Here is a 239,237-nt window from a genome sequence, read left to right on the forward strand (position 1 = left end):
CTCGAGGTCTTGGACTGGAGCTGACAAGCGTACTGGCATCAGGCGTTTCCGAACCACCCCAGTGTGATGGGTCCTGGCTGTGAGCTCCTGACCAATGTAACAGCCCTTGCTAAAGCTGATACCCTGCATGTAGACAAGATTTGACTCTAGTGGTAGCGCCACCCCGGGGGGAAGGTCCTTCACCCCCTCGGGAAGTCCTAGACAACAGTGACAGCAGAGGATACAAAACTTGTCAAACAATGTCAAGAGCACATGTGCGTACAAATCTTCACTTCTTGTCCCATTTCTCTTTTAATACAAACTGCATGTATTCCAACACACTAGCTGGTCTTACCTATTGCATAGCGATGTCTGTGATACTCCTCTGTGTCACCTGTCTGGCATGATGCAATGATATCCACAGGGTCAACTTGACGGTCCAACACCAATCTCCAGCCCATTTCCTGAGTTCGAGGATCAGTCTCCCATACCAGAGCTTTGTCTGGGGAGGAAAGCTCTGGTTTACTGGCCTCTTGACCGGTGTTCTTTACCTTGGGCAGCACTGCCCATACAGAGAGCTCCGGACAGGGGTTTATGTTGATCTTTCTGCGGATCTTGTACATCTTCAAATGTCTCAAGATTGAGTCCTTAACCTTGCAGTCAAACTCAAGGAAAACGCCAGGTCTTTCATCGGCTTCTTTCAGACTGAAAGGAAAGACGGCAAGTTTAGAAGTGCCTCATAAAAAAAAAGAAAATCCACCAACGAAACTATCCAATCAGTTAATTGCAGGAGTTATTTTTGGATGACGCAACAACATAGTTTTATGATGAACACTCTGAACACTTATTATACACACTTTTTTAATATGCCTGGCCGTTTTCAGTTAATGATTTTTTGATTTTCTGCACCCACGCGTGTTGGCTGATTAAATGGGACCTTGGGTGGAGCTATGATGGGAGATACATTATGTCAGCAAAGTCTTCAAATGATAAAGTTGGCCTGTGAACAAAAATTAAAAAACATCCTTGTCTGACATCTCCTTACTCTCCTGAGGGTTCTTTATTTATGACAAAAATGTAACTGTGGATTCATGTTTGCTGAAAATATTGTATTTTATGTCCCATGTCGTAGAGAGGCTGCACATCTGAGGCCAAAATATTGTTATTTGTCAGGGGGTGCCCTAACTTTGCATTAGGTAAGTTTATTCACAAATAGCTGCTCCAGCAATGTAATGCAAAAACAAAAAACTGTTTCAAAGCCTCAATGAAATGGCATTTTGACAGGATCTCACTTCCTTTATTTGGCTATTGAAACATAACAGGGGAAGGGTAAAGTTCACAGGTTCAAATCAGGACATAAGTTAGGGATATGTAGCTGCCCGGCACACGGACGTCATTACTTAAACATTTTAAGGTATGTATCTACTGTTCTAGAAAACAATTAAGACAAAACTAGAAAAATGTTTATCCATTTTTATATATCTTATGTAAAACAGGTCCATATGTTGAGAGTTCAACAAATTAGCTGGCAATGTCAGTTATTTTTTTCCATTTGAATGACCTCACTGTTGGACTGTGTTATTAATGTATCTCAGTTTAAAGCGACGTGGATAAGAAAGCTTAAACTTTAGAGACTGGTTGTACTTTACTGTTTTAGCCAGACTGTGCTGCCAGCAGCTGCTTACAAGATAAGTAGCCACACCCTCGCGTTTTCTGAAAAGCTGTACATGCGAGCGTTGAGACGGCATAATGAAGTGTACTGTACCTGTACAACATGATATCATACAGTGTCCTTCCTTGTACATTTAACATGTGTGAGTACATGGCTGTGTGTCCAGGCTCGTCCAGCTGCTCCATGTCATTGGTTATAATCCCCTGGAGAAACGGGCTTGTGTCTTCTCCCTGGATTTTCAGTAAGGTCCTGTGAGGAAGGGGATAGCACACAAACTGTCCGGGGACATCTCTCCCGTTACCGGTGGACTGGCTGTAACTCTTCACACGGACTCCGGCTGGAGCTGAAACACCGGAGAGAAACGTTACGCACACATACCGACCGGTGTTTTTTCTGGCGTAAACTCCGAGACAACCGGCGGATGTGAACGCCCCCCGAGCTAAACACAAAACCGCCATATTGTACATTGTCATAGGAGTGGAAATGAAGTGGCTGCTTCGCCTGTTAACGACAGTGGACGGCTACATAACACAGGACATCGCAGACGACTGCCGGAGAAAGAACTCCATTTTGAAGTCCCAGAATGCATTGCTCGATAATATTGGAGCACGTGTGTGGCTGTGGTTGCACTGACCTCTAGATAACGCCTAACTCTGCTTTTATTGAGGATGAATTGCTTAAACAGAATCAACAATTAAATACAACTAATAATACTAACAATAATGATTATAAAGAAGGAAGAAATGTAATGCCAAACAACGAATGCATGTGATATCTCTGTATGTTTTCTTATTGAATGAAGACAACAACAACAACAACAACAACAACAAAGTCAGTTCTATCAGCATGAGAAAATGTTCCTGTGTTTTTGTTATGACAACACACCAGCTTATAGACCTTATATTTCTTCTTACATCTGAATATCTTCTCAGCTTTGTTGTCCTGCTACAGCAAGACATGTACAAGGTATGTTTGGCATTATAACAAAAAAGCTTTCATATGGGCCCCATAAGCATTGCAATGTAAAAGTTAACATGCACAGAGATGACCAGATAGGACTTTTATTAAACACAACATATTGCGTTAATTAGCCTATTGAAAAGTAGAACCAGTTGTACCTCTTAAAAAGAAACATACTTTCTTATTGAACTTGATTCCTTTTTCTTGATTAATGTACATTATGAGGAGTATTTTTTCTGAAAGTTATTATCAGGAGGTTTAAGTAAGCAGTGACAAACCTAATAGAATAACAACTGCTGCAGTGTTTCCTTTATGTTGATTTTAGAGCGGCGGCCCGCCGCTGTTAAATTTCTGCCACCACAGTATCAGAAATGGGGCAGACGCACAATGTAGTCACGGTTGCCTTTTAAATGATCCTGCCGACATAATGCACCCCCGTTGGCTGCCGCTCACATTGCAATTTAACAACAAGTAGAACTATTCAGAGGTTATTGGGGCTGTCCAGTTTAACTCCACATGATGTTCGGACGGGCCTGCCGCCGCTGCTAAAAAAATCCTAGAGGAAACACTGTGCTGTATAACAAACCATGACATCTTGATAAGCTATGTAAGGCCATGTCTAAACTGAAATACTCAGTCAGCTCTGTAATGGCGATACTTCACTCCACTGATTATGAATATGAAAAGAGCAACTGCTAATTGTCAGCTAATTATAATGACAAAATGCTGAACAGGCTTCATAAGCAATGTAACGTGCCTCCCACCAAAACTCTATAAACATTAACTGCTCAGTAAAACTCCTTAGCAGATGGGGGAAATACAAAAAAAAAACTAGCACACACACATGTCTTAGTGTTACAGAGCAAAATGTGCAACTAATTACCAGGTAAAAGATTTAAAAGATGCCCGTTTGTAACAAAACTGGTGGAAAATAGATAATAAAAGGCTTTTTAGTGATGTGAAAGAGCACCAAATGGCTTCAGACACATTCAACATTTCAAAACTTTTATTTTTAAAGAACAAGCTGGTTGTAATGTCAGGATATGATTGGACACCAATGTTCTCTCTGTTACTGATTTGTTGATGCATCAGATGTGGAGTGCCACTTCAGGGAGGGGAATTGATCAAATTTTATTGATACCAATTCCATCAGTGACGCTTATTGGTCCAATTATTTATCGATTCCCCTTGATTCCTGATCAATTTTCTGTGTGAAAAAAAAGTAGGCCTACACAGGTTTTTTCTGTGAGTCTGAACACAGTGTAGAGACATTAGAAAAAAAGCATGAACATGACTCAAGTGTGCAAACACTCCACCGTTTAACTGCTGTTCAGTGTATAAACAGTTGTCAACTAGTTTTTATTTAGATTTTCTTAGTCAAAGAAATAATCTGCTAAACCTGTCTGTGTGGTACTAATGTTATTATAATACTGGTAATGTGCGTTGAGTGTAACTCCTTACAAGGAAAGCTTATTACTGCTGTTTCCACCCTGACTTTAAATTAGCATTGCACAGACGTTGCTTCTAGCACTCTTGTCCTCTTTCTTTGTGAAATGAAACCAACTTTGGACCATCTCTTCCTTTCCTCCCCATAACTCCTTCATGTTGCAAGTTTCCAGCAGCGTAGACGCACAAGTTTTAAGTCTTTGTTCTGCAATGCGCAACTGTCATGACTGCATTGATAAAAGAAATTGATAAGCATGGATGCATATGATTCTCCATTTCTATATATAAAGAAACCTAACCCACACACATTTTGTGGAAATTGTGTCGACTTTAGACATATATACAGTATATTCATAGGTTACCTTTAACTATTGGAATACACTGATCATTTGAGATACATTTCTTATCATTTTTTAGATGGAGTTTTGTGGATTGATGGGTTAGTTTTGGGGGTTTGAAGTCGACACCTGGTGCTACTTATCCAATTATAAGTGGATGGAAAAATGGGTGTTTGTCTCCATGAGTCAATCCTTTGACACATGCACCCCTGAGTCTTGTTTTAATAATAAAAGTACGATTTTAATACGTTTTTTTTATTGCGGCCTGTAATATATTCTGGATAAGTGCTGCTTTTCCCTTTTTATAGTATTTCCCCATATTTAAGACAATAAAATGCTGTGTGATTTCTTAGGTTGTAAAAGGTATATGTCCCTCCAGCACCAACACTTTTTTGCTGTAAGTTTGATTATTTTCATTATAGGTTTACTGCCCCATACATTTCAAAATTCTTCTTAGAGAACACACACAAAGGGACAGTTTGAATCAGTTTGTATCTGAAAGGTTTTTGCTATAACAACATACCTGTCTATAAACTTTATCGCAAGCTTCTAACTTTAAATTAGACTTAAATAAAAACTTTTCACTTTGCAGTTTCAAAAACACACCACTGCCCGGCAGACGTCTATTGTAAAGCAAGAAATCAGAGGTTTCAAATAAGTTTATTTCTTCATGAACAGTCTTTATAAGTTTGAGGCACTTTGAAGTATGACAACAGTGAAGGCAGGATTAAATATTACTCTAAAACCAAATCTAGAAACATACTGCTTCAATGACAGAATAAACCTTACTTGCCTAAACATAAGATAAATGTAGAGCTAAATAAATAGCTAAGGTTGGGGTTTCTACTGTAGCCTATTTGTATACTGTATGTTCTCAGTTGTAAAGCATGCATCATCTGCTTCAGATTGCAGAAAATCAGTATTTAGTTTAGAAAATAATCAGATTTTCTATTCACTTACCTCTTCCCCTTTAGATGTGACACTGCAAGGCTTTAGAAAATATAGAATAGATAAAGGCTTTGCACGCAATGACTGAAGATCATCACAATGAGCAGATGTTAACCAGAAGAGCCTACAGGGACACAGCCCTGTTTCATTATCTTTATCAAAATATTTCACATGTAATCTGCTTCCAGCAACACTCATCCATACTACATCCAAAAATACCTCCCCAAATAATAAACATGCATCGTTCCAACAACAATCATCGTTCTTCAGAAATGAGTCATTGTGCATTTGTACAGTGTTTTTCACTGCATTTTCAAATTTGGATTGAGGGTAAAATCACACACTTAGAAAGTTAGATTTCCTCAAATTAATCCAGTTCAGCGGCAGTCAAGGGTAGATCAAATAAATAGCTTGAAGCAGTCTGTTTATACTTTGACATTTGAGCTGGAATTAGAGATGTTTAACTAAGTAAGCACATGTTAATCTTCCAAAACCTATGCCAAGCGCAAAAAGACACACTACAGTAACAAAGAAGATTCATGGATGTGATAATTTCGTTGTGTGTGTTTTCTTTTTTTTTATTCCCAAAAACTGTGTATTGTACTCCTTCAGCTGGTGTGATTGAAATTGTTGTTATTGTCCAAAGTCGCATCTCTCACGCACAAACATATCCTCCAGCTGTGTCTCAGTGCAGTCCAAGAGTCCTAAAAGGTTTTAATTTTTAATTTACTAAATTAGATTTATCTAGATCCAGACAGAGGTCTTTCCATTTTTTACAATGGTTGCAGCCTTCTCTGTGGCTGATTTTGGCCTCGCTCCTTGTTTCTCCTGGACTGCATTGACTCGATTTTGCTCTGCCATGGTGCCCCCAGATACAGGACTACTGGTTCTGGAGATTTGCTGGTTGGTTTTGGTTTGATATGTTTGGAAGGCCATATCAAGCTGTTCCTGGGCAACACGTAGGTGCCGGTGTAGACTCGCCAAATCAGAAGGGATGTTCTCATCTGGGCTGGTGCACTGCTGCTCCTGGACCACGTTGGCCACGTTCTGCTCATGGGTGATGAGGCTGTTGTGGATCCTGCTAGGTTTGTCTGTCTTCATCACGAGGTTGTACCCCGGAGGGGAGGCTTGGATGTTGCGAGAAAACGGGTAGCCATAGGACATCCGCCGGCCCCGGTTCCTCTTCATGCGAAGGGTGTCCCGAAAAGTGCCAATTCCTAAGTGAAGCATCTCACAAACATTTAGCACGAGACAAAGACAGCTTACCACATACATGATGAGGAGGAAGATTGTTTTCTCTGTGGGCCTGGAGATGAAACAGTCCACTCTGTGTGGACAGGGGACCCTATTGCATACATATGAAGGATTAACTCGAAAACCATAGAGGAGGTACTGTCCAGCAAGAAAAGCTATTTCAAAAATAGCTCGTGACATCAGCTGAAGAACGTAGATTCTCATCAGACCTTCTTGCATAATCTTCCGGCGGCCATCATGTTTTGGTGGGTCTTTAGTGCTGCTCACTGGTTCAGGTTTGGCCTCCTGTACCTCCAGTGTATCCTCGTAGATCATTGGCTCAGCATCGTCATCTTCATCCTCCTCTAAGACGTCCTCCAGATGGCGGCTCTCTCTCCATCTGGAGTGAGGAGGAGGCTTTTTGCGGAGCCTGTTGTGTTTCCTGCGCTCCTCATCTGAACTTCGGGCTATCTTGTGGATGGCGTAACCCATGTACATGATGGAAGGAGTGGAGATCATGATGATCTGGAAGACCCAGAAGCGCACGTGCGAGAGAGGGGCAAAGGCATCGTAGCATACGTTGTCACAACCTGGCTGCTTGGTGTTGCAGGTGAACTTGGTTTGCTCGTCCGAGTAGATGGACTCACCGCCAACCGCTGTGAGCACAATGCGGAAGATGATGAGCACAGTCAGCCACACTTTCCCCACAAAGGTGGAGTGGTTGTGGATCTCTTCCAGGAGACGAGTGAGAAAGCTCCAGCTCATGTTGCTCTAACAAGCTTTTCAACTAGAATCTGTAAAGAGAAAATAAGGAATTGATTAAGATGCAAGTAGGGAACTGTTGAAAGCTGATTTGCGAATTATTCAATCTTACTAACCAAATCCAGACTAGGGCCGCAACTAGTTATTTACATTATCGATTAATCTGCAGATTATCAACTAAATGTATTACTTCACATTACTTATTTTATTCAACCACCACTTAAAAAACCCAAATATATTCAGTTTACCATTATAGAAGGCTAATAAAACCAGCAAATAATCACATTTGAGAAAATGGAACGAGATCATTATTGGCATTTTGCTCAAAAAATGACATAAATGATTGATTTGGCTTTTCCAACAAATCAATTACAAACTTATCACTGTTATTCTGTAATTATGTTGCAAGTTTAAAATCAATTAATTGAGTCATATATGTGTCACATAGATGTGAACAGGGATGCCCAAACTTTGCAGGGCCAAAACTGAAGACCGAAAAGCAGCACCTATTGTATTGTATTCTTAAGATGCAAAATGATGTTAGGATCCCAAATTCCCTTAATTGAAAGTGTCACTCTTCTCGCCATGTTCACATTATGAAAAATAATTCATATTTAGGGATCCTGCATATTTAAAGAACATTTTAGCTCATAAAAATAAACCACCTTAAAGATAAATGTATATTATAATTTTGATTTTAAATAGTTTTTTTTGCTAGAAACATCTTTCAGGCCAAATCGAACCTTATGGTCGGCCAACTCTGGCCTGCGAGCCTCACTTAGGACAGCACTGCTTGTGACAATGTAGCTGTGTCAGTTTGCAAATGTCTCAAACATCAACTGTAGTCATCTCCACAGTATTACTTTGCGATGTAGAGGAGACGTTCATGTTGAGTTGATTGCACAGTCAAACAACAGACAATGGCTTGTGTCGAGGCATGTTGGTAAGCAGGGTGATGTCATTCAGCCACCCTATCTAAACGCACAGTATGCAATATTTCTAGTATTCCAGTCTAACAGAAAATGGCAAGCCTAACCCTAACCCAAATGTAGCAAAGCAACAATTAAAACAAACCCACCAGCAACAAAAATCACTTTGATTAGAGCTTTGACCCAAGAACATGCTGAACACTAAAAGAGGGTGACTGAAAACACAAAATGAAACTGACAGCTCTGAATGTATGAAAAGCCCATTCTGCTACAAGAGTGCACTCCACTCAGAGTCCCACTTCAGAAACATACTGTACTCTGCGTTTCTTCATGCCAAGGGACACAGACACAGACACAGACACACACACACACACACACACACACACACACACACAGAAAAACAGATGACATGAAGCCTCACAGTCACTACTGACTCTGTGAGGTGAATGAAGCTGCGATGAGGAGACAGCGTAGCGCGTCTGTCCCTTCATTCATGGGGCAGAACTGCAGAGTTAATGTTGATCTCATGACTGCGTTCCCCGGTGTGGGATGTGCCATCTCCCCTGCCATCTGAGTAAACAGGAGAGGCTTGTTGCTCTGCCACGAGGCCTCCCCTCCAGATCCAGCACTGCTGACGCTGGGGAGGGGTACAGCCACATGGAGACAGATGGCACCTATGGTGGGCGGCTCATGTCTGCCCCAGGATGGCATGACAGGAGGGACGCTACATTGAGGATTTACACCAAAGTTTGAAAAAATCTGCTGTGTATCATAGCATCAACATTATACCTTAACAACATAACAACAACATTATACTTGAGCTTGAGATATCTGCCTGCTGTTGATGTGTTCTACAGCTTGTTATGTTGATTATTTTCTGCTTTGTCTGGCTTTAGTTTTTTGTTACCGTTTTAACTAGGTCTCCCTTGAAAAGAGGTTTCTAATTGAAGTGGGACTTGCCTGTTGGATATATAAAGATTTGATTTAACTGAAGTTAAAGAGTGACACGTTCACATTAACAGCAGCAATGTAAATGCAACATAATGTACGTTTCTCCTTTTGACAATGTATAGCTTAAGATCATGTTTGGGTTCATGAAGTCTTTCTTCTGTTGAGATATCATACAAAGCTACGTACGCCAAGTAATAGACATTTTTCATTTATAATATTTTTTAAATGGCGAACAACAAGGGCCATATCTTTCAGGATTTAAAGGTTTCAGAAACCTATTTTACAGTATTAGCTACAAAGGTATTGTAGTTACAAGAGAACCTTCATTTATCAAATACATTCACTCATGATTTTTAGATTCTAAAACATAGAGACACTTTTTAATAAAGACATATTACAAATGGATATTCTGACTGTAAATTGAAGTAACAATATTTTGGTTGATATAGGTATAGTTAAGAACATACTGTATGCATAAGATATATTGTTCAATTGTAGGACCAGGAATTTCATCATAAATGCAGGGGCAGTCTTATTTTACATTAGTTAGTGTGCATCATATTCTTGGATGAAAATATAACAAAGTTATAGTTAAATTCCTTTGTCACTATAGCAGAATATTCACATTTGAATGGCAATGGCATGAAATGATCTTTTAGCAGCGTTAATTCAGACACAGAAGCAGTCCAGAAATTCCCTGTAACAAAATGTGATGTGTGTTGATATGACAGGATAGTTCTATCATATAGTTTATTTAGGGGAAAGTCAACAACGGAAACAACCCACCTGGAAAAGTTGCACATGCATTTCCCATCCTGAACGTCTCTTCTGCCTTTTCTAGACATCCCCTGCACAGTCTGATCCATGGAATACCACTTCCATCCTAATATCCTGGCCTTTTCCGTCTTATTTCAACTTCGAGAATAGCAAAAAACGGGAAAACAATGACAGAACTTATTAGACTAGACTTTCTATATATCCTGTTTTCCCACTCTGAAGAAGTGAGGTCTCGCCGCTGTGAATGCCTCACATTCTGGCTTGTGTCTGGTTTCTATTACACCAGCCTTCTGCCCAAGAAGGAAGTATAAAAAACAGAGAGGCAGAAAAAAATCCTCCTCTGGCAAGTGACCCTCATCCAAGGGTTCAGACTTGAGGATATCGTACTGCAGATTGAAATGAACACCCAGCTGAGGGAGCGTGTTAATCGCAATACAGTCAGCCTTTCCCCAATGCTCATGTGCAACATTTTCAACACAGATGATGAGGGTCTCTCTCTCTCTCTCTCTCTCTCTCTCTCTCTCTCTCTCTCTCTCTCTCTCTCTCTCTCACACTGTTTCCCTTACTTTCTCTCTTTCTCTCTACATCTCCATCAATCTATATATCTCAGCCTCTTCCAGGTTAACATCTTCATGTCCTCCAAACATTTATGCAGCATCAGCAGTAGCTCACTGACACACAAATTTTGTATATAAAGTTGTCGCACACTTTACATTTGCAAATATTCAAAAAGGCCATTAAAAAACATCCACAGCTCATCCTCTCTCTCTCTCAACCTCTTTGTATCACACACATACACATCAACCACAGTAAATGCAGATTAGCAACCTCTACATTATCTGTCAATTACATAACAGTTTACAATGGGTGACAGTTATGAAAAAACAACTTTGGGGAGACAAAGACAGGGAGTTTGAGGACAGAAGTGTCATTGAGACATAAGCCACCTTGCCTCTGTGCAGATCCGCTAGAATGTAACCAGCAGGTATGCTCAGTCATATCAAGTGTCATAATATTTAGATCCTCCATCCAGGCAGATGGCCAGATAACAGAGCAGAGGATGGGTCGCATTCTGCACTCCCACTACACATCTTTTCCGACTTCTTGTTTATTCTTCAAGCTTTCACCTCGGCCCACGGAGCGCAGTAGCACACGTTGTTACTTAAGGCATGTGATGGATTTTTTTTTTTACGAGAGGAGAAAGAGCGACTATATGTGGACAGAAGTCTCTCTCTCCCTCGCACACACACACATAATGAATATTTTTTAAGTACAGATCAGGAGGTGATTCATGCAAGATTAAAATCAGAAAGGAATTTCTCCATTTCTTTATTTTATGTGCCAGACCTTGCTGTCAAGTTTGGGAAGGGATCTCAGCTCAACTACTTTTAATAGAGGACAGACAAACGGGTGGGTGTCTGGCTTGCATTAATGAAATGTGTCTGGTCATTGTCACAGGGAAAATATTATTATAATGTTACTTTCACAAGGCCCTCAATAACCCTTAGTTATGACCTGTATACAGCTATAAAGCGAAGAATAACGTTCAGCAACATCAGTAGGGCCACCATTAATCACATCGCGGTTTTAACTCAGTTCCGCAAATGATGATGAAAAATTCTTGATTTCCTGTGTCTTGATATAAGAATATTAGACTGTTAGTCAAAGAGCCAAGACAACTGCAGCAAGACATGAGAAAATACCATCACATGAGAAGTCTTTGCATTTAAATCTTGTTCTGTTTGAGTAGTTTGTGGTCTAGAGAACGCTCTAAGAGCCCAGCCATCTGGGCCTGCAGGATGCATCCTCCAGAGGCCTCGCCTTCAAGGCTCCCCTCTCCGTCTGACTGAGGAGATGTGGCGTAGTGAGCACCCCTGGTGCAGCACTGAGGAAGAGGAGACGGGGGATGCTGCTGGAGTGACTAGAGCATTTGGGGTTTGGACATGTGCTATCCCTAAGGGACGGATGAGCACGTGTTTTGAAGTTGCAGCGCATTCCTCTCCATCCAAAATCTTCACGTCATCCAAAAGACACAGCTGGTCCAGTGGAGATGGTTGATAAGTGAACATTCAACCAAAGTTAGTTAGAGTGTATGTTCCTAGACAGTTAGAGAATAACTTGCTGCCAGTGGTTAACTCTCATTGAGGTTTCATTATGCTTTAATTGAATGATCTATCTTTGATCTTAATGTACAGGTCTCTTTATCAGGTTACAATTATATTTAAAATAGGTTTTATTGCTTTTTATCAATCGTGGTTATACATATCTTTAACTATACTACTAAAATAGTACTAAAAACTTTAACTTTCGATTACCATTAATAAATGACTCCTCACTGGGGCAGTTAATTCCATTGTTCTGTCATGACAGAGCAGCATGTATGTGATAAATGCAAAACTGTATTTTTGACAAAAATTGAATTATGAGACAATAGTTCCTTTCCTCATGAATTAATTAGTATTTGCATTAAAATATTAGAATTGCTCAAAACAAAAATGCACAAATGCATGGAGTCAAACCAATGACTGTCTAGTTTTGAATGTGTTGTCCCCGTGTCCTCTGACAATTCAGGCTATTCTAGCTTTGGGAAACTGTTCATGTTGATAAATATTGATTGAACTGCCCAGAGCCAGGAAAGTGTTACAGTATTCCCCTGTAAGACACCGTTTGACATTGTTGTTGTCACAAGGACTGGCATCATGTGACCCAAATGAGGGTGTTTAATATTCATTAGGTTCAAGTTATATTTAGTGTTAAATGTAAAATAGATTTTTTTCAACTGTGGTAGCATCTGTGAGATATAACTTTCAAAAAATCAAAGACAACTGACACATAAACAGAACGATTAACTTACCATTTTTAAATATTAATAATTAATTTTGCACTTCCTGTATGAGCCATTTCAGACATTTATTGCAATTTATTAAATGTATACTGTCAATGACAGAAATATTTTGACCGAATGATTTTTTATTCCCAGACAGTTTCACTTTTAAGAGGTCACTGGGAGCTGTGAGGGTTTGCAGGGTAGCCGAGTGTTGAAGTGATGCAACATGGAGGAGTGAACATCTCGACAACTCTCCTTGGCCACCACCAATGTCATCACAAGAGTTTTATCTACATGTATTTACTGAACAAAGTTGATGCGAGCAGACTGGGGGCTGTGGAGGTCTGTGTTTATGTAACAGATCAAGCTCCACCATGTGACTTGGATGTGCCCCCCCTCCCCCACGCACCCACCCTCAGAGAAAAGAGTGACACAAGACACCAGAGCAAAAACATGCAACTTGGTGCTTGGACTCCTCCTCTCTCTCATTTCTCCTACCACTATCATTAAACTGCTCTTACCAGGCTGTGGGGGGCTATCCCATAGGCAGCCTGAGAGTGGTGGCAGTCCCATCTCATTTGTTCATTTTTCTCTCAGTTTCTCAGCTGAGCCTATCCTACCCCCGGGGTGAGTGCGTCCCGTGCCAGTTTTACTAAGGCTGGTCTCCACTGAAGCGACTGAGATGAAAAGCCTTGAGGTGGATGCCAACAACTTCCCTCAGCCAGGGCTCTGCGTCTCTGCATTACACTGTTTTAACACTGCACTCACAAAACAATGGAAACTTGTTTTTATTACTAGTGTACTTTGGTTCGGTTGCTATAAAATAAGCCAAGCCACTGCTGTACAAATAAACTAACACAACTTTTGTGGTTAATATGTGTGAAGAAAAAAGTGTCAGGTGTTTCATTATATCTCAAAACTATTTAACATAACAGGTAAAGCCCTACATCTTAAAAACTAATGTCTTAAATTAATTCTTAAATTATTTAAAGCACTGGAACGAATGAATATGTAAAGCAATATTTGAATAAGGTTCCATTTTATTGCCCTAATATACTCCAATCATTCTGGTATTATTATATTATATATTTGCCACTTAAAACTCTTAATATACATCAGTGTGGATGCTTTATGTAAGGTATTTGGCAGACCTATAGACATTAAGAGCTAAAAAAATAATGTCCCATTTATTTTTATGTGTTTGTAAATAGGAAGTTAAAAAAAAGCACAGAGTGAGTGTTGCTTGACCCATTAGACATTTCTGTCACAATTAACACTCTGCTATGCACAGATTTTTCCTGCCAGTTCTATTTCTCACAGAAAAGTTGTAAACTCCAGTGGTTTGTCTGTACATAACTGACAGTAGACTGCACAGTACAGTGGGACCATATAATGTTTGGCCTTTGTCAACATTAACTTCAATTAAAAAAAAAAAAAAAAGTGAGTAGATTCTGAAAGTATCTTGTAAATAAGTATTTTGTATTTCCTCAATGAATGAATACATTTTATCTCTGCCACTGCGGTGAAACATTTTGGCCAAAATAAAATGAATACACAATTTATCATAATTGAACCCTCAAGTGAATCAATAAAATAGCATTCTGACAAAATGTACATCATCTTCAATTGTTTTATTGCCCATTATTTTTACATTCAGTGGCTGATGAAGTTTTCCATCAGGGCAGTAAAATCCAACACACAGCCACCCATCCAAATAAACAAAATAATAGCGCTTTCCTTGCAGAGCTTGAGGGCCTTAATCTTTGACATTATCTTGTCTTAACTGGCTATGTCATGGGCTGATCTGAGGCAAGCCCAAAGGAGCGGCAGACCTAGTCAGGGTCATTTGGACTACCAGAGATATGTTTACTGCAGCTCCTTCCTTCCAGATGCCTTTGCACCATTGCCCTTCTCCAACTCAGTGAACTCCAGACACTGGTAGCAATGCTGCAGGACCACTGATAACAGCAATACACCCTCTTTGGCGCACACTTACGAAACAAAAGCTCAGATCAGAACTGTACATGTGCACATACTGTATGGTGTACTATAGTTAAGACATGTTAGAGACACATTTCAAACTCGAATGTTTAGGCAGTGAAATTGCTAAGAAATGGCAATACATTTATCTTCAAGGTCATTAGGTTTTTTTTATAAAAATGTGTGTAATGAATATTTTCTGTATGTACTAAATAGAAATAGAAGAGGACCTGCTAAAAAAATACATATTAATCAATGATAATATATATGTTTGCTTTAAAAACCTGTAGCTTATCTACTTTTGTCAGTGTATGTTTTTATCCACTAGATGGCAATCATGTATTCAACTGACTTTCCTCATGGGCTTTCACCAATATTTTGGACACTATCTGAGGTTAGTGACCCATCTACCCAACATGTGAGAGGACAGCTGTCCTGAGATTGGGGTCAATGACCCAGTTTAACATGAAAAGAAACCAGTGTCAAACTGCACAAAGTTCACAGCTGAATGACTTTACAGACTTTACAGACATTCAATGCATCCAATTATGATAGCAGAGGAGTGCAGTGTCTAGAAAAATACTTGGAAAAGTTGATACTGTACAATTCATCAGCGGTATTGTCATTTGCCACAGTGCAACTACAATATGGCGCACAAGCTTTCACTAGAAATCCCAACAACTACAACTCATATGTAAGCATATGTAACAGGGAGGGTTGTTATATATGCTGTAGTCTCATTGTTTCAGGCTTTCCTGTTACATTGCTCACAGCACTATTTTTCTGATTTGAGAAAAAAATAGTTTTCCTACCTAATATGTTTTATTTTTATTTTAATTAAATTAAATTATATCAAGCACCAAATAAAAATATTAATTGTTTTTAGTTTATACTTTATAGAAACAGTTCCATTCAAAAGTACAGGACATAAACCAATAACTTTTTTTAGTGTTCAGCTGTCTACTAGAATATGAATTTGAGCCTCTGTGGCAACAAAATAATGGTGTTTGTGGTAGAAAATCTGACATTATTAGACATTATTTAATCATTGTTAAAATGTGTTATCTCTTGACTAACTCAAAGGGACATCGAGGTCTTTGGCATCAAACTTAGTTCAGACTGTCCAATCGAATAAATTACTTATTTTAGTCAACTAACAGAATAGCTGAGTGTAGAGTTTTGCTTCCTGTACTTTCATAGATAAGTTCACTGTAGGACAACGGACAACAACCAGAGACTATTTCTTTTTATCAGTCAGTGCTCATAGAATTTCTCAGGATTTAATTTAAACAATTTATTTTTAATGAAACGACACATAATAAAGTCAGCTCAATTTTCAGGGATGAAATAGAAATCACTGACACCATGAAACAACAATACAATATGAGACAATGGTCAGCTGCATGAAAAAAAACTAAACCTCTTGAGTGAATATGAACATGAATAAACTATGTATGCAAAAATGTAATGAGCAGACCTACTTATTTTCCGCCGGTTGACTTCAAGCTGAGTCTACATATCCTGTTGAATTCAAATGCTGGCAAATGTATAAAAAGCCAACAACTGCATACACTGAGAGCCTTCAGCATAATCCACAGCACCACTGTGAAAAAAACGACAATGAAAGGCTGTACCTACCTGTCCATGTGGATAAAGCAGGAGCTTATTCTATGCTTTATAGTAGGTCATCCTGGGCGGGCATCCAGAGGCATCGTTTCACTGCTCAGGCTCACAAGCAGGATGAGAGAGACAATGGGTCGTTTTTCTTCAAAACCCCTCACCACCAAGTACAGGCACGACACTCAGGAGACCAGCATCCTGCCAAAGGCCCCATTGTTTCCCCAGCTCGTCCGCCTGCTTTGCCATGACCACTGACTGTTTGACTCCTACTACCACCCCATTCATTCACCCAGAAATTAACAGTGACGTAGCTCTGGACCTCCAAAACCTTGCTTTTCCTGATTTAGCTCTTTGGGTGTGCATAAGTGTGAGTGCAGATGTGCATGACATATGAGATTACTACCAAAGTTATCACCAGTTATCCACATTATTTACAACATAATTTTTGTAGGCGTTTAGTCAACTGCATATCTGGGTGTTCTACGCATTTTTAAATCTGTTTAAACCTTTCCTCTGATGCACATTTGGAAGAATATTTGTGCAAGAATGAACTGGTTTGAACTGCCACTTTCAAGGGTTATTTTCAAGGCCAAGAAAGCTTGTGCGAGTTTGTTTCCTTAGCTGGATGTACAGGGCTGTTTGTTGTTGTTCTTTAAGTGATGGAAATGTGGCATGACACTGCCTTTTCCTGACGTGCCATGGCATGCCAACTATTTGGTGATCACAAAAGATCAGATTCTTTTTTTGGCACTGTGTTTGTCCTCTTCTTGTATCACAAAAGGGAAAGTAGCACCTTGTACTGTATTATAACAATCAACTTAAAATATATTAATACAAGGAATATAACCCAAAGTGTTCTAAATACAAAAGACAACTGAGACTATGTAAAACAATAACAAGTGAATAGTGTCATACAACTATGTTTTCGATTTAAGCTGTAATGATATATAAAATAATAATTAAAAAAACTAAACATTTATTAATTTATTGTAAGCATTAAATAGCACATAAGTTCTGAGTAAGAAGGAATAAATCAAAAGTCTAGCCAATTAATTACATTTTGGAATAATCTCACCCCTATTAAGAAACAAAACTGCTGATATGCTAGGATATCCACATTCACATTTAAAGCAATTGTCTCCTTCCTCTGCTTGGAATTTCAGCTCCCAGCAGGATGCTGTTGATGAACGTGTTTGAGCTCCAAAGGTCATGGACAGGTGTGTCTTAATGTCAGACTAGAAACAGCCAGTGCTGGAATGGAACTAACAAATCTGAGGTATTTGTACCTTACTTGAGTATTTTCTGCACATGCCACTTTACACTTACATACTTCACTACAAATAAAATAATGTGTTTTTGATGTACTGGTATATGCTGAACAGGATGTGTGGTTCCCTGTACAACATTTAGCTGGGGAGGCGTTGCCCATCCTCACATCCTGCTTCCTGATGAGCCAGCTCCTGACTGAAGCGGCACCTGGGGCCCACTTTCCAAAAGAGTAAAGAGAACAAGACAGAGACAGAGACAGATACAACTGAGCCATCCCTAACTATAAGATTAAAGTCTTAAGTCCTACTCTTAAGGGTACTATGAGCTCCTTAAGCTATGAAGGTGCCTGACCATGAAGAGCTTTGTAGGTGAGGAGGAGGATTTTGAAAATATATACTGAATTTTACAAGGAGCCAGTGCAGAGAACCTAATACAAGAGAAATATAATCTTGTTTCTTAGTTCCTGTCACACATTCTGAATCATTTGTAGCGTAATGGTCTTATTGGGCCAGCCTGATAATAAGGAAGTGCAGTAATCCAGCCTAGAAGTAACAAATACATGGACCCGTTTTTCTGCATGTTTTGGTGACAGGATCATTTTTGCAATGTTACGTAATTTAAAAAGGCAGTCCTAGAAGTTTGCTTTATGTGGGAGCTGAAGGACATATCCTGATCAAACATACATGACAATGTATAGCAATGATCTAATTACGTAATATATATTGGTATATAATAACAGCCAGAGGGGACATTTTTACTCACACATCTACATACTTTTACTTTAGTAATATTTTCAATGCAGGACTTGTAACAGAGTATTTTTTTTTTTGTGTGTGTGTGTGTGTGTGTGTGTGTGTGTGTGTGTGTGTGCAATATGAATATTTCCTCATCCATTGGAAATAGCAATAGAACAACTCCCAGTCATTGTCTGATTTGAACAATGATCTTCAAGGTCCGAACATAGCTTTCTGGCACCAGAGTGTAAAAGTATAATAAGTATAAACTGTAAACTTATGTAGTTTCTGTGCTAAACAATTTTGGTGGATTATCATGAACTTTGGTACTGACCTAATTGTTAATGTAAACCTGCAAGCAGGTGTCTGTACTTGGTCAACGATAATTTGTTAGTAAAAGAAACATAATGCTAGTCCATTTACCTAATAAATACTTCCGGTACATTTTCAAACAGCTGTATATCTCTTCAGATCTACTGAGATAATGAATTAATAAGTAACTGGACTGGGCTGGACTGTAATTATTGGTGCCAGCTTTATCTAAAGAAAAGGATAAGGTGTTACAGAGCAATGTCTGAATTATCTATGCCTTGCTGAAATGGTGAGATTATATTGTCATACTCCCAATAAATGTGTGTGTTGGGAATTGTGTTTGAAAAGCTTAAAAAATATATATCTCTGACAAAGCACAATATGCAGTGAATCAGAAAACAGCTGACTGACTGAATAATTTGGTTACTGAAAAAACAAAAAAAACAACAACACACATATGGCTAGTTTAGCAGTTAACCCACATGAGGAAGGTATTAGACAAGTTAGATGTAATGGCTTTTCTAGATAATAATTAAGTGAAATTAAAGTTAGATTTCACGTAAAATATTTACAAACTTTCTTTTCAGAAAGTAATTTTTACTAAAATGTATTATTAGCTTGCCTGACAGAGGGGAAGTAGTTCCAGTGCTTGATTCGTCCTGTTTTACCAAAGAACCTTCACTAATCTGTTGGTACACAAAACTGATGTGATAAACAGTGATGTTATTACCAACAAATTCAAGTCCCTGAGATTGGATATTAAATCTGGATATTAAAACCTTCTGTCTTACAAAGTCTTTTTGTTGGATTGGTCTTTTTTTTCCTACCTGAGGAGTGAGTGAAACAAAAGATGGACAGTGATGTGAAACAGCAATCTAGCAATATTTAGGTAATTATGAATGTAAGTAAATAAGTTTCAAAGTTTAAGGAGCACATGCATGAACAAATGGTTACCAGTTTAGGACAATAATAAGTTCTCCATAAAACACCAATGTAGGTGGTCTGTACAAAGTCTACTGAAAATCAACTAAGCAAGTAAACAAACTGTTGCTCAACAGTTTTTTCTTTCCATATCAGTTCCAGGGGAAAAAAATAAAGTAAGGATTAAAAATCACTTCAGCCAGAACTGTTCTATCATTATTTGGACTTATTAGGTTTGATTTATATTCCAATTGTCATGTTCTATTTTAGATGATATCACTTTAATTTATCATGGGCAAACGAATTATATAGTCCAAACTGAAAGGGCACACCAATAAGTTATCTCTGAGCAACAATCAATTAATGTTTTTATTGAACATCTGCTGAATCACACATAAACAGTACACAAAAAGACAAAAGACACGTGTGTATGTATGTTTTAAAGTGTTTTTAATGTTTTGTCCCACCATTATTGCGAATGGAGGTGGAAAAATGTAAGAAATACATTTTTTAATAATGCAATCCAATACAGCTCCACAAACATAGTCCAAAAAATAAATAAATAAATAAATAAAAATTGACAGTAGGTTTGAAAAAAAACACCTCTCTGGCACGCCTTCACAAAAATTCAACATAACGAGTTTGGCAAAGGTTATAACTCTTGCAGGATTATTTACTGCAGGTTTATCACAAGATTGTATAACTTTGTTACTATATGTTTTAAGATTTAAACAAAAAGAGAAACTTAGAACCTTGACTAGTCTGATATTGGACAGCTGCAATCAGATAGATCAAAACCAAAGCTGACTAAAAGAGTTGCAACACTTCCACAAACTGGAATGGAAAAGGCGCAAGCAATGCGTGTTGCAGGGTAACCCATAATCCCAAAGACTGACTAGTTCCAGAATGCGTGTAATTGTCATGGGTGACAGGGGACCCCCCCAAAAATTGTCGTCCATCGGTACAAGTTAAAGCTCATACCTTTCTGTGTTTGATTGCACAGTTGGGTGGCAGTCATTGTAGGCTACTAAGCATATTGGTATAACATGAAAGAAACAAAAATGTGTGATCCGTATGTGTGTGTGTGTGTGTGTGTGTGTGTGTGTGTGTGTGTGTGTGTGTGTGTGTGTGTGTTTATGAGCGCAGAAAACAGACTAATAAGATGTGGGTTCATTTGCGGTGAGCACCAAGACATTCTATTTTATTACTCAAACAACACTTGCATAACATTCCAGAGTTTGTCAGGGGTCAGAAAAAAAGGTCTGATGACCTTGGCAAGCGGCCAACCCCCAGAATACTAGCTGTTGTCACACACATGGGCAAAAGACTACAATGCTCAGCTGCTTTTTAGTACCGGCTCAACACGCTCTTAAACTCGACTAAGGTGATACCAAAAAGCATACAATGTACCAGGTACTATTATAGTATGGTGCATGTACTAACATAACTTTGAGAAATGTTAAGCGGGGACAGGGTTGTTCTGTTGTGCCCTTCATCTTATTTGCAAAGAAAGTCATTCAAATCCACAAGTCCTTGTTTTCCACTCATCATTGAGGCATCATTAAAAGACACAACATGATTGGCGCTGTGAGCAGGGTTGGAAGAAATGAGACAATTGCTGACTTTGGCTTGGGATCTGGGTGAAACTGACACTGCACAAACAAAAGTAGTGGCTTTTTGCCACAATTCATGTGCAGCCTCACCTGGGCCTAAGTGCAGTGAGTAACTTCCAATATTCTCCAAAAAAGAATTTTGGAGCTAAAATCCAAGTTGAATAGATATATAAGAAGACTTGTGGATTTGAATTTAATGCATGTATGCACTGATCACACTACAATTGCAGATTGGATTTGGAATAAAGCTAATACAATTAAATGTGAAAAGAGTAAGAGTTAAAGAGTAATGGTCAAAAGAGTTAGAGACCAAAAGAGTTTAAGAGTAATGGTCTAAAGATTTAGAGACCAAAAGAGTTAGATTAAAGGCGTAAATAGAGTTTAAAGAAGTACTGCAGAATCCCTTAACTCTAGGGAAAAGAGAGCAATAAGACCATAGGCCAAGAAGGCCATAACTTGGGAATTGTAAAATTTGTTAACATTTCAATCAGACAACTCACGTTTGAAATGTTTATTACAGCAGTATAGCATATTTACATTTTGGCGTCTAGGCTCCGACCTCATCATTCCCCGCAGATATGTTTACATAGAGATATTGGGGAGTGATGAGCAAATACCTAAAACCCCCTGCCGGAGCCTACAGGTGGATGTTGGGGTGGTGGTGGGGCTTACAGAGCAATGGCAGCAATACGGATGCAGGGCAACAGTGGCATTGACAGAGCAGAGGGAGAGCTGGGAAATTGTGCAGTTTGAATAGGCCGCCAGATTGGAAGGGTACACTTGGTTAGTGATTATGGAGTGAGGCATGTCATATGTGTATATCAGCGCAGCTCGAGTTGACTGCCTGAACTAGCTCGCAGGCTTCGCTCCATTAGTGGCATAACCAACGGTAAAACGGAAGAAAAAATGGTTCCAAGTGAGTCAAGTTGATCCAAGTCATAGCATGCAGTAGACATAAAATCTTTGTAGGAGGCTGAATGAGTTCCTTTGAAGACTGTAAATTCAAGGAAAAAAAACATACCCTCCCCTGAACATGTTATACAACTTCTTTATTGGCTTACAGAGCCAGTATGTAACATTTAGGAGGCTCTACTGGGATAAATGGAATATGATATACATAGATATATTTTCATAATCACCTGAATATAGGAATTGTTATTCTTTCATTAGAATGAGCTGTTTTTATCTACAGAAGCCGCGGGTTGCCTTCAATACAGAACTGCCTTATTTATACAGCAGCCCAGAACAGAAAAACCAAATGCAGGCTGTAGATGGGGCCTTTCACATTTTATGTAGGTTTCCCAGCCACCTTAGTTTCTCCTACACACTTCAAAGCCTGTTCTCATTCCCAGGCTGTCAAATACAGATGCCAGCGGTATTCAGCTAGCTGCAATCCGCAGTTTAACCACTAAATGCCACTAAATCCGGCACTGGCATTCATTTATACTCACTTGTTGTGAATGTCTGAATGAGTTGTATTTTTATGTGAATGTCCTAACATAAGATACCATTAGGATGTGAGTTACTATGAAGCATGGTTAAATATTAATATTTAATAATCTAACTGTACTGTACTATATTCTATTTTATGGAAATAGTCCAAAATTAAACACAGAAACTAACAGATGAATGCTGTTTCTCCTTCCCAACAAAGTGTGTCACAACTCTTTTGTGAGTGAACGAAACAACCCACATTGTTTTTCTACTTGTTGTTTCTGCACCATGTTTTTACCAGATTCTGGAGATGACAAAGAAGTACAGTATGTGGTATTCATTAGTGACTCACGTGTGTCTGGTTTGTTTCCGTGTGTATCTGTGTGTGTGTGTGTGTGTGTGTGTGTGTGTGTGTGTGTGTGTGTGTGTGTGTGTGTGTGTGCTAACTACAGTAATAAATGGCGGTGAATGTTTCAACCCACGTCACAGTACATAGTGCAAATGTGGAGTGACAATTTTCTTTATCCAAAGTGTCAGCTTTCTAGGATGGAGTTTTAATGGGTTGTGAATGTGAAAATGAGAGTTTGACCTTTGAGCACGTGCATCTTTATCTGTAATATCTGCACAGAAAGGTAAACAGGGTACAGGAGGTAATCTAATATTGTACTTATTATTTATAATTGTGGGAATGTCAGCATTTTACAGACTTTCATGTACAGGCATAACCCCTGAAACATATTACAGTATTGAAAAAAAATATTGTATTTATTGAGTTCATTTTCTTTTTAAAATAGAATTGGAATTATTGTTGTCTGTCAAATAAAAGTTACTTTGTAGTACTGAGACAGTCAAATTCAGACACTCAGAAAAATTAAACAATGTGACATCTGGATGTCGTTTTTGGGAAGCAGTGATCTGGAGCCCCATTGCTTTAAGGTGTCTTAAGGAGGGAACAGTTTCAGCTCACTGGTGCACATACCTGCCCCGGGACACATGGAAACATCTAACATGGTGATAACATTACAACTGGCTCTAATCGTCCAGATTTAATCTTCTGCTGTGGAGATTTACATTCATGATCCAGTAACTCACTCTCCTCTCACTCCTTGAGACAGAGCAGAATTTAACTAATAATAATAATTTATCTATTGGTTAAATCTAAACTAAATCTGTTTAAACAATGTCACATGGTATCATAAGTGCCAGTCTGAATCATATTGTGTATTACAAAACAACATTTCTCCTTAAAAAGGACATAGGAGAACACTCTTTTAATAGAAAAATACATATTCTCAGACTTAGGCCTACTCGTTACTCTGTAGCATAACTGCAACATTATGTTTTTTATTTTTTATCTACCATATGTGTGATGTAGCAATCTGAACATAACCCACTTTCTCCACCAACTTGTAGAAATAGTGTAATGATTTAAGAATATTGGGTACACCCACAATACAGTATTTCTTGGATGATAACCACAGATAATTTGCCATATATAATGTTACAAGTTAACATTTTAGGCATATATCAAGGCATATAACTACATTTATAGGTAAAAAAAAAAGTATAATTAGAATGTAATCCTCTCAAAATCAAGATTCTGTAAATAGATTACAACATCTAGTCTTGTGTAAAACTGCAGTAAAGTCAGTGGAATGATTGTGAGTACAAGCAACAACTGATTAGGATGTTTAAATGTAGCAATAGATTATTTATTGGTGGGTAAACTTTAAGTTGCTAAAACAGTCATGGGTTATTGAGCAATTACACTGTAAAACAATAAAGTTCAGAGACGATTGTGTGTCATCCTCTGGTCAAGGAAAATGAACTTTGTTTCTACTCCAGTCTCATTAAATCAATGAGTCCTGTATCATCAAATTTTATCTTTTATTATTTCTATCAAATAAAGTCTTTATTACAGGTTGAAACAATTGAAAAACAGACATTGCAGACATGCATTATTCCATAATGAATAAGTTATAATTATAGGTTAATAGAGTTACAGTTAGAAAGCAGGAGCTGGTAGAAATGACCCAGATAAAACCTAACCTTGACCCAGAAAACAGTCCAGTGACATTCCATTTATGCACACACCCTAAAAACAGAGATTGCTGCTTGATTAAGTATGTATCATACCTGTGTAAGTCAGAAGCTATTAAAGATACCCCATGCCTTCTCTGATGGTTACACTAACAAAGATGTAATTTTATTTAACAAACTGTTAAATAAGGATCTCTTAGTATCATCATGGTGACAGTCTTCCAAAATGCATGTCAAGTATTTTCCTACGTTTTAAAAAAACTTTTATTAGTTAAATAAAATTCAGTTAACACAAAATTTTGCACACAGTGTTTGAATCAAAAATAATTATGTTGGACTTGGCTTTCTTTCACATCACTGTTGAAATTTCTCTCTGGTCATGTTGCTGCCCCCTATTCCCCAACAGACATCCAATGAGATGTAACAAGTAATGTAATGTAATGTCAACTACTCTACAAGTGTAAAATTATATATTATATATTCATTTGGAAAGAAACCTTGCAGAGATGATCAAAAGGAAAATCAAATATTTTATCAATCAAAATGACGAAAATTATTGATATGGTTTAATATCTGAGTCTGTATCGAAACTGAACATCTCTGTCAGGTTGCATCGAACCAAAGCCCCATCGCCTGAAGTCAATTTCAGGTATCTTCTCATCGGGATTCTTCAGCTCAAACTCAAAATAGACCAACATGAGGAAAGCAAACTGTTTCAACTCATTGGTGGCAAAGAAACGCCCAGGGCACATGGAGACCCCAGCACCCCAGGGCATGTTGTAATACTTCACCTTCTTCCCTGCTTTGTAAAAATCTGTTTTCTTGCTCCCGTCTGGATTCAGAAACCGGTCATATTTAAATGAATGTGGGTTAGGGTGGATCTCTGGGTCAAGCTGAACGGCATTGTATGGAAAGACTGCCATTCTGTCGCCTTTGCGAATTAAGTATTCACGCCCGTCAGCCATCTTGAGGGTCATGTCCTGGAGCACTGCTCTGGTGAGGAGGGGTGCAGCAGTGAGTCGGAGAGTCTCTTCTACAGCACTGTCCAGGACTGGCGTGTTCATCAGCATTTCACGGGTCAGGTTAAGCAAAGGGCCATCACGTTTAACTTCCTGCCCGGATTCCTTCACAACCTTATCTACCTCTTCCTTCACTGCTGCCATGGCTTCAGGGTGTTTCATGAGGAAGAGGAGCAGCCAGAATGCAGAAGGCCCTGTGTTGCCCTGAGAGGCCCAAAGAAGCACAAACATGTACCTGTTTATCATTGACTCTTTCATACCCATCTCATCTTTGGCCTGCTGCATGTCCCACACCCAGCGACTGATGTTGTCCTTGGTCTTCATCTTTTGCACTGACAGAGCTTTCCAGAAGAATTCCATGAGCCTGTCTGCTTCCATCCTTTGCCTTGGTGGCAGGACCCCGTAAGCCAAGTTCGGAAAGAGTTGGTCATATTTACGAAACTCGTAAAATAAGGCTTCAGATTCAGCTCTGTCTTTCTCTTTTGCTTTCTCCTCACTTCCTTCTGACTTGTGTGGCTCATTGCCATACAGGGATAAGTAGCCAGCCCGAAAAACAATATTGTAGCTGTAAGTAAAAAGTCCATCTTCCATCCAGGTCTCTTGGTCTGCAGCCGATCCGATGTTGTGCAACATTAGGTTCTGCAGATTACTCATCATAGCTTGTGTCATTACCTCCAGGCCATCCCCTTTCAAGTGCTTGTTGCTGGATAGCTGGAGAATGTGATGGTCCCCCACCTCAGCTACGTAGCCAAACACTCTGCGCACCAGCTCCATGGCAAACTTGTTAAAGTCCAGTTTTTCTCGACTCTCCTTTACAAGTGCCCCAAAGGATAGGGGGTCCTGAAGGAATGTAACGTAAAATCCTGCCAGCTGAATTGTGAACACATCTCCATGCTTTTGCTTCATCCTCTCTACGAACTTCAATGTGTTCCTGCGAAACTCTAAGACATGACCAAGCCAAGGAATGAGCCCCCTATCCAAAGGGGGTTCTCCTGGTCTCCGCTGTCGAAACACCCCGAGTAGGTACAGCCCTCCAATCAGAGCGGCAAGACAGCCAAGAAGAATCGGCAACAGCAGCCCCATGACTGTTTCCTCTGAAAGCCAGACAGCTATTTGGAATTAAGGTCCACATGCTGCATGATAAACACTGTTGCTCCTCCCTTTGCTTGTGGGACAGGCTTCTGAATTCCGGGAACTGCATAACTAGTTGTTTTCCATATAAGGGGCAGAAAATCATGGCATATTAAGCTGAAATGCAGGGCTGTTGGGCCCAAACAGGTCACATTATGCTATAGCTTGTTTCACCTAGATCCACAAATCTCCAAACTGTTCCACTCAGTCAAAACATGGCTGAGTAATGGTATTTGTGTCTACAGGAAAGCATCAGGTGACAGCAATTTGCTTAAATTATTCATAGTAATATTCATTGTACATTGTTCCTGTTCAAATAGAGTAATTCAAATGCAATGTGGATGTTTCTCTCGAAAAGCACACCCAATGTGACTAACAAAAGATCATTATCTGCACTTTCTGGTTTGTTCTCAGAGCTTAAAAGTATTTTTTTGAATTGTGTTAATCTATTTATACTTTTGAAAACCCAGTATTCATTCATTCAACATTGACAGTGAGAAGTAATATTAAATGTTCTCACCTAAGTGAACAATTTTCAGTCTTTTTTGTTCTTTAAATCATCATCATGAACACCTATTGCATGTTACAGATGTCAGATTAATGTTGGAGGTACTGCCTCAGAAAGGTACGGCAGCAAAAAGAAATTTCAAATACTATGTGGAAATATGAGGCTTTTGTTTCTTGCGTATTTTCCCCCCACATAATTTCTCTAAATGGTGAAATACTGTCACAAATTATTATGCTATTAGGTTAAATGTACAGTTTAACTTCTCTAATTTGGATTTAGTGATAACAAATGAATCACAACACATACCCTTAAGTAAAACTGCACAGTGAGTTAAACCCTGACCCTTACTGTTGAACACATGTGGCAACATCCTATTTATTGTACTTACTAGATTGGCTTCATTAACTTTATCCAGCAGCCTGACATATATACCTGACCTTGACTTTCTGGTGAAACCAGTCCAGTGAACTTACTTTTATGCACGTCCTAAAAGCTCAATTGTGAAAAGCTACTAAAGCTAACACTTGCTTTAAGCAACATCTGATATAGGTATAAAAAAGGAGATGCATTTTCCAGCATCATGATGACTATGTTACAGAAATAAATCTAACATCTTAATGAGACAACTGTATATTTGACTATGACGACCCAATTTCCCTCCGGGGATTAATAAAGTCTGTCTATCTATTTGGTTTTTTTTCTGCTTTTGTCCACATTGTTACCCTTTTATGTGTGAGTTACAATGAAAGACAGCTGTATGAGAATTTTACAGGAAAAATCGTCATCACAAAATTTCTCTGACTAAATGTGAAAGTTAATCTTATTTCTTGCCTGCACAGTGGAGAGACACCTGTTTTCTGTGTTGCTCCTAGACTAAGTGGACATCTAGCACCACCTGCTGGAACTATCACTGTGAAATCATAGTCCACAGTCAACCTTCTATCCAATTTGCAAGCTTTATTTATACATGTTATATTTAGTTTGTATTGACAGCTGTCTAAAGTTAAGCTTAAGGTGGGTGTAGCTATCTCCACCTTGCTTGGTGACTGAATCTAACTGTGGGTGCAAATAAAGTAACCTACCAGTATTCTGAAATGTAATCATTTTTATAGGGAATAGGGAATTTTGTATCAATCTAGTGATGTGCATTTTTATGTATTTGGTAGTTCTTATGTATTGTATTATAGCCATTTATACATTTACTTAAATGAATTACAAGTAATTCTGTTTTGAAGATATATCCATTATTGTCATTGCATTGGTTTTGTAAAGGTGGTGAAATTATTGCACGGTTAAGATGTGAAGTGGGACATCAAAAGAAAAATCTCCCCTTGGGCCCCAAAAAAGACCGGAGACAGCCCTGACAGCAAAGGTCAAACGAGGTAACCAAACAGGAAATTTACTTGAAACCATCTGGTCCAACCACTGATGGATGCATCACATTTTCTCCACTGGAAGGGCACCCTAGAGGCCCATTTACTATGTATCTTTGACTTTAATTTTACAGTTAAATGTGCAGACATGTTGCTGTAGAAGTGGTATTTACACTGTAAAAGCAATGCAAATAAAAAATTAATTTACACTTTTTTCCCTTTTTTTTTTTTAACCACTTTTTTTATTTGTTAACCCATCACAAACCTAAAACACTCAAAAACAGCTAAAATATTTTATACATTTCTTTTGCAGTTTAATTATTTTGGAATGTAACTAAGTACATTTATTAAGTACTGCACATAAGCACAAATTCAAGGTACTTGTTCTCTGATTATTTCTATTTTATGCAACTTTATACTTTACTTTCACCTACATCTCAGAGGAAAATATGAGACTTTTCACTGCACTTGTCTGACTGCTTTAGTTACTTTTCAAATTGCAATTTGTCATACCTTCCCGATTCAGTGAAAACCATGTATCTCCAAATGTGGTGCAGACCTATCAGGCCTTTGAAGCAGTAAAACAGACAAATATCGCCCTGGGCTATTTGACTGAGGTAGTTTAATTGATACCAGTTCTCTGAATTACAGTGCCATTTCCTTGTCTGTGCACAAGTGAAAAGCTAAGAAATCCAATATACAACTGAGAATTTAGTTGACCTTTTTCAATCATACTTCTCCATGTCAGCAAAGACATATGAAACATTTTGGGTTGGGTCAGCAGTAGGTACAGTATAAGGCCTGACACTATATAACACTATACAACAAAATGAAAATAGGTATAAAAGGTATATATTCAATTATGTTCTTGAAGGTTGTCTGGAGGATAACTGATGGCTGTTTGCTGCTTCCTTTTGGCCTATCTTTCTACTTTAATCTACGGCGTACATCAGGGCCTGGTGCATGATCTGTGGGAACTGATAGCCCATAATTGCGTAAAGGGAAAAGCCACAGGCTCATTAGGGCTTCAAAGCTGTTTTTGATTTTCATTCTCAAAAAGGTTTAACACAACACAGAACCTCTCACAAACACGTAAGTTGCTATTAGTAAGATCCCAAAGATTTATTCAGCTGCTTTAGCTTGTTTGAGGTGTAATTTTATACTTCATGGACAATATAAACAACTACAAAATGAGTATGAAGTGGCCACATTGGTTTCAGTTGCCCCCACCACATCAGGCTACAATTAGAAAGAAGTACAATGAATAATGATGCATAATTTCCACATGAATTAGCTAGCAAATATTTCTGTGAACAAAACTTGGCATAATAATGATAATAATAACAATATGTATAATAATATACACACAGACAGACTGATGCTAAAATAATTATCTGTACTATTGATGATGGTCCTTGAGTGTATAATAATAATAATAATAATAACAACAGTGATTATCATCACTATTGTTGATGTTGTTCTTATTATTACAATAACCTACGTGTTTATTATTGCAGCAATGATAAAAACCAGAAGTTACAAATAGAACTTGATGGCTAATGTATTATGAAAGGTCATTTAAAAGTGGGTCATAAACCTAAAAATGTGAACCATCAACTCGGATTATTATTACCAGTATGCGTTTACGTTTTTTTTTTGTTAAATTGTTCTCAACCGGACGCTGCACGTTGCACAAACGTGCAGCCAGGACCTTCCATGACATGTTTCCACTGTTACATCATCCCAAAGATCAACACGTGAAGCAAGAGGATTCATTTCTACCTACTTCCACTACCGTGTAATACCGGAAAGTTAAACTGTGGTACCCCCCCCCCCCTTTTTTAATAATAGAGGGCAGGGGTTATATAAAAGCTTACCGACGTGGCATTTATGTGAAATGTCCGGCCCTTATGAGAGGGATTATTAGAGGGGTTTGTTTTCCCTCCTCCCCCCAAAAAAAAAATAAAAAAAAAAAAAAAAACTAAAAAAATGAAATTTTTGGTTTCATTGCGACACAGACGACACAGTATTGGGTCAGGATTAATATCTCAAACTCACTCAGTCTTTGACCTTGCGAGGGGATTGTACAACTGATGCTGCGTTCATGACTAATCGGATTTACCATAACCATCTATTGCACTGTAACGTCAGTATAATCCGACTCTAATGATAATGGAATACGTTTATTGACTTCGGTTTTAAATTAGTCTTAGTGTTACACACAGTTCAGATAAAGACAAGGACAACAAAGTTACACAAAAATAGGTGTCCAACAACATACAGTGTATATACAAGTCAGATGTTCCTGTAAAGTGTAAACAAATACAAATACACAGAAATAAACAGCCTATTGAATGAATATGGTCTACATTAGGTGGATGGTTATGTAGCCTACAGTGTATGCATGCATACATGTCTATATACAGTACAGAACAACATGCATACCCTGATGGATAATATGGTCATATGTACAAGCACAGTGTGTATTTTAAACTAAATATATCATTTATCATTTGTAGGTAAGTGATGTTTTATAGGCTCTCTGGGGTAACATTATGTTATGTTGTGTTTAGCCAACTTGGATAATGCATAACCCGTTACCACCATCTAGCTAGTTAATGACTCATAGTTATTCAACAAACAAATCCACATAAGGGCACTCAAAAGTTATTGCTTTTATGTTCAATGACCTGTTCAAAGGTGGATTTTTTTTACATTCAGTAATCTAAATACCTTATTTATATTGTCTGTTAACTTAGTTTCCGTACTGACAAGCTCATTTGATCTTTCTTTTAAATTCATTGCTCATTTAAAGGTCCAGTATTTAATATTTAGGAGGCTCTTTTGGCAGAAATTGAATATAATATTCATAAGTTTGTTTTGATTAGAATATAATGACATGAATATAGGAATCATTACCTTTTTGTTACCTTAAAATAAGCCGTTTTTATCTACTGATGCCGCTGGTCACCTTCCACAAAGTCCGCCATGTTGATCCGCCATGTTTCTACAGTAGCCAAGAACAGACAAACCGAACACTGCTTCTAGTTAGGGGCATTTGTATTTTTTGCGAGTTTCCATGGCCATCGTAGTTTCTCCTACACACTCCAACACCCGTTCTCATTCACAGGTCATCAGATACAGACACACACATTGTTCAGTCAGTTGCAATCTCCATCTTCACCTCTAGATGCCACTATTTGTTGTCTGTACTTCCTGAGAAGGCTGGGGTCCTTCAACATCTGTAAAAAAAAAAAAAAACTGCTGCAGATGTTTTACCAGTCTGCAATGCTGTGACTTTCATTCATCAGTCGGCAGCCTAATTTTAATTGCACATAGTTTACATTAACCTCTAAACACTTAATTTACCTGCACATGTTTCATTTCTATTTTTCTAGTTTATTTTCTCTCTCGGCACATATTTAATTCCTCTGCAAAAGTTTAATTTATCCAATTCAATGTATGGCTACTGTGCTATAGGTTCATTTTAATGTATGTTTAATGTCTAATTTATGTTTGTATGCTGCTACTGGATGCTTGAATTTCCCTCGGGATAAATAAAGTATCTATCTATCTATCTATCTATCTATCTATCTATCTATCTATCTATCTATCTATCTATCTATCTATCTATCACTAAATCCTACACACATTAAAACACAACAGCCATTTTAATCTGAATTTGAACTGAGACGCACCCTTTCAAACCTTTTCTAACGCGCGGCCTGTCTTTCCCATTTTCTCCCACGCACTGAACGCAACACACGCTGATATCACGCTGACGTCAGATCTGCGTGCTCTGGCACTCTGGATGTTATATCACGCAGCCGGCTCCTTACTTCCTTAACAGAGTAACGTTACGTGCTAACTGAGGCTTTTAAGACTCATAAAACATATCCGGATAATTCCTTTATCGTCTACTCAAACAGCCCCACACACCTTAAACAGGTAAGGAAAGTATCTGCTGTTAATCCTCGCTCTCCATGGCTTTATTTCTTTATTCCTGTTATTTGGCCTTCGATCAACATGTAAGCCACTTACAGGCACAATATTATAATTTAGCATTTAGTACAATGGTTGATGTGTGTCACAATATGCTGCGTAGGTTATTTATGAGAGTTATTTAGGCCTATAAAAAGGATGTGTCTCCCTGCTGCCCTTCATTGTCACCTCTGAGCTGTTCATGTGGTACTGTCATTAGTTAGCTCTCAACAGCTAGTTACAAACCAGCTTGGGGTAGGAATTTAACCAGTATTTGGTATTTAGAAGCTTAAAACCTCCACATCCACAGCTGTAATGTAGGTTTTCAGTGAGGATTTAATATGATTTAAATGGATCTTACCTGCAATGAATGAGCCAATATGCCATGATTTGTGAATATCATCAAACTTGTACTAATACCTAACTTTTCTTTCTTTTTTTTTAGTCAAGATGTCTTATGATGAAAATGAGTCCAAGTTCATGCGAAAAGCAAAGGAGAATCCATTCGTGCCAATTGGTGAGTACATCTTGTGCCCTAATAGTTACATAATGAAATGGTAAAATAAGAGTTGAAGTAACTTGAATTAAGTTACAACAGAATTGTCTAAAAGTATGACATAAAGTGTACGCCACAGTTTTTGTTGCCAAAGTTATGACACTGACTTTATTTTGTGTTTAGTCATCAATCGTGTAAATTGATCTGTCGTTTTGGCTGCTTGGCAGGGATGGCTGGATTCTTTGCCATTGTTGGTTACAGACTGCTCAAAATGAAAAGTCGTGGAGATACAAAAATGTCGGTTCACCTGATCCACATGCGTGTAGCTGCCCAAGGCTTTGTGGTTGGAGCTATGACTATTGGTACGTAGATATAATCTTTTCTGATCTAATCTAAGTTGTATTGTTTCAGCTTTTTGTGGATTTGTTTGTTGACTTGTATATTTAATTCTGTTACCACAACTTCTCATTTGATAATATATGTCTGGATCTTGACTTGTTATATTATGACAATTTTTCATGTCACTCATCCCTCTGTTCCTTTGTTTTCAGGAGTCGTATATTCAATGTACAGAGACTACTTTGCAAAACCCAAAGAAGAACAGAAAGCAGTGGGACACAAGTGAACATGGACTCTTAAATTAATATTTTATGTACCTTAATATTACCTCAAATTAAGGTGTGTATAGTGTTTATTTTTTAGAGATGTGTCATCATTTTTGTATGCACACGTCCCTTCAGCAGCTCACCTCCACTGTAAATAGTTATAACTTATTGATTACACTTCCTGTCTTCTAAATGGTATACCAGAGGGTAAAACTACTGTAATGCTTCGGTACACAGCAGGAGGTGGACTCAGCTGTTTTAACACTGGTTGCACATAGGGTTATATCTGTGTGGACCGGTGGCATTACAGATAGAGGTTTTTTTTTTACCTCTTATTTGAATGTGTGGGGGTGAAATATCAGAAACTATAAAATCTAGCAAAACAGTTGCAACACTAGTGGTATGACTAGGTTAAAATCACAACCAATGACAGGTAGCTTGGCCTTTTTGTTGTCATGGTTTTACTATATCTGCTGTATTCTGTTTTGTTCTAATGTACATTTGCCAAACTGAAAAAGCTTGCACCTTAGCCCGCTTTTTAAAAATGGGCATCCCAGTGCACTAGGGGCTGGTTATAGAAGGCCTTAACACCATGTGATCTACAGACAAGGCCTGTGCATTCACATTATTTTAACAACAAGGACACAGATGTTTTTTTGACTTATTACAAGTTTCAGATTATCCCACAAAACAAATGGAAATGGAACAAAAATCATTAAACAAAACCAAAAAGATCTCTTTTTTTTTGTTTGTCTTTCTCACATTTTTATCATTATGTTATGATACACGAGGGTCCAATGTTTCATTACAGCAGCTTTATGAGACACATGAGCTAAGATAACTGAAGTACACCTACCGACTGTGCAGTAACCTATAAAATACCATAATGTATCCGATCTTGTGATATGCTTAAATAGATGCCTTTTGAAGTAATTCAAAGTTGAGTTTTTTCTTCCTGAAAATAAAACATAACATTCTTATAATGATGACATTTTGTTGTGTTTTGAAAACTTTCCTAACCTGCACCGAAAATGTGTTTTACTGCAACTAATGCCAACATATACTCAGTTGCCAGTTTATTATGCACACCTACATAAAGCTAATGCAGTCTGATGTATGTTCAACAGTTGAGTCTGTTATACACTGTTACGTTCTCTAACAATCTCTAAAACAGACTGTTAGGGAAGTTAACAAAAGCTGAACACTAAAACGTTCATCATGATAAGACCCATTGAAGATTGCATTGTGAAGTGTATGGTTTATTGCAAATTATATTCTTGTGTGTCAATATCGTAGGTCAAACTTGTAACTGGTGGTTGCAAAATGTTTAGTGCTCACTTCAATGTGCGTCAGTTGGTGTCCAAAAAAATTCCCAACCAATAAAACCATTACACATTTTTAAACATTATCCTACCACTCCCATCAAATTAAACTGCTCTCCCTCGCCGTGTATTGCTCCACCCTAAGAGTCAACAGGAAATGTAGTACATCCATTTAAGATCGCAAGATGCTCTAAAATGCTGTGTCATTGTGACTTTGTAGCTCCTGTGACATTCACAATAAAGAACACAATGAGTACCTGAGATCCAGTAAACGTGCTGCAGCTGTATCAGATGCCATGCCAAAATGCAAATGGAGAGCAGGGATGTCACATAGCCAACTTATTCAGTTTGTCGAAAAAAAGGGTGTATGTAAGCATGACTAATCATGTACTTTTCATCACTCCTCATACAATATACACACAATTATACCAACTCAACATCTTTAAGGTTCTCCTATCAGATGAAAACAGTATTCAACTTTTCTGTTTCTAGAGTTTATTATAACTAAACACATATACGGATGACTGTTTTAAACGTGGATTGGATGTGTCTACAGCCAGTATCTTCCAACCTGACAAAAAAATTAATTTGCTATCATGTATTTACCTATTTGGCTTGTGTGTGTGTGTGTGTGTGTGTGTGTGTGTGTGTGTGTGTGTGTGTGTGTGTGTTATAATACTGTTATTGACAGTACAGCCTGTTGCCTTTGGCAGTTTGACAGTAGCTGATTTGTTGAGTATCTCGCCCCCTTGTGGTCATGTAGGATATTGCTCAATGATAAAGGCTTAACTTTAGTTTTTGTATTTCCAGAAGAAATACTATAACTTTGGGTCTTAGCCAGGGGGGCTAGAGGGGTTAAAGCAAGTAAACTCAGCTTATCCACCTTTTTGAAATGAGGCTAAGAATTTATTCACCTCTCTTCGGATCAACTGCATCAAAGGGGGGAAACAGGTATTTACCACTCATACATATATATATAAGTTATATATATGCTGTATAATGTTACCACTTCATCCCTGGACCTAGCACGTTTGTTTTGGGGTGTAAATATTTCCTCCGCTGAGATTTCTGTGGCAATAAAAGAGGAAAACTTAACGTTACAGCTGCGAAGCAAGTGGGCAAAACTTATTAATTTGGTAAAGCTAACCTAATTAGCTAAGAATAAATATTTAATCAGTCAAGAGGGTTTGCACCTGTTGCTGTTAGCACGTTAGCCTCTAAAAGTATTAGTCTTAGACAATTAGACAGCACACTTGCAGCCAGGTCCTACTCTTCGACTTGAAGGAAGTAACTTCTAATAAATTAAACACCATTTAACTTAACTTAAACATGTGAACCGTTGGTCCAGCAGGTAGCGCACTCACGTTCCCATGACTACATTCTTGTTCCCGCGAGATCTTGTCCTGACTCTGGAGAGTGCCGTCGCTATGGATACGGTAGCGTCGCAATCAGCGAGGAAGCTGCTACAGTTTCTTTACCCGCCGTACAAAATGATGCAGTGCAAAACAGCCTATAATTCGTTTACAAGAGCGGTACTTCGATAAATGAGAGGTGAGCTATTTTCTCTTTATACAGCCTCAACACTTATCACGAGTTGGAAGACTACGATTAAAGTTGTGAGCTGCAAAGCCTTTGTACGCACTAAAAAGTCAACGTTACCTCGCTAGTTGCTCGTCACGTTATCTAACGTTAGCAAATATTGCTTATTTTACAAATACGAGTGGAGTTGTCAGTTTCAGTCTATTTAGGCTCACAACTTGCCAAATTTAGGCTAACAGTGGAGTACTCAGTAACTGACTGACAGCCATCCACAACAAACGGGCGTTCAAATCCTAAATGGAGCAAATATGAAGGACATTATTTTTTATTACGTTAATGATGGATTGCCAAGCTAATGTTAAACAAAACAAACAAGAGCTGTGGCACTTAAAGGCACTGCAGCCTTCCAATCCAGGGAAATCTCTATCCAAGTATCCATGATATTACTATACCCAAATCCCTTCATAATTGTCAGTCTGTCGTTCCCCCCCTTTGTAAGTTGATTATATTCTCCTTATGCTATAAACCATAGATCATGGAGCATGATGATGAACTGAATGACTTGCGGCTTCAGTTCCAAGCGCTACAAAAACAACAAGAGAAAAGAAAACTGGAAAGGAAAAAGGAGAAAGAACCAGAGAAGCTCAATGGCAGCGTTACCCAGGATGAATTGGATCTATCTAAGCAAGGTATTCATACAGACAATCTCGAAGATAGGTGAGTCTTACAAAGGCTGAAGTAAATGTTTATTAAAGTTGTTTTCCTCAGTGCCAACTTCAATTGTAATCTTAATTTGCAATATATTTCTCTCTATATATATATTTTCATTACCTCAGACTGCCACAGAATGAGAATTTGCTGGACCAGCTGAGGGAGCTTAAGGATGAAAATGGTCGGCTGTTCAAACTTGTCAGTGAAAAGGATTTTGAGATTAAACACCTGAAGAAGAAAAGAGAAGAAGAACGGCTGGCTTTAGCAGGTATAATACCAGAACTTCCACTTATATTCCACGACAGTGATGTTATAGGTAACAGCTTCCTCATGGCACATCCACTCATCTGTTTAGGCACATCGGGCTTGGCAGGGGACATAGCAGCCACCAAGATTGTTGAGCTGTCCAAGAAGAATAGAGAGCTGACTGCTGAAATTGAGCGAGAAAAGATTAAATCCAGGCAAAACAGCAACAGAATCAAAGAGCTTGAGAAGGAGGTAACAGTGTTTTGCAGTGGTTGTATCTGGATACAACCTTTTACAATTAGGTTTTTCGCTATGTATTTGTTTAAACAAATGTACTTTATTTATAATGGTCTTTGTTCAGAGATATGATTTAAATTCCAGAGTGAATAAATTAATGAATAATTATAATTTTACACTCCACAGCTGCAGGCCACTTTGGTGCACTCTCCAGCCGGGCAAAAGAGTGATAAAAAGTCACAGAATAAGAAGTCCTCTGATGACTGCGAGGTAATTTTGATGTGAAAATTATCCAAAAGGATATTTTTTACTAACTTTAACAATTGCAACTTAATCTGAAGGATGTATCATTTTTTCACAAAAGCAGGAAAATCCAGTGGTGAAATCTCTGCAGGAAAAATTAGCCGCTGCCCAGCTGAAAGTGACCGAGTATCGCAACCAGGTTCAGTCTGTCAAACAGGAGCTGAAAGTAGCTCAGAAGGTATCTTTCTTTCCCGCCTTCGGTCTTAACTGTTCAAGATCAAGATGAATATTGCATCATAATATGATGATTAATCATCAGTGACTTCTGTATTCCAAAATATGATCTGCTACTTCTGTTGTAGGTTTTAATCAGTGAAGTTGGAGAGGAGGTCAACCTGCAGCACTTATTAAGCTGCCCAGGGAGCTTTAGAGGTCGCTCTCAGCAGATACTGGCTCTTCAGACACGGGTAGAAATTACATTCTACGTTACCTCACAATGTGCTTCTCAAATTAAAGTTACAAAGTTCTTTACAGAGTTAATTAAGGGATTTGCAAAGACAGTAAAATAAGGTAGAAGACATATTACACAAATACCTGAATTCAACATTAACAAAACTGGACATTGTGCAACAGTTGCGGGACCTTGAGCAACAGCTGAACTCAACTCAGCGAAGACAGCCAAGTGTCCTGAGTGCAGAGGAAGAGTTTTTGGGCGTGGAGGTCCCTCACAGAACTCCTCCTCAAGACAGGAACCTGAGCTACATCCGCAGCATTGAGAAAGAGAAGAGGGAGGCATTTGAGGTGCTATACAATAATTATACAATAATTGTAAATTAATTGAGATATGAATTTCTTAATGTGCCACGGCCCTGTTCTCCTTCCACACCTGTACAGAGGATCTCAGTGGACTACGAGGCCCTCCTGAAAGACCACGAGGATGTGAAGAAAAAGCTGGACGCCTCTAAGGCCAGGAACAAATCTCTGTCTACTGAAATGAAAACCCTGAAGATCCAGATCTCAACCCTCCTGGAGAAGGGTAAACATGATGATGAGCTTGTGGATGCTCTGCTGGTAAGAATTTAGATATATATGAGAAAAATGATCTAGTTATATTTATACACGTGTCTTATTTTACTATTAATACAGTCGGTATTGTGAGACATAGAGCATGTTTCACTGTATTTTCAATTATGTGAAAGCCTTGTATTTCTACAAGTAATCTTTTCAGCAAAAAAACATAATTTTTTTTATGTTTTAATTTGTGTACTTGAGTCCAAAAGTTTAAGCATTCAAAATGCTGAAACTGGAGTTAGAAGATTTTTATGTAACAGGAATATATTTAATGTTGTGGCACTGTTCATGAGTTTAATATGGTTGATGTGTAATGTGATTAAAGCCCATCTGACAAATTGTGGTTTAGGAGTAAATGCTCCACGAAAGGCACGAAATGTTTTATACATGTAATGGTTTATTAACTAGACAATTCATTCATTCAATCCTTGTTGTGCAGACCACATACCAATGAATAATCAGGGATTTCACATTACATTTAGGAGTTAAAATCACCACAGACTGCTGAAAGATGGATTTTCTGTGATAAGCCCATGCTTTACTACATTGTTCTGAAAAATAATTGCCCCGTCTAACTCTGGCAGAAGCAGCAGACCCAGATGCAGGAGGTGCTTAGACGGCTCAGCCAGCAGCAGAATGTACAGAACACGGGGACCCAGCAGAGCCCGAGACAACAGCTGAGGAGTGAGTGTTCAGAGCACAACACTGTCATCCAGAAGCTTAAGGCCAAGATCAAAGAACTAGAGGAGCGAATCCAGCAGCTCTCTGTCAAGGTAAACAAACAAAAAAGCAGAATCATGGGAATGATATCTAATTTCACTTCAGCAAAAATAATGTTGCATTTGGGTTCTTGGCAACAGTCCAAAATCTGAGCTGAAAAGTTATGTGTCCATTCAACCTGTTGTTATAATGCTTGGTCATTCACATTCAATGCATTCATTTTATGTATACATCTGCTGCAGGAAGAGGGTGCAGAAAGACAGTCCAGCCTCAAGACAACAAGTTGCAGTTCAGGATCTCTCCCTGAAGAGGGAGACATTAACAAAAGAATAATATCTTCAGGGTATGTATGCTAATGGTAATCATGATAAATGATCATTGCAATATGGATAGAGTTAGGATACTTTAATGGAGTTAGTCACTGACAGTCACTAAGACTGTTGATGTTGTATTTACATCTCCTCTGCTAACTGTTACTGTAAGACTGGACAGACATTTTGTCTGGCAAAACAAGGGTTAATAATTCACTCTGGCTAATGGGGGACTTGCTGTAATCAGATTATTGATTTTGTTTCATGGGGTTAGGACTTCATCAGTGTATTCTGCTGGGATCCCCTATTAATATGACTGTCACCTTTTTTTCCAGTTCAGTTTCTAAATTTGGCCATAAACTGTTTCTGCCTGCTTTGGGAAGTAGTGTAGAATTATCTACTCTTATACATTGTAAAACATCAAAATTATGAATTCATTTTTAATGTTTTATCCTCTTATTCTCAGGGGCCCAAGTTCTTCAAAATGTCCACAATGTTCAGCTGATGTGAGCGCACTGATGACCCAGTGTACTGAATATAAAATCCTGTCTGTGGAGAAGGACAGACTCCTTGAGCTCGTTAACGCCCTGCAGAAAAAGTAATATATGCTTTAGACATTATGTTTTTTCTCCACTTTATTGCTCTCAAGTGATATGTGGTGTTTGTTGAAATGCAGAAACATAGATCTAAAAATATCAATACCAGTGCTAGCCTGTCTTACTAAGACAAATATAATATTAAAGACTAATGTAATAAAATGTTATTATTGTCAGCTGCTTTTTATTATCCATGTGCTGAGAGTTTGTTTGCAGGTATGCATCCATTAATGATTTACTTAAGGAACACTGGACCTTTGAAATGTTGTTTTTTATATTTTATTTTCATTTGACAATTTTGATATTGCATCAAAGGCATCAAAACCACACCACTATGATTTGTAGTCCATTCTCATTTCAAGGCCATTGCACTCAGTCTGCAGCTCTTTATTCATTCAGTCCAAATCATGACTGAGGGGTCCACTGAAACAAAGAGTTGTGCAGTTTCTTTGACAACGACTAAAGTCAGCATTAGTATTATTTGCTAAAATTCTAAGTCATGTAAGTGTCACGTGTATCAGAAATCAAAGCAAAGAAGATTAATTTTCCACTACAAATTTCATTTTTCCATATCCATCTGAAGATGTATTAGTCCATCTGTACAGTCACCATGAAGATGAATGGCATCATTTTTTACCTAATTGGAGAACTTGCTTGAATCTTCCAGAGAGAGAGAGATGAACCAGAGGTTTTTGCAGGCAGAACAGAAGTACCAGGAGGAGCGCCGCAGGATGGTGATCCTGGAGCAGCAGCTGGAGAGGACACAATTAGATTCAAAGTAAGGACTGTAAAAGAGATTCGAACTGGTTTGCCGAGGCTGAGTGACAGCATGATGCAACAATGTCAAGCAGATTTTTGTTTATTTTCATGCTCATGATTCATCAATTTCTCCCTTGTCTGCCTCACTTGTGGCTGTCACGACTCTGTCCCTCAGGAGCAGCATCCCTTGGAACCAGGGTGGTAGGAGTCTGTGAGCAACAGGAACTGTCCACAGACAAGCTCCAGCAAGACCGTTGCCATTTGTGAACATTTCAACTGTGACAACATATTGTAGGTGTCTAGAATTGGTTCTGAAAACAAGCAAGAGTTTTGTTTTTCTAACTATAAAATGTATACCAGACCACAGGAATAATGATGCATCGCAATGGACACACAGTCTATGGGTAGTGATCATTTTAACCCTCATGTTTGGGCTGCACAGAGATGTTCATGTTGCTTTTGTATGTTTGTCTCCTGGCTGGTCATTCAGCTGGAGGACATGGAGGCGCTGAGGGCATCGCTAAAGAGCACTCTCCACCATGACCTACAGCTCTGCAGTGACGTGATGAGACAAGTCAAGCATGTTTTCCTGCAGGCTCTGTGACAGCCCAGACAAGACACTAACCAGGGGAACTGGCTGGTCCCTGCTCAACCTCACGTCCAGCTGAGCCCTACCTTCTTCTGTCACACGTGACAAACAGCAGCCTGCAGGAAACAAGTTCCCCACTTCTTCCACACAAACATCATACAGATTTCCGTCTTCTTCCTCATTTTTACCCTCAAAAATGTAATGGTTCATTTGTGCGTTTGGCTCAGTTTAACCACTTGAGGAGCAGAGCTTTCAACTTAACCCTGATGGCACCAGACAAGTGTTTTTACTGATTGTAGAAATTTTTGACGCTGATAGGATGTCTCCCCATGGTTTCATATATCGTGTGCTTGCTGTTTCATAAATGTCACTGTCACATTTTATTAAATCTATGTATGTCTTTTCCTCCCTGGCAACCATGAGCGCATTGCAGGTACAGACAGCAACAGTGTCGTTTTTTTTTTTTTTTAAACTAATGGAACATCCAATTTAATAAATAAAAAAGGGAACCAGAGCCTCACAAAATGTTTCAAATATATTGTTTATTTTCATGGCTATGACCTTTCTGGAGTTTTTTTTGGCTCCAGATGGTTGTACATAAATGTGTGACAGGCCAATCCAAATAATAAAAAGCCCAGTTAAGTTCCCAAAAACTTCAATATTTCTTTTAAATATTACTGCTAATCACTTCTGACTTGAAACCAGCTGTGTGGGAATAGTGGTTGAAAATGAATGCGTACTCAAGCTGCACAAACTCCCACTGTAGTCCTCCATACGCTCCCCAGAGCATGTCGCACACATGTACAGTATGTGATCTTAGCTTCTTAATCCAAAGGTTGTCTGGATATGTGTAGCCTGGTGGGAGTGGCCTCTCCGTACATTCATACTAACATTCATACTAACATCCGAGTTATTTTCTTCCGATGTAGCCAAAAGGATTTCAGCAGAAACCTCCTCCTCCTTCTCCTCTCCCTCCACATCACGCTTAATTTAAAACCATGGCTGAGTTAGTGTGCTGCTTCAAATACCGCACTATTTCTTCCAGGACCCTGTGGGAGATTGGCAGGTCCCCATTGGACTGAGCGAGAAAGTGCCACAAGACAAAAATATCAGAGTTTGGATGTGATGAAGAAAGCCTTTATGCTCAGAGTAACAAAAAACAGCTTGTGTTAAATACCTCCTGGATAGAAGGTGAGGCACCCTTTAATGTAGAAGAGTGGGATGTGTCATTGGAAGAACAGATGAGATACCATAAGCTTTATGACTACATGCCCTGCAGGATTGCCAAATATGTTTCAAATGTAGCAATGTGCGTCAGAAAGGGTGTTGATGGAGTAAATACTGGTCATGGTCCCTAACTGCATCTGATTCCAGGGAAAATGTTTAACTTAATACATTTTTATTTGGTTGTTTTCTGTTTTGTTTTGTTTTTTATCAACCATAACACAACTTTATATAAAAATTAAATCTGTGTTTGTGAGAATGTAGAATATTTCCCCAAACGTTTAATCTAAAGCTTCTATTTTGAACATGTGGTAGTTGATAGGAACAAGGCCAATGTTACCAGCTTTTGGATTTAAAAAAAAAAGGTTATTGCTGTTCAGTGCCCATTTCATAGTTTTATTTTAGTGAAAAAACAATGTTGTCATAGATTAAAATGTCTACTCTTGTTGACTTCAGTCATTAAAGAGTGTCATCACTTTCAAATAAATTACACTTCACCAAACAATTTTAATATTGTTTTATGCAGCTGTATTACGCAGAAAGGTGTAGATTTATTCCAAAATGCCCAATAACCCACCAAACCAAACACAAACTTATGTAAACACAGCATACGTAAACAGCCTCACCTATTTGTCATTCCAGGTTTGAATGACTCCTTTCTCCATCCTTCTCCTCAGAGGTATTCCCTCGTTCTGGACCAATGCTTCCTGCAGACCATTGACTGCATCCAGAAACTAAAGTAAATAGTGGAGCTGTGAACGCAGAGGTTAAAGTTAGCCATCAGTATATGAGGGATCTGTGAACTTAAGTCAGGCCAGAAAACGGTTTGTGCCTCTATGAGTCCATTCATCTCCTAGTGCCTCTCATTTACATGTAATGGAAAGAAAATAAACAGCAGAGTCCTAATGTGCTCATTTACAGTAAGTAGAAATAAAGTAATGAGCTGTTATCTTTTGTAAGGCAGTGGTGAATCAGTCAGTGATAAGCACTTTTTTTCAAGTCAAATGCTGATCAAAGCCTATAGGATGAGTGAAATTGAGTTGACAATATCCTTAATCTAGTATAGTCTAGTAAGCATGGAGGCGTTCTCTGCACCCACAATTCATGATGATGTGTTGACGAGACAAGTTCTGTCTGCAGTTTATCTGATCTTGATTTTGATATTTGCCTCTTGCTTTCTTATTCCAAACTTTTCAAGTTATGTTTGCTTATTGTCAACATTTGGCTTTTCTTGCAGTTTACCAATAGACACAGTCTGGTGCAGTGAGGTGTTATGTCAATACTGTATGCTCCTTATTTAGAAGTTTAGTTTATTTCAGTGAGTTTAATAAATACTGATGGCATCACAAGATGGCAGTGTGGTTAATAGTCATGTACTGTATATCAGCCACTTTTGATGTGCTGTTCTGACAGTGACTTGCTATTGTCCTCCAATAATGCTGTCTGAAGCCAATTAAACATATACAGTATGCTTAATCTGTTGCACACAGCAATGCTGTGCTGTATCTGTTCAATACAGTTCATTTTAATTGCCATTATGATGACCTAGTTGTGATTAAACTAATAGACTGTAAAGAAAAGTGTTTTTTAAATATGATAAATAAAATAATGACATGTTCTTGTAGAGACTGTTTTGTCTATTTAAATTAGACAGGCAGGAATAAAAATGCATTGCTATATATAACAAAAATACAAGAATATACTGTATCACGGTGGTGACATTACTGTAGACTATACCATCTGTACTTTTGCTACTGACATACTTTGTAGGACAGCAGGGCAAAGGCATAGAGAGCAAACTGACATTAAAACACACTGACTTTGAAATGGTGACAGCATTGCTTGGAAAACTGCTTTTGACACACTGTAGCCCCTCACAGTCTGTGCCCTACATGCTCTGCTACTAAAAGCTGCTTTCCTCTCCCAGTCGCTGTAGTAAACTAGCTGTCACCCCCCCCCCCAACCACACGCACACACACACACACACACACACACACACACACACACACACACACACACACACACACACACAATCCAAATTGAATTGCCCTCTGTGTTCTGGCAAACGCAGAAATAATCAATTTCTTTAGGAAACACTCCACCTCACATCTGATGACATCCTGGCAAAAAAAGAAAGAAGGAAAAATTCTGCTTTGTTTTAATTCAATATCTACCACACGTCTATGGACATTGCTGCATTCTAATGTATTATTATAACTTAAAAACTACCACTGGCAAAAAACACAGACATACAGAGTGTACATTTAGACCGTATTTATTTATAGCCTGAATGAGAAGCAAATGTACCAGAGCTGGATGTTTGAATCACTGGCTGTGTTATGTGAGTCCATCATCATCGGTGCAGATATCCTTAGTGTTTCAGCAAGTCCCTTTGTGAAAAAGGTTCTTTATCAAGTCCCTTAACACATGCTCACACAATGGCATTGGTAAAAGAAAAAAAAAACAAAAAACACCACTACAACAAAAAAAACAATGGCATTGATATTTTGCTCACAAATACGATCACTGCCCTGTGGGATCTGCAGCCTTCCGGAGATGTGTGCATGAGAGCACCACTGATCACAGGCTGCTGATTTTTGTAGTTATACCTTTATCTGATAGTTCACAGCAGAGAGACAGAAATAATTGGGAGAGACAAAAGGGGATGACATACCAGCTGAGCCACCTCAACGCCCCAGGAGGCAGCTTATTGCTCAGAGAAATACTGTGTGCATGCAATATGAATATGAATGTATGATGCTTTGTTTTGACTCAACACATCCACTGATTTTACTTATACTTAGTGGGTCCTAATTGTGTCTGCACAGGTTCATATACTGCAGCTCTTAATGTGGTGCACCATGTCCGATAATATTTGATTACATACCACATGCAATCCAGTATTATCGGAGCCAATAAAGAAAAAACAAGATGCTGATGTTTAAAGATGTTTTGAACCTAAATGAGTTGCATTATTAAAACAGAATACCACTCAATTTAAAGATGCACATATCTTTGATTATTTCTGTAAGCTGCTGCATCCTGAACAAGCGATTCTGCCTCTATGTAACTAGTTCCAGACATTAAAGGTAGTTTGTAATTTGGTATAAAAAAAGACATATTTGTATATTTGTAATAGACCACGCATGTTCAGGCCCTAACGGAAGACTCTGCCACCTTACTTGTCCTCTACCCCCTCGTACCAGGCGTTAATGGCTCTAGGCATATTTCTTCTATCACACAGAATCTAGCTCAGCAGACAGCCATAGGACGAAAATGTCACACACTCAGTTTGTCCCACTGGAGGAGACCTTTTGACTCCCTGTATTACAATCAGACAAGTGATCTGACCTTCAGTCTTTGAGGCTTGGAAATGCAACATGTCCATCTTAACCCATTCTTGATGAACGCATCAAAATAGTAGTAAAAATGCCAAGAGAAATCATTCTGTTTAGTTAGTTTAGAATTAAAGTTATGCATGCACCTCTCTATATATGAAGCATGAGCGCATCTAGTGTCATCATTAAAATAAATAGGGTTTCAGAGATACTTCTTGAATGCTATTTTAGGTGCAATCTTTCTTATATCCACAAAAAGAGAAGCTTTTGTGGAACACGAATACACATCGCTGTAGATGCAATACACTACACACGCGAACCACCAATGGTTGAGACTTGCAAGGAAAGGAACATGGGACTTTTAAGAGATAACTGTTTCATGTTTGTAAATGGAAGGGGATAGGCCTAGTGTGTGCCAAATTGTATCCAAGCAGAATCCTGGTCTACATATAGGCTATAGTCTGGGATCCATTATGGCAGTTGTAGTTATATTTTATACACAGTGTATAACATGTTGTCCTATGTTTTCCATTCCTGTGGTGAAGATCTGCAGCTTGTTCTTTTTGCTGCATATTTGTTGTCAAATCGGTCCAAATGATGCAAAATCATTTGCTGTGTTTTATTGATTTACATGTGTTTCCTCTCTTAGCCATTCTAAGAAGTACTCACCCAAACCTTTTGAATGAGCGAGTGGATTCACGAGGTGCTTTGCATCTGAGTTATTCCAGTTATCTAAGCTAGTACATCATTTTTAATAATTTGACCTTGTTTAAAACAGACATGTAATAATAATTATCAGTGTGGGGTGAAGCTGCTCACTGTCTTTAAACTGACATCATCATCTCATCTCTGATTACAAATAAAATGTCAGGACAAAACATATCAGCAAATGACATCCCTCTTCATTTCATTGTTAACTATTACAAAAATACCGAGCCAGATAGGAACAGAATCTCACAACTTGTCTCAAGCTGGCTTTGAAATTCCACAAGGTTGACAGAGAGCGATTTAATGACAAAAACTGAAAACCTCAAGATTTATGAAAGCATACCAGACAACTCAGCAGGCTCTTTTATATGCCACCAGTTGGGCTTGATCTTGGTGATGTAGCCCTAGTATGGTGATTGCACCCAACACCTCTGACAAAGCCAATCACTTGGAGCTATTTCTGACTAAGGCTGAGGACAAGGGTTCTCATTATCACTAAAAACCCTTAGGATGGGGCTGTAGGCTGCCAGGATACATCTCTTATTAATCGTCATCAGGGAAGTCAGAATCAAGTATGTTACACACTGCAAGTGTATGCTCCTCAATCGATATACATAATGCATAGTGCCCCAGTTTCTATGGTAATTATTAGGCAAATAATATTTAGTTTATTTGTCACTCTTAATTAAAGACCAGCACTAAGAAAGGGTTGGGCAAATAAAACTATAATGGCAAAGAATCCACTCAGAGTAATGGCATTTCTTATTTAAAGACCTATTAGACCTGCTGTGAGACATGAAAATGATGTTTGAATCCATGTGAAAAGCATCTCTCTGCAGGATGTTTCAGTCAGTCTCCTTACACTCATTTAACTGAAACCTTTATATGATCTGTAAAGTGAGTATAATAGCAGTTGGTGTAAAAATGGGACATTAAATTCACAATAGCAACAGATGAGATGAAATTGGAGAACGAAGAGACATGCTGGCAATATGTTCTGTATACTAGAAAAGAAACGAATAGGCCTACAGTAAGGAACCGATAGGCCTATATGATGTATAATATATTACTATATTACATATTTTTTAAGCTCTTGGCTGCCGCCTCAGACCCGATGGAAACTCCTGCTGAGAGTTAGATGAGAGGATTGATACCATGCTCATATCTGTCCATTAAATATAAGGCTACGGTCAAGAGATTGTTAGCTTAGCTTTGCATTGAAACTAGAACAGGGGGAAAACAGCTAGCCAGGCTTCCTAAAGGTAACAAAATCTATATAATCTATCATACCTCATTTGATTAATCTGTACAAAAAGTATGTGTAACAACAACAATTCAGTTTTACACAGGCCTACCGGACAAGAAACAGGCCTGCACATAGCCCCTGTAACACCGCCCTATAACACTTTGTTTTTGCACTGATAAACAAGATACAGTGTTTTAATAAGTGAGGTTTAAAGGTGCTAGCAGACAGATTTTTTGATGTAGCTATGCTAGCTGTTTGTCTCTGTTTCCAGTCTTTGTGCTGAGCTAAGCTAACCAGCTACTGGTTGTAGCTGTATGTTCAATGGAAAGAGTTGTATCAGTCTTCTCATTGAAACTCTCCACCAGAGAAAAAATAAGTGTATTTCCCAAAGGATCAAATGACTGTTTAATGTAAAAGGGATCTAACCCATGTGTTCATCACTTTGATTTATAACCCAATTCTGTGTGTGCAGTGTATAGTATTTAGTGGCATCTAGCAGTGAAGTTGCACATTGCAACTAACTGAACACTGCTGGCATCTGTATATGACGACCTGGGAATGAGAACGGGCTGTGAAGGGTGTAGGTGAAACTATGGTGGCCATAAAATTTGGGAAAACCCGAAAGGAACTTTACAGCCAGTGTTAGGTTTGTCCATTCTGGGCTACTATAGAAACATGACGGTTCAACATGGCGGCCTCCACAGAAGGCGACCCGTGGCATCTGTAGATAAAGATAAACAACTTATTTTAAGGTGAATGAATATTATAGTAAATTTCTGCCAATGGATCCTCCTAAATGTTACACGCTGGACCTTTAAGGGTATTTGAATGCTGCATTGTTAATTTTACATATGAAAACTTTAACATTCAATTGAGTTTCTTGGTATGTCTTTTTGAACTTAAAGAATACATTTTCCATCACTAGAAGCATCATAGAAAGAGATCTTAGATCAAGTGCAGCCATATACCATACAAACCAAAAAACCTTGAAATTACTTCACTTCTGAGCTGAACACAAATGACCGCAACTACAGCAACGTGACTCTAACTATTTTGCTCCTTCCTTAGGTGGGTGCATGTTGAAAACACTGGATTCCACAGCACTGTAAGGGACAAGGCGGTGAGGATTTTTGCAACAAAACAAACGCTCACAGCCATTTGCATCACTCTCCTGCACAGGCCATCTTCATGGTTAACTGTACTACCCATCCCCCCACACACTCTCTGTTAACTGCCTATCCCCAGCAGGATGAGCTGGCTGTAAACTACACCAGGTCTATTAATTAATTAATGTACCCTAACAGCAGGGTTGGCTCCCTCCATTGTAGTGGAGCAGTTCTTGTGCCTGCAGTGGTGACCGCCGCTGTGTCTTTGGGTTCCCAGAGAGGAAAGAGATAGAGGAGTAGAGCAGCAGACAAATGTGGATGGGAGGAAGCCGTCAGCACCATAGTAACCATTAATCACCCAGGACCATTGTGGTCCTGTCCTGTATACAGCGCCAGTGCAGGCAGGCAGACAGAGAAAAAGAAGGAGAGAGGAAGAGGGAGAGAGGGGGCAGGGTGGCTGCAGGGAGAAAGAGAGGGAGAGAATGGTTGGGGATCAGCCCGTATGTCCACCTCAGCTCCTACTGCGGGGCTGGGGAGCAGTGCTGCTGTCTCAGTGCTTGTCCTCGGTGTTCTCCCAGATCCCGGATCCTGAGGTAAGAGCCTGATACATCACTATGTCCTCCACAGGTCTCTCTCAGGAATATCCGGAGGGTGTAAAAGGTAGCTTTATGTAGGCCTAATGCATACTTATTGTTATGGTCACCAGTTGTTGCTTGCTTTACTTGAGGAGCATGAGAACATATGTTGAAACCTGATACATTATGTGGTCATATGTGATCATCCAAGCCCGTATTTAAACAGATGTAGACAGAAGGACGAATATGATGAGTCCTGTTCCGACAGGCTGTTATTGTGCTTGGGCTGAAGAGAAGAGGGATACCTTGTAGAGATGACTACTACAATACTCTAACTACAAAAAAGCTGCGGAAATCCATTATGTTAAAAAACAAAGTAATAAAATAATTCTGCTTCTGAAAAATAGGACATTTATTTTGTTTTTATACAGTATGCTGCATAGAAACACATACCATATTATCACTGACAAGCATTCCTTACATTAAAATGAATCATCAGTAATGGTTGTATATTAAAGACATGTTTGCAACAAACTACAGAACCAAACTACCCATGACACTACAATAAATTGCATGTTGAATACTGTATGATTTTAAACAGGGCAAAAATGGATTATGAGTAGTAATCCAATAGATTACATTGCTGTAAGCCAACAGATAATATATTGTGTTTATATTTAGTCACATTTATTTAAATATAACCCAGTTTTTACATGTGACATCCACTGAACTTTGCTCTGCAGCAAACAAACACTTGAGCTTAGCATGCAAGTCAGGGAAAGCACAAGAAACTTCTAGAAACAACCTCCCTCTGGCTGCTCATACAAGGCATTCAGAGCTTTCAGTGGAAAAAGTGAAGCTTGAGTTGGTGGCAGAAGATGCTTAATGTTTAAATATAATGTTTGTACTGTTTATATGGCGGTCTGGATCAATTGTCCCGACCTCTGCAGGTGTCAGACAATGAAGGTTAATTTACTTGTTCTTCAGGTAAAACACAATACAGTAACAATAAAAAATACAAATTTAAAAACTTCAGGAAATATAATCTAAACGCTGTAGGCCTGGCACACACTTGTATATATCCTTTTTTCAGGATAACCTTTTGTGAGTAAGAATAACTAAACCTGTATCCACATTTATCTATTTTTAGATGTTAATCCTCCGTTCAGTTATACTAATCTTCTTTGATTAGTCCCTAAAGGATCTTCTTAGAAAAAGTATACCAAACACTTGAGGAAAAATATCTAAATATGCCACTGAATGTGTAATGAACAAACTAACCAACCAACCATCCAAGAAACAAAAACATGTAATAAATTTGGGTATATAATGACGAGGTAACCTGAGGTCAGTTTGATTCTGAATTTATGTTTGTTCCACTAAAAGAAAACTTGAGGCTTATAGCCACTAATCCTGCCACATGAAATGCTCCTCCAGAGGAAAAGGACTTAGCATTACATAATCACTCTTGAGGCAAAATTTGTTATTATTTAAGAGCAGCGCTAAATATCCCATCAAGGCTAATCCTTCTGTTGGGGGTGCACAAATGCGAATGAAAACTCATACAGATAATTTTCTTTGCAGCCCCTCTTGTGTCGTCCTCATCAGACAAACAGTATAGAGACCCTGAAGACAGCTTGTACTGTCACATTTTGGCATGTTGGCTCGCTGAAGCCTATGAGGTCTGACAAACAGCAAAAACAACAGGTTTGTTTGCTCTAGTGCTGAAAGTCTTACATGGCACAAAGGAGAAAACACAAAAAGATGTTGGAATATATGTACAAATTCAAAGCTTATTGTAACATTTCATAATTTATTTAATTTTACGTGACTTCAAAGAAATGTTTTCCTGCAACACTTTAGGGTACAAGCAATGTTTTCTATCCTTAATTGTGATCCTATGTTTCTGAAGTATTTTAGTTCATTTCTACCAAGCGAACCTATTCCATTTCATTGTTTCCTCTTCTGCAGAGCCTCAAATTTACTATATCACTGTCGCAGCTTATTCTTAGAACATGTTTGTATTTTACCACATAATAGTGCTATCAGAAAAGAAAGCAAATGTAATAAGTATCCATTTTCTAATCCCTCACGCGTTGGTGAATTGACTAAAGCGTTGAGTTTCCAAGACAACCTTGTATCATCCAGTCAAGTGATCGATATTCAGGAGACAGGGAGAAATCCGCACAATGATTTTATCAGGAAACTGATGCTCTGCTGACATAATAGTGATCCAAGCCATTGATCTAACATGAAGACATGCACAGTTTTTGTATATATTGTTCCCCAATCCCCAGCTCTGGGGAGAGATGTTTTGAAATGCGAAAAGTATTTGTTTCACTCTATTGACTGTACTTGGTGCAACACAAAATTAAAACAATCTAATACCATTGTGAATGTTCAGAAACTGGAATTGCATGAAAGACAGCCTACTCCAGTCACATTTGTAGTCCTCTGCAAGTCTTGTTGGTGTCAAGTAAGGGGAGATTCAGGTGGAGACAGAGATATAGAAACCCACAGGTTATGTGGGTGTTTGTTTTTTTGACAGGGGCTTAAGAAATGTTAAAGAGCTTTTCACCAGGGCCCTTGGTTTTTCAACATTCTGTCAATGCCATAAAAAAAAAAAAAAATCACTTTTCCTTCCAGTCAGCTCTATGGTTTTCTCAAAGTATCTCAGAACCTGTAGGTCAGTTAAAGTTAAAGGTCCAGTGTGTGGCATCTATTGGCAGAAACAGAATCTAATATTCATAGGTATGTTTTCACGAGTGTATAATCACTTGAATATAGGAATCGTTGTGTTTTAGTTACCTTAGAATGAGCTGTTTTTATCTACAGACTTTTCCATGGAGTGTTGATCCACCATGTTTCTACAGTTGCCCAGAAGGGAGAAACCAATCACTGGCTTTAGATGGGGGAATTTGTGTTTTTCACCTTAGTTTCTCCTTCAGCGTTGGAAGTGGAGGGTGAAGCGAGGGATTTGCGATATTCAACTGCACCACTAGATGCCACCCAATCCTTCAGACACACACTGGACCTTTAAATGTCATTAATCTAAATAAATAATACATTACATGTGTTACATCATGGATTAAACCTTTATGAAAGGTGAGGTGGTCATATGCTTGGGTATAGATTGCAATGAAAGGAGAGTAAAATTACAATTTAGCATTTTGGCCATGTGATAACTAGAAATCTGTGCCCTTAAGAAGACTTCAAACTGTATATTAGATTCAGGCTCATCATTACTTCATTTTCACTTGAAGACAGAAAGATAATAAGGTGACTGAAAAATCTTACACTAATTTACTGAGATAGTACATTGCCTGAAGATCAAAGTACAGAAAACTGAGTATAATTCTTTGATGATCTGAAGCTTGAGTTACTATCTTGTTTAATCCTTAAGGTTTGCTCCCTGTTGTAAAACCTGTTTGTAAAGGTTTATTTGTGGTGTGCAGATACTACAAGAATCAATCCTGCCTCTTTTTTCCACAGCTTTTACCCACAAATCCCCCAAAGAAGCCAGACCCCGTCAACTCAGAGACTGTTGTTTTCTGGGGGCTGCGGTTATGGCAGGTCATCGGCATCTTCTCAGTGTTTGTTTTAGCAATCGGTCAGTATATATCATGAAATCACTTTGTTGACACCTTCACAAACCATTCCCCAAATAGACATCTATCTTGAGAAATAACTGCAGGCCAAAAATGTCTGTGCATGTAATTATGCGTCCACAGGGTGATTATCAAGTGCAGTGTGATTAGTGGTAATGACAATGATATTATGTCAATAAAGACAGGGATCACGTCTATGTTTCCGGACGTGAGTCATCCAAAATAGCTGCAACTGCAGAATGAGGAAAGAGAAACTCTCTTCCCTTCATTCCAATGACTTTAATGTTAAATGGTAAATATTGGGTCAAAATGCAGATTCTAAATTTCAAAATTTTAACCAACAAACTGTGTATAGTGTAATTCTGAATGCATATGGTTTACCTGAGACACTTTTTGATTTGTTATGAAATTGACAAAAAGGTCTTTGGCCTAGTATTTGTTGGACAGGTCACTTGCCTCTCACGATATATAGCAGGCTCATAGTTTTGGTTTCATTTTCCCGGGTTTGACAAATACATCTCTGTGTTTTCTGGTTCAAACCCAATACAAGAAAGGCATTTTAATAAGACTGAGAGTCTACAACAACAATATAATGTGAAACGTTTCATGTTTTATCAAGATAAATAGTATATAGGTTTGTATGTCATAATAATGTAAAAATATATTGTTATGACACGTTACAAAATTTCATATTATAACATAACATTTTTTCTGATGCAGCAGTATTATGTTTCCTTAACACAGCAAACAGACAGAAATCTCAGAAAGTATCTGTGGGGTAGATACCACTAAAAGTTAAATATATATATATTTTGTAACCTGAGTTAGTGACATTTTGAAACACTTAAATCCATCCATGGTGTAAAAAATGTTGCATTTATTAGCATGTGCTATTAAAATAAACTCACTGTGTCCCTGTTTTTTCTCCTTCAGTTATCACTCTGTGTTGTATATTCAAATGTCGAATTCCGAGAACCAAAAAGGAAATTGAGGCGAGGCACGCGCAAAGAGAGGCCGCCAAGAAATATGCCAACACTTTAGAGACAGTGCCACCTCTGAATGAGCTGACCGAGATCCCAGGATGTAAGTACCCAATATATCTTTCCATTATTAATATGACTATATTAAATTGGTAATAACTGGCTGAGATACACAAGCTCTGATGTCAAATGTCAACTGTGGCTCTTTCCTGGAATGATTCTGCTTGTTGATTGTGCCACCGTTTCTTTTAATGCTCTATTTGAAGTTGCACGGGGCAACTTCAAATGCTAGTGCCTCCAAATGAGATAAAGAGAAATAAATGTTAAATTGAAGTCCTGTGGCATACAGTGCATCCGGAAAGTATTCACAGTGCTTCATTTTTCCCACATTTTGTTATGTTACAGCCTTTTTCCAAAATGGATTAAATACATTTCCCCCTCAAAAATGTACACACAATACCCCATAGTGACAATGTGAAATTTTTTTTTTTGGAAATGTTTGCAAATTAATTAGAAATAAAAAGCGAAAAAAAATCACATGTACATAAGTATTCACAGCCTTTGCCATGACACTCAAAATTGAGCTCAGGTGCATCCTGTTTCCGCTGATCATCCTTAAGATGTTTCTACAACATGATTGGTCAACCTTAGGTAAATTCAGTGGATTGGACATGATTTGGAAAGGCACACACCTGTCTATATAAGGTCCCACAGTTGACAGTGCATGTCAGAGCACAAACCAAGCCATGAAGTCCAAGGAATTGTCTGTAGACCTCTGAGACAGGAGTGTATTGAGGCACAGATCTGGGGAAGTGAACAGAAAAAAATTCTGCAGCTTTGAAGGTCCCAATGAGCACAGTGGCCTCCATCATCCATAAATGGAAGAAGTTTGGAACCACCAGGACTCTTCCTAGAGCTGTCTGCCCTTCCAAACTGAGCGATCGGTGGAGAAGGGCCTTAGTCGAGAAACAAAATTCTCTGGTCTGATGAAACAAAGATTGAACTCTTTGGCCTGAATGCCAAGCGTCATGTCTGGAGGAAACCAGGCACCGCTCATCACCTGGCCAATACCATCCCTACAGTGAAGCATGGCGGTGTCAGCATCATGCTGTGGGGAAGTCTTTCAACAGCAGGTACTAGGAGACTAGTCAGGATCGAGGGAAAGATGAATGCAGCAATGTAAAGAAACATCGTTAATGAAAACCTGCTCCAGGAGCTCTGGACCTCAGACTGGGGCGAAGCTTCATCTTCCAAAAGGACAACAACCCTAAGCACACAGCCAAGATAACAAAGGAGTGGCTTTGGGACAACTGTGTGAATGTCCTTGAGTGGCCCAGCCAGAGCCCAGACTTGAACCTGATTGAACATCTCTGGAGATATCTGAAAATGGCTGTGCACCGACGCTCCCCATCCAACCTGATGGAGCTTGAGAGGTCCTGCAAAGAAGAATGGGAGAAACTGCCCAAAAATAGGTGTGCCAAGCTTGTAGCATCATACTCAAGACTTGAGGCTGTAATTGCTGCCAAAGGTACTTCAACAAAGTATTGAGCAAAGGCTGTGAATACTTATGTTCATGTGTTTTTTTGTCCATTTATTTTTAATACATTTGTTAACAAACTTTTTTCACGTGTAGAATTTTGAGGGGGAAAAAATTAATGTAATCAATTTTGGAATAAGGCTGTAACATAACAGAATGTGGAAAATGTGAAGCGCTGTAAATAATTTCCAGATGCACTGTAAATAGATACCCCAGAGATCTGAAAAGCTGGAGAAATAACTTTTGATTCCAAAATCTTGTAGTCCCACTTTATCATTAAGGCTAAGAGGACAGCTGTATTATTACATAACATCTTTTCTAGGACAGCTTTAATTCCTTAACTGTTTACTTTCTTCTTCTTTTATCTCACACAGTGTGCTGCGGTTGTTTCAATTCTTCTGCTCTTTTTTTCTGCACTGTTATACTAAACTTCCTCATGTCTTCTATTCTCTTTTCTTTTCTTCTCTTCCTACCTGATTTTCTTCCAGCTACTCCAGATGCTTCTGCAGTGCAGACAGTCTCTGAGCAGGTCCAAAGTCAAAGTGCTAACAACAGCCAGCTCTCAGTAGTTCGGGTCAGTGAGGAGCACCCCAGCTCCCTCACTTTGTCAGAGACTGGATGACTTTTCTCCTTTCAGAGCTTTCCTATCCTTTCCTGTGACTATAAATTACATAGTGTATACATCTGTAGTCACTCTAAAAGTCCTCTTCATGCATCTAACACGCATATATCCTGCAGCCAGTCTTAGATGCTATTGCTACTAATGGAATTCAAGAGACTTCATTCAAATGCTTACCACCACATCCTTTTTTAAATTTGTATACCCAGAAAATACAATTTTAGTAAAATTTTAATTTTGCAAAGCTTGCTTGGTAGTAGAGTTGTAGGGATGCAGTGAGCTGCAACTGTGTGCACTAGAAACAAAACTTTTACTGTGGCTACAAAATACAGATGGTTCTGCTTTTGTGAATATGATTTCTTTAGGGCAGCTGGACTTTTGTAGTTTATATTTTTGTATTTTTGTGAGGCTCTGTCCTTTCTTAAGGCCTAGATGTTTCTAATATAGATGCACATATTTTGCTTCATGCGTATTTGCATGAAAATGTCAAGAGCATATATGACTTTGATAACTTAAATTATGAGAAATAAAATTGCTGTTACTGTAAGCAGTGAAAATAGTAATGCATGCAGCATGCCTGTTTGTCCTCTGTGTTCGTCTCTTTCCATACCTGTCTGTTTGCTTTCCCAATAAAGCAAATTATTCACACTTTCTCCTGCTAGTGTAAATTAAATATGATCACTGGTGTCAACGTCTCATCTGTAATTAAAAGTTCTTGTTTTTACTCACTCCTTCTTTCTCTTGGGATTTTGACGTGTTGCCTGTATCTAAGCCATTTTAGCTGTTTAGCCGTGGCTTTTTCAGGTTAAGAAATGTGACAAATAGGCACTGACATCTGTCTTGTCCTGTTCCTCTTGATGTTATATTATGCAGTCATGTGCACAGATGCATTCATTGGTTATTGTGTAATTAATTATGGGAGAAAAAGCATTGAGCTGTCAATAAGTTTTTCTTGCATGATAATTGTGTCAAATAACATCACATGGTAAACCTACTGTGGCGAAAGCATCCATAATCTCTAGTGTCATCACAGAGACTTGATCTAATGTGCACTGGAGTAAATGCTCTTCCATGACTATGTAACTAATCAACTGTATGGCTGGGAGAGGGGCTGAAGGGGACTGCAGCCATTATAAAGAGTGAGGTTAGCTGCTCTCAAAACAAACCATACTATAATCCTGAGATAACTTCTGTTATGAATTGGCGCTATACAAATAAAATTGAATTGAATTGAATTATAATGTTTGCTTCTGGATTAACTAAGCAGGATGGCAACATGAATGTACATGCAAATATGCAAATTGATGCTTTTCTCCAGTGATCATGTCATGCTTAGGGTACACTGAGATGAAATATGCAATTATATTCGACAAACCAAATGACCAGATACAGAGAATATAAATTGAAATCTTAATCAAAACGTTTGTAAGATTTTTTTTTAAATGAAGTCTTGATTATGCAAAGCAACAGTACACTTATGAAATGTTCTTGCAGAGCACTCAATGAAAACAACACGGAATATAAGTTAGCAGTTAATTACATTTTAAAAACGGGGATCAAGAGATGGCCACTCTTATCTTTTGGATGTGTGTATGAATATATTTTTCACACAACAGAATTTTAGCAAATCTGTTTATGTGTTTGCAGAAAAATCCAGAGATTAAAAAAAGTATTTGTTATGTAAAAGTAAAAACATAAGGAACAAGTTAGATATTGTGATAATGAAATGGAGCTTATAATGGAAACTTACCTATCTTGAGATACACGTTTTTGCACCATTAGATGTTTGAAGAATTTCTCTGCACCTCCATTTACACATACTTAACAAGTTCTTAAAAGCGTCTGTGAAAAGGAAAGCAGTGAGCCTTTCCAGAATCCAGTTTCACAGCCAATATCGGTCGCAAATACGCTGAGAGAAAGACAAGGAGGGAAAAAAGGCTTAGTCTCCATCTATGATCTCTCCATCTCCCTCACACAAACATTGAATCAAATACAACTGAAAAGACAGAGTTGATCCCTCCTATTTTCCATCCTTGAATGAAGAAGTTCTCAGCGTCATCAAACAGTTGCAGCTGTTGTTGTAACAGCTCAGACACATTTCTCACACATCTGTCCCCTATAGCTCCGAAAAGGCAGTGAGGAAAAAGCCATTGAGGTTCACAGCACACCGACTGATGAGTGACGAACTTGCGAAAAGGAATTTGGTCTGGTTACAAGTTCTGCTCTGTTCCTCAGGAGGCATTATGTGTGATATCAGTAAAACAGCCTGTTGCTAACAGATACATCACTTCAGAGATTTTCTTTACAATTTTGACAATTATATTGCCCGAGTCAGACTAACCTTCTTTTAAAAATGTCACAATGCCAAAATACACTGTGCCTGCAAGTTTTCTAAAAAATTCTACCAACTGCACTTAACTTTTGACATTTAGTGGATGTGTTAGGGTCAAGGCCTTTTGTAGAAGGCAATGTTAACCTTTAATTATTCCACTACCATACACAGCATGTAAACAACAGGAAACATGGGCAAAAAAGGTTTTTCCAAGATTGGAACAATGTCTGAGTCTGAGACACATCTGGGTTTCAAATTCTGACATTTAATTACAGCTCTTCATTTAGCCATCACCAACCCAGGCTTTAAAGCCTTGCACTGGTGCATCGTCACTCCAAGTTTTGTCAAAATCAGTCCATTATATAAAGAAATAGGAAGAAAAAGAGGCAACCGAAAAGAGCTTATGAATGAGGGAGAAATGCACAGGGATAGGAGCGGAAGACGGTCTCAGAATTCAGTCAAAACACAAAGAAATCTATTCACAAACTTCTGATGGTTGGTTGATTATTTTAAGTCTGCTGGATTCACCAAACACAGTAAAACACGGGACTAAAATCATTTCAGGTTTACTCTGACCCCCTCCGGCAGCTTTTGACATTTGGTGTGTGTTTGACATTTGGTATGTGTTTGTCATTTGGTTTCTTGGCCTTCATTTGTGTATCCAGTGTCTCTGCAGCATTTGTAGAGCACCAGGAAAATGTTTGCTTTGCTACTGAGAAAACATACCAAAATAAAACTCTGTTTGGCCCCGATTGGCGTCTTTCCTTTGAGCAATTTTCACAGCCTTTAAACAATAGTTACTGAAGTGTATAATCAGACCAATATTTGTTGCTGATCTATAGGTGTAGTTTGTGAATCCTCCCCTGAGGCTGTTTTTTGGGGGGTCTGTGTGACCCTGTTTGCTTAGTGTCAGCTTTATTTTGGCGGTGCATCTTTCATGTTTAAAAGCTGTCTTTCAAATCCAGTGCATGAAAGGAAATTCTGTTCCAAGAAATGAATTTAAAATACCCTTAGAGGTTTTCTTTTTCTGCAAACTACTGGTAGCATTTGATCTTTTTCTCAAAGAATTCCTTTAGTTTTCATGAAAAAAAAAACAAAGAAATCAAATCGATTCATTTCAGTTTTAATCTATTTAAAACTGAAATGAGGCACACCTAGATGTATAAAATGTAATGGCTGCAGGGTCTACTTTACATCTAAAGTTTAACAGCTTTTCTCGTTCAAAATCTCCACATGCAGGCAACCTGTTCTAAGATAATCTTTTCATGTATAATTTTAGGTATTATCAGACAGGTTTGGGGATATTTGCAACAGAAAAAAATGTAGTCTCAGTCATGCAGTGAAATTCTCTATGAAACTATAGTTTTGATATTTTGGGAAATACTGCTTTCTATCTGAGAGTTAGATGATACGATCAAAAGCACCCTCATATCTGTCTGTTAAACATAGCTACAGCCAGCAGCAAGTTAAGCACGAAGACTGGAAATGGAGTAAACAGCTGAGTTGGCTTGGCTCTGTCCAAGTGTAACAAAATCCACCTTAAAGTAGTGAGTGTAGTCTAGTGTAGTGTAAGGTGTGAAGTCTGAGAAGCTCACTAATTAACATGCTGTGGCTTGAGAACAAAAAAGCGTAAAAACTGGTTTTACAGTGGGTTTGTCATCACTATTGTCCGCCATAATCCCCCTGAAACCGCAAACAAAAGAACATGAACAAAACATAAGTGAGCTTAAGAGGTGCTGATAGCTAGATTTATTTAGCTGATAGCTAACTGGCCACTAGCGGTAGTACCATTTTTACTGTAAGAGTGGAACTCTCAGCAAGAAGACTAGTAAACATATATTTGAAGTCCAGAAGAGATATTGTATTGTAATTATTCATTTCATTGTATTTGCTGCTTACCTTTACCCAACCTCAATCTGACAACTTTAAGGAGAGATTCACCCTCAGTACCCCTGTGAGCTCTGTACATCCTCAGGATGTCACCTCCTGAATAATAATAAGAAAAACATTGTCTCTGTCAGCGCACACAAAGCTGACTGTAAACTTTTGTTATTCATTTCTCACCCAGAAAGCACTTCAAACAATGTCATTATAAGAATAAATAGACCATGCTTATTAGAACAGATAAGAACAGATGTGCCTTCATTATATGCAACCTACTTAGCATTCTGTTGGATTTAAATCTGCCTTCCAATTAGTGTTACAGGCTGGACCCTGATGATACCTGATGCTGCCATGAAGCTGTTAACCTTTTTTCTTGTTTTCCTGCAGCTGCAAAAGCAGAAGAACCTAAGGAGGTGACAACAGTCTCTGGGAAAGTGGATGGCGATAAAGGAGAAAAGAAGACCAAGGAGGGCAAGAAAGAGGGCAAGGGTGCCAAAGAAGGGAAAGGAGATGAAAAGGATGCACCAACAAAGAAGAAGGGTGAAAAGGAAGCATCCAAGAAAGAAGGTGGTGAAGGGAAAGGGAAGAAATCTGGAGAGAAGGGAGACAGAGGGGAAAAAGGAGAAAAGGGAGGCAAAGGAGGGGCTAAAGGGGGAGCTAAGAAAGCTCAAAAGTGAACCCTGACTTCTATTCTATGGACAAACACTGCAAAAGATAATTTCATATTTTTCACTGCAAGCATTTTATGCACTTTTTTCTAAAACTGAATTTGTATCATATTATATTTAAAATAAACAAATCTTATAAGAAAACGCATCATTTGTCTCTTTCAGAATCATGAAAGTTGCAACAATATCAGAGTACAGAAAAATTATACATTTATTGTCTTATTCACAATTCACTGATGAACATTAGAGACCAGAAAACATCATCCTATTTAATTCCAAGTTTACACTGATATCTACAACATGCCTATCAGTAATGAGAAGCTGAGACGTGTTGGCAAACACTGCCCACATACTGTATCTAAAGCATGGAGACCAATGTTGAATCCACTGAGTACACTTCGGCACGAGATAAATAAAAGACAATGAAACACATTTTATACTTCCATGAGAGGTATTTGAAAACAATGAAATACAACATTAGCTCTATTAATATTGGCCTTACTGTACACTTGATTCCAAAACACAATCATTTTACATGATACAATCAGAACAAAATACTGTATTATAGCATATTAAAGTGCTCAAATATAATTTCCCAAGTGTTTTTTTTTTTTCTTTTTGTTTTTTTTTGTAAAAGATTTTCATGCTCTGATACCAGCTCGTCTTTTTAATGAAAAACTGTCTGGATTACACAACAGTAACATAATGTTTACCCGCCCAGTGGCAATTAGTGGAAAGCCAGATTGAATATGAAGAGCAACCACCTCAGTTAACTGCATTTTTAAAAAAAATATTGTACACCTGTACTCTTTATGAGCTAAGAACTCAGAATACAGTTTCCAGAGAATGGTGAAAAATACAACAAATACCAGCTAAAAGAAGCCAGTAAAATATGAAAAGTTATTTAGTGACAACAAGACAGTATTATCAAGCGACAAGGGCTTCTCTCAAACTCAGTCTTTTTTCTTTTTCGATCCCTGTGGCCTGCTGGCAGCCACCTGTAATTAATGTAGCAGTCAAACCACTCAACCTTGAGTCCCAATAATGACTGATCCCCATGGAAAAATACACCTTCTTCATGGCTAAAAAGCACTTCGCAGAATTCCACCATTAAATGCTCAAAATACACAGGCGTCTGATTTGGAATTTTGGCTCAAATGATTGCTGTGGATATTTCTAAAATTATTGCAAGATTGGATTAAGATTATCAAGATCAAGATTATTCTATATTTGTCTTATTGCCAAGAAATTACACGAAAAGACAATAAACATGTTAGTCCATCTCTCAGTAGTTTCCTATTATGTCTTTGTCTCTTGTCCAAAAACCCATAGTTACCCATTTCCAAATATTTAAAAACAAGTCACAGATATTTAGTTTGAGTTTTCTTTTTTTTTTAAGGCTACATCATTTCCAAAAACAGTAGGGTACAGCTTTTAGCAAATGTTACTCAAACATGAGTAAACAGCGCATTTGTTGGGAACTATTTTCAGTTGCGGATTTGTTGTGCTAGTGATTATTTATGCACCGAGGACAGTATTTGCAGCATCGACTCAAAATAAACAGTGAACCCACGTTCACAATGGTGGAAACCTCGCAATGAAGAATAATGTCACCCTGTGTAAGGGTGCATCTTCTTATTGGGTTTTTAATTTAAGCTGTATCAGGCAGTATACTGTAAGTCAATTCACTGTTTATTGGTTTTGGTCAATTTTGAAAAAATATAGAATATTATCACTGTACCAGACTTTTGTATCAGGTGGTTTGTAAAGTTTTATGTAGTTAAAGTTTTATTTCATTCTAAAGTAATTTGAGGCAAAAGCATGAATTAACTTTAGTGTTATGTACTCTTTCAGATGTAGTATAAAACTACTGGATGAACGAGGCAGTACAAACTGGAACAGACCAGGCTTTAACCTTTCAAAACTGAGTCAAAGCACACACCTCAATGGATCTAGCATCAGGTGGAGCAAAACGGAGAATCAGGGAATTAGGATAATAATTACGTCAGTGTGAAGTCACCAAAAGAACACAACAACAAGAGGGACAAGAGGGCTTGCTGTCGAATGCTGGTCACTGCTATATGACTTAAAAAAAAAAAAAAAGGATAACACATGCTTACAAGAGCAAATATTAGCTTTGATCACATATTAGCTGAAATTAATGTGAGGTAAAATTCCATTTCGCTAAATCTGATATTAATCACAACTCCAGCACACATACAGTATTAGTCCAAACCAAATAGGGACTAATTTAGCTCTGGGGACCAAGTGAAGTCAAAAATCCAAGTGGAGGATTAAGAGCAACAAAACTGTGTTTAATATTAATGTTCTCAGTTCATTGTTACTTAGCTACTGAGTGTTGTGAATGGTTTTCTCATTTGCTTCACTGCTGTTTACATGAACTGAGTATTTATAAAGAAACATCAATCTGTGTGGGCGCTCTATTTCAACACTTTTATCTTGATGTTTTTCTACACTAACTACCAGTAGCAAATGCTGCTTTTGGAGGGTGATTTTATTGCAACTTTAAGACTTTTTGGTCACTGTAAACAAGATGGTGGATGAAAATACAAAGAAATGCTGCAAAATATTTTTTTTCTCTGGCAGCATATCATGTCTTTTCTCTTTGGTATAATATGATGTGACCTAACCTGCAAACCATGCAGGTTAAGTGTGGTAAATTACAAGTTACAGAGTTTAAAATATATTGTGGAATGCTTCGTTAAATGCTATTTTGAATGCCCTCTGTCACCTGTAAATATATTCACCAGTTTTGTTTTGGACTATATACATAATCAAATATTGCAAACATTCTGTAAACAAACACATGAAAAATATATACATTAAAACATAGCTTTATAACATATTCATACACATGACCACTATTAGCTCACAATTAGAATGTATTTCTGATTTTTGTAAACATTGTGACTTGTATATATACATCAAAAAGCAGCATAACACTGGACCGTCTGTAAAAATTACTGTGTCATTCATTTCTGGGGTTTCCTTCATATCCACCACAAATGTCGCTCTTGGAATTCCAGCGGAATTTGATATTTTCTTGGATTCCTCATTTAATTAGCATTCCACTGGAATATATGGCCGTTAGTCTCTTGCTCTGAAAAATGTGTGAGAACATATGATACTGTTTTTGTCAGATTTCCATAAAGTTCTTCTTTACCTCAGCTGATGCTGAACCCAAAGGGAGAGACAGTCTTCAAAGAAATATTCTTACTTTGGCATCATGTTTTGTGTGTGTGTGTGTGTGTGTGTGTGTGTGTGTGTCAGGGTATTTTTGGAGAAAATTTGAATATGAAACATTCATTTGAACTCTTCGATGTCTGTTCTAATTAGAGAGATGAATACTGGGGTTTTGTAAACAGCAGAAACTATACAACATTTTGAAAAGAAATGATTTAACACAGCCTTATATAACATACCATACCCTCAAAGAAATGCTGACCATGCTAAAACCCCACTTTAAAAGTATAAAAATGGTGTGCAATAACAGAGGACTTCAATTACCTGAGTACCTTCCCTTTTACACTGAAGTGGATGTAACAAATGAGATATCATGCTGGAAAGCATGAACAGATGCCTCAAAATAGTAGCATTAATACTTTTTTTAAGCTGAGGCCTACGCTTTGTCTACTCACACTGACTCAATCTGAAAACTCAAAATCCACCTGGCTTTACATCGGTGATTAAGGCTGTTCCTGGCAACTACTGTAACTAACCCCAGTTTGATTTATGCAAGAAAGCTGAAAGACATTTGCTAAAAAAAAAGCAATCAGAAAACAAGATAACAACAGTTATGGCAGTGGAAAAGAAATAAGAAACGACAGTCTGTTTTCATCCTTTTACACATTCACTGTGGCAGGTGGTTGGTGAAAGAGTTGAGAGTATTTGCCACAACAATCAGAGTCATCATACCTCAGATAAAGGCGTCCCAGCTCACGTAAGTGATACACCCTTTTTGCCTTGAGCCTCATCAGTCGGCAATGTTCTGGCTCAATTCACAGGAGAAAAAACTGGCAGTGTTGACGCATGCAGCTATCCCCTTCAGACCACCCTGAGACTGTTTCATGATTTGTTTCCCCCCCCCTCCCACCGTTCTTCATCCCTATACACAGCAGTCCTGGAGGTCACATGACTGTCTCCCTCTCCTCCTCCACCACAGGTGAGGGTTTCTCGTCCTCACAGGGCCGTGTGTGGGCAGAATGCTCCTCGTCGGGAATGTGAAGCTCCTGTCCCGATGAAGGTATAGAGTTCTCAGAGACAGAGCCGTTCTTCACATACCCGGGGAGGTTCCGGTGCCCGTTCACAGGTACTGGCCCCAGCCTTGTGGTGAGGTGGAGGGCCAGTGGCCCTCTGGCAGTGACGTTGGTAACACTGGTGTGCGACACCATAGGTCCATAGCTGTAAGTGTTACTGCCACTCCGAGCTTTTCTTTTGAAGTCCAGGGCCAGAGTCCTCCTGCTCCAGGACTTTTTGATCTCAGCTTGCACCTTAGAAGAGAAGAAGGTATTTAGCCATATAAAAGCTTAAATACCAGGAGGAGGAGTTTTTGATGTAAAATGCAAAACAAGTTCTTACCTCTCCATTGCAAAAGCAGTATATAATTGCCACTAAGAATCCCTAAGAAAAGATCAGAGAACGTTTTTTACTCACATCATCCATGAATTTCCAAGCCAGCTATCTTTAATGTGCACTCAACATGACATTTCAGCTGTATAATTTCATATTTAGTATGATATTTTCAATCATTAGCAATGCCTCTCTTTTTCTGTATCATAATTAAGATCAGACCACAACCAAATATCTCATCAATTAGCAACTACTGGACACTGATGCCCTTCAGTGTTTTCCTGAGACGTTGGCAGTGTTTTCGGTGATAAAGACATGTTAACCCTGAGGACTTGTGAAATCCTGATAAGGCCAATCAGATTTGTTCAACTTGAAAGGGTACATTAATATTTATTGGGACCTTGAGAGCTAAATTAGCATTTCTGGCATTTCTACAATAGCAGCTTTACCTGGAAGGAGTTGAACAGCATTTCATAGTGCATCTGGATCAGCCAGGGAACTCCAGACACCTCTGTATATGGCATGGCATTAAATATGATGTAGTGGACACCAAAGAGTGGCATCAGCACCAACGTGGATTTCAACAGTTTTCTGGAGAGGAAGTAACATTTACAACATTTTAACCAACATTGCAAAACATTGTCTGTTTTCAGCTTCTGAAATATAAGGATTTTCCTGCTTGTTTTCTGTTGAAATCATTCTAAATTGAATATCCAAATATGTCTTTTTTTAAGAATCGTTCAGCATCTACCAACATTTTATAGACTAAACAATCCATTCAACTAAAAATATCTGACTAATAATTGGTTATTATAACAATCATCATTAGTTGCAGCCTTACTTTATAAATACATTGTCCTTTTCATTTATAATCCCCATTTCAGAACCGGTCTCATGATGCAAATGCAATCAGAATAAATGCATTCATGGTTTTATCACGCTGGCAGTGATGCAGGTGACAAGTACATGATATACGGAATCGATCAAGACGTAAGTTGTTCTTGTAGGTTCAGTAATAAAACAAATACATTTGCACAATGCTTAGTACCTGTATTGTTGTCTTGTGTCACACCTTCCAGCATTTGTTTCTCGTAGCTTAGTTGCCAAGACTCTGATGATGTTCAGAAATAACATAAAATTAACCTGAAGAGAAAATAGAAACATAATGATATAATTAAGTGTCATTGCAAACATAATAAGATGTCTCATACTAGAGCTGCAGTGCCACAGGTGCAGTGAAACACTGTCCTTTCCTACGCAGCAGGAGAAAAGTCCAAGCAGCGAGCATGTACTCACCACTACAGCTGCAAGGATAGGCACTTGATATATCCATTTCAAATTGCCTGCACTTAAGTCCCAACACCTGCGGAAGATAAACAACAACAAAACGGATCAACAAGAGATAAGTAAGGATTAAGGTGTGATGATCCAGGATCCCTCTGCACTGTGGTGTCTCTGATGATCACTGCCATCATTTCACAGAATGAAAGGATTTAGATAGAAATTGACTTTATCCCCAGCTCTTTCTACCCCAACCTCAGTTCTAGACACAAATATCACATGAAACCCCTCAGAAATAAATTAAATTTGTCAAAATAAATATTTATATGATGTTTCCAGCCTTAATTTCTCATGGATTGATTCATTACTCCTGGGCTTCATATAAAGCCCTCTTCATGTTCAAGGGCTTTTACAGTTCTGACAAGAGTTTTATCTTTTTGCGCCAAGACATTGACATAACAAAATCTGTGCCTTTTTAAAGTTGGTTTCAAATCAGTTCTCTTGGCCTAAATTGTCACATGTCTTCTTAGGAGGGTTATACAAGGACATACAACAAGGACACTGAGGTCATGTATGTATGTTGTTTCTTCTTTTCTTTTTGTGGTATTTGGCAACAAGATTAATTGATCTGTGGAAAAATCATTGATAATGGGTTGATATTAACCAGAGTGGCATCTTTTAGATAGATAGACTTTATTATTAGTCACTAATGCAATACAAGTACATTGCTGAATGTACAAGCCAAGTTTTAGCTATTATGATGCTTGGTTTGTTTTCCTGCCCATAGAAAGGCCTAGAAGGGTTGCAGAAATGTTCTGCTGCTATCCTGCTGAAGGGAAATGTGTGGTTTCTTTCCACTGGACAGCTGCTGGATACCAGCTTAGCCGTAATCTCTCAGCTCCAGAATCTTCAATGTCCAACCATGGTACAGGACCAATGTGGAGACTGCAGATAGTGCCTGTAATAGGAGGTTTAGGGCTCCTCTTGAGGCAGTTTTCTCCCTGACGAGTTCAGTCCATTCAAAAGATGAAGGTGAATCTACTTGAAATCTTTTTAGATTTCAAGCCTGTCTTTACCACAGAAATTCATAGCATTTTTGGTAATCAGTAATTGTGAAGAATATCAATATTTTTACACTTAGTTTAATTTTTATCTTTGAAAAATTTAAGCCTTTGAAACTTAAATCTGTATGTATTGCTGCTGTGTATACATGCATATTTGTTGAAGGAGACTTGCTTCTTCAGATGAGCAAAATAAAACTACTCGTGCAAAATGTACTTCATAATTAACTCTGTTTGCATCTGCCTTTGTTGCCTCACATAATTCCTGACCTTAATATTTCTGTATTAAAGCTTAACAAAAATTTAATAATGTGTATATTTTTTATGCAGATCACTTACTCTGTGTCGGCATACGTGGCTCTCAGACTTGCCCAAACTGTCACAAACATGGCTGGCATACCTGGAAAAAAAAAAAAAAAAGTAAAAAAGTAAAAAAAAAAAAAACTAAAATAGGAGGAAACCCTATAAATAATTACCTAAGGAGTCCATAATTTCCTCATATGGGTAGAACCTGGGTAGCACAGCATCCACATTGTATGCGCTGTGCTTACGTAACTTATACGCACAGTGTGTACAATGCAGGAACTGTAAAGCCCATATTCACGCAGTATTTTGACGCAGACATGAGTCATTTTCCATTGTCCTCACCTATTATTAGTATTAATACAATATCAGCAAGGGATCTGACAGAAGCCCCCTTTCTTTTACAAATGTATGTGTATTCGTATGAAGTTCACGAATCGTATTGTAATCATGTGCATGTAAGTAGAATGTAAATGAAGCAGAACTCACCCCATCCAATCAGAGTAAATCCCCACAGATACTTCCTGTCCGAAAAGAAGGTCATAAAGATGAGGCTGTGGAGGTACAGACCCTCCACAAGGATCCAGTAGTAATTGGTCGCCAAGAAGTACAAGAATAAGGTCACAACCACCTTGCAGCCAATCTATACACAAACAACAAGAAGGAAATTAGATTAAATTAATGCCCACATTCACAAAAAGGTCACACTCTTCGATTACTTGTTAAAATATGTTATTATCTCCATCTCTCATTTGTCCTCTTATAATGCACCAATAGCTCCACAATGAAGGCAGTATGAATCGTGTAGGGACATAGGGGTCCTCACACTTCAGCTACAGGTGATATTTAAACAAACTATCTAGATTTGATCACTTTCCACTTTTGTCAGTGATTGATTTGGATGTAGTTTGCAGGTAGTGTAGTTGTTGGGTACACAGTTCAATGGAGCCAAGCAAAACTCAAAAGTGCCCAACACCAAACACACCCTTGAAAACACCATAACATTTACACTGCAGTCACACATCATTAAATAGAGAGGAAAAAGGTTTGGGAGTGGAATATGTATTCAGTAATCTGTACCTGAATATTACACTGCAGATTACTGAATACATCCTTGATGTAACCTGAAATAAAACACAGTCCATTAAGTCAGACAGCTGTGGCTGATTTAAATTTCTGCTCTTAGAGACATCAAGAAAGTTCAAGAAAGTGGAACACGTCCCTCCAGTTTTCAGATCTTCCTGCATGTCAATGAATTGATTTTAAAATTGGTTTAAAAAGCACTGACTGGTTTTGGGCCAAAATACATTTCTAACCTGCTACTACTTTATGAACCATTACACCTCTTAGTTCACCAGGGACAGGTTTGCTTGCTTACCCCCAAAGTCAAAACTAAACATGCACCACATGCTGTATCTGGAACAAACTCCCAGAAAACCTGAGAAAACTGCAGAAAACTCAAGGTATGCTACAACTCTCAGTTCTTTTAAATCGAGGCTTAAAACGTAAATGAAATTTGGCACCATTCGGCATCGCCTTGTGTTTCTACAGCTTTTCTTAATAATTTTTATGTGCTATGAAGCATTTTCAATTGCCTTGTTGTTGAAAGGTATTGCCTTATATAACTTAAGTCAGTAATGTTATCTAATTACTTTAATTACTTTTAAACAACTGACCTTGATGATGGATAATTCTGCAAAACCCCAAATAAGGTTCAGTGCCAGTGTTGTTAGCCTCACAATCAAGATGGCAATGTCAGTCTGTCTGTGTGTTGGTCCGCCAGTTTTCCAGACTAAAATATCTTAACTATTTAATGGGTTGGCCATAAAACACAGACATTCATGGTCCCCAGAGGACTTTCGTGATCCTTTGACTTTTACTACACCACCGGAAGGTCAAAGTTTTCACTTAATCAGTGAAATAGCTTGACGTCTACTTGATGGCCAACTTGTACAAACATTCATCGTCCCCAGAGGACTTTGGTGATCCACTGACTTTTCCACTACAATACTAGCGGGTCAAAGTTTTCACTTAATCAGTCAAAAACCAAAACCAAACTCAAATTTGTCCATTATTGCTTTGCTTTACGACCAAATACGACGACCAAAATCACTCTCCTCAACCTCAGTTGCCTTTATTGCAAAATGTTAACATGCTAATAGGCTAAACTAGGATGGTAAACAGCTAATATTATATTATATTATTGACTGCTAAATGGTAGCGTAGTAGCATTGCTATAGTGAGAATGTTAGCATGCTCAAAATGCCAGTGAGCTTAGTTTATTATGCTATGGGATGGTGCGAATGCTCATGACCAGATGCTGGTTTCAGACAATAACTGAAGAGGATCTGTAGGAACTACCTGGGAGGCTAAACTGAGATCCACAAATACCCTACACCTGGTTGTGACGTGTCCTTGAAGGGCTGCCCGTTTTGATGTATCAATTCATGTCACCTTAGTAGTTCACCACTGAACACCTCCATCTTTGCTGGCTTCCATCTCCCCCTTAGTTCTGCCAGATATGATATTGTGTGTGCTAGAAACTGCCAGCACAAGTATGGAAGAAGGAGTGAAGGAAGGAATGAGAGAAACATCACCATAATTGTACAGAATTTTGTAAAGATGCATTTTGAACTGAGCCTGCAGACTATTACTGACTTACTTGCATGCCAGGATGTAAGCCATACTATTTCGTAACTGTACTGGTTTGTGTATATAGCATATATTGTGTACACTTACATGTGACATTTTTTTTTATTTTTTAAGTTAAAATACAAAAATAATCATTTATGTATCAGTTCTTTTTCTAAAGTTATGTAACAATTCAATGAAAACTTTTTCAATCCCGTTAACATAATTCTGAAAAAAAAAAAAAGTAGCCTAATTGGTTATTTCAAGCTAATTTATTCAAGTAATCAAGAGCTAGGTGATGGAAGCATTTTGGGGAGTTGGGTGTGAATCACAATATTAGCATAACAAAACAGCTGGAGATGAAATGAGGGGATTGCTTGAATTCCCAGCAGCACACTGACATGGGGCCGACCTGGTAAAGATGGCATACTGCCTACTCAGGTACTCATAAGCAACACACTATACTTCCTTTATTGGCACTGAATAGTTGTGTGGATGTATTGGATGTATTATGTACTGCAGAATCATCTAATATCAACACAAATCCTAGGGATAGTGGGATGCATTTAAAATACTTTGTCTTTAATAAATGTAAAGGCTATGACATTTAAAGGTTATTTAGAACATAAATATAGCAGCAAACAACTGTTTGTTATGTAAATATTGTGGACTAATGGTGGCCAGAGATGAGACATAGCTTTTGAGGAGACAGAGCGACTGTTTTTCTCATCTATTTCACTGAATTAAGGATTAACAAAGTGAGTGACAGAAACCTTTGGTGAGTTTGCCTGTTTTGAATAAAGTTACAATGTTACGATGATCTGTGAGTTAAAAATGACCCTTTTTGTCAAGGGAGTCTGGTGGCGAGCGATAGCGTTATAACAGCTGTTTCTGGTTAAACTAAATTGATCGTACTCTTTAACAAAAAGGTCAATCTCTGTAGGGATCCCTTTCATAGTGTTGTTAGAAAATTAGAATAATGACCTGAGCCTGTCAGCGGCAAAAACAAATACTTTCAGTGGCCACATTTTCCCCCAGGATTAGCTATGTTGCCGCTATTGCAGCCTATTTCTCCAATGTTTCCACATCTAACTCTGTGAATTAAGGGTTTATTTCAACCAAACCAGTGTTAGTGATTGACGAAAAGACTGTGGAACAACTCCAAAGTCGGTTTTATTTTGTTTCTGTCCAGCTCGAAGTGTGTTTTATGATTATCTACAAGGTAAAATTATTGGTTTTGTCAGTGGAGTCTGGTGGGCCATAAAGCCCATTTGTTTTAGTCTGTAGATGCTGGTGCTCTAGTGCAGCATCTAGTGGCAAGTGAAATTTGTATATATATATATATATATATATATATATATAACCTTTGAGAGAACAAAGTTAGCACTTAAGGTTATATTTACATTTTATTTATTTTACATTCAAATGCATTTAGAGCAGATGTACCACACTTGAAGAAAGGATATACAGTGAATAGACATCAAGCCTTCCTTTGAAAAGGGAAGGCATTTTTCTTGGCTCTCCTGACAGTCTAATCTTAAAGCATGTGTTAAAATCAGCCAACAGTATACTCCCCCTAAAATCCACACATTTTAAAATGGCATTTGTGCCTGTGTTATTTTCAGCCTGTTATTTCTCTCTGACGGAGTGTCTTGATTCATTATCTACACTTGTGGCAGCCCAAGCTTTATTCTGAGCTTATTGTTTGAAACTACTATCACTTTAATTGTGAAATTCAAAGTAATTGAACATTCCTAATGTATAATATTGAAACTATGGGAGTAATCACAGAGTAACATATGGGTAACAAGTCTTCACAAGAGTTTTTAGCTGTCAGAGTGTTTGACACCCACAAGAAGGAAAACAAATTGGACTTAGATGATGTGGATGTTTTGTTTCAGCTTACTGGCTGGGCTTATTTTTAAAAGTGATAAGACATGAATGCATCTTCTGATGACAAAACCCCTTTATATGCTAACAATGTCATGATTGCTGAAGGACCAGTGTGAAGGATTTACTAGCATCTGACAGCATCTACAGCTCAGACCCGGTCCTGGTAAAAAACAACTCATTCTTAGGTAATGAAAACACAACGATACACTAATGAAAAAATTATATTCCATTACATTCTGCCAAAATATCCTCCTAAATGTTACACACTGGACCTGACCACCACAATACAAAGTGAACTCAGGAATCAGTGTTATTGGAAAACCAGAGGAGTTACAGCAGCAAGCTGCAGCTTTTGTGTTAAAGTTACATGTTTTAATTGCTTTTTGGACCATGTGAATTTCCCCTGGGGCCTGCTGGCTGTTATTGGTGCAACAGTGAAAACAGGATGGGGGCATCACACAAATTATTGATTGTATTAATGATATATAAATAAATTAAATAATTCATTAATTAATGTCCCAGTTTAAAATTAGTATCCTAGGATTTTAATATAGCCTACAATATTGAAAGTGACATTTATCATAATATAGGTTATTGTTGTTTGGACAGAGGTTAATAAAAATCCAGATAGTATGATGTGCTATGATGTTTGTATTGACAGGATGTGTGGTAGTCTGAGGAGTCCATACTGATTTAGTCAGACATCGATTTAGTCAATCTCCACACTGCTATCCACCTTCAGCTGTTGCCATTGTATTGTCATGCCATGATTATTAGAAGCTAATCCCTCTCAGCACTCCTTTTTCTCCGTACTGATTATCAGGCTTATAATTGTCATCTCTATCTTTTCTCATCAGTTTGTATTCTAACAAGCATTGTTGGGCTACAGCAGGAGTTTTGCCATGGGGCTGCATTTTAATTAGACTTGTACGCCTTTAATGGAGACACAGGTCTGTGATTTAAATGTTTTTTTAAATGAACATTATCTTCTTTTAATTTAAGAACAAAATGTATTTAAAAAGCTGCTGATTGCTGAAGCTTTGTTGCAAACCCAGTGCTGTGTAAATTCCCAGAATGGATCCACTGCAATAAACCAATACATAGAAGATGGATGCGGAGGAATCCGACAGATAGATCAAATTATAATCAATATGCAGTTTCAGTCAGTAAATTAAATTAAATGTAAAAATGAAAGGTGAATAATAAATACCTAATTTTATTACCAAACACTGTCTAATCTCTGAAACAGCTTGGTTATTTAAGGTTTTTCCACTTCAGGTTAAATTAAATTAAGATTAAGATCATTAAGATTAAATGTTTTTGATTAGGATAAAGCATTTAGGATAAAGCCCAACATTTTTTGGAAAAGGACCCATTTCCATTTTCATCAGGGCACCACAGTATTTGCTACACACACTAGTATACATTATGAGCACAAACACCTATGATCCTTCATTGTCTCACATGTCACCTACTTTAACAAAGCAGCTTTAATCCACTTTAACTCAATTTGGAGAGCCCCTAGATAAAAGTGTCTACTAAATATATTGCGTAAATTGTTTGTTTGCATATTAAAGCATGCATGAAAAGTACCCAGTCTTTACCCATTTTTTAAACTTGACTCTGAAAGGGAAAGCCAAGTACTGGCCTAGTAAAAGCTTGGCATGTTGACAAAAAGTACAGTTTATTTGCTCTAGCACTGGAAAAGCAGGTGAGACTTTGCAAAATACCACTTCCTCTTTGGAAGCAAAACGTTTAACACCCAACTACAGTACAGTCAAATTATCTGCGAATGAAATGCAATCAAACAAGGATTATTTCTATTATGATTTTGTTTGGAGAAGAACAGAAAATCAATTTCTGGCCATATTGTCTATTAATCGTATCATAAATACTGTACATTACGAGTACTACATATGTATTGTTAGAGCTTATATATTCAAAAGAAATCTCTTTAAGAAGTTCAGTGAGTGTTTTTCTTTCTCTTTGTATATCTTTAAAGACAGAGAGCTTCATGTTGAGCCCATCTAAAGGTGTGTTTTAGCTGTGTTAGTGTACTTACAAACTGTGTTTTGTTGGCTGGTGGAGCTTCGGTGATGGACTTGAGGTCTTCCACTGTGACTCTTTCCATGTTCTCTAAGGCCGATCCAGAGTAGAGCACAACATCTTTCACAAAAATACTTATTGCTCTAAGCATGTAGGACACAAATAGGTGCATGTGGATGTAGTTCCTGGTGCAGTGTAATCGTCTAGGGAGAAAACAAACAAGAACAAGTCAAAAGATAGATCTCTTGAAAATAGTAAGTAAAGTATGCAAGTGTGGGCTGACACACCTTCATGTAAGTGTGTGTAAGTATTTTAACACACACACGAACAATACTCATCCTAATTAGAGCCAGCTGAGTTCCGCGCTGACTATAACACATTCTTGAGATTTAGGGGCTTGAAACGAACAAATATTGAATTGCTCGGCTCAAAGTGAGCTGTAAAAACAAAATTGCAAGCATGTGTTGAGAAAAGCATGCAAATTTCCTTCCAGACAAGCACAAGTTTATCTGTCAAAATTTCTTCCAAAACATCCTGTCTGAGCGTTCACTGTGGAGTGGGCCTTTGAGGTCAAGCTCCACTATTGGAATCAGGCTGGATCAGTGGCCATAAAGACAACGTCACTAGTCAATTAAAAAAAAGAAAGTCAATCGCAATATTTGCTGAATATTCGTTAGTGTTTTTATGAAATTCCAAAAACCAGCTTGACCTAAAATATAATATATATATACATATATAAAAGTCTATTATTTCTCTAAAACATCATTAGTTAGCTGAATGTCTGACAAGCTACCCTTAGAGAACTATTGATTTAGGAGTGGTGGGCAAAAACTAATCTAGCGTACATTTCCCTGGTGAAAAATACTGAACACGACTGCTAATGTGAAATATCCCTTTTCTCTCCCTGGAAAACATTTATGAGCTCTCCTGTCTACAAGCTGACATGTTGAAGGGGAGACATGGCTGGAGTGCTCCGGAGCACGGAGCCAGAATGTCAGATGGGCCCCTGGGATAACTTATTAAACTCATTTGGCCCATAGATTTCCTGGTGCCAGTTGGGAGCGTTCCTAAAGCCTTCTGACTGCCTGCCTGTATGGTAAGTCACGCTGGTGGGAACATTGGTAAACAGCGCCTTCACATCGATTCCTGATACTCCCTATGTTAAACAAAATAAGCAAATAATTACAAATATGCCTTGCATTAATTAGCCATGAAAAAATAATCAGGCTTTTGCAGCACAAAAAATGAATTCAACTTGGTTTTAGGGTTTTTCTTCACTTAAGCACAGTTGCCAGTAAGAGGGGCAAGATAAGCTTCATGTATACAGCATTTGTGGCAAATAATTTTACATTCCAACATTAGCAGAAATAAAGCTGTTCAAATACAATTACTGAGGGCTTTACTCTTAATTGTTCATATCTTTTAGGAACTTTCTTTACCTTCTTTTCAGTTGGGGAAAAAAAAGGACACACTTAACACTCTAATGCTTAATAACAGTAATCTTTGTAAACTCAGTGGAATTACAAAATCAATATCCAAGCTTTGGCTGTTTGTCATCGAAACCTGAAATCAGCATGAAAATAACAAAGAGCCTAAATGTCAGACAATGGACCATGCATTACTTTAAGCCTGGAGGCAGACTCCTCAAAGGTAGACATATCATAGCCTGTTAAAAGTCAAAGTAAAAGTCAAAGGTAATGTTTGATACAGTTTGCATGCTTCATGTTGTTGCTGTGACAGAAAATAAACTGCATTGTATGCCTGTGCAGCTATGGCAAATTGCAAAATTTCACGATAAAGCCTCTTTTTTTCGATTAGGTCATCATGAAATGAATATGCGCTCTGCTTTTTTTGTTTGTGATGGAAAAAATGGCATGGTAAGAAATTGTGTCACCAAGCCATTAAAAATTTAGAGTCCCTGTTTTGATCCTTTCTGTCATTGCTCTAACCTTAATTTCTGACCCTGTCTCTCAATCCCTCTTTTGGGAATGTCTGTGGTTGAAAGGACTGATTGGAAAGATTCTGTTGACGCCATCAACTCACCGGAAATATCCCAAGATGACGACAGCCACCATGAGTGATCCAAGAGAGATGGAGTACCCTACTGTGTAGATGAGATACAGACGGTGAAAGACCTCCTGCTGGAAGAGGATCATTTGTTAGAATGTTAACAGGGCAGGGAAATTGATGAGAACACAAAGACTCAAAGGATTACTCCGCTGTAGTGCTAGAGGTACTGCATGTATTTTTGTGTAAAAAAAATAAACACACCTCTAATTATCTTCTCTTTTTAGCTACCATGATAGGAAAAATATTTTAAAAATTAACCTCCATTGATTTGTGTTTAGATAAATAATCAATTGTAGTAACAATAGCATTAGTAAGCAGGACAGGTGGACTGTAAAACATGTTGTTGTAACTACGAATAAATCCAAATACCTGTAATTGCTAAAAAACATATATAAAACATATATAATACCACTTTATATTTTATATTATCTATAGGTGCACTTGACTTTTTTATTTAAAAAAATCCTAATGCATATAGCAGTTTGGCAATTCAAGGTTACATTATTGATTTAACAGACTGCAAAAAAATGATTTGAAAGCATTGCACATGAATAAATATATTAAGAAATCATGTTTTCAGATAGCAGTGAGTACCAAACTTTAGAAAAACACATATTTTTTATTTAGTTTTACTGTTCCAGAAAGCCTAAATTTGTATGCTCATGTACAATAGATAAGGTTCAGGAGGTTTCAGCTACCCCAATGAAAAGACAACATTCAGTCAGTGAACACATGGTCAACATCCTTTACAATAAATAAAAAGTATATCCATCTCAAATTTGTAAAATCACATGCAGGCTTTTATTCAGTTAATTTTGGTGTACAATTTTTTGTTAGATGTTACAAGACTTGGTTTAATACACTTATGCTTCGGGGTTGTTCTTTGTGCTTAGTAACATTACAACAAGTTAAAATTTTAGTGACCAGATAACTTCAGGAAATTGATTTATTAGAAAGAGCATGTTTTCACTACAGGCAAAGTAAATGTACAGATAAAGAGGAATGTTCTCAAACATTCACAATGTATTGGCATTTTACCCCCTAAAACGTAGCTTCAAGGTGTGTTAACTTGTGTTTGAACATGTATTGCCACTTGGTGACAGAAATGTCTTAAGCACCCAGAAGTTACTGATGGAAACAGCATTTGACATGGGTGGCAGAGCTGAGAAACGCTGGGTGGGGCAGTTTGATCTTCCAGCAGTGAGCTGGCAGCCAGAGGACACTGTAAGGAGAGCCACTAACCAGACCCACTGTGCGTCAACATGCTGAAAGGGCCAAGAGCCCCGTGTGATGTAACCAGATACTCCACTGCTGTTATCATTTAGCATCAGGATCCTGTGCCAAAAAACGGGTGTCTTAAGTTGTGGTGGTCCGTGGTATGGCAGTTGTGCTGTGTGGCTTTCATTCGTGCATATGTATTTGTCATTAACTGCTGCAACCACTCCCTCGGGAGTCCATCAACACAAACATCTGAAGTCAGAAAGAAACGGAAGGGCACCATGATGAGGTTATATCCACATCCGCTAGACCACATTCAAGCAGGGGAGAGGAAAGTGTATGCGGGACAGCTGATGTTTGTATCATTTCATGGCAAAAATTAGTAAAAATCAATCTATGATTCTATGCCTTCTGCCAAACGTCCTGAGTGATCTTTGAATGATTTTATCAATGAGTGACTGATTACTCCATGAACCTCTATTCATTCCTCATTCATCCAATACTTGTTGTAACCATTAGCAACACTACAAACTGCAGAGCCCCTTAACACTAAACTCGAATATAACAATACAAAGGATTCATTTATATAAATAAATAATATTTTATATGTAAGACTATTCAATTCAATTTTCAATTCAATTTTATTTGTATAGCGCCAATTCATAACAGAAGTTATCTCAGGACAAGACTACTCAAATGCTTCCAGGCCATAAGCCATGTCAGCATCATTATTGTGAATAATGCAATTTTACGTGTTCATATACGCACAACAATGGCTGAGTAAGTGTTATTCTTCCATTTATTGCCAGGTTATGGCTGTTTTCCACCCTTCTTACAATACCCAGTAGTCCTATTAACTGCCAGTGTTATGTTCTGACATCTGAACCTCACACAAGATAGAGCGAGAATCACTACAACTGCAATCAAGGACACATCTACCTTTGTCAGTCATATGGGGTATTGATGTAGTAAAAGGCTGCCGTGTTAGAAAACATGTATTCACTGGTACACATGTGCTTGATTACTATGTAAAAATGTATTCTTGTAGAATATAGCTACACTAAAAGTGGAACTTCTGTTTATCTCCTGTCATTTTTAGATGTGCTCTTTATGAACTGTAAGTAAACTCACTCACTTACAGGATCCTGATTAGCAGGGAGTGCTCCAATACATTGTTTGCAGTCACATGAATGACAGAATAGTCTGGAATCAGCCAGTTATTTCTTGAATTATGACTAACTCCTATTTTGAGGTCACAATGACCTATAACTTTTGAATCAAAAGTATCACCAATTCAGTGGCTGACCAACTGTGAAATAGCCCCTTCTGCTACTGAGTTATGGTGTTGAATAATGGCCAAATAATGGTCAAAGTAAAGCTGACGTTTGACCTTTTGGGTAAAAAATGTCATCACTTCATCACTGAATCCCATTAACCATATGTGTGAAATTTTGTGATAATTATAGCATCAATTCCTAAGTTATAGATTTTGAGCTTTGACTTTTAAGTGTTGCCAATTCCTTGTCTGAGGAGTTGTGAAATATGGTCATCAATTCTTGAGTTATGTCCAGGCAATTGGGTTTTGTGAGTCACACTGATCGTAACCTTTGACCTAATCTAATCAGTTTATCCTTGAATCCCAGTGCACGTTTGTGCCAAGTTTGAAGGTATTCCCTCAAGGCATTCCTAAAATATTGCGTTCACAAGAATGGGATGAACTGAGGACAACTCGAAAACATAATGCCTCTGGCCACCAGCGTAGAGGCATAAAAACAACTATTAATTAGGTTTAAGTTTGAGAAATTAAAACTGTAAGGTGTGTTAAGACTGACCCTCATTATAAAAGTTTTCCACAATGTGCGGCTGTATTCAAGCTGTGTTGAAGTTATGTGTGTAACAAATGTCTGTTTGTGTGAAATGTATACCATAGTATATATAATGTAACCATTGGACCATGTAATGTTGCATAATGTTAAAATACACAAGGGAACTACTGATATTTGTGTATATAACTCTTTTCTTCAATCATGACAACAGCAAATGACAAAAATTAAATACAACATGACTAGCCTCAGGCTATTCAAGAGTAGAAGGAAACATAAAATACATACATTCTACGGCCAAAAGTGTATGCTTGTCTTTTCTTGTAGCTATTTTTCATGGTTTGGTTCCAGTGATATTACAATGACAATAGTGCACTTTCAACTTTGTTTGTTGAAGGCCTTTCCTATTCCAATGTCACAATGCTTCCTGTGGTCAACACGAGGTCCATAAAGAAATGGCTGCCTTTGCAGAGCACTGAACCCCATCAAACACCTTATGGACACCTGGGATGAAATGGACCGCCAACTGTGAGCCAGGTCTTATCACCAATCAACCGTACCCAAACTCAGTGTTGCTCCTGTGGCTGAATGGAAGCAAGTCCCTGCAGGCAGGTTTAAAAATCTTGGAAGATGTCCAACAGGCACACATGGGTGTAATATTCAGGTGTCCATATAGGTGTCCATTTTGTCCATGTAGTACATACAAATTTAATACATTAACAATATTTGAGTTCATATAAGAAAAATACAAAAAACAGGTATGTTACACAACTAAGCATATTCGTAGCCTTTAATGTCAGGGTGACACTACTTGTTGCAGTTTGATTACATCACTACCACGAAAGAAACATCACATCAGTACACTGCAGACTCCTTGGGTCCAAATGTCTTCTTACTGTCTCCTGCGAACTGCTTTGAGTCAAGTGAGTTCTTAGTTTTCTCTAAATAGATTGCTTTCTGGCAAGTTTTGTAATTTGCAATTAAGACTAATGTGACACCAGTTTATATTTGAATGGACATTTAGCTAATTGCAGCCGCATATTATCACAAAGCCACCATCATGTCATTATCTCCTACTGTCATCATCTCAACATTTCATTAAATATGATTAAAGTTTACACTCACTGTACATTACTGAGAAGGCATGTTGAAAATGTATTACAAAAAGGGGGATTGTAATTGCAGGGTAAAATGGTGCAATAGTTGCCTGAAAGGCTGTAATATCTAAAGTACGACAATTTACTCTGCCGATGCATTCACAAAGGCTATTGCTCTTAATTACTGTGGAGGAAGGCACTGTAACTGTGTCAATGAGCATATAAATGGAGATGAGGCGGATCTCACCTTTTCATGGCTATGGTTGTAATGGTAGAGGAATTTTGCACATTCGTTATAATTGGCCCATGTCTTGTTGGTTGTGGCCTGCTCCCACGTTCCGTTGTTGTCACACCGACGGTATGCTAGTCCTAGACACCAACAAAAAAGTCTATTTTTAATTACAGATTTTGCCAGTTGTTTGCCAACACAATTACTCACCCTCAGCTTGATTCTTAATTAGACCTGCATAATTGTATAAAATGCAAACAAGGTTTCAGATGGGAGCTCACATTATGATTGTACAGTGTGCAACAACATCAGAGGCTTGGTGCTCTTTCACCAGCTGAAAATGAGCTTCAGGGTTGTGACTGTTGACTTTATCAAGGGCCAGTCTTACCTTTATGGTTGAAGTCATAGATATACTCTGGACAGGTGGTGGATACAAGCTTTCCCGGAGGCCCTTCTGGCCAACAAACAATGCCGTCCCATTCTGGTGAGCAGAAACCATCTGTGGAGATAAAAAAGCAGCGCTGACTTTTAAAAATAGAGCCACAGAGTGCTGTTCTCCATTGGTTCCAGCATTACATAGCTATAGGCATTTGCAAGAGGATCAGTGCTGTATGTTTTCAAGGATTCAGCTGGCCTTTAAAAAGTAGGCCAGATGCATGAACTCTACCCCACATGCAAATTAGCACTGAGAAACAGCTTTGTAATTTGTGGTTTATGTGACTGTAAATTAGAAAAAAATATTTGTTGTTTAAGGAAAACATGGGTCACGCAGAGAGCCAACTCTCTATCTATTGTAATATAATTAAGCTTTGCAATCATGGAATTCCCAGCATGCTGAAAACAAGTTGTCCATTGAATCTAACGTCTTCATTAAAGCTTGTTTGTCAGCTACAGCAGATTTCCGTAACTGCTACATTGTTGATAGCGTCATACTGTTTTAATATTGTATGGAATTTGTTTAAACATGGATCTTTTCCTTCAACACTGGCTGCATTGTAGTATCCTGAATAGTTGATTATGGCAAAATAAAAGTACAATGTTATATAGATAATCAAATCCAACTGAAATAGGGAAGAAACTAATAATTATCAATGTCATTATTGAATTATCTTGCTTTTCCAATTAATCAGTTAATTGACTTACTTGTCTTGTTTTGTCAAACAGTCCAAAACACTGACATATCCAACTAATAATAATATAAAACAAAAAATATTAACTATTTGCTACTGTAACATTGAATATCAAAATTGTTGACAATTATCGGCAAAATATCTTATTATTTCTTATCTATCCTATCTTGATCTATTCGATCAACTAAAAAATAAAAACAATACAACTTAATTGTCATATGTCTTCTGGAATATCTCATCTTGTGTCATCTTTGCATTTCTTAATGAATAAACATTACCATGCAAACCAATTAAAAAATCTGATATTATAACATCCTGTAATTACATTTCAGTTTTGGCTGATCAAATGAAACATTTTACATTTTTGGGATTGTGGTGAGGAACATTAAGCATATAAAAAGTTGTCCAAGAATCATAACGTGGACTTCTCAGTATTTTCCTCACTTTCTTGAACGTCTTGAGACTTTGTCCTATAGTTTCAGTCAAGAATGCGCTAGATGAGACTTTGTAATAATACATCTATACTTAGTTCAGACAAAGAGCTGCAGGTTCAAAGGGAAAAAATGCCTTTTCAAAGCGTAGAGCCCCTTAATTGTCAGCCAAACCATGGACCTCAGCCCTCTGATAGTGGGAGCAAAGTCCCTTTCCCCACAGATTCCTGGCAAGAGCCTCCCTTATGGCTTGGCATTTATGTTGTATTATTGAAAACATCTGCCCCACTTTGACCACTAATAAGTAGCTAAGGATAAAACTAAAACTATCCTCTCTTTGCAGTAGATCCATTATTTTCTCATTCCTGTAATCAAACTTACAAAGAAACATCTGAAGCAATGACGACATGCTTTTTATTTGCCTGTCACTTGGAGCACAAAATTAAAGAGCAGACTGAGTGGAGCTGACTGATTCCTACAGATCTCTGGTGGGAGAAAAACAGCGTTTAGTTTTGAAAATCACGCTGACCACACATCCTGGGAGTAAAAGTAGAATTGCTGTTCATTTTTGCCAGATTTTATTGCAATAGGACCACCTACTAACAGGCTTAAATTAAACACCGAACACACACACACACACACGTATAATTTCCCGTACATTTCTTGACCACGATTTAAATATAAACGTGACTATGGGGACTTTGGTATTAGTGATGTCACTGGGGTTTTTAATAAGGTTTTCTTTCCCCCCCAACTCATTTGATTCGGACTTGCAGATGTCAAAACACATATTGCATTTTCTCATGATACGTGCAACCTTTTTATAATGATTGCTGATGTTATTCTACACCCAGACCACAAGCTTGAAGGCTGAGCTATTTTCACACTGCAAGGTCTGGGGCATTGAACCCACATCCCTCCACTGTGCTCTCCAGGCAAACCTCAGTGTTTCCCTCAATGAAAACCTTGTCTCTGTCACGTAATGGAGACTTTTGTGTATTTAAAGCACAAATGAGAAATAAAAACAAATTAAATGCTGAAATATAACAAATAGGTTTTAGCCTCACATGGGATCTAATCATTTCTCAATGAAACTAGAGTTGCATGATCAATTCACATCTCACACTAGCGTTTTAAAATAGTCATCACTCCACCTCTCTTATAATAGTTCAGAAAACCACGAGTTTACAGTGTCAGAAAAAGACTCCGGGGGTGGTCAGGCAGGACACAGGCAAGACAAATACAGATGTAAATCCAAAGTTCTAAAAATGCATACTAGCTGCTATTCTTTGAGTTTACCTAAACCCACAGATTCAAGGTCACACCACAATACAAGAAAAAAAATTACAAGAGAGAATTCTGTCCAAATCCTGATGACCACTTCAAGGAAAACACTTACATGGGTCATCAGAACGCACAAGTAAGGCTTTCCTTGAACTTTATCTCAAATCTTGACAGTCTCTTAAATTTGACTGAAACACAAACCACTACCCAGATTTTAAATGATTTCCACATTACATAATTACAAACAAACAACCAGATGAGGCACTTAAGTTCAGCTCAAGTTCAAATGAAATGAAGTCAAAGTAATTCATGTGCCATTAAGTAAAGAAAATCTCTAATCAAGCATGTTAAATGAGCACATGTGTGCTTATTCAGGCATCAAGCACAACCACACCAGGGACACAATTGTTTTTTTCTTTATTAAGCTAACATGTTTATCTTAATTCCTTTAACTGTTATTGAACAAACATGTGCAACCTTCCAAAAGAGGTCAGAGAACAGCCACTTCATGCAGGATGAGTCATATTAAGTGTTCCAACATCATCAGGTATGCATGTCAGTTCTCATGTGCTAATCTACCTTGAAAACAGCACCTCAAGCATTTCACAGAATGATGGGCTTGTTAGAGTCTTTAAATCAGTCCCTGATGTACAGGGCAGGGACAGGGAAACGTGCCCATGAGAGAGTACATAGGTATAGTTCACTGTTATAGAGCTGGAACTAACTATTAATTATACTATAAATAAATAAGATTAATAATGATTAATCTTTATTTATTAATTGATAATTTTACTTTAAATGACCATTAGAAGTTCAAGGTGATGGCTTGTTTTGTCCGACTAACACGTCAATACTCCAGTTTATTTTGTTGTGTAAAACCAAAAAAAGGAGCACATATTCACGTTAAAGAATATTTATGTTTCCTCGAACAAAGACTTGAACAAGAAATGAATAAATAAATGGTTATATTTTATATTTTTAGTCTAGTCAATTAACTGATTAATTGATTAAGTGACGGCAGCCATTACCTCACATCTACAATTAAAGAAATAGTTTGTCATTTTGGGAAATATACTTTCTCAACAGTCAGACAGTTAGATGAGAAGATTGATACCACTCACATGTCTCCACACTAGGCTAAAGAGGAAACGACTGCCAGTAGACAGTTAGCTTAGCACAAAGACTAAAAACAGCTAGCCAGAAATATTCTAGTACACAACCCGTCATAAAACTACAATGTGTTATTTGCACACAACAAAGCACATGTAAGTGTTCTTTTGTGGTCTAGCTAGATGGATTTTGTTACCTTCCAACAGATACAAGCAAACTACTCCCCCCATTTCCAGTCTTTATGCACTGTTTAGCCAATTTTCTGATAGCTGTAGCTTCATTTATACCATCTAATCTATCTAATCTAACTCTCTGCAAGAAAGCAAACCACATTTCCCAAAATGCAAAACTATTCCTTTAAGTAATTAGAATATTTGACATATGTGCCGTTCAGTCAAGACTGTGAGAAATGTGCAATTTGGTTTAATGCCAGTTTGTTTTGTACAATTCCGACCTTCAGATTCAATCTACAAACATTATGTAAATGACCTGCAAATCTGCTTGGAGGTGCATGGTGAAGTGTGACACCAGGCTTGCCAGCCACTACGACATGTCAGGATGGATTAAGCATGATGGTGGTCAGATGAGTAGCACAGACTCTCATCTAAAAGAGGCCAAATGTGTGACTGGCACTGCATTAGCATCTATGGCCATCTTGCTAAAAAGGTTATGAGAAAAAGCTCAGCACTGTCACATAAACCCTGGAAATCTTATGCAAGCTGCTGTTTGGCGCCTGCAGTTCTCAATAGTGGCAATTCTGTAATATTTTTTCAAATCCAGTTGGAGATTTGTGTACATTTATCAAAACCATGAAAAGTTGGGAAATACCTCACAGGGCACTGTAACCATAGTGGTAACGGTCAACAAAAGCTTTTGTGTTTTTAGCTTGGAAGTAAACATTTTTAATTATGTGTTTCATTTACAAGGGGGTATCGTTTGAAGGGTCGAAGAATTCAATGCGACCACAATGCACTGGGGTTAAAGAGAAAATAATACGATTGGTTTGGCTATGGAATCTCAAATTCTCCTCTGAACAATCAACTGGGAAAATGACAGTAACCACAATGGGATACAGTAGATGTTGGGGTCTGCTGGAAAATGGCGCTCTTCAGACACCCATAAATACACAAATACACCCCCAGATCAGCTTCGCCTTCAATCCCAGCCTCTGCAAAGCCACAGGGAGGTCAAAGGAAACAGAGCAGCATTTTATAATGTAACCATCAACCTACAGTACACATCCAACTGCCTGGTAACTGCTCCAAAAAAAGGCATTTGATTTGAGTGTATCAGCAAAAAAAAAGGCAAAAACTGTCTCCCAAATTTTTATCTATCTTGAACTTTTTTAATGAAGCATCAGGGTGGTTGTTATAGAGTGCTGAAGTGTGCAGCTTATACAGCTGATTAGTATAAGCTCTTATAATCAACAATCACATTCAAACAAGTCACCAATCACGTTCAATCAGGACAACAAGGCGGTCTTTACAGCCTGACGCACTCTCACTTTCACTCTTGTGATCATCGCAGTTCTGCTATTGGTTATGCCGTTTACTCCCATAGTTCCTAGTAAACTTTACTGTTTGTGTTGATTGATGTCTTCCTCCATCACTCCAGCTTTTTCCTGGTACTCCTCCTTCCTGATGGCACCCCCTGCCTTATACATTGTGGGGATTTCAAATCTGTGTCCATAAGGCTCTCTTCTGTGGAGTGCCTGGGGGATTTATTGCACTCTCCATTGAACCCCTCACTCCAGCTGGAACTCATTGGGGAGCTCCCTCAATAGCTCAGCCTATTCTGACAAATAAAACCATTTTGCTGCGATAAATGGCTCGGCCTGCTTTGACACAAGTGTCTCTGGCAGAAATCTTTTCAAAGCAACTCGTTGCAGGTAGTAGAAAATCACACTATTGGAAACCTAATCAAGGCTAATAAAATGAGACTTTGAGCCTGTCAAAATCAAACACATTGTTCATAATTCATTTCCTCCAGTGTTGCTAAACAAGGCATTTTGGTCGATATACACGAACCATGATGGACAGGCTTATGGATTTTATCTGGTATTTATCCAACATACTCATTTAATTGGGTGGTTTGCATGAGAAACATCAACAATGTAATCTCTTTGTCATTCTATTCTCATACTATGGCATGACAAAAATCACAATCTGGTTAAAGAAGCAAATGATGAGCCAAAAGCTACCAGCTCCTGAGTGATTACAGATGTCCTTGCAGCAAAAAAAAATTAGATCAGTCATGCTAGCGATGTGGCTGCAGCCAGGCCACTGTGACTGAAATATCAATTTTTGCCTTGTTTGCCATGAAATTTTGGACAGTCATTGATGGCCCCTTGAGAATGAATTATACTACCTTTATTATCCCCTGACCTTTTCTCTAGCACCATCATCAGATCATTTTTTTTAATGTGTTGAATACTTTGGTTTGACCAAATACCTGCAAAAGTAACAACATTCCCATTACTTTGTGTTTAGTACTAATTAGCAAATGTTAAACATGCAAACATGGATGAGGATGGTAAACATTTTACCTGCTAAATCTGCATGTTAGCATTGTTATTATGAAAACATGCTGAGATTAGGGTTTAGCTCAAAGCCCCTCTGTGGCAAGCAGCACTGTTAGCATGATTGTAGACTCTTATTCTTGTTTCTTTACTCACCAGGAATCCTGTGCTTTGACTTGATGTTCCCCTCACACTTTCGTTTGGCTCTGAACAACAGGCCTATCTGTTCCTCTTTTGTGAGCACATCATCTGCATGAACCTGCAGAAATAGAAAATGACATGGAGTTAATAAAGGTAAATATTGAAATGTAAATGGCAGTGATGTGCAAGATGCATGCTCTTAAAGCTCCATATAAAAAGACATCATCAGGCAATAATTTTGTATCTGTCCAAAGAGGCCAAAAGACAAATGTGTTTTTTAACTGAAACTGTTCAAACTTTGCTCTTTGAGTAAAAATCAGCATTAAATGCATCATTGGTGGGAAAGTTGGCAGTAGGCACATGAGACAATATTGATGCTGATTAAATGTTGGTGTTTCAATGCTAAAAACATGACCCAAATACAATGTTGATTCAATGGCATTTTCCAACATTTAAACAGAGACTGCTGTAAAAATGTTGGTTCAAAGTAGATTTTTCAACCTCAACCATATATCAACCTTAACCATAACCATATATAAACCTTTCTGACCATAACTCAATATTGTATTTGCAATTTTTGCTATCTCCAGACATGATTTCATCTTCACAGCTGCTCCATAACCCTCTAACCACTGCTCTCTGCATCCCTGGCCATAGTGCTGCAGACAGCTCGCTCTAAATCCAGTTTCCTTCTGTGAAATAATCCTCAAACTATACTCTACTGGAATATCAGTGAAAGCAACAGGGTGGCTGGGATTTTGGACAGCCTGTTCTGTTTCAGGAAGGTCAGATTAGATTGTACTTTGACCGCAACAGTCCACCTGTCAAACTGTTCATGAGCAAAGCTGTATATTTATTTCTGTCTTAACAGTCATTAAGCAAAAAAAGGTTGTAGAAGACTATTCCTTGACTAAACAGTATTAGTTTCACTCGTTGTTTATAGTCCCACTTTGTATTCCTGTGGTTATATCCTCTACGTGGTCACTAATCAGACATGACAAAGTTTTAACATGGACAAAAAGGACATTTTATTCCCGGCATTTTCTTACACCTTATATATTCATAGTTTTTGAACATTGTTTTTACAGAGTGGCGTGGCACCTCAGGTGTGGTTTTCCAGTCAAGGAAACATTTTCCATTCTAATAGGTCACAGTGACTGGCCCGCTGTTTGCTCGTGGATCACTTTTGGGCAATGACAAATGTGACTGTATTGAAAATGACCACATTCATTTTTAACAGAGCGTGACAAGAAAAGTGAAAATGAAAACATAGACACTGAAGCTCAGTGCTACAACTAAAGCATAGATCAGTGCACAAATCACTAGGATTTTCTTCTCTGTCATAAAGGAGTTTTCATACTGCAGCAAAATGCAATATGTATCCACACAACAAAACAAACAAACGTGTATGGCATACAGTCTGCCTGGAGGTATGGCTAAAAAAACTCCCAGTCTGTTTTTTTGGTTCAGTGATGCAGAGCAAACAGTTCAAATTAAAGACAGACTTTTGCTCAGAGCAGCTGACTCCCTGGCTGTAGTTGTATTTGTCAGTTTCAGATGCAAATTACATGTCTGGATGTAAAGAAATCAAATTCTATCAAAACAAGAAGTGGGCAGGTTTATATAGTAATGGGAAACTCATTTGCCAAGAAGCAGTTTAGTCACAACTTGCAGAGAAGAAAGAAATGAAAAGAGACAGAGAGAATGAAGAGGTTAGATGCATACACAGATACAAATAATTACACTCCAAAAACATGTATTCCATCCATTCTCGATGCAAATTAGATTTTTAAAATTATTAAAAATTATTTTTATTTATTTTTAAAATATAAAACAAATCAGAAAGCAAGATTAAACCATCGCCTCTGCTTCACCTGACAAAAGGCAAAGGCAGTGTGGACATATTCTTATTATGATATAATTATTGTACTAATCCCTGTCTGTAACTATACTTTGATGCCACTCATTTGTCCATGAAGCCCTTGTAAATGAGATTTTAATCTGGCCAACATAATTAATTTGTTAAATAATGCATGTGTCAGCTGCTGCTCACTAGAGAAAGCTTTTTAAAAAGCGTATGATTGCAGAGTTGTGTTTATGTTTAGGCCTTTAACAAGTTAAATCCTACAAAAGTGAAAATATTCCCCTGCCCCTGCTGGAGTGAGATTACATATAATATGATGGGATTATTATTACTCAATTTGTGACTATTGCTGTCAAATAATAGTTATAAATAATAGTAGTAATAGTAGTAGACTTCAAATATAAGAACCTTAAATCTGTACTCACAGTGCAGTACTTGATGTAGAATGCAGTAACTGTAGTAACTGCACATGTACTGCACACTAAACATGGCTTTGCAGCAAAGCAAACCCCCTCTCTGGTGCCTGTTTATATTCTGTAATAAGCTGTTGAGGAACTGCTAAATCTGCATGGTGAGTTATTTGGGAACAAAGACGTGTATGTAATGTCTCTGATGCAAGTGCGTAATTTCATGATCTTAAAATTAAACTGTAAAAATACCAAGCTGTCGTGAATTTGCTGCACACAAAACCATAATACCTCAATCCATCAATATTTTCACTACTTTCAGCCCTGAAATAAGGATGTCCAGTCTGAGAGCTGAATAAGGTTACAGAATGAAGACGTTTATGGCTTTGCACAGCAAACAACCACAGATGGAACAACATTTGACCGCAGGCGAACAAGGATAGATACTACCTGTTTTCTGTACTAACTATGCCAATATAGAATATTCCACTAAATGCTCCTGAGACGTTCATACTATTTTCATCTCAATAACTGGCTGGTGTTACTTTAGGTGAATGCTCAACCAACAGGAAACCAGAAACAGGGAATATGGATAGTATCTGCTCTAAAAATCCAAGCGTTATTATAATCACTGCATAGTGTTGTATAGTATCAGTGTCTCAGCAGCTTTGTAATTGTGTATTTTCACAGTTTGGAACTGAATATATTAAGTTGTTGCAATAAGTTGCATTTTTTGTCATCAGGGTCATTTTTACTGCAGTCAAATGCTTCAAAGTGGAGTGAAATGTCAGCCAGTTTACTACACTTTGAAATCACAGGGTGCACATTAGCTATAGTTCGCTTTTTTTCTACAGACCTGGTAAGTAAAGCTGCTGTTCCAACACACTGAGAACAAATATCTTACAGCGCATTTTGAGCCCCGGTGAAACATTAAACTAAAATGAGGCATTGAGTTTCGGGGTTTATTTTCTTTCTCAAAAGCAAGGGAAATTTCTCCTTCATCTGCAGACTCCAGCTCACAGGGATGTAGAAACATATCGTTTACCATTTTAAGAAGAGAATCCTGGGTAATAAGTGTGCCCCCTGATTATTTCTGAAAACTATTCCTCCTCCACTGGCCAGACTCCAAACCTCCAAAGTAAACACAACTCTCACAGGGAGAAACATGGACATTCTTATTTGCTGCATTTCATTCAAAAACACAGTAATCTTTTTGTCAAATGCTTTTGAGTGTATGCCAAAAATGAAATGAAAATTAGAAAAATACACACTATATGAATATGTGTGTTTTCATCACTGGTCGCTAGAATACAAACTCCACTTGAATAAACCACAAGTTTCTATTTGTCTCCACAAACTGTGGCTTGATGACTTAAACTGCAGCTCTCTGCAAGGATATAAGACCAATATTGAGAGAACTGTATTTAGGCTGGTGTGTCAAGACAGTGTTGAACCACTACGATTAAATACTGAGACTATATAGTATATCGTGAGACTGAAGGCACATTTACAGTTTAGTTTTAGTTTTCTAATTACAGCATTTGGTTACTAAATAATTTTAGTAACATAATGCTACTTTATATTTATTCAAAAAGGCTTAGCTTGTCATAAATGAACATCATTAGTGTTCATTTGTTGATTTTTTTATTTTTTGTAGAAAAAGAATAAATCAGATGAGTCATGTGAATAGACGCCATGCATACATTGAGTGGAGACACTGGGTTTCCGGTACATTACCAACAGTCTTGATTGTGGACAGCCTTGTGCTTTTTTTTTTTTTTTTCAAGAAAGCTGTGGTTGACCAAAGTCATTTCCTGAAATGCCCTACAGTGAATAAGAGAGTCAAATGCTGGAGCTTGTGAGGTAGACTTTCATTAGAAAGCACAAAACAAAAAACTAGAGTGTCCAAAAAGTTTAAATGAACCGCAAAAGCACCACTGAGTTCAATGGAGTGCAATTATCTATAACAAGTCAACAATGGATCGCAATTCAAAGTAGAACCCAATGATCTCATTAGTAGTATCTCAGGCCATGACAAAGTAGTCTAAATACAAAAAAGTACATGACTTAACAAAACTGAAAAAGTTGAGAAGAGAACAGTCCAGAGAATTAAACCCATATTCAACCTGACAACCATGACAGTCATGTATTTCTGAACAAAAGACTGAATCTTCAAAGGGTTGTACCCTTTTTACTGACCTCTGTACAAATTTCTCCACCAGGATTCACACGATTTCCACATTTCTACATCTTGATATGGAACACATGAACTGTGGAGTTGTGTAGATATAAAAAGGCTCATTCTAAGGTAGTAAAACAACCAAAACAAAATGATTCTTATTCTGAGGTGAATATACACTAATGAAAATGTAGTCACGAATATTATATTCCATTTATGCCAATGGATCCTCCTAAATGTTAAACACTGGACCTTTAAAAGAAAATTTCCCCACCAGGATTAACATAGATTTACAGCATATTTTCACAATTCCACACAGGGAAAATGCATCTTGATATCTAGTGTAACAGCAGATTGCTTATAAGTATATTTCAAATATTAATTGAAAAGATAAAGATGATTAAATTAATGTAAAACACTGGAGATTTTTTTTTTACCATAACATGGCATAAATATCAAGACACAATCATTTAATCCAAATAAGTGATTCACAACAATGCGGAAATGGGTTATAATGTAAAATACAACTGAATGATTGACTGTTAGTGAGGTACCTATGAAGAATTAACAAATATGCTGCACAAAAGGCCTAAGCTGTGGTCATTCAAAGGGAATATCCTCAAATCCCTTGAATAAAGACATCTTAAAAGTGTTGCAATTTGCAAAGGAATCCAACTAAAACCTGCTTGACCAGTAAAAGACCAGCAAATGATAAAACAGAAAACAAATGGCCAAGATAGGTTTTGGTGTTTTATTCAGTTAAGTGTGGCATGGCATTAATGGTGGCCCTACGGGGGAGGCTGTAAGATTAGGAGATAACTTTGTTTGAAAACTGAGAGGCAATCTTCATTGTGGCACTGGAAGACCACTGAGAGTCCAAAAGCTCACTCTTCTCTGTCAGTTGCTGGCTGAGAGCCAAAACAACAGTTGGGATTTTGACAGCCTCTTCATCTTCATCTCCAACATGAACAAAACACGTTAAAATGCAGATTGGAACCAGAAGCAGAAGTTCTAGGGTGTGATGTGCCTGAAAAATGTCACCGAACAGTAATAAAGATAAAACGGCATTTTGTTTGTCTCAAAACCAAATGCGGATTTTAATGTTCCAGTACATCAACTGTCTCCTGTACCAATCAGAACCGTAATGCATTTTAAGTTTGTACAATGAAGTACTGTAGCTGTTCTCTTTGCATCCAGTGTTAACACTAGAAGAATAATGACATTTTCCTGTGTTATGATTATACTGTAATACATGGTGAAATTATTAACATTGTGGAAGATTTATTTGCTAAAATGAACCACGGGCGAGCTTGAATATTTTACATAAATCAGATATTTTCTCCCTATTGACAGATGCCTTTTTACAGAGATATGTTAAGTGTGACATACAGTTTCTCAGAATCATTTCAAGGTAAATTAGTGAGATTAGTATTCAACCAACTATCAAATTGCTTATACATGTGAGGGGAACTGTAGATATGCACTCTGTGTTATACAGTCGTGTCTTTGCATGTTTTGTATGTCAACATAAAACCTCTGATCACAACTCTGTTACTATTTTAACTGGAAACACAAACCATATTCATTTTCCCTATCAGTCTTCCAATAATGGCTCTCTCTGTTCGCTGATCCCTCAGTAAGGATGAGATTTTTAGGTAAATGGTCGTATAAAGTGAGACTTTCCTCTCCAGATCACACTTCATCACATGGATGATAAATAATATACAGATAATATTTACTCTGGTCACTGTAAAGCGCCTCTATTATGGGAATACAGTCGAATGTTTGTTTTATGTACTTGTTTTGGTCATTTGCCATTCTTTACACCATAGGCTAACATTCACTTCCTTGATGTTGGCATAAATTCAAAATTTGATCCCAAGGGCTTTTGGACTTTCCTGTATGTTTTTTTCTCCACAAAATAGGGGGGTCCAGAAAATTATAACTCCGCTGAATCTTGTTTTTAATGGCCTGTCCACTATCTGGAAAAAACATGAATATGTTACTTTTGACATATTGCACCGCATGAATGTTTTAGCGGATGAGGTTCCTGGATATTATAAACTCTATGAGTCAGTGCCACTCCTCTTCAACTGTGCAATTTGCATTTGATGATAAAAACCACAAACCACAAGACTGGTTGTCCTTTGGAAATGCTCGCAGACCACATTCTGACTTAAAGCAGCATTTAGTTCCTAATTATACCCTGCTCTGGTCGTAAGCCTGAAGAACAGCACTTTTGTCCTTGATGGAAACATTGTGTGTGCTTTGAGAGACAGCATACATCTCATGGAGCCCAGATAGCTGTGATTGTGTTGTTCGCTCAAATTAAAAAGGACCATTCTTGTGTTATATAAGTGATTTAATACGCAAAGTATGGGACGTTCCTCCAATAAAGCAATGCAAAAGCATCATTTTAATTTTCATCAAAAGCTTAAGAACTAATGGTTATGCAACAATCAAATGCACCAGACATTAAACGAAATCGTCAACTAACAACACTTGTAGCAGACAGCTATGAGGACGATGGGTTACAATAGATGTAAATATAGTCATTTTTTATATATGGATTGTGAGGATTATAGGTTAAAAATATATGTTTTAAAGTGGATTTATAATCCATGAGAGCTTTTTTTCAGATGTAACAGATCGTGTACTTTTACTACACACACTAGCATTAATGGAATATGATACCCTCGCAGTACAGCTTGGCAACATCTGCAGTAATCCTCTAAATCACAGCAGTTGAGGATAAAACATGAGATAATGTCAGTGTTCATATTATCATTCAAAAAGCTTCATCCATTTTTGTCGATTTTCATCATGAGAGTCTGAAACAAACATGTGTCCACCTTAGAAACAATAAATGCACACATTATATGTTAAGAAATAGACTTATTATCGGCTGTAGTATTGAATGTGTCACGTTTGTGGGTTATTCTAATTACATACCTGCAAATTGCCTTGACCTACAGTAATTGTAAGAACAAAATAGGTGAGGTCACAGAAAGTAGGGCACTACAATATTTATTAGCATTGAAAGCAGGTACATTCTAATGGACTCATCCATTTTTAAATGAGACTTTCACCAAAATACATACTGCTGCGAGAAAAAAAACAGGATAAGCCTTAAAATGTCTGAAAGCTTTCCAAAGGTAATTTTTTACACAAAAGGTTTCATAAATGAATGATGCCTGTGAGTTGACTGTCAGGTCAGGTGGCCTGATTCAGTCTTCCAGGTGGAGCATCCAACATGCAAAGCTTTTTGTTTCTGTTCATTCATATCAACGTCTTCACCATTGCCACAAAGGTGTCTACGTTTCAGTCTCTAACTAACAGTAAATCCACTTAATTTGAAGAACCTTGTTGCAGTATTGGAGCACTCAATCTCATTGTCAACATTATAATTAGTCGCCTGCAGGGTGTTTTTTCAATTGATATTGCACTTTGTTTAACATCACAAAGCCAAAGTGTCATTAACGATGAAACACTTTCACACATCTAAATGGATGTCAACCACCACTGAGCCACCACCAGCATTCAGATGAGTCTGTCTGCTCAAGCTTGTTCCTGTATTTCTTACAAACTGACTCAAACACAGACGCAGTGTCAGCAATGTCAAATAATATTTTACCCTAATTTTCATACAGATGGGTAAAATAACAAAAATAATTACAATATAATGTTCATAAAGTGTCAGAAATTATAGGTTTCACAAAGGTTTGTGAAAACACTTTGCATGCTCATTTTAGTATATTAAATTTATGGTTTAAAGGCAGCAGTTCAACTAAGTCAGTTAAACTTGAAATGGAAACAAGGTTTAACCCACCACCATATATACATTTGTGAGTACTCCATTATATGAAGATTAAAGAGCACCTAGTGAGACCTAGTTACTAAACAACAGAACATCACTTTCAGTAAGGATGCACAATAAGTACTGTGAGACAAAAGAGGCTCATTAGGCCATTGTGGGACAATAAATTATCAAGATTAATATCTGGAAATATTGGATTTACAGATTTTTTTTTGTTAAATTGATTATTCATGTCTTTAATTCAACCAAAAATGACCACCTGGTTAATTTTTTGAAAACTCACAACTTCACAATGTATATAAATGTGATGACACTGTATAAATTACATATATATCATACACTATTTTAGCTTTATTTCCCACCCCTAATAGTTAATTGACAAACATCTAATAATATTCATTAGTTTCAGCTTCTCCATTGCAACAATTTGCTGCTTTCTTTTTGCTTATGTGATGCTAAGCTGAATATTGTGTTGCCTTGGGCTTTTGGGAAATTGTCATTTTCACTGATTGATATTTTAGACACAAAACAGTTGATTGTTGATGGTTAATTGAGAAAGTAATCAGAAGCTTAATCAATAATTAAAGGAAAATCTTCATCTATCTGAACCATTTATTCTGGCTGATCTTCTGCTTTTAAGTCAAATGCGTTGGTGCTTCAAAAGCTCTCAAATTTTTACCACATAATGTTAAAACTAAAGTCAGTGAACCAGATGTGGACATAGCTGTCCAATAGGCAAGACACATCTTAGGTGCATACAGTCAAGCAGTGGGATAAGGCGTGCAAAGAATTTGACTAGTTTGACCAGTAAGACCCAACACAATAAAGCACATCTTGAAGACAGACAGATACAATGCTTGTCCTTCTGACCTTACAAACCTGATGAAAATAAATTCTGCAACAAGTATATTGTGTGTCATTACCAGTGAGAGCAGAACACAACACAGCAATCAGTGCTGTGGACGTTAACATTTGAGTGAAGAAGGAGCTGAGCACAAAAAGGTGACACATGTAGAGGGCAACACTCCATGCAATCAGCCCCTTTTCCACTGTTAACCAAATCAGCCTGCTGCCTGGTAAGAACTAGGACAAGGACAGTGTTTGTATAAGACCCCTAATTGTAACTGCCTTCCCAATAAAGCCTCTAAATTGTAGACAAATTAGGCACCGCTTAATCACCCAAGGTGTCTCTCATTGCCTGCTAATATTTCACCCTTTTGATTTGCTTTGAAGGGGCTGCTGAGAGTGAACCTTGTGCAGATGGTCACCTTGATTGAGTTGCTTTTTGCAGGAGCCATACTAGCATAAACAGAATTTAAAATCATGAATCAATGGTAAAGTCATGCTGGAGCTCTCTAATTTAATAGAACATCAAAGAATGATTATTACACTCATTAGATTCCGATTAATGAGCTAACAACCATTATGAAATAGGTATTGGTTTCAAAGTGTAATTAATAATGTTGGCATGTGGCCAAATTAGTTAATGTATTCCAATTTATCTTTAGCACAAGGTTATTCTTATTTTATTTTTTTAATGAACTAAAGATTTTCCTGTGGACATTACTCAACATTACTGTGACCTTCAAAATGATATTTAAAATTGCATATGTTTGTATATGTTGTGTCTTTCCCTAAAGCACTGCTCTAAGGGTGAACATAAATAACATGTAATTTCTAGCATGACTCCTAGAAAAAAGCCTTCACACGAGTGTCCACTTGAAACACAAGCTATTAAGGAAAATTAAATAAAAATTACACTGAAGCCTCAAACAAGCCATAATTCAAAACAGAGATTATTAATTAGATTATTGTGCCTTTTTACAACCCTTAAAAAGGTAGAACACACACCCAGTTAACAGGGTGTCTATTACTTTTCTTTCACTCTGACCAATACAGATTATTTGTCATTTTTTTCCTATTTCTTTTCAGTTGCTGCTCAGAGCCCTGCTGGCTCTATAAAAGTGGTTCTTCCACAAATCTGATTCTATAAAGCCACTAAATGACGTGCTGAGCCATTAATGGATTAACTACAGAGAGAAAAAGGGACTGCATTTAAAGGATTTAATACATATCAGAGACACAAATGTTAATGCAAACAGTTGTAGATGAAGATGCTCAGACTGTCTAGTGAGTGAAGAAAATGTAAGCACACATGGACTACACTGTTCACGGTGTACTCCAACTGAGAGGCCTGCAACTGGCCTGTCAGCAGGAGCTTTCCACTTTCCACTTACTACAAGGTCACTGGCGCTGAGGTCTTTGAACCATGTTTTTATTTGACTGAAAATGCCTTGAACTCATGGGTAAAGGCAGAGTCTGTAGCAATAGGCAAACAGTGCACACGGATGAGAACAGGTCAATATCCTTTATACGTTTAGCTCACTGTCAACACAACAAGGTAACACAGTTGAAATTAATTCACTTTGCACATCAGTCAATAAGGAGCACAAAATCACAAAACCATCTTTATAGACTGAAATTTGAAAAGGGGTTTTTTACCATATAGGAAGCTGGTGGTTTGTACTATTGCCTGATGGCAAGAAATGGATTTCAATTTAGATAATATGCTGTATATTCATGGTTTCAAAGCAGAAGTGAACTGATGTAGAACTGATCCTTGGGACATCAAAGGATCATACAGTATCAGGATTTCTGAGCGTTTCCTCATTTGCATAATTGTTAACAATCCCTTTCAAATTTACATCAACATCAGCCATGGCACATACTATAAACTGAAAGCAAACTACTGTACCTTGCAGATGAAAATAAGCTTCATTACTCTTACTCTACATTATTCTTTAAAGGCGAATTTACAGAATTTGAAATTACTCACAATGAATTGTTAAAAAAGGCAAAAAATCATTGCAGTAGAACCAGAGAGAATGTCTTTTTTATTTTGCGCATTCTTCTTCCTTGTGAAAATCTTGTGCCTACATTACCCACAATGCAAATCAATCGCTGACTGTCGATCAGAGATGCTGAAGTGTTATGCTAGTAGCCTCATGTAGCCTTGAGCTGCTAGCCTCAAGAAGAGATGAGAAGTGGACTAAATAGGTCTGGTAAACTCACTTCTTTTTAACTCCACAACCCCAGATTTTATACATTTTCAAACTCCAACCGACGCTGACTCAAGTGACGTCACTTGAGGCCACATGCACTATATTTTTTGTGGCCATGACCAAAGAGATATGCTGTGGCAGGGCAGCTTATGCAAGCAGAATTTGGATGTGGGGAATAAAGTTTGTGGGAATAAAAGCACTGAAAATGTTCCAAGCTGATGTTGTATCCTCCAATAACACGCTGAATGGAGATTATTGATTGACTGTTCTCTACTGTAGCCTTTATGATGCAAATGGTCCTTGAAAAAGTCCTCATTAATAATAAGAAATCAAATAAACTTATTCCACACAGAGGTCTGGTTCTTCCAAAAACGACCATTACATCACCAATAAAAATAATTGCAGAAGTAAGCCACACACTCAACGGATGTTCCAGTTTGAGAGTCACATGATGCATTTGATAAATTATGAAATTCAATATTAAACTAATGACCTAGTGACCAACAACATGTGCTTTATAATTTTTTAATGCACTCACTAACATGCTTTCATTCTGAACATACAATATAGGGCCACAGGGTCGGCTGGAGCCTGTCCCCACACGACATGCGTGTTGTCTACCAGGGACAGACACAGTGAACTTTGACCGATGAGCAATATCTTCGAATGTTAGGGGAAGAACTCATGCAAAAAATTATGATAACACTTGGAATTAATCATCAATCTGACCTTCAATACGCAATTAACATTACACTTGTAAATGTCAGTCCCAAACATTAATTAAATCTCTCCAGAACTATAAGTATATTCATATGGAGCAGTTTAACTGCCAATCTGAGAACTATAACTTTGCAATCACATTCAGAGTTTGTGCTCTCGTCGGCTCGTGTGATAAATGCCATGGAGCTTGAGCAGGAAAGTCCAGCCAAACTTCACACCGTTATCTGAATTTAAATTGGCTGAGATTTTCCCTATACTGCAGCATGAGGATTTCTTACTCTTTACTGGAACATCTGGAGCTGTGAACTGCTTACTTACAAACCCATAAGCCTCAGAGTTCTGCAATGAAACTAATAAAGGTCCTTTTAAGAAATCCAGCCTCCTCTCAGCCATAAGCCATGTGCCAAGGGAGTTTTCCTGCCCAAGATCTGAGCTGCTTCCAAATCACGTAAACAACTGGATGTAAGATGTGTGAAATTCTACTCTTCCTGCTCTTCATAATTTGGGGAATTGACTCGGAACTGTCCACAAACTCGATTCTGGTTGCATTTAGGAGAGTAGAATATGTCTAGGAGCTTCTGTAAATTTGAAACTCAATCCCTTCACCAACAGTGGGGGTAGGGCTGAGCTGAACCGTTGGTCAATGGCAAAGGCATCTACATAGCTGAGAATTTTCACATGTCAACTCAACTGAGGCACTCTGGGATTCCAAGAATACTGCCCGCAAGGAAGTCTGCACCACAATATTGATACAGCAGGTAACTGATGAAAAAGGACCAGAAACTCATCATAGCGCTGGCAATCAATCAATGGGTCCCTGACATTTTGAACTGTTCAGTTACTGCTATTCTTCCGCCCAACAATTTCTTCGTGCAATGCTTGAGTGAAAAACCGTGTTTATACTGGACATTCTCAACACTGAGCGAGAAGAAGACAGAAGCCACCTTATCAAAGACTGACAGAGGAGAGGCAGCTTATCACTCTGAAATGTGTCAAATGTTTGACACATGGCCAAAGCTTTAACTTCTGAGATAGCCATCACCACATACAGCACGTATCGGGTATTCAGCCGAAACCTGGTAACAGCGTGTCTGCAGAAAAAAAAAATTAATTTATGACATGTCTGCAATGAGAAAAAGAAACAGTGTGAGGCGTAGAGTGTGAGTGAAGCTGTCAGATGTAGTTTACCGAGGCATCTTTGGCATCATTAAATACTACCTCTTTTGCCTCCACTGATCTTTGACAAATTGCTACTCATTAGTTTTTGAAGATGCATCATTCACAGGATCACTGAGTACAAACGAGCCAATTTAAAAGCCTCATTCAGTTGTCAAGGTTAAAAAAATAAGGGCATAAAAAGAGGCTGACTTTGCTACCAACTAAAACCCTTAGAGTACATAGCCAAATGGCAGATCTTCATGAATGCTGAAGTTCATCATTAAAGTATCTGTTAGAGGTGTAACTATTTCAGTGAGGTGTAAAAGAGGCATTGAGTTACACATACTCTAGCATTCTTCAAGTGGAAAAGTTAAGAGAAAAAAAAAAAGTAGAGGTCACGGTAAGTCAAGAAAACAAGCCTTTCCTGAGTCAAACACAGCTATGGTATAACCTTACCGTGCTGGTGAAACTGAAGACTCTCCTATTAACAGACACGTTATGAGTCTGACTCACAGGCACTCCAAAAACTGAGTAATGTGTCAGTCAATACAAAAAAAGACAACAATGGCACAGGATGTATGCATTTCTAAGAGAAAGTTCAAGAAATTAGATTATTTTGCAGTTATCTTAGAAACCTCCAAACTACTATAAAGCTCTGCAGTGAAATACTGAGCTTAATGATATGTGTGTGAAGGGTATTTTCTCACTACAAGTTCCCTCTGTAAGCTGAATCCCATGCTGATCCCAGGCAAACATGTTAACTGACCAGTGACGACAGCAAGTCACTCACAATCTATAGCGAAAAGCCATGTATAGCAGCTGATATAGAGTTTGCACCTCCATGCCGCTTAAATCCATGCTGTAAAACAAAATTACCAAACAGTATGTCTCAAATCTGCCATTTGGATGGAGAAATTACATCTTACCAAGGTGGGTATAAATACCATCTGTGCACTGGAATACGCCCTCTCAAATCCTTCAGCTTTATATACTACTGCTGATTTCCCTTTCCCCACAGTCCATCGAGCACAATTACATGATGCTTTCAAAGCTGAGAGTGTAAACATGTTATTTTTGGTGTGTTTCAGCGACTCCATGATGTGACATTTCACTCAAGAAGTGAGTGCAGTGTCTCCACAGAGCTGCAAGTTTCCTGTGGTTTAAAGCACTGTCCATAACTATACCTCAAACACAACTATAAAAGCTTTCCTGACCTATTGTCACCTCTTCTAACTGTTAATTCATGTCTAGCCATATTTATTTCTCTTTCGAGCCAAGTTTTCCACACCGAGTATGACAACAGACAAAAAACTAAATTATGATCATTTCAAACACATGCAGTGGACTACAAGGCATATTGTAATGACTTTTAGCATTTTAATTCAGGGTTGTGTTTGGTTCCAGTATCCAAGCATCTTTCTAGCAACTTGTTATAAACAAATAATACAATACTACAATCATTAGATTGCCACTACCTGATATAGGAATGTGTTGTTGTTGCAGGAGTGACATCATACAAACGTCTTCTCCGGTTCAAAAGTGCAATAATGTAAACCCACTGTTTGCACTAGCCCAAACTGGAATTAGCCCAACCAACTGGTATGCTGTCTGTAAGCATGAGAGTGGAAATGAGAACTGGCATAAAATGGTGCTGTTGAGACTATCATGAGGCGTTTATGATTAATATCTTAAAGTGATAGTTTCAGACTGTAAATTTTAGCCATTAGTTCATAATGAAGGAAAACAAGAATATATATATATATATATATATATATATATATATATATATATATATATATATATATATATATAGGATATGAAAAGATCATATCCTCACAATGGCATATGATTTGGCTAAAGGTCAATAGCCACCTATATTATATCATACTGCTGTATGGCCATCAATGACAAGTAGTAATTTTCTAATTGTCTATACTGCAAAACAAACATTATTCTGTGAAATGCATGAAACTAAAGTAAAAATAGAGAAGCAAGCTGAGAAAAAGTCAGCATACCAAACTGGTTGATAACAGCATTTTAGACTTTTCAGAAATAAGTGAGACATAGTGACTGATGTTTGTTTATATTTTACGGCCAGGGGCATGCAACACACATGTTTCACAGTTGAAAGGAACTTGCAGAGATACAATAAATGATCATCAGTGACGACCAATCAAACCAGCTCTTTATCTTCCCTTTAAATGCAATTATTTTCTGCACAATAGCAGTCCTGTAATTTTTGTGGTGGAGAGAGAGCAGTCTCAAGTGGATCCAACATAAAAGCTTCTGCTGTCCTTGTGGGGTAGATGGAGAGCCATCACAAATGAACAGGCTATACTGCACCCTAAATTTAATTTGCTTGGAGGAGATAAAACATTTGGTTACTGTGTTGCTCTTATCTTAGAAGAACTGTTGCACAATGTGGAAAATGGTTTGATGATATTAGGCGATGACGCAAAGAGACATTTTCTGTATATAGCTCCCGCTCATAGTTTATTCAACTTATTTAATTAAGCTTTTTTTGCAATGAAACAACCAGATATATCAGTATCAGAGACCTGCGCTGTGCAAAGACAGTGAGAGTTCCCAGTTGGATGAAAATAATTAACTCTAAGCCTGATTAAAGTTATAATGGAAAATGTTTCATCCTTAGTATCAATGTCAGATTAGCTAAGATTAAAAATATGTAACAACTACCTGAGGGCTAATTTCAAGCTCACTGGGTGTTTTGTGTTCGGCAATAGACATGAATTCCAATAGAAATAATGAAGCAAAGCTAATCAAAATATATAAGGATATGTGAAAGTCACTAAAAATCTGGTTTATAATGAAATTTTACTAGCTCAAGTGCTCCCAACAACAGCCAGCAGCCCTCTGCTCCATGTCAACCCCCCCCGTCACTGCCAACTGTCTCTAATAGACTCTCTAATAAATGTATAAAAATAAAATAATACCATCAAATAAAGACTGCATTCATCCAAGTATTGCTCTGACAAACGATGATGGTTGTAAGCCCACATTATAGATTATCAATGAGTCTGTTTGTTTGTTTTTTTTCTCAAGTGGATTTTGATGGATTCAAATGGCCAGATGGCCAGTGCTCCCTTGGCCTGGTCTGTAGCCTCCAACCTTGAGAGAGCTCACGTTCGCTCAATCTAAGCAACAATTAGCAAACCACGCCAAGGATCCTCAGCTGCTCAAGTTGAACTAACTGGATAAAGTAAGTAAATAAACTGTGTTAAGACTGGGGGCTTCCTTACAGTTGTGTCAATGTTTTTGTGGGCAGTGGGGCAGTGCACAGTGATAGGTAAATCAGCAGGCAACTTACTGAGAAGTGATCAATGTCAATCCTGTAAAAGCCTTTGTGAAGCTCATGCATACCAATGGAGACTGGTTAACATAAGCATAAATGTACACCACTAATGTATTGCTAAAATACACCTTTAATATAAGTAAAATCTGCTCATTCTGTGGGAAAATCCTAAGAATATCAGATAACAAAATGTGCATCATACACATGTATCGGCCAACAAATCTTGGTCATTCTTAACCACCGAATTGCACTTGCTACTTAATAATTGCTGACACGCCTCCTACTGCTTCTCCTCTCCCACTTGGAAGCAGTAAAAGGTCATCATATAAAGGCTGGCCATGCACCACACAAAAACAAAACAAAACAAGCTATGTCCTTCATCATAAAATTGTACTGAATACTGAAAACACCACACATAATGATAATACCAGTGTAAGTATATCCGGCAGTGGATTCTTCCTTTAATGAAAGAAATAAGAAAGGACAGCCAGTTGACAGACATGTACACTGAGATGAGCAAATCGGTCCTGACAGGGCTTTGTTGTCCCTACATGTCTTAATGGGGCCTGATAAGAGCGGGAATCACGATCAAGGGGATGTCCAAATCGTTTGAACTCCCTGAGTAAATACTGGTTACATGTGCTGTCTCTGTCACTCAACTATTCTTTTCAAATAGATTTTATAATGATTTACTTATAGCAAATGAGTCAAAACAGCCATATTTGATAAAGAAATCTTTTTCACACAAATGGCTTAGTTTCCTTGGTCAATATGGACAAAATTAATATTCAAATAATCATTGCAGCACTGTCACAACAATTATTTTACAGTTTCAACTGCAATATTCAAAATAAACACACCAAAAAGTCAGTGTCAAGTGTTTTCTGAAAACAATCCTAGTTCGAGGTTATTTTTTTACAAACTTTTTGTTTACAAAATGTATTAAATTCTTATGAGAATTTTGCCAAATAACATTATACAGAGAGACGATAAATTATATTACTGAATATAATAAACTATCACTAAGCCTTACACAGCAGAGTCAACTGCATCATCTCTTATTAAGAAATTAATAACTCTCTGCATGAAGCTGCAGAGTAAGTATAATTAAAAGAGGCAATCAAATACACTTTCCAGTTTTGCCCAAATTAGTCAGCAAAGAGCAAATTTGTGGAATACATATAAGGAGATGCTCCATTTCATACTCCGATTCTGACACACACACACCCACACAGGAAACTGGAAAATAAAGATGATCATAAGTCATACTGCAGATCAGTTAAATGAGCATGCAAAAATAAATTTAAATATTAAAGCCTATTCCACAAATGCACCAGCAGTTCATATGAATTAGTGAGAAGTAATCTGCTGCCCCTAATTACCGGAGACAGATTAAGATGAGATTATCCCACACTCTAATCTGTGCTATGAAGTTCCATTGAGGGTAATTTGCTAGAGTTGGATATAGCTACTCTGAAAGGTTATTCTGAGGGAGATACAGTGTGTGTGTTTTTAAGGACTCTATAAGCTTTCAAATGATAGACTTAGGGGCGAAAGTGAGGCAGTGATTTTTTATAAAATCTACCATTTGTCTCTACTGTTACATGCATTTTCATGAAACTACTCTTGATCCTGTGGTTTCAATCAATTACTCGTGTCTGTGAACATCAAATGAGTACTACTGAGAAAGATTAGACATAAAGCGTTGGACATTTTAACACTTTTATAGTTAACTTTGACAGATATTATGTGTATACTAGTTAATGTTAACAAGTTTCAGGTCCAATTCAACACTGATTTAATCGAGACATTTCTGCCACATTGAGGAACCAAGCCAAACAAAAGTTCTGGGCTAAAGTTGTCAACAACAGCTATTTTCCACATCTAGTCAAACTTTGCACTACAAAACATGACAGTCATCACAGTCATATTTTGTCCAGAGTTGACATAATGCTTGGCTATGGCAGGCGGATACAGATAGTCCTTCCAGTGAGGATCCAGACACATGCAAGTCATCACGGAGGCAAACACAGTCATGAGGTAGAAATTAAATGCTCACTGAGGTTCCTGAAAGCCATGCTTCCGCTTAATAAATGTAATAACTGAGTAAGTGAGGCAGCCAGTCACACCGAACAAAGGCTCTGTGAGGTCGTGCTTTGTCTGTGAGCTGTCACTGCAGCATGTCTGCTGAGATGTGAAACATAATGGAGCGATTCCTGATTTCCTTCAGATAAAAATGATGGATAACATGTATGGACCTAACCGCTTCATATTGTTGTACCAGTGAATATTTGTATTTATGATACCAGGATATCATCATTTCCCTGCAGAAAGTGACACAGTCCTCTAGTTTGACAAATGTGTGTCTCAATTTTAAAGGTTTTGTATTCTTTGTTTAAACAGAGACGCAGACTTTCCACTCTTAACTTTCAGTGAAATCTACGTACCGTTTGGTCACAGTTTGGAAGGAAAATTACCTTTTTTGTGGAGAGGAAGACTAAGCAAACACCAAGCTTAAAAAACGGGTAAACATCATTCACAGACAGAGCCTTTTAACGACTGAATGTTGAATCAGCTATAAATACACAGCTATGTTATAATTGTTTTCCTCTGCCATCTAAACCAATGAGCCTAGAGGTCCACTGCGGTACAGTGATGGACCACATCACTGGGAAAATGCACTGTACCTCAGAGCCTGGGCGAACTGCCTGTTGAATGCACAACAGCCTCAGCCAAAACACACAGAACCAACTTGGTGTGCTTCTCTGCATGCACCCTGTGTGTGTGTGTGTGTGTGTGTGTGTGTGTGTGTGTGTGTGTGTGTGTGTACGCGCACCAGGCCTTCTGGATACAGCTATGGCAATATTTGAAAGCGCAATTATAAATCACAATGTCGCGCAGTAAAGTAAATCATTACAGCTGGGCTTCAGAGAGGTGAAATTGTTCAGGTGCTGCTGGAGTTGTGAATTAAATATTTACTCCCATTTTGACTGCAAGCATTTCTTCAGTTCAGGCAGGTGAGAGCTTTGCAAGACTATGAAACAATCTGTAGTAAACTCAGTGCCCTGCCTATTACAAGAACTAGGTTACCAGGCGCTGCTTTACACAAACACTCTGTTATTGTGCTGTAACTGTGGGACAATGCATTTAATGGAACAAGAGCGTAATCATTAATCACAGGAGCTTGTTGTTTAGGAGCCCTGTCTGCCTCCTGAGTCCAGTTGAAACTGTCAATAATACACAACTGTGTCTACAACAATGTAATCTCACATACAATTTCTTTTCAATCCAGCCTTGTTCACGGGCAATACAGCAATTCCAGAAAAAAAGCTGGGACATGCAGCACAGAGACACGAAAAGGTGTGGAGCTGATGTAAGTACAAAGCTTTTGACTTCGACCCTGGTTCTCTTTCTGGCTTTTATCCTGCAGGTCAGCATCCTTCCTCAACCTTGAGTACAGGCTACTTTAATCATGATCTTGCAAGAGGTGCAATAAGCAGACTTAGTAGAAATGATAAATGAGCGTGTTTCGTCTGAATAAAATTTGGTGGCATTACATCTACCCCCAAACATTTATCTAAAGCAAAACCCTCAGATATGAACAGCTGCAATGATAGCTGCTCTTCTACCTGCTCTCTGACATGCTGTCAGTGATCTGTGCACAGAGGAGGCACCGCTGGACGTCTACAGCTCACAAATGCAGCATGCAAACACCATTTGGGTTATTACACAGACTACCTGGTTGCATGTGTGTGTGTATAAAAAAATGACTTACCAGGCATAAACTGCTGAGTAGTGAGATGAGAAGAAAGTCCAGCAGATTGTGGAGCGGCAGTGCGGATCCCATCCCTGACCTGAGGCAACTCTACCTCCAAGAGTCCTTGCGGGCTCACACAGACGCTGATGATGCTCGGATGAAATTATTTAAGCTACTTAACTCTCTTCAAAGTGGAGCGAGTTGTTTTTTTTTACTCCATCTGGCCTCTTGATGCTTATGGCGGCTTGTGAGATCATAACACAGTAATCGCCTCGCTCTGCCCTCGATTTAATTTCCTATAATCTACTATATGCCCAGGCTCAGCCCGCTCTCTTTATTTCTCTGCATCTGTCTTTTTCCTCTTCTGAAATTACATCCACATGTCAGAACTATTTATGTCGCTCTCGCTCTGCGGTGGGAAGTTCAAATGATTCTTTGTAGGGAAGAAACCAACGCTGTATTTTTAGGTCTTTTAAATTTCCCCTCAGACTAACTTAAACACTTCAGTATGGAGCTGCGCGCCTTATGGCTTATTCCAGTCTTCTCTTCCAAATGTTAGATCAGTGTTGGACAAAAATAAGCCCGAAATGCATCACTCCATCACCATGTCGCTGTTGAATTTCACAATTTGGTTCCCTCTGACTCATGTCACCATCAACGCAGCCATCTACTATCTGTGCGTTCGGCAGGGAGGCAGCAGGGTCTCAGACAGGGTTTAATTCTAACATTTAACAACACAAACAATCTCGTGACAGAGCAGAGCGTGGAATGACTAACTTTTCATAGGCTACATCTGTTTACTTGATTTGCGTGAATCAACTCAAGTCAATGCACTGCTGCGCTTCACTTTGCTTGGTTACGCTTGCTTTTTACGCATAATTAAAACATGGAACATGTGTCATGTATGTTATTTCCAGACTCAAGTATAACAAAATTGTAGCGTGGCAGTTCTACGGCAACTGAATGTATGAAACTCCCAAACGGGCTGTGTTTACCTATGGTGATGTAAAAAAAAGAGAAAGAGAGGAACGCCAACTTGACTTCAAGAATCTCTACTTACTATCGAGAGAAAGCCCGAATACACCCTGACGGACAGACAGTTCGTATACGCCTGAGTGTTTTCTCCGCAGAGTGAACGCAAAAGTTGAAGTTTCTGGTGTTGGGAAGCGTCTCCAGATGTGGCAGCAAGCGGCAGGTCGTGTTCAGTAGTGAGTAGCCTATGTGGATGGAAAAGGGGGGGCGGAGAGGAGGCAGGTAGGGTGGAGCGTAACAGCCTCTGATTGGTGCGCACTCTCTTACGTTGGAATAAACCACGACTCCGAAATGACATATTTTCTCACCCCTCAAACAAACTCTACATTCAACAGATCGCAGGGCCTTTGCCAAACCACTTTTTCCCCCTGCAGTCTCTCAAAAGTTGCATCTAGTAGGATTGGATTACCGAGACATAATGCAGAAGATGTCCGTTTTTATCTCAGGCACCATCTGCTGCTTACCTTAATTTACATTAAAGCTTCTGGTTAACAATTTTCTCTAACTTATGTTTGGAAATGAAACACTGAATGGTTTGGCCTGCCGTGATGAATGTATGAGCAGTCCGAGGGCTTCTTTTTTTTTACCAGAATATATATATATATATTGACACGTCTAATCCTGACCTGTTTTATTTAACTTTTGTTGACATTGGTTTTACTTCCTTATTGAGGTCCCACAGATCCCACTGCGGTATGATGATGATAATAATAACTGCAAAAGCAACCATTTTTTCCTTAAAATTTAAAACTTTGTATTAGTTTTTCTTCTGATCTTATTCAATCCAATATGTAGAAAAGTACTGATAATAATGTCTATGATGTCTGACCATAAAGCTTTGTTATAATATTATATACACACACATATATATATATATACACAATAGTTTAATGGGCTGTTCATGAACATATTAATTTTGTTTGCCAAAAACTCATTCACAGGCAACGAAATGTGTCATCATCCATAGTGACACTAGATGTTTGAGGTCAATTTTACCCCGGAGAATAACTAAGATGGATAACTGTTTAAGGCCCAAAGAGGTGAAATGTATGTATTTTCACAAAAACAGCCAGAATGACTGAAACTGCAGTTTCTTTTCTTATCTATTTCAGTGAATAAAGGATTTACTTAAACCAAAGCATAGTTGGTGATTGTTTGTTTTGGTGAATTTTATTTTGTTTCTGTCCCGTGTGAATGAGGTTACAACGTTACAGTGATCCAACTTGACTATGCCAGATTGTTTGTTACACCAAACCACCTGGGAAATTGAGTTTGGGAAAGGGCAGGCACTCTCAAAAAAAGAATACTTGGCAGGCAGTGATTGAATGAACCATCTGTCGAACCATCTGCCAATCAGATCAACAAACTATATAACAGATATTACTCTTCAATAAAACGTTCTCTGTCTGTAGCAATTCTTTCCATAGTGTTGTCAGACACTTAGAATCTAAGCCTATCAGTTGCAAACGCAAGTACTTTCAGTAGAAGTACTTTGATGGGCATGATTGATGCCCATGATTTGTCACCGAGGATTATGTTTGTCTGGCCTGTTTCCGAATCATATTTATAACTCAGCGAATTATGGTTTTATCCAGCATTGGCAATTCTTGGAACAGTGAAAAGAATTTAAGTTGGAATTTGTGAGTTTTACTTTGTTTCTGTTGAGTTCAAAGTGTGTTTTACGATTTTCTGCGATTTTAAAATTGCTGGTCTTGTCAATGGAGTCTGGTGAGACATGGCACTCTTTTTTTATTGTTTTTTTTTTGGTGCTAGTGCTCTAATGTGACATCTAGTGGCAGTGAATTTTGTATATAACCTTTAAGTAAAGGCTCCGAATACTTCTTCCAATTGAGTGCAGCATAAAAAGCATCATTCGCAAATATAGAGCATGTAGAAATCAATGTGTCACAGCTGAGGTCTCTGAGCACCCAAAAAGAAGTGCTGTGTCATTTTCTATAGCAGATTTCTGTTGAAAGTCTGTTTGTAATCAATTCTCCTAAAAATTACGCACAGTTGTGAAAAGTCAATAAGACTGTAAGAATGTGTTGTTTGAGATGCTAAAGACATCCAGGAGCCCGCAGAACCTAAAACAGTTCAAATTAATAATTCCCATTTAAAAGGAAAGGTGTCCTTTCTGATTCTGAAGGCTTTATTCCTGCTGCTCTGAGGCCAGCGGTCAGTGTGATGTCCTCTTGAGACCAACTCAAGTGGGAAGATGTCCAGCTGTTTGAATATAAAGCCTTTTCTCATACGAGAACATAGAAACATGCTCTTGATGAATTCCACAGCTTTTGATTACACTTTTTTGGTGGAAAATAGTTACAATACAATGCTAAAATGGCACTGTGCATAACCAGTGCTGCTTATTCTAGTACCTATTATTCTCCTGCAGCTGAGGGCACAATTCAGTTTTTGAATGTGTTGTCTCAGTAGTGAACAAGCACTTAATTGTGGCAATATGAGTGAAATGTTCCATCTATTAAACCATGCAGGTCCACAGCTATGATAGCGGAATAATTGTGTAATTCAGTAATCACCTCACTCTACGGCTCTGCTGGTTGTAAAACCACACACAGTGAGCAGCAAACAAAAACACACTGAAAACATCTTTGGTGTAAAAGCTTTCACCGTTGATACGCAGTGATGGACTGCTGTTGTGGACTGAGACAACATATGCATTATCCAACAGAGAGTATAATGTTTCAGCAACAGAGTAATCTACTGCCATATGTTACTGCCACACAGAGAGAAAAGGTTTGGCACAAAAGCAGCTCCACTTAAGTGTCATTCATGCTCATGTGGAACAGTATCATCACATGACAGCAAATTCAATTTTAACTCATGCAATTATATTATATAGTATGAACATTGAAACAGATGCAGCCCTTATACTATACACTTGGAGTGCACTTTAACTCCCCCTATACAGCATTCATACACAGCAACACACTGTGATGATGACACATATGAGTGACTCGTCAACAACTCCTCTTGTAGAGACCCACATAGAGACTGGTGCAAACAGCTAATGAGTGAAAATCAAGTAAAACACACCTTTAATGATCATCATTGTATATCAATAACATACTTACATCTGCTTACAGCTTCATTATAGTGTGTTAAAACATTTATTAAATGTTTATATACTGCTTGGTCTTCCTCAGTGGAGGGCGATTGTTGAGGAAACTCCATGTGCTGTAGGAGACCATGAGATGTAGTTGACAGCTCCTTGAAAAATCCTGATACATTTATAAATAAGATTGTTTATCAAACTGAGACAGTTTGTTCTGCAGTGATTTCTCAATGATTCAGTCAGTGATTTGTTCTGAATTACCAACAGGGCAAAGCATACAACTGCCTCTGGGCCCCAGACACTTATTGGTTTGTTCATATTGTATGGACCATTTAAGGATCATTGTAAATTAAAATGACAGGGGCTTTGCACTATTACTAATCTTGAAGACCCATCTAGCAGAGGGACCCCTGAGTTCAAATTTAGTTTTAAGGTTTATATTGTACGGGCATGATTCATTTTACTAAATACATTTATTTTTGTTCTTAATCTGGCCCTGGATTAGCCTGATACATTTTGAAATTAAAGCTGAGTTTGAACGTTGATCAAATTTTACAGAGCGCATAGACAGGAAATAATTCACATGTCAAATTAATTAAAGGACCAGTGTGTAGGATTTAGTGGCATCTAGCAGTGAGATTGCAGATTGCAACCAACAGAAACTCCTTGACTCAACGGCTTGTGTTTGGTTTGTCCATTCTGGGTCACTGTAGAAACATGGCGGTTCAACATGACAGCCTCCATGCAAGTGGATCTGCTCCCTCTGTAGATAAAAATGGCTCATTCTAAAGTAATATAAAACACAACATTTTTTATCTTTATATATATATATACGTATATACATATATATGTATATACATATATATATATATATATATATATATATATATATATATTAATAGTAATTCTTATATGTATAATTACAGACATGGCAAATTTGTCCTCATAGATAGATAGATAGACTTTATTTATCCCCACAGGGAAATTGGGTCGTCATAGCAGCGAGGTACATTAAAATACAATAAATACAACAATAGAATAAAATACAGCAATAGAATAAAATACTTAGATAGAAAAGATAAAAAAAGATGAAGAGTTGTAGTTGCAAGATGGTGGTAATAGTACTGATGACATGATGGTAGTGGTATTGTTAATAACAGTATATAATAATAATATTAATAATATTTATAATACTATAATAATATGTATATATAATATGATGATTGAACAGATATACATGTATACACATAGATATTATACATTAATATTGATATGATGTAAACATGTGTCATATATTCAGCCTGTGCAAGGTGTGCATACATACATACTATAATATATATACACAATATATATATATATATATATATATATATATACACACAAGATATGATATGATATAAAGCATAAAGATACTTGACTATACAAGAAGATGCTGTATGCTCATGCTGTATCTCGTCTGTCTGTGCTGAAGGGAAAAACAATAAAATGTTTCAAAAAGGCAATTCAGTCTGTTATTTTTGAGTGTGTTTTTGATGTCAGTCTGTTGCTGTATTGCTTTGCACAGTAAATCAGAAATAGAAGCAAAAATTGAACCATATTGAGATGTTGTTTTTACTCATAGGAAACATTCACTAAAAAGCAGCTCCTGCTTCACAAGCAATCTGTATGTTATGAAACAAAGATGTGTTTGTACAGTAATCTTTTTCCACTTCTCTTTGTTCCTTCTTTTTTTAAACACTGCATTCATTTTTCCAAGGTCATAGTATGACTGTAACAATATGCTCGACCTTAATCAGCCCATGCTTTGTTCCCATCATGTATAGGTTATTCCTGTGGTGAGAGGCAATGAACAGTGTGAAAGCTATATGATAAACAAACAGCCAGTAATAAGACATGTGACCATACATTTGCTCATCCGCCATGCAGATGATTGCACCCTACTGCGTCTTCATGGGGAACTCAAAACACTGTAAGCTGCAGAAGATTAACGGAGGAGACCGTGTTCATGACATATTCCTAATCTCCACTCCATTTCCAATCTTTTTCTATTCATCCTCCTAAAAAAAACAGAACAAGCTTTTCTTTTGAAAGGTTCTCTCTGAAAGGTTAAATGTGCCTTTAAGCCAGTTACTGTATCTCCATGTCACTTTTCCTGGTTATGGTACTCATCCCTGGCTATGGAAATCTTCTGATCCTTGACATCCATCTGGAATGATTAATATCCACCTCCTGTAAGTCTTGCAAGTGCTTGGCAAATGTCATCCATTGCAGGAAACAAAGCAGACAAGCTTATTAACATGGGACAAATATTAAGCATCTGTAGGGGTGTAAGTGTTCATTCACCGAGCCATTTATGGCAGCTAAGTATAAAAGATGATGGTGTCATTTTCTTAGAAAGAGCTTGGCAGGCTACCATCTTAGCTTGAGTGTCATTCAATAGCAAGTCAGTTTTGAAGACACTTCTTTTCATGGATTTACTATATATCAGTTGAATGATAGGAGTCAGGTGTCAGTAGCTATTAAACTTCTTTCAGGGAAGTGAGAAATTTGCTGTCATTCAGAAATTTGGCAAAGGTTCATGTCCTAGATACAGAGTCTGCAAGAAAACTAAAGAATATTACACTGAAAGACAAATTCATCTTATCGTTGCAGATAATGATTTGGAACTTTTTTAATTCCTGAATCAATAACTGGCTTTTCACTGGATGTTGTTGTACACCTTGATAAATTAGCTTTCTCTGGTGTTTTACGTTTGACGCAGAATAAGATAAAGAAGCCAGCGTTCACACAATACATTTTGCTTGACATAGTGAGAGGAAGAGCATTATAATGTACCCTAAATATCTGCAAGAATCTAGGAACGGGGACATTGAAATCCTATATCTGTGCAATGCATTTCCCAAAACTCATGTAAAACAAAACAAAACACATAAATTCAAAGCACATGTATGTTTTGAACACTTATGGTTTCATATAGCACGCATGACTTCACATGTGAAGATTCTTATTTCAGTTTGATCATTTCCATATGTACATTTCTGGTTGGTTTCCACCCACATTTTCACCTTTTCACATACCCCTGACAACTGTATTTGCATATTTAATCTGCATGTGAAAGGCTACATGCAAAACTACAATTCGTGGGTGAAAAATATTATCCTGCTCATGGAAAATAGGGAGATTTCACATGCTCCATTCCTGAGAAAAGCACTTGGGATTGGAATTGGAATGACTTCTCTTCTCTGCTTCATTTTTAATCATTTCCATTTACTGCAGTCGTGATTTGAACACAATAAACGTCATATACAATATATCCACCACTCTTCCTTTGTCTTGGAACAATTGGTGAAATCCCTCAGAAGAAGCTATTTCCAGTTGGATCGGGGTCAGATCATCTTCTCTGAAGCCACTCTTGTTGTCTTGACAGCTCACCCACTCAGGTCTCCCAAAGGTATAACCCAGAAATAGAGTAAAGGAACAATTCTGGTCAAAGAAACTTTGTCCCTAACATCCTGAACACGGGTTACACGTACACACTGCTGAGGCAGAGGCATTTATCTTGACAAACCTCATTCTTCCACCTTGATGTCTGTAGAGGCCACTTTCATCGAATGTATGGCTCGCAAAGATACGGCAGCGAGAGGTAACCAATGACTTTCACTGACCTCCACAGACAACTTAGACATCACTGTAACTTTAACAGGTCTCTGTCATATTGTCCTGTGACCTGGAATTGACACAAATGCCAGTAGTAGTTTTTTCCCCACAAGGGATTTGAAAGCCAGAAATATTTGCCATCTGGTGAAGTATACATTCAGTCATTAAATGTCCCATTTTGTTATTGTCAGCCTTATAAAACCCAAACAAGGTTCCTTGCAAAGGATGTTCAGTAAGAACTTTACACAAGATTCACTGCAGACGATGAACAAATTGTTCTGAAATGTACAGTTGACCCAAATAGAGAAAATGCAAAACCATGCAGCAGCAGCACACACACACACACATAAAGTACACAGTGTGTTTGACAGTAAACAATGTCCACAGTGTCAACAAATTCCTAAGTAACCAAAGTGTTTTGCAACAAGACAGTGGTGGTAGAAAAAAAATCACAAACAAAAACAGAGCTGGGGGAATGTGTAACTAATGTCAATGTCCAGACCAGAAAAGAGCTTGCACACCCATATCTACCAGAATGTTATATGACAAAACAGTCTAACCACAAAGTCCATTTAGCAGCTGTTCTTGTGCTTTCAATCATATCACAAAAACCTTGTCTAGCTGTAGATGTTCTAATTTCTAAAATATCGTTCTGAGCTCTATTCTCATCTTCAGACTGAAGGTTCATCTAGAAAACACCACTTGACAAAACACTCTCACCACTATGTCTGTTCTTTTTGTTTGTCTTTCAAGCTTAAGAAGTCTCACTGTGAAAATCAAATTGAAAGCTTCACAGCAGCCTCTAAATGGGGAGTGTTTTTGTTAGCTACTGTTTCCAAGGTCAAGAATGACCTTTGAATAACGGACTGCTCTTTTTATTCCATTTTTCTTTTTCATGTTATGTATTGCACTGCTTATCAGTTATCAAACATTAAAATAGCATTATGTTAGATGTGACTAGGTGTGTCGATGCCTTTAGTAAAATAAAGAAAAAGTGCAATTAAAAAAAGGTTTCTGCTAAAACTGAACACAGATTTCACATTTATATGAAATAAATTCAGATAATGTTTGATACATGACTTTTTATATTACATGAGAAATACAGAAGGGTTAGACACTATATATCATGTCATCAACATACATCACCACCAGAATCATTTAACAGCCCAGTGCGACTAATGAAACCAAAAGGGAACATTTAACTGATCAATAACAAACAGCAGTTTGTGAAAAATGGCTGCAAAAAGAGGGGTCACTTTAATGCTGCCCCTGCACTGTGCAGAGATCACAACCCAGCATGCAATTTCAGGATAAACGAGCGCTTGTCAACAGTGACTGGGCGGTTAGTACTGTCGCCCCACAGCAAGGCCGTTCTTGTGTGTGGGGGTCACTGTGTGCAATAGAAAGATTGCTTACTGCTCTGCTGAGTCAAATTCAGAAGATGAATGTCCCCAATGAGGATCAACACAATGTAATTCAATAAATCTTTACTTCTTATTGACTTGTGAAAGCAAGAGAGTAGTACAGTAAAGGGGACAGGGTAGATAGAGGCAGATAATAACACAGGGAACAACGAGAATGGGGTTTTAATCAAATGACTGTGATGTGTCAACCATCTGTGCTTATACAAGGTTACCTTGGAAGTGGTGCTGCAAAGTAGGACTCAGCATCCAAATGTCAGAAAGAAAAAAAAAAAAGAAAATGAAAATCTAGGATGAAAAATGTGAGATTAAGAAAACCAAAGAAAACAAATATGTTAACTTGGGGATTCAAATTATTTTTTAGTGTTAGTAGTATAGTAATCAGTCCCAGCTAGTTATGACCAAAGGAGGGCGCTGTGGCTCAGCTGCTGGCTCCCCTTTTGGTAATTGACAGCACAGAAGTTGACAACTTATAACTTAGGCCTGAAGACTGACATCCTGCCCCTGAATAAATAATATTTCTTCCTAATTAGCCATCAGAGTGTAATCTTTGATGCATGAACCTTTCCACTTGTGAACACAAAGGATACACGTTTGATGTTAGAGGTGTTTAATTGATTGTGAAAGAATGGAACCAAAACTGAGCGAATGAACTTCAGTATGTTGTCTCTTTGTGACATACATACTCACACTAACTCACACACAAACAGGAAAAGCATAAATGTTGTTTATTAAGGCTAAAACATTTGATACAAAAAATGTTTTAACGGAAATCCTGCTGTGAGAACAGTGTTTATATGATCCTTACTAAATAAGAATTTCTGCCAAACAACATGGCAACAGAGTCTATGTTGGAGTGAAGCCTGTACAGACTGGCACTTTCACCACTTCTGGATCCCACATAAGGTCCTAGTTGGACAGGGGACTGTATAATTACATGCTCTCGCACTTCACTGACTGCCTTGTGGATCTGATAATGAACACGTCACATCTACCAGGAATCCAGCTGGTGTAATAACCACTTTATTTGTATTAGCATTGGCTTGAAAACATTTTATCCTAAGTGCTGGTAAATGATCACAGTGTCGCCACAGCTCCAGAGCCATAGGGGAGTTTCTGTCTGTTAATGCAGTTATAGAGCACTGAATGCACTTAATACTGCAGTTTAAAGCAGTCTAAATGTAAATAAATGGGTTGCCCCAAGAGTGGAAGGTTCTACTGCTTCCAAGTTGATTGATTGACAGATCTTTTAATACAAGCGTGAACATTAGATAACAATTACCCCAAAGAAATTGAAGTTTTCTGATGCTATTATTGGTTGGTTTAGGTCAGAATTACCATTAAATAGCAGGAAACAAGCCCATATGTTTTAGAAAACCCATAACTCAAACTCTTTAATCATGTATGTAAATATATATCATTTTTCTGTGGTTTATGATTACTTTGACATTTTCTGTCTCTAAAAATATTCCAAGATATCATACATATATATAGATATATACATATAAATATTTTAATTGGTAACTGCTGAAGTTAGTCATACATAATCATACATATTGTGACAGCTGATCAATTCTAATGAACCAAACTGATGTTAGGAGTATTTCTTTATTTAAATAAACAGTTGATTTTGGAACAGTTTTTTCATATTATATAATATAAAGTAGGTCTAATTAAAGACTCATGAGCATCTCATTTTACAAACATACAGTTACAACAAAGCAAAAACCAGTAGTTGGCCCTCGTAAAACTGCACATGCTCAAATAGATGTGGCAATAAACAATTACCATCATTTTCACATGAATGATTCAAACATTGTAGATGAATCAAAGTTCATATTCAACATTCAGATTTGTCAAGTAATGGCTGAATGATTTAACCTTCTTGTTGTAACATTTTCTTGTCAGGAGGGCAACCTGGTCGATTTCAGAGTGTTTCTCCTTTTCATCATCCACCTATTCCTTCTGAAAATAGGGTTCTCTGTATCTTCCCTAACTGGATTTCACACTTGACCGCCATTACAGCACATACAGCAGGGTGAGATATATTGCTTCTGAATTGAACTGCTGGGCAGTGACACTTTGGACACTTGATTAATTTTACCTTCCTGTTTTTGTGTCTTTCAGCCATAGATTTCCCTCTTGCCAAATAACAGTAATATTGTTTTAGCAACACATTTGAATTGCACTACCACTTTAATTGTTTAACTCTGCTTTTATGCAGGCTTTTAAAGCACTGTACAGCAAATGCTACGGCTGCACTGAAGGTCATCTGATGGCTCCAAGTAACAATTGGCATTGAACACAGATTGGAGGCTTTCCAAGGTACATACCAGCCACACAACAGACTAACTCCAAAATAGCAAACTGCACAGGTCTTGGATGTTTTAAGAGCTTGACTGTATACGGTTGGTCATGTTGTGAATTGCTGCTACAGCCTGTCAATGGCAATCACCTGGTGGGATCTGAAAGGGGGTTGGCGCTGAGCTATGCAGGGCTGAATCCATTTATACTCGCAATGACATACACAGTTTCCGTCTGTGTCTCTTTATGTAGGTTAGCTCCAGCTAAACACTGACTACTTCAGTCATGTGCTGTTTGAAAATAATGAGGAACAAACTGCAGCCATGACTTATTATTTCTACAGCACGCACTAATCCGGTGATTATTTTATGCTCCGATGTCCCATCCCTTCCACAGCAGACCAGGCCACAGTCAGTGAGTGCAAAAGAAGCAGAGCAAGCCTAATTATTTATTTTTGTGTGCACTTCTCTTAATTGTATTTAAAGGATGTGATTTTCTTAATTTTAGGTTATGGTTTAGTGTCTTCTTCTACATCAATGAACAATATCAACCTGCATTAATATATCAAGAAGTCTGCACCAATCACAAAACAAATCCATTTTAGAAATTGTTATTGACACATCATGATAATGTGAGCTACCACTTGATCCAAAGCCAATACTGTCTCTAACATCATCCCTACTAATGTTGATTTAATCCTTGAGTTAGTTCATAAAGATTTGTGCTTGATTCACGTGAATAGATTTAGTATTAATCATGCATGACAACTGGGTTGTCAAATCATAATTTCCAGTATGTCATCACAGAGTGAATGAAATCTCACTGCTCACTCAATATTCATATCGACTCAAAAGTCTTTGCTTTTCATTATGAATGATAAATCTCAAAACTCATTCATTTACTCTGAAAAAGGTGTGTTTTAAAGTCAAATAGACAAGAGGAATGTATGTGGTGCAGCATTGCAAGCCCAACAAGTGATGATGAAGGCAGTGCTTTGGATGAGCTTCATTGCAATGGATTTGCCGAAGCTCACCATTTGCCACTATTGACTTGATTGGGTGCCACTTTTGTCATAGGAGATGGGTGGGAGCCCATGCTTTAAATACAAGCTCAGAGCAGCTGTCGAGTAACATCTTTCAGTGCAAAGACAAAGGGATGTAATCAAGAGATCATAGGTGATTACTCTATAAAGAAGAACAAATTATTTATTGATACAAGTTGTATTGATACAAATGTTTATTTAAAAAGGTGATAGAATGAATTTGTATATTGTTAAAGGATTGTTCAAAGTCAAACACTCAAGTCCAGCCCAGATTTTTTTCTTTTAGCTTTCACTCTTAGTTTATTTATGGATGGGTCATATATCATCCTCCATATGTAAAGAGATACAAAATTAAAATAGATTGCAGCACCAGCATATAAATCAAAAATTATTTTTCAATCCATACTGTGCCTACCCCACTCTCCCTTTAAATTTAAAAATGACAACAAGTAGAACAAAGAAAAACAAGTAAAAACTCTGAGGCTTTAACTGCAGTAAACAATATTTTACGGAGTAGTCTTGCAGGACTGTGGGCTGTCTAAGCCAAATTACTCAGTCCTTCTTATTATGATAATTATGATTATTATTTATGACTTCAGGCTTACCTGCTGTCATGAAATTTAAATGAGCTGTCCCACTGTGACCAAAGAAATGATCCAATCTTTATCTTTATCATCCACTTCGGTTTAGTAAGTTTCACACACCAATGTGACATTGCATGTAACAGTCGCACGTGTTATTGTTAAATTTTATTGTTCCACCGTTGTGCGGATTTCCAGCCGTAGCTCAGCCCTTAGGGAACTGGCTTGGGAACTGGCTTGGGAACTGGCTTGGCAACCGGGGGGTCACGGGTTCAAGTCCAGAACGGACCACAGAGTGGAGTGTGGACTGGTAGCTGGAGAAAAGCCTGTTCTGCTTCCTGGGCATTGCCAAGGCCATGAACCCCTAACTGCTCCCAGGGTGCCGCTCTCCACTATCTCTCCACATTTGCATGTCTATAATCCCCATGTGTGCATGATTGTATGTGTGTGTAAAAATATATTAAAGTTCAAGTTTATTTGTGAAACACTGCCTCATACAGAAGCAGTTTATGATGAGACAACACACATATACCAACAACAAGAAAAAAAGCTAAGTAAAAGTAAAAACTAAACAAAAAAGTACTTTCACTGGATGGGTGTTTCATACTTAATGTGCATAAACACTGAATACTATTGTCCCGTGACCTGAGAAATCTGCTGGGTTGATTGACTAGAAGCATGTCAGATACAGTATGTGCTTTTTTAAAATAGTTTTTAGGTAGATACACAGGTTACAGTGTGAATGCACTGTGTTTTTGGAAAGTTATTGGAAAGGCATTTGATTAAACATCAGTATCAGTTCCAGTATTTGTGAATTCAAAAAAATCAAAGCAACTATGATTCTAATATGAATGTCAAGCATGACCTTTGGAGGCGGCTCCACTCCATTAATTTGCAGATGAATTGAATGTTTGTTTGCTTGAGTTATTCGCACTCATGTGTTCTTTATTTTATAACAATAGGAACACCAAAAACATCACTCTGTCTGCCACTCTGTCTACAAACTCCATCTCCATTCAAGTGTGAATGGCAGCATCACAAAGTGGCACTTAGTGTCATCCCAGATTACTTTCTTGACTTCTATGTTCTTGACACTTAGCTTCAAGAGAGGCTTGTTCACATATAACGACACTCGAAAGTCCGAGATCAGACAGAAACAACATTCTGTGGATCCTATTTTAGGGTGGATTTGAGTTTAATGCTCTGCAAATCCCTCTGATCCGACCAGATAAATGGTCACCATAAAGGCTTGTCCTGGCACATCATGTGCACAGTGAATAATACTGTCTCATCGTCAATTTTGAATAATAATCAGGAATAATTGCTGGGGAATTGCAGTTCATCATTGTGGCATTGTAATTTAAACAACTTCACCCTCCTCTTGACCAGCAATCATAATTTTCTTCCTCTCCTCCTCACTAACCACCACACTTCACTCAGCAAGGTCAACAGTCCAAGGTAAGGGAGGTTATCTGAGGGCTCACTTGTGTTGATGGAAATGGCCGAGTTAACAGAAGGTTCTAGTTCTGGGATTTCAGCCAATATAGTTTTGCATCATCCATATCCTGATGATGTACACTCACACACACAACAGCCATTGTCTTAAATAGAAGCACAAAGGCATATCCTTTTATAGTCTTCCCCCTATTGTTGGCAGTGTGGCATGGAAGGGGGGTGGAGATGGCATCTGTGGACAGTGGATAAAGGGGCCTAGCCTCTAATGTGCCACCTTCACCCACACTGTGCTGGATCCCTCTGTTGTGTCAGTCCTCCCTATTGTCTCCTGAGAGCGTCTAGCAATGGCCCCTAAGAAGAAGGAAGAGCCGAAACCTGCAGCAGCACCCCCCAAACCCCCAGAGCCAGAGCGCCCCAAGACCCCGGAGTTTGACCCCACAACAATAACGGTAAAACAGAACAAAAATCTTCCATAGATTGAGACAGTTTGGAGTGTTTTAATCTTTGAAATTACAATTTTTTACTAAACAGGAAATTACTCTTGAAATTCCATGATTTTTTAAATTGTTAGTATAGTAGAATTTCTTTTTATCTTGCCATTACACTTTTACTAGTAAGTTCAATGGTTACTATCCAAGCTGGTGTTTAAAGAGCATCAGAGACCCCATGTGACCTAAAGTTGGCACTACAGGCAAAGCAAGACTGCTCGGTTATTTGAATGGGTTATGGTTATGCTGGCAATTTGTATAATATTTTGTTATTTCAGCTCTTTATTAAACTTAAAACATGCATAACCAATTGTATTATAGAAGTTTTGACTTCTTGTTAGGGGGGAGTTTCAGAAGCAAACTAGCTGATACCAGACATCATGGAAAGATCTTCTGCTGACTTGGCCCCTTCTCAATGGATAAATGTTTTCCTGGTTGAGCGAGCCGCCACCATGTTACAATGGAGCGTGGTTAAAGCCACAAAATATGATTTTCATTATGTCTGTGAATAGCAGACCACCCGCACCATTCCTCTGAGGGAAAAAGGGTGGAAAAACCGGGAGGAAGAAAAATATAGATAATTATATCCATCGCCATCCATTTTTAAACATGCTTAGATAAGTATTTGGATAATATTTGTACAAAGTTTCATGGAGGGGCAGGGGTTTGTAGATATCCAGACATCCGACAGAATCTGCCAGGAGTCCAAAACATACATGGAGTATAAATAGTTTGTGGATGGATGGATAACATAATGATTTAATTATAGACACAGAATGACACATTAAACTGGAGTGCAAATCAGATTTCAAAAGTGAACTGTTATACAGATAGAGCAGTCGGTTTAACATTCATATCCTTCTCTGCTATAGAACATCAAAATACTTTTTTTTATAAATTATTTATATTGTGTGTATATAATTTAAAGAATATGTTGGTCTTGTAAAGCCATAAAAATTGAGGAAAACGTTCTCAGCAGAGTCTTCATTAAAGTCTTGAATCTTCTTCAGGTTTCACTCAACAAGTGGTTGATGAATTAATAGCTCATGTTTTAATTTTGTTCACCTCACTAAATTGACTTAATAACAGTTTTTTTCCCCCTTACTCTTCAAATCAAGAATTATAGTTTGGGTAAAAATTGTTTGTCACATATTGCATCTAAAAATAACTCAAATGCAGCTGACAGTAGCAGACAGTACTGCAAGAGGGGGGTGTTAGACCCAAGGTCACTGATAAACAATGCACAATGATCGGAACAGATGCAGACTGTAACTTGAGCTGTTGGAATGGCACGATAAAGGTGGAGTCAAGCTCATGCTTAACGGGTTGTTCTCTAGTTTTTTATTTATTTATTTCCTCTGCTGTCAGTCTTATTCACCTGCCTTGGGAACTATATTCCTGAATGATCAGCAGCATCTAACCTCCTTGTTTGTCTCTTTGTAGCTGGAATTCACCCCAGAGCAAATTGAGGGTAAGGTTGTCATTATAGTTGTCATTGGTGTTGTATGGACTATTTATAGAAGGAATGAATGGTTTGGGTGATCAAACCCTGTGTGATAACATGTTCAACAACAGCTGATGATAGAGAGGTTCAAGGATATACCATTATTTCAAAGTGAACACATCCATCGAAGTTGATCCCTTTGAAAGGAGATAAAGGAACATGTCAATCAAGGTAGCTTGATAGGCCCATTATGCATCATTACTTTGTAACATCTTCAAGGTCTTTCCTCAAAGACTCTGCATGCATCCTTGGATCACAATGAACTGAATATAAATCAAAAGGAATAATGTTTTTCTTTTTGTTCATAGACTTTAAAGATGCTTTCCAGCTGTTTGACAGGACACCAGCCAACGAAATGAAAATCACTTACGCCCAGTGTGGGGACTTGATTAGGGCTTTGGGTCAGAATCCTACCCAGGCAGAGATCATGCATGTCCTTGGAAAGCCCAAGGCTGAAGGTGGGTTGTAGGCACAATCAACACACTGAGTATTGTCTATGTGAACAATCAGATTGGTGTCAATACTCTGTATTGAATATAATTCTGTTTTATTTTTTCTTTATTTTCCACAGACATGCAGACCAAGATGCTTGACTTTGACCAGTTTCTGCCCATACACCAACACATTTGCAAGGCCAAGGACTGTGGAACATTTGAGGACTTTGTGGAGGGTCTAAGGGTATTTGACAAAGAGGGGAACGGCACAGTAATGGGAGCTGAGCTCAGGCACGTTCTGGCAACACTGGGTGAGTTGAACAGATCTTACTGTAAAACTGATTTTATGAAGCTGTTATTTTAAAGACATGTAAAGAGTTCTCCTGGTTTCTTCCTTGCGGACCACAGGTGAGAAGTTGAGGGAGGACGAGGTGGAGCAGCTAATGCAAAACCAAGAAGATGCCAATGGATGCATAAATTATGAAGCTTTTGTAAAACACATTATGGCATCATAAAAAGGGTACCTCATTGTCATTCTGGTGCTACATCGCTCTGCATCATGAAATCAATATGAGTGAGTAATGAGTTTGTTTCTCCTTCGCTACAAAACCAAGACCCTGAATTCTTGACCAGAAAAGATCTTTATGTTTCTGTAAATCCCATCTTGTATATTTCTCATTTCCATGCATCTCAAATGGATCTATAACTGATCGTTATTTCACCTTGTTCATATTGTAGGTCATGGTAAATAAATAAATTCATTTTGATGGTGTTCTCTTTTTCAAAACGATGCTCCTTGGATGTGTCTGTATCCTCTATGGGAGAGTTTGTAATGTTAGACGGCTGATGTGCTGCACAAGTTATTAAAGAGAGAATTATACACATTATATGTCACTAGAAGTTGAATTCTAGAGACGAAAAGTTAATTAGAAATTAATTAGAAAAACAACGTTTTCATCATGGACCTTGGTGCTAAGAAACTCTGACAGTGCTGGGAGTGGGAGGCCACAGAAGTGAAACATTTTTCTTTTGCGTGATTTCATTTTCTTACTCACTTATCCACCAGGTGTATGATAGACAACACTTAATTTTTTGTACTAGAAAAAAAAGAAGAAAAGAAATAGCCTCTATAAAGGGTATAAGCACTGGGTAAATTAAATGTCAAATTAAAAGGTAAACAAGGAAGGAAAGAAAGCCATTCCAAAGAAAGTTTTTTCTTTGTTGTTTCTTTTAGACAGTACTTTTATCAGGAAATAATTTAATTGCACTTTTTAAATTATGAAAGTATACAATAATAATTAGTATGAGAGTATACAATTATAGTTTTAAATCATTTTTTAAATAAAATTTTAAAAATACATTTTATTGTATAAGATAATAGTTCGAGCTAAGTGTACCTTATAAACTCTATCCCCTAGAGTAAACAGATACCTTCTTATTTAACTTTCTATTGCTCTATGCCATTTTACTGAAAGAAAAAACACAAGTGAAGTGACTCGAAACAAAACACTAGTATTAAATCATTGTCTCAACTTTCTGTATTAAAAATATAAACTCCCACAAACCCCACCCACAGTTGAATATGTTGAACCTTTTGTAAAAACACATAAATATAAATAAGAATTTCAACTTCAAGTTCAAGGACCAGAGTAAAACAATATCCACCTGTTTACAATTTGAATTGATGGATCCACCATCTGAAGAACATGTAGTAGTAATTCCTCTTATTAGCCAGCAGAGAGAGCTGTTGATCAAATAATAATTCTTGTTCATTCTAATTATAGGAATTCAGTAAACACTGTGGGGAAAATACAACAACATTCCATTCCTTTGCTGAATGAATGGAGAATCCTGAAAGCTTAATTTAGGGTTATTTACCCCTTAAATACAAATTTAAATTCTTATGAGAGCGTTATACAACTAAAACTCACCTGTCACAACCCATCCATCCTGCTGGTTCCACTACATTGAATGTAATTTAAATTCAAATTTCCAATTAATCCAATCAATAGCACAATTGCATTCACAGTGCTGATGAGTCCTTTCAACACTTAACAAAGACTCATAATCAGCCGACTCAACATAATTGCTTGGTGCTTCTTCTCTCAAAAATGCAAAACAGAAAAGTACTTTCTTCTGGCCATTAAATAACATATCTTTCTGGCTCTCTGTCTTAAAAACCCACATTTTAAAATAAAGTAAAATAACAAGATTTAGTATCATCCGTGTTGTGCTGTTACAAGGCTGTCTGAGCCTTTTGGTGTTCACAGTGTTTGATGCTAGCTTACCACTTAACTCACTGTGGTTTGTTACCTGCTATAAGGTTAAAGAGGCTGATTTTCTGATCAGTTTTTATATTTTTATTTATTAAAGTTTTCTTCTTTTAGTTAATAATATATATATATATTATTCCACTAAAAGTAGGCTATAATATTAGCTTGTTTCAACTCTCTTACTGCAGCTGCTGCATAGGATGTTGGTACTGTAGAAATTAATAAAAATTAGACAAATCCAAAGTCATGTATTTTAGAGCTGCAACATTCCCTAAAATAGAAATATTTTACATGTTTTGTGCATTATTTTATACACATAACCCCTAAAACTGGTAGGGGTTTATACACTATAATTAAAACAAAGTTCTGTGGATTTAAACTATATTTAGCATGACCTTATAATGACTAGCCAAACAGCTTGTTGAGGGATTAACTAATTTTGAAACAAATCTACCCAAACTATCCTAATTTTAATATTAATATGACTTTCATGTTCACCACAAATAGCTTTTTTCAAGCGCCTCTCCTTTTCTAGTCTGCTGACTGTCATCACACCACATAATCTTTTCTCAGTCAGCTCTCCTCTTCCAGCCTGAGCGTCAGGCTATATATTTAGCCTTTATTTGTGCACAGCCAATTTTCCACTGGACCTCCGAGATTCCACCAGCTTATGGGATATTTTGACTCGACTGCACAGCCTGAGTAATTCAGTGAACTTGCCGTATCATAATGGAATCATTTCCTTAATATGCTGTTCTTGTTATGCTTGTTATTGTAAAATGCACTTTAATCATAATCAACCTCAGCTCCCAAAAGCTCATCCTTAAAAAAGGGAAATATATACCTGAAAATAAAATGTTCTCATTTGACATTCTTTGGTTTAACTTGATTAATTTGATTAGAGTAAAGTATTCAGCATTCTCTGTGCATTTTATTAGCTCAAGGTTTGAGCTAAGATGTATTATTCTATTGACATTAGCGCTTAGCGTCAGTGTCACATAAAATAAGTCCATTATACTTCTATAAAGAGTGCCCATTTAAGGTTTCTCATTAGTAAATGGTATGTTGGCAACAAGTACTTCTTGGAGCAGTAACGTTGCTTTGATGTAACTAATTAAAAATGTTTTACATATTAATCATTATAACATTGGAGGTCACTGGAGGTCGCCTGAACTCAGTATTTCCAGGATCCTGGCTAGGGTGCTGAATGCCAATATTTTAAATGAGTCTAAAAGTTCAGGACAGTTTATTATTGTAGGCCTACAAACATCTTATTTTGATATGTATCAGACTTGACAAAGCTCCTCAAGAGGAACAGAGGACAGCTGTTTTTACAGGTTGAGCGGTACTCCCACTGACAAATAAACAGACCTTTATATGTAAAATTGACGAGAGTGCTTTTTAATGTTCAAGTGTATGACATTTCTAAGGATCTATTGGCAGAAATAGAATATATTATTCATAGTTATGTTTTCATTAGTGTATAATCACCTGAAAATAAGAATCATGTTTTTGCTACTTTAGTATGCGACATTTTAATCTTCAAACGCCGTGGGTTGCCTTGCTGGACAAACCCAAAACTGGCTCGAGATAGGGCCGTTTATATTGTGCTTGGAAGTGGAGGGTGAAACGAGTCAGTTGCAGTCTGAAACTACACCACTAGATGCCACTAAATCCTACATACTGATCTTTTAAATGATGACTCAGGATATGTATTTTGGAAAGTATTGTGGCAGATGAATGTTTTAGATGGGATAATATAAGTATTCAGTTCGGTTTAGGGTTAGTGATTTTTTTATGGTAGGGGGAAGTATTCTAAGAATCTGAATACATCACACTGTTGGATCAAAGGACCATTGTGTTGTGGAAGGTCTAAGGCCTTGGGATGGGATTTACAAGGGGTACGGTTAGGAAGTAACCAGGTGATCTTGGATGGCATATAAGATAGATCATTCTGGAAGTAGGGAGAGAACATTCATGCTGAGGTCTTCTCTCCATGCTGCATGCAATAAAGTGTCTTGATTCATCACATCGACTTGTAATTTCTTCAGAGAACTAGCAACTCTCAATCTACAATATTAAGATAATTCCTGAAGTGATTAGAAACATTACCTAACCAACCTTAGGGTCATTTCTTTTTTTTTTTAAAATTGATGCGTATGGTAATGGGAAACACCTCATTATATCATTATAAATGACAAATCAGTGTTAAGACTGTAGTGGCATCCTTAGGCTGGCATGCCAGTCATTTATGTCTAACTGAGGTAATGACTGGGGAAACGCAGTTTAATATAGACACAAAGGAGCTCGGGGCAAACAATCCAAAATGAAGTGCAGATGTGCTGTTTGCCTCTGGCAATGGTACACTCTATAACATCACATCCACTGTCCGCCTTTCAAACTGTTGTCAACCATCAAAAGCATTAATTGTCACAACAAGCCTTTATTAGGCTGCATCAGAGTCTCAGCTAATTGTTTGGGGATGTATAACTCATAGAGTCCTAAGGGTTCAGGGCATAGGCAGCAATTTCTGCTCCACTTCACTCCAGCCAAGCCTGAAATGTATGAAACTGTATTCATATTACATAATCTAGCAGGCGCTCTCTCAGGGCATCTTCACTTCCATTACTGGAAACTATTTACAAGTAAGACAATTACATAGCACAGTTCCAGTGAATCTGCAGTAGTCTAGTTTATCAAAAGAATAATTATTTGATTGAATCATTACAAGACTGCTGCATTTATTTCATACAGTGCTTGCAGATAGGAGGATAAATAGCAAATGAATCACCTAAACAGATCCCATTATTGCAATCTGCAGCTAATGTCAGATTGCCCAGTTTAACTGAATAGATATAATGCTTCATATACTGTCAAAACAGATCACTGTTGTTTACAAGCTTCCTTGAAAATAGAGACCCATAACACGAAAAGCCAAAGAGCAAAAATATATAGTGTATCATTTTAATTCAAATCCATATATTTCCTTTCACATGTGCATGTACAAATGTATATCAGTAACACAATGGTACATCGTTTACAGAGACATTAGCTTCCTTTTCACAAAAAATTAATTTCCTTTTGTTCGTAAGGCAACATGGGTGGTTCAACAAATAATTTTCCATAAAATAAATACGTCAAATTTATCAATGTACAGTAATAAGTTAACAAATCTGATATCACACTGCGTTCGATACATTTCATCATGTACAATAAATGGTGTAGAAAATAAAATCAACAAGATTCGGGCTACAAAGTGCAGTGCCAACAATAGAAATATGTAGACAATAAAAAAGTCTGGATGCTGGTAAACATGGTTTGTCTCTTTGGTGAGTTTGAATAAATGATTTTTTTTTTTCTTATTTCTGTATGAAAATATTTCACAACTATTAAGTAATGTTCTTTTTATGTTTACATAACACGATGAGGTCATGGAGGGACGTGCAGTGTTACAGCTGCACAAGTTGTGATGCTGAAACCAAAATTCACATAAATGTAAAATATTTACATCAAAATCACTTTGGATGATCAGCGTTTAAGAAAGAAAAGTTTTAAAGAAAATTAAGAAAATGGATAATGTCGGTCCAGTCAAGCAGTACAAAAAAAAAAAAAAAGTCGTCACAAATATGAAATGTACATTTCCGAACAAGGAGAAATATTTTATGGTCTATACAACACCTTCAAACAAATATACTCACAAAAATTCTGGATATTTTCTTTTACTTTTTTAAAATCTTTTTAAACTCCACCAGCAGATCCAATGAATTTTAATCCTAATAAAAGTATCATAATATAAATTCAAAAATATAAATAAACAAATAAATACAAACCAAACAATAAATAAAACATGTTTATTCATTTAAAGAAATGTTTTTGAAGTATTAAATAAAATAAAATAAATTAATTAATGAGAAGATCAAGACCACTGTAGACAATATGATCAATCTTTCTCATGTCTCGGCAAAAAAAAGAAAAAGGAAATAAGCATATTTCCCGAAATACTGAACTAATCCTTTAAACATTCTTAACTGTACCACCTGACAGACAGAAATACTCTTCATATATTTGTGTATCAAATGTAGGGACACAAAGGAGCATCTGAATCAAAATTTAAGCTTGCAGCATAATTCAGACTTTTCAGACGTAATCCGTTTTAAAACTAATATTTTGTTTCCTCCATTCATCCTTTTGCAGAAAACAGTATTATGGGAATTTGAGATTGCTGATCGATAGTTGCTCTCATTATTGTGTGAGCAGCCTGAACAGATGTAAGAGTTGGCAATTGGTGCTCACTTCATCAAGCTTCTCTTGAACGAACAGCTTAGTGGTGACACTGATTACTAGAAAGCCACAAGGATTTCATAAAGCCAAAAGAATTTAATCTGCTTCCACTGTGCCGGCATGTTAAGTCCATGCATGGCACTTAACATACATATACAGAACATTACATAAATGACTTAGAATCACTTTCCCAACTCCATAAGTTTTACATATGTAATTTGTGACTACTCATCCATCAACCTGTTTAAACACATAACACATTAAATTGTTCGTTGTGTTCACACCTTCCTTCTTTCACAGTGGTGGAAACAAATAGCTGGAACAGAGAGGAAGCTTAGCAGTACAGTACAATACAGTACAAGACAGAAATTCTACTTTGTATAAAAGAACACAGACGGAGAAGACTCTGACTTCTCTCAGGACATATAGGACATATAAAGGCTCCATTAGAATGGCTTGTTTGTATAAAATAATCATTTTACATTGACCAAAATGTATCACCATGTGTTATGAGGTGTATACTAATTGTTCACTTCACAAAAAAATATTTTGAATCCCTTTTCACAAGAGAGAGCAGTGCCTCTTTTGAATCTTTTGCTTTTATACTTTATAGTTTTTGATATTTAATTCAGGTGAACCCTCTTCTCCCCGAAGGCTCTTTCATAGCTGTCAAAAGCAGCTGTTGATGCCAAAGAGCAGTTAATTCAAAGAGCATTTCTGAGTTTGGTATTTATCATACTAAATAAAAATTGCTTCTTTTTTTTTTTTTCTTGAGTGCATCTTGGTCGATGTATCTAATTCAATTCTAAATATTACTTGTTGCCCTCCCTCTAACCAAGAATGGAGCAGATGCATACAAGTGTCTGAGCTGTTAAAGTATCCTGCTGCAAATGCTGTGGGATTATCTTGCTTGGCGAATAACCACTAAGCAGCGATAAGATCACTATCTGATCAGACGGTAAGACTTGTTGTGATGTGACAGTTTGATGATAATGATGCCAATTTTTTTTGTCTTTTAAATATTCCACAAAAACTCAAACCAAACACCTCATGTACCATATGTTACGGGAAATAAATCCTCCAACAATCTTATTTGTGTGTCCAATCATACTTCATGTGCAGTTATAGTGTACTTTTAGATGCTATTACTTGTTCTTCAGACAGAACAGAAATCGCCTGAGTCTTCAGTCACATTGGACACACGGTGGACTTCTTAAAGGAATCAGTTTGTTCTGTAAATCACTTCATTGTTTGTACTGGACAAAAAAGATTAAGTCTTTTCCCTTGTGTAGTGGATATTGTATGCTTGCTCCCTTGGTCACACAGCTGTGGTCTGTTTGATGCTGTGGAAGCTGATCCTGGTTGGAGATGTAGGGATGGACATGGCTCGTGCCACTCGCACTCGGAGGGCGTGATTGTCCTGCCAGCGGTGCCACCGTTTCCTTACTGCAGAACGTACCTAAAATGTTAAAGATAAATATGACATTATTGTACTTATAATAACTACTTTATAGATGCATATATGCCTATGTATAGAAGAACAAATGTCTGAACCCTGATCTTGCCTTTTTTTTGTTAACATTGTCAACATTTTAGGAAATTTGCATGTGCATGTGCAATACGATGTATGTGCAATGGTGTCATGCTTGAATAGCTGCTGAATAGCATTTCCATATCCCATTATCATTTGACATGGCGAGTGAATGCCGGCAGATATGACACTTTTGTCTGAATAATAAAAATCCAACACTTGTTGCAATGTTATGCATTACATGTCTGAAAAGTGCTTTAAATTAGCTTACCAGAAAGACTGGATTAAACAAACAGATATTACATTTGTTAGCTTTAAAGGTGGATAGATGGATTTTTTAATTTCCTTTGAACAGAGCTGGACTAGGTAGTCTTTCTCCAGCTTTCTTGCCAAGAGTTAAATGAGAAGATTGATACAACTCATCTGTTCTTTATATATGAAGCTACAGCTAGGGGACAGTTGGCTTAACATAAAGATTTGAAAGAAGCTAGTCTGACTCAGTCCAAAGGTGATAAAAATCTGCCTGTCAGCACCTCTAAAGCTCACTAACACATTTTATCTAGTTTGTTAAATCCGTACAAAAACCAAAGTGTAAAAACCAAGCTTTATGCTTAACATGAGAGTGGTCTCATCTAACTTTTGGTAAGAAAGCAAATATCAGTATTTCCCAAAACAATTATTTTACTGTTGAAAAAACCCTATTTGATTATTAAAAGAACAAGGTGTAGGCTTTACTGCAAAAAGTCCTACATCTACAGTGTGTGAGCAGTGAACCAAAATCCCCAAAATTCAAATCTATCCCTTAATGCCACACAATCACTTTTTCCTCATCAAATTAACTGCCTCAACCCCTGAGTTTCAGTTATTTGAGGGTTGAGAGGAGACGCAAGAGGGTCCTTCATTTTTCATAATTACTGACAAATGTGTAATTCTTACAATGGCGTCAATGACTTTCAAACAGCCGGAATTTCAGAAATTGGCTTTTATTTTAATTAGATGAAAATAACAGAGCTGATCAGTATTTGTTCATCATGTTGGAGGATAACACTTAAAATGCTACACCTTCACTACTAAAACATAAAATCATCCAATCAACAAAATTTCTCTCATGAAAGATACCTGATCCTACCCACTGCTTCTACCTTAACTAGGAGGGTATTTAGAAGAAAAAACAATAAACTAATTAAGTAAATCCATGTGGGGCTTTATTAACATCATATATCAAGAAACACGTTGACAATTTGATTAAATTTATAAATTCTGACTTTTGTAAAGCTCCAGTGACTCACCTCTCCATTTAGAAAGCAGTAAAACACTGACACGAAGAACCCCTGCAGAATAATACACATTACTATTACTGAAAATAGCTGTATTGTGTAATGACACCTTAATTAGACATCAGAGAATTCAGATTTCGCAGTCATGAGAAGAAAAGGCTAAATAAATTAAGTATTCAATTTTGGGAACACATTTTGTCACACCAAATATAATTCTTGACTATAGAGAAATCCTTTTTTTTCTTCCCACACAGTCTAACATTCAAGCACAGAAGATAGAAAGATTTAAAAAAAAAAAAAAAAAAAAAAAACACAGAGAAGAAATCATGCCCACATTGCCATGTTAATCCTGTCAGCTGAGAGCACTGAACATGAGGCAGGAGGGCTATATTGTGTGTAAGCACAGCCAGAATGCTACTTCAGATCATTTCCCACAAGAAGGCTCATAACCTGAAAAGTCACCCTGAAAGAAGTGATATAGCTCTGCGATAACTCGCATTAAGAAATCAGCACGATTCACTTTGAATATAGTGTGTGAGGCTTTTTTGAGCACTGGCTAGTGTCACACTGCATCATTGTCTTTATTCTCACCTGAAAAGACTGTAAAAAGGAGTTGAAATAGATGAAAACGATTTGTGAGATGTCGTCCTCCCCCGGATTCACAAAGAAGAGCATGTAGGTGATGCCTAGCAGAGGTAGCAAGACGAGTGTTGCTTTCACGGCTTTCCTGTTAGGGGGATGCAACATTAAATTACTATAATAAGAACTTTTGGAAAATGTATGACTCTGTATCAGTGGCATACTGGGAAAAAAAAACACACACAAACACACACACCATGTCTTTGCTTCACAAAAAATGTACACATTATTAGAGAGAAAGCCTAGTTTGCAGTATGTGTGCCACATTTTATTATAGGTCCTGTGTGTAATATTCAGAGTATCGATTGGTAGAACTGGAATATAATATTCTTAGGTATGTTTTCATTAGTGTATAATCACCTGAAAATTAGAATCATTGAACCACCATGTTTCTACAGTAGCCCAGAAGAGACAAACCAAACACTGGTCTTTCACGTTTTTCTTGGCCACAGTAGTTTCTCCTACGCTTTTGGAACTTGATGGTGAGAGTGATGAATTCAGCAGCTACACCGCTAGATGCCACTAAATCTTACACACTGACCTTTAAGACACTTTGTATTAATGGTTTATAAACTAGCTAGTGGCTTTATAAATGGTAAACAGATAATGTACTATTGTGTACTACATGATATCCATTAACAAGAGCAAAGTGCGGTTTGCCAGGTTTCAGAAAGTCTCATTTGATCCTTTTTTTATCATTTTTATTTAGTAATCATGCATTTCTAAATATTACAATCATCATTAAGCTAGCGAGCCAGTTAAAAAGATGAACCGAAAATGTTTGAAATTAAGTTGGGGTTTTAAATATGAGAAGATTCTTTCAGAAATATGTTCTCTGCCCACAATCTTTGCATGCTGTGCCAAGCATGCGATTGAAAGATCACAGAAATTCCCATCTTTCCTTTTCACATTTACCCCGCTGTTTATATTGTTCATGCAATTCTGGTAAAACGGGCACCATTTTGAAGGAATCCATTATGCTCTATTTTTAGGCCAGTGATTCATACCTGACACTCCTGTCTTCCACTCACTTTAATCTGCATCGATCATGTCAGCATATCTGTCACAGAACAACCGTAAATCCAACTCTAGCCTGAAAAGCCTGAATTGAAATTGTCTGAGCTGTGACACTCTTAATCAACATGTACACTTTAAATCACCCCCAAAGGAGAAATACACTTAAAGTAAAAGGTGAGAAAATGCTCTCACAATTTAGCGGTCAGATGAACAACATGACACAGGACTGCACACAGCTTTCATCTCTCAAGCACATGCCAAATCTCTTTACTCACTCATCAAAGCTTGTCACAGACTCCAAAGATCACTACAGTAGTGCGACTAAATGAAATGGCCAATCTTATGCTCTCTCAGGTCAATTTGTGACAGGCAGCACATCAAGCATTTTTATAACAAGTCCAAACTCATTTCAACTGTATCAATTCAAAACTTGATATCTGCCATAGATTACTGAAACATTAGAAATTACATTTCAAACTGAATTTAATTAATTAACATCATTTGAACATTTGAAATTATTTACTTGCTTGAAATATCAAAGACATTTTTTTAATGGTGATTTACCAACAATAATTTTAATTACAGGCAATATTTAGACTGAAAGAGGCACAGCAATAGCCATAATAATAATAATAATAACAATTATTGATCCCTACTATCACAGTACTTGGCACAAATTTGATTTGATTGTCATTTAAGTTGGATCCTCTAATTTCCAAATATCTTCTCTCTGAGCATCTGTGAGCCTGATCCCCAAATATATTTTCCCTCTAAGAGGGTATTCGGGTATCAAGCTTACAGATTTGTGTGAAATTAAGTCAGAAATTAAATGTTGGCTCTAATTATGAAGGTTGAAATTAGGCTGCTTTCTAAATCGGCTACTTTAATCCTGATTATGCATTTCTCACAGCCTTGAAACATTGCATGTTGTCCTTGGAAGGAGCCAACAGAAGGAAAAGTGTTATTTCCATATTGCATATAATCATCCACACTCACCTGTACTGTATTGTTTCAGATGTGGTTGAAGCTCTTAGTTTGGTCATAAGAATTCTTACTATGTTGAAGAGGAAAACAAAGTTTATCTAGAAAAAAACAACACGTAAATAATTAGTTTTGAACCCTGTGCTAATGGCTTACACTGAAATACAATGGCAGTTTTCTGCTGGGAACAGATTCTGCTCATTAAATGTTGAGTAGGAGTAGCAACACAAGTCAAAGCAGCCTCCTTTCTCAACAAGACAGTGTTAGATGAGCAGACATTTCTGAAATGGTCACCGCACTACTTAATGCTGGTAACAGCTTGTACATAACCATTAGCCGATACATTCCTATGAATATAGTTTCTTATTTTTAAGATTCTTATAGTGGAAATACCTTAACCCATCAGGAAGATTAATTCCACCAACAAGCTAGATGCAGGATGAAAATGGGTTTCATTATAGAACCATTTTCAATTCAGGGCAGATCAGTTTACACCTACATGCAGGCATTAGTGATAAATCTCATGTCAGTGTAAAATGAGTGTACAAACGCTGTGAAAATAATAGCCATGGATTTACAGTGCAATGACGTTCTGTGCTGTTGCTCACCAGAAGCACAAGGATAACTGGTCCCTGGTAAATGTAGTCCATATATTTTCCAGGTTCTTTACCAAACCAACATCTGTTGAAAGAAGAAAAGAAAGAATCAACACCATTGAATTAAATAAAACATTTAAGAAAATATTAGATGTAAACTACTACTACTTACTGTTCATTTTCATAATACAACTTTCCTATGGCCCAGGCTACTATAATAGGGAATGGAATACCTGTGATAAAGAAATTAATGTAGGTCAGAGACAACAGTTTAAGGGCAGAGGTTATTGTTAGAAAAAAGCTCAACAAAAATATCAATTTAATGTAAGAGTTAATGTAATAATCCACACTAAAATACATCTGGAGACCTACATACAGCTTTTCCTTTCAATAGCAGTAGAGAGAGTGGGTCAGAATAATGAAGGTGATGTTGTGAATGTATGTTTTTAACCAACAGGGCTTCAACAGGAACCACAGCTACCATCCTTAAATAGTTTTAGCAGAGAATTAATGGATATATATGTACATACATCTGAAAAACAAATGGGTTCTGACCTTCTCAGAGACTTTGTTAATATTACACTTTGAGAAATACTTAACAATATGAAATGCATTTGTTTCCAGTGACAAAACAGTGAAAAGCATTATTAAAATCATTTTTAAATCATCTCAGAAAAACAACAATCCATGTTACATTCTCCATCATTCATGTAATGTACTCTCTACTAGACCACATTTAAACAGTGATCTGTCGAAATGATACAATAAAATCTCAATCTAAAATTCTAGTTGAATTATCTGTGATAAAATAAAACCAGTTTAACTTGCCGTGCTGTCATCCTCTCTTCAAAACAAACTGACAAAGCTTTTAAGTGCTTTCTATGCATCAGAGATTTCTTTTTCACTTTTTAATCTACAATGCTTGATGTGTTCTCATGTTAATGTGGTCTGGGTTTCAAAGCTTAAATGTTGATTTTATACTGTTTTGAGACTGTGCTGCATCAGAACCTTTTTGCTGCTTTTTGCTATATATTAAGATGGAAGTAAAAAAAAACTGAAGCCCTTTGGATTATCTCACTGCTACCCCAAAGCACTGCAGTTCAAGGAAAATCTGCTCCTTTTAAACAAGCAGTTCAGGCTCAACTGTCTCACCCTGCCAGTGAGCCGACAAGCTAATTGAGCAAAACATATCCCAGCTAAACATTGTTAGTGAGTGCAGAAATCACACATGTTTATAATAAAACTGCCCACATATGGTGAGGTTTTGTAACTAGCTAGACAAAGTAGATCATGTGTTCATAAAGGTGAAATGGTCAGTGAAATGACCTTTAATGGAGCTGAAAGAATACAGGTCTGAACCTATTTTGATCCTAGCCAATATCAGGCCTCTGGTGGAAGACAGATTTAATCTGCCCCACTTCCATCATTTCCTAATGAATTCTAATTAACACTCTCTCAAGACTTATATCAGTGGCACAGTGAGAAAGCTCTTCACTGGTGTGTGGTTTCTCCAATGCTGCAATTTTAAAAATGAAAGAACAATTTAATTTAATTTAATTTAATAAATTAATGTGGACAAATTATTCTTCATACTTATTTGATACTTATATACTATACTATAAGAGGAAACCGCACAGATAATCATCATAAGAATCACATTAGGTCATTAAAATTAGAATGATGTGTGATATCTGCCTTTGGTTGCTTCCATTTTAAAGCCAATATGAGCTTCTCAATCATGTCATACATGTGTCATTACCAATCATATGTCATCTGCTCCTCTGCTATTTATTTTTCATTTTTGTGTTTGTAAAACTCGGCTGTATGACCTAGATGCAGCAGAATTATGTGTTTATTTTTCTTCCTGCAAGAACACACAATGTCCATTACAAAAAAAGAAAGAAAGAAACTGTCAGACTGGCTCAGGAAAGCACACAAGCATGTTCCCATGTACATTTTTTCTGCCTCATGATAGAATTTTCTGACACTATGCTTACTTTACATCAAGGTAAGCATTAATAATTTATGTGGTCATGACGGAGCATCAATTACATCTTCCAAACTCATTCTTTCACTGGAAGTCAAGCACAAAAAATATATTTTCCACATTTCGCTGCAGTTTTCTTATGAAATCACTGCCTTATCTCAAGTCTGACACACTAAAGGGTCTTCCTCCACTTACCTCGCTGACCAGACTTCCCGTTAAGTGCTTTTATTTAAGTAAATGTTCACTTTGAATTGGAGAGAAATGTCATAATACTGTGGTCAAGCTTTTTCACAGCATTCTGACTGGCAGATACATGATTAATGTGAAATGTCATCATATTTCCGACAAAATAATAATAAACATCAAGTATACCCGACACTGATGAGAAAAGTCCCTAAAATGCTCAGTAATAACTAAGCAATCTGCTGATGAAGCTCATGTAAAATGACTGAAAGCTCTAGAACAATGAATCTTAAGATGAGAAACCAAATTTATAATCTTGACTGAACACCTAATACATATCAGTCTACAAAATGCAATGCATTTGAGGCCAGAAAATATCAAGTTAAACTAGAGTTTAAATTGGGTTCTGTGGCCTGTTTTAATATGTTTGATTAAAATCTATAAGAAAAAAGATTAAAAAAATAAGGAAAGGGTGTTTTTTATAAACCTTCATGCATAAACACTCACACACATTTACTATGTTCATTCAAAATTAAAAATGTTGTTGGTGTACCACACTGTGAACCATCGCACACAACCAAGAGCTGAGTGAGGTGTTACTAATGCACTGCCAACATGAACATACTCACACCAACCGATGAAAAGGAAGACCCACTTTCGGAGCTTATCAGTTGAATAAGTCATTACAATGGCTGTGTGAAGGTAACATCCTTCAACAAACATCCAGAAAAAGTTTGTCACCACAAAGTAGTTGTATATTGTTGTAATTAATCGACACCAAGGCTGAAAAAGAAAACACAAGACTCAAAATTAATCGTAAATTGCAACAGAATTTACTTTCTTGTGTATAGCTGAGAGACTTCATGGATTTATATATATTGTGTGTGCAGCACACAATACCGTAAATCAGTTCTGTTACCTCATTGCTCTCATGGATATTGTGGTCAATCAACTGAAGCAAAAACCACATAACATTCCTCAGTATGAAGGTGGTGATCAAGTTCCAGTGGATGATGTTTCGAAGACATCTTATGCTCCTGCACCAAAAGTCGAATGGAAGACGTGTTTTATTGTTATGCTTTTCTATATAGGCAGTACAGCTGGAATCTCAGTCAGAGTTAACCGAGATCATAGGTCTGAATAATGCCAGAACTCTGTTGTTTACAGTAGGGTTATACCACTATATTGGTTTGCTGACCAATCAGGGCAATATTTGCCTTTAACTATCTTGTCTATAAGTTATTTGCCACGCAAACAATCTGTAAAACCTTTATTTATTGATTAATGTATTTCAGTTGTATCATTTTAATTTTCTTTAATTAGCTATGAACAGTGTGTAGACAACTATAACTGGATTACTTGGATACTGATACTGAACTCACTGACTCAAGTCACTCTGAGTATATATATGCATCATGTGTATCAAGATAAATCATTTAATTTGTCAGGCTTTTAGAGAGAGTTTTAGTTTCAGATAATGGTCAAAACATTTTTTCAGAAAATGTCTTATCCTGCCAAGAATAAGCTGGGAAACACTAAATAGATATAGATTCCTCCATGAACTCTAAAGAGGTTTAATCGCGGAACAAAATATTGACTATTCTGGCCTTCAACCTAAGGAAATCAATATTTGCCTTCAGAGGCGCACATCAATCAAACATGAAAAACCTTGTTGAGGCTGTTTAGGATCTGCCCTGTTCTGTCACGGTAGTGTGTGTGTGTGTGTGTGTGTGTGTGTGTGTGTGTGTTTAAACCAGGACATGAAACAAGGTACGACGGCTTAGAAGAAAGACGTGTCATGAAATACACATTATGTCTTTCTTAGTGCTCCATCTGAGCCGAGCTGCAGAGTTCCATTCATTTGACATAAGCGAGTTAATGATAAGCAGTCCGAGGATATTACATGAATTTCCCTGATTGTATTCTATGAGGTCTCATGCATACAGGACACACTTAGATGGGTACTATTTCTGTACTTGCCTTAAGCACAAGAAGAGAATGAAGGCCACGACTAGAGCTCCCAGGGAGATACAGTGGCCTAGGTAGTTGATGATCAGTGCTATTTTATAATGCATTGGATATTTCCTCTGTGAAGAGAAGACGTGGATTACTTCTTCAATGTGACTGATGGGTAATAGGACAAAGAGAAGAGGTTAGAAATGCATAAATACATGACTAGAAGATCTATTTATCTATCTGGGCTTCATTGTTTTGAGGTTTAACTCAAGCGAGAGAAGGCAAATGTCATTGACACGCTTCAGATTTCACAGCTTAAAATTAACTGAGAAAATAGAGCAAGACCCAGAAATACACATAATCAGGAGACATAATGTGAGGTAATCAGGCCAAAAACTCATCACATACAATACATCAGCACTTACAGTTTGGCCTTGGGCTTTGCTTATAGGGACAAGACTGTATTTATGTATTTGGTAAGTCATCCAGAAACAAATTATAAACACTCTGCACTCGCAGAAAATAGAAAATGCAGTTCAGTAAGCGTTAAGCAATCAAAACACCATATTTCATGTGCTACATCTGATTGTTTTTCTCTGTGGGCCATTAGCGTAATGATGAGTAACTGCGAGGAGCATTTATCTAAGGTGGATAACAAAGTGCTTGCAGGATGAAGGACATAGCAAGATTGTTCCTGCTCTTGCGACACCACACTCACCTTCTCCTCCAAAATAGGTTCACAATTGGAGTAATTGCTCTTCAACGCCCACGTCCCATTATCCATGCATTCCCTGTAAGCACTCCCTGCAAGAAAAGAGTTGAGAGGCAGAGATGAGGCATGGTTGAGAAAACAATGAAATTGTAGTATTGTTGCAAACGTTGTTGATGATTTCAAATACTTGTAGAACTCAATTTGTTTGTTTGTTCAAGTCTCTCATCTGTATTCATCATCACCAGACACCACATTCAGCAGAGTCGGTGCTGGTGCAGGCCAGCTGTTGGCAAGGTTACAGTGAAGTGTTTGCCAAGTAGGTAAGCTAAAATATCCCTGTAATTTCTTTAAAGCTCAGTTCAAACTTGAGCACTACTATCTCTGTGAGTCTCACACAGAATACCAATTCAGCAATACACATTTTTATTCATGGTGGGGAAATGCAAAGCCTCTTATTCTGTCAGTTTATTTGCATATCTTTAAAAACCGGCATTCCACAATCAACTTTGAACTGCATTTTTCATTTTGCCGTTGCTCACCGTGCATTCAGAGGGCCCCTTTATCTCTTTAACACAGAAAAATGTATAGAGAGAAACACAGCAGCAATATATGTGTGTGAAGTTTAAATTCTTCTATTCTGTCATGGCCAACCACAACCACTGCGCTGTCAAGATACACATCATTTATTTAGGTTTCTTATTATTGTGCACAAAAACTCACATTGATTATTCTGCTGTCAAAAGCTAGTACTGTCTGATTTATACTGTTTTCAAAAATAATAGAGTCACTATACCTCTTGTTGTTATTCTTCCAGGCAATATTTCATCCAGTGTGTGTATATATATATATATATATATATATATATATGATGTTAGACTGTAATATATATACAGTCTAACATGAGATTATATATAGTCTCATGTTAGACTGTAATGTATATGTATATATATATATATATATATATATATATATATATATATATATACTACAGTCTAACATCATACTATATAGCCTCATGTTAGACTGTAATGTTTATATTCACTCATTCTGACTCAACGATTCTTGTCAACACCCAAACAATATGGTAGAAAGTGAAACCATCCACCTCAGAAATGCCTACAGCGACTCTTGAAGCAGTGACAGCAACAGAATAAGACTCTTTGCATTCGAATTAATGTTACATAATGTGACATTTGTATTGGGGGAGCAGAGAACAGAAAACAGCTTGTGGCAGCTAGAAACAGAGAATTTTAAAAAGAAATCCTTTAATACTGGCTCAGAATATGCTTTCATTTGACTTTATGGCAACACATGTTGGGTTATGACGAGACAATGCTTTGTGCTGTTGAGGAAAATCCCAATTCTCAGTTGTTTGAGTAGGGGCTGTTTATCGCAGAACACATTGGTAAATCAAAGACGGTTAAATCACTAAAGCTCTTGAATGAGTGGATCGTGAATCCCTGAGACGGCATGAGACAGTGAATTGCAATTCATTTTGAAACACACTGAGCTTGTTTGTTTGACCTTACAAAAAAACTGTTTATTGATCAGTTGCCATGTGGCATTTCAGTACCTGTGTAGTCTAAGCAACCGTGATAATGACAGCTGATATTTTAATGCATGGTTTGATAGATAAACTAAGGTTAATAAACTGAGGACATTAAGTAATTTCCAAGGGGGACATTACTTCTTTTCACTGGTAAATAGACATTATTATTATTAATACAACAGTCAGAGAGGTGCTGAGTCAGCTTATTGTAATCAAAGCTGTTTCTGTTGTTATACGGGGCTCCATTACACAATATTGGATACAAATCTGAATGTAATGTTGTCCAATACAACAACAGTAACAACAACAACAATACATATTACAGCCTCAAAAAAATTGCTAAATCAAGAGCTCTTTGACACAATATTGGGATTTATTATAGGGATTCACATTTTCTTCTTTGTATGTACTGTACATGTTATACGCTGTAACTAATGGCTTTTTTAATAGTTCATAAATATTGACCAAATGGTAGCTAATTAAGTCATTAATAAGAAAATCTTAAGAAAAACCCCTTTGGCATGTTTAACTTATTGGGAAGACCCCTCCAAAGTTTTACCTCTGAGCATATAGACCCTATTAGCATTAATCTGATAATTTCATATCTGATGGCTGTTAAGGACTTATTATTTTAAGACTTGATGACTTAGAAGTCAGAAAACCATGATGAATATTAATAGATTATTAACATTCATTACTGCATTATTACAGAATAGACAGGATATAAAATCAGTCTAAACTATTTTTTCACAACCTGACAACCAAATTTTTTTCTTATTAATAGCTTATATCTGATCTATGCTGTATAAGTAAATTAATTAACATTATAAAAGGTGACCTATCAGGAAGGGGTAGACATAAATACGCTAAATATAGTATGAACACAATTGTATGAACAGTGTGAAATAAATACAATTAGATATACTTGGCTCTCACCACCACCCCTTAATGGAAAATGAAAAAGTACACACATCTTTACGAAGTAAAATCACAGAATTGACTAGTGGGCGAGCATTTTAAATTTAATTATAAAGGTGTGACTTTTAATTCTTTCTGTAATGATACTCTATTTTTGCATGATGTCTGTATTCGTGGTCAGTTATCCATGGGAACAATAACAAAACCACCAATTAAATGTGCCATGTATCTTCAGCGTGGTCGACTGAATTCAGTGTTTCATCTTCAGATCATGAAGTTGTTCCTTGTTAGCAGACACTATTTCTCTGACGGTATTTGATGCTTTTATATCGCCTTTCAGTTTATCAATGGGTAAACAATGGAATCTCACTTCCTCATGCCAACACAATTAAAACAACGCACGCCATAAAAAAATCTGTGCAGACAAGCAATCATGAGCCTTTTGTTTCATTGTAACTCCTTCGGGTAAACAAACTGGGAGTCAGTATGACAGCATCAATGGGATATTGGTGATCACTTCCTCAACAGCAAAAAATTCCTCCAGTCAAGTATGTCTAAAACATTTGAAGTGACAACCCAGCCAATCAAATGTTGAAGTAGTTCCGCAATCTCTTTTAAACTACACATTTATTAGACGGAGAACACTATTCTTATCCTGAGACATATTTCATCTGCAAACAAAATCATGAAAACTAATATGAAACCTTTATAGCGCCTTTAAGTTGTCTGTGCTAACATTACAGTAGCAGAACAAGGTGCTTTCTCAGTCTCTGCAGGCAAATATCACACTGTGTTTGTGAAACAAGCAGTGATGGTGCAGAAAAAGAGGAAGGGGAACAGGTTGTGAGTTTCGTCCCTGTGAGCTGTTCCACTGAGGCAGGACTAATTCAAGGCACTGGTGCAGGGAGAGCACATTTCTGACTAACCATCTGTGCATTACACATGATGAAGCTATTCTCTTCACATTTTTTCTTTATAGTGTATTACATTAATAGGTTAAAGATAAATATTACCAAATGATTCAGTCCCTCTTGAGTTTTGGTAAGGGTAAAAGCTGAGATGTGAAGGTGCTAACAATGCTGTAAGTAGCCCAACGCTGACCACACTCCCCTGGTGTGAAGACGCAAAAGGAGACGACAGAAATATGCGATTCCCAAATAGCTTAAGTGCCAATATTGTCCACCTCCTCCGCCACCCTGCCAGCTTACTTTTTCTTTTTTTGAATGAGCAAATATGTACATGCAAACAAACACCATATGACTGTTCAAAGATTTGAAGATTGGAAGTATGTTCACTTGGAAAGGAGATTTGAATTACATAAATTTAGCATGGGTTGGCTGTGTGTGAAGTGATACTTCTTCAAGATTCACTTATTAATTGTGAAATAAATTAGTAATACATTCTCAGATCTTATGTGGAGGACAAACTAAACACTCTGTGTCTCCGGTGCTGCTGAGCTTGACCTGTTTCCTTCAGCTGATTGTTGCTGTGCTACCAACCGTGGATCCTGCAGTAATATTACAGTACAACATTTTTCACTTAAAGGTTGTGTAAGCCTGCCTGTCTTTGGCTGGTGTTTGATTGCTCTGTGCTTTAGTTTGTTATCTGTCTCTTTAGTTCTGTGTTACTTTTGAGCCAGTAGGTCGGTTTCCTGATTGATGGCCTCAAAAAGAAAAAAACACCCCAAAAAACAGCTACGCCTCCTCAAAGCACCAAGCTGCTACTTACATCTTATCACAAATCACCCACTTGTTTCAGTTGCTTTGTGAAATAATCAGTAAAGCTGTAGCCTTCTAATTGGATGTGTTTCAAATTGTAGTAAAGATGAAAGGATATAATATCTCAAAGTTGAATGATCAAGGGAGCTCATGTGAGCCGCACACCTGAGCCAGTTACGGCAGCCTTTCCATCAAGCCATTGGAAATTTACTTTCATAAGCTGGGGACAGAGTAAACTAGGCCATACCATAACAACACGGGAATCTCACAGCTGATTGCAGTTGGATATTTCACTAAGGCAGCAAGAACTGGAGCAAACTACATCGCAGACGTCAGAGGGCAAGTGAGGCCATGAAGACCAGAGGATGCAAATACAACATGACAGCATAGTATCAAGAATCAGAATGATGCGAATGTGTCTTAAGAATTTATTTAACAATAAATAATTGTAGTATGACAATTATTATATCAAAAATATATTAAATTATTATTATTATTATTTTTATTATTATTATTATTATTATTATTATTATTATTATTATTATTCAGGATGTAATGTAGAATGCAATTTAAGTTGACAACATTTTTACAATTAGAGAACTGCAGGAATCACTTTAGGCCAGCAACAATGATAAATGCATATGTTTTTTGTCAAAACCACAGGGAGCAACTAAAGAGGGACAAGAGCCGCATCTGGAGCCGCAGGTTGCCTACCCCTGAACACGGTGCTCGGGGGCATTCACTACGTCATCAAGGGGGATCACACGTGCCGAGCAGGGACCCAGCAGAGGACAGTGTCTTTACAGCTGCAGGAGGAACTGAAAACTATATGTTTCACTGACAATTTTACTGTTTTTGATCATTTTAAATCTACGCTTTAATCATGACCATTGATAATCTCTGTTAGTAAGTGAAAAATGTGCAAAGAAGGTAAATGGACTGCCTTTATATAGAAACTTTCTAATACTCTGACACATCAAAGCATTACATTACATGTCCGATTTAACTGATGGCAAAGCATCAGGAGAAATTTGGGCTCCAGTATCTGGCACAAGGTAAACATGCAAAGGGAGGAGCTGGGGATAAAACCACCAATCTTCTGATTAGTGGACCACCCGCTCTACCTCCTGAGACATAGACGCTCCAACATTGAACATCTGCTAAATCTTTCTAAAATTTCCTTCCACCCAGTACTGAATCAGAATCAGATATACTTTAATAATCCCGTGGGGAAATTACTTTGAATCATAATGAAAGCAAGCTGAAAGTTCTCAAATTTGGCTGTACATTAAAAGAAGATAACCCTAACCCATCAAATTTACACATCAAAATCTGTTTATGAGGCTTGGGAAGTACTACTGAATGTGCAAAAAAAGAAGAAGACAGAAACGTGTGTGATATGTGATAATTTGCCTCAAGTTATGTCACTTGAGTCAGCATCTGTTGGGTCTGAATAAGTGAGTTTTTAGAAGCTCACTTGTCATCTCTGCTTTAGGCTAGTGACTCAAGGCCAAGCTGCTACTAGCATAACACACCCAAATCTCTGACTGAACTGGCTGGTAAGTACTAGGTTGTGACAGGGAAGTAGAATGAATGAGATAAAAAGACAACATGTCTGGTTCTGCTGCACAGATTTTTATCCTTCCAGCCATCATAAGCCTGACAAGGTTATAGTGCAATGCTAAATCCGTTACTCAATTAAACTTTCATACTAAATATTTCCAAGTATAAACCATTTCTTTGCATTGTTTCCATTTAATGCCTTGTGATTTATGTATTCTAAGCTACATGCCACTTTACTGAAAGTGTGTTCATGCAGATGCACTCACTCTAAAGAGCTGCTTTGGGAAACGTGGATAAAAATGTAAGAGCGTTCGTAGAAATGTTGATGTTTTTTTTTTTGTGCAACCTCTGCCAATAATTAGGCGGAAAGTATTTCTCCCACATAAGTGAGCTAAATTCACAAAGTCATGCACATCTTTATCAATGTGCAAGCTACAGTATGTTTTTTATGTCCTGCAGTGGCCTGCTTCTCATCTCCAAATCTGTAGTTGTGTGTGTCGGCGATTGCTCCTGCCCTTTTTGTCTTAGATGCAAAAGTGTCCTTTTCAAAGGGCAAATAAAAGCTTTTTTTTTTCCTCACCTGCTTCCTTCATTCATCATCTAGCTGGAAAGGAAAGCCTTAAATAATATGTTCGCACAAACACATAACGGAGGACAAGGCACTCCCTGTGTGCGATATAATGGAAATTTGCAGTGAAATGATCAGACTGCCTCCAGTTTCTAAAAATCTCTTATATATGAATCAGATGACTTGTGGTTCAGATCATAAAGCATTAGTTTCCAGTGAGTTGAACCTGTCAGCACTAACATGCCAACATCACAGCCTTAAAATGCAACTATTCCCAAGCCCTTGGTGGACCCAAGTTTGATCAAACACAACATGGCACCTACACCACGTCACAAAAAATAAAAATGTTCCGTCCTTGTCACATTCATTCTGTTATACGTTTTGTCAGAGGTGCTGATCCTTTTCAAAGCAAAACAAAACTCTGGCATTATCAGCACACGCTCCAAAAAAGACTGGTTTATACCAATACGTCTCTGGGAGTTTAATCCTGATGGTACTGAAAGCCCAGACTATGTTAGATCACAAGTCACAAGTACATCACAAATCATTTAAACTCATCCCATGGGGTAAAGGCTTTCTGGTGCTATGGCTGTAATTTAACTCTAATGCTCTGAGCCTTTATTTTTTCACATAATGTGCATTTTACTGTTTACTAGTAACTAGCACGTCATCACTTAAATATTTATTTTAAAACTTGTTTTCAGGTATTATTAATGCATCTACTTACTGTATGTTCTCTGAATTACTACAGGAAAATTAAGTTGTTCCATTAAACTGCATATAAAATAAATGTATAGACAGTACTGTGCATACAAAATTAAAAAGTTCTGTGCTGAATGTCTTTGTTTTGTCATCGGTTCCCTCTGTGACATTGTGACACATACTCATGGCTTCTATAAAGGGAACAGCCCAAGGGGAGGAACAGCTCTAAAGAAAGACATTCAAGCCTTTTCTGTGTCATGCACATTTGTGGCTTGTGAAGAAATGTTACTGACATATTTTTGTTGAAAAGTAGACACCCACTTCTCCCGTAGATGCTTTTTGTAGTTTAAAATACATCTTGGAAACATAACTAACATGAGTGTAGATTTTAGTTGGATAACAGAAAAAAACATAATTTGTATAAGAGCCAAAAAGAGAGGGTGGAATTTAGAGCAGGGAACCTGCCAGAGAAGAAAACCCACTGTTACTTAATTTTTTTCTCAGAGTGACTGTAAGCCTCTGTGTCATGCTCTTCCTCCTACGTCTGACAGTTGATATGGCAATGGGAGATGTGGCTCTATAAATCCTGCACCACATTTGAAGAGAGAAATTTCCAGTGACCTGGAGCACCCTCATGAACCATCAAACCACAGAAGCTCAGGTCAACCTTCACTAAGACCCAATGAACAAAAGACATATGGGGTTTGTTAAAAAGCTTCGGCTGCTTGCCAGACCAACCTGCTACTACAATCCTTTTACAGTAACATACAGTATAGTTGTTTACTGTGTCTTTATCCAACATTCAAGCAATATTTCTTGGCAACCTAGCAACAAATTAGCATTTCCTCAAAAGAAAAAAAATAAAATTACCAGACGTCACGCTAGGTCAGGGGGGTAGTTGTAAAGAGCTTCACTGCATTTGCAATTTCTTCTTACTTAAATTTCTTTCTGTGGCTTTTGCAACCCCAGAGTCTGTCCATCAAGGGGATGAAAAACAATTTATTAAATATATATAATGACATTTTATGGGTTTAACAGTGGAAAAATGCAATTGTATTTGGCATGAATTACATTTAAAGGTTATGATGAGAGATGGCCTACATGAGTGTAGAGTTTATCTGAAGTGTCTGTTAAAAAATGATAAGAGGAGCTAGAAGAGAGCTGTTGACAGAGGAGGTTGCAATGGGAGGTCCAGGTGTAAATACAATTGGTTTGAAGTATCTATAATAAAAGAAATGAGGAAGCAATTGACATAAATCTAAAAAAAGCCCCCTAGGCCATGCATATGTTTTCAACATATAGATAGATAGATAGATAGATAGATAGATAGATAGATAGATAGATAGATGTTGCACCCTCATATCAAATATCAAGCTTTTGATCTAAAATTGTTTGTCAGTCAGTCATGAATAAACTGATCAAGCAGAACAAGGTAAACTACCAGAGCAGCTATGATGACAAGCCAGCTGACAACACGTAGAAACAGTTTGATCACACACACACACACACACACACACACACACACACACACACACACACACACACACACACACACACACACACACACACACTGTTTCAAGGATCCTGACAGGAGATTTTATGACAATAAGACATCTGCAAAGTCATAGCTTCATGTTGTTAATCTCTGTATTTTAAAATAGAAACACCTTGGAGATAACTAAAAATACCTCAACAATCTCTTAAATTATGTAACTGCAACCCAAGGGAAATATAAAATTTTGATTCCCTAGATATGGGCCTATTAGGTCATCCAACAATCTTTGCAAATGGAGCCAAATACTAAAAAAAAGTAATCTTAGCATAGGATATGTTAATAATGGCTTCATTACAAATCAGGTATTACATGAATCATGCATAAAGTAGAAGCTTAGTCTCAAATGCACTCTGCAAGAGATAAGTATGTAATTACTTGTTATGATCCATTAGTATATTAACATTAACATATAGCATCCAAATTAATAGTATGCATGTGCATTTCCTCTCTGTTTTTACACTTTAAATGGTTTAATGTAAAATTCTGAGACGCAGATGAATGTAAAGGGAAAGAATAAGGAAGTTTATATGGCAACCAGGTTTAGACCAGGGGTGGGCAATTATATTCCATGGGGAAAATATGATAGAATTAGTGGCCTTTACTCAGTGACTCCCACTGAGTAAAGGCAACTAAGTAGGAATTAAATCATTGATGGGTGTGAACCAGGGCATCAAGTGCTAGAAATGGCATAATCAGAAGTGTGCAGGTTACACACTGGTAATGCACACAGTTCATGCACTTCTTCACCCTTTCTGACTTTCCATGTGATGGAAATGGAACTGTGGGCTAATTATTTCGGGTGGCAGGGTCAGCTGAAGTTACAGTGGACTGTTGCAGAAAATAAACTATGTGGCGAACAAACGTTTATGACACTCAGACATTTTGTTCTGCAAGATAATCTTCACAAACGAACACCACTTTTATGTAGCTGACGTGAGGCTACACAACGGTCAGCGTCGCCACCAGGGCTGTTGAATTGAAGGAATTTTCCCTGCAGTGATTCAGAGTGGCTCAAAATCTATGTATATTGTTGCCATTTTTGTTGTTTGCTAATTGCGTTGTAAGGGGTACAGCAAGATAATGATAATAAGATTTATTTCTAATCAGGGTTTTTCGTGAGTGAGACGATGTAACTATTGTAATCCTAGGCTGTGAATTGAGGGATAATGCGAGTGACTGACAGCAGCTGCTCATAAAATTTTGAACAGATTTTCCGTGTTTTATCTTATTCCTGCAGCAATGTTTGATTTTAACTGCAATATTTCCTAGTATTCATGATGCCCTCACAAGCTACCTACCAGTGAAATTGTTAACATTGCTGAATAGCTTAGCCATTGATTTGACCCCAACAGTAATTTTTTCCAGTATGGTTTCCTACCAAACTGCAATCTTTCAGACAGCCTTTTGTTTTTGTCATCAAAGCATCTCATGTAAGAGATCAATAAAACAACAGTAAAAACAAACACTTTGCCCTGTGGGTTGACACGTAGGCCTAGTATTGTGATGGGAATGCCAATTTATATTTTTTGAAGGACTCAACAAACTAGCAGTCTGTGATCAGGGAGCTCTGCTGCTCCGCTGGGTAGTGAAAATTATGTCACTTTACAAAGAATAGTTTTGGGGCCACCCTGAAGTAGGATGTCAGCAGACAATTGGAGGTTACTGAACACCTTTGTGAGATTTCTGTTTCATCTTTGCTGGGAATTGGAGGATATTGTATGTCTCTTAACAGGTCAATTGTATAGATGTAGTGTAATAATTATTTCCACATGAGATGGTTCATTGAATTTCATAAATGAAGTAATGGGAAGGCGATGTACAAACTTGACATAAGTTTGAATGTATTATGCTTATGCCCTATGGCGAGGTTGTATAGCCATTAAAAACATCAGTGAATATAAATATCCCTTCTAGCAAAACATTAATGAATGAAAAGGAATATATTCTTTTTGAATTTGTTCAGTATTATTCATATGTATAATAGGGTGATTTTTTTCAAGAACCACATAATTTTAAGGGAAATGAAAGCTGCTTTTCTTAGTTGAACTCAAAGGAAGGGGGCAGGTTTTGTTTAGGTTCCAGACTCAGTCGGCTGAAACTGCTTGACACACGGAGCGCGCGCGAGAGAGAGTGCAGCATACAACTGTTATTATTCCTCTGAGTAAAGATTTTCTTTGTTTTTCTTTATAACAGATTATGCAAATTTGGAAGGTTGTGGCGGTCACTGCATAAAATTAAGTGTACGACCCCACCTGGAGATGTCAGAGACATATGACGCACAGTTCAAGGATTTTTATTAATAGTCTAAATAACAAATGTTTTGGATTTTTATTTCAAAATGCTTGGTAAGTCGTTGTAATGCCAATATGTACTTGAGTTTAACGCTTAATTTTAGCTAAGGTAAGTCAATAGGGATAGATTATTTTTAATATCAATTGTTTGTGCCGATTATTTCCAGGATTAATCCATTAACCAGTAGTAAAAAATGGCCATCGTAATTTTCCAAAGTACATACAATACATACTGTATTCTACCCAAACTTTTGTAATTTCATTTTATCAACAGTCTACAGTCATACTTGGCTGCCTTTGAACCAAATGCTCATGTCAAGTTATCATGCTCACAAAGATAATGTGAACATGCATTTTTTTTGTGGTAATGTTTACCATGTTCATCATTTTAGTTTAGTGTGTTGGGTGCATAAATGTCAGCATCATTGATAAATATAAAGATGGATGATGCATCTTCCTCTCACTGTACAAAAGTGAAGCCAACTATCTGGCTATTGGCATCCTGTGCTAGTGATGTCACTTGGACCTGGAGTCTGCGCAATAGTGATCAGGGTTGAAGCCGGTATCAAGGACCCATCCATACGCACAACCAACTCAATCACAAGCTCAGCTGTCGATCATGATGTGAACCCCCCTTTTTATACAATCAAGTAACTATTTAAAACAAAACAAATCAGAAAAATTAATACTTGAACATCAGCGTAATAAAAACTACCTAAAATAACAAAATGTATCTTTGAGAAAAAAATATTTGTTTGCTCCGTGCCATTCCCAACAGCTAACATGGAGGGGGCAGGCTTTATACTGCAGCAGTCACCAGGAGGAGATCAGGGTTTCCAAATTTCATGGCAATCCATCCAATAGTTGTTGAGACGTCATTCAAAAACATAAATGAGAACTTCATGGTGGTGTTAGCTAAAAGTAGAGTGAGTAGCTTCACTGCAAATGTCTTATTTGCATCACACCATGTACAATTGCAATGAAAGGGAGTTTGGGTAATTGCCAGTCTTTTGTTATCAGGGAACACCGAATCTCTCTTAAAAAGCATTGTCCCTTGACTGATGATGACCACTGAAGCAGACAGGCCAACAGAGCCTGAGGAAGGGTTGCTGGGTAATCTTTTACTCACAGCTGTGTCTCTTAAGCTTTCCTGTTTTATTTCATGCCCTCATGACACATTAGTAATAACTACAATTTTAGGTCATAGATTCAAACATTTGCCCGCGTGTTTGCTGTCAAACTATCACACCTCACAGCTGTACTAAAGTCAGTTGGTGAGAGAAAATGAGCAAAAGGCCATGTACATGTCTGTGGCCCTGAGGGAAACCAACAAACCAAACATGGGGGCCTGTTTGGATAATGAGAATATATTGTACCACACAACTAGCTGAAAGAGCATGCATATGCTGTCATATTTATAAGCACTTTATCTAAGTCATTAATAGTGGGTCACTGTAATAATTAAAAATGCCTTTCAGTCTGATCATTATCATTAAAAAAAACAAACATTTTATTTGTATTCGTCCTGTGGCCTTTGGCTTTTATTTAATAGTACACAGTAGCAACAATACACAGCTCCCAAGTCTCATTTGTCAGAAATGTGTAATTCCTTTTGAGGCGAAACATGGTTACTGTACTCGATTACACTCACTGACAAACATCCAACATCCTTATACTACACAAAGTCCATGAGGAGGAGGTTGGGGTGGATGACTGAGATTCTTGTCCACGTGTTTTTACTCAATGTGTAGGCAGCTACAACATCTGGTTATAGTTGGGAAAGATCTTGCTTCAAATCAAGTGAACTTTTCAAAATTTGAACCAAGACCATAATCTTTCTGTAACATTAGCCATGCACTTTGAATTGCAAAAAGGCAATAATAATTTGTTGTGCTTTTGTTGCCAGGTGCAGATAGGGAACACAAATAATATGTTACAAATTAATTTCTAAATGCAGATTAGTGGTATATGACTAAGAGCTGCTGTCATACTCACAAGTATATGGTATATGCCAACCCCAGGGCAAGCAAATATATATTTAAGGTCCAATGTGTAGGATTTAGTGTCATCAAGTGGTGTAGCTGTAGATCGCTTCACCCTCCCATCCAAAGCTCAAAGGAGAAACTATGGTGGCCACAAAACACGAAAAATGCTAACGCCCCTATCTAGAGCCAGTGTTTGGTTTGTCCCTTCTCGGTTACTGTAGATACATGGCGGTTCAACATGGCGGACTGCATGGATGGTGACCCATGACGTCTGCAGTTCAAAATGTCTCATTCTAAGGTAACAGAAACATAACAATTCCTATATTCAGGTGATAATACACTAATGAAAACATACCTATAAATATTATATTTTAATATATTATAATATTTTAACTTTAAGACTAAGACAAAACTGTCTGATAATGAAGATACCAGCGACAGTCAGTAACTAGACGGAGAAGAATCTCCAGAAGGACACAAGATGAAAAAGACAAGATGGCTGCAGCACTGCAGGGGTTTGATCAAGTGTTGTTGATCAATTCCGCTGAGAGGAGTGTTACCTCTGTTAACAGGTGCTGAGTTTTAGGATGTCTTAACAAGCAAGCTGATCCGTCCTCTGAGTTTTGCTGTGTGAAAACACCAATTTGGGAGGCTGGAGGATGGAATGGAAATACCTTCCAAGACACAACTACACCACTGATTTAAATGCAACATTTAGGAAACTGGGTTGGTAATTTTGTAAAAACATTCAAAAAGAGACAAGACTGAGATGAGGAATTTAATAATTAAAATGTTCTTTAAAAAACAATGCAATGTGTATAAAATTTTAGGTATAATCAATTGTATAATACCACTAAATAATCATTGATTCATGATGGGGGACAATAAGACAGGGACTTCACTAAAATATCTTTTGTTGCTGTGGAGGTGGGCGTGGTTCGCGCTCAGCTGCAGGAGGGAGAGGTGTGGGGAAGGCCTGGGAGAGTGGCACCAGGCGAGTTCATTACCTCACCTGCCAATGATTGTCTGATGACTCTACCTTTTATCTTGGCAGTAGTGTGCTGGATCCGGGGGAGACACGCACCGAAAGACAGGCCTCTGGGCGGAAGCTGCCGAGCAGCGGTGCAGCTGCATTTTGTGCCTTAAATAAAGAGTTGTGTGAACCGACAGTCTGGTCCGGGAGTTTTGTGTGCTGGGGAACCCCGTCTGTAGCACGGCTTGCTACACTGGCGCCCAACGTGGGGCAGCACACGGAAATGTCCGATCCACTACCGCCCATGCAGCAGCCTCCACAGCAGCCACCTCCGCAGCCGGCCCCGCAGCCGCCTACGGAGCAGCCATCACAGCTGATCACACTGCTGGGAGAGATGCTGGGGCAGATCACGGCAATACACAGCCAGCAGACGGCAACAAATAGACGGCATCTGGAGGCACTCCAGAACCAGGCGGGGAAGCAGAACCAGCTGCTGGAGGGACTGCTGGCCCGGTCGGGGGCACAGTCTCCATCCCCTCCATGCTCCTCCTTTTCCGGCATCACCATGCACCGGATGACAGCGGCGGATGACCCCCAAACCTTCCTCGAAATGTTTGAGGCGACGGCGGAGGCCTGTGGCTGGCCGGCGGCGGAGTGGGCCGTGCGCCTGCTTCCCCTGCTGGCGGGAGAGTCCCAGACTGCGGCGCTCGGCCTGCCAGCTTCTGCTCGGGGGAGTTCCGGATCGTCAAAAGAGCCATCCTAGACAGGATGGGTTTTTCCCCCGAGGATCACCGCCGCCGGTTCCGGTCCGCCACACTGAGATCCTCTGACCGTCCATTCGTCTTTGCGCAGCAGCTGAAGGACGCTGCCACCAGGTGGCTGCAGCCGGGGGGATCCAGCGGTGAGAGGCTGATGCTGGAGCTGGTGGTGCTGGAGCAGTTTGTGGAGGGGCTCCCGACCGGGACCGCGGAGTGGGTGCGGTGCCACCGACCGGCGGATTTGGAGGCCGCCATCACCCTCGCCGAGGATCATCTGGCTGTCCACGGTGGGGACCGAGCTCCGGAGAGGCGGCCCTCTGCACCCGCCCGACCCGTGCCGGCGCCCCGCAGGAGACCCCCACCCCCGCTTACCCCCCGACTGGAAACTGTTGCCCGGCCTCTCCCTCTGCCACGCAGTAACCAAACCTCTTCTCTCTCTCCTTCCCAGGGTCCAGCCGCTACGGGTGCCGCTCTCGGCCCACAGAGGGTTCCTCAGGCGTCAGGGCAGGAGTGTTGGCGGTGCGGGCAGCCCGGGCATTTCCGCAGGGAGTGCCCTCTCATGGAAGTCGGACAGGTGGTCCGGGTTGCTGGCCCACCAACACCCTCCCCCGGTCCAGGAGGGACATACAGCGTCCCGGTAAGGATCCAAGGGGGTATACATCAGGCAATGGTTCGGGCTGCACGCAGTCTATAATTCATCAGCACCTGGTTCGACCCGGGGCTTTGGTAGAGGCATCGTGGGTGGACATTAGATGTGTACATGGGGATATTCACAGATACCCGGTTGTACCCGTGGAAATTAGATATATGGGTAAAAAGCATATTGTTAAGGCTGCGGTTAGTTCCCGCCTGACGCACCCCCTGATTTTGGGCACGGATTGGCCTGGGTTTAATCGATTAGTGGGGCAGTGTGCGGGGGTGCGTTCACGGCCGGTAGGGACATGGGATATGTGCGCTGTGCTCAGTGGTGACGCGAGGTTGTCCGACGCTGCAGAGGGGGAGGAGGGATCGGTGGTGCCTCCGCCAGAGGCTCCACAGGTCCCCATGTTGCGCTCCACGGAAGATTTTCCACTCGAGCAGTCTCGCGACAATACTCTACGCTTTGCCTTTGACCAAGTGATAAAAATTGATGGTCAGTTGGTGCACCCTGACGCAGCGCAGACATATCCGCATTTTGCATTGGTTAGGGACAGGTTATACAGAGTGAGTCGTGACACTCAGTCAGGAGAGGAAATCACCCAGTTGTTGGTGCCGGAAAGCCGCCGGGAAACAGTTTTCCAGGCGGCTCATTATAACCCAATGGCGGGGCATATGGGGTATGAGAAGACACTTAACCGGATAATGGCCCGATTCTATTGGCCTGGCATTAGGGCAGATGTACGCCGCTGGTGTGCATCTTGCCCGGAATGTCAGTTGGTTAACCAACCGGCCATCCCGAGAGCGCCTTTGCGCCCATTACCACTCATGGAGGTTCCATTTGAGCGTATTGGCATGGACCTCATCGGGCCATTTCACCGGAGCGCACGAGGATATCGCTTTGTATTAGTCCTAGTGGATTATGCAACCCGATATCCGGAAGCAGTGCCTCTGCGCACAATCTCTGCAAAGAGTGTGGCACAGGCACTGTTCCAGGTCATCTCCCGAGTTGGGATCCCAAAAGAAATCCTAACGGACCAGGGCACCTCGTTTATGTCACGTACACTCCGGGAACTTTATGGGTTATTGGGCATCAGGTCAATTCGGACTAGTGTGTACCACCCTCAGACCGACGGCCTTGTCGAGCGTCTGAACAAAACCCTGAAGTCCATGATCCGTAAGTTTGTGCACGATGACGGCCGTAATTGGGATAGGTGGCTAGATCCTCTGTTGTTTGCAGTGCGTGAGGTGCCCCAGGCCTCAACGGGATTTTCTCCCTTTGAACTGCTGTTTGGCAGGACACCACGGGGGGTTCTGGACCTTGTTAAAGAAAGCTGGGAGGAGGGTCCGAGCCCAAGTAAAAATGAGGTTCAGTACGTCCTGGACCTGAGAGCAAAACTCCACACATTGGGCCGGTTGTCACGGGAGAATTTGCTCAGGGCCCAGGAGCGTCAACAGCGCCTGTACAACAGAGGAACTAGGCTCAGACAATTTGCACCGGGAGACAAAGTACTTGTATTACTCCCTTCTTCCAGCTCTAAATTACTCGCCAAGTGGCAAGGGCCCTTCGTGGTCACACGGCGAGTGGGTGATGTCTATTATGAGGTTGGGCGTTCTGACAGGGGAGGTGCAGCACAGATTTACCATCTCAATCTCCTTAAAGCGTGGAGAGAGGCGGAGCCTGTTTCTCTGGTGACCACGGTGAAAGAGAGAGATGAGTTGGGGCCTGAGGTCCCAAATTCCACCAATCCTGCCTCACTCCATTGTGATGACCATCTCACACCGTCCCAGAGAGCAGACGTTGCCGCGTTGCAACAGCGTTTTGCTGACGTGTTCTCCCCCCTGCCAGGACGCACAAATCTCATACAGCATCATGTTGAGACTCACCCGGGCGTGACAGTGCGTTCACGGCCCTATCGGTTACCTGAACACAAAAGAAAGGTGGTTCAGAAGGAATTGAAGGCCATGCTGGAGATGGGGGGTAATAGAAGAGTCCAACAGTGCCTGGTGTAGCCCCATTGTTCTGGTACTTAAGAAGGATGGGTCTATTCGGTTCTGTGTGGACTATCGCAAGGTGAATGATGTGTCACGGTTTGATGCTTATCCGATGCCTCGGGTCGACGAGCTCCTGGATCAGTTAGGCACTGCTCGCTTTTTCACGACACTGGATTTAACCAAGGGCTATTGGCAGATTCCCTTGTCTCCAGAGTCTAAGGAAAAAACGGCCTTCTCCACTCCGTATGGATTGTACCAATTTGTCACACTTCCTTTCGGGTTGTTTGGGGCCCCAGCCACTTTCCAGCGTCTCATGGACCGGGTCCTGCGTCCGCACTCTGCGTATGCGGCCGCCTACTTGGATGACGTTATCATCCATAGTAACAGCTGGCGGGAGCATGTGCAGAGTTTGGCGGCGGTGCTCGAGTCACTGAGGCAGGCGGGGCTCACTGCCAACCCGAAGAAGTGTGCAGTTGGACGGAGGGAGGTACGGTATTTGGGGTACCACTTGGGCAGTGGGCAGGTGCATCCTCAGGTAGACAAGACAGCAGCAATTGCAGCCAGCCCACGGCCCAAGACCAAAAAGGAGGTGAGGCGGTTCCTGGGGCTGGCAGGTTATTACCGGCTGTTCATTCCGCACTTTGCAGACTTGACCAGCCCCCTGACCGACCTCACTCGAAAGGGTGCCTCAGATCCGGTCCAGTGGACGGAGCAGTGTCAGCTGGCGTTTGAGAAGGTAAAACAAACCCTCTGTGGGAAGCCTCTTCTTCACACACCTAACTTCTCTCTCCCCTTTATCCTGCAGACTGACGCTTCGAACAGAGGGCTGGGGGCCGTTCTGTCCCAGCAGGTGCAGGGTGTCGACTGCCCGGTGTTATACATCAGCCGGAAGCTGTCGGAGAGGCAGTCTCGGTATAGCACGATCGAGAAGGAGTGCTTGGCGATCCGGTGGGCGGTCGAGGCTCTGCGTTATTACCTGCTGGGGCGCTCGTTCACCCTCTGTTCGGACCATGCCCCCCTCCAGTGGCTCCACCGCATGAAGGATGCCAACGCCCGGATCACTCGGTGGTATCTGGCCTTACAGCCGTTTAAATTCAGGGTGGTCCATAGACCGGGGGCGCAGATGGCCGTGGCCGACTTTCTCTCCCACTCCTATGGAGAGGGGGGAGTAGGTTAGGCCGGATGGCGCCCGGCCTAAATCGGGCGGTGGGGGTATGTGGAGGTGGGCGTGGTTCGCGCTCAGCTGCAGGAGGGAGAGGTGTGGGGAAGGCCTGGGAGAGTGGCACCAGGTGAGTTGATTACCTCACCTGCCAATGATTGTCTGATGACTCTACCTTTTATCTTGGCAGTAGTGTGCTGGATCCGGGGGACACACACACCGAAAGACAGGCCTCTGGGCGGAAGCTGCCGAGCAGCGGTGCAGCTGCATTTTGTGCCTTAAATAAAGAGTTGTGTGAACCGACAGTCTGGTCCGGGAGTTTTGTGTGCTGGGGAACCCCGTCTGTAGCACGGCTTGCTACACTGGCGCCCAACGTGGGGCAGCACACGGAAATGTCCGATCCACTACCGCCCATGCAGCAGCCTCCACAGCAGCCACCTCCGCAGCCGGCCCCGCAGCCGCCTACGGAGCAGCCATCACAGCTGATCACACTGCTGGGAGAGATGCTGGGGCAGATCACGGCAATACACAGCCAGCAGACGGCAACAAATAGACGGCATCTGGAGGCACTCCAGAACCAGGCGGGGAAGCAGAACCAGCTGCTGGAGGGACTGCTGGCCCGGTCGGGGCACAGTCTCCATCCCCTCCATGCTCCTCCTTTTCCGGCATCACCATGCACCGGATGACAGCGGCGGATGACCCCCAAACCTTCCTCGAAATGTTTGAGGCGACGGCGGAGGCCTGTGGCTGGCCGGCGGCGGAGTGGGCCGTGCGCCTGCTTCCCCTGCTGGCGGGAGAGTCCCAGACTGCGGCGCTCGGCCTGCCAGCTTCTGCTCGGGGAGTTCCGGATCGTCAAAAGAGCCATCCTAGACAGGATGGGTTTTTCCCCGAGGATCACGCCGCCGGTTCCGGTCCGCCACACTGAGATCCTCTGACCGTCCATTCGTCTTTGCGCAGCAGCTGAAGGACGCTGCCACCAGGTGGCTGCAGCCGGGGGATCCAGCGGTGAGAGGCTGATGCTGGAGCTGGTGGTGCTGGAGCAGTTTGTGGAGGGGCTCCCGACCGGGACCGCGGAGTGGGTGCGGTGCCACCGACCGGCGGATTTGGAGGCCGCCATCACCCTCGCCGAGGATCATCTGGCTGTCCACGGTGGGGACCGAGCCCGGAGGCGGCCCTCTGCACCCGCCCGACCCGTGCCGGCGCCCCGCAGGAGACCCCCACCCCGCTTACCCCCGACTGGAACTGTTGCCCGGCCTCTCCCTCTGCCACGCAGTAACCAAACCTCTTCTCTCTCTCCTTCCCAGGGTCCAGCCGCTACGGGTGCCGCTCTCGGCCCACAGAGGGTTCCTAGGCGTCAGGGCAGGAGTGTTGGCGGTGCGGGCAGCCCGGGCATTTCCGCAGGGAGTGCCCTCTCATGGAAGTCGGACAGGTGGTCCGGGTTGCTGGCCCACCAACACCCTCCCCGGTCCAGGAGGGACATACACTCCCGGTAGGATCCAAGGGTATACATCAGGCAATGGTTCGGGCTGCACGCAGTTATAATTCATCAGCACCTGGTTCGACCCGGGGCTTTGGTAGAGGCATCTGGGTGGACATTAGATGTGTACATGGGGATATTCACAGATACCCGGTTGTACCCGTGGAAATTAGATATATGGGTAAAAGCATATTGTTAAGGCTGCGGTTAGTTCCCGCCTGACGCACCCCTGATTTTGGGCACGGATTGGCCTGGGTTTAATCGATTAGTGGGGCTTGGGGGGTGCGTTCACGGCCGTAGGGACATGGGATATGTGCGCTGTGCTCAGTGGTGACCGAGGTTGTCCGACGCTGCAAGGGAGGAGGATCGGTGGTGCCTCCGCCAGAGGCTCCACAGGTCCCCATGTTGCGCTCCACGGAAGATTTTCCACTCGAGCAGTCTCGCGACAATACTCTACGCTTTGCCTTTGACCAGTGATAAAAATTGATGGTCAGTTGGTGCACCCTGACGCAGCGCAGACATATCCGCATTTTGCATTGGTTAGGGACAGGTTATACAGAGTGAGTCGTGACACTCAGTCAGAGAGGAAATCACCCAGTTGTTGGTGCGGAAAGCCGCCGGGAAACAGTTTTCCAGGCGGCTCATTATAACCAATGGCGGCATATGGGGTATGAGAAGACACTTAACCGGATAATGGCCCGATTCTATTGGCCTGGCATTAGGGCAGATGTACGCCGCTGGTGTGCATCTTGCCCGGAATGTCAGTTGGTTAACCAACCGCCATCCCGGAGCGCTTTGCGCCCATTACCACTCATGGAGGTTCCATTTGAGCGTATTGGCATGGACCTCATCGGGCCATTTCACCGGAGCGCACGAGGATATCGCTTTGTATTAGTCCTAGTGGATTATGAACCCGATATCCGGAAGCAGTGCCTCTGCGCACAATCTCTGCAAAGAGTGTGGCACAGGCACTGTTCCAGGTCATCTCCCAGTTGGGATCCCAAAGAAATCCTAACGGACCAGGCACCTCTTTATGTCACGTACACTCCGGGAACTTTATGGGTTATTGGGCATCAGGTCAATTCGACTAGTGTGTACCACCTCAGACCGACGGCCTTGTCAGCGTCTGAACAAAACCCTGAAGTCCATGATCCGTAAGTTTGTGCACGATGACGGCCGTAATTGGGATAGGTGGCTAGATCCTCTGTTGTTTGTGCGTGAGGTGCCCCAGGCCTCAACGGGATTTTCTCCCTTTGAACTGCTGTTTGGCAGGACACCAGGGGTTCTGGACCTTGTTAAAGAAAGCTGGGAGGAGGGTCCGAGCCCAAGTAAAAATGAGGTTCAGTACGTCCTGGACCTGAGAGCAAAACTCCACACATTGGGCCGGTTGTCACGGAGAATTTGCTCAGGGCCCAGGAGCGTCAACAGCGCCTGTACAACAGAGGAACTAGGCTCAGACAATTTGCACCGGGAGACAAAGTACTTGTATTACTCCCTTCTTCCAGCTCTAAATTACTCGCCAAGTGGCAAGGGCCCTTCGTGGTCACACGGCGAGTGGGTGATGTCTATTATGAGGTTGGGCGTTCTGACAGGGGAGGTGCAGCACAGATTTACCATCTCAATCTCCTTAAAGCGTGGAGAGAGGCGGAGCCTGTTTCTCTGGTGACCACGGTGAAAGAGAGAGATGAGTTGGGGCCTGAGGTCCCAAATTCCACCAATCCTGCCTCACTCCATTGTGATGACCATCTCACACCGTCCCAGAGAGCAGACGTTGCCGCGTTGCAACAGCGTTTTGCTGACGTGTTCTCCCCCCTGCCAGGACGCACAAATCTCATACAGCATCATGTTGAGACTCACCCGGGCGTGACAGTGCGTTCACGGCCCTATCGGTTACCTGAACACAAAAGAAAGGTGGTTCAGAAGGAATTGAAGGCCATGCTGGAGATGGGGGTAATAGAAGAGTCCAACAGTGCCTGGTGTAGCCCCATTGTTCTGGTACTTAAGAAGGATGGGTCTATTCGGTTCTGTGTGGACTATCGCAAGGTGAATGATGTGTCACGGTTTGATGCTTATCCGATGCCTCGGGTCGACGAGCTCCTGGATCAGTTAGGCACTGCTCGCTTTTTCACGACACTGGATTTAACCAAGGGCTATTGGCAGATTCCCTTGTCTCCAGAGTCTAAGGAAAAAACGGCCTTCTCCACTCCGTATGGATTGTACCAATTTGTCACACTTCCTTTCGGGTTGTTTGGGGCCCCAGCCACTTTCCAGCGTCTCATGGACCGGGTCCTGCGTCCGCACTCTGCGTATGCGGCCGCCTACTTGGATGACGTTATCATCCATAGTAACAGCTGGCGGGAGCATGTGCAGAGTTTGGCGGCGGTGCTCGAGTCACTGAGGCAGGCGGGGCTCACTGCCAACCCGAAGAAGTGTGCAGTTGGACGGAGGGAGGTACGGTATTTGGGGTACCACTTGGGCAGTGGGCAGGTGCATCCTCAGGTAGACAAGACAGCAGCAATTGCAGCCAGCCCACGGCCCAAGACCAAAAAGGAGGTGAGGCGGTTCCTGGGGCTGGCAGGTTATTACCGGCTGTTCATTCCGCACTTTGCAGACTTGACCAGCCCCCTGACCGACCTCACTCGAAAGGGTGCCTCAGATCCGGTCCAGTGGACGGAGCAGTGTCAGCTGGCGTTTGAGAAGGTAAAACAAACCCTCTGTGGGAAGCCTCTTCTTCACACACCTAACTTCTCTCTCCCCTTTATCCTGCAGACTGACGCTTCGAACAGAGGGCTGGGGGCCGTTCTGTCCCAGCAGGTGCAGGGTGTCGACCGCCCGGTGTTATACATCAGCCGGAAGCTGTCGGAGAGGGAGTCTCGGTATAGCACGATCGAGAAGGAGTGCTTGGCGATCCGGTGGGCGGTCGAGGCTCTGCGTTATTACCTGCTGGGGCGCTCGTTCACCCTCTGTTCGGACCATGCCCCCCTCCAGTGGCTCCACCGCATGAAGGATGCCAACGCCCGGATCACTCGGTGGTATCTGGCCTTACAGCCGTTTAAATTCAGGGTGGTCCATAGACCGGGGGCGCAGATGGCCGTGGCCGACTTTCTCTCCCACTCCTATGGAGAGGGGGGGGGAGTAGGTTAGGCCGGATGGCGCCCCGGCCTAAATCGGGCGGTGGGGGTATGTGGAGGTGGGCGTGGTTCGCGCTCAGCTGCAGGAGGGAGAGGTGTGGGGAAGGCCTGGGAGAGTGGCACCAGGTGAGTTGATTACCTCACCTGCCAATGATTGTCTGATGACTCTACCTTTTATCTTGGCAGTAGTGTGCTGGATCCGGGGGGACACACACACCGAAAGACAGGCCTCTGGGCGGAAGCTGCCGAGCAGCGGTGCAGCTGCATTTTGTGCCTTAAATAAAGAGTTGTGTGAACCGACAGTCTGGTCCGGGAGTTTTGTGTGCTGGGGAACCCCGTCTGTAGCACGGCTTGCTACAGTTGCTATTATTTAAAATAAAACAAGGCAATACCCCAAATTTAAACCTAAGAGCTCCATACTCCACAGTAGTAGCTCTGGATGTGAGTATCGTATGGTGGCTTAAAAATGTTGTACTGTATTGTAGTATATGTGGATGCTGAGCCAGTGGTGACTGCAGCCAGGGGAGCCTGGTGCTGATTGGACCTCCTAGGGGACTTTGTGTGCAGTGACTAGTGAAATGTTTGCTACACATGCTGACCTGAATTTACTGACTGGCTAACCTCTTCCCAGTCTCACTGTGCTGAAGTGGATCAAAGGTTTGAAGGGGCTAGATTCACGGCAGGAGAGGTACTTTACAGAGGTCTTTGGTGCAATCACTGGATTCAGCTAAGAAAAACAGCACAAGTTATGGCAGCCAGAAATGCTGAAGCGATTTGTGACCTGAGAAACTGCACAGATAAGTGTCTAAAGTAAGATGTTCTGTGGTTTGGAAATTTCTAACCAATAAATACAATTTAAAATGTGCACTTATTACATGCAAGTCTGTGCATGCCCTCTTAACATAGAAATATGGGTTTAAAATTACTCCTCCACAGGGAAACTATGGGGACGTGACAGAAGATGCAAAGGATTATTACGCTCATTGAGATTCTCATCAAACTTTATTGGGAAACACTGGTGAGTCATTAGGTTATCCTGACAGTAAGCTTTTGACAAGTGGAAGGATTTCTTTTACACTGCTTGAGTAAATATCCATAACTTTTTAAATGGCTTACACAACCATACCTCCCACTAATCTGCATTATCTTCAGTCACTTTTAATATATTTATGTACACAGGTCTGTCCTCCGATGTCACTTGGGGCTCTTCAACAATTTTAGTAAGAGATGTATCTTTGAAATGAAGCATCTAAATTATTGGAACTAGTATGTTTCCTCTAACACTTGGTTCACACTGCCCACTTGAGCAGCGTGTGAAGGCTATTGCATGTGACACCTGCGTGCAGTGTTTACACCGACGGCCTGTCAGCTACATGTCTGCTGTGGTCAGCCCTATCTTTCTATGCTGAGTTTGCCTTTGATAATTAACATACAATAAAATCTTTTTCCATGTATGTGACTGTAGTGAAAGATGTTTATATTGCTGGTATATGACTGTGAACAGACCCTTTTTCACTGTCTCTCTAATAATTTTTGCAGGCAACTGTGCGCGGCTCATGGAAAAAATAGGTGAAACCTTGACTCTCTAGTGAAGCATTGCTGCAGCTGAGACGCGACTCAGGTGGGCAGTGTGACTGCTCTAATCTGTTATAGGCGCCAAAATAAAAAGCGAAACATTCCGCCACGCACATGCACTGCTCAGGTCAGCAGTATGAAAAAGCTGTTAGGGAAAAGATTGCTTATTTGTTGTTTAGGTTGTTGGTGCTTTCTTGCAAATAATAAAATAAAATAAAATAAAAAAACAATAAAAACACAAGAAACATTTTAAGAAGGATGACCATGCACCTCCTGAGCTCAAACTTTAGTTTGAGAAACCGGCCATTTTCGTGTTTGATGATGACGCCCATTTCTGTTTATTCACTGATCTATTGCAGTTTCATGCTTGCCTTCAAAAGATGAAGTAATGTTGCACAGACTAATCTCTGATTTAAAATGAAGCATCAAGCTGTATTCCCAACATGCAGCGCTGCAGCAGCTCCACTCTCCTCCGCGAACCTGATACACACCACAGCGCTGATACATCTCGGACTTTATTAATCCTGATAAGAGAATCAATAAAGTTCTATTGTAGAAAAACTGATCCCATCTTTGAGCTGCGTCGACTAGAAAGGTACATGATGTGCTGACAGGAAGTCTCCTCAGTGACAATGAACAGAGACACACAGGGATTAGGTGAGGTTACCAAAGGAGGAAACGTGATTCACTGAATAATTACAGTTACAGAGTCTGAACAGAGAAAGTCACCAAGATATGGCTTGAATTTGAAAAACTGACACTCCGATGTTGATACCATTCATCTCTACTGCTGTGAACATCTTGTCTTGCCTGAGGCTTGACAGAAAGCAGATCACATGCTAGTGACAAAGTAGAGACAATGAATGACTTTAAGACACATGTCTCTGGCCCAACTGTGGTGATGTGCATTTCATGTAAACCAGAGAACTGAATAAACGCACCAAAAAAAAAAAAAAAAAGACAACGGGACACAGGAAGGTTTAAAAATGCATAAACCTCTTAAGCCACTCTGCACAGACATTAATATTTATATATGCTTGAAGAAATGGAAAGGAATTTATAGCCCCTTACCTGAGCGGGCCTGTTAAGTCTGTGAAACCTCTGATTTTGTAGAATTGCAACATTTTGCTGACATTTATCTTACTTAGCCGTTCGTTTTTTTAAGTGCAACAAAAAAAACCTATGAGGTTACACACAAGATACTGCATCTATATCCTTCACTGATCCAACAACTGGGAGTACAAGGCACAAAGGCATGTCCTTAAAATATAACAGTAGCGCATCCTGGGTCATGCTTTTCTAATATGCAGGCCTGTATCATTAAATGTTTAGCTCTGAAACATTCCAAGGAGGCAAAGGGAAGAGAATCTATTGTAAGTCCCATGGGTCAGATACTGTTTGTGGCCAAAGTGAGAGACATACGCATACAGTGAGGCTTTAGTTTGCAAAACAATGTGCTGTAGCTTTGTGCCAAATCAATTTCCTACTTTATTTCAGACTCTGTGTTAAGCACTGTGTTAATTAACACCTGCTCACGTGATGTTAGGGCCTACTGCTATTCTTAGTCTGACCTATTTTTTTAATTTAAAATTTTTATTTATCTGTGGCTGCAAATGGGTACAGCTAATGTGACCCAGCAGGATCAAGATAATCACCTCCATCCATGTCACTCTGTTGTAAAAACATGCAGCATCCTGTGACTTCAGTATCAATTATGCAATTAGGGGTTGTATAAAGGCTTCCCTGCTGTGTTTAACCAGAACCTATTCAATAAATCGCTCTACTTGCTCTAATAGATTCACCCTAATAGAGTGAATTTAACAGACTGAATGTCCTAAAAAAATAATAGAAAAATATTTTTTGTACACTGTTTTTTGTCCATAACTCAAGCATGTGGAGATCCGACAGCCTATGTAGCACAGTGCTTAAAGACGTGGTCAAATGTCAACATGATCTTACAGTGCAATGTGACACTGCAAGATACATTATATGAAAGAAAACTATATATAACATTTAACACACACACTGTAGCCATAATTAAATATTGACCTAAGTAAATAAGTTGAGCAAATGTATTTCCCAAAATGTCTAACTATTCCTATGAATTACCCCATGTCCTCTCTCAGAAAAAGGAGTAGAAGTAAAATACCAAATAAATAAATTTAAACACATTTTTATAAGAAATAACTTTTCATCATATTTGCTGAAACTTGCACTATATCCTAACAGTGGTTCATAATCTGTGAATAAAATCAGGTTCCTCTGGCTTTTCCTAGTGTTCCTACTGGCAATGGCAAGATTCCACAGCACCTAACAAAAGCAACCAATCAGAGCCAAGAAAGATAGTGGATTATTGAGTCTCATTCCCAGGTTGTCAAATACCAATGTTTTGGGTAAAATAGCAATATACTACTACTGTCAGGATAGTGAACGTTTCAGCAAATATGACAAAACGTAACCCACTGCAGCTTTAATTGCCCTTTAGCCTGCAGAACATTTGGCACAATTAAATCTGCTTTTGATTCACGAAAAGTGCATGTTAAGGCTAAGCATGCAATGTTCAAACACGTCATGCTGCAGTCCCATGCATCACTGCCATAATCTACAGAGACTCTAATGTTCTTTCACATGATCTAAAGTGCCTTAAAGAGCTCCATACAACAAATTCTCAAAAGCCTATTAAAATTCCTGTGTGACTCTTGTGTTCTTTCATATATGACAGTTGATCACAGTTGTCTATTACATTCTGCCACAGTGGGACTTGAGGTGGAAAACAGCTCCCAAGACACTGCAGTCAGTGTGTGAAACAAGTTGTACAATATTTTCTGCTCTATGACTTTAGAGTGGAAAAACTGTAAAACTCCCCCATACTGTTTTTTCACTAAAACCACTACCATAATGTGGAAAATAAGCATAAAAGGATTTGTTCACATGCAGTGTCACATTAGAAAGTAAATGTATTTGACAAACTAACACTAATCTACAGTCCATGCGGTGTAAAAATAAATTGAAACTTATTTATAATATTGCTGACAGTGCAAGAATTAAACCTGTACAATCTGCTGTCAGACAGACTGATTCATGTAATTATCTCACAGGAATCAGTAAAAAAATCTGCCACCTGTTTCATTCCACTTCGGAACTGCAATCTGTTTAATAATGTGGCTTATTTTTCCCAAGGGGGTTTATTTCCTCTTTGATTCTCGTACTCATTTGATTCGTCTAACCTGTAAAAACAGCAGGAGGCAAAAAGAGTAGCGCAATTATGTCACCTCCAGTGAACACAGAATGCTATTATACTCCAGTGCATTTGACAGGCATATTGTTTGATCAGAAGATCAGTTTTACGGAAATATTCAATCATTGCAGTCTCAACACAATATCTAATCCTCAGCTTGTCAGAAATATTACACTTATCCACAAGGGCATCAACAAATGAAGGTTTACGTCAGGAAATGTGCTGTCATGCAGACTCAGCGGATTATTGCAACTTTGAATGACGCTATAAAATGGATAGGCCTACTACATGTGTTACCTGTAGCCTACAGCCTTACAAATATATATGTAATAAAATTTAAAAAAAGGAACAGCCAGGTCACATTTCGGCAGTTTTCAATTTCTATGTGCTACCTTGAGCTGAGAATCTTTTCCTGTAAGATCATAACAAGTAGTATGCAGCACTTTTGACAATTAATAGGCTTTCATAAACACAGCTATGTATCTGCACAAAATAGCTTAAAACAAACAAAACATGCCCAATCCAAATCAGTGAAGCAAAAGGCTAAACTCTGTCGTATAGCTGCCTACGTCCTCATGCTTGTGCAGTTACAGCCTTACGTACATATTGGTTCTGGCCAATCATTTTGTCTCAGAACCTTTTATAAACTTTTTTAAATTTGAAAATATTTTATTACTGTGCAGCTAACTGCTACTACTAATAAAAAAATATATGTTCATTATTATCAGGCAAAAACTGGAGGGGAGGGGATAAGTTGCAGGACAGGGGGGCACAGAGGTCATCCAGGGTCATTAAATGTCTGCCCATAGTGATAACTGATACTGAGACACCAGCAGAGCAAAGGGTGAATCAATGCAGCAAGAGGTGACTAGGCACACAGCAGGGTGTGTGTGTGTGTGAGAGAATGTGTGTGATGGAGGGGTTAGTGGGTAATGACGCTACACCTGAGCCTGTTACGAAGATAACAGCTCTGTTAAATGAAAAATCAGACACTTTTACACCGCCACCCCGAACCCATACGCCACGATGCATCACAGGAGTTATTTTCTGCTGTTATTTTGTGAAATGAACACTGTAATTTACTTTTTTGAGCGTGTCAACAACAACTTCATCAGTCTTATGATTAATACAGGAGTTACATAATGTGACAGTGTTGGTGTGACAGACAGTTGTGATATGCTGTTCTCAGCTCTTGGTACAGTTTTGCTTTGGAATTACTCAGCCTTTCAAGCCAGCAGATACAAAAAAAAAAACAACATCCCTTCAGCTTATTGTCCAAATCAACAGCAAGTTCAAAATTGTATTATTGTTGACAATAGAGAGTGCCAGTGACTTTGACTGCAACTCGATGTTAAGACAAGTCAAGTCAAGGTGAAGCTGATTAAAAGAGAAAACAGCTGCACATTCCCTCCTAACCACAATGTTTCGAGCCCAGTCAGAGCTTCATCGGGGTCACAATCACTACTAATAGGCTGATGACAGATGTGGTTATGGTGAGACTGCAGTTCCATAAATTTTGAAAATGTTGTGGGCTAGAATAAGCAAACCATATGTGATTGGAGGAGACCTCATGAACTCAACTCTGTAGCCTAACACATTTGGGTGGCCACACAATGGTGCTGCCTGGCTGATAGAATAACAGACTGCAATGAAGCTTTTGTCCAGGAGTAAATCTGTTTCTCTGCCTGTGATTGATTTCTGTTTTGTGATGGAATTATTTTTTGTTTATGATTGTTGATCATTATTGCAAATGCATTTTCAATATTTCTTACTCTATAAAACTATACCTAAAAATACAAATATCTCAGCATGATGTCACATTGTGCAAGTTTGACCAAGTATCTGATGGTGCAATAAAAACCAATCAGCAGAACAGGCCAAGAAATGTATAATACATCTGCCTTTCAATGATACTGAAGTTGGGATTTGTCCTTTAACATTCCGTGATCAGCACACAGGCACAGTGTGATGCAGCTGTTCCAGTGACAGGAGGTGTAATGATCATTGAGATTCACAGTCACCACTGCTTTCCATCAGAACCAAATGGTTATTCTACACTGCACTAAAACACATGAAGTTATATGATGTGTTTGCTGAATATGTTTGCTTACACTAGGCTATAATATTTTACTTTTACCTTTTTTTTTTTTTTTTACCATTTCACTGTAGGCTGTTGTGCATTTTTCATAATTAAGAAAACAATTCTGTAGAAATTAAATACATTCAAATAAATGTACGACAAAGAACTTTTGCCATGACAGCTAAATATCTTACTCGTTGTGTTGTACTTCACCCCGTTGATGTACTCAGGGCAGGGTCTCTCTACAATCCTCCCAGTGCTGCTCCGCGGCCAGCAGGTTCCAATCTCATCTGTTGTGGCATTGCAATAAAAACCTTGGGGGGGGAAATAAAAAATAAAGTACAACAACAAAAAAAATCTGACGCTTATAGTTTCCATCATTCAACACGCAACACCTATCAATATTCAACATAAAAAAGGAAGCATCTTACCATCAGTGCTCAACAATGACAAGGACGCGTTTTCCAAAAAAGTGTCTTGGAAAGCGTCTATCAAACTACAGTTTAAGTCCCCGAGCTCCCCAAATATGATCTGATAAATGGTAGCATCCATACTGCGAGCCGTCGCTTTAAATAATGAGAGATTAATTCCAAGTCCGAGAGGAGATGGACACACTGAGCCTAGCGGTGTTCATGGGCTTGTGAATCGGAGCAACAGTAATGACAAGTAGCGAGCGCAGTCCTCCTGCTGGGAGCCGCGTGCCTGGCCAATCAGAGCCGCGCATCCGCTCCTCCATCCACGTGCTGCAGCAACCCGGTGAAAGGCATCCGACGAGCCAAACTGACCAAATCATTGGCTTTGTCATTCTGACATTTCACACCTGCCACCCACGGGTCGATGCGTCTATTCATGAGGAAAAATGTTAAGCATTCAGGTGGGGAAAGTAGAGAGAGAGAGAGAGAGAGAGAGAGAGAGAGAGAGAGAGAGCCTATAGAAACAGAAATATGTATAGCTCATACCTGTTGATGCCCGAAATATCTCCTATGTGTAGACCTAAAGATATGAAAAAGGAATCAATCAGCTCATGTGCAAAGTACAACAAAAATAATGTAGGCTGGTAGGTTCAATTTAATTTCATTTAATTGGTCGATAGCTTCCAGCATACAGGTAAAGTTGCATAATGAATATGTCTGGGAAGATTAAGCCATGCATGTCAGGAGATAAAGTGCTAAAAAAAATCATAAGCAGGAGGACTTAGAGATTGCTCATCCATTTCCTTTGATTTAGCACATCTAGGTAATGAAGACATCAGTGAAATGTTTATGCACTCCCTAGGAATTAGCCTACATCCATATTTGATAAATCTGCACAATTACACGCAATGTGCAGTTTATGTATCAGGAAATAGGTGTGAATGCCAAGTGGAGGGAGGTATAGCATATTCACCGTTCATGGTTGAGACATAATCATTCCCTGACCTTGTGTTTTAGTTGCCTAAACTTAAAGCAAATGTAGGTAAAGTTGAACTGTCAAGAGGAAGTTTGCAAGTACTCAATTAATAAAATCCCACTTCCTCCCTTCAGGTCTCTCTCCAAAGCCACTCCCCCAACACACATGAACTTGCAGTGCCTGAGAAGAGCACAGCACATCCTTGTCATTGCTAACCATATCCCGCTTGCAGCTTTTTTGCCAAAAATGCAAAATGCAATATGTTTGGGCAAAATCTGGGGTATCCCATTTTATATTGAGGTTCTAATCTGGTAAAAAGTTTAAATATGCACTACTGTTTTCTAAAGACCAAAGCAGCTGACTGTTAAATATGACAGTGAGATGTAAAATCAGAGTCTGGAACTCAAACTGTCCCTTAATGACAAAACACAGTAAGTCTTTGTCACTGCCTTCTTTTATCTGCAGAGGGAGTGGGTCTTCCTCTACAGAGTCCGCCATGTTGTTTCTACAGTAGCCCAGAACGAACAAACCAAACACTGGCTATAGATTGGGGCTGACACATTTCACATTTTTCACGAGTTTCACAGCCTCTGTAGTTTCTCCTAACCCATTTCACAGCCTGTTCTCATTCTCAGGTTGTCAAATACAGACGTGAGCAGTGTTCAGTTAGTTGCAATCTGCAACTTCACCGCTACATTCCACTAAATCCTACACACTGGACCTTTCACCATGACAAACACTGACGTTTTTCTGGTTCTACCAGTCAGCAATGCTGAAATACAAACAAATGTGTGTGTCCGGTAAAGAGAAAACAGCTTTAGAAAGAATGAGAGTTCTTTAAAAACATGGCTTTCCCCTGAACATTACATTTGTGATTTTAAAATGTAAAAATAATTATGACATAACAGCAGTTCAGTACTCCCAACACTTAATCATTTTCATAAAACTGCAAATTATAAGGTTGAGTGACTCTCCTCTCTAAAAATCAGCGTGTGTGTGCACTTGAGAGCAGATTTAGCTCAGTATACAGTGTAAGAGTCTCACTATGTGTCACATGAAATCCAAAACCCTTCACAGCACAGTAGAATGCAACACATTAGTTAATGGATTATATGCATAAACGCTTGTCAATATAGCCAAACATTTGCTGTTGTCATTAACAGAGTGACCTTTACTGAGATCTTCTGACCTGGCTATTTATGGCTGTTCCTGCAAAACTGTACCATGACTATTCTTTGTACCAATTTTCTTATATATTTTTTTTAAAATGCAAAACTAAATATAGAAATATAAAACTGTAGATATACCAGTATATAAAATATTCTAAATCATGGCTCCAATACTAAAACATTTCCAATGAAAAGTGTCTAGACTAGACATGTGCCTCATAACTGAGTCTAATATCTTGGCTGTTTACCTGTTAAATTTGAGACGCGACCTTTTCACCAGCGTGAGGCTTTCTCTCTGAGCCCCCTCTAAGCTTCCACATGCAGCTCTCCATTTCATTTTACCTCCCTGTGCTTTCAGATCACGTACTCAGAGATCGCTAACACAGTGCTAAGTCCAGCATCTGAATGTTGACTTGACCGCGTGATGAATAATGTTATAATTGCCCCCCGCTAATAATAGTATACCAAAAAGTTAATTAATTCTCCCATAGCACCCCCTCAGAACTACATTGCTGTCTGTGATGGGAGGAAAAAGGCCTCAATATATTATCCAATATAATATATGTTTGGCCAACATAATAAAATGGTGAAACTACAGCCACTCTCTAACAATTGTACATGAACAGTTATGACAACCATCAAATGATGACAAAAATAAACAGAGAGCTAGCACTCTTGCACCTTTGTGATCATAGTGCACACTAATGCTATGTAGTTGGTGTAATTGTAACTATAGCTGCTGTATCTAAACTGCCCTTTTTCCTTGACATTACATTTATATGTAACAAATTTGCAACAGTAAATATGTTTTGAAGGAAATGTAGAGCCAAATGGATTGTGTTTGCTCTAAACGCAATGAGGAAATGTTGTTAACTGCTGTATCTGGCAAGTCCACTGTACTGGAATACAAACCCCAGTTTGGTTTGTACATCCTGTGTTTTATACAGCCTGTAGTCCAGCCCAACTGCCTCCCCGGAACTCTTGTTAAAAATGTGTCATCACAATGTAATTAGGAAAGCAAGTTTGTACGCTATGCAATTTGCAAATAAAATATAAAAACAGGATGAAAAAAAGTTACCGTCCTCTGTTCACCCACAAAAGTTATTACACAAAATATAATTTCCCCTAAGCCAAAAGAAAAAGTACAATAGTATCCCCCCCACTTTCCTGTCCCACCCTCATAACAAAATGTTTTTCAAAAAATATTACATGCATCATCTGTATTCATATTTTTAACTAAAATGTATATATTGAAAGTGCTGTAAGTGAAATATGCATTTTGGCTAACTTCTTGTCCATTCTTTCAGTTAACAGTCCTTTCCCTCTACCCTACATCTTCACACTGAAAGTCAGCTGCCCCTTGAAGATCTCTCCTGATACGGAATACCAGAAAATGTATTCCCTGTTTACTGCAGAGACCCCTCTCTCTAAATTGACTGGGAGACCCATGTTACTGACTGAACACCCTATGTTAGTGATGGCTGTCAGAATGTAGAGCTATTAAACATTTATTTTAATAAGAAAATATTGCTTATAGCCCCTTTAATTTCATATATCGCATTTCAAATTTCACATTGAGATACTTTGCGGCTAACTTAAATTTGGCATAAACAGAGTCTTGTACTGATTAATACAAACAGTTTGAAAAATTATCATATAAACTTATTTTGAGTGCAAAACTGCACTCCCCTGGGCTTATTATTCCTAGAGGTAAGGGAATTGTAATGATATAATTGTAATAATGAGAAACTACTTGAAGAGCATATTTGTAAAATAATGTGCAATATATCATGCTGCAGAGGATTTCAGCTCAGCAAATATGTGTATCTTTAGGAGAAAATAGAGAATAATAAGATATATTTTTCTTCTGCCTACATGACATTACATGATACAGTATGCTTCCATGCTTTTAGTAACCACTGCCCTTTGTCTGAACAACAGAGGATTCACTATGAGCTAAGATGAGGGACATTTCATCAGGGTTGCATGGACCCAAATCATGCATCTATTAGCCTCAGATCTGTAGTTCTGCAACTTGAGAATTCCCAAAGCATTTAAACCTAATCCCACTCTACTAAACCCATCCATGGGTTGTGTGCTGATTTATAAAAGGGTGTTGGTTTTATGTGGGATTTCTCTGGCGATTTCTGAGCCTTAGGGTAATTGATGACTCAGGGTAATGACTAATCAGATGTACAGTGGACCATAGTGCAGAGATATAACTTGTGCTTACTATTGATTTTCACTTGTGCTTTTTGATTTTACAAACTAATTCTTCTGCTGAAGAAAAAAACTGTTGTTTTCTGTTTTGTTGCCACTGGCATGTTGAAAGCCCTTTGAAGGAAATCCTTTACCCCTTGAGTCTAGTTGACCTAATTTGAATGAATGTAATTTCTGCAACTGAGCATTTGTGCATAATAAAGAAAGGCATTTTTGTCTCCTTTGGCTGACAAAAGCTGAGCCAAACTCCAAAGAGTTGAAACCTGCAGGCCAGCTAACTGTCAAAGGATCATGGAGGTGTTGCTCGAAGCAAGAGCACGGCATGGAGAAACCCACTGAAGAGAGGCAACAGGACGGGGGCAAACACAAAGTGCACCTTGCAGCTTCTGAATAACCTAAACAGTTCAGAACAATTGGCTAAATGAGACATAACAAAACAATACCCTTGGCTAAATACAACAAAGGGTAACAGTGATATGTTTAAAATATAAAAGTCAAGACGAGATATAAAGCACACTGGCATGATTTGATTAAGCTTTAACTTGACTCCTTAGAGTATAGAAGGGCAAAATAATCGCACAAGTCATCTTGAGAAGGTCTGCATGACTGCGAGGTTTAGTGTGAGCTACTTACTGAACTCTGTGAAATGGCAGCTGCCGAATAAATATCCTCATGCATGCACAATTGTACAGGCCTCAAGGTGACTTAATCAAAGCTTAAAGCCGTTTGACAGTGCAGCTCAGCAGTCACATACTGAGGCCTGCTCAGGTGGCAAAAGTGATAAGCCCAGCTCATTGTAGCTTTTTGACTCCCAGTTCATTTGGCTGAGGATGTGAGCAGTCTGAGTGAGAGTCCAGTCTGTTTATGCCCTGCTGCTAGCCATGACCTACTACTCTGAGTCATTGTGCAACAAAACATTAGAACGGCATGTTGAACACGTGCCTCATGGAGGAAAACCTTTGACCACTCCACTGTGTCTGAACTTGGTGGCAGTGCTCAGATACACAGTAGCAGTGGTTAAACCCCCCAGTTCATTGCTCTGTGTAATAAGACCATGTTAAAATACTGTAAATGAGCTCTCTGGGGGCTGAAGCAGGCAAGTGTACTACAATTAATATGCTAAACTAAATTACCTGTTGTCTCTGTAAATATCTGCCTACATCGCAGTGCGAACTCTGTTTCCACGCTGTGCTATGTGCTATCACAAGCAGAGAACTGTCCATGTATTGTGAAAGGTAAATTGAAAGCACATATCTTATAAACAGTGTTTGCTAAAGCAGATCATTATAGTGTGCTGAGCTCAAACAGAGACACTGCAAATCCAACTGTTGCACTGTAGATAAACAAATGGATTTGCACTGTTGGTACTGGCTTTCTGACTCACATCTCTTTGTTGTATACTGAATTTTCACCCAGCCACATTGTGAATAAGGACACAACTCTGAATGCAGATGAATCTTGTTAGTAAATACATTTAATTAAAGGAAAACGTGGAAAAATAACAGAATTGATTGCTACAGAACTGTTTTTACCAAGCTGTTCTATTTTTTGTTCTATTTAAGTGATTTTTACATTGATTAGTAATTAATAAGAAATAATGTGTCTTTAAACATACATATTAACATAGTGATAATAAAATAATTACATTCAGTGGGGTAACTGCTTGTTAGTATGTGGTGTGTATGCACTGTTTTGTGTGTGGGTGATACACATGAATGTGTAGTTCGTGTGTGTGTGAGGCTTTGAGGATAGCACAAAAAACAAAAAGACGAAAAGACCACATCCATGAGAGTGAAATTGTGCCTTGCCCAAAAACAAAAATGGAGAGCGAGTAGCCTGAGGTTGTTCAGTTTGTAAAACAGAACAAAAACACATGTTCAAGGAAATGAAAACTGTAGGTATAGGAAGCAAGTCCATAATGAGACGAGTCCAACTCTGTGGGTGGAGAGTGAATTTTCTCCCACTTCCTCCATCTCTCACCCCAACAAATACACTCCGAAGTTCAGCTCAAGCTTGGACTTTTTATCCCAGTTGATGTGTTTGTGCTGTTTGTTCTTGTCTATTTATGTGCATGCATGCCCTCATGAGTCTGTGCGTGTGTGTGTGTGTGTGTGTGTGTGTGTGTATTTGCATGTGGTTTGCTTCTTTGTCACTTTGAGGATAATCCAAGTGGTTGTTTTTTCAACATGGAGTTCAAGTGGATGATCTGAAATGACTTTTAGTAGTTTGTGTTATTACCGGGGCTTTTTGGAGTCTGAAGTGTGAGTTATTAGGGTGAAGATGAGAAAAGACTTGTCAGCTGCTTTCTTTGCTTTTCTAAAGCCTTTGTCTCAGTGTGTACTTTTTTCTCTTTGAGTAATACAGAGAGCATAGGCTTACAGCACACCTTACAAGAACGGTGCTACCTGAATAAACATATTTGTCTGTTACTGTTTTATTCTTTATGGAATTAATCTTCTCACATCGCTGCTGTAAGTTGCTATCAACCCTGGTCTCAGAAAACAGTAGTAGTACTTTAGTATATGTTGCACATACATCTGTTCTGAAAATACAAATTTGTATTAAGCTAAATATATCAAAATGGTTTTAAAGGGAATTTGCACAGTACAATATTGTATCTTAAATTACATGTCTTATTCTGTGTTCTTGTGGGACATCTTAGGAACACAGGCAGCACAAAACGTTTGTATACTACCTGCTCTGTTAGTAAGTGGTTAGTCGAACTCCAACACTGAGCAAGCCAAGGACGATCAAATATTTTTCAGTCTGGAGAGACTAGAAGAAGAAGAAGGGCTGTAGGAATAAATAAATTAATGCATTTTGTTTAGCGAGCACATTTATAGTTTTTACGGGGGAAGTCACGTTTTAAGCCTTACAGGAATATCCCTGGAGTCTAGACTCTGGTGGGGATGAAAGAGTGAAGAACAAACCCAGCTGAAGATGTGGCAGAATGTAATATGAAGCCCAATGGAAGCTTTGGCCAGCAGAACCTTGAGATGAATGAGGTGGGTGACACTGATCTGACACTAATTGGCAGCTGACAGCAGCAGAGACAGGAACTGTTTGACAGAGTTACCAAGATGACTGGCTCACAAGGGTCTCTGCAATATCTGATTGGTTGAAGTGAAGTGAAGTTTGGTTTGTCCGCTCTGGGTAACTGTAGAAAGGTGGTTCAATATGGCGGACCCCACAGAAGGCAACCCGTGGCATCTGTAGATATAAAAGGCTCCTTCTAAAGTAACAAAAACATTGTAATTTGCAGGTGATTATACACTAATAAAAACATAATAAAGCATATTGTATTCCATATCTGCCAATAGATCCTAAATGTTACACACTGGACCTTTAAGTTGTATGACGTGCACAGTTACCTCTCGACATTAAAGTTAATAAATAAATGTCACACCGTGGTTTACTTTAATTGAACGTTATGTGTTTTTTGTCCTCCACTAACCAAGCAAAGGCACTTCACATAGATATGCAGTTGTTTGTAACCTGCAGGCTACATGGCCCACTCTATGCCTTATTTATTTAAAGGACCTATCTGACTTCACGTCCTCAAACATTCTTCACACACGGCACCACAACATTGCTAAAGAGAGCATGCTTAGCTTCAGGTTCAGGGTTAATTTAACTCACCCCTCTCGAGGAGCAGCCGGCCTCACTCTGACCCTTGTTGTTTAAATGAGCCACAATTACCACTGCATTGTTAATTCTTTCTGCAACCTCAGGATGCATCTAATATAACAGAACACTGAAATAAAAACTGTGTTTCAGAGTTTGCTCTTCCCTAAAGGAAACCAAAGTTAATTTTGAGCATGAAATTATCACTCAAATGCAATGTAAAAACATAGCTGGTAGCACAAATTAAGCTTGGTTTCATTTACATAGTGCTGCTCAATGCTTTCTAATTTTATAGTAATCAGCAATTTGATGTTATTTGATCAACTACTCAATTTGTCTTTTTAAAGTGGGGAGGAGGTGCAGTGCGCTGCCAGGGAAGGCATTATAACTATTAAAAATATTTCCTCACTTATCTAAATGTATGTAATTCAATAAACAAAACCTCCCAGGCTGGAGAGGATGCTGCTGTTTGGAGAAATTCTCATACAGTATCATAGGAAATGCCACTCTGTGAGGCTGCTTGTGGGAGTTGGCATGTCAGACATTACATCTGCTCACTGAGGATGAAGAAATATGTTGATCGCAGCAACTTTATTTCCCAGAGGCTGATTCCTTCCATGAGCTTCATCATAATATTGTATGCTAGACTGACACGCCCTGGGTGCCTTTGTGAAATTGCCTGACAAAGAGCACCGCCTTCCGGGATGTCAATCCCACATGCCTCAGATTAACTTTGCGTGCATTGGTTCCAAGGGCTTTTTTTTAGATGTCAAACTGTTGGAAATTGTTTTGTTGCATGAGATGTCTGTTTTAGACGCTTCTTGGGAGCACAGTGGAATAGCAAAGCTACATATTACCCAAGGTCAAGACTCATTTTGGCTGTGTGCCTCAATTGGTGACACAAGACATAGACTGTGATGCTGTCAGAGCTCTTATTCAAACCTTCAGAGACTTGAGACATCTGCTGCTCCTCATCACTCAGTTAGAGGTGGTATTATGTGATCATGTCAAATGTAAGCATTTTCATTAAAGATTAACTCTGTATCCAGAGGACCTTGGCCATTTGGCGTTTCCCAGGTGTGAGTGGAAGCACTGCAAATGTAATTGTAGCAACAAATGAGTTCATAGCAGAGAGTCTACCCTAACGGCACGCTGGGGACAGAAGTGGATCTTGGGATATCTTCTGGGGCTGAATGTCTTAATGAAACACCATAAATTGAGCAGATTTCTCTGGTTTGCTGGCAATGTATTTAAACACTGAATGACTTAGGATCTCCACAACAATGTTTTGTCCTTGTCAGAGGTTTGGTAAAATGTTTCTTGATTTTTCTCTGAAGCAGTATTTTCCTCTGGAGGAATATTTGCACAGTTGACTACATGCATCATCAATGAAGAGTGAATGACAAACATCAGCCACCAGGAGGATCAGACTACTCTTAGTGTTCACCCTTTCCCTAATGAGTTTGTGTATTTGTAACTGCAAAAAAGTCAAAATGATTTCATGAAGCACAATTGCGGATTGAGAAGAATTATGGAAATCCATATTCAACATTGATATATTTCTTACCCTATAAAGTTAATACGGCAAATGTGCTAGCTGTTTTCTGTTTACAGATCCAACAGACTCAGTGCAACAGAGCACTCATTTGGAGTTGTGTTTTTAGCCACCAGAAGAATGTAGCTTTAGAAATGCTTTAGTAAAAAGAGAATGCACCATTTTCTAAGGAACCCCTTTTCTATGATTGAGTGAACTAATAACTTATATTATATTCAATAATAGTACAACTGTACAATTAATCCAAAAGATAACACAAAACACAATAACTGCATGGAGTTTGTGTAAAATTAGCTATTTGGATGTATTTTGGGCAGACTATTTCCTTCAGTGAATAATGCATCAGAGATGAGTTTTCCTGTTATTATGATGATTTTTTTTATAAAATTCTCTGTATTATTTATTTGTAACAATAATACATACTTAATGTACTTATTTATATTGACAAATTCAGTGTTTTCTGCTCATTCCTCTCATGCTTTCTAACAGGGCTGTTGAGAGTGAAGGCTCTGTGAATATAGCTTGTGTTCAGGTTTTGAACGTTTATATCTTAAATAACAACCTAAACTTCATAATAACAATTTAATTAGGTTGTCTTCCCCAAGTTGGGAACCACTTGGTTACAGGGATATGATTACTAGTACAGGGTAACAGCATCAGTATTTGAGTGGAATTAGTTCACCTGATTGATTAAATGATAGTATACTTAATAAAATAATGAACTTTGGGAAATTACTTTGGATTTCAGGCACAATTGTATCTGTGTTGAGTATATACATTTTTGGTTGTTACTAGAAGAGCAATTTGATACAACCTGCACCACATCTATTTGTATTCCAAAATGGTTATCCCACAAGTAAATATATAAATAAATAAATATCATAACTACTGACATGCAATCTCAGTGGCCACGAGTAGAACTCACATTCTGCATCATTGTCTAGATTTACTACAGCACCTTAATGAAGAACTGACTGATTGAAGCTGAGGTCCTCACCATCTAGATCATGGATAATAGAGGTGACACTTTTGCCACGAGCTGTCGTATGATGGGTGAAGCAATTCTGTATTCCCTATACCTTTGACCAGATGTCATTTTTCTGAAGATTTCTACCTTCGCTTGCCTCTCAATTGAAGATGTGCAGGCCAGGGTGCTAGGAGAATATCTGACATTTGCTCTTCTGAGTGTCTGAGAGACTGAACAAGGGGAAGAAATGTTTGAAATATAGCAGAGTTAAGATGCCACATCTCCTCACTATTTCTTTTATCACCAGAACTGAAATCACAACTGATGTGTGTGCAAGTGGTTTGCATTTAGCTCATTAAAATCCTTCTCAGCTGAGGGCTATTGTTCTTAATTTCTTCGTGTTGAGGCTGTCAGAGCTTTGATTAACCAGGTTAAGTGTTCAATTTACAGAGCATTCTCTAGATTCACAGTGCAGTACAATAGGCAAAAGCAGAAATAGCCTTTAATCAATAGTTACTCTTCCATCCTCAGAGAACTTCAGGCTATACCTTCCAGCTCAATACCCTCCATGATCCTCTTCTGCTGTACTGCACGCTTATTTTTTTAAAAGCTACTTGACTGCAGGGAATTCGTGGTAAAGCTCTTTCACTCAGTTCCTTTAAAAATGTTCTATTTGATATTGTAGCCTACACTAAGCTGGTTTCTATTGTATGGCCACATATTTCATCAGTGTCAATATTTTTAAAAATAAAACAGACCCCACTTTGCAAGATATGTAATTTTTGCCATATATTCATATTACTTTAAATTCAGAGCATTACACTGTACAATCTTGCAATTGTCTGGATCATATATTTACTGAAATGTATATAAATCTGTAAACATTTCCTATCTGACCATCGCTCAAACACCATATTTATACTGTTGGTTTTGACGGTAACATCTAAAAAATTGTGACAGCCCTCAAGTCAATGAAGTTGGCTTTACAGCTTAACTAGGATTTAATCTGTGGTTGAGTGTGGGATTTAGACGGCATGTCAGTGAAGTCTTTAATCCCTTAACAACACATGATAGCTGTTGTTTGTGTTCCCACCTTGTATCCAGGGATGCAAATATTAATGAGCACAAAGTTCAAGCTGGAAAAAGCTGTCCTTACTGAAATGAATATGACTGTTATCTAAGATGGCAGTGAAACAATTTTACCTGGCTCTACCGTTGGCTGGAAAACAGTTTAGTTACTTATCAGTTGAGTTTTAACATATCATGAAAGGAAGCCCAAACACAATTTAGATCCTGATATGCAGTATATTGGATTGTGATCCCATGCCATCTGTGCTGTTTCGAATGTACTGGAGGTACCACAAGAACAAAACCTCTCTGCCTTCAGGCTTCTGTTTCCCCAGAGACGTCAAGCTCATGTCCGAGAGAAGCTATGTGAACCGAATGCCGCAAAGGACATATAGTGCTGAATTTCCTCCCTCAGGAAGTGTAACATGCTCAACACAGCCTTTTTTTTCTGCAGTTAATCAATCAATCAATAGTCTCTAATGTGGTTTCTAACATTGTTTGGAACTTTTTGACATGAACACATCCTATTAATGTATTTCTGGCATAGTATATACAGCAGTTTGGAGGCACAAAAATGCATGAAAAGGTAACTTTATATCATAGCTACTCATGGGTAGTTACCACTGACAACATGCCAAGAAGAAGGAAGAGCAGGTAAGGGTCTTTAATTTTTTTATTTATATAAATATTTTATTTATTAAAATGCATTTATTGTAACAAGAAAATATGTTACATCAAACTACTGATAATTACATTGAAAGTATGACTTTTGCAAGTGTCAGCATGCAGAGGACAACAATTAGGCTTTAGTAGCTAGGATCAATATCAATTTGGAGAAACAGTAGATGTAAATCCTTACAGGCAAGGAACATTATCACATTTTGGCAATTGCTGATTCCACTCGTAATGTGCAATGTTCAAAAGGGAACATTTACTAATAATTCTGCTTCCTCAAGTGTGTCCTCTGATAGCAGCAGGTGCATTGGAATCAATTGATTTGCATGGTTAAAAGGTCTAACATGAGGTTCAAGCCCACTCCTCTCCTCTCTCTAGACTAGAGAGTCCCTAACTAGAGATTATGCCAAATTTAGAATAACAAAAAAAATCTATTTGATTTTGTTCCCAAAATATATCCTTAGTTTGTGAATAACACAAGCCAGAAGACACACAGAAGAATCTTCCCCCTTTCCCTAAATAACATCATGTATTTATGCAGAGCACATTTACATTCAGTTCTGTATCCATATTCACATGTCATATTGTATTAGTGAACTGTACCGTCCCTTTGGATACAAACTAGTAATACCATAATGTGACGTGACATACAGCTGAGGAGGAGACTCCTCTTCTTTCTTATCTGACGTTCATCTGTTTTTCATGAATAAGTGATATTACGGAGGAATGCATAGTATTTATATTTTTTAAAAAGCTAATTGGTTTCCAAGGTGTAAAAGAACCCACAAATAATACATCCATTATTAAATACATAAAAATTAATTACTATGAACAGCTTTCTTGGAGCATCGCTGTCAATCAATTAGAATTTAAGCAGTTTAACAGACATCTGAAGTTAGCTTTTGCTTGAATTCCTTTTTTTCCAGGTTTTTCTGAAAATCTTCTGTCCATTGTGTATACTGCAGCGTGTTAGTTGAAGCCAATCTTGTAAATCTGACAAGAAGATCTATAGCATATGCCATAACACATTAGCAGGAGTAAGGGAAAGTGAATCCAATGATAATTGACAAATGACTATTAAGATTGGAGTTGTGTCTCCAATGTTAAAGCAGGAGGATGACAGTGTTTCAAAGATAGCTTAGTGTGGACTACTCCCCTTACTAGTATTTTTAATTCAGACATCTCTATTTCAAAGGGAAAAACATGTAGAATTTCTGTCAGGAATTTCTTCAAGGCCAGTAGAGGCATATGAGAGCCACCTGGGGCTGTTCTGCATAATTTTTTTTCAACCAGTGTCTGCTATCATTCATTGTCTTTAAGGCAAATGACCAAATGTGCACAGCATGGGCTGACAGAGGGTTCTAGATCTTCAATACAAAAAGGTTCACATACTCATACATACTATATTGTACCTACTTAAAATTCTTATTTAAGTTTTTTTTTTTATTCATCTTTCAGTAGAAATTCAGATACATTTCCTCAAATATTAACGCTGCTACACAGTGTAGCTTTTGGAGGCTAAACATGAGCTTGGAATTCTGATTTATTTTGAAAAGAGAAAATGACTTACATTAAACTGCAGGTACAGAAGCCTACTGTGTGTGCATGAGAGAGAGAGAGAGAAATGCATTTTCCACTACAGAAGGATTACATAAAAGAGAAGCGACTAAGCGGGTGGTCCATGGTCACGGGCATATACACCTACAGTTATAGGTGACATCACTCCTGAGTTTTGAATTTTCCCCATATAGGACCAAGTATTTAAAGTGTGGCTATACAGGAGGAGAGAGAGTAGTCCTGTCATGCTAGGATTTCTAACAAAATTTATGACATACTTTTTTCAGCTTTAAAGGAGTAGTTGTTTTTGCTGGAAGTTATGCGAAGATCAATACCACTTTCATACTGTTTATTAAATATGAAACTACAGCAAAGACATGGTTATCTTCGCCTAGCATAAAGGCTGGAAACAGGGAGAAACAGCTCTACTTTGTGTTTTGAAAGGTTGTGTTAAGTTTAGCTTCAGAGGAGCTTTTTATAGAGGTATGTGCTAAGTATGAACCTATCGTGACTAGTTTTGCAGTCTCAAGTTTATAATGCCGTGTTGTTTTTTTAGACCCAGCAGTGGTGAAGTACTGTGAGTTGGCTGCACTTAGTTTCAACATGTCTGTAGGAGGAAACAATGGCAACTTGCCTGGTCAGTCAACTCCAACCAAGTGTTCAACTGAAGAGAGTTACTGAAACGGTTTTTTATCATATACGTCAGTGAATTAAAGATTTATTTAGACCAAACCAGAGCTGTCGATAGGACAGAGGAAAGCGTAACAAAGACAATTTATTTTATTTCTGTCCACTTTGAATAAAATTAGGATGTTATGATGATCTGCAAGGTAACATTACAGTTTTTGTCTCACTGGTGGCAAGCGATAGTGATACTACAGCTATTTTTGGTTGAACAAAAGGTCTATTTCTGTTGGGATCTTTTTTCATAATGGCAAAACAAGCACTTTTAGTGGACATACAATTTGACAATTAATGTCAGATTACTTTGTTTTGTCATTGGAGTCTGGTCACCCATTGTTTTGGTCGGAGATGCTGGGGCATCTATCAGCCACATCCAATCACAAGTTAATTTTGTTTATATAACCTTTAAGTGAGAAGGGTGGTTGAATAGACAGGCATTTACCAGTTTCATTGATTGTTTCTCTGCCTATTAATCTGAGTTGTTACTGCTTCGTGACACACACACAAAATGCGACCAAATGCAACAGGCCACCAATCTCTTGAAACATTTTTATGTCACATAAAAGCTGAATTTATATTCAAACAATAAACATGACATGAATAAATTCATAAATAAAAGTACCAGTTTATGAGAAAAACATGATGAGAGTATGATAAGAGGCTCACACCTGCAACATTTTCTCTTAAAAACCAAAATGATGCTAATTGCAAGATTTAGCTTTCTTCCAAATTATAGGATAAACAGCAGGGGGAAATATTGCCTGGCGTGATTGATACAACCAAGGGTGCTCTTCGTCTTCCCTCTATTCATCCTCCCTCTCTACCTCTCACTGCAATCCTGCCATTGATTCATCTCCAAGACAGGAGAGACACCTTTGGCCCCCTGCTCTGATTTGTAATTGAGCAATTTAGCAACTAGTGTTTGCACCTGTGCGTATAGCAAGTGCAGCCAACTGGTAATTTTGCATTTTGGACAGCAAGAGATCCCCGTCATTAGGGGAGTTATTTTCTTGAACAGATATGATGTTTTCACAATCAATATATCTCAGATATGAGTCAGTGTGATGAATGTATGTGTGTTCACTCTCACTCTCTGTGAAGGTTAGCTTTACGCTTTAATTTCCTGTTCACCCTTTTTTCTGAGATGAAATCACAAAGCTGATTCCTCATGTGTTTTTATACAGTACATACTATATCATCCCAATGGTGGAATTCATATCTAAGCTACAAAACAATGAGAAGTGGCCCCCCTGATAATCAAGGACATAAGTCTATAGTTCAGTTCAGGGTAATACAGTAAAATGGTGCTATACAATATGAATAGAAGCATGTATAAATCATTTCATAATCATTCTCCCTCCTGGATGCAGTGAGACGGTCTCCCAGGCCTTCACCTATGACCTGTCACATTTTAATGGTTATTTGCAGTAAATCCCCCATTAACCTGCAGTTGTACATGCTTTTTTTTTTTTTTTTTTTTTTTTTTTCACAGTGAATTATGTTCCTGGTTCTTAATCTCCAATCTGACTATAAATATTCAGAAAACATGAAAATCTGTTTGATGGCATTGTGCAAAAATCCAAATTTAAACAGTGTTTGTGTAATGGTTTTATGTGAATGAATTAGTCAAATAGCTTGTGAATATCAAGTTATTATTATAATTGACGTGTTTAATTTGTGCAAATGGATAGCATTGACTTAGATTAGATAGAGATTATTCTTCATGATATCATGGACTTCAAAAGAGCTTTGTGAATCCGCCATATGCCGTATATGCTGAATGTCCCCCTGCCAGTCCATGTTTGACTCACAAAGAGATTACGGTAAAATGTTTCCCAGAAATTATTTATAAATGGTTTGAAATCTGTTCGTCTGTTATGAGAATATACAGTATTTTATGTTACATCCAGAAAAGTGACACACAATAAGACTGTGATACAAGGAGGAATGGAATTGGAATAGCAACAACATTTTTATTCCATATTTTTTGGAGGGAGGGATTTTAATGCCTTTAATTGATAATGATAGTTGTAGAGTGAAAGGAAATGGGGTGAGAGATGGGATGACACACAGCAAAGGGACACAGGTTGGAGTCGAACCCATCACCGCTGCAGCAAGGACTCTACCAGGTGAACTACCAGAGTGGCCCCGCAACAAATTTTTTTACTGAAGATCTTACAAAGACAGAGCAGTCTATTATGTTACAAACAATCCATCAGTTGTCTATATTTTTGTTTTATGTTCTATGTTTGTGTAGAGAATGTTTATTGTGTACAAAAAATGTTCTCTTGTGAAACAATCAATATCACCATCACTATTTTTATACTAAAAATGGATTCAGTAACAATATAATGTAAAAGTGATCCCAGAACCCAGAAAGAATTTTCACTGATAATTCACAGATACTGTTTGTTAACTTGTACAACATAACATGGTTATGCTGTGTGGTAATATTATGTCAGTGCTAATGCAAAAAAAGAAATGGTTAATGATTTAAAGAAAATGCCTAGATATTCCAAGAATCCGAATTCTGCATCTAAAACAGCATTTAAACATCATGAGATATAAAATGTACAAAAAATATTTTAGCTTTTACAAACATTTTTTATCAGTTACTTTACACGAACACTGTCTATTCCATTATCAATATACCAATATTCATATTACTATACACTATTTACTATATACTCTTGTGGCTGTTTACCCTACAGCGGTCACCTATTGCAATCTACAGTTTAGTACCTTTTCATTTATCTCCACTGCCTTGTCTACAAGTGTTAGATGATACGTCATAGTATAAATGAGGCAGAGCACTCAGTGTTTCCTGTCTCCCCTCGCAAGACCACGTCTTGGCTTTGACATCCATGAAATTCTTCTCTTTTCCATAGACATCAATTGTATGTCACTCTCATACTTAAAACTGTCCATCTTCCTGTCTTCTCCACCCTGGTAGATCTAAGACAGAGCCCTGGTCCATTAACACTCAGCTGTCATCCCTCTAATCTATGTCAGCACCTGTTTCAGATGCCACCTCTCCTTGAGTGAAGCTTGAAGAAGAGATTCAAAAGGGTCGGCAATTGAATGTCACTCTGCCTGTTTAAGAGTCGAACAGCAGTCACACATACACGTCGGAAGGATCTGCAAGAGTCTTGTGCGTCAGCAGGTGTTATTCTAACAATGACTTTCGCAGTTCTTTGCAGAGAGAAGTGAAATCCCCATTGGGATCTGGGGGGGGTTCAACAAGAAAGATGCTCAATTTGCACCTACAGCTTCACTTCAGTCAGATTAAGATCTTTTTGTAAAGCATACAAAGACCATGCTCAAAAGAAAAAAGGAGAAAGTTTTAATTGGATTTTTATCATGCAGGTTTTCTAATTCCTTTTTGTCTGTGGTCTACTGATACACTTCCATCCCTGACTGTGAAATATTTGTCTTTGAGCTAATCTTCTTCATTCTGAATCCCTAATTTATGTTACTCATGCCCTTACACTGCCATCTTCTCTCGTTTGTCAAAGGCTCTTTACAGCATTACTGTTATACCAGTCCACCTCCACTAACATCCAGTATTAATCCCTGGCATGTAGCCGTGGCAGCAGATGCCTCAGAGGCGCCGACATTAATCTGGATATTACTGTATGTCTCACTAAAAAACGCTGCCCCTGCAACTCAAACATCCATGCACACTTTCAAAGACACACAAAGCACAGACAACAGTGGCAATCAGTAATTTTAATTCTCTCTCACTTGTTCTTTCATGAAATTAGTTCCCCTCCTCCTACACGTTGCATCAATTTTGTTTTTTGTCTCTAAGACCTTTGTTTTCTTTTGTCTCTGAAAGCAGAATAATGCAGGTTCTAATAATGGATGGTATTTACAGTAACTATAGTAATGTATGGCAGAAAAGAGTTCTGAAATTAATGTATGCACATTCAACTCCTGGATGAACAAACTCAAAAGATTCAATGCATATTTAATGTTCCCTCTGGGGATACTTGATTTATGGAGGTTTAAGCAGTGGTAGAACACAGCAAATACTATCTAAACAAGAATTTAAAAAAGGAAAGTGTTGAACATAATTCAATTGATAAATCCGATGTGTTAGGAACATATAAAAGCATTTTAATAATGTAGAGTACGAAGAAAAGGAAAATGTACTAATGACATTCCTACACTTTATACTAAATAAAATATTATTATTATTATTATTATTATTATAGACACGTCAGAAAGGTCCCTGTAGAAAATGGCACATTGACCAAAAGGACTTGTATCCAGAATGATGGTATACAAGTTTATGGAAATGTATCCAGATCACTGCATCATATCATATCATATCATATCATATTATATCACATAAAAATACAAATAAAATCTGTGAAAGATCCAGTCTGTAATCTCCTGCATACTGTCTGTATCTTTGACAAATATAAACGTATCACCACATTGGATAGTACCGTATTGTTGTGCATTTATTCCTGTGTGGGGTTAAATGGAAATGTTAACTATGTATGACAATGGTTAAATACCTCTTTGAATGATGGTGAACACAGGAATTTCTGAAAGACTATAATGAGGGGAAAAACATTTCATCTGAGCATTATCTGGAAACAATGTGCAGTTTGTTGTTTACAGCCTCTCATGTGTTTGGTGTGTAATGTCTCTTATAGGGGTATACAGGTAATACATTCAGTTACATTTTCTGTTTACTGCTGTCAAATATCATCTTGACCAAATATCATATTGCCACAGGCAAAGTTTGCTGCAAGTGGCACTGGTTTTCAAAAACCACCAGATCTTGATTTATGGGGTCTGCCATGCTTGCACTGCTCCTTATGGACGTGATTTATTGGTTAATGTTAGACTAATCACAGCTAAACAGAAATTGCATTCAGAATAAAATAAAATAAATCACATCTTCACTTCAGACGTTTAATTTATCAAAGCTGCTCTATTTGTGAACAAGGCTGAACAGATCCCACAATGTCATTTCTCCATGCAGCACTACAGTTCTGGGGTTTTGTTTGTGGCATAATTTGATGTGCTTTTAGTACAGTTTGTCTTTTTTTAATCATCCAATTAGAAGCACAATGGCAGCCCACACATTTCTTCGTTAATGTGCGTTTATCCGAATGTGCAACATCTTTTATGGAAATCTTTAATGTCAAACAGCCATAAATGCCCATAAAGACATGCTCTACCCATCAAGTACTTTTTAAAGCTGAATATTCACACTGATTAACAGTCATGGCTGACAAATATCCATTTTACTACTTAAAGTAGTAAAGTGAAAGAATTGCATTAATCCAACTGCAGTTTCTCTTTGGTCTCCTTCCTGTCTAAATTTGCACATTTTCTGTTTAAAGCTATTTCATAGAAAATGAGCAAATTTCAGTAACCTTTTTTTTGACTGAAGATTGTAATAGGGTATTTTCATCTGTACAGAATGTGTACTTTTACGACAATGTTGACAAACAACAGTCCTAGTTGTGTTTACATTTGTCTCTCATTCACTTTGCTTTTCAGTGATTTCCTGACAGGAGACAAGCAGCAGTAAGGGAGAAGAAACAAGCAGGAGAAAAGGACACACTGCAGGGGCAGGGGGATTACCTACGGAATGCTTCCAGTGATCCGTGGAAAAATTGTGCTACATTAATTTTTGAAACAATAGAAAATCAACAGCGTACAATATATTTTGGCCTATTTTTGTAATTAATTTAGATGCTAATGTTTCCTTTGGACCACTATACATCCTTCTGAACATTATCCACACAGACCACGCAAACCATAGCTTACTGGGAAAACTGGTTTACTGGAACCTATGTAAAGGCTCAAACTATACCATTAATCTAATTCTCAGTAATCAGATTGCATCGTAAGTGCATGTAAATTAACTCTAAGATAGAAGGCTGTAATTGAAATGTATTGATCTGCCTTACTTCATTTTGTTTTACCTTTTCCAGCTTTGCCTAGAGAGTGCTCTATGTGCCAGTTCCATCTGAACAATAGACGTTCTGTTTAAATTGCATAGGCTATTTACACTTATCATTCAGCTTGGCAAGCAGCCTTTTTGTTCAGGGTAGCGTTGTAGACATAGCTGCAATGTGTACCCAGTTGAGCAGGAGGCAGGTCACTCTCCACTGCCTTTTCTTACCAACAAGCCACTCGGATGCTCTAATGATTACCTCCATCACTTCCATGAAGGGGTGACTGTGTGCCCTGCCACGTTACCAGTTTAGAGGATCTTCCATGCTGAAGTAAATCCCACTGCGGAGATGTCTTCTTTGACATTTTGCACAGTACAGCTTTAACAGTATTATTGTGTCTCATGAGGCGCAGTTGACATTTTAAAACAGATTAGTCTTGTCAGCAGTTTGGTCATATGTGTAGCATGAGCGGGATAATTTGAATTCACTTGGTGCATTCAAGACCATTACCCTTGAAATCTCCAGATCATATTTTGTATGCAGAGATGCACCTCGCATCGGAAATTCAATTAAGAGTGTATACTTATATATGCTAAATCTATAATTGTGGCATGCAGCAGCCACAAGTGACTTGCTAATCAATTTTTGTGCCTTGAAGAGACAACATGTCAATCAGATTCTTTTTCTGAATTAAATTACACGGAGGTGAGTTGTGTGCAGACCTGAGGCACACAGGAGATTACTCTACCACTAATGTTGTACACTATATATACAATTTACATCTATAGTATTTGCTGGAAGCTTTTTATGCAATTCCAGCATGAACAAACTTGGAGCCAAGTGAAAACTTCCAGAAGCTGACTGTTTCTCTAATGCATTTGGAACATATATACATTTTCTAAAATGCTGTCGGAAAACGGATGTGGTCTATCTTCAGCCCATTTTCTTTGATCTGAATCACAGAAAATGAACTGTAGATTAAAGTATACTTTTTATTTGCATTTGGTTTGAGTTTCACAGTTTCAAGCCCAACAAAATGTGTATACAAAAACCACATAGACTCACAAGTTGCTCTACTGAAGGTTGGTAACCTGTCATTCTGCCAGGTTCATCAGACATCAGTGGCAAAATGTTCTCACTTCTAACACATTGGACAACATTCCGGGAGTGTGAGGACTGAGACAAACATCCTGACGGACTTATTTGGTCCACAGTCGACTTTGATCTCTCCTGCCACCTTCCAAAGACAAAATACAGAAAAGACAAACACTCAAAGCTTGGAATAAACCTCTCAAAACCAACTTGTTGTGTAAATGTGTCCTTAGATAAAATTTCCACTGGTTTCCATTTAGATGCTTGGTGATAGCACAATGGATTCAAAGAGAGGTACTGCCACAGATGTTAGTATTTGCATCTGTTGCGGAAATGTTCCTTCATTTTCAAGGTGTTTACTGTCCAATTTTCAAGCATTTGCTGGTGTTAAATTACACGGGGGCCAGCTTACCATTAAGCAGTTGGCATATTGAAAGAGGTTTTGACATGACACAAAGGCCAGAGTGAGGCTTTTTATAAAATGCAGATGAGGAATGGATAGAAGTAAATGAGTGTTTGGCTATGGGCAACTGATGGAACTGTGTCAATCCTGTGTGTTTGTCTATCTGATTTCAGTATGCAACCAGCTCATTAGCAGCCTTCTTGTTCCATTGTCATTGCCAAAGACCAGAAAAAGATATGAGAGGATTAGCATAATGAAGTTCTTTCCAATAATTGACTTGTGTGTAAATATTGGTCCTATTGCCACACAACTATGTGAAGACCCATACATTGATTAAGGAGATCGAGATATCTTACAAGAGAAAATGAAAATGTGCATTTAAACCACAGAGGAAGCAGCTGAAAAACTGTACCTTTCACTTGCCTATCAGCTCCATTTCTAAGTATGCTAACAAGCCTTGATAAGACTATCTAATCACTGTATATGGTAGATGGCAGTAGTGGAAACAATCCAGAATCAGCACATTTCAGGTCATTAAGCTCCAACAATGCATTGTTCCACAGGGGCAGCAGTAATTGGATGGGAAGTAGTTTCCAGTATCCACTTTGTAACAATATGCATACTGTTAATACCAGGAATTGAATAAAATAAAATAAAATATTTGCAGTCACGTAATCTATCCATCCACTTTAGGAAGACGGAATGGGTTGAGGAAGCCGGATGTGAAAGCTCTAGATAAAGCTAATAAAACAACAATGAGCCAATATTTGTTTATTATGCCAGTGAATAAAACACAATAAGATACGGTAAGATAGAACGCTCAGATTCCATGTGATTTATGCTGTTCACACTGTCGTGAAAAAATCAGTTCTGAAAAGCAAAAGTAGCCTATCTGGCATCACTATTCACAACTTAATCAAGACACCAAAATACTGGCCTCATAATTTCATTGTAAATCCTAAATGGTCAAATTACCATTTTAAAGTCTGAGATTTAATGTACTGCCAGCTTGTAATACTTCATCATCATCAAGTAATTTGACAGCCACTGTAGTCATCTCTTTCTTACAGTAAATATGAAAAAAATAATTATCCAACTTCTTACATACCCGTGTCTTTTTCTTAATTCTTCATCTTCTTCTTCATCTGAATTTTGCAAAAATCCTGGCAAGCATAGATCAGAGAATCTGCAATTCAACATTTTAAGCAGTTTCCTGATATATTACTGACCTATTTATAAACTTTATCTCTCATATAATAGATTTTGTGCATAATTCAATGTTGGATTAATTGTTAATTTGCATTAACCAAGATATATTTTGTGAAATTACACCATTCCCTCCATCTTGGACTGATATTAGTGTTTTTTCTTTTCAATGACAAATGAGGACAGTTAACTAAAATTTGATTTGGGGATTAGTGAGGACAAACACTTAAGGACTGTTATACCTCATCCCTTTACACATTTCTCCCCACAGTTAATGACAAATTTATGCAAGGATTAATGACAATGCTCTAATCCTTCATTAAATGAAGCTGCACTTCAAAATGTCTGCAGTCAGATGAAGAATGCAGCTGGGTATCCCAGCATGAGAGGGAGGGAGGATGAGAAACTTGTTTCTTGGCACAGCCTGGATACCATCTAGTGTCTCTCCAGCTTTAGTGATATGTTTAACTTCAATTGAAAGATGATGTGAGCCTCTGTGGGCTGGGAAATCCATAACTTCTGAAACAATAGATAGTGGGCATTTTTATTTTCATAAAAAAGCTGATTTGTATGTGTTGCCTTAACTGACTTTGATTTTATAACCAAAAAAAGTAATAGAAAAAGTAAGTATCAACTATGCAAAATGGACCCTTACAGATTGTTAAATCATGGAGCTTTTAAGGTCCCGAAAGATTATATATGCACACAACATAATAATTTGAACATGCAAATTATTAAAATCTCCTTTGAGACTTTGAGTCCTGTTAATTTGTAACTTTGTCATTCTTCAAGGTGCGTGATAGCCTCATGGAAAAGCCAGCAAAGATTGGCACAACTCAGAGCTGAGTATATCTTATTAGCAACCTAACTGAAAACACCTTTAATTTATCATATTTTATGCATTTTATAAATCATAAATTTGTTATGTAAAATCAAAATAACTGGTGATATATATGATAGTAGTTGAATAATTAAAATAAGATAATAGTGAAGAAAATTTCCCTCTGAAATGTAGTAGAGTAGAAGTATAAAGTAGTATACATTGGATATACTTCAGTAAAGTACAAATACTTCTGTACAGTACTCAAATAAATGTACTTTCCACCAGTGAAAATTGATAACCCTTTGATTCCATTTAAAAACCTGCAATAGTTAGTACATTAGTGGATTTATGAACTGGCTGGTGTCGAGCAATTACAAATCCATTGTTATCATAATCCCTGGAGAGAATGCATCTTTTATTAGATGCTGGTTTATGATCCATTTAATTATCTCCCTTTTGAAATGAGATCACCGGGGTCCAATCACCTCTGACCGCATATAATCATTTTGCATGTTTCTGTTCTGTGATAATCAGAACTCATGTTGAGCAATCAACATTTCAACAAATGATCAATCAGCAGAAGACGGAATTCTGTCTACAATACCCATGAGGGCTGAGGCATGCTGATCTGGCCGAGCCTCAGACTATGCAACATCAGCCTTAATTTTCCTTCATCTGTCATGCAATGCTGCTTAGTTTGATGCATAGTAATAACAGCAAATACACCACCTGAAGATCAGCTACTCTTCTTGAGTACATATAATCTATATTCTGAATGTATCTACAAAGAAAAGGGCCCTTGATTGGGTCAGAAATCACTGGCTCAGCCGGAAGATAACAGAGCATCCAGTCCACACTTCAGGAGACAATAAGCTGATGAGCTCTGCTTTGTGGCCACTTGAGAGACCACTAGAACACAAAATGTAGGTGAGAAAGGGTTCAATAATTGACCTACTTGCACTGTTGGCGCTGTACGCTTTAGAATTATGCACAAGATTTGTGTTTGGATAGAAATTCTCAAAGGCCTAGAGTCAGAAGAGGGTCATTCATATTCATCACAATCATTTTATTTAGTCATAATGCTGTCACTCACATTGAACATGTTCTGGTGTTTAAGTTACCTTTTGTTTGAATTACTTTACATTTTTTACACAAGATGGCAATGTTGGCCTGTCGTTAAGGCCACTACTTTGGTCGCAACCATCGAGGATAGACATGTTGTGCAGACAGTAATGGTCCAGTATGAACTCTAAACTACTATGAACTAACATATTGAACATGGTAAACATTTTAGCTACTAAAAATCAACATGTTAACTTTGTCCTTGTGAGCATTTTAGCCTGCTGACATTAGCATTTAGCTCAAAGCACCGTTGTACCAGCTAAACTTTAAGTTCATTTGAACTCTGTATTTTGATTTAATTTGCTTTTCATTAGCTCTCCTGTGTGTTAGCCCCAAGAACTGAAGTACTTTAGTGGAACCATTTGTGAGTTCAGATGAAATGGTAGTGGAGAAATGGTTTCCATTACTTTCATCAATACTACCTATTTTGAGCTGTGAAGATAAGCTGACACTTAGAACAATCCCATTCAGTGTGCAATCAAATAACACTCCAGGTAATTCCCAGAGGGACTATAATAGAGCTGAGAAAAAAATCTAATATTCACAGAATTTTTTTATTACTCAGTCTGCTCACTCCTTTAAACTGTGTAAAATGTGTAGAATATCGTCTGTATCCTCTTTGGATATGTGATGATCGTTAATTCAGTCAGGACCACTTTTGTCAAAATATCTTTTATTCCAAAGCAGAACATTACATTTGGCGGTATGGCTCTGTTCTGGGACCTCCTTGTCCTTCCACGTGCCTACGTGGAAAACCTTAAGGCAGAGAGAGCACACCTCTCTGCCCTTCCATGTGCATACATGGAAAAGTTTAAGACAAGGAGAGCGGCGGCAGAGACACCCCAGGGTACAGAACAGAGCAAGCATCAATGGCAATCAGAAAATGACATTGATTAATTAGAAACAACATAAAAAGGAGGAGCTGGGGTGGAGGTGGGTTGCAAAAAGGCTTAGAGGAAGCAGCAGAGATAGGCAGGCTAAAGCAGCTTAAATAAGGCGCCATGAATGATATTTGCCAATTGGATGCTTGAGGGAATCAGGTGAGCTGTCAGCTGACTGTGTATGGTTTCCAATAGGAAGCTTAGAGGAATCAGCTGATCCATCAGCTGATGTATGTTTATGACTAGCTGTGATAATATGATATAGCTGTAACTGAGAGCTGAGCCTGACTTCGTGGCCTGCCTGAACTAACGCTATGCTCAATTTAATGCCGAAAAGACCATTACAATCCATTTTAATAATTAACATATTTATTTTATCAATGTAAATGCTGTGGACATTTCTATAAACTTCTCTAATGTGTACTTAATGTTAGCTTTATGGGAGCTCTTTGTAGTCTTAAAGTGTTTGTCTTGTGGGATGACACATTAATACATAATTTGGACAAAGGTGGACAGAGTCAATTAAGATTTGTGACAATTAGTGTTGAAACGGAGGATAAAATATCATACAGGCTGTGTTTTTTAAGGATTTTAACATTTTACTTCCCAGTTTGGTCCAGGCATTTCCACTTAAATTATTTGAAATATCTGTAATATCTGTACTCACAGGCCTGTAATACGTCCAGCCAATCACTTCATTTGGACTTAATGAAATGTCTACCTACAGTACCTGCCTACCTCTGTGCAATTTGCCTCTGCAATCATTGCATATGACTAAAGTCTCCCATAAGCCGGCTAGTCACACATGAATGGCAGAGGAAGATCAGCCAAAATGTACAGTCCCACCTACAAAGCAAGAAAAGAAACACAGAACTGAGGGGCAGGCAATTACCTAGTTTGGTTTGTTTTAGGGAGAATTTGTTATTTTCCGGAACTATGTAGTAGGTAGAACTATGTATGAATGAGACATGAAGTAGTTGGATACAGTTAGCGAAACTGCACTGCTCTTCTCTTCCCAACACTCTATCGTGGACTCAGTACATGTTCAGTTGTGTTGGAGGAGTGGCTTTGGAGGGAGACCTAAAGGGATACTGGTTGGATACTTGGTTGGATACTTTCAAAATCTAGCTGTCTCTTGTTAGTTTCTTCAACATTACCTTCCCTAGTTCAGTGTACAGTACCTATAAACCATATTTACTCACCTCTCCAATATGAGATCTTTTCTGACTGTTAACACTAGATACAGTATGTGTACAATAGGTCATTTTGTGTGGGGTGTCAATAAAATTAGGGTCAGACACAGCTTTTCCGTCACTGCATAATTTTGCATATGCATATCAGTGTGTTTGACCTTTTTCAAGTACTTCACAAGCCCAATTACCAAACCAAGGACCTGACATGAAATCTTTGAAATGAAACAACATGTTTTACATAACAATACCAATGACACACATCGTTCCTTCCACATTGTGAACTATCATTTAGTGATTATTAAATGTGTGATATTTCCATTGTTCATGCTTGCCACTTGTGTTTTCTGACGCCATTTCCCCCGTTGCTGTAAGTGAAGAATCTCTCCTGCAACTGTGTAGTGCACTGGATCTATCCTTCTGTGTCTGTGAAGTGCCTTTTTAGAGCTTTTAAATGGATTACAAACAATGTCCAAAGAGAAAGGGAAATCATAAAGTCCTAGTAGTATGACTTCATATGACACAAGTGGGACAATTTGGTCAGAATTATGAGGGCATTTTAATGTTTCTGACATTATTCTGTTCTATTCTTATAACAGTAACATTAAATGTATTACCATTAACATATTTGAATAGTCCAGTGGTGAACCTTTGATGAACAACCTGAATCCACTATTAAACCTATATTACTATAATTTTGATCTTAAGCTAACCCAAACAGTAACTCTTGTAAAAGTTATTGTGGTGTTGCTGCTGGCTCACAGAACATCTGATGTGGTGCACATTTAAACACAGAATCCAGGAAGCAATTTATTGTATTCACTGGTGGGTTGAGATGGTTCACCGTTGAATGTGGTTATGGTGGGTATGTATACATACAGTATAAGATCATGTTGCATAAAACAATTCAACATGGGATAGTTTATAAGACAAACTAACCAGGGCAGAGAAAGATAAAATAAGGACGTAACAAAACCTTTGCTGTAGCACCACTTTAGAAGTGCTTTGACAGATAACATTACATATTTGTTCCTTTTTTTTTCATCATGAGCTGTGCATCTGTGACATTAAAGAACCCAGCCACCTCTACTGAACAGTCTGTGATGTATTTTTCTGTACAGACATCTGATTGTGATAATGGCAAATTTCTGGATGGTGAATCAGGGTCCACAGCAAGAGTAACATAGAAATGAACGTGAATAATTCCCTGTAGTTTCATCAAGAAAATTGCTGTTTATGTATTTCTCGCCCCACATCCTCCAGACACTGTGGAGAACATCCCTCCTGCACATCAGAGGAACTGCGGCTTTTGTATTTGACTGTGCGTGCGTGGTGAATGTGTTTGTGTGCATGTGCCTGTATGTGTGTCTAATTGCAATAATCTGCCAAGTGTGGAAGAAATTCATCTGTTCGGCTGTGCTTTACAATCCTTTAGGTATGGAAACAAATTGGATTAGCATGATGCAGATTATCCAGTCATCACTAAAGGCACATTGGTATGAAAATGGTTGACACACAGACAGAAACCAACAGTGGGTTTGATGGAGTCAGACATATTTCAAACTGATTAGAAGTACAATAAACCAGAAACTGCAATAAATTACAGGCTCAGTGTGGGATTGAACTTCAAAGCTCAGCCAAGACCTTGAAACACAGAGAGTAAGAGAGGGAGGAAGCGGGATTAACATGTGCTGCAGATTATCCTGTCATCACAATAGAAATGTTTCATGACGTTTGCTTCCAGTGTTAGATTAGATTCCGTAATCCTGCATCACATAACCCACACCAAACACCTCATATTTAACCTGATGCCCTATTGACATTTTAGGATATTATACAGCAATCCACAAACAAAACACTCTCAGAGACACATGCACAAACACCCAAAAGTGCACACACAGTAATGAGAGATAATACAATTCACAATATTGTATCCTCTGTAGTTTTTGGCAAGCACTGTGTTACTGCAAGTTACTTGAGTTCACCTAGCATGTCGCAATAACACCTCTGCTCTCTGACAGCCTGTTGAATAAACATTATTTTCATTTGAAATATTGCAGACCCACATTAGAAGCTGAAGCATTACAACTTGTTTGTACATCATTTCAATTTTGATAGCCAGATTGAATAGCAGAGTGAGCATGGCAAGCTGTTTATCTGGTACTTACTGCTTTTGGATATTAATGTGTTCTTTGGATTTAAATTTTTTGCCCCTCATGTCTGGGGGGGGTTACATAGGGGTTACATAGGCACTAGAGCTTGACATCAATGATACAGCTGGTCAGGAGGATACGATGAAGTGGGACTGTATGTGAAAGGCATATTTCAATTGTCTGGAAGGTAGGAGACAGTGCTTTAATTTTATTTGAAATGATAGGAATATAATATGCAGAACCCCCACTCAAGCCTGAAATAAATTCTTCACCTAAAGTTAAAATGAATTCTTGATGGGGATTGGGATTAATAGGTGTACCTTTGTGTTTTATGAAGATCTGTTCTCACAGATTCTGTTTCTGAGTTCTACATCCTCAGGTGGCAGGGAAATTGTTAATCTAACCTCTGTTTCAAATAGCCAACTCAATTAAAAACTTAATTTTATTCATGCTGAAGGTCCAGAAAGAGTAGCAATGGGGAATTGGGGAGGGGGGGGGGATTAGCAAAAGCAGAGAGACAAGACAAGAATGCTTGCAGCTGAGAAGAGGCAGCCACACATAACATTTGTAAAAGTAGACAAAGACAGAAAACAATGTACAAACAACATGCAATGCAACATGCAACATCTGACAGAAAATATGCAAACACATTTCTGTAAAGATCAAGGATATGAGCAACATTCGAATGTAGAGAATATTAAAAAGAAAATGTTGATCCATTATTGCCCTCTGCTGGACACTGGTCTCACCCTCAGTGAGAGGTACCAAACCAGTCTCAGTAATTTCATTCAAACAGCTGCTGATTTGATGGTGGTAACTGTAAATCATTTTATGAGGAGTACAATCTAGACGTGCTCTATTTAAAAAGTGTCCTGAGATAACTTTAGTTATGAATTGATGCTATAAAACTGAATTGAATTTAACTGATTTATTAAATTGCCTTTAATCATTGATCTGTTTTCTTAATGTCATTTATATATATTTTTCTTGATGTAGTTTTGGTGTATTTCTTCATTATTCCCTATGTATACAATGTTAATTTGTAATATACCATTAATATTGTATACAGTCTGGCTTAGAGGTGGTTCTGATCCTGCAGTTGTTGCCACACCCATGGGTGGGACCATGAATTAAATCAAAGACACCTGAGTCTGTATGATTCCTCTATACCTGGCAAAATGCCAGTGTGATTAAAACTACTTTTTCTGACGCAATTAAAGAGTCATTTTAAAGAGATCGTTGTAGCCCTACAGCAAAATAATGTGGACAAAGAAAATCACATTTCAAACTCTTGTTCCTACTGGGTCCTGTGTATCATGTCATGCCTTTCCCCCAAAAAGTGGAGCTGATTTGCATAGGAAAGTGCTAATTCAGCCAAAGAATGCAGCGTTATGAACCTTCCTAATGAAGGAAATATGAAACTAAACAACTATAATATCACAAACTCCATTTTTAAAAAGGGCCAATATAACAACTACATTATTTTAATACAACAGTCTCTCATTTGTCTCTCTAGGACAGAGGTAGCAAGATGCGTCACTCTTACATTGCATCCCTTCCTTTTCTGCGTCATACCCTCATTCACAAACATTTTAGACAGGGTTGGGAAAGAGGAATAGTTAGTGAGCTGCTATACTACAAATCTGAAAAAGAGGGATTTTTAGTAATCACAAAATCAGCAGGGGGGCAAAGATCTTGATCTCTCTTTCATGTCTCATGTTCCTAAGTCGCTTTCACGCAGACCTTTGTCTCATTACAACTCTCAGAGAGTTGAAAATCCAGTCACTGAGAATCTATGCAGGAGAACTGAAGTCAAGTGAAATCAATTTCACAGTGAGCGAATATAAAATGATACTGGTGGAGTGATTAAACTCAACTTGTTGCATTAAAATAAACTCAAATTGAGAGCCATGAAGAGATGGGTGATTAGATAATCCTCTCCCCCAGCTGCTCTAGTTATTTATTGTATTGTTTTAGAATAATGGGGTGTAAATTAAATTTGCATGCTTAAAAAAATAACAGCAGTTGTATTTAAACTGTTTAGGTTGGATTTATTGTTGCCTGCTGTGAACAGGGAGTGAACATGTCAAAATGTCTGGGGAAGGGTGGGATAGAGATGTGTGTGCAGATTTTATTGTACAGACATGCTTGACAGTAAAACATATTAGAAACATCTGCAACTTAAATAAATATGCCAAACCAGTCAGTGTCACCAGTAGCAGTGGTGCAAAGGGCATTATGGGAGAAATTGTGCCCACAGAAACTTTTCATATGGATGGTCAGATGGGTCACTAAAAATCTTGGGGTGACACACCAAAACCAATGGCTGGTCACAGTGTGACGGGTCAAAAGCATCTGGCTGATAATGCATTTGTTATTTTCTTACGTAACTATTATGAAAAATATGACTGATTTAAATGAAGAGCACCTAATGTGAAATAGATAGAAGCATATTACACATACACTCTATTGCGATGCCATTGTATGAGAGGAGAAGTGCTTGGACAAGGGCTTCAAGTGCTGTTGTTTGCAGTTTACACAAATTTCAAAACAGATGATGAGTTGATGTTTTATTTGTTGGACAAACCATTAATGTTACTAACATTAGCCAGATAAGCTAGATGGGTGATGTTTGGGGTTGATGTATTGCCACATCAGCTTGAACAGCTTGAATCATGATACGATCACATACTAATTTTGTGATGACATGATACTGGTCAATGCTAAAACATAGTAAAACAGAGTGTACCAAGCAGCTAGCCACCATGAACTACTGGTCATACCAGACCAAATAAGGTTTTAGCTCCAGTTTGTGTTTTATTGCTTATGAATTAAAAATAAAGTTACATACTTCCACTAAATAATCCAATATTTAGCAACATTTAGTAGCAGACTAAATGTTGCTAAATATTTATGATCACATCTTTAAAGGCGCAGGGTGTAACATAGGAGGATCTGTTGGCTGAAATGTGTCATTACTGTATAATGACCTGAAAATAAGAATCATTGTGTTTCTGTTTCTGTACAATGAGCCGTGTTTATCTACAGAGGGAGCACGAACACTTCCACAGAGGCTGCCATGTTGAACCGCCATGTTTCTACAGTAGACCAGAACACTGGCTCCAAATACCGCCTTTTGTATTTTTCACCTTGGTACCTTTGCTTGTAAGGCTAAGCTGTGTTCAAATGGTTGCAATCGGTGCCACTAAATCCTACACACTGGCCCTTTAAGTTGCGGGCAAAAATAACATTTTACATTCAGCTCTAGTAGAATGGAACTACATTTGGTGCAGCTATGATGGTTGGATCATTATTCATTATGGTGTATTTTTGTGTTTTGCTTGTTTTCCAATTAATTGTGTCTATTTTTGGTTTTATTTAATAAGAACATAACCAGAAAACTAATCATCTCAAGACTTTGGCTTAATATTAGAAGTTTCTCACAGAGGTACACAGCAGAATGTACTAGACAGTTGTCTGCCTTCCTGTTTCTTATGGAGCTAAACATGATATATCCAAGCACTTTACCTAACAGCCTACAAACTTCTGATCAAACTATTAATTTTGTGTTCACTAGAGGGCAATGGTGAGGCTAGTAGATGAGAACAGTGACCCAGAAGTTCAAGTGCTGATCCGTTATCTCATGTTGCAGGAACATAGAGCATATTTTGTATCTCAGACTGAATCTGGAATGAATGGAATTCAGATGAAAATCAAGGAGTCTTGTGATTGCTACGTTGTCTACATTGAAGAAAAGCCTATTGGGAAATATCCATGGACATATTTTCAAGTCGGATGCAATCACAAAGGATAATGCAAAGGAAGTTCAAGCTCTCCGCTGTTTAAAGTTTTTGCACCACAGTAAACAATGAGATCTATTCAGAAGGAAATTGTTTAGGGCATTATGTTGATTTCAGTGGTGATGGGGGTCAATCTGACCTGTGTCACGTGGAGCAAGTATGTGACTTATGCGGTATTGTATCCCAACAGTCTCCCACTTCGGTCGCACAGTAGACCCCACCTTGTTGCTATAAATGCCTCCATGCCTCCAATGGCTACACCATCTGGTGGAGGGGGAGGACAAATCCCGCCTGGTTATTCCCCAGTGTACCATTGCACAAGGTCAAGGAACTGTACATTTCCCTCAGGCTTAGAAAAGAAACAAATCAAAAGAGTATTTTATACATTACTGCCTGATAATTTGACTTCTTTTTTTTATCAAATGGAGGACAGTTATGTGGGCAGAGGGAGATGAAAGTCAGGACAGAATATACAGCACACAGCACCTCCCACAAGATAGCAATAAAGCACAGTGTGAGGCTTCTCCCAACTCTTTTTTCTTTTGCATTAGAGGATGATGACGATGCCAACTAAAAGCATGAGAAAAGTCTTCATATCAACAGCTCCCCTTAATTCAATTCAATTCAATTCAATTTTATTTGTATAGCGCCAATTCATAACAGAAGTTATCTCAGGACACTTTTCAAATAGAGCAGGTCTAGACCGAACTCTTTAACATTAATTACAGAGACCCAACAGTACCACCATGAGCAAGCACTTGGCGACAAGGGCAAGGAAAAACTGCCTGTTAAAAGGCAGAAACCTAGGACAGATCCTCAGGCTCTAGGTGGGTGGTCGTCTGTCTCGACCAGTTGGGGTGAGAAGAGAGAGAGAGAGAGAGAGAGAGAGAGAGAGAGAGAGAGAGAGAGAGAGAGCGACAGACAGACAGACACGTGCACAGCAACAACAGTATTGGCAATGGCAGTCAAGCAGGACCATGGCAGGAGGCTCCACCAGGATCCATGAGAACCTGCGAGACGAGAAAGCACAAGAACTCCGGGGAAGAAGTGGAGTTAGTAACATGCATTAAAGGGACATGAATGAGTGCAGAAAGAGAGAGGAAGAGAGTAGCTCAGTGCACCATGGGAAATCCCCCGATAGTCTAGGCCTATAGCAGCATAACTAAGGGATGGTTCAGGACTCACCTGATCCAGCCCTAACTATAAGCTTTATCAAAGAGGAATGTCTTAAGCCTACTCTTGAAAGTGGTGAGGGTGTCTGCCTCCCGAACCACAACTGGAAGCTGGTTCCACAGGAGAGGAGCTTGGTAACTGAAGGCTCTGGCTCCTGTTCTACTTTTAGAGACTATAGGAACCACAAGTAGCCCAGCATTCAGAGAACGTAGTGTTCTAGTGGGGTAATAGGGTACTATGAGCTCTTTAAGATATGAAGGGGCCTGACCATGAAGAGCTTTATAGGTGAGGAGGAGTATTTTAAATTCAATTCTACGTTTTATAGGGAGCCAATGCAGAGTAGCTAGTACAGGAGAGATGTGATCTCTTTTTCTAGTTCCTGTCAGTACTCGTGCTGCAGCGTTCTGAATTAATTGGAGCGTTTTAATGGACTTATTGGGGCAACCTGATAATAAAGAGTTGCAGTAATCCAGCCTTGAAGTAACAAATGCATGGATTAGTTTTTCTGCATCTGTCTGTGATAGTATGTGTCTAATTTTTCTAATATTACGTAAATGAAAGAAGGCAGTCCTAGAGGTCTGCTTTATGTGGGAGTTAAATGACAAATCCTGATCAAAGATAACTCCAAGATTCCTGACAGTGGTGCTAGAGGCCAAGTTAATGCCATCTAGAGTGACTATATCTTTAGACAATGAGTCTCTAAGGTTTTTGGGGCCAAGAACAAGAATTTCGGTTTTTTCTGAGTTTAACATCAGAAAATTGCAGGTCATCCAGGATTTTATGTCCTTAAGACATGTTTGTAATTTAGATAATTGATTAATTTCATTGGGTTTGATTGATAGATATAACTGCGTATCATCTGCATAACAGTGAAAGTTAATGGAGTGATTCCTAATAATGTTGCCTAAAGGGAGCATATATAAAGTAAATAGTATTGGTCCAAGTACAGAACCTTGTGGAACTCCATGACTAACTTTAGTATTTATGGAGGATTCATCGTTAACATGTACAAACTGAGTACGATCTGATAAGTATGACTTAAACCAGGTTAGGGCAGTTCCTTTAATGCCAATTTGATGCTCAAGTCTCTGTAAAAGAATATCATGGTCAATGGTGTCAAATGCAGCACTAAGATCTAATAATACAAGTACAGAGACAAGTCCATTGTCAGAAGCAGTCAGAAGGTCATTATTAACTTTAACCAGAGCTGTCTCTGTGCTATGATGAACTCTAAATCCTGACTGAAAATCCTCAAATAAACTATTGTTATGTAGAAAGTCACACAACTCTTTGGCGACTACTTTCTCCAGAATCTTAGAGAGGAACGGGAGGTTAGAAATCGGTCTATAGTTGGCTAAAACCCCTGGGTCAAGAGTAGACTTTTTAAGAAGGGGTTTAATTACAGCTACTTTAAAGGACTGTGGTACATATCCTGATAATAAAGAAAGATTAATCATATCCAGTAAAGAAGTGCCAATTAAGGGAACAACTTCTTTAAGCAGCCTAGTTGGGATCGGGTCTAACAGACAGGTTGATGGCTTCGATGAAGAAATGATTGAAGTTAACTGATGAAGATCGATAGCAGAAAAACAGTCTAAATATACATCTAAGTTTACATTGACAGAAGTCCCTGAACTTGGAGAGCCACTGATAACTGTTGATGGCAGTTGGTGATTAATTTTTTCTCTAATAGTAATAATTTTATTATAGAAGAAGCTCATGAAGTCATTGCTACTTAAGTTTATGGGGATATGTGGCTCGATAGAGCTGTGACTCTCTGTCAGCCTGGCTACAGTGCTGAAGAGGAACCTAGGGTTGTTCTTATTTTCTTCTATTAGTGCTGAGTAATAGGCTCCTCTGGCATTACGGAGGGCCTTTCTATAAATCTTAAGATCATCTTGCCAATTTGAGCGATATTCTGATAATTTGGAAGAGCGCCATTTCCTTTCAGATTTCCTAGCTATTTGCTTTAACTGGCGGGTTTGGTGGTTATACCAAGGTGCTAGTCTCCTATGTTTTAATAATTTCCTTTTTATAGGAGCGATAGAGTCTAATGTTGATCGTAGTGAGCCTGTAGCACTATCGACAAGATTATCAATTTCAGAGGGACTAAAGTTGTTATAGGACTCTGTTAAATTCAGACATGGCATTGAATTAAACACTGAAGGAATCTCCTCCTTAAATTTAGCTACAGCACTGTCAGATAGACATCTGCTGTAGGAAGTTTTGCCTAATGGCTTATAATCTAATAGTATGAATTCAAAAGTTACTAAATAATGGTCAGATAGGAAAGGATTATGTGGGAAGACTATTAAATGTTCAATATCAATGCCATATGATAAAACAAGGTCAAGAGTGTGATTAAAACAATGAGTTGGTTTATTTACACTCTGACAGAAGCCAATTGAGTCTATTAATGATATAAATGCATTACTAAGGCTGTCATTGTCAACATCCACATGAATATTAAAATCACCTACAATAATTACTTTATCTGATTTAAGGACTAAGCTTGATAGAAACTCTGAAAATTCAGATATAAAATCAGAGTACGGTCCAGGAGCGCGGTACACTATAACAAATAGAACTGGCTGCAGTGTTTTCCAGTTTGGGTGAGAAAGACTAAGAACAAGGCTTTCAAATGAATTATAATTTAGTTTAGGTTTAGGGTCCATTAAAACGCTCGAATCATATATAGCTGCTACTCCACCTCCTCGGCCTGTGCCTCGAGGAATGTGAGTATTAATAAGCAATTCATACTGCCAGATATAAATGAAACATTTCCCAAGGCAGTTTTTGTTAGGTTGGTCTGACCACCCTAAAGAGATATTCACAGTCTAAAAACAAATCTGTTTGACCCAATAGAGGTTTCTTTGGAACCAATGTGGACTTGTATCCTTAGTTAGTGATGTACCTACACTCCCACTATAGCTATCAAGCCATGTTTGATAGACCCAGCAATGTGTGGAATTAAGGAGGTCCAGTAGGTTTTAACAACATTGTAAACACATAAAACCTCTCTCATCTGTCACAATTAAATTTGTCAAAACTCAGGATTATTTGTGCAAGGTTGCAATTTCAATTTCTCTTGCATAATCCTTTATTGCAAAACTACAACTGGCTGAGATTTTCCTTTTCAGTGCGGTCAGACTTTTATCTGCACATAGCATGACGATATGTATTGGCTGTTTCAATTCTCTTTTCTCAGTTATCATAGACATAATCTACGTCATCACTGAAGACACATTAAAAGCCTTGTCATTTAAAAAAACAAGCTCACCTCAGCAGCGAAGATCCACCAGAGAACTACCAGAACATCCTCTTTGTTTGTTTTTTCTTTTTAAAGACTGAACCATGGTCTCTGCTTATAGGATGCAACTTCCATGCTTATCATAGATTGAAAATAACAAGAGGGCGTTGACAGAGCATTCCCATTTCACCTAGGGCAGTGATAAATAAAACATCATTCACATAATTCACCTTCTTGCACATTGACGAACCAAAAAATTCCATTAATGTGAACTTCGTGGGTGGCCTGATGGGCCTCTGGTGAATGTAAGGTATGCCCTGGTACCAACAAAGATAAAGTGATCTCTATATGGATCTCCTTACCTCTGAGGTAACCTATAAAGGCTCCCCAGAATGTCACAGTTGATATGCAATGGTATATATTTACACTTAATGACTCTAGACATCATTAAAACTGATACTGGAGAGGGGGTGCTGCCAGTGATCACAAGGATGTCTTTCTTCTCTCAAATGATCACAGGTGTAGTTCATGAATCTCAGTTCTACAGTCCCTATTGTATATGATTTTCTATAGTGGAAGTGCAGAAATATACTACTTCTGAATCTTTTCTATCTTTTAAATCAATATGTGATTTTAATGGTCCTTTTTCCCATTCCATCCCATCTTACAATGGCAGGATACTGAGTTGAAATAACATGCAGCCCATACCTTCCTTATTTTGAGTTCAGCTGAGTGTTATCCTAATATTTGTACAAGTGCTTTGTCAATAGTGATGTTTCCTGTCCTCCCATTTTACTTTCCCCAAATGATCTCTATAATGAGAAATTTGTAGCCAAATTTGAACTTCTTCAGTGTGTTGAAATGATTCCAGGGAATCATCAATTCAATTAAATTAGTGCCAGTGCAAAAAGCAGCAGTTAATGTCTTAAACAAGAGCTTAAAGTTGGTTAATCTTTGCTTTTTTGCATATATAAATATAGACAGGCTGAAGGGATACTAGGAAAAGGGAGACAGCATGGGACACAAGGAAGGGTGTGGGCTCACTGACAGCATCTCTGTGCAGCAGTTTATTTAACTTGACAAAGGTCGATAAAATGGCTCTCATGGCCTAAAATAAATCCCTTGAGACTGAAAGTTTCCCATGTCCTTATATGAAGTCATCATTAGGTAAGATTATAATTATCTAATTTTCCATTTAATTTATAGATGGAACAGTCAACATATTATTTTCATTAACCAGACCAAAATTAGTTGGTAGCTTCTGAGATGTTTGTACGTGGGAAGTAGAAAAGTCAGGGCCAGCGCACTATGGGTAGAGATCAGTTCCTCTGTGTGAAAATGGCCATATTATCTGATGTGAAGGGATTGTTTTTGGTCTGTTATGGTTGGCCTGGTGCAACAGTGTTGTGTAGGAAAACATGATAATGTTTTATCTTTCGCCTGGATACGAAAGAATGAAATCAGTTCCACAAAGTTTATAGCTCGTGAAAGAATGTTTGACTCCCTGTCTTTCTGTGGGCCTAAATGTTTTCGGCACTCAAATATCCTCACTAAGCTTCAGATTGGATTTAGTGAGACCATATTAACCAAATAAGTAGATTTTTCCTTGCATATATTGTTAAAAACAATTTGTGGATTCTGCAGAGGAAGAAAAGCTTTTCAGTAAAATATACAAGTTTCATATAAGCATATACGGTAATGGATGGCGCTCACCAGTTACCAACTGAGACAGGATGCAACGCACATATCAGACTTTCCAAAAGAAAACAACCCAACCAGCCCAGTCTGGAAGGCATGTTTTAAACTTGGCAAAAGGCTGTCACAATGACTGGCCCTATGCCTGATCGGTCTTGATTTGTAGACGACATCTGCTCTGTTGCTGCTTTAACCCATTGTGCAGAATGCCATGGAAAAGAAAATGTCACAACTGCATGTGCATGCACACAGCTTCAACATGTAAATGCATAATTTATCAGGAGTTCAGGAGTCAGATTTTGCCATTTAGCAACATTCTCACAGCCTGCTGCTTGATCGACGGACCTTTTTGTTTAACAGGAAGTAAACCGACTCACCCCTTAGTGAATTAATTGACGAGGATGATGCTCTAATCAAAGCAGTCTAATTTATTCTGTGTACGTAGGGTACATTAAAAAGTCCTCCTTGCATGCTCAGAGTCAGAATGACTCACTTTGTCTCGTGTTTGGTGATTTTTCCACAGAAACTTATACAAAGTGATTATCATGTGGGATGACTAATAGGACTTCAGTGCTGACCATCATTTTGATATATACACTCCTGAACAAAATCTTAAGACCGGGAGAAAAATGACAAGTATTCGCATGCGTTGGTGGAACCTAACAAGATTGTAAGTAGAGTTTCAAAATGCCAAAAGAAGAAACAGGAGCAAGAGACAAAACAATAGCATAGGCAATTTATTGAAAATTGCATTTAAACTCAAACAGGCTGTTCATCAGCTGATCAAAAGTTTAAGACCATAGCCCAAAAAAACCCAAAACAGAACTAAAAGTGTCAAAAAAAGGACTTAGTAGTGAGTAGCCCCACTATTGTTGTTGATCACTTCAAAAATTCGTTTAGACATGCTTGATGCGAGTGTTTCCAGGAGGATGGTGGGAATGTGGCTTCACAAAGGGCATCCACGGTCAGGAACTGACGTCCGTTTTTGTAAACTTCCCTTGCCATCCATCCCCAAACGTTCTCAATGGGATTTAGATCAGGGGAACATGCAGGATGTTCCAAAAGAGCAACGTTATTCTCCTGGAAGAAGTCCTTCGTCAGGCAGGGGTTGTGAACTGCAGCGTTGTCCTGTTGAAAGACCCAGTCATCACCACACAGACGAGGGCCCTCAGTCAAGAGGGATGCCCGCTGTAACATCTCCACATAGCCAGTCGCAGTTTGACATCCCTGCACAACCTGAAGCTCCATTGTTCCATTGAAGGAAAAAGCACCCCAGATCATGATGGAGCCTCCTCCACTGTGCTGCCTAGAAAACATCTCCAGTGGAGTCTCCTTGTCATGCCAGTAACGTTGGAGGCCATCAGGACCGTCAAGGTTACAATTTTTCTCATCAGAGAATAAAACTTTCTTCCACCTTTCAATGTCCCATGTTTAGTGCTCCCTTGCAAAGTGCAAACGGGCAAGTTTGTGGTGTGGGAGGAGACGTGGCCTTTGAAGATGTATTTTGTTCTTTAAGCCCTTCTGTCGCAGATGCCGTCTGATGGTTATTGCGCTACAGTCAGCATCAGTAAGGGCCTTAATTTGGGCCGAGGATCGGCCTGTGTCTTCACGGACAGCCCGCTGGATCCTCCGGCTCAGCGCAGGTGATTTTTTTTTGGGTCTACCACTTGACCTTTTTGTCCCATAAACCTCAGGATCTTTTTAGAAATTTAAAAGCACTGTCTTACTGCGTCCAACCTTGGCAGTGATGGCACGTTGCGAGAGGCCTTGCTTGTGCAGCTCAACAATCCTGCCACGTTCAAAGACAGAAAGCTTTTTTGCCTTTGCCATCAGGTGGTCATGACAGTGTGAATGCCTGATAGAAAATGACGTGAAAGCCAGATTTTTGCACAAATTTGGGACTTTTTAAGGCTATGGTCTTAAACTTTTGATCAGCTGATGAACAGCCTGTTTGAGTTTAAATGCAATTTTCAATAAATTGCCTCCTCTATTGTTTTGTCTCTTGCTCCTGTTTCTTCTTTTGGCATTTAGAAGCTCTACTTACAACCTGGTTATGTTCCACCAACGCAAAAATTTTCTCCCGGTCGTAAGATTTTGTTCAGGAGTGTATTTCAGCCATACCACTGTGATGACGCATTCAATCTAGGAATTAACTGAAAACATTTTGCCATCTTTCTTTCTTGGAGCTTAGTGACAAATGTTGTTCTACTTAATGTATGCTTCAGTCTTGTTCACATCCTGAGTCTGAGCTGCTGCAGCAACAGCCTCTTGGCAGTGCTCTCTCATTAACATATAGGTCTCAAACAGCCTTCTGCTCACACATTTGATCCCTTTTCAACTAAGGGGCCTTACACCCGAGTTGCCTCAATAGCTTTTATTCCTCCCTCTGGGGGGTTTGTTAGAAAACTGCATTAAAAACGGCAGCAGATCCTTTCACTGCTGTGTAGCAATGAGAAAGAGCCAGCATCCCATCAGTCGTTTCAATAAAAAAGTAGAAGTGACCTTTTCAAATACCAGGGATTTTCTAATTACACTTTGTGATGTTTATATTCTGACCTGCTCTCCTTCAGAGAGGTAAAGCGCAAAGGTGGACTGAAACAGTCAGAGTATGTTATGTCCCCTGGTCTTTGCCACTTGCAATTTTGTAACCTCATTTTCTGCAACTTGAAATGAGCAAATATCATTTCCCAAATTAGTGCTGTGATTACATGAGAGGCTTTACATCCGAGAGGGTTGAGCTTGCATCAAAGTGACATTCAAAGTAATGGCTTGAAAACTGCACCCCCCTAACCCCATTAAGCCAGTGGGCAAAGACAAAGCTGTTACTATATTTATCTGGAAGGAGAGGTATGGCGTGAGGCTCTCTTGCTTCTATGTATGGTATGCTTTACCGTTCACTAAGACCCCTTATTTACTGTTGCTGCGCCTGCCAAACTTTCAGCTCTAGCATGTCACGTATGCAGTTTACAAAGAAAACAAACAAATTTGGATGAAACCTCTGTCTAACAGAAGATTTAGTTTCAAACAAGAACCCCAAACAGTCTTAAGAATTAACATGATGGCTATACAAGATATGATGTTGCAAAATTGAGGCTAAAGCTCACTGCAAAAAGTCAGCCGCTAATGATCTACGTAATAAGAAGACATGGAAATAAACCAGCAAGGTTGCAGGACAGAACCACTGTTGTTGCTATACTGTAAACTGCTTTCGTAGGATATTTTTCTAACATAATAACTAGGGCTGCCCCCTAATAGTCGATTTGAAGAGTCTTAGCCGAAGAACTTTTCATTTGTCGAATAGTCGCAGAAAAACACTGTCAGTTGGTTTGAGACTAATTTGCTTGCTGACAGATTACTGGAGAATAATGAGAGGGCACCAGATATCCTGAAGTCCTGGCCAGATGATAAGAGGTTTTAAACAAGCACCACTAATTTAACAATCTATGAGGAAGGTTCATCTGAAAGATAAATCCAATTATGTGCACCATTCCCAAGAGAGAAGCCGGCTAGTGGCTGATGGATCAAGTTTGAACTTTCAGGGGTAAATGTTAGTCAGGTTACAAGTCTGTATTGTAACAGGGCCTTGGCCTGGGCCGCTGAACAGCAGCCCAGGATTTCATTAAGTAGAGAACATGAATACAGCTTTCACTGTTCAACCTTTTAACAGCTCTCCTAACAGCTTTGCAAAGTCTAGTGCTAAGCTCCAAGTGTGACTGTGCAGGATCAGATATTATTGAGTCATCCATGTTCTCGCACTCATTTAAATACTGAACTATGTGGCCTAGCAGTAAGGCTATGTGTGAAGGATATCTTGAGAGATAAGGGATGGTTAAAAGTGTCAATGTTAATAATGTGGATGCCTACGATGCTGTTATCCATCCAAGAACTGGAAAAGGACATCCACTGTTCTTCTACCAAGTTGGCATAGTGTTTTTTGGCAGGGTTGTTTGCCAGTGGAAGTGAATGGACAGGCCTCTTACTATGCAGCTACACAACTCAGCTGTTAAATGAATTTCAGGTGGAGAATAAAAAACTCACCCAGGGAGAGCACCAAATGTGGCAACTTTTTCTATGAGTGTGTAGGAGGATTCATGTGAAAGGAAGGGCTTTCTTATCCATGCCTTTTCCTATTCAGGGAGCATATGCTGTCTTGTGTATTCACAATTATTTCTTTAATTATTAGTTTTAAGTTATATTTTCACCTATACTTCTATATCAACTTCTTTATACTCTATCAGGTTCCTCTGTTTGTTTCCTTCTAAACAACCGATATTCCTCAAAAGCATAAACAAACTTACCTTGAGCCACCCCTAAGCACTATCTTCCTCTTGCTGACTAATGCAGCCTCCTCTCACTAGGGGGAACAATAACACACAATGCAGGGAAGCAGCTCCCAGATTATTTCCTTCCCTTGATAAGGCAGTGGCTACTACAGAATAGGAGACAGGAGAGTCCTTTTTGCACCCTAGGGGCCAGCACTGTGTGAGAAGATCCTGTGCCTTTGGAGCCAACACCTGCCCTGTTGCCACCCATGAACTCCTGCTACAGTTCCCATTCAGCCTTCCACTGATTATCTGCCCTCACTGATTTCCACCGCTGCGCACACAATGCTTTGTATGTAAGATTTAAGGCTGACACTCAGGCATCTAGGAAATACTTGCAATGTGATATAATTGTCTGTCTGTGGTTTTGGGAGGAGTGCACAGAGTACATAACTGCCTGTGTTTTAAGCAATCAGGAATGGTCATTTGGTACAGTAAGATTGCATAAGAGTTACAAGAATGAAAAAGTAAACTTTTTGATAGATATTGGTCAATGTATTTCATAATTTTTGTTGAAACAGTGAGCAGATTCCATCAGAGTTGGTTGATTATGAATTTAAAGGGATACTTCTCCTTGGTCTATTGTTTGTTGCATGTAGCCTACTTGTATACTGGATGTTTGTTAAAATATTGCTGAATATGTGTCTTCTGCCGGATCTTAAGAGCTGTAAAGAGGGGTACAGCATGACACGCGTGAGCTTTTTTACAATCAAAGGATACAATAGAGTGACTGCATATAGTAGGTTACTGTGATATTTTATTACTCCCTTTAGGGGAATTTTTTTTTTCACTTATGTCAGGCCAGGACCTGGCAGGGATGTGGTGTTTTGTTTAAAGCCACTTGAGCACGTCAGACGTCTATTAACACAGATGCAGCAGCCACTTACTCTATGTGGTTCAAGGACGGTTCCTCTGACCACAAGGCCAGTCTGAGGAACCTGAATCCCTAATGTGACTCTCTTCCTCACCCAGGAGCTTCTACTCAGAATACTGTCATTGATCATTACGAAGAAACTGGTAGACAGCCTGGGACACTGTCCAACACACCAGTCACCCAGCATTCCCCCACATTGTTCTCGCCACAGATTTTTACCACATCAAAGACCTTGACGTCCATCACAGAGACAGGATTTCTTGGACAAGCTGGTGCACATGGGAAGGGAAAGAAAGGTGCTTTCTCACTTTTTTCCAGGCAGGCGGAATTGTTTCTGTGTAGGTAAGAAGAAGTGTCTGGAGGCATGCAGGCAAAAGCTGATTTTTATCACATTTATGTCATTAAAGATACAGCCTTTTTAATTAATACAGAACTAAAAACTCTTATTATCTGTCTTTATGCAGAAAATACAGGGTTTTTTTCTTTTTACTACATTTTACCATTTAAAGATAGAAAACAGCAGCCACAAAGTTCAATCTGGGGTCAGCCTCAGTGTTTTTTGATGGTTACTCCTCATACATTACCATAAATCATCATAGTCACTGAACATATTTTAATAGTTACTGACACAATGTCACATTAGTGAGCCTAAAGGGGGAACCACAGCCTTGTCCCAATATCAACAGTCAGCTAAGATTAATCTGAGTCCTGGATGACATTTCTGACATTTCTTTCTCTGTCCAGTTCATCCTGTCTCCCAATAAGATTATTTTGTCTGTTTAGTCTATTTATCTAGGATGAGGATAAGAAAGAGTCTTCTCCAACTAAAAAAGAAGTGAAATCATCATGCATTTAACCCATATGCCAGAAAAAAACTAAATACGGTTGTGTTCTTGACTTTTTAAATAAAAATGATGATTTAAACATAATGGATCCGGGAGAGTACCTTGAGTCTTCCTTTTTGGCAGAAACCCCCAGCTTTACCCTCACAGGAAAAAGAGAAACTGATCATAGGATAAACCTTTGATATAACTTTCTGTTGTGATCTATTGTATTTTCTAATCTGATCTCTCGCTGCCACAGAGATCTCGTGTCAGATTATGCACATCTGTATCCCAATTCCTTGTATTGTCTTCTAGTCATGGGGGTGAAGTCCTCTCAAAGCACCTCCGTAATCAGAATAGCAATGGTAAGAGAGACTAAAAGCTGCCTTGGCAACAAATTGTACTCCCTCTTGCAGCCCAAAAAGCATTAAAAGTTTCATTCATTTATTCATGGGCCCCAATGTCAATAAAAGATCTATATTACATCTTGCAATTAAGAGAAAAATGAGAAAGCTGACAAAAAAATTAAAATAAAATATACATCAATTCAGCAAGACTAATACGAAAAAACTCTTGGCACATAAAATGAAATAATTTGTTTGCTTCAAAAACATAGCCAGCAGAAAGATGGATTATCAGAATCAGTTTGCATCTTCTTTGTGGATGTGTTGGTATTTTAATATATACAAATTCTAATAATAATAATAATAAGAAGAAGAAGAATATGGTAAATGGATGGCAATATATATAGCGCTTTTTAACCCTAATTGAGAAAGTGCTATATAAAACTACAATATTGCTGCTTCTTCACCATTTGTACGCAAGCTGCTGGCCCACCCATCAGGAGCAACTCAGGATTCAGTGTCTTGCTTCAACACACGGACACAGGAAGAGCCTTAAGTGCCAACCTTGGGATGATCCGCTCTACCTCCTGAGCCACAGCCTCCATAATAGGAAGGACTGGTATATCCCTCACTCACAGGTTGCTTCGATAAATTAATGGGTACTTTTCTAATGTGGGTTCTTTGTTTGGCACATTATCAGTGTTTGAATTCTTTATAACTGCAGTAAATCCAGACTGCCTGAAATTTCCAAACATTTTACAAGCTTCTTTCAAGTGCAGGGGTCCGCGTTTCAGGCAGAGTATCACTTTCACTGTATATATTGGTAGAGTAGATGCATATGAAATTATATTCACATCACACCCGAAACACCAACAATATAAAAAAATCTTCTATGACCTTAAATTATATATTTTAGGGCGCCAACAAATCCCTTTTATTTCAGAATTAGATTTTATATTGTACCCATTTGGCTAGTTGCTGCTCTATCAGTATGATGATCTGTCTTTATCTATCCATGGTCTCTCTGGTGTGGAATTATTTCCTACCAGCGCTCTGGTGATGTTATAATGTTGTTTCCTCTGCTTCTGCTACCAAACTCTCAGTGACGTGTCTTTTGTCCCCTCTCTTTTCAGAATTTTGTCTCCCATATGAGCGTCCTCTGACTTGCTGATGCTGTCACTGGTCTTGCAAGGCTGTTTGTTCACTGCTTCCTTTCTCTTTTGTCGTGTCTTGATCTTCTGCGTGGTCTCTGCTGATAGCCATTCCTTCTGTTGTTGTTTCCTTGTACCCAGTACTTGCTGAAGGGTGAAGCCAGCTTTACATCCTGCCAGAAGGCATCAAGGTGGTTTTCCATCCTCATGTAGTTGGAACATGAGGCTGAGTGCCAACCTGTAATCTGGCTGGATCTCTGGGTGTTGCAGGCGCTTTACATTAAACTTCTGCCTTTTGTATTGCCTCATTGCAAAGATCTCTTTCAGAGGTCTTTCAGTAGTACATGGTGGACTATTTTTTTCTATTGTAGCATCCAAACCTTTCTTTATCACATCGTGTAGTTATGTTGAAACTTCTTAGACATGCAGAAGTGCTCAATCTGTCTCTCTGTTGACTGATCCAGAAAACCTGACTTTTGAGCAAAAATTAATTCCTCCAGTGATCAAATTTTTTAGTGCCCAGGTGCACAAACCTCTCCCTGTTTTTGTTATTTGTTTCAACAAACTCATGCTATCCAATTATCTCTTTGACTCATATCTGGATTCTGGTACCCCATCAATATATGTCCATGTTTCTATCACTGATCTTGTCCAAGTATGCTTGACTGTATTGTAGAAGATGCATTTTGCTTCCACACTCTGGTTATTTGGTGGTGCATATCAAAGGAGTATTAGTTTAGAATGCAATAGCCATTTTCCCTGACCTTGTCACCCGAACAAAGGGCCTCTTGTGGACTGTACCTACTGTCAACATAAGTCCTATGCCCTGTGTGCGTAGGGCATTATCACTCTCATGTTCAGAGTACAACAACAGCCCTACAGTTATCAGTCTGTGTTGGCCTGACTGTGGCCATCTGGTCTGGCCCAGATATCTCGAGAAACACTGAAGACTTTTGCTATCTATCAGGGAAAAGTTACACCCGAAAAGATTCTTATCTGTACCCTTTGCCAGTATGTTACAGTACCATTTCAAGTCCATTTTGGTTCTCCCACTATGTTATGCCTTTAAAACCACGATTTTGCACCCCATGCCACAAAAATTGTACCCATTATCAATTGACAACAAAACAACAGTAGCAGTTCTTCTAACAACATACTTTTCAAGAAGATTTTGAAGTATCGAATTTGAACATATCGCATTGGTTATGGCCTTTTTTGAAAAAGAGTTAATGCACCTTACATTAATACATGAAACATTTTCATAGTCTTTTCTGCATTTTTTCAACTCCAAATAATCGCATAACAGCAGTGGATGAAAACAAGTATTTATTTGTAACTCCATATGAAAAGGTACATTTCTGGGGCCCGACAAGACATCTTATCATGACATCAGTGAAAGATGACCTTAGTCTTTGCAAAATCTACAAAGATGTGACACTTGTGTCAGTCTTAGGAAAGGTAATTCACAGGATTTTGTAAGAAAGATGAAAGGCATTGGTATAGGACCAGAAGATGAAAGACTTAAGCAAGGATAGTCCTGCATATACCAGATTCTCCACTCCACATAATCATTTAACAATCACTGGAGTAAAATTCTGTTTTATATGTTAATATTGTGAACTATAATTAGGGACTACAGAAAAGGCCTCTTAGACATGGCATGCTGGCATCTGGCAAGAGGTTTGGAAATAAATTTCTCAGCTCTCCACACACATTTACAAATAACATCGCCACAATAATACCCCCATGGACAATCATGAAGGTTTCATGAGGTCTGATTTTAAGTCTATTGTTTACCCACTGAAAAGCCCACTGAGAAGCATATCTCATCTTCTGAGTCTGGATTTTTTGCTATGATACCTCTTACCATTTTAATTAAATGTGGTGATATTTGTGGATGTTCCCAATACTTAAAGTTCAAATATTAGCTCACAGCAGTTTGTGATCAATACTGATATTTCTTTATTTAGTGGTAATGAAAATCTTCAATATGAGAAAATAACATAAGGTATTCAGTATTACAAAAGGTCAAATTATTGATATATTTTTAACCCAAAAGGTCATTTTCATTAAAAGGCATAAATTAACATGTAATGAACATGCCATAAAGAATGCAGAATCATAATTAATGAACTAATAAACCCACAGCAGTTTTGACTACACTCCCACCTCTAATGTGGAGTGATTAGGACAGAGGGAACAGTTCAGTTGGACTTGTGTTGCTTTTTCTCAGTGTTTTCATTAGACACTAACTGCTACATAAGAACATTTTGTTTTCAACTAGGGAACCACAAGGAGAGAAAATTTATCGACCCTTTGTGTTGGGTGGGACTCCAGACTTAGCTTCAGACATTCTCTGTGAAATTAAAAATATTTGAGGACACATCCTAAATTATTGCTGACCATATTTGCAACCATTGTCCTCCAGCTTCTCTCCCATGAAATCTTGGTCTGACGTCGGTGTACACAGAGACATACGTAGAGTCATTTGTTTTCCTTCTTGATTAAGTAAAGACAGAGTTGTACACCAAGCACAATGTCTCGCCTATTGGCATGTGTGGTATAATGAGACTTACTATATGATAAGGAAGTCCGTTTTGTTGTCATTATTTCTAGCCCCCAAATGATTGTCTCTTAGGACACAGTCTAATTCAGTTTCATTGTTTTCCTTCTCAGTATGAAAACAGATGGCCTTACACACCCATACACAGACCCACACCTACTCTCCTGTGCATCCACACACTACTGCACTCAACAGATGTACTTCACATACAATAATGTTGCGCCTAGTGACCCCTCTTTACTCAGAGAGGGGCTTGAATCTGTCTCTTCACATTGCAAGAGCTTATCAGTCGTGATCGTACAAATATGTTGTAAATCCATTTTTTATAAACATGCAGTTGTGCGGAACCGGGAGTGAAATGTGGACACTAATGTATGTAATCATATTTCATTTAAGTAAAGGGATATGATTAACACAGCTGACATTCTACTTGAAATAACATCTAAAGACATTTCCTAAACAGAATTTCTGATCTGGCCAAGCCTCTGTGAGCAGCAAGAGGTTTGGTAAGATGGGAGTCATCCACCACAAAGCTCAGTGGGTCAACCTCCCATGACAGCAAGTATCCACCCTCATAGATTCCCTAACACTTCCAAGGGACATTGCTGACACAATGCTTTGACCTCCACATGGGATGTGCAAACAATGTTGTTATCACAAAAGCACAAAGTATTCCCATCTCCACTCAATCTCAGTTTATATTGTGGCTTGATGTCTGAATAAAAATTACCAGTCAGACAACCTTGCCAAAAGAGATTAAGTGTATAGTGATGATGTTAACACATCAGTGGCTGCATTGTTTAGGTAACAGTGTTAATTCATTCCTCGCATAGGCATTTGGTGAATCAAGATGTGTTAAGTTTCAGCTGTCATCGGGAAATTCATTACATGATACTCTGCATCAAGTCAAATCAAGTGTGTGAAAGGCGTTTTGTTCTATAACATTCTTAACATATATTTGTTCATTTGAAAGAAATAGAATTCAATTGGTGATTTTTGCAGACTCTACTAAAGGTGACATCAGTCATATGTCATTTTTTGGAACCAAAAAAATCTTACCTTAGATGACACTCGTGAATATTTTCATAGCACCACATTCACCATACAATTTGCTCATTTTGATAAAATGTTTTTTTGTATTTTCCCCAGATTAGTCGTACAGTGTGATTGCAATTTCCATTTAGTTCTTATTAGGATTTACCCAGCCCGGATATTAAATTGTTACAGGGTATTTTTATCTCGGTGGGTATGCCTGTAAAATCCGGGCTGATGTGTAAAAGATGATTATTTGATTAGTTCTGCATGAATTGGATGAAATAGTATGAGCCGAGACAGTGGTACCACCAGTTACAGTTGCTGAGATCATTTGAATGATTAATATATATCTCTACTAAGATTTACTGCACATGGTATATGGAGAAGCCCACTTTAACCAGAGGGAGGCCTTTCAGCAATTTAAATATATACATCAGTGCATATCTTGCCTCCCAGTGAACCACGTTTTTTTTGCTAAGGAACTATCTCGCAGTACTTTGTTAGAACATCATAAATAACTAGAAGTGTTGCTCTGTTTGGAATAGAAAGATCAACCTGATACCACTATTTTACTGCAAACTTCAGCAAATAACACATACCAGGTTTCATCTGCCATAAAAGCAGTTCAGTATCTGATTAAATATTATATATATAGATCTACAGTATATCATATATTTGTCAATATATAGAGATGTAACATTTTATGTGAAGATTGGGACAAAAACCAGGTTATCATCACTATCTCGTTGCAGCCGTTTACATTCCCCCAGCCGCAAATTTAAAAAATGCACAACAGAACTATTTCCTGGATGCAGAGATGTATGTATATACAATTGTATATATTGTTTTATTTTATATTATATTTCATTTAATTATTTAGTGCGTGAATGAGCAAATCACAGTTTTTTGAATTATTCAAAAAACAGTTAATTTAAAGCTGGACTAATCAGTTTTTATCATATTAACAATGGCTCAAACAGCTATGTGTAATGTGGCAGCTGTCACTCGACAAACCTATAGACAGATATTAACTCTGGTCCCCCTCAGCTTCACAGACCATTTTAGTGATTTCAATAGAACTGGCTGGTAAAACAAAGGTTAACCCCTTTTGGCGTATATGGTCCTCCTACATATGCCTATGGTTACTATCACCACATCTGCCTTTTAACATAGAGTCTAACTATTTTGGTCACATGTGTACTTACCTGGTTGTCTTCCTTGGTTAAAATGTCAACATTATGTACACAGCTTGCTCTCCTGCCTGCAAGTGGTTAAACATGTAATCAATATTGTTGGAAATGAAACATACTATGCACACATAGCAAGTATTATGTGTAAGTGTGATCTCTGGACTGCAGAGATTGGAGGAAAAATATGAAGAACCTTATAAATCAATGAAAACAATTCCATGTCTTCCAGAGCACTTAGTGTTCCAGCAGTTACCAGAAAAGGAATGTAAATAAACACATCAAATCGGCCACATGAGGGAGTTTAGGGCTAATACTGTACCATTATCTACATTGGATTAAAGCCAGGGATGAGCTTGCAGAAGGTGCAAAGTCCATCCTTATCAGAGGGTACGCTACATTTTATTATTTTGTAAACTTGTTTTCATGCCAGAGTAGTTAATGTTATCACAAAGGCAGCCAGGATGGCAGCCAGCCATAAAGCCCTAAAAGTGTCTAGTGTTACCCAGAGGAGAAAAGGGTTTTATTGGGAGACAGCTACAATATAGGCTACAGGACATCGTTATTCTACCACATGTAAAGTCATCATAAAAAAATCTTGTATAATGCCCGTAATTGAGAGCAAATATTGTATCATTTGTACCATCAGTGTATCAGTTAATTTGGTTTTCAAACATGTCAGCTTTCATGATGTCAATGTTGTGCTTTTACAAATCAAGTGATCAATTTCACATCACAGTTTTCCTCTTCACAACAATCAGTGTTCAGCAATGAGCTACTGAGCTGTTCCTCTATGCTGAAATCCTAACGTGATTAGTTAGAGAGGCCTCCTTGGAGAGCTTGCCACTGAGATGCGTAAAACATGATATGGTCTCTGGAGCGGGAAGAAGTCTATAATGTTGGAGCTGTTGTCATGGCATCACAGATCCCCGACTAAGCCTTTCAAAAATGTTTTTGTGTAGGTTTTGTAGAAGTGGGGGAGACAGGCAAGGGGCTTTACAATGGTAATAAATAGGCAAAGAGCCAGGAACCACACGCAACAATTGAGATGAACTGATCCCACTAATAAAAGCCCCCCTGTGTGTTTGTGAGTCTGCCATTCTCAAGAGAACACATAGAGTGGAAATATAAATCTCTTTTCAGAGATGAACATATGTAAGGATCATCAGCCCAGGACCAAATTGCAGTACCCAACCTCAAAGAGATAAATTTAAATAAATCATTTAAAGACTTGAGGAAGCTGCATTTCATCTAGCAAGTACACAATTCCTTCAAAGACAAATCGGTTAATGTTTAAAGTTATATGAACCTACCACAGATAAGACTACCTTGATGCTGTTGCAACTATTGTAAAACAATCAGAGGGTGCTGGTAGAGTCATTTGTTGAAGAGTGTCAGACACGTTTCTTTTACAGAGACAAAGTAGATGAATACATAAACTGGGTGTTAAAATTAGTTGTAGTACATTCATTTATTCACACAGCTGTTACACCAAAATCAATTTTATGAAGAAACAGCAGAACTGCCCAATTGGCCAAAAGGTATTCAGGAGACGACCTGCCAAAATCAATGATCGATGTGGGGGGGGGCATGCACATATACCACTGTTCTCCTGAGAAGAGACATGTGCAGAATAAGAGGATATCCTATAATGGTTGTTGCAAAAATAAACATTTTCACCTTATAACTCGCTTATTACATTCCTACTGTGGAAGTCAGATAAGCCAAAAACCATTAAAGCATCATTAGATCTGATAACGCTTCCTATTCTGAGCAGCCACACCAAACATTACACCTTGGATATTTTCTAAACAAATACAAATGACGCAGAGGCAGCAGGAAGTTTCGGGGGTCTCATAATTCACCTGTCTTCTCTAACAATATCTGGAGGTATACGGCTATTTTTTGCTGCATTGGTGTTGTTGAGATACAACTGATCAATCACGAAGTAAACAAACTTATGATCTTAAAAATAGACCATGAATGCATTCGTTTATGTTCATGTATCCTTTTCTGATATTTAAAACCCAGTCAATGAGAATAATGAGAGAATAAGCTAATTCGGGCCCTGCCATTTATTTTGAGATGGTTCACATTAGTTATATAACAGAGAGTCCAGTCTGGGGCCAGCTCAATAGCGCACTGACCCAAACTCGCTAAGTAGCAGCAGTCTCATGATTGTGATTTGTTAGCTAATGCTACTGTCTCCTGGGGTTGAATAGAAGCCTTTGATGAAAGCTGTTCACCGGTGATGATTTCAGAGTGTGTGCAGGGGTGTGTATTTGGGTTTCTCTCTGGGCAACATGATAGTCAAACACATGAGTCTGAGCTCTGGCAAATTATTTAATCAGTCGTTTGTCTTTTGTATCTGTCCACTTTCACACGCTTGCAGCTAAAATTCCTCTCCTTGTCAGTGTGAGGTCATTGTGAAGAATGACCTCTCTTTATCCCGGGCAATCAAAACATCTGTTTTAGAGCAAATTTATAAACCATTCTCTTTTTTGTTTCTTTTGTAACCTTAACAAAAAGTGTAATCCTTTTTTTTCCAGAGGGAATGATGCAAGCATTGATGTGTCGTATTTTGTTTTGTGGTGAAGAATGTTTCCTTTGGACGCAAAATACCTTGTGACCAAACTGTAATTAGATAACTTTGAGCAATTAGGAAAATGAGTTCCTAACTGTCACAGGCGGTTTTGCGGGTCACTGGATTTCTGTGTTGTCCATGCTCCGCAACCTTTAACCCGTCGGGCTGTTTGTTCGACAACCAACTATTTTCTATTTCTATTCTATTAAATATATTCCTGACAAACACTTGGAACATGTGCATGTTTTGATTCCATCTTTAACTTTTTCAGTGCGTTGTAACACTTGGAATTGGAAGACGCAGTGAGGCAAGGAAGGGAGACTGACATCTGAAACCGATGATGTATGCCAAACTGTGATGACTCTTTCCTGTCAAGCTTTTCCTGAATTAGTCATGTTATTTATTGTGGTTTGACATTTACAACCATAAAAAATGTCTTGAAGCAGATATAATATTTGGAATGGTATTTCCCAAACCCCAATTCATCCATCATCAACACAGAGGGGAGCTTATCTATTTCTCTCTCTCTCTCTCTATAAAAAATATAAAAATGAGTGTCATTTGATCACACCTGATTTCGGCCTTTAAGATCACTGTCTTAGCAGCAATGGCTGTCGGGGAGGATTCATAACTGAACTGAAAAGAGTTGTTACCAGAATATACAGATGGGTAACAATTTAAAGAAAAAAAACAACACAAACCTCCTAGTCTCTGGAACCGTCTCAAATTATTTAGTCCTGGTGTCCTGTATGAAAGCATTTGCATTTGTCATGTTTCTCCACTCATTCATTCAGGTTTTTCCTTTAATTTGTCACCCGTCTGTACATCAGATTGATTTAAGCTATCAATTTCCTGGCAGTGCGATGCAACAGTGGCCAAATATAACAGGAGATGACTTATTAAATGAGATCCCTGCAATGTCCTGGTTAATTTCAAGAACTTTTTTTTATTTTGGTCAGTATGAAAATTGCATGTTTCCTCCATGCGTTGTCCATGATGTTAAACCAATGCTAGTATAACCCGCCATCTATGCCCGCTGGCATGGCTCTCCTGATCTTTGATAAACATTATTAAGTATTAAGAGGAAACAACCTTTTGTTTTCTCATTATACATCTCATTATGAATGTGAAATAATTAACTTGTGGTCTCGAGATAATGACATTAAAGAAATAATTGCATTCACGCCTTTTTTATGTGTTTGTCTTGATCTGATTTTAATGCAAGAATAATAATACAGAGCACTGCACTATTTTAAGCAAACAAAAAACTTTTATTTTGAATAACACCACACTTTTCTAAAAAAAAAATGTATGTATGCAATTTTACTGCACTCTGTACAATAAGTTATGGCTGTATGTACAATCTGCATGCATGGTTGGATTATTATGGCATAATAGCAGCAACCTCTGTTTGTGGTATGTGTCACCTTTGAACCTAAAAACCAAACAAACTCAAGCCCACTATGACCTTGACCTCCCCTCGACATTCACTTTCTGCTGTTAGTATAGTGGTAACTTCCATTAGCTAGAAATTTTAAAATGTTTATATCAACTCTTACATAAATCACTCACACAGAGCTTCTTAGTGCGTTAATTCGTTGTGTGTTTTTAAGTATTCTCCACATTCCTCTGCTAGTGGTCTTGGCACCTCGCAAATTCAGTCTGATGTGACATCCCTCCACAAGCTCGAGCAAAGGTATGTTTTGAAGAAGACATAAGCAAAGACAAAGGTGGAGTAGTCTGAAAGCCTGATAAGATGCAGAGAAATCTGTCACACTGTCAGCTTTGAAAGATTTGTGGAAACACCATAAAGTATAGAAAGGTTTTGCACTTGAGTCAATGTCAAAACAGGCACTTCTGTATGAGGATGCCACAAAAGCAAGCAATAAATAAAAATTACAATAGTAAATTTCATAATGCTGATGTGAGTGGTTCTGTTTGATCACACAGTGGGGTTTGTTGTTTTTGTTTGTATTTTTCGTCATTCTTTTGGTTACAGTTGACTTCAGATTGAGGTCCACATAACAATATATCAATATTATCAAAATTGGAATTGTCCCCATTGTGGGACAAATAAAGGAATATCTCTCTAAGTATTGTGTTGATCATAACGGATACGGGGCTAGAATACAATTAATTAGGCATTCAAAAATATATTTCAAGATTTAACTGACTCAGTACAGTCGAATGCCTTCCTCAAAAGGAAACACGGTTCGTGTTTTTGCAGTTTGGCGGCATCTGGGTTATCTTGATGTTCATACATGTCAGTTATCAAGAGAGATAATCTTGGTTACCTCAAGTTTAAGCGGCTTGTAATTTAAATTAAGTGACCTAGTTAATGACTTACATTATTGCTTTCACTGATATGTCCACCCAATAACCCAGCAAATATTATAGTGTGCATAACTGCATAACTATAGGTTACACATTACTAAATATACTACATGTCAGCCAACCTTGAGGTATTTTGACATTTTCCATCTGAAATCTGATCCTTCACTGATATTGTTGTCATGACTTTGGATAGGCATTACCAACATGGCCCTGATTTCTCACTACCGTTGTAAATTAATGAATTCTTTTCAGATATGACTACTGATATGTGACGAATGGCGATTAATAAATAATTAGTGATTTTATCAGTCATCAGGTTAGCTTTTTTAAATGTTAGTGAGGTATCACTTGCAAGGCTTTCCCTCCACTGCAGAGCTGTCAGTTCACCCTGGCTGCACACTGCTTTTAAAGGGATTGAGAGGAGCTGGTTTGAGTGACTGTAAGTGATGCCAGTCTTGACAATATACTGTCTGACTCTCAATCCCATTTCAATTTGGGCTTGCGCTGCTTGTGCACCGTACACCTCTGGCGATGAAACTTTCCAAACTTTCACCTCTCTAGCATACACACAATTTGTTGAGTGTTTCCTTTATGGCATTATTTCTCAAGCTTGCCCTCAGGCCACATCTGTCCTGGAACTATTTGCTCCAGTTCTACTCTTGCACATCACATGACGTACAGGACTCATAAACATGTGTAGCACTTAATTGCACTAGGTAAGAACTGCTGCGATTGCAACTGCAAGAACACACCAGGAACAAAATGTGAAAAGAACAAATCTAGTTTTAGAATTTAGAAATGATCCTCTGTTCAACCATTTCAGTCTCTTCAGTTCAGGAATTCATTTTAAAATGAACGTCTATGTCTCCAGTTTGTCACTGCAAGTCACAGATTAGAAGCAGTTGACCCTCAGTGCATTGGTCCTCACTTATTCAGTTATTAGATTAAGGCAGCATTCTAATTATTTGTTACTCTAACACCTTAATGGAGTTATTTGATAAAAGTAAAGAAAAACAAAACAAAAAACAGAAAAAAGAAGGTAACCATAACCAAACATACCTGAATTATTTGTTATTCATTCAAATCGCTGTGGAATTTATATTCTTAATGCAATTTATTATTCTCTTTTGCATGGTCCATGTTTTTTTGTTTTTTTGTTTTGTTTTGTTACTTCATTTTGCATAATGTCTTGGCTAACTGTGAAGGAAAATTAAAGTGATCAATGCCAAAAATAAAGTTCCATTTTCCTCCTTCTATTCTGTTGCACTAATAAAATGCTTACTGTTGGCCACCACACATCCTTCCGGATATTAACTCAAATATCAAACAGATCAGGTAAACCCAGGTCACTGGGGATCTGAAAACTGTGTAGGCAGTTTAGTGAGACTGTTTCCACAGTAACCACATGTAGCTTACTGATTATTCATCAATAGCCTCAGCTGTGCATGAACCGCTGTTCATCAGGCTCAATTGTAATTTACTTAATTCTGCTGTTAGCTACAGTTAGCATTACAGAGATATAAACATGTTAGCATGAACTTTTTTTTTTTACATTGTATTAATGTTGATACAATCTCAAAGTGTAGACTGATAAAACTACTACTGCTCATATTCTGCTTATTTATACTTCAACTATACGTTAGTTATTACTTAGATTACTTAGAGTTTATATACAATTTATACGAATAAGTAATAAAATAAGGTACATTATCACGGAATAAACTGAAATAATAACATTAGCTTCAACTTGACCAAATATAATATATATATATAGACATCAAAAATAATCCCCAAAATATTGTCTTTCTTAGTTTTTTGTTTTTTGTTGTATTGAATATAGTTACTCTTTTTTACTTGTAATGGAGCAGTTTTACATGGCTGAACTGGATCTGAATACTTCTTCCACTAATGGCTTATATGCTGATAAAAGTAAAGCTGACAAACTGAGCTTAAATATAAAATGGGCCCTGTAGAAAATGTTTCTTTTTGTGTGCTGCAATATTTACATATGTTCAAATTAAACTGTATTTTGTGCAGGATATGTCATCATACCTTACTGACAAATGGTGCTTATCTACATCCTGTTCCAGGGCAGCAAAGCACAGTACAGGAACATAAAAAAAACTGAGCTGTTGGTGCGTCCCGGTCAAAAATTTGATGTGACATAATGTGAAAGTCAAAAAAGGTATTTTTACATGTACACACTCTTTACCCTTTTGCTCTTAAATATAAAATATATTAAGCTCAAAGGTGTAAAATGTAAAAAACTTCTCTGATACTGTATATATGGATACTGGCATATACTGAATGTTAGCTAATAGTCTGTTATTGAGGTGGACGTGACTGGCAGCCTTCAGTTTGTGTTATTACAAAGGTTTTTACATTCTTGAAACACGTCAACTAAAAACATCTGATGATTCAATAAATAAGACATTTCCGCAAAGTAAGACAAAAAATCATCATATTGCTAGTGCAACCAACACTGACTGACACATATTTTTCTCAGGAATCTGATGACACAGAATCAAGGGAGCTAGACATCTACATAGATTAGTTCTACAATTATTAGTCATTGTGATTCAAGAGCATGTTTAATGACACTGCAAAATATCCTATAGCAATAATTGTGCACCTGGCTCTGTCCCTGCTCACTCTCACTGTCAGTAATCTTCCAAATATGAGCTCATTGAGCTCGTAAGAGTACAAGCTGGCACAGTTAATAATTAAAAGGTCATAAATTTGTTTAAGGACAAAACACTTTCCCTAATCTGCCTTTCATCCACCTTAAAAAACTGTTACTCTACCAAGACTACATGTGTTGCAACGACTGAATTACTCACAATTCTGTCAAACTTACAGGCTGAGTCAACTTCATAATGTTACAATAGTTCAGTGGCACTTTCTTATGGTGTGCCTCCCTTCAGGAGCTGAAAAACATTCATGCTCAACCACCAAATTAGTATTAATAATCCCTACAAATTAAAAAAAATAATAACTTGTTATTCCAAGAACCAGAGAGACAGGAACTCCCACAGCAGTAGCAAAGTATATTCCATGACATAGCTTGCTTGTGCTTTGTTCTGGCTGCTGTTTGCTGTCACACCCCCTTGAGTTGGGGTCCAGGTGCAACAGGCAGCTCATTTCTCAAAGTTGATGTTTTACTGTGCTCCAACTTTTTGCTCTGCAAAACATCTAATAATTATTTAGTAAACATCCTTCCAGTTAATGAGTTGCTACACGCTGTTTTAATTAGTTTGTTTAGGTTGCTAAAAATCTGTCTCCTAGTTGTTCTATTCTGAATGTTACAAATTCAAATTTATTCCAGTTCAAGCTGTTTTTATTTGTTTGTAATTTTGGCAATAAATTCATTATGTTTTTTTTTTATTCCCTTTCTTTGTCTCTGTGTGTGTCTCAGGGCTGGAACATGAGATGTCATTTGGGTGGTCTTGTAAAAGCCAGAAAACCTTGTCTGTGGAGGGAAGGGTGAGGCCTGACATGAGTATTTGGGAGTTGTCTGGCTTCTCTCTGGCTCTCCCTTATGTGCTGTCAGTCATCCATGGTGTGATTAAGTCCACAGGAGCACAAGACATGAGTGAGCAAAGTTGTAATTTTTTGTTACAAATGAATCACAAACACAAATTAAATTTTAAATACTTAAAATTCATGTTAGCAAAAACATATTCCAACTCAAAAGTCACAATTAAGAACTCTGCAATAGAACTGTAAATACTTGTATGAGTGGAAAATGTATCTTGGATACAAGTATTTCAGGACCCAGTTCTTTTACTTACAAAAGTCCAAAGACCAGAAAGTGGTGCACAGGGAGGTACTGGGAGAGGGGCCGGAGGACAGGGAGAGGAGGAGGGAGGGTGAGGGAGCAGAGGGAGGGAAGTAAGAGACCAGTCTTTTGGATTTCTCATTAATTCAGTGTGGCCCTCTCTTTCAGTTTTTTTGAAAGCCCGCCCACTGACCATTATCAGCCCAGGCCTTATATATGCAGCCTGTCGCTGTTGTTTGTGAGTACACACACTTTACAGACCTCAAACCCACAGCCGGACAGCCACACTGCCACCACCATGAGAGAATTCAAGAGCAAGGACTTCTGGAGGGCCGTTCTGGCCGAACTGGTTGGCATGACCCTTTTTATTTACCTCAGCATCTCCACAGCAATTGGGAACCCGAACAATTCCAACCCAGACCAGGAGGTGAAGGTGTCGCTGGCATTCGGACTGGCCATTGCCACGCTGGCCCAGAGTTTAGGCCACATCAGCGGAGCCCACCTGAACCCTGCAGTTACCCTCGGGATGCTTGCCAGCTGCCAGATCAGCGTGTTCAAGGCAGTCATGTATATTGTGGCCCAGATGCTGGGTTCAGCCCTGGCCAGTGGCATTGTGTATGGAGCACGTCCAAGTGGCAATCTTGCACTGGGGCTCAACTCTGTAAGTGAAACATTTCATATTACTGTTGTTGACAGAACGTGTAATAATATGTGATTTAAGATTTGGAGCTCTGAAACATCCCACACTTCTAAGAAATATGATGCAACAATGTGTATTTAAAGTGCCTTTGTAGTACTTTTGTGAGGATGTAGCACTTAATTTGGCACTGTTTATGTTGTTCCTTGGACATTCTGGCATTGCTTATAATTGAACAGTGATGACACATGATTAAAACACACTACACTGCAACAGCTGAGAGAATCTGCAAATATAAATATGCAATGTCAACTCTTTGACATTTCTCCTCAGCTCCCCTGTGGTAAATTTGTGGTTCTGCATTCTAAAAATGCTAAAATGCTTCACTTCTTCTTTAATTATCTGTAATTTGTAACATCAGCTGTCTTCTTGTGAGTGTGAAGGCATGATATCTGCTCTCTGTGGAAAAACTGCAAACGCAACACACACCCCACCTAAATTGCACTGAACAACAATGATAAGGTTTTCTACAAATGAAAAATGAATAACAATGTGGCACTTTGGAGTTTCTGCCAAATTGCTGTCAGACTTCCAGGGTGATGCCAGTGGCGGCTAAATGAGAAGTGGTCGTGATGGGAAACTATCCATCTAACTGACACATACTGACAAACTGTTGTTGTTTTGGATTCCTCCCCAACTCTTGCAGCTCAACAATGTCACTCCTAGCCAAGGCGTGGGCATAGAGCTCCTGGCAACCTTCCAGCTGGTACTGTGTGTCATTGCAGTCACTGATAAAAGGCGGCGTGATGTCACCGGCTCAGCGCCATTGGCCATTGGCCTCTCAGTCTGCCTGGGACACTTGGCAGCAGTAAGTTGCACCCCATAACCATCCCCAAAGCAGTGTAATGTTTATCTAGAATTAGATATCGGACATGTGAGCAATGTAAATAAGCAACAAACAAGTCAAAGAATTTCATGCATTTTTATTGTTTTAGTAAATACCCCTCATCCCTGCCAGTCTCTATTATACCACCAGACCATGTAGCTGAAGATATCCTCTTATGTTGTCTCTTTGTTGTTGATTACAGATCAGCTACACAGGCTGCGGCATCAATCCCGCTCGCTCCTTTGGTCCGGCTTTGATCCTGAACGATTTCACAGACCACTGGGTAAGTCAGAAAGCGAAGCACACAAGCTCTTTACGCGTGCCTCACATTTATCTGGATGCGTATTACATGTCAAGCTTGAATAATTCAATAACTCCATAATAGACAGATGACTCCATTACCCGTGAATCCTCTTTCACGAGTTAATCAGTTATAGCATTCCTATTGTTTTACAATTAGCCCGGCTGAGATATCGACACATGTGAACCTTTTGAACTGCACTGGAATCTTTGTGTTATTCCTGTTCTTTCTTTCTGTGATAACGATGGCTTACACACAACAGGTGTTAACCGATTCCAGACATTGATCAGAGTTGTTCATTACAGGTGTACTGGGTGGGGCCAATGTGTGGTGGTGTTGCAGCAGCTCTCATATACGATTTCCTGCTGTCCCCGAAATTTGATGACTTCCCTGAGAGAATGAAGGTCCTGGTCAGTGGCCCAGTGGGTGACTACGACGTTAACGGAGGCAATGACGCTACGACTGTGGAGATGACGTCAAAATAGTTCCACACTGTCACAACTACTTAGTTTCATTGTACATGTCTATACTCCTGTAAAAAAAGAAAAAGCTCTTGAATGTAGTTTAGGATTTCAGTTTTTTTGTGCTATTTTGAAATACCAATGAGATTTGTGGTAACGGGTCAGTTAGTGTTTCTTTCTAATTCACTCCTTTGTTTGACCCCATACACAATTTTCACCCAGCTGCCGCTCGAGCATACAAGTTGAGGTTATGAGAATCTTGACAGAGCAGTTTGTTCAAATTTTGTCCCATATCAGTATTCTATGATGAGCCATTTTTTGTATACTTTGTGTGCCTGTATCACTTTTTATTTCTGATGGATAATGTATTGTGTGTCTCTCACTTTTTTAAGTAAATAAAACACTTGTTGTTAACAGTTGTTGCTCTATCTGCTTTCTTGTTTTATATATATAAAATTTAAATAAATGTTTGGTATCTGATGTTATAGACCATGCTGTTGGGCTTCTACTGGACCCCAATCTCCTTTCCTTTGTGCATTTTATATGTAGCCTGTTGCCTCCAACATCCCTAAAAAAATACACAACAGCACATTTCTGCCATGGGCCCCTTTTAAGGGTTAATCTTGCCATGGATGAATCTGTATATTTTTATTATGGAAATATATATATATATATATATATATATATATATATATATATATATATATATATACGGCTATTTCTAAATAGTTATTCTTATTGCCACCAGGTCGGGTTCTGTTAGATGAGGTGGAAACAGTACCGCTTTTGTCCACAGGGCCCGCCAGAATCAACACAAAATGAAAGGTCCTTGTAGCTGCTTTAAGTGCAAATTCCTAACAAATTTGCAAATAATTAAATTACCCAAAATCATCTGACATGCAGTGAACCTTGGGTTGTTTTGTTTGTTTTGTTTGTTTGTTTGTTTGTTTGTTTGTTCTTTGGAGCTCTTAAACGTCTGAGGCCTAGTTGGTAAGTCATTCTTGGATTTATCTGATAAGATTTAAGTAAACAAAGGTCTGCATTCCTGAAGAACTTGAGCCAAATCATGTAATTCATTATTTATTGGGCAATATGTTTCAGCTTTTGTATTTCCCAGTGCTAGGACAATTCAACAAAATAAAAACCAAAGTTGTAATCACTAAAGTGCCATGTGTGGTTGTTGCTATGAAAGCTATATGCAGATCAGTGATGCAAAATGCGTCAACAAAGAAGAAAACCAAACATGACCAAACAACAGAAAGTCAAGCACAGGTGACCTAAAGGCAAAAGCTGTGCAGGAGAGAAAATGTATGTGTGTGTGTGTGTGTGTGTGTGTGTGTGTGTGTGTGTGTGTGTGTGTGTGTGTGTGTGTGTGTGTGTGTGTGAGAGAGAGAGAGAGAGAGAGAGAGAGAGAGAGAGAGAGAGAGGGAGAGGGAGAGAGAAAGAGCAGGCTTACTTAGAGGAATGTCAGACAAATGACAAATATTAAGTGTGTAAAGCGGAAGAAACAACAGCACACATCAACGGTTGATTACTTCAGTTGTTGAGTTAATTAAAACATTGGATCTAAACCTGCTATCAGACCCACATTGGTTGACAGGTCTTTAAATACACGTGCAAAGAGCTATGTCTGAGTTGTTATCTGATTTCAAAGGTTGATTAAATCAGTGTATGTGTGTAGACACAGGAATATAGCAACAATTTCAAGTATGATTAGTTGAAAGGTGAAGTAAGAGATTCTGAAGCAGGGGCAGATCTTGAGGAGTAACACATTCATTTAGTTTAATTTGTTACGAGTTGAAGAAATGGAATTAAGTTCAATGAAAAAAGACATGTATGTATGTATGTGTAGAATCACATTTCCTAGAATCACTTACCCTAGCAACCAAGCTGTTATATTTGTGAATATACCTGTCATTCAGCATATCTCCTTATCCAATATATGCATACAAAATATTCAGGGCCCACACTCCTTATAACATGAATATGGTATTTAATCTGGTATATGTTTAAGTTGAAAGGAGACTGAAAACATGGTCAACACTATGACAGTATGAATCTTAAACTAGGGAGGAATATCGGGTACTCAGTTATGCTTCCAGTCTTCTAGTGTTTTCTTTGTACTGCCCAGCTGTTGCTGCTGATCGATGAATGGCTTCTCACACTTATGTTTTCAGCAGGTGAAGCATCCTATGGCAAATTGCCTGGTTGGTGAGAGTTTTTCCCCAGCAGCCAAGAAACAGCACATACTGGAGATTTTTTCTTTCTTTCTTTCTCCCTGTACTCCCTGTAGGTCAGTTGGTCAGCCTATGGCAGTTTGCCAGTGGGGAAAGACTGAAAAGACTGAATAGCTTTTTGGCTTTGACCCTGCACCTTTTTGCTCATCTTTAGTTAGGAGCAAAAATGAAAAAGTCTTCAACACGTGCAGGGTAGACGTTGGGTTTAGGGTTAAGGTCCATTCTTGCTTAGATTGCTTGAGCTATAGAGAGAGACATTAGCCCATATCGTGGTTTTTTTGGACACCCAACTATTGGAGAACTTGTAGGGCACTTGGACTGAACAGAATCATACTTAGGCCGTTAATGTGCTCCTCTGTTAAAGATCGTGGATTAACCATGGATGTGTCTTATTTGGGCATAAACATATCTTGATTGAATAAGGGTTTTGATACTGGTTCAGAAAAATGGCCAATAAGCACTTTGCAACACCTTCTGGTGTTTCTGTAACAGATATTGGAGTGAGTTTAGGCATGGGTCACAACTGCAGTACACTGGGTCATATGCTAGCAGGTCACCTTCTAGTTACAATGGGCCGTTTGTACAGCAATGTTGATTCAAGTGGCTGGGCTTTAAATTTAACCATTAAAAGATAAATCCCCCCA

At 38.6% G+C, this 239,237-nt stretch overlaps 10 protein-coding genes and 1 long non-coding RNA gene across 17 annotated transcripts in view; 5 read left to right on the forward strand and 6 right to left on the reverse strand.

Moving 5' to 3' along the window:
• The window catches only part of iba57 (iron-sulfur cluster assembly factor IBA57), a 2,748-nt gene extending 502 nt beyond the window's left edge, over positions 1 to 2,246 (reverse strand). The window contains exons 1-3 of the mRNA XM_051399769.1: positions 1,745 to 2,246; positions 335 to 684; positions 1 to 197 (exon numbers count right to left, since the gene is read on the reverse strand). The exon at positions 1 to 197 is cut by the window's left edge and continues 502 nt beyond it. Coding sequence (XP_051255729.1) covers positions 1 to 197; positions 335 to 684; positions 1,745 to 2,124 — 927 coding nt within the window. The 5' untranslated portion in view covers positions 2,125 to 2,246. The remainder of the gene's footprint in view (positions 198 to 334; positions 685 to 1,744) is intronic.
• A 2,793-nt stretch (positions 2,247 to 5,039) lies between these two features.
• On the reverse strand, positions 5,040 to 16,641 carry gjc2 (gap junction protein gamma 2). 3 transcript variants are annotated; one of them, XM_051399766.1, is made up of 2 exons: positions 16,441 to 16,641; positions 5,040 to 7,370 (listed from the first exon to the last, which is right to left on the reverse strand). In XM_051399766.1, the coding sequence occupies exon 2, from the start codon at positions 7,339 to 7,341 to the stop codon at positions 6,088 to 6,090; it is 1,254 nt and encodes a 417-aa protein (XP_051255726.1). In that variant the 5' UTR covers positions 7,342 to 7,370; positions 16,441 to 16,641; the 3' UTR covers positions 5,040 to 6,087. The 3 variants fall into 3 exon arrangements, with proteins under 3 accessions (XP_051255726.1, XP_051255727.1, XP_051255728.1); XM_051399767.1 differs by lacking the exon at positions 16,441 to 16,641 and adding an exon at positions 16,284 to 16,426; XM_051399768.1 differs by lacking the exon at positions 16,441 to 16,641 and adding an exon at positions 10,005 to 10,405.
• Positions 16,642 to 24,578: 7,937 nt separating this feature from the next.
• Positions 24,579 to 26,889, reverse strand: LOC127367048 (5-beta-cholestane-3-alpha,7-alpha-diol 12-alpha-hydroxylase-like). The gene has a single exon (XM_051406573.1). The coding sequence runs from the start codon at positions 26,845 to 26,847 to the stop codon at positions 25,312 to 25,314; it is 1,536 nt and encodes a 511-aa protein (XP_051262533.1). The 5' UTR covers positions 26,848 to 26,889; the 3' UTR covers positions 24,579 to 25,311.
• A 5,670-nt stretch (positions 26,890 to 32,559) lies between these two features.
• Positions 32,560 to 34,847, forward strand: higd1a (HIG1 hypoxia inducible domain family, member 1A). Its single transcript, XM_051405516.1, has 4 exons — positions 32,560 to 32,724; positions 33,203 to 33,274; positions 33,481 to 33,615; positions 33,805 to 34,847. The coding sequence occupies exons 2-4, from the start codon at positions 33,208 to 33,210 to the stop codon at positions 33,876 to 33,878; spliced, it is 276 nt and encodes a 91-aa protein (XP_051261476.1). The 5' UTR covers positions 32,560 to 32,724; positions 33,203 to 33,207; the 3' UTR covers positions 33,879 to 34,847.
• A 1,755-nt stretch (positions 34,848 to 36,602) lies between these two features.
• ccdc13 (coiled-coil domain containing 13) lies at positions 36,603 to 42,931 on the forward strand. Of its 2 annotated transcripts, none has more exons than XM_051402108.1 (14): positions 36,603 to 36,731; positions 37,252 to 37,436; positions 37,556 to 37,698; positions 37,786 to 37,928; positions 38,100 to 38,183; positions 38,281 to 38,394; positions 38,519 to 38,623; positions 38,790 to 38,957; positions 39,051 to 39,227; positions 39,812 to 40,000; positions 40,190 to 40,290; positions 40,725 to 40,856; positions 41,522 to 41,632; positions 41,789 to 42,931. In XM_051402108.1, the coding sequence occupies exons 2-14, from the start codon at positions 37,255 to 37,257 to the stop codon at positions 41,826 to 41,828; spliced, it is 1,689 nt and encodes a 562-aa protein (XP_051258068.1). In that variant the 5' UTR covers positions 36,603 to 36,731; positions 37,252 to 37,254; the 3' UTR covers positions 41,829 to 42,931. The 2 variants fall into 2 exon arrangements, with proteins under 2 accessions (XP_051258068.1, XP_051258062.1); XM_051402102.1 differs by having other exon boundaries at positions 38,278 to 38,394; positions 41,789 to 42,727.
• A 244-nt stretch (positions 42,932 to 43,175) lies between these two features.
• On the reverse strand, positions 43,176 to 61,726 carry LOC127364534 (uncharacterized). The gene is made up of 3 exons (XR_007885038.1): positions 58,894 to 61,726; positions 44,053 to 44,178; positions 43,176 to 43,280 (listed from the first exon to the last, which is right to left on the reverse strand). It is a non-coding gene; the product is annotated as an uncharacterized LOC127364534 (long non-coding RNA).
• tmie (transmembrane inner ear) lies at positions 50,010 to 62,171 on the forward strand. Of its 2 annotated transcripts, none has more exons than XM_051402141.1 (4): positions 50,010 to 50,417; positions 53,892 to 54,009; positions 54,941 to 55,090; positions 61,747 to 62,171. In XM_051402141.1, exons 1-4 carry the CDS (start codon positions 50,307 to 50,309, stop codon positions 62,034 to 62,036), a joined length of 669 nt encoding a protein of 222 aa, XP_051258101.1. In that variant the 5' UTR covers positions 50,010 to 50,306; the 3' UTR covers positions 62,037 to 62,171. The 2 variants fall into 2 exon arrangements, with proteins under 2 accessions (XP_051258101.1, XP_051258109.1); XM_051402149.1 differs by lacking the exon at positions 61,747 to 62,171 and adding an exon at positions 57,013 to 57,871 and having other exon boundaries at positions 50,025 to 50,417.
• A 43-nt stretch (positions 62,172 to 62,214) lies between these two features.
• On the reverse strand, positions 62,215 to 110,366 carry pth1r (parathyroid hormone 1 receptor). Of its 2 annotated transcripts, none has more exons than XM_051402130.1 (13): positions 109,179 to 110,366; positions 88,899 to 89,001; positions 82,658 to 82,768; positions 82,288 to 82,409; positions 77,876 to 77,970; positions 75,849 to 76,035; positions 69,752 to 69,905; positions 69,299 to 69,359; positions 67,914 to 67,980; positions 67,666 to 67,760; positions 67,067 to 67,208; positions 66,627 to 66,668; positions 62,215 to 66,538 (listed from the first exon to the last, which is right to left on the reverse strand). In XM_051402130.1, the coding sequence occupies exons 1-13, from the start codon at positions 109,248 to 109,250 to the stop codon at positions 66,176 to 66,178; spliced, it is 1,614 nt and encodes a 537-aa protein (XP_051258090.1). In that variant the 5' UTR covers positions 109,251 to 110,366; the 3' UTR covers positions 62,215 to 66,175. The 2 variants fall into 2 exon arrangements, with proteins under 2 accessions (XP_051258090.1, XP_051258081.1); XM_051402121.1 differs by having other exon boundaries at positions 77,876 to 77,973.
• Positions 110,367 to 123,992: 13,626 nt separating this feature from the next.
• On the forward strand, positions 123,993 to 126,918 carry myl13 (myosin, light chain 13). Its single transcript, XM_051408768.1, has 5 exons — positions 123,993 to 124,174; positions 125,657 to 125,684; positions 126,026 to 126,175; positions 126,289 to 126,462; positions 126,560 to 126,918. Exons 1-5 carry the CDS (start codon positions 124,070 to 124,072, stop codon positions 126,664 to 126,666), a joined length of 564 nt encoding a protein of 187 aa, XP_051264728.1. The 5' UTR covers positions 123,993 to 124,069; the 3' UTR covers positions 126,667 to 126,918.
• A 4,456-nt stretch (positions 126,919 to 131,374) lies between these two features.
• LOC127366516 (corticotropin-releasing factor receptor 2) lies at positions 131,375 to 179,079 on the reverse strand. Of its 2 annotated transcripts, XM_051405491.1 has the most exons (14): positions 178,867 to 179,079; positions 174,415 to 174,448; positions 173,887 to 174,298; positions 173,650 to 173,769; positions 143,591 to 143,676; positions 142,897 to 143,003; positions 141,836 to 141,953; positions 141,546 to 141,699; positions 138,919 to 138,979; positions 138,759 to 138,831; positions 138,166 to 138,251; positions 136,105 to 136,240; positions 135,526 to 135,567; positions 131,375 to 134,164 (listed from the first exon to the last, which is right to left on the reverse strand). In XM_051405491.1, exons 3-14 carry the CDS (start codon positions 174,005 to 174,007, stop codon positions 134,024 to 134,026), a joined length of 1,245 nt encoding a protein of 414 aa, XP_051261451.1. In that variant the 5' UTR covers positions 174,008 to 174,298; positions 174,415 to 174,448; positions 178,867 to 179,079; the 3' UTR covers positions 131,375 to 134,023. The 2 variants fall into 2 exon arrangements, with proteins under 2 accessions (XP_051261451.1, XP_051261461.1); XM_051405501.1 differs by lacking the exons at positions 173,650 to 173,769; positions 173,887 to 174,298; positions 174,415 to 174,448; positions 178,867 to 179,079 and having other exon boundaries at positions 142,897 to 143,040; positions 143,591 to 143,642.
• Positions 179,080 to 234,293: 55,214 nt separating this feature from the next.
• On the forward strand, positions 234,294 to 236,775 carry LOC127366041 (aquaporin-1). The gene is made up of 4 exons (XM_051404737.1): positions 234,294 to 234,732; positions 235,415 to 235,576; positions 235,797 to 235,877; positions 236,201 to 236,775. Exons 1-4 carry the CDS (start codon positions 234,370 to 234,372, stop codon positions 236,378 to 236,380), a joined length of 786 nt encoding a protein of 261 aa, XP_051260697.1. The 5' UTR covers positions 234,294 to 234,369; the 3' UTR covers positions 236,381 to 236,775.
• The last annotated feature ends 2,462 nt before the right edge of the window (positions 236,776 to 239,237 follow it).

Source organism: Dicentrarchus labrax, unplaced genomic scaffold, assembly GCF_905237075.1.
Source record: "Dicentrarchus labrax unplaced genomic scaffold, dlabrax2021, whole genome shotgun sequence".
Classification (NCBI taxonomy): domain Eukaryota; kingdom Metazoa; phylum Chordata; class Actinopteri; family Moronidae; genus Dicentrarchus; species Dicentrarchus labrax.

Bases quoted from the DNA above. Each gene is read 5' to 3' on its own strand.
- LOC127366041 (XM_051404737.1), top strand. From the start codon at position 234,370: ATGAGAGAATTCAAGAGCAAGGACTTCTGGAGGGCCGTTCTGGCCGAA. The intron at 234,733-235,414 runs GTAAGTGAAACA...CAACTCTTGCAG, and splicing joins TTGCACTGGGGCTCAACTCT to CTCAACAATGTCACTCCTAG. The intron at 235,878-236,200 runs GTAAGTCAGAAA...TGTTCATTACAG, and splicing joins ACGATTTCACAGACCACTGG to GTGTACTGGGTGGGGCCAAT.
- pth1r (XM_051402121.1), bottom strand. From the start codon at position 109,250: ATGGGATCCGCACTGCCGCTCCACAATCTGCTGGACTTTCTTCTCATC. The intron at 89,002-109,178 runs GTAAGTCATTTT...CTATTTCTGCAG, and splicing joins TACTCAGCAGTTTATGCCTG to GTTCATGCAGATGATGTGCT. The intron at 82,410-82,657 runs GTAAGACTGGCC...GTTGGTGTCTAG, and splicing joins CTATGACTTCAACCATAAAG to GACTAGCATACCGTCGGTGT.
- gjc2 (XM_051399766.1), bottom strand. From the start codon at position 7,341: ATGAGCTGGAGCTTTCTCACTCGTCTCCTGGAAGAGATCCACAACCAC.
- ccdc13 (XM_051402102.1), top strand. From the start codon at position 37,255: ATGGAGCATGATGATGAACTGAATGACTTGCGGCTTCAGTTCCAAGCG. The intron at 38,184-38,277 runs GTAATTTTGATG...TTTTCACAAAAG, and splicing joins AGTCCTCTGATGACTGCGAG to CAGGAAAATCCAGTGGTGAA. The intron at 38,624-38,789 runs GTAGAAATTACA...ATTGTGCAACAG, and splicing joins TACTGGCTCTTCAGACACGG to TTGCGGGACCTTGAGCAACA.
- myl13 (XM_051408768.1), top strand. From the start codon at position 124,070: ATGGCCCCTAAGAAGAAGGAAGAGCCGAAACCTGCAGCAGCACCCCCC. The intron at 125,685-126,025 runs GTAAGGTTGTCA...TTTTGTTCATAG, and splicing joins CACCCCAGAGCAAATTGAGG to ACTTTAAAGATGCTTTCCAG. The intron at 126,176-126,288 runs GTGGGTTGTAGG...TATTTTCCACAG, and splicing joins TGGAAAGCCCAAGGCTGAAG to ACATGCAGACCAAGATGCTT.
- LOC127367048 (XM_051406573.1), bottom strand. From the start codon at position 26,847: ATGGGGCTGCTGTTGCCGATTCTTCTTGGCTGTCTTGCCGCTCTGATT.
- LOC127366516 (XM_051405491.1), bottom strand. From the start codon at position 174,007: ATGGATGCTACCATTTATCAGATCATATTTGGGGAGCTCGGGGACTTA. The intron at 143,677-173,649 runs GTAAGATATTTA...CTTTTCTTGCAG, and splicing joins GGTGAAGTACAACACAACGA to GGAGTGCTTACAGGGAATGC. The intron at 138,832-138,918 runs GTAAGTAGTAGT...TTCTTTCAACAG, and splicing joins TTGTATTATGAAAATGAACA to ATGTTGGTTTGGTAAAGAAC.
- higd1a (XM_051405516.1), top strand. From the start codon at position 33,208: ATGTCTTATGATGAAAATGAGTCCAAGTTCATGCGAAAAGCAAAGGAG. The intron at 33,275-33,480 runs GTGAGTACATCT...GCTGCTTGGCAG, and splicing joins GAATCCATTCGTGCCAATTG to GGATGGCTGGATTCTTTGCC. The intron at 33,616-33,804 runs GTACGTAGATAT...CTTTGTTTTCAG, and splicing joins GGTTGGAGCTATGACTATTG to GAGTCGTATATTCAATGTAC.
- tmie (XM_051402141.1), top strand. From the start codon at position 50,307: ATGGTTGGGGATCAGCCCGTATGTCCACCTCAGCTCCTACTGCGGGGC. The intron at 50,418-53,891 runs GTAAGAGCCTGA...TTTTTTCCACAG, and splicing joins CCCAGATCCCGGATCCTGAG to CTTTTACCCACAAATCCCCC. The intron at 54,010-54,940 runs GTCAGTATATAT...TTTCTCCTTCAG, and splicing joins AGTGTTTGTTTTAGCAATCG to TTATCACTCTGTGTTGTATA.